Genomic DNA, 266,869 nt, shown 5'->3' on the forward strand with positions numbered 1-266,869 from the left:
TGGTATTTTTTCGCGCCATTAGTCGCATTTCCAACTTTCGCGTGACTTTCGTTTGCGCATTTGCGTTGCAGTTTTTAAGACAAAGCAGTTTTTGTCGCCATCGGCATAAAAAAACTATGCCGGTTTTCTTTTTGGGCATTACCATGACGTATGTTAATGCCCAACATACGTCTCTATGGCCATCAGACAGTCATACGGACTGATGTTGAAGTATAGAAGTCCGTGTCACATCTGCTAGAAAACGCGACCTTACTGTAAACTCGGCTGGGGTCCGTCCCGGCGTCCTTTATGAGCCCCGATGAAATGACTTCCTTTACGAAATTCATCCGGTTTCAACGGGTCGCGTCGGTGGTTGTAATTTCATTCGGAAATACTGCAACTCAAAAGGACTAAATGGAGCGTGTTGTCATCTTTTGAGCATAGCTATGTTACCTGTTGTCTCTTCTATTAGTGAAAGTCACTGCCATTGAAAGTTTCTATCATAGTGTCTCTGCCATGATGACAGTCACCAACAATGTGAAAGTAGTTTTTACCAATGTGTTTCGTCTGTTGGTGACAGTCACTACCAATGAAGCAGTTTCTATCTTAGTGTCTTTCTCATTGGTGATAGTCTCTACCAATGTGACAGTTCTATCATTATGTCTCTCTCATTAGTAACAGCAAGTATGGATCCTCAATCTATACTTGGAAACACTCAATACCGATGTGACAGTTTCTACCAGTCCTTTCCATTGGTGACACCCACTACCAATGTGACCATTTCTGTCAAAGTCTTTAAGTTGGCAAAAGACACTGCCAATATGTATTAGTTCAAGTTTCTAGAATTGGCTCTTCAAAAGTCACAACCAACATGCAGGTTCTATCACCGACCCTTCCTTAGAGACAGTCACTACCAATAGAACAACGTGCATTTTCTATCACCATCTCTCCCTTGGTTACAATAACTATCGGTAGATTGTAAAATACAGTAGAACCTCTCCATTAGGGACACCTTCGTGACTGACAAGTGCTAATAGAGAGGTGTCCTGATTAGAAGTCAAATTCCAGGGAAACGACCAATTTTGGGACCAAAACTAGTGTCCTTTATAGAGGTGTCCACTAAGGGAGGTTACACTCTGTAACTGTCAATTATCCGTCTTTATCATCAGGTGTCAGTAGTTTTCCTAATAGCACAAACTGCACAAACAAGTGCCACTGCACATCAGAGTCATTCACATGCTCCTCCTCTTGCATGTAAATATATGGCAAAAAATGGAATCTGACTTCTCAAGTCAGAAGGCCAATGTGCAACAGAACTGAGGCAAGCCCTACCGTCAAAGAAAGGACTTAAAGGGGAAATAACTAAAACCACGAGACGAATTCATCATATAAAATAATCATTTATTCTCCAGATTTCAGAGGGATATATTTAGAATATAGAACCCTAAATCTACTTTTGTACAAGCCATCATTTTGAAATAATCTACCTGTACAGCACAGACTTATATACAGATAACATTAAAGGAACTATTTACATGTACAAATAACAGAACATATTCCACCCTTCACCCAGGTTGCCTTAACATTCATCTACAATTACTAAATGTAAGAAGTATGAATCACGGTACCGTACCGAATTTCCAGTGAAAAACAGAACAACCTTAAATAGAATCTCAACAGCTTCTACAGCCACCCCAACTACCCAATATACAATAAAATTTAATCTTACGATTCTGCTACCAAACCTCAAAATTCCCATAAAATAAATGCAACTAAATATTTCTGACACACCGCTTGAAGTTGGTAAAGTCTTTAACTAAAAACAAATCCAGAACTTTATTATCACAACTTCCCAACTTACTCACATACTTTTGATCTAACTTTTTTTTATTGAATGAACAATATAGTGCACCATAGATATCTCCCAGAATGTGTCCTGAAGTTACCAGAACTGGAATATATGAATCACATTGAAAAGCTTCCATACAATCTATATCTGAGGGAAGGTGATACAGTTCTAGCATTCATGTGCATCAATGTGTCCTGCAAGTGGCTTTTTACACTACAATTGCACCAGGACTATAATAGCACAACTTCACCTTATCTTAAGGAATCATACCTTTTTTCACAATTAATATTCATAACCATGACTTGTGACTAAAATGTCATCTATCACAGAGCGAAATGTTAGCTTACAGAACAAGGCCATCCTAACTAAAGTGACTGTCTGTCTTTCATAACGAGGCCATCCTGAAATGATTGTTTGCCTTCTATAACCCCACACTAGGTTATGAGAAAGAGCTGGTAAGAAAACAATCAGCTGCAATTTTGAAACGGAAAACAGCTGACAAGCAACATGCAATGCAATCACAATTAATCAATACAGGAAGATTTTTAGTCCATATCAAAATACATCCAAAGAGAGAGGGTATCTCACCACGCTTGCAAAAAGAAAACATTACGGTAATTTCAGTGTAGGATGGATGGCTTTGTAAAATGTCACTTTGAGTTCAAAAAAGTCTTCAGTCGGTAATTTCACCATCCTCAAGCGTGTCAACATGGAAAACAATCGGTTCTTGATAGAAAGGTCTCACTGCTATTGGCACATTCTGGCTCCCAAGAACTTCAATAGCATTACCAAAGAACTGCTCTACAGGTTTTGACTTGGGCACAACTGGCACACTTTGCTCAGTCGTAATGTTCGTGGCTTGCTCCGTTGTTTTATTAGCATCATCCGATCCTGTAATGGCCATATCTAGAGACGGACTCTCTGGCATTTCCATAGGTTCGTCTTTGACAGGCGTGCCGGGGGAAGCTTCCATTGCTTCCATCTCGTCTGCTGATGGCGGCTCCTCCTTAACTTCCTCGAGTTTTACAGTGTCGTCGTCAACATTGGTTTTGGGCACAGACACCTCCTCAGTAGCATCAGTCTTAGTTTGCTCTTCAGACGTCTCGGGTTCTGTTTTGATTTTAACATCTTCGGTGGGAGGTATGTCTTCAATTTCCTTCTTGACCTGTTTGTAAGAGAAGAACATGTATAGTCGTGATAATGTGATTGAAATAAAGAAGGCAGGAATTGCTATGGGCACTGTATTGACAAAACACCTTGTGTTTATTTGTTGATGATTGACAAAAATATTCACAGAAGATATTATGGTTCTTTTTATACATGGTGGTTGTGGCCAACAATTAAAGCGTGGTGCTCGAAAAGCAAACGTGACAAAATGTCCTTGTGACCTTGAACAAAGCTTCTATTGAACAATGCTAGTGACAGCTCAAGTTTGGCGAGTAGCTCTGTGATAGATGACATTTTAGCCACTTGGATCATGGGCGGAAAAGCAAAATTTAACGGACGGATGGACAGATACCCCACAATACAACAAAATATTTCCCGCAACTGGGCATTTAGAAATCTACCTCAAAACCTTGAAAAATTGTTGGTATCACTTGGAGAAATTTAAAATTTCTGATGGCTGTCATAATTACTCACTGTCCTCCTGTTTAAGTCACAATAGAAGAAATAAAAAATATCAATATAGAAAGCACTGAGTGACCAGATGCTAAATCGAGGGAAACCCAAAGCTGTTCGTTTTATAATTCCTCAATTTTTTTACTAAAGTAGGAGTAGCAGACAATCCTGCGGCTCAGACAATAAAGGATAGTTACAGAGTTCTGCATGGCAGTTGTACGATGCATCCGAAAATGTCCTCAAACATGATGCGGATGTAGGGCTCCCAGTAACTACACCATAATGAGCATGGCAGGTTTTCTTGCTGCTCCTCCTTTATTAAGTTTTTACACAGGAATATGGTTTTACCTCAGAAGGAGTCTCCTCTTTAATTGCAATTGGTTGTGACGGAGTTTCCTTTTCAGTTTCGAGAGACTGGCTGGCAGCTGCAGAGAACGATGTTGAAAAAGGGTCTTGGCCATCTTCCATTGGAGTCGCAGTCGATGTGAGCAAAGTCTGTAAATAAAAGAAAATCATTACCATTCAGGTTAGGTCACAATGGAAAATGTCGGTCGTGAACCAAATAAAGAGTAATGCTTCTTGCCCCTGAAAATCACAAGCTCAAGGAATTGGGCAGCAGAATTGATGACCGTTTGCCCCTTAGCAGAGACTAATATCACCACATCCCCAATTCATCTTGGCAACTACTGGTACAGAAATGTTGCTTACTAGGCACAAAACAAACACAAACTGTTTCTCCACTTACCAGCTTGGCGTCTTCATAACAAACAGGGTGGTAGGTCTTTCCCTCGACCCTGATAGCGTCCTTCAGGTGCCATTCTTCACTTTCCTCGTCCCAGAATTGCTCAAATGGATCTGCACATATCTCACACACCTAGAATGAGCATACGATAAGAATATAGAACCTGGGTCCTACTACAGAATGACAAAGGTTTTGACAAATGTGGGAAGTGAAACGGACCACGCAGGTTCAGATGTGGGAAATGAAACTGACCACCCCCTGACCATATGAGGTACATGTATCTTTTCCAACCCAAAAATTACACTAGAGTAGCAGAACGTGTCAGCTTTCGATAACAACATAATTTGGTGAACAGATCTTCAATGATTTCAGAGACAAAACCAGGAAAATAACACTTTCAGCCTACTTTTAACTGTTAAGCTGACAGGCTGTGATACCCTATCAGATTTGAAGAATAACTTACATCATCATTTTCACTATCTCCCGATGCAGCAGGACAGCTGGTTATCTGCTCGGGCTGTGAAGAGGACGCCATTGACTGGAATACTGAACCACCCGCCTCTTGGATTGCTTGGTGGGTTCGGGCAAAGAAGTTCTTGCGAGCTGTGGAGAGAAGGGTTGTAAGTTGAATAACATAAGATGACTATGTTGGGTATGCTGGTACCCTTTAGGCTGCTTATCAATAGACCGTTTGCTGAGTCATTTTCCCTGTTCTGTGTTCGCCTGAGGTCACTGCACTTTGATATAAAAAGTATTTTTGAAATCGATAGCTTACCTCTCTCCTCAATATCCTGTATCTCCTCAAAGTCAATCCAATCCTGACTATCGAAGTACCACTTCCTAAACTTGGCTATTTTCATCTCGTCTTTCTCCTTCTTGTTCAGCCGGAAGTGCCAGTCGAGATGCTCCTGGTACTTGTCCTTCTCTTCCATGATGAAGCGCACACCACACGAGTTACACTGGAGACCCAGGTACAGACGATGCACAACCCCTTTATGGTGCCTGGAAGAAAGCGTTGAATTAATTTTGCATTAGATATCACCCTGAAGTACCAGTTGATTATCCTTCTACTCCATGATAAAACACACCCCTAATGCATTGAATAGCATCCTTGGGATCACTTTGAAATAAGGGATATGCACATCTAGGTTAATGGAAAGCTGCTTATGCAGGCAGGTGATGGCAGGAATCAGTTTCAATCCACACCCCTTTCAGTGGAGTTTTTGTTGCAAAATCAGGTGCGAATGTTGATAACATGTCTTCTGACATTGAAGCCTCAATGAGCCACATGTCCACTTTACTCACTTTTTTAGCTTAGGAATTTGTAGGTCCATAAGATCATCAATTTTCTCGACTCGAGTCAGGGATTCCGACTCGCCAATTTCAACAGGAATCTGGAAATGAGTTGTAAAGTTGATTTAAAATCTAATACTCTTTGGAAGTTTGCCGATTAGTATATTATGTTGTATTAGGCATTATAACAAGCCCTTCATCAAAATCCTTAATGCCAGCTAAGAACCAGCTATCCTCAAATGACATAACATAGAGACAATCCATTGAACAAAAACTGGCAGAAATGGCAAAAAAGGTGGAAGAAATGTCCCAGGAAGAGGCAAAGAAGACCATACCAGATGGCACTGCTCTGACAGGCTGTTTTCTTCAACATGAGTAAGAGGGTGAAGTAAGAAGTTAAAGCCCTCGATCTAGTACTCCTTATCACCACAAGAAAAAGGCCACAAAAAGACCACTTACAATTCTGCCCTCCTTGTCGTACAAATCCTTTCCTGCCCTTTCTTCCCTCTCCTTCTTCTTCTTCTCCTCATCCTGGATGATCATACCGGTCTTCACCAGTTTGCTGAACAGATCCTTGATGTCCATGACTGGTGCAGCAGCAGGCTGGGGCGCGGCAGGCACTTGTGGGACGAGGCCAGGGAACTGTTGCATTCCCATCATCGGCTGCATCTGGTCACCAACTGAAACAAAACAGTAAAATGAATTATCAGGAAATGGCACTAAACTTGTGACCTATGTCCCAGGGTGTTCACTTAGGGCCACAATTTTTTGGAAAGGGTCAAAACCAATAAGGGACTTTATTGTTGCTGGAATTCATTAAAGAGAGGTTTCAACAGGACAGCTGAACTCAGCCAAGTGGTGGGCTGCAATTTTTCAACTTACCCATGGCAATTCCAGGGAAGGCACCAGGTCCAGCACCACCGGGCAAATTCAGCATTGGGTTGCCCATGAATTGCCCCTGTTGCGGGTTATACACATTGGCAAGGACATTCTGTAGGGCGTTTACACTTGGCATGGCTGAAACAGGAAAGATGATGTATGTAGTTTGGTCACAGTCGAAGTCAAGTTTGATATTGTCTTTGCAAATAAGTACTTTCTGAAAAACTTCAAAAGCCTCCTCCTGCGTCAGACCACAGGTACCATACTCAGTTTTCAGTACCATACTCAGTATTATCAGTCAAACTTTTACTAATGCTGGCGAGAGGAATATAAACTGCATGATGTACTCACTTAGCTGCTGGGTTGATGCAGGCATGAATCCCGGTATCGCCGTCGGCTGGCCCATCATGGCATTCTGCATCATCATTTGGTTCTGCATCATGGAGAATCCCGCCTGGCTGACTGGCACCTGTCCCAAGGGCAGCATCTGACCGGGAATCATTTGTCCTGGCTGAGACGGCATTGCTCCGGATATGGACATTGGCATCATGGGTTGTTGTCCTGGCATGATTGGGTGTTGAGCAGGCATCATGGGTTGCTCACCTGGGATAACTGGTTGCTGACCAGGTATCATGGATTGTAAGCCTGGCATCGATGCAGGCTGCACCATCTGTTCTGGTTGCTGCATCATCGCAGCTGTCAAAACACCTTTTAGATCCTGATCTGTATCTGAAACAGACTCAGGGCTGACGCTGATTGGCGGGTGGTCTGCCATCAAATCAGGCAGGAACATCAATCGTCCAGTCTTTTCATCAACAGGTATCGACCCCAATATTTTCACCTCGGGCGGCGGACCAATCAATGAAACTGTATGAATGCGATTAGATATGGTAATATCTCTTGGCTCTCCGGTGAACTGTATCTCGTGTGTCAGGTCATCTATCATGAGCTCATGTCCAGGACCTAAAAATCCGACAATATGCGGACGTTTCCCGATTCGAATTGTTTTTCGCTCATGCATCCCGATCATGTACGACTGGTCATCAATTATCAGTTCTCTTGGTGGACCGTCGAAACACATTCCATGTGGTCTGCCTCTCATCATGATGACTGGTACAGGGTAGTTCAACTTGAGCTGGCACTGCTGTCCATCTATCACAATTTCCTTTGGTGGGGGATCGAAGCGAAGCTCATGCTTTGTCAAGGCTATTTTAATACTCTTCGGTTTCTGACCCAATTGACCTACACTGATACCGTCAATAAAAAGCACATTCTCAAAACTGTTTGCACGAATCTCACGAATCGCTCCTTTGATTGGAATTTTTTGTGGTGGCGCATCAAGTCGGATATCATACTGCACACGATCAATCCACAGCCTCCTCATTGGTCCGTGGAAATACAGTTTGAATCTGTACCCTTTGAGTCTGCAATCAGCTGGAGGATCACCGATGCGGTAAAATGGTTTGTCGTCAATCAATACTTCACGCATCTGTTTGCTGACCTGGACGTAATGCCTCTTTTTGTTAATAAAGATCGGTCGTGGTGGCGCGCCAATCTTTACTCCAATTTGCCGCTGATCAATAACAACTTCTTGATTTGTGTCAAGGAGGGTGACTTGCCGTTGCAACATTTTCAGATTAATATGTGGTGGGAGATGATTGAGGCCATCTTTGCGCATATGAGAACCCATGAATCGATCAGGTCTTCTATCACCACCACCTGGGCGGTCCTTTCTTTGGTCCTGTCGCCTGTCATTGCCCATCGGACGGTCTTTTCGCCAATCGTTATCCACAGGACGCTCATTTCTTGGACCCCCTCTCCAGTCAGCATCCATAGGAACATCATTTCTATCTTGTCTTGGGCCATCATGTGGACGAAACTGACGATCCGCCCTATCGTTTCGAGGTCGGTCATTATGATGAATAAATCTTTCATCAAAGTCTTGCTTGGGCATATCAATGTCGATATCGCGAAGTCCTGGAGGAGGCTTGATTTTCAGATCCATCAGGCTGACTGGCATAGGTAAGGGAAAGTCTGGTCGTCCATCCGGTCCACGCTGCACGCGCGATCCATCGGGGAAGAGCGGCCAACCATCACGGCCCAGTTCATATGGATTACCGTCTGGAGCCAAAGGCATAGTCTTCATCCAATCACCCTTTCGCATATCGTGGTCACCAGTCGACTCATCCCGATGCTCCCCCTGGTTGCCTCGTTTACTACCCTGCTGCTCATCTCGTTCATCTGCAAATAAAACAAATCAAATTCTGAAACTCTAACTCTACTGTTCGGGAATGGCATTTAAATGCAATTTTCTAAACTATAATCGGAAAACCAGATAGATTGATGGAATTAGCAAATACCGGTGGTCTGTGTCTCACAAAATCTATAAAATTATTGTTATTTTTCAGAGATAGATGAATTGGTTTTGAAAATCATGAAATTTCAGCCCTGAAAGAGGACAATGAACTTGTCTTACTTCTCCAGTTGTCTTGTCCAGTCTTGAGAACTCCTCTTGCACCATCTCCCGTTTTAAGAATGCCTCTTGGACCAGCTCCTGTTTTAAGAATGCCTCTAGGAGCATCTCGCCTCCCCATGCCTCGTTCCAAAACAGGCATTGGCCGTTCATCCATGTCCTTTGGCCCCTCGTCCTCATCTTTCTGCCCACGTTTTCCCTTCTTTTTTCTTGACCTTTCTTTCTTAGCAACATCTTTTGACTTTTCCGGCTTCTTTTTGGGGATTCGAAACGCAGGTGGCCGTCTTTCATCAACATCTGCAGACGGGAAATTGCTTGGTTCTCCTTCCTGTTGGTTGGATACTGCGTGCTGAAATTCAAAGGGAAAACTATGACTTACAAATTGCCACGTGCTAAAGGGGAATGTTAAATCAAGTGGCTACACTTTAATTGTGACTAAACACACTTATTTGGTTAAACACACTTATTTGGTTGAACAAATGTCTTAGGTGTTTTATAGATACAGATTATCATTTATCAAAAAAGGTTTTATCAAAAATAAGGAAATCAGCGTTTTTCCCACTTTGGACCAGACGTCACCATCAATTCTTAAAGACTCAAAACTCATTGTCATGTTTAATGAATTATGATTTTACTGTACCTTTTCGCCATCTTCTGTCGCCTGATTGTTCATCCTCATCTCCCTGTGAATCATCTTCAACTTATAGAGCTCACCCAACTGCTCAAGTATCTCGTGGTACTGGTCCTTGGTGATCTTCCCACTCTTGAGCTGCTCCTCGGCCTTCCTTAGGATCGCCTCCTGGTGCTCCAAAACCGGTGTATGTCCACCGCTGCTGATAGGGAATGCCGGTGGTGTCCGCATGTCGACGTCACCTGACCCAAAAGCATCAGGTGTCTTCAACGGAGTCAAGTCCTGAGGTTGTTGGAAGCAGAAGTCTTCAGGATGTTTTGCCTTGAATTTTGCCCAGCCAACTTTTGCAGGACTTTCAAGTGGCAAGTCTCCTTGCGACATGGGAATGTTGACCTCTAATTTGAGTTTTGGGGGCTGGCGGTAGTCCACATCTTCACCGCCAAACAAATCACTGAAAACAAAGGAAAGAGAAATTAAGCATCCTGATTGTTGCAACTATTTCAGGCTGTTCACATCCACATTTTAAGATTAACAATTTGATTTGGTAAAACGCAGATATTTGACTGTATACTAATCTTTTGAAGTACTAAAACCTCATTGTTTAATTCATTGTGGATTAGTTTCTTTAATTCCCAGTCTGACTCTGTGACAAGTACAGTACTTTGGGCCATTGTTAAGTCTAATTCAAACCAATAACCTCTAGCTCATGACCCCAGTCAACCTGCCACAACATTTCTATAAAGCCTGTCCCTGCCTCTCTCAAAACCTACCTAAGGTCACCAGTGTCCTCCGTTGATTCCGACGGCCTCCTCTCATCCAAATCCTTCTTCTGCTTCTTCGCCGGCGGTTCTGAATGTTCATCCATCAGTGGAGTAGATGCTCGACTATCAAAGTCTTCATCTCCTTGGCTACCAGACTGCCATGGGTGGCTTCGCAGATCCAAATCCTTCTTCTGGAATGCCTCAACTCCTGTATCCATGGGGGTTTCTTCCGCTGGTTCAGATTTTGGCACTCGGTGATCCACATCGGACAGTTGCTTTTCTAAAGCGCGATCCAAGGCCTTTTTCCTTTCCTCTTTCGATTTCTTTTCTTCAAAACCAGTACCACTAGCACCATTTTTACCCGTGTCAATGTCTGTTTTTCCTATATCCCCAAATACCCTTAGATCGCAATCTTCGGTTTCAGAAACAGGTGGCTCCGCCTTTATAATCCTCTCATCTACGTCTGTATTAGGCGCTGGGTCAACTGGCTCTGTCTTTTCAATTTTTTCATCAAAGTATGTACATGTTTTAGGCACAATATCCATATCAACTGATGGTTGTCGCAGGTCAACATCCATACTGACTTCCTCTGTAACCGGCTCCGGTTTCGGTAATTTTCGCAAATCTACATCCATTGTAGACATCACTTCCTTCTTTTTCTTCTGATCTGATCGGACATCACTTTTTTTCTTCTCATCCTTCCTAACATCATCTGCCTTTTCCTTTTCTTTTCTCAAAGAACCCTTTTCCTTTTTAACCACAGACTTTTTCTCATCCGGCTTTTCCCCAATTTCCTTCTTATCCTTTTTAACTAATTTATCATCCTTTTTCGATGACTTCGTCTTTTCATCAACTTTTGTACTACGACGACCGTCACTGCGATTGTCACTTCTATTGTCCCTATCATATGATGACTTACTAGTTCTGTCTCCCCTTGGCGACCTACTACTGCTTTTAGGTGACCTTGACTTTGACCTCGATCGAGTACGTCGTCTTCGACTTCCTTCTCCTCTGGGTATCGGACTCGGTGATCTGCGTCGACCACTACCGTAAGAACGACCTCGATCTCTATCACTGCGGGAATACCTGTCAAGATCACGATCCCTGCGGCGCCATTCACTATCTCTATTTCGAGAATCACGATCGCTTTCACGCCCACTGCTAGACTCTTTAGACCCTTCACGTTTCTCTCTATCATCTCGTTTTCTGTCTTCTCTATCATCCCGTTTCCTATCATCTCTGCTATCACGTTTTTTGTCTTCAGCTACAGGTTTTCTCGTCTCTTTTAAATTCGTTTTCTTCTGTAAAGAAGTAGCAGATTTCGATTGCCTTGGATCACCTCTCGATTGGGCTGGTTTAGGAATAGATGCCACATCTTGTTTGGGTGGCGATCGCCTCCTAGGGGAATCTACAGGACCTGGAGAAAATCGACCCTCTTCTTCTGCTTCTTCACGTAGCTCCTGTACCGACGGCGGAAGGACTATCTGGCCAGTGTGAGACAGAGGAGGATTATGCCAAGGGATAGAAGTATCTGATGCAGAAGTCTTCAAGGACATCAACGGAACTGCAGAAGACACTGGTGGCCTCACAGTTGCATACCGGTCTGGCGACCCCAGATGATCAGAAACTGCTTGCTGAACTTGAGGGGGAACACCCTGGTACTTGCCAGCATCCATTGGTTCAGTTGGCATTGGAATGGACCCCAACTGAGAACCAGCCATCAGATTAAGTCCCAAAGATTGTCCAAGAATCTGATGTCCTCCCATTTGTTGACCTAACATTTGATTACCTCCCATTTGTTGACCTGGCATTTGATTACCTGCCCCCGGTTGGCCTGGCATCCGGATGGCCCCCATCGGCTGACTTACTGCGGTCTGATTGGCTCCCATTGGCTGTCCTGGCATCTGGTTGGCACCCAATGGTTGTCCTGGCATCTGGTTGGCTCCCACTGGCTGTCCTGGCATCTGGTTGGCTCCTACTGTAGGGGCTGGTAGCACTGGCTGAGCAGATGTCTGTGGCACTGGCGATGAAACTTGAGCTTGAAGGAGAGCTTGTTGAAGTTGAGCGAGAAGATTCAGGGCAGTTGTTGGCAACTCCACAGCTTGTGGTCCGCTCAACAACTGATTAACAAGAGGAACGGCTGCAGCTGCACCAGATGTTGGAATGGGCGCCACTGTTGCTTGAGCAGGTAAAGATACTACAGGCATCACAGAGGCTGTTGAGGCGGCTGACTGAGAAGGTTGAGTTGGAATTGAAGCCGTCTGTGGGGCTACCTTTGCTGTCAGTATAGACTGTGATGGAAAAGCTGACTTCGAAGTGGGTGACGGTGCTGCAGGCTCAATGTTCGGAATCTTAGGAAGGTTACTTGGAGTATTAGGTCTCTTCTTAGGTGGTTGTGGTGTAAAACCATGAGTTGGGGTATGCGTTTTTGAACCATGAGCACCACCATGCTGTGAGGCATGCACTGTTGATGCAGGCTTTACAGATGCGGAAGTCGTAGTCCTGGCACCAGATTTCGAGGCCTCTATTGTGCGTGGATCACGGGACATACGTGGATCTCGGGACAATCTTGGATCTCGGCGACTCGGTGCAGACGACGCAGTTGTCACTGGAGGAGCTGTAGCACCAAAGTTAAGTGGAGAACTTGATGCCATTGACTTGGCAGATAAGATTTCAGCACTTTTCATGATGGGTGCAGTCAAACTGGAGGGTGTTGTATTTGTTATAGCAGGCCCCTGTAAAGGAATTTATTAGATTATTTGATCTTTCAAGGACAGCAGCAACAGAATGACAAATCATGAAACTACATCAAATACAGAAGCAGACGAAGTGATAATAATAGCATTATGTTGTTTTTTTCTTTAATTTTTTCGAATGTTTCTGGTCCATGGTCTATTGATGCCTACAGTCAGGTCGCTTCTCTTGGCCATCACCAAGAGAAGCCTGCCCTACAGTCAGGCCACTACCCCAGGTCAACGCAAAGAAAATTCAGTCGCAACAGTCAAGCCACTTCTCTTAATAGTCAATGTCAAGAGAACCCTGCCCTACAGTTAGGCAACTTCTCCAGGACAACACCAAGAGAAGCCTGCCGAACAGTCAGGTCACTTCTCAAGGACAACACCTGGAGAACCTTGGCTCATTTAGGTCGACATCAATAACTTTCTTCCCTCACACATTGCAGAACCTGGGATTAAAATCACAGCTTACCTTACGTGTCTCCTGAAGCTTAGCCCTGGCCTCAGCCAGCTGGAAGTCCAGGCGTGCCTGCTCTAGTTTCAGTAACTCAGCCTTTTTCTCGATAAGCTGCTGCCTCATCTTCGCTTCAATAATTTCCTCCGATTCGGTCTTCTTTTTTTCTTCCTCTTTTTCTTTTTCCTGTTCAAGTAAATGTTTCCTCTTTAGATAAGCATTATAACGTGGTCCATCTCATAATAAGGAGTTGCGGATAATTCATATATGATACAGTTTGAGGAAACAGTCACGTGGCAGTTAAAATGCCAACGTATTGGATAATAACAGTAACCTGACTAGAAACAATCAAGTTGGCATTCAGGATGTTCAGTGGCTACATGATAACTAGGAACTGGATCAGATTTTGAAGCCTGAAGGGGCTGCCATTTTGCAATCTGCTACAATGATGTCATTGGCTAAACCATCGGGAAGGGTCTGAACACAGCCTTTTCAGCATCAACTCTTTTTGAGATGGTCCCCAGGAAGCCTGTATCAGACTAGAGTACAGGAAAATCTATCATGACGGAATAAATGGCTATCCACTTAGCAGGATGACCTAGTATCACCTACATAAAGGCCAACATATGCAATTTAGAGAGGGTTCGACACCCTAGGATAGTGGTTATCCATCTGTCGGACTATTAGGAACCAAGCACTCTGGGACTGAGTGATCCGACAGGGACCAAAATGGTCTCAATTTAAATTAAAGATCACCTACCTTGTTGATGAATTTTGGATTGACATGTATGCTTGCAACGGGGGACTCTGGAGCAGCTGCAGTGATTGGCCAAGCTGGATCGATGGTATTCACACGTACATCTATTGCGTACAGCTTGCGCGTCGGGAATATCGTACTCCATGTTTGACGAAGCTTGAATAGGGACTGCCTGGTCTTTTCATCCACCTTTGGAGAGAGGGAAAGTAGTCTTGTAAAATTTGTTTCCTTGCATTACCACCCATGCCAAATGTTTGGGTCTTCTTTGAAACTTATACGTCATTATTGATCTAACAAAGAATGTTTCAATTTGTACTAAATAAACGAAGATTCCACCTAAATGAAAATATTTTGAATTAAAGTTTGTACTTGTGAGAAAATCCCCGTCGTCTTCATTGTTGGTATTAGTAGGACAGAACACTTCATGTTCAGGTTCCGAGCATGTCTTATACATCAGCGGGTTTGGAGGACAAGCATTTCACCCAATTACCAATCAGACAGGCCTGAAAGTCAATCACGTATACTTTGATTGCCACGCCCTTCAAATGAGAATGTCAACAGAGACGACTCGTTATACCCGATGAACTAATTCTCACTGGTCCAAGACGAGCGACGGAAAACACTGACATCCAAGGTTTCTCGTTATAACAGAGGATATGTCACAGGACCAATAAACCCAACTGGTGCAAAGTCCTAGAACTTGTTCTGGAATACAAAAAGATGCTCGTCGTAGCAAACTTTAAGTACATTCTCTTTGTGAATCTGCAGACCAGCACAGCACACACTAACCTCCCCCAAATAGTAAAGACTATTCTAAGCAGATATTCCGACACCATCACCTTACAATGATAAAGATGTGACCAGAGCATTTCAGACTTAAGTTTCTTTTTTCGTCTTTCAGCCAAATATGGAGGTTACACGCTCCGATAATTCCCCGACTCTGTGACAGCTGTGCCAAGACTAAGCTTTTTTCTTTACAGACGATAATCTAGTTATCCATGTAGAATGTTGAAAACGTTTCAAAATAGATGGCCCTTCAGATGTTGCATAAGGGTTAACAGCAACTCAACAGCCAAGTTTGGATGTTATCCAGGGAATCCTTATAGATGGCACCACAATAGGGTAGGACTTTACATCACAAATATTTCTCCTCAAGGGAAATCCCGTATTTAATTATTTACTTCACAGATATACATGAACTAGTTTATTTCCATCGAACAACCAGCCAACAAGGGAGAAGAAAAAATGTCACTTTAGTTAATTCTGTTTCGGCAACTGTACGTAGTGTCGAACGACGACTGGAAAATCCTTCAATCTTTGGTGCAAATTTAGCATTGCACACGCTGAGCTGAAAATATCGCTTTCTTCGTAGATGACTGCAATAACATATTGCTCAAGGCAATATTCCGATGCAAGATTTCAGTCCTTGTGGGCTTTCCCAAAGTCCTTGGACACAAGATATTAGCATATTAGTAGGAGTCGTGTGTTCTGCCAACCATGAACCAGAGTATTAGTTCCATATCAGAACTTCCTCCTAAGAATAGGCCACAACCATCGATACATGCCACTAGATACACCCTTTCTGTATAGGGCAATGCTATGGCCCTTCAGGATCATGCAAGCATCATGTACCACGGGAGCACAGAAAGTATCTCGAAGTCAGGAGGAAACAAATTCCTTCTTGATAAACCTGTTCGCCACTGTAAACCTTGTCAGTCTTCATTGATTCAATACGATAACAAGGCAAGCCCACTCCACCCTCACTTAATTCCTATTCTCGAAAGCGCCTCGCACACAAGCAATTTAAAACCAGTTCTAGCTGGGCTGGATATTAAATGCAGGTCACTGCAATCACAAACTTTTGTCCCAGGTACCTGCGATGACCACCGCAAACGAGTGATTATTATCGCATGTGATTTCAATCTTACATCTATGATTTAAGGCTTATGTTCATAGAAACCATGTTCCCTATCCCCAAGTCGGCCAGGGTGGCCAAATTATCCAAGATGCAACAAAATTTTCTCCGGACCAGAGAAATTACTGTCACAAATACATTTCCCCCTCCTATAGGGTACTTTGTCAAATCCCATCAAGTCTATGCGACTAGTCGTGCTGGTCTGAATTGAAGATGAGAAGATCTTTCACCACCACAACCATCTGCCCAAAGCAGCGACTGAAAAGAAACCTTGACTAGACCAACAGTCACATGGATACTTCACAACACCAATCCTAGGGACAACAACCCACAGATATGACCACATTTTTTTGGAAGGAAACAAGACCGGTTTTTCCTTTTCCAAGTTCAAAAGTTGTGTCTTGCCTGGTCTTCAGGCATTTTCTTTGTCCTCCTGGTGTTGCAAGTCCACTTGAAGGCCGGAGATGGTGGTGGAGGAGCGGGGGGGGGGGGGTTTCCACTCCTCCTCGATTGCAGGGTGTCAAATGGACCTGAAAATAATTGAGGGGGGGGGGGTCGGACTTTACTCTCTCCCAAGTCTGAAGCAGCTCCATCATCCTTGTCCTGTAAATAACCACAGTCCATGGCATCACAACACCACATAAGCTCAGTCATTCTTGAGCAAACTTTGCAAGGCTTGCCAACAAAATTTACTCAAGAATAACGACTGTCACATTTTTGTGCATTTCAGAGCAGGTCACAACAGAAAGAAAGTCAATTTCACCGAATGTTCATCACAATTGCATGAAAGCGTTTAGTACGGGACACACACAGGGATTGGGCTTGACCAGGTTTAACAAAATGGCTTTGCTGAGCGAATGGTCAAGAGAGAGCGAACAAACAGCTCAAATAATCGGTCACTCTCAAAGTTTTCACATGTGTCTGTCTAACTTTCAGCAAAACTTCACATGATGAAATTGACTTTTCTAACCCTGAAAGAACACATGCGGCTAAGAAATCAAGAAATCTCCTCACAGATTCTCATTTTATTTCCAATCACAGAAACAACATGAAAGATAAGAAATGTACCCTTCACATTCCCTCAGTGCTTCAAAGCCTTCCTGTGATCGCTGCTCCAAAATGCAAGACCCATCCTGGATCCTTCCAGCACCCTGTCCACACCAGTCAAATGAGAGATCATCCACTTCTTTCAATATTTTCTTCGAGAATACAGACTCAACACTTTGGATCACAAATCACAGACACTGTTCTTCTTGTTCCAGAATGCCATTCAGAGGCTTTATTCTATACAGCAATTTTAAATTTTTGAAAAAAGAACTCCTAACTATCTGAAAACTCCTGACTGTACTCATGAGAAAATGTTGAAAAAGATGTATTGCTCTCATTACAAAATCATCCAAACATGCTTTTGGAAGCAAAACAAACTGTACAGGACTGAATATTGACATGAACCAATATTTTGTAGCAATAAGTCTTGCTTTCAATCGAGAAGAAAAGGTTTTTCTAACTGTTCTAACTCTTCCCTCTTGATATTTTATCAATTGTTTTCCTTTTCTGGTAGTAGCTTGCCAAAAATATACAGCCGATATCAAAAATCTAATCCTCAACTGCTGAACATAAGGAACAACAAGAAAAGAAACCATGCACTGTTGTTCGACTTCACTTTATCTAAAGCCAAACAAGAAGAAGTGGCATCAGCCATTAAAAATGAGAGCGTGCGGGCCATCCAGACTCACACTTTCACTCCAAATGAAACTTGAAGTGGAGGTCGGGATGTCGAAAGGAGGTTTAATACTGACTGAAACTTCAAAGAGGGTCATGAAATTGAATCTGCTTTCAATTTTATTTAGCTGAAACTTATAAGGGCAAGGGGTGTGGCTCAAAGATTAAGAGACCAAGTTCCGTTTTATACTGCACATATCGGTCACCTGAGCTTCTTCCAATAGTTCACCTTTAAAAAGTGTATTCCAGTGATAAGGCGTTATCAATACTTTAACAGCTATTGGTTTTATTAGATTTCTAACAGAGCAAGATGAATACTTTTGCATGCTAAATGTTGAGTATGACTGAAGACTAATTAAAGAATTAAATTGGTTTATTGATCTGGGAACACAGACACATGATCATGTGTGATTTTACGCCAGCGGTACTTAACATGATAAGTGCTCTTGTGTTCATAGCCTCAGGAAATATCATTGAAGTATCACAGCAACCTCGATTTTGAAAACAAAACTATTAGACATATAATAAACTCGACAGTCAAAAAGTAACAAGTTGTTAGGAATCACCTATACTTCTGCATGCCTTGTTTTGATTTTGCTTTCATGCAACGTATCGCCAGCAGGTAATGTGCTCATTCGATTTTTATTCTCCAGTACCTTGGGACAATAATCGAAAACTGTTCAGCTGAATCATGCCTTTCGAGTAGCGAGACTTCTAATTTTACTTTATATCAGATTAACACTTTAATGTTTTAAGCCAGACATATCAGATTCAAACATATCCATGGACTTCCTATTATTATGAAGATATGGACATTTCTACCACCTAAATCCTGTCAACCAATAAGAAAGCCACCATAAGTTTATTGGAAACAGATGATGTGATTGAAGAGAACATGATTTACCAATTACACACAGAACATTTTGGTCATCAGACAAATCTACAACACATTTGCAAGTAGGAACTCGGTTGAATTTCTGACATCACGATTAAAACAGGCTTTACTTTCAAAAGACCCACATTCCATATCTAATATCAAAATTCCATGTGACCTGGCATTGTCTCCATCACTCTCCGTTTTTAAAGCTCAATGAATATCGGTATCAGACCTGGTCAGGGACTTCAGCACCTGGGTGACTTCTCTGATCTGAACAAAATAAACGTTGTGCATTGGCAAGTCGTGCTGTGTGAATGTTGAAACACACCTTTTCAAAAACATGGCTGAAAGTTGCCACAATATTCTGAGCAAACAGCTGGGCATAGGTACTTTTCAGGACGTTCTTCAAAATGGAGTCTATCAGGTACAATGCGGGGAGCTTGTAATTATTCTTTGCCTGTGGAATATAAGAGCAGAACATTCAAGTAAAAGTTATCAAGAACAGGGCTCCAACTGCGGGCACAGGATGACACTTCACAGCAGCTCGGAAGTTACGTTGGCAGGGTCGTCTTCTGGTGAATAAGATCAAACTCGGCAGGATCAAAACCACCTTGCTGAAAAATATAAACAGAAGACATGAAATATCATGAAAAGTAACAGTCGTCTTGTAACAATATTTTCAACCAGCCTACCAGATCATATGAATATTTCACTGCAAGTCCAGGTAAAGCTAGACATTTTCAAACACGAGAAAATTATGCCGCAGGAAATGTACCTGGTACAAATTTAGCCATGCTTCAAAATGGTTATTGATTTTACCATGGTTACCAATATAAGAGCTGCTATACAAATAATCCAATATCGTGTTCAAATATCATTGGCTCTAAAATTGTGAGACTAATTATGCTTTTTTGCAACAGATTGTTCATTTATGTTTAAATAATTCAAAAGACAAAGATTCTCTTTTCAATTTTTTTCCAGAAAAACATCAACCTAACTTATTTTCATCTTCAAAAACGTTTGTCCCCAAATTTTAAAGGTAGTTATCAGTTATCAATTACAGACATCTTTGCACAAACCTTTGTCAGATAACACAGAGTTGGAGCTACATTATAAATATCGCAGTCGGAGAAGCATCAGTTGCTTGGGCAATTCCAGGTAATTTTTTTACTGTCAACCACAAGGTTCTACGTTACACTAGTCATGATTTGCAAACATACTAATGGTAGCTCCAACCCTGTGGCAAATCATTTCCATTTACAACATAATGATTGCACATTTCGCAGCAGACTTAAAACAATACCAAAGCAAGCAAAATGATACAATAACTCATCATACCCTGGGGCATCATCAGAATCGGTTTCCTATTTCGTTTATCCATCTCCTTTGCTGACAATTGTATTAAGCTTTGCTTTGTTCAGATCTAGGCGTGGTTCATCGTATGAAGATCAGCTCAAGCTCCGAAGTTTTTTCATTTTCGATGAACAAGAATTTAGCCGCAAGCTAAACTGACATGTCGACAATGCAACTATTATGCTCCAGCCCTTCTTGCGATAATTTTTCACGTTTACACTGTATCATAACTCTACAGTAAACAGACCTCCGAGTTTTCCAATTGACTTGTTCAAATGATTACGATGGAATATGGGTTGTATTTTCCCGTGATTGCGTAAACGGTTTTTACCCACCACAGTAAAGTTTAGTCAAGCTGGTGAATCGACTCTAAATACTTTTCTCTTTTTATACATTGGTACAACTTTTCTGTTAGTGTTTACCCTGTTGTTGGATTTTGTGATAAGATCAAAGACGTAGATGCAGAAAACTACCTTACACCTTGTCATGCGTAGGCATTCTTTCTTCATTTATCCACTTCATACAGTCCCTGAAGGACTCCACTCCCAAAAATGCGAAATTTTGCTTTGCTACTGGAAATCGTTCGTCCGATCTTTAACTTCGATGAAATCCGTCATCCAATGATTGATATGACATGGATTTTATATAACAAATGCGTCAAATCTCATTTTTCTTGGTCAGGGAGTCAAGTGTTGGCTATGCCTCTTACGAATTATACTCGTCAATAATACCTGGCGCCATTTGATTTTGAATGTGATGGATACCGTTTTTTGAATATATGATAGAAATATTGATTATTAGAGGAGAAACCATTCACATTCCAGTTGCTGCATGGCCGTCATCACTGTAATAGCCAAGTCTACTTCTCGTAGCCACAAAGGAACGTGTCTAGATTTTGTCACTGAAAACCCACGGATGGAGTAACCGAGTTACTGACACTGTCCATGTATCTTTCGAAGACAAGTTTTTAGTAGGTGTTGTACATCCATGTTGGAACTTCACACCATTGAAAGCAGTCGGGCTGTTTACCTGTAAATTTATCAATACCTCAGACTGCCCTCCATTGGGCGAGATACTGTGAAGTTTAGAATTTGAACGTTGATGTTAACACCCATATTCTCAATTCATAAAACCTATTCCGGAGGAAAATTACTCATCACCACAATCTGTGTCCTTTATTTTAAGTCGGACAGACACACTGTGTCTACTTACAGTGATGCTTCAGCATGCCCTCTAATGGACAAAACTCCATGTGATCAACTCGTTTCCACTTGAGGATGTGGCAGTCATGTCATTCACGAGATACAGCCATGTATGACCGGTCATACACTGCTATTAACTCATGATGGGATAATTTAGTTTAGGGAATGTTGCAATGAAAACGAATTTTGAGGAGGTTATGCCACCAGGATTTCGTATCCAGTTCATTAGCTCGATGTATCCCACGATCTCCTTTCTACGTCGCTTTCCACATTTGATTAAAAAAGTTCCGCTTCCGAGATGAGATGGCCCTTTGCCATGGACAGATCCTTGCTAAGGGAGGGCTCTTGGTCAACTCCAAGTACTTGGGGGATGTCAAGGAGCTATTTTAAGTATTTGTTGCACCATTAACAATCAAACATTTACAAAAAAAACTACAAAGTGAAGGGGTTTGAACCCACAATCATTTGGACAAGAGTCCTTCACTCTTGTCTAACCAAACCAGGCCTGCTGCCACTCCATGTCTTCAGTCATCCAAGAGTGTTTGATTGGGGAATGGAGGGGCCAGAGATGCGAGACACATATTCATCAGCTACCATTAGCTGTTGCGGGAGGGGTGGGGGTGGGTCAACTCAATGTAGAAAGTGCAGTGGTAGATGATGACATCCTCTATGATAATTCATGCATCCACTCTTGCTTTGAAGTTTATGAACATCAGTTTCTCAACAACTTTTATGAAAGATATCAACACAACGCAGTCACAAAAGCAGTGAGTAGTGAGTGTGTTGTGCAAATGCAATATCAGAAAGCAGTGGTTTTAATAGGAGTAGCTTTATAGTTGATGGATGTATATTTAACTAGAGAAACGGATCTCCATAAACTTCTGAACGAAAGTGTACACTTCATGAAGGTAAATGTGATTGTGATGGAAAAAAGGTCACAGAACTTGGCAAATGGCTGCTTGCCAGTCCCCATTGATAGTGACGGTGACAAGGGGCAACACTATCGCTTAGCTAGGCACAGACACATTAACACAAAACAAATGGCTCTTTTCCTCATGAAGAAGAATGCCGTAGTATAGTTTGCCCAAAACGTGATTTCTACATGTATGATGATTTTTTTGGACAATTTGGTAAATCCAAAGTTTCATCTTTGGAGTGGAAACTTCCTGTCTGACATTACTGGCTTTTCTATCGAATGGACATTTTTGCTAAAATATATCACAATGAAGCTCCCACCAAACCCGTTAAAGGGAACAGGTTCACTCAATATAAAAGCAAAAGATACTGCAGCATTTGCAATTAAAATGACTAAGACACAACCTCAACAGAATACAATCATTTATTTTCAATTTCCATTTGCGAAAATTCTCGCGACCACCAAAGAAGCGCACAGGTGGCAGGTGCACAGCTTGCAGTTGTTGAATGGGGTCTGGGGAGTCAGCATTGCTGCGAGATCCTTAAATTAATGCGGCTGGACACAAGGCACAAGCTGTGAATCGGCACAGCATCAGTTCATGAACAGGTGCATGGACAGGTTGCATTTCCTTAAAGCATATTGCATTCATTTAGTCCTGTGCACTCTTGTACCGACTCCCAATGATGCAGTCCTCAGTTCGGGCAATATCACCCTTAATCGAAAGCAGCTCATGAAACATCTTAACCTTTAGACTAAATTAGATACCACTAACTTTACAGTTCCAGTCAGTGTCAGGCATGTTGGACTGATCATGCTGCCTTGGTGAATGTTACAATACAACTTCCAAGTTTCACAGAGATATTTTTGTGACATAACACTAAGAGTGAAGTGAATGTGCCATCCAATCGAGATGCGGACATTGTTCTTGTATTTGCACTTTGGATCATGTGATCAGTGTTTGTGAGGTTGACGAAGTTACCAATGTAGCAGAAGTCACATCGGATCCGATCCAGTTAGGCATATAGTTTTTAATTACATGAAATACCCAAGTGGTTGTCTCCAGATAAGACATATCAGCGGAACTTCATCTGCCATTGATAGTACTGGGGTCACAACCCTAGAACAAATAACGTAGACTTTTCTGCCTCAGCTTGTGCGGATGCCTGCTCTTGCATGGGGAAGACTCTTGGACTCTTGAGTGGTGCAGGAGGATTATCTGGACGCTATCTTCCCTCTCCTTGAATCATTAACCTTCATATGATGCATCACATACCGGAACTTGTTTCTGAAGACATCCTTCCTGCAATGGCCAGCTTGCATCAATGTAGGTGGGGTTGTTGGAAGATATTTGTTCAGGGTTGTGACGTCCTGTGACCAGTAAACTATGCAAGTGGTCAGACGAATGGTGTACGAAGTACAACAATACTGTTGTATACTATACCCTATACTGTAAAAATAAATACCAAGCTTGTAAAACAACCCGGCAAGGAAATTCCCACTTCTTGACTCTGAACTCTTAGCACATAATCATCTTGTGATAAAGCATCAGGGCAGCCTGATGTCCAAGGTTTTGATTCATCATCTTTATACTGTTTTAAAAACTTTCCGATACCACACACTAAAAGTTGCCCCGTCTCTTGTGTGTGCGAGTACGTACTTTCTATCGTTCCTGAAGTCAGAGAACACTATCTTTGGGAATGACACTCAAAAAATATAATACCACTCATGCATCTGTTGAACGCAATCCAAGTTTCTATAATTTTCCGCATTCTTTTATTAAATCGGATATCTCTGGTCAGCACAATCTATGTGCGAGAGTCAACACCTATTCAACCGTGGAACTTGCACTTGCAGATCAAATATCAAACGTTTCTTCAATTAAAAGCAACTTATTCGTCCAAAAACAAAATTGTTTCCGATTCTGAATGTAGGTGCAATACTATACATTTCAGAACAAAGACACTGGCGGATACAATGTATATCAATAAATTTTCATCGAAGCTTCTCGTCATCTCAAATTGCCGGCGGCATTATCATTATTTGATAATGTTCGTGGATTAAAATAAGCTCCAGTCAAAAACTTCTAGCGGTAAAAGAAGTTCGTCGAAACAATAACAATTGAAATTGCACAGCATTCTACAGCCTAAAGCAATTTCAATTTTCCTTGTCAGATCAGTGTTTTCAATATGTTGTAACTCGATCTAGACACAAAGAGAATTCACATCATTACTGAGTTTGTATCCAAGTGAAATTGCAGGGGAACCTTGGCAAAATAAATAAAACGCTGCCAGCAATTCAGCTTTGGGTTTTTCACGTCTTTTCCGGACACATCTTAACATGGGATTGCTCAATATTTTGGCCACTGCCCTAAAAACTACCAGTACTAGGAATGGGCATTCAATTCAAATTAGAAGGGCTTTTTGAGCTTCCTACAGCTTCAGAGTCTTACCAGCCCTCAATAGACTCGGGACTTTCCAGACTGATTCACTCTGGGGGAAATCTGTTCATAACATTAACAACAGGGATGAAGCAGAAAATGGTGAGTAGGGCTCCAATTTCCATTGGGAAATATATTCACCTTGGGCATAATGCAGCGACTGTCACAGTTTTTGTTTCTTCAACTCAAGGGCTATCAGGGGGTCAGATGGTGGATATTTTCCACCCTTCAATTTTTACTTGCCAGGCGTTGAACCACAGTCCATGTCTGAGCAATCACAGACTTCTCTTCAACAAATGGCATGCTGTGAACAACCTTTTTGGCAGTTTTGCCCTTTTGACGTCTTCTCATCAGGCCGAGGCATATCAATGACATTCCTATTCCAATCCAAGCACGATAACACAAGGACTAATAACATCGGTGATTCATAAACAAATATGGAACTGGCAAAGGTGACAGCAGTGACCGTCACGACTTGAGCCAGAACTCTGGGAATGGATAAGAATTAAGATCCAAAAAAGTTGAGAAGTTCACAACACCCACTTGAATATCAATGAAGTACTGAATCATCCATTCTAATTTTGCAATGAATGCAATATGCAGGCTGCAGCATTTTTGCATTTAGCTCTTCAAGTCCTCTTTCTTGGCAAGTTTACATCAAAAGGTTCCAATTCTGACATCACAATCTACAGCAAAGAACAACTATCAGACCACATGAATCATGGTACCAAAATGATCTCACAAACTTTAATTAGGAACCCTTAAATAAACTGAACTTGGGATCAATCTCATAGACTGTGCATGGTATCAGATCTTGCTATGTATCACTTTGTCAATGGGTTCTCGTTTGACAGAAGGCACCAACTAGCTTTCAAGAAGGGAAAGTTGTAAGGTTTTGAACAAGGGGTTATTTCCATGACTGCCATGGTCATGGACCTAACAGCTAAAATGACCTTGTGTCGAAAACATTTTTTGTAAGTCATAAGTTTTCATCAGGTTTGCCAATACTGAATAGAAACGTTAGTTGTAATTTGCTGTATAAAGTGATGTCTCAAGAACTGAGCGATGAAGTAGAAAAGCAGTCATGCCAAGAAACAATAACTTTGGAGAATTATGTTGGTTGTTTATTACAGATATCATGAGCAATATAAGTAGTACAATTTTGAAAGAGACCTGTTTTTAAAATAAAGATTTAATCAACATATTATCAATATCAGGACATCAAAATTGTTCCAAAAAAGTTGGGCTTTGATTTGATGAAGTCCTTGGGACTCAGCTTGGCTTCGACTTAGAAAATGATATCAAGGAATACTGAAATAAGAGTTATGTTATTTTAACAATTTCTTTAAAACTCGAACAATGGCAAGGAAGTCAAATCACTATTTCAGTTGTGTTGCCGATGACTCGACTGGGCTGGGACAAACACCAAGTTAAATAAAATATTTTAAAAATTGAGACAATGAATTAAACTTTCAAACAAAGGATGAAAAGTGCTGCACAAACAACACCGGTGTCCCAGTGAAATTTAGTTGTTTTTTTTGTTTGGATGGGGGTGGAGAATCTTAACTGCACTTTTTTAAAGCATCCACTAACAACATTTTCACAACAGGTAAATTATAAGCAGACAATTTCATTACTAGTGATGAAAGAAGTTAATAAATTCATCTCTTGTCCAAGGGCTGGATAGAGGGAACGATACGGATATCCCCCCCCCCTCTGAAAAAGCAAAAGGCGATCTCTAGCATGCACTGATGCAGGCTCAACACTACTGGCCTGCACTACCGACTGTGGTGGGCTAGTACCCGTCCAAATATATCGTGCTTATAATTCAAATTCCAACAACGATCAGGACATAAACAATGCAAACCAGTCACCAGCTGTTGGTATGTTGTTGCCTTGCCCCAAGGCTTTCCAGATCCCAGATGGAAAACTCCAGATAAAATTTTGAATTCATCACGACTTCCTGGTTGGTTTGGAATCTTGAAAATTTCGGTTTCTGTAGCATAGAAATGAAATTGCTGCTTGTAAAATCACCGTGATTTTAAAATCATTACACAGTGGTTCTTAAGGAACCTATTATTAAACTTAAACCAATAACCTTTTGAATGTGGGCTTCAATAACTTGGACGATCTGCGCTGCGTGTTGTCGGCTGTCGTCGGCCAACATCGTCAACATGTTGATGAGCGGTTTGCTGTTGAACGTGAGGTCCGATAAGGACGACTTGTACTCTTCTACTGCTTCGTCTGCCATAGCGATTTGGATTTCTCCCAAGTCTATGCAATTGGTGTGAATAAAGTAACACAAATGTACCGAGAAAATTTACTGTAAAAAGGAGAAAATTGGAGAAATTTGGCACGTTTTGTTCCACATCTTGCCGTTTCTGCGTTCAATATGGCTTCATGGGAAAATCGCTGTCGAGACTACAGAGATTTTCATTGGATGCCCAAATCGAGGTTTGAGTTTTTTTCAGTATCTAGATTTTCCGTTCCAGCCAATGAAAATTGTTCTTATAAACGACAAATTTAAAGGCCCAGATCCTGAAAATGGCCAACAAACTCCAAACTCGCACAGTGCCGAAATTAAAATTGTAAGGAATGAAATCAGCGCCTCTAGTGTCAAGATTGCAACAAACTCGCGAGTTGTTACCTCCTCGATGTACACATCGAGGGATGTTGGAGTTCTATCTTGAAATAACAGGTGACGTCACCTTGGTTAGGTCATGAGTTCCTAACGCGGGAAATACGAATGCGCACGTGGACTTGGTTTATTTTGGGAGGTTTTAGATTTTTTAAAAAAGGATGGCCCCTGTAGGATTTGTGAAGAGGGGGGGGGGGGGGTCCTAGCAGCCTTGGACTTCTGTAAGACATCAGTCATACTGGTGATAAACCATTCAATGAGAATTCAAGTCAATGTGGTCATCAGATGATCAGCTGAGGGATATAGGATTCATACTGGTGATAAACCATTCAATGGGAATTGAAGTTAATGTCGTCATCTGATGATATGGATTCATACTGGTGATAAACCATTCAATGGGAATTCAAGTTAATGTGGTCATCTCAGGGATGTGAATTCATACTGGTGATAAACTACCCAATGGGAACTCATACTTGTGATAAAGCATTCAATGGGAACTCAAGTTAATGTGATCTGGCGCACAGGCCAAGGCCACCAGACTCTAGTCCATTCATACTCCTTTAGCATTTCTATCACCTGGTGCATATGTTTTGCAGGCCTATGGAAGTTAGTATCATTAGACCTTTTTGTGTCTTGGAAGAATGCGAATCATGTTAACAGTCCCAGTGATCCATGTATTATTTAGAGGCAATCGTTGAAACAACGGTTTAGACCTACTGTGAAGCCAACCAGGTGCTGTTCATTTTGCTTTAAACCTTGGTGTAAGCTGCTTGAGATGTGAACAAATTTGTTATGAATTGAATATGATTTTATTAGATACACGATTACCTTAGCTAATGGTTATCAGTCAGTTCGTATTTAGGGTGTTTTATCTGAAATAAAGGTTTGCTCAAAAAGCACACGTTCTGTGCATGTCTTTGTTGTTTTTATTAATGAACTCCCAATTTACTCTGTCAATTGAGTTAACTTGCTTGACAGTTGGTAAGAGTTAGTGAGAATCTTTAAGATTTACTTTCCCCTTGTCGGTGCAGCAGGTGCCAAGTCCGTGAAATACTACACCGTCCGTTGTCGTTGTCATCCGTTTACAATTCTCAAAACAGTGGCATGTCCCCCGAGGCTTTGATTTAATAGAGAGCCTACCACTCAAGACGGCAAACTCACGGCTTTTGTTGATTGTTGTGGCCAAACATGCCAATCAGTATTTAGGCCAGAGTCCCATCACTTGGTTGCGTACTTTGCTAGCCCAAGCTCTGGGGCCAAGACACCAGGAAGGCCTCCAAGGGACCACAGTTTTACATTTCGTTTCAAACATTTGTTATTTAGGGTGCACAAGAGCACATTTTGATGCCACTGGAATACCCAGTATGAAAACAGCTCGAGTGTCGTCGTGGTATTGAACTACCCAGCATAACAAATATTATGATCTGTCCTGGACTCTTCTCCTTGGGGTGCAAAGGTCAGGACGGCTCCGGTGAAAAGTTTCGATTAGAGGCGAGTCAATAAGCAAAAAAATATTTCTCTTTCAAAAACCCTTTATTGTTGTACATTCCAAGGAAGACACATGACGAATTGGAATATTGTGTAGGAGGAAACCCACATACTGGGAGAAAACCTACGCAATCGGAGGGAGTCGCCATCTCCATCACATAGGTGACAGGTGCTTATGTTTGAAATGACTTAATACATTGTAGATTATAGTTTATACAATGATTGTAGTACATAATTTTTTGGCTGCACCACTCCGAAAGCCCCATACAAGAAGAGGACCAGGAGATAGGATAGTAGCACATGATCAACTTCTTGACAAGATGTCACAAAGAAACACTGATAAGTATCCTTGCAACACAATGCTAAATTGAGATCAAACACAATAGACTCAACTACTCCACCACAATGGTTTGAGTTAGCACTAAACCTCTTCATGCATTCATCATGTTTGTAATACAGCTATTGTATTAAAACCTATTGTTCATGCCTTCAGGTGAGCCATGTGAGCTTACAATAGGTTTGGTCACTGCTGTTGCTTTGCACCTAATTTGAATAACAAAGGAACCATATTTGTCATGGCCACTGGACAGAGCTGGCTGCCACCTAGCATGACAAAAGGAGCAGTTCTGACATGTCATTTGCATGACAAAAGAGGTGACCTTGACAGGGAAAAGATTAAAAGTCGACTTTGCTCTACTTTTTGCCAAGTCATGGAGTCTACATCTCATTTGGACATTTTTTTCAAAATATTTACATACAGGATTTACAAATATATTCATACAGGACAAAAGTTTTAAAACGTCTAAAAGTTGACGTTTTTAAATTACACTTTTCTCAATCGATTCAGTATAAGTTCAAAATTGTCAGGACCATTGTGCTCACCTATTGTCCAAGGAGATGTACCCATGGACAACATCATCATCATCATCATCATCATCATCAACAATTTGGGGTCCCTGGTAAGCCGTAACAAAACATGCATGACACCATTGTCGAATGACACGCTTTGACAACGGCTCACTATGTGACCACTGGGGAAGGATCAGTTTTTTTTAATTTTCAATAAAACAGCGAGAGTTTATCAAACTGTTTTAGTTCAATTGAAAAGATGTTTTGGTATTTCAAGAGGGAGGAAATTCAAATTCAACATATCACTGCTGGTCATTTGTCTCGAGCATGAAGGTACATGTATTGAGCAACTGAGCCAGCCAGTGTGATTATTAGGTCCAGGGCATCGGAGCCCAGACCATGTCAGTTGATTCTGTGGTACTGATGAGATTGAGAAACAGTATGAAAGGCCTACAGTTCCACCAGACACATGTGTTCTTGTTTCGTGGGGTCAGCGAAACAACAACACATGGACCCCATGTCTAAAGTGATGGATGTACCAGAATAAATATCTGATGAATTTGGTGATTTTTAATCAGAAAAATAACTTTTACCTGAAAATGATTTCAGGGTCCTCGTATGCCTAAGGCAGCTGTTGGCTCCTCTGGTAAGCCACAAACAATCCATCCCCCCAAATTGTTGCTCCTCTATCTTAAGCACAAAATTTATCTCGAAAATTATTTTGTTTGGGTTCTGACATGCCTTATCATTGGCCTTGTTAGTCAGAAACAACCCAACCCCCCATCATTTCAATTCCTTCTTTGAGGAGTGTAAGATTTTGAACCATGTCACAAGTCAACATTGAATTTTCATTAAATCACCATTCAATCAGATATTTTGATAAAACGCTAAAGCCTACGGTGACAAAATACAATCTAACCGCCGTACTGTTACTTGACGGCGATGGGAGCATGGTTGGGATGTGCTGGGTCAACAACATCCTTCTCCCTTCTGTGGGATGGCTCATCATGCTGAAAAGAAGAAGACAACATGAAAATAAGGTTGTTCCTGTAGGTGCACATGCTCAAGTAAATAATTCAATGTCAAGGGGCCATTGTGCTGGTAACCGGAAAAACGCCGACCGACCGACCGACCGACCGATCGACCGACTGACCTGCCAACCTACCGTCATATGCAGTATCCCTTTCGCTTCTCTATAGCACATGTATCTGTGTAGTGTCCAGCGCAATGGACATGATGGAGTCCGACGTGTCGGACAGCAGCAGGTCATGTGAAATGAAATTGTAAACAAGCGCACGTGCGCTGTTCAAATGACAACAAATGCATATTGCGCGTTGCAGTTCATGCATTGCATCGGTCAAGACACTCGAGTAGAAAAACTACAGTGCATCATGGAGGTATTATTAACTCCATGAGTGCATAGATTAGGCCCAAATCATGTTTTTATATCCACCGACCATGTAGACAAAGCATATCTTTAGAGTATCGTTATCAGTTCCCTACCGCGTGGGCTCGTTTTCCCGGTATAATTGACTGGAGATGCTGCTGTCAGACACGTCGGACTCCATCACGTCCATTGCGCTGGGCACTACACAGATACATGTGCTATAGAAAGCGAAAGGGATACTGCATATGACGGTTGGTTCGCAGATCAGTCGGTCAGTCGGTCGGTCGGTCGGTCGGCGTTTTTCCGGTTACCCATTGTGCTGACTGTATAGATATCTTGTAGTAGTAGACAATTCATGCTGGTTAAGCAATGTGCTATAGGTTTCAGACAACGAACTTTTCGAAAACATCTTCTCTATTAAACCTTCATTCAGGACTGTGTAAAGTGTGGTTCATTCTAAATCCAGGTGTTTTAGAATACTAATTACAACGCGATTTTCATCAGAATTGCACAGATGATAGTTTTGACCTTTCTAAAAAAGTGTGTTGCCATTATACTGCTTATATCAAAATGTAGTAAAACAACACAGTTTTACATCTTTCTGTACTGCATGGGAACTGAATGCATTATACCTATCATTCATGCGAGATTTACCATATTTTATAAAGGTTCCACTTTACTCCAGAAAAGTATAATACCCTCACTCCATGTGACCAAGAAATTCATCAAGATTATATGATAAACTTTTTCTTGAACTAACAAAATTCTAACTGCATGGAGTTTGACTGATGGTCATTTGTCTCTGAATGACGTCTTGCAACCAGTTATGATAAATTCCTTGCAAAGATATAATGGAACGATTTCAGGGAAGTTGACCTAGGTCAAAGAGGTCCTATTGGCATTGCAAGGACTGACGATGGGCAAAGGGATACTCTTCGACACAATTACATTCTATCATTTTGGCCTACCCCGCATTGATATTTGGTCGGTGCACATTAGCACATGTAGAACGGTCTTCAATTCACGATCTATAATCTAATGAGTATAGCACTATCGACTGGTGTTGAATTGGGCAGACATAGGAGTTGTCGCCCTGGATAAAGCATCCAGCCCTTTTGTTTTTGGACAGATTATGGTGCTGTCTTGGTTCTATAGAGACCCTGACCATAACTACCTAAAGGATCACTACCTAAGGGACTGAGTCTTCAGTGCCTGGGCAGTTTTCCAAAGAGAGGGAATCAAAAGGCAGCTGCCAAGTAGACAAGATAAAGTTACACAAAGTCGCCAATAGGGGTCTCTCACATCTCACAGTATGTCGAAACTATTCACGCTGTACGAGGGATATATATTTAGTGCTGAATCTAACCTGTCCCCGGAGTGCTCTTACTTTGCATATTAGTCACCTGAAGATGGCCAATTTATCACCCCTCCTCCTGTCCCCCTTTAACATGATTCAAGCTCTCGGTGTCATTCCTTTGACTTTGTAAGTCTAGGATATTGAGGAGATAACCAACTTATCCTGTTTACAACCAAGAAGTTTAATCTGCTTGAAGATTAGAGGTGCTCTTCTCTTCATTACTGTAATCACTTTGAACATTTCAAAACAATCCAGAAACTCCTCAGCAGATATCAGGTAACTAAAGGCTAACTTGACTCCATGCATGTTTTGCTGGCCATTCCCACCAAAAGAAACTGCACTCCTCCATGACGGCCAGCATAATGTATTGTGCGACGTCACAAGATTGTATGTCAGGACAGAACGAGTCTGTTGTGGTGAGGTGCGTCATTTTCAGAAGCGCCCAACGCTACTGTCACTGCCTGTATGGAGACCAATTACTCAATGACCTCAGCAGTAATGCTGATTCCTAAGTCGACAAAGCAAGGAATCTGTGATGATTGCGGGTATTGGGAGAGGCAGACTAATCTGATGAAGTTGTAATTGTCATCATTTGTAGCTGCCGGTCTAACTGGATGTTTTGTCAGCAGAAGGCTCTGTAGATGACCATTGGATATTTCTCCCAGGTGCAGCCCCCAGTCGACCGATGGTGACCAGAAATAGACCACACCCTATCGCATGCCTATCTCAAGAAAATGTGTAAGACAGGTTGCTATGAAGGATTCTGGTGGACATTTAAAAATGCTACAGTGGCTTAGGCTTCAGCATTACTCAAGTTTTGTTGATCTAAGACCAGTTCTGAATAATCAGAATTTTTATGCACTATTCGACACCATGATACATGTTCAACTTGGATAACAGATGGTTAGCTAAATTGAGTTGGCCATTGTCGAGATCACGCCTCCTTATTACTGTCCCGCTGCCACAATGACGTTCCTACGAGAAAAGGGGGTCTTGAGTACTACCCAATGGCCAACGCTAAATTGGTACTCTTCCTTTGCCCTCCCAGTCCCATTTGTGTGGAAATTTTCTTGCAAGTATGACAGTTTTCATGTTTTCAAAGCATTTTTCCTTGTAAAAACCATATTTCTGAATGATGCAATAATGTGGAAGAGCAAGCTTACATGTGTAGAATGTGTAACACATGAGGTTACGAACATTCCTTGTTGTCTAGTTCTTTTTGCAACATTGCATAGCTTTACTAATTAAGATTGGTCCAAACTATCATCACCGGGAGTTTGATGAAAATCGCACTGTAATTGGTGTCGCAAAAACAGCGTTGGAAAATTGTTCCTCAACTTCTAAATCAGGCCATTGGCTACACCTAATCAAGGACATTTGAAATCAAGAAAAACTGAAATTGATTTGTTTATATTACCAATGTGATGGCATCCTTCCGAAGGTATGAGATAGGCTGTCCTCATGATTGCTGCAGGATATCATGTCAGGGCTCTATGTCCGTAGCTTTCCCGAAGTCAAGAGAGTCCCTGTGGAGTCAGATTGTCATTATAGTCTATTAGATGATTGTCATTATAGTCTATGACATTTAGTGTCCATTAATCCATCCACACGCCCCTGCGAAATTCGACTGGAAATTGTCGGCAAAAGCCGGCAATTTCCACCTAATTCCAAACTATTTTTCCTTGCCAGGAGGCTGGAATTAGCTGGAAATTCCAGAAAATGTCAGGGCTGGAGTTTGGCGGTATTTTGGTAAATGGCAGTGCCAGAAAATGCCAGCTCTGGAAAAAGCTGGCATAACCTGGCATTAGCTGGAACCTTTAAATTTCCAGAGCTGGAATAAGGTGGAAAAATCTTGACCCAGGCCTTCCAGCTGATTACCAATGTCAGGGCTGTCATTTATTGGAAATAGCTGGCATTAGTTGACATTAGCTGGAAATTACAAATTCAGCATGCAACGAGGAATGTCAGGGCTGTCATTTATTGGAAATAGCTGGCATTAGTTGACATTAGCTGGAAATTTAATATTGAGTATGTGACCTGCTCTACGTTTGAATCGATCAGAGCACTGCACACTAATAAACAGGCGTTTTTTGTCACTCAACAGTGACTATGATTAGAATCGTTGTGATATGCAACAAGAAGATCTCTTGTCGTGGAGTAAAACCAATAATCGCTTAGTTTTGACTTTGCTGATTGCAATCTTGTCACACGCACCTGCGATTATCACCACAGACAGGCAATTTTTCACATGCAAACATGATTGCATGTTGATTTTGCTTGATCCCAGGCCGTGCGATTTCCAATTCTAATTCAATTTTGATGGCATCTGCAATTATAACTGCAAACAAGCAATTTCTGTCACACAGAAATATGATTAAAGGTTGCAGGTTGATTTTGCTTCCAACAGAGGTTGCTAGGATGACCAGTTCTTGTTGCGGGCACCTGAAATTATCTATGCAAACAAGTGATTTATGTCACTTGCAAACATGATTGCTGTGGCATTATCAAGTTTTGAGCATATGCCACTGACCTAATCCCTTAGTTTTCTGACACAATCTTGTCACACTGTTATAATGTAAATATCATTCTTGGTGTGTGTTGACCATGGACTTACACGAGCATAAGAGGCCCTATCATATAAAACGTAAGATTATTGCTTCACTGAGGCTCCTTGCAGACACCTCTGCCAGGCGGACACTTCCTCATTGCAGATGGTTTAAGTTGCCACATGACCTGGGTTGGAGTGCTCGTCAATGCCGACTGGCATCGTCAGGGCTCAATGCCCATCCTGGAGACAGCACGTCATTTACATCATAGCTAATTGTGATCAGTTGATACGATGACGTCATTGACAATCACTGACAGGAAAATTTTGCCTCTCGTTTAATAATATAGATAGTGCAAAGTATTCACATTGTAATATTAGGCTCGTAAGTTTGAGGATCATGGATTGACCAGATTGGTGTGAATTGCCCCAGGGCCCATGGAACATATGTAGGCCTATACCAATTTTAAGTCCAGACTTTATGAAACGTGCCGCGCTAACAATACGGCCGCCACCGACGATGGACGCCACATCATCGCATAGGCTCACAAGGTGAGCCAAATAAAAAAGAGGTGCCGTTTTAACTGGATACCGTGACATCAACATGATGTTAACCACACATAGCACACTCTGTCACTTTGATGTCTGGAGGGCAGGGTTACAGACGGGACTGACGTCCAAAATGGATGTCCAAATAACATCACTGCACGACCTTGAAAAGAATGATGGAGCAAGCCGACTGTTGATTGACTCCATCACTTACATGAGTCATGAGCTGTGGACATCTCCCATGCAAAATCTTACAGTTATGATACCGTCCGGGTCTACGATCATGCATACAATAATACAGGCTTACAGCACATACACTGATTCAGGCTTCATCATATGCTAAAAAAACAACCTCAAGGCCTGTCCAGATTACCCTTTTTGCATTCATTTGAATCCTTATGTGTTCCAATTCAATTTGTGTAAACTTTGGATATCTTGATATCGAATTCGGGGTAAAAATCAAGAAATAAGAAGAGCTCCCACATGATTTCTTTGTTCGACTTGAAAATTCAAACCTACCAGTTCCTGTCTGAGGTGTAATGCATCATGGGATAGGTCAGGTGATAAGACCACATGATAGAATTGCATAACATAATAGCAATTTGCATAATGCCAGCTTTTTCCAACAATTGTCAGAAACATCGAATTTGAAATTTCCAGCTAATTCCAGCTCTGACAATCTCATAGTAAAGTGACAGAGATTTCCAGCGCTGGAACTTTTACGAAAAGTAAAGTTCCAGAAAATGCCAAGAATTTCCACCCCATGGATAAAGTTCCAGTTTTTGTCAGCTTTTGCCAGCTATAACTTTTCGATGAAACTCTCTAAATTCAAAGTGTCAGCTTATTCCAGCCAAGAGCTGGAAATTCCAGCTATTTCCAACAAAATCCACCTAAGGTAAAATTCATTTCGCAGGGGCAGCAAACACTTTCCCTTCCACATCTTAGCGAAGATTCTCCTTGAATTAGTCTGTCAAGGCATCGTTTGCTGAACTGTGGTTTGTCACTCCTGCACATGGATATCCCTCAGCGCAACCATTCTATCCACTGAATCCACTCGACTCTCAGTCGTCTGCCCGTATCTGTGAGCGACTGGAAAACAAAATTTAAGGTCACTCCATTGTTCTTCCATAATTAACGCACTTGTGCCATATAAAGGGCCAAATATGTAGATTTCAGCACGGGCACTGCCGTTCTGTAGAACTACAAATACCAGAAGCACCCAGTTTCAGCAAACTCGAACTGTTCTTAAAAGCATTGTGCATAACTATAATTTTATTTTCCTGGACCACCAGTAATTACGAACGGCGTACCCCTAAGTTAAAGCCCTCACTCAGCCCCTTATCTCATCGCGTCTTGACATCTTGTTTGTCCCAAAAGTATAATTTGCAAGTTTCGGGTTAATAAGTCTCGATATCAACATCGGTTGAGAGGCGACCCTACTTTTAACTCTTACCCCAGTTTATGCTGGGAGCTTTCAGTTGAACTCATGGAACTCAGATTAGCTGCTCAATCAGCACTACAACACGAGCATTTTCAACCGGTGAGCGCACTGGGAGCTCCTGACTGCTTCTCAGAGACCCAAGCCATTACACAATTTTATTACGTTTGTGTTTAGTAAGGAGCGATGCAGTGACAAAACCATATGGATGGAAAATCTAATAGCCTGTCTATTTTCAGTGCAGCCACAGAACATATGGAATATTTATTGGCACACCCTATAAATACACTTTAGGGCTGAGTTCGTTTAGTTTCACGAGTATGAAATATGCAGGTCCAAGTTTCCCAATCGACGTGCAAAATCTCCCTGAAGATGCTGAAGTCTTCAAGCAATATGGGGATATCGCTAGCATAATGCATCTCTGCCAGAATAATCGGGTCGAACTCAGCCGATGGGGTTTTCACCAATATACTGTCTTATCTGTTTATATTTACCATATATGCGTTGGATTCCTTTGTCATCCAAAATCTTTGAGAGTCACATCTACCATAGCACGAATTGTAGATCTTGGTTAAGTGGTTGGGCCTTCTCGACAGCCATCATCTCAATCTGCAGTCGGCTGATAACAGAAAAAATACATTCAAGGACCAAGCTCAAAATGAATAGATTGAAACCAAAAGATTTTTTTCCTTTTCATTTGGGTGAGATGGTTGTCACTTCAAGTGTCAGGTTTCGTTTTCATAAACTTTCTGGCTTCACATTTTAGCCCACCTTCCAGGGTAGCTTATACGATACCGTTTGACATTTCTTAACCACTTGACCTAGAAGGTTTATACTTGGTGTGTGGGTACCCCCAGGCAAGACCTTCTTTCAAAAATGAAAATTAGCGCAATTTGACTGCTTGTCTGCCATATAGGCGGCACTCTTTGAAAACCTATTTTTGGCTATATCTTATGAACGCTGCCAGCTAAAATCATGACATTTTTACTGTGGGTGTATGTCATAAGGGTGCTTCACTCAAACAGGTTTTTGATTTGACATACTTTTCAAGGTCTCAGAGGTTGAAGTTTGTTCTCGGCTTTGCCATCAGGCAATAGCGGCACATTTCATAACCGCTGGTGTTACTGACTTGAAATCTTGTACATATGTACCACTAGGTCAAATGACCTCAGAGACTAAATTTTGATGTGATTTGATTCCTGGATTGGCCACCAGGGGGCCGAAACCCGAAACACAAAAAGTGCTATTTCTCCGGAACTATAGGCTGGAGTATTTCCAAATATTTATCGTAGGTACATCTTGTAAGGATACATGACATTATACCCAGGTTTTTGATTTGACGTACTTTTCAAGGTCACAGAGGTCAAGTATGGAAATTTCAACAAGCATGGCACGTTTTCTTACTTATGTGACCTAGACCATTCTAAACTTGTACAAAGATGCCTCTTGGCGAATCCGACCCAAACAACCAACTACAGTCTAGATTTGATTCCAAATGTGGCCACCAGGGGGCAAAGGTTAAAATATCATCAATGAAGTCAAAAGCACTCATCATGGCCATTTTTGTTCCATGTCAACAAGTGAGCACAATGGCCCTGGCCGTTTCATTTCATAAAGCGGCACTGCTGGAAAGATGCTCATAGGCCTTTTCCTGGATCAAGTGGAGTGAAGATGTCTTTGGTTAACGGTATTTTCTTGTGGAAAAATGCTGATCAGCCACACTCTTTGGCAGGCATAATCTTCATGATTCCTGGCCAATTTCATTTGTTGATCTATGATCACCAAATAGGTGTGAGCACATAATTTGTTCAAATTGCCTTGGATTTTTATGTCTGATATTACTAATAACCATACATAAAATGTAACTCATGATTTATCCAACTAATTAAGATCATCGAGGTCAATTTGCCCATTTGACTGTTATTTGAGCTCTCTCATTCAGGTGGTCTCACTCAGGGATAAAAGTTCATGACTTGGCCTCCAGGGTGCGGGTTCGGAGACACAAAAAATGTGTTTCTCTCCTTAACTGCTGGTTGGACAGTTATGAAGTCTGTTTCATGAGTAGATATGATATCAACCAGGACTAAGTCACTGATGCTCACCCTGTAGACTGCAACATTGCTTTTGTGTCCCTTGTCCTTGTGTCCCTTGTCATTCTGTCCCTTGTCCTAATGTGTACCTTGTCCTTGTGGCCCTTGTACAATGTTGGCTCGGGCTGCCTAAAAAGAATCATATTTTTTGTTGAGGGGTTTATCTAATTTCTACAGCATGATGCGTTCACACTGAATCCGATTTAAAACTGTCTCCAGAGAGCACTCTCCAGAAAACGAATTGGCTATACACCAGTTTTGAAACGGCTGCATGGAAGTACCACACTAATGGCCTAATGCGCATGCAATTTGATTTGAAAAGTGCAACTCTTGATGCGTATTGTATAAACGTGCTATTCGCGGATGAATGTCCCTGCCCTTTGTTGTGATTTGAAGATAATAAAGACAGGAACAAGCTAGTGTGCATGCCCCTGCCAATAGTTTTAATACGTATTAACGCCCACACCACAAGTTTCAATGAGAATCAGTCAATGCGAATTCAATAAAGCACATTTTATTGTATTCTGGAACCAAATTGGTTGAAGTGGTTTCAAAACAGAATGAACAGAATTGAGTGTAGCACCCCAATAGGTATAAAAGTTGAAATTGTAGGACAGATTGATACTTTTTTCGGAGTTATTTTAACATCTTTGTAATGTTTGTTTTAATCCAGACGTAATTGACGACTAAGTGATGCTTACCCTGTATGGCACCAACATTGGCAGCAACCTTGGGGTCCATCCAGTGTCTTCTTGGCTCTCGAGCTGGAGGCCGGCTCTCCTTCTTCATCGCCGTCTTGTCGATTTCAGCGGGTATATATGTTAGCTTTGTGAGGCACAAGGAGGTTGAGAACACTGTTGTTATTCAAAGAGCCCAATGTCTTCGTCATATGTACTAAACTGGTTTAGCACAAGTCCCACACGGACACGCCTGACATTTCGTCCGACGAAATTCCGCAGGTTAACAACAGGCCTCTGACCCCAGTCATTCCATCCCCCTCGAGATCAGGTAGGGGATCGCTGGCCAGCTATTGCTTACTATTGTTAACAGTCGTAAGACTTATCCCGCCAACACTCTAAAACAAGGGGACCAATTGAATGACTAGCGACACGCAACCGTTAATTTTCCCCCATCAATCAACCACAATGACTCAAGGGGAACACGTACTTTGAACCTAAGTCCATGTCATCACCGTCGAAACTTAGATGAGGACCGCAGAACAAAGTGGCAAGCATGCCTGGGACCCAGCCACCGTGCTTTGGACGTGAGTTAGACTCAGTCGCCAGACACGATAACCGAATACACCAAGCGTATAGCTTGAATCGAACCCGATCTATCATCGTCATTGGTCACCTGGCCTGGCCTGGACAACTGAAAGCTGAAGAGGTTAAAACAGATGATAAGATGAACCAAAAGAATAACAACTATAGCTAGATAACTACGATAGCTAGATAACTACGATAACTACTCTAACAACTAGAATAATGACAATAGCTACAAAATGAGCAAGTCACAGACACACTTCCAACTCTCACAACGGTCACCATTGTCTTCCCCCCCCCCCCCCACATGACCTCCCGCACCCTTTTCCTGTCCCGTCTCAAACACACACACACACACACACACACTCAATATACTGTGGTTACGACTTTTGAACATCCACTCACATGAATTGCTGATGGAGGTGTCACTGTCAATCTATATAACATGTTCAAAACTCGGTGTACATTTTTGTGCATTTTACCAAAAAATATTCTTGGGATAAAAAATGGCAAAATATAGACAAGATGGTTCTGAATCCTTGATCTCTCAGGAAAGTGCGCATGAAAAGGTCCTTGCAATTGGAATAAAAGTTGTATGTGATTTGTGATATTTTTTAAATTTCAGTATTAGTTCATAATCATATACCTCATTGATAAGGCTTGGTCTATGACAAGTGTTTGACTTGCTTATTGGTTTGTTATATTTTTCACTAGTCATACTTACAATATTCAACTCTCAGTGTGTGGCTTCTATCAGTTTTCACCACGTGATATTGCTTGGAAACCAAATCACTGAATGCAGGCAAATCTACAATTAGCATTGTCAGTTAATTCTTTAGCTCGCTGGCAGATTGCTTTAACTGAGAGTGACACATTTTGGGACTGACTTCTCATTTGTGGTCTTCAATAGCATTGTTTTACTATTTTATTCTAATAACGGTTAAAAAGATTTGACAGTGGCAACTCAATCAACAGTTTTGGCAAGTTGTTACTTGATGCATACCCTTCATCAGATCATTTTGCGGTTCATCCAAAAAATCTTCGGTTGCAATTGCGGACAAGGTTTGTGGCATCTGTAATGATAAATCGAACAAATGCATAATGCACTATCACAGCAATTCTAGTGTTTTTTTGAGTCATGAAATTACTGCCTAAATATGATGTTGAAATACATCATTTTTAGTCATGAATTACGTTTCCTTCATGGAATTGATGGACTTTATTCCTTTTCCTGATTTAATGGCCCGATTGTACTCTCCAGTTCTTTTGCGCCAAAGGATGCATTCTTATATCTTTTGTCATTCGACTTGTGGCACCTCTCAACCAATCGGAAAGTCAGAATCTATACATACCTAAATGTAACCATTCACCTTGCAAACCATACCAGCGAGAATCTTTGGTTGCAATTGCGGACAAGGTATGCAACATCTGTAATGATAAATTGGTACAAATGCACAGTTCCAAATTCCTTAAGTTGAGAGCATTGTCTCATTTTTAGCTCAAGTGACCTTAGTAGAATAGCTATTCGGTAGTGGTGTCTGACCGTCAGTCCCTCGATCCATCTGTCCTAGGGGGACAATTTGACTAAAACTTTGTGCACTTGATTTATTCTTCATTTCAAGAATTTTTACATACTTCTTGGGTTCCAGGCAGCGATCTTGAAGCCAATGGTTGTAACTATATATAGTGATGATATTAACATTATGAACCATCAGAGTTAATTGGTCCGTTACCTCCCCTTGGTGAACGAAGTCCAGGTCGGCAGAGTGGATCGAAAGCTGATCAACCCAAGATGGATATCAGGGGTGATCATATATTATGATCGGAGTTATTGACTTGACCAACCTTTTAAGGTCACAGTGTTCAAATTTCATCATTTTACCAGCTGGTGGTATGTTTTGTCATTGTTCAATTGAGATGGTTCTTATTTGGTTCAAGGATGAATCTAAGTGCCCTCTAACAAGATTTCAAGTCAGTGACACCGGTGGTAACGAAAAGTGCCGCTATTACCTAACGGCGATGCCGATAGCGAATTTTGACCTCTGTGACCTTGAAAAGTAGGTCAAATCAAAAACCCGGGTTATATTTCAAGCACCCTTATGATGCATCTACAGTAAAAATTTCATGATTCTAGCTAGCAGCATTCATAAGATATAGCCAAAAATAGGTTTTCAAAGAGCGCCACCTATATGGCAGACAAGCATTCAAATTGCACTAATTTTCATTTTGAAGAAGGTCTTGCCTGGGGGTACCCACACACCAAGTATGAACCTTCTAGGTCAAGTGGTAAAGAAACATACCACTCTTTTGTCAAAATTAACGATCGACGACGACGAAAACGGACGACGGAGACGCCGGACACCACATTATCATCTAAGCTCCCCTGAACTGTGAGCTAAGAATTAAGACCAACGCATAGATGGATCCATGTTCCATTGTGTTCATGAAAGTACATGTGGGTCAGGTCTAGACCTATACATGCAAACCAAAACTTGCGCATGACTCCACTTTGCCAATCTAAGAAACACCAGAACTCATTCAAAACCCACAAAATAGAGGCACTTTGACTAGGCAGAGGAAGCCACTGCTGGCCACAACAAACAAGCAGCAAACAAAAGACTGCATGGTCGCACACCACATGTTCTTTTGTTCATTTTGCCTATATTTAGGTTTGTACGGGTTCGCAGTGACTTCCTCCGGATGGGCTCCTATGGTAAAAGTATTACCCGGAGGACATTGTCACATCTGGTCTGCATGGCCTCCTGAAACAGATAGGGTTCTGGTGTCAGAAGTTAAAATGGTTCTTGGAGGTAGATTCTTTCTCTTTATTGAAAAATACAAGGAGAAAATACAAAGACAAGCTGCCCTCTTCAAAAATCCATTAGGCCAACAAAAATAAAACATGAATAACGTCAAGATTCAGTTAGACCGAAGGTGATACCCACCTTGTAGAAGATTTGTGCTAAACACAAGTAATTTTGCTATTTCAGAAGTTGAAATAGGTCAAAATTCGGGCAAAACCATGTGCACCTTGCTGCAATGATTGTTCAGCCTGCACTACACAGTCGAAGCCAAAGCAAGCATTGGGAGGCATAAAATGTGACAGGTAGTGGTTTTATGTAACACTCCCACACATTCTTTCAAGGTTCACAATGTATTTTGTCCTCCGAACAATCAAACAAAGGTGTCAGATGACCAAGGCTAATCCAAGTGCAAGTTGGTAATGTGATATAATGTTGAATATTTTTTGGGAGCAGCTAGCCTTAAGCTTTTAGCTCCCTTTATAATTGACGCAGATGACCACATTAACTTGAGTTCGCATTGAATGGTTCATCACCAGTATGAACCAACATCCCTCAGATGACCAGATTAACTTGAGTTCCCATTGAATGACTTAATTATCACCAGTATGAATCCACATCCCTCAGATGACCACATTAACTTGAGTTCCCATCGAATGGTTTGTCACCAGTATGATTATGAATCAACATCCCTCAGATGATCACATTAACTTGAGTTCTCATTGATATGTTTATCACCAGCATGAATCAACATCCCCTCAGATGACCAATTAACTTGAGTTCCCATTGAATGGTTTATCACCAGCATGAATCATCATCCCCTCAGATGACCAATAAACTCGAGTTCCCATTGAATGATTTATCACCAGTATGAATCCATATCCATATTGACTTGAGTTCAAATTGAATGGTTTATCACCAGTATGAATCCATATCCATATTAACTTGAGTTCCCATTGAATGGTTTATTACCAGCATCAATCAACATCCCCTCAGATGACCAATTAACTTGAGTTCCCATTGAATGGTTTATCACCAGCATGAATCATCATCCCCTCAGATGACCAATAAACTCGAGTTCCCATTGAATGATTTATCACCAGTATGAATCCATATCCATATTGACTTGAGTTCAAATTGAATGGTTTATCACCAGTATGAATCCATATCCACATTAACTTGAGTTCCCATTGATTTTTTATCACCAGCATCTCATCCCGAAGATGACCACATTAACTTGAGTTCCCATTGCAGTGAATTGTTTATCACCAGTATGAATCATTATCTCTCCGATGATCTAGATGATCACATATGGGTTTATCACCGAGTATGGGCCGCTGCACCCCCCCCCCCCCCCCACCCAGGTCCCCTTCTTTAAAGGGACAATATAGGCAGCAGCTAGGCAGGCAAGATAAAGTTACACAAAGTCGCCAATAGGGGTCTCTCATATCTCACAGTACGTCGAAATGATTCACGCTTGTAGGAGGAATATGTTAAGTGTCGAGTCCGACATGACCAAGGCCTTTAATGTGTGTACTAGTGACGGTAGACTCGTCACTTGATAATGGCCAAACTAGCCTTTAGTCCCACTTTAAAAGTAACAAATCCTACGGAGGGGCATCCTTTTTTTTAAATAAATGTAATCTCAAATCTTCCGAAGACTCATCCTGACAACATCTGGCCGTTTCACTCGATACATACTTACTGCGTCAGGAGAAGTAGAAGTCGTTTTGTAGGCCCTGTTTTGCAAGAGGATGCAAGCATCCGGAGAGTTATCCAATCCGCGTTAGCAGGACATGTGATGTTTGAGATTTCGCGGGAAATTAAATCATAAACATACGTACATGTGCAGTTCAAATGGTGAACAATTACGGACTTAGGTTTTGAAAAGGGTTTCTTAAAGGGGGACTATAGGTAGGAGCTTGTAAGAGCTGCGGTAGTGTCACAGCTAATAAACCATGTCTTTGAGGGAAGTTTTAGGACATAGTCAATCAGAGAAAGTAAGTAGCCTACCACAGAGCCCAAAAAAGTATGAGGAAAATTAATAAAGACTGTAGAGTGTACTCTAAGTAGGCCGCTATACTTGTCCCAGCTGAAACCCCAGTTGATTGCGACAGTGCTCTGCCAATAAAGGATTACATCTCATTCCTACACTCTCGACCTGACTGAGTTCAGAATACACCCCCATCATTCGGAGATGCTCGGAGACACTCGTGAATCTACATTGCACTATTCTAGGATGGGACGGAGAAATTCGATCTACCATGTTCTTATGCTGAGTGTTGACTGTTCTATATATCAAATCCTACTTGCTGACTTTGAGCTGGTAATCTGTGGGTCAGTCTCCGGTCATGTAATGATGAAGCAAAATACAATTTATAGTGTCTACTCCAGGGTTGTGACTGTCTTCGGAGAGTGTGTGACTAACATACATAAATTGGTCAATTTGACACATACAAATCTCTCCGATTTTCATGATCAAGGTCTGGTTGTGGCAGCATCTGCAATCTTGTCAGGTCTGGTTGTGACAGCATATGCTGTACTATCAGGTCTGGTTGTGACAGCATGTTATGGTATGGTTGTTGCACTATCTGCTGTCTCTTCAGGTCTGGTGGTTTGATTTCATGCAATCCCTTTCTGAAAATGATCAGGTATTCACCATGTGAAAATGAGACACATTTTTCCTAAGGGTGAAGACAAGGTCCACCCTGTAAGAAACATGGTGCACTACGTTGGGCGAGAGTACACATCTAGATCAGACAGAGTATGCATAGTGAAGGGGCGGTATGGCACATCCAGCAAAGACTTGGTACACTCTCTGGCAACATGGCGAGCTATAGGCCTATCGACATCGAGGTAAGATTATAAAGCTGATTTTGTCCGCAAGTGGAATACCAGTATTATCTCATCCAGGAAGACAAGGGACCTGATTCGCCTTGAGTGAGGACAGCATTTTTGGGGACGAAGTAGCGAGGCTAATTCGTATTTCCCACGTAATGAACTGATGGTGGCGTCACCTGTTATTTGTAGAAAGAACTCCGACATCCCTCGAAGTGTACATCGAGGATGTAACAATTCGCTAGAAAAGGCTAATTGCCATCAAAAATTACTATCGCATCATCAATAGTAGGCAAGTCTGGTACAGTGAAATAGATGATTAGTGCAATCATCATAGCCCAAACGTCAATTCTGATGTGTGTGCCGATTGGTAGTTGCTTGCTGGTTTGTTAAAAACATGGTAAAAGAAGAGAGAACAACTATAGCCTAACTAACTGATAACTCTTGACTTGAGTCTTCATCTCTTTGCTACTCTCACTTTTCAGCTTGCTGTCCTGTGTAGGCCTACATTTGGATGTCTATATGATATGCACTTATGCACTGCATGCCAGACATGCATCAGTGATCATGTACTGTGTAGTGTGTATAGAGAGTGTGGCAGTGGTGCACTTGCTGCTGTAAATAATGGACCTTTTCGTCAAAAACAAACAACAAGGTCCAGGGCCCAAACAACAAGGTCCAGGGCCCACAAACAGAACAGATCCGCATATAGGCTGGCGACGGATATTCGGAACACATCTGAGACAGAGGGCGTAAATTCAGCTTGGTCAACAGTCAATGTCAATGTCAATGACTGTCACAAGCCTCTGGCGCTGTGCCTGTGTTGTGCAAACCGAAACTTACCTTAAGTTTTCCGGTCTCCATTGCTAATTTGGCTGCTTGGCGTAGTAAAATATAACACCTGTGGCTGTGGCCCTTTGAGGTCTGGTGGTCAGCGCCCAAAAAAACTTCTTCAAAATATCAGACAGGACTCTGTGAATGCGTCATAGTCCAAGCCAAAGCTGAAAAGCTCAGGGGCCCCCTTCTTGAAATCCTGGATCTGCCTGGCCTGCTGGGTGAATAATGCTCATCTCGCCCTTTGAGGAGGAATAGCAGCTGGAAAATAACACATCAGGGCAGTGGGAAAGCTGAAGAAGAAGAAGTGGGAAACTTCTTCCCAAGTCTGAGCCTGTTCATAGTTTGGAAAAAGTATTCTTGTGTGAACTATGCAACTGTCCTATCTCTTAATCTGTTTGTCTTCTTCTTATAAAACATAGGCTACCCCATTTTATTCGTCAGCTGACTTGCATTAGCCATTGTGCAGTATATCATGATCTGGAAAGTTATTTGGTTTCCCACTCTGGGCACATGATCTTCCTTCTACTGTGTTACAAGTTAAATCTTTCGAAGTGCTATTCAAGATAACCATTGTTATGTGTTTTTTATTTTCAATCTTATTTGGCTGGATGCCAGACGAATGTGAACTAGAAAGTAGGTTTCTAGGTTGACAAGTTTCTAATTATACTCCATACTGAGTGAGGGGAATTGTACTGATAGGAGATCATGCATGTGATGTGGCATATTGTCATCGTTTACCCACTTGTTGGAGGAGACAGTTTTATGTGGTGACTCGTTCAATTTCAGTGGGATGTAGAAGGTGAAAAAAATGTTTCTTTTGACAGGTATCGACATTGCAGATGTCATGCCTCGAAAATTTGGCGGTTTGTTGTACATTACAACTAGCTTATATCTATCTGAAATCTATTTTGCAGGTGGTGATGACTTTGCTCAACTATTCAATAATTACGCCCGTCTTTCTGCTGTGACCCTCAAAAAGGGCTTCTTCAATTACTCATTAAAGACTCATAGTTCGGAAACAAGAACTTCTTCAGAATGGAGGATTATAAATACTTGTTCAAGGTTGTCCTGGTTGGAAATGCAGGAGTTGGAAAGACTTGTTTAGTGAGAAGATTTACACAGGTAAATTATGACTTAATTTTGTTCCCCCTGGGTTTCATGTCAGTCTGTGAGTGTGAAGCCACATCCAGGAGCACTGTGGCAGGAACAAAACACATCCAGATCATGTTGTGCCAGTTGGTTTGTTCCACTTTCAAATTAATTTTGCGCAATTTTGCCCAAAGTGTGAGTGAAATAATATACCAGTGCCTGGCCTTCTCTGAGAAGTCTTGAAACCCAAGGACTGTAGCTACAAATGTAGAAGGGTGCAGGGGGGCTTCCCCAAGGGCTAACTCAAAAACATATTTTTCATGCAGATTTTGGACGATGTACATGACTGATGGAGGCCAAAAGCTATGGGCCTGCATCCCTGTTTGTCATACTAAGGCCTAGTAAGGAGATAGCAATGAAATCGTCTTATCTTCTGAACTAAATTCTTTGTATGAGGCTGACAGTCTTCTATCATTTCGTTTCAGGGTTTATTCCCACCGGGTCAGGGTGCTACGATAGGAGTAGATTTCATGATCAAAACTGTTGAAGTAGATGGCGATAGAGTTAAGGTACTTGTGCTGATGTATTCTAGATGTTTGAATTGTTTGATGAAAGTCAATCAAAGGCAGAAATTGATTTGTACAATGAGCGAGTTAGCTGTTGACTTCGTAAACCAAATGGACCACATCACCCATGTCACTTATGTGCCACATTTTGACGGCCATGATTCGACGTATTTGTTGCTAATTATAAAAGGAAATGTTTCTAAAGTTTTGTTTTCGTCCATTTTCAGCTTCAGATCTGGGATACTGCTGGTCAGGAACGTTTTCGTTCGATCACACAGAGTTACTACAAGTCAGCGAATGCATTAATATTAGTGTATGACATCAGCTGCCAGCCTTCTTTTGATTGTCTTCCTCAGTGGTTGAGTGAAATTGACATGTACGCTAGCACGAAAGTATTGACATATCTAGTTGGTGAGTACATTTGATCAAATCCTAGGAAGCACAAGGTGAAACTCTGCTGACTATGAACTGTGCACTGCCACCTTCTTTAAGAAACACCTTAACAGAATAGGCTTACGAGAATCTGCTCGATTTGAGTGTAAGGAAGCACAAGGTGACTCCAGCTCATGTGCTTCAGACCTGCTTCCTAATACGAGGAATACTGGACAAGGGACACCACCGTGATCACAAAACTCGGGGCGTGGTCACAGAACTCTCGGGGAAAAGCGGACTTTGTTGTTGCAGAAAGTGTGTACAACTAGAAATTGGTGTGCTGGACACAACTTATCTTTTTACTACATGTAAGAGAATCTCTATCCTTGGCAAGACGAATGATGTTGATGATAATGAAGACCAAATCAAAGAATAATCTAGTACGATTAGATAAAACAAATGCTGAAATAGATTTGTTTGTGTTCTTATGCCTGAATTTCACACACTTTTCTTCCAGGTAACAAGACGGATCGTGTAAACCAACGAGAAATTCCTGTGCACATTGCCGAAGAATTCGCGAGACGTTATGGGATGCGTTTTCTGGAAACCTCGGCAAAAGAGGCGGATAATGTTGAACGTTTATTTATGGAGATTGCTAAAGAACTTGCGCAACAAGCTCGAGAAAATGACATACGACCACGATATGAAACGGAACTGACCGCAGGAGCCACTGCGCCACCTAGTAGCTTCACTACTTGCTGCAAGATATAAAGTTGTGGCTTGTTTACATATCATCAGTTTCGAGATGAAGTTTCTACCTGGCTGCATCACATCTGCAAATTCACCTTATTCAAGAAAGAAAACAAACTGGATTTTGAATCACTGTTGATGTTATTGTAATAAAAAAACCTGCTTCAGTAGTTGAAATTCCAATTTAGCTCAGTTCAGTATTCATACTTATCCAATTTCTAACTCTCCCAGTCTTGATGTGACATGTGTGGATTTGTGACTGGCAGATTGATGTTGTGATGTTTTGACACTTTTGGGCATGAGGTAACATTTGACAAACCAAATTCAATGAGGAGGCGTAGTAGCTACCAGGCTTCATTCGTTCTGCATTATTTTAGCCCAAATTGAGACTGAGGGCATGAAAAAGGCTGTGTGCACTTTTGATGACCCAATTAGAAAAAAATAGGGAGTCTGAAACAGAAAAAAAGGCAAATGGTTTCAGGATGTGATGTGGTCATGTTGAACAAAACCTTCTCTATGATTGTCATTCTGTGAATGAATGTGTGTGGTTTTCTTTTTTTTATAAATTCAGTTGGTGTGAAGTATGATTGTGTTGCAATAGTGTTCTCGGGCCGTGCAATTTCAATGGATATGTTGTGACTGAGAGTTATGGAGTTTTTGCGATCAGCTTTGTGTACTTCCAGGTTGAGGTTATAAGGGTTAATGTGGGTGCATGTAAAAATGGAATATGCTGAATGTGTATTCGAAATTCTCAACTGATACATTTCAAACTAGTCGAAATCATACATAGCCAATTGAGTATTCATATAAACCTTGCATTTCAGTTCTTCACTTCTACAGAAGATGTGCTGTCCCTGTTAAATTTGGGCTTACTCGTGTCGGCTTTGTTGAAGCACTATACTAGACCCACCAATTTTCGTTATTTGTGTCATGATGTTTGCTTTGAAACGGTTTCAAAAGTAGCCTTACTGTGAGAAATAATTTTAACTTTAACCTGATTTTAATGTAGCGGTATTTCAATCCCATTTGTCCAGGCTTAACCAATTCGTTGTTGGCTGTGACTAATTCTAAAATAGATAAAAATGATGCCAAATCTTTCGTGTGTCTTTTATACACTTACCAGTTCACAAAAAACGTACACCATGCACTGTGTGTTATCGTTAATATTCAAGGATTTCACTGTTTTTGTGCTTGTCTAAAACATTGTCAATATTTTCTTATTTGATAGATCATTCCTATCGTAATACTCAGTAAATTACTACAATTTTAAAGAGCTAGGGTGTTGGCACTGTTGTTTTGCATGCCTTGTCAAAAATCTAATAACTGTCGAAAAAATAACGATAATCCTTAGCAGATTATTCAATTCACCAAATTACCATGCCTCACAGCCCAAGTCTTCCTGTTGCACTTGTTGATAAGTTGGTCGGGTACCACTATTTTTTGTTGAGAAGTGTGTTAAATTATCTGGTTATTGTCCCACCCTCCTTATTTTTGTGATACACGAAAAAATCATTTCAAAAATCATTTTAAGCATGGCGTGTTGGTCTTTCATTCAGGTGATTCCTATTTGTCGTGGTCACATTGGTCACCAATCTTAGCAATACGTGTGCCAATTATGATGCTGTATCAGTGATTGTCATAGCTAGATGTTCATACATGTATGTAGATGTTAATATTATTCAGTGTGACATGGGAAATGCAAAAATTTGACCTTGAATTTTAAAAGTGCTTTACAGATGCAACACATGTGGCTGATGTGTGCAATTATATCAAATGCCGTGTGGTTTAGTTTAAAATTAATTCTAAGTAGTAGTTTGAAATACTAAAAATATCAATTTATGAGCAAAGCTTTCTTCAAAAGTCTCAGTGTGGACATCATCAGCTCTATAAATGATATTGAGTGACCCTTTGAGAGGGATTGACCTCCCAATCACAAGAGGAATGACCGATTGTAAGTTCAATGGAAATTTTTTGCATTGTTCTTGTCCAAATGTTTATGAAAACTAGTGTTGATAAAAGTGTAGCTTCGTTATAAAGTAGGCTTGGTTATCTTTCAACTTGGTGTAGAATATTGAGTGGTGATGCGTCGTGATTCTTTCTAAGTGGATAATGTGAATCACTACTTGCTGCACTATTATTGCAGGTAGACATAGTTCTAGTTTAGCTTTCTTCAGAGGAATTTTGTTTGGTTGCTCGGCTGACCGCTGGGTACGAGTGGACTCATTTTATAGTGCTGTGTTCATAACAATTTGGAACTTGGAATATGCTCATCTGATATGATGGTCTATACTCGTAAGTTCTTTAGATTTGCAAACAATGAGTCTACTGCATTATGGATGTGAACTTCTGTGTAATTAGAACTTGCAGGCATTGGTAGGCAGTGTCTCAAAGAAAATATATGCCTCTCTCTCAGTATGCATCCGAATAAAATCAAATACTTCACAGTAAAATCAAAAAAAGTTTTAGTCACTGGCATGCAGCTCATCGTCCAGTTAATTGCCATTGCTCAATGTAAAAGGGGACCAAGTACAACGTTTTTGGAGACACCTTTTACTGGAATATTTCCACCATGGAATTCCTCCAGTTATGTGTTTTAGTCTGCTCCAGCTTCCATCTAAACCAGAAACTCACTATTAGTTTCTGATCGGACGTAATTCTCTGAAGTTAGCTGAGTTAGATTTCTGCTTGCTGCATCTTGACGTCTTATTCTGATTTCAGTAAATCCGCATGCAGTGTTTTACTTGAAATGTTTGTATAATGCTTTTTATGACTGTACATAAAATTGCATCATTATCTAGAAAAGTGCAATGTATCAATTTGGCATTGTTTATGAAGTTGTATAAATGTTCAGAGAGTGGGAAATGCTGTGTAGTATTATCATCATAGGTCAGTCGACTAATACCATAATGTGTTAATTTTATCGCTGTGTTGGAACAATATCTGTGGTTGATAATTATAAATGTGAACAGTTTTATAAGAAAATACCCACTGTTTCTTTGTAAAAAGCTACATTGTCACTGGCCTTCATCAGAGTTTTATTGAAAACAAGACAATCTGAAACATATTTGGCTTCAGTTGTTTTGAAAATGAGTTGTGAACACACCGTGCATTCATGATAACAAAAATTATACTTCTTATACATGCAGCTAATAATAAAATACAAAAACTTGAAAAAGCTTCCACGGCCCAAAGTAGCTTTATGCATCGAATGAACGCGTCTATGTGTAATTATTTGTCAATATACACTATGCATTGTATCTTCTTTTATTTTGACTGCCAGTTTTATCATTATTTGGATTTCAGCGTTTCAAAGTCATGAGATGACAATATGATATCACCCACCAACTGATATATTGCAGCCACGATTGTTGTCTACCGTGCTCTGGATTCCGAATTCATCCGGTAAATAAATATGGTGCTTTTCCTGACTGGGGATACTACCCAGAAGACCCTCATCTGGAAAGAGACAGATTGGCAATGGCAATTAGAAAAGTTTTTGTTAGGATGCATTTACAGCAGTTTTGATTTGTTTGTTATTCTATCCTCTGGTTTGTTTGTTTTCATTGTCTTGCTAGACACACATGGTCAGGATCAATGTGGTCATATATATATATAAATATATATTCTAGATCTTTTCATTGTACAAGATTCTAGGCGGAAGATCTCTATTTCATTGTTATTATACATTATTTTTGTGATGTCTTATGATTTCTGTATCTTTCATAAAGGGTTAAAAGAGAAGAGAATGGAGTTGTGGGATGTGGGAAACCACCGGGTTTCCTGCTGTTATGGAATCAAAGCTTTACTATTGCATAATTGCCTGAGATGTTCAATTGTTTTATGAACAGAACTTCTGAAGCTTTACCCTTGTATTTGTACTGGGCTATTTGGCTGTTATTGCTATACGATACTCACTACTGCATGATGTTTGGTCAGTGGCCTTAATTAAGTACAAGCTGATGTCATTTATATTTCCGTTCTGGGGTTTACAAGTTGTCATCTAAAGCCGTTGTCTTCTGATTGGTCTCTACTTGGACAAGTCTGGACCAAATTCCAAAAGGTGTAAACAGCCTTCATCGAATACTGAATAGGCTGATTCAGGGCCTCAATGTATGTTTCAGCATACGGTATATCAGCCCTGAATCAGTCTTTCCATAAAATGCACTTTCGGCTTAAACGCTCTTTGCGAATTCTGTCCTTCGGGTTATTTAAAAGATTTGTATTGTTGAATTTTGTGTCCTTTTATGCCTGATGTGTTGCCCGTGTCGTGGTAGCATGTTGATGCAAGTCTTCTGTATGCCGAATTGTATTATTGTTGCTTATATATGTATAAGGAAATACGTGATAAAGCTGGTCAGATAAAACTAAAATCTCTTCAATTTATTCAGTAATTCTGGTCAGAATGCCCTTATTCGCTGACTGCAGCAGGCTAGTCTTCAGCAGCTATTCTCCTACAAGATGCCAACCGAAGTTTTACCACAGTAGCTAGGATCTCCAGGCAGCTGCATGTGGCCTCGGAGAAGACCTGTCACAAAGGGGACAAGTCTGGAGTATACAAAGTCCATATTGTACCAGTTCATCATGTCTGGAGTGTATCAGAAGCTTGATGAGCTGCAAATTCGAAGATGGTTTGTCCACATTCCTGCAATAGCCTTTGATATTGGCCACCGCTCATCTAGACACTTGGTGCAATCACATATTGACAATGGGAGTGTGCTTTGATATATCTGCTGGAAGTAATTATTATCCAAACAAACTATTGATTTTGCTTGTGAGACCAAGCAATATTAACTAATAAGAGATAATCACAAAACAGTGGACAACTCAACAGCTATCTATCAAAGGACATTTTAATAAAACTGATGATGCATGAGCAGTTGTACGAACACTTGTCACCTCAAGTTCAAGATGTGGTGTTGTAATCCCCAGTTGTAGATGAGGCATCATCTCCTCCAGTTTAATGAGACAATGTCACCAGCAGTTCCAGATGAGACACTGTCACCTCGAGTTCAAGTATAAAGCTAATGTCACCTCCATATCCAAATGAGACACTGTCACCTCCACTTACAGATGAGACACTGTCATCTCCAGTTCAAGTAAGACAATGTCACCACCACTTCCAGATGAGACACTATCATCTCCAGTTCAAGTAAGACAATGTCACCACCACTTCCAGATGAGACACTGTCATCTCCAGTTCAAGTAAGACAATGTCACCACTACTTCCAGATGAGACACTATCATCTCCAGTTCAAGTAAGACAATGTCACCACTACTTCCAGATGAGACACTATCATCTCCAAGTAAGACAATGTCACCACCACTTCCAGATGAGGCACTATCACCTCCAGTTCAAGTAAGACAATGTCACCACCACTTCCAGATGAGACACTGTCATCTCCAGTTCAAGTAAGACAATGTCTCCTCCACTTCCAAATGAGACACTGTCATCTCCAGTTCAAGTATAAGACAATGTCTCCTCCACTTCCAAATGAGACACTGTCATCTCCAGTTCAAGTAAGACAATGTCACCACTACTTCCAGATGAGACACTATCATCTCCAGTTCAAGTAAGACAATGTCACCACTACTTCCAGATGAGACACTATCATCTCCAGTTCAAGTAAGACAATGTCACCACTACTTCCAGATGAGACACTATCATCTCCAAGTAAGACAATGTCACCACCACTTCCAGATGAGGCACTATCACCTCCAGTTCAAGTAAGACAATGTCACCACCACTTCCAGATGAGACACTGTCATCTCCAGTTCAAGTAAGACAATGTCTCCTCCACTTCCAAATGAGACACTGTCATCTCCAGTTCAAGTATAAGACAATGTCTCATCCACTTCCAAATGAGACACTGTCATCTCCAGTTCAAGTAAGACAATGTCTCCTCCACTTCCAGATGAGACACTGTCATCTCCAGTTCAAGTAAGACAATGTCACCACCACTTCCAGATGAGGCACTGTCATCTCCAGTTCAAATAAGACACTGTCTCCTCCACTTCCAGATGAGACACTGTCATCTCCAGTTCAAGTAAGACAATGGGGTGATATGAATTAAGACGAGCAAATGCTTTTTTCTAAAACTCCGCATACATTTACACTAGGCCTTTCTGTACAAAATTGAAGTAAAAGCATTCGCTAGTCTTTATTCATATTGTCACCACCACTTCCAGATGAGGCACTGTCAGCTCCAGTTCAAATAAGACACTGTCACCACCACTTCCAGATGAGACACCAACACCTCCAGTATGAGATGATTCAAGCGAGATTTGCCCAAACCTTTTTGTCCATGTTGACACAATTTCGAATTCATAGATATGACACAGAAATCAACCAAATTATGATATGTAAGATAAGTGTTTATTTGACGAATAGATAGAAGCTAATATGCAGCTCATTATAGAATTATTACCACCTTCTTATTGCATATCTTCGGCCTGGAAAGTACCCTTTAGCTTAAGTTAGACAACGAATATCATATCAGAGGCAAGGAAAACAAAATGCAGAATGCCGGTCACAATAACATCAGTTATCAGTCGTATGATATATCTTTGATGTGTGTTATGAGTGTTTTGTCCATATTTTTGTTTAGAAATTCATGTCTCTGTGAACTTCGATCACCCATGCTTTGGGTTATACAAATCAATTGATAGTTTTAGAAGATGGATGTTAATAAATTGTTGTGTACCCAGTATTCGGTTGTGTACACAGTATTGGTCAATTTGTCTTTTCTTCATTATCAACTGTCAACCACTTCTCCTCAAGGCACTGTCGTGGCCAAAATGGTATTTATTGTTGATGCCCATTACAGTGAATGATATTCTGTGAAATCATAAGTTCTTAACTCGCACAGTGCATTGGTCGTGTGGAAGGTTCATATGCTGGCATAATAATGCAATTTTGCAGTCTTTGATCAACATAAGTGATCAATGCATTGGAATATCTATGTTGCAAAGAAAGTCATCTTTTAACTCAAACCTTGTTTTGCGAAATTTGGTTGAAAACTACAGAAATAATTCCCATTTTGGTGGTGGCAGTGCCATGTGAAATAAGGAGTAACTGACCTGGTTGGTAGATAACGAAGGGCCAAATTGACTTGACTTCGAATAAGGTTGTTTCCTCATGAGGTGTGATAGCAGGACAGGTACAAGCCTTCATTTCTTAGGAGAGATCTGCAGGCACATGATACTATGTTTATATATGGAGATGTCAATGCCATATTATAAAGGGCTTCCCAATTAAATGTTTTGTCAAGAAAAATATCTTTTTGTCAAGGAGCATGTCTTTTTATTGTGTATTGTGGTATAGTTTTGGTGAGCCTGTTGTTACTTGGCCTGAGAAACACTTCAGAATTTAGCCGATGTTCGTCATGACAAAGCAAGTCCATTGCTGTAAGAGTAAATTTAACTTGCTCTTACAGCAATGGACATGCTTGGCCATCTGGTGAGACAGCAAAATATCTGTTGAATGAAAATTGATGTTTGTCAAGAGGTCTCATCGATACGCTGTTTAAAGGAACCAATTGAGGATGGTTGACTGAGGGTAGACCTTGTTAAAACTCTGTGTTCTCTGCATTTTGTTTTCCTTGCCTCTGATATGATATTCGTTGTCTAACTTAAGCTAAAGGGTACTTTCCAGGCCGAAGATATGGAGTAAACCAAAAGAGTTCCAAAAGAACATCACTGTTTTCTTGATGACACAGATAATCCACAAACTGCCAGACTCCCGGTGAGCCATTCTATTTGGGCAACGCAGTGAGCACAGCAGCAGACTTTTTAACTTTTTAAAGTTTGCTGAGCTTGATTTGACATATTATTATAACACAGCTATCAAGAAAAATTGTGGGTGACTTCTATGGAAGAAATTATGTTAACAACAAGATGATTACCACAAGAAAATGTTTTAAAATCTGAAAAAAATATAAAACAATCAATCCCTCATTATGGGAGGCCTACATTACATATTTCAAACTCCTGAGTTGCCCCGTCTTGTGATCCCATTAGGCCCTGCATAATCAATTCTATGTTGAGGGTCCCGCAGATTTAGAAATTGCATCCAGAGAAAAATCTTAAGTTACCATTCCCTCACTAGTCCCTGCATCAGTGTTATATAGTAATGACCATTTTCACTTCCTTGCGATGTTCTGTGAGATAGGATAGACCCTCTTAGGGAGTTCATGCAACTTAACCTGACCCGCCTGGCTGGTGCCTAAAGTCCCTTTAAGAAAGCAAATTACGATTTCTCGGTGAAAGCAGATAGATGACAAGATATTGCTCTGGACCCAAAGCATAAAATCAACACGCATAGCCGTAGTCTGGAGAATTATGATAAACTTGAAAGGATTTCAGCTGGGTTATTCATGAGGCACCCTGTAGAGACCATATTTGAAATTAGAATGTTTGGGTACATCCACAACTATCTATCATAAATACCAGGTATGTTGTTACAATACACATAGAATACATGTACATCAAGCACCACATTAAAATTAAACAGTCTCACATCTGTATGATCAGAAAGTACATGTATGTCTTTACCTCTTGCACATACTTCATGTTCCACATTAAGATATGTTTTATGACCACCATTGGGTTAGTATGTCCAGTATCAGGTTGTCTGGGCTCCTGACCTCACTCCCGCTGTCCTACTCATAGGTCAGGCAGCAACAATTCATGAATATTGAAAACAGAGACATTTTTTACGATTCTTGTGTACCTGTTTCGTATAATGAATAAACAAACACTGCGAAAATCAGCACAATTTATCAAGATTTAGTCTCTAAATCATCCTTTTTACCGATGCTATCATAGAGGTGAATTGAATGCAAGTATCTATTCGAGAAATTTTCCCTTGGCTGACACAATAAGTGAATAAAAGATACCAGAAGCTGAGCCTCATTCATACATTTCCAACTGCCCTCTTCTGGAGTGATACAGGTTATTTGAGTTGTTTAAGCTTACGTCACCATTATTAACCAACTTGTAAGACTAAGACCAATAAAGACATGATTGTATCATACAGTCAACACATAAATCATCACAGCAGAACCAAGACATCTGTGCATTATATACAGTGCAGTAGATACATCTTGGTTAAAAAATCTGGGAGAAAAGCATACTGGATCACCCATTTAACAGATAAATGACTTTCATCATAATACTCAATAGCAGAACCAAGACTTCTGTGCATAATATACAGTGCAGTATACATGTTCTTGGTTTTACTCAAGAGTGAAAAATCCCACTGAACAGTCATGATTATATTGAAATTGCTTGTACATGTACAAGATTTATAAGACTCTTTGACTAGAATCCAAAAGTATGGTGCACACTGGCAGCTACTAACTACAAAATCGAATCAGATCGGCACAGAATTTCCTCTGTTTGATGACATGTGGCCAGTTGAACCAAGAATGAATAAAGATTTATCTTTATCAATTCTTGGTTGAACCAATCACCAATGCAGATCATATTTCGGCGCTATAAAGACTGTCACTCTCAAAGCACCCCTAGTCTACATGTGGCCAACATCTTCTTAGAGACATCAGCTCAAAAGCTTCAAAGCACCGGGACTTTTCTTGAAGTAGCTGGATACATGTCCCATTTCTCAGAAAAATCACGCTGTATTTTACCTCACATTCAAAATAGAAGGTTGTTATACATACAAGTAGTACACTACAAATTTCCTGCTTCTAACAACTTTGGAACAGGTTCAGACACTGTCAGAAGAAAGAAATGAACACCCTCTTGAGACAGAACCCATAACCACTTTTCTACACTAACAACTTTCAACAACCACATGAATCCTTTTCTGCAGTTTCTGAACTCTCCTCTAACTGTCCTACAGATATCACATTTTGTGTTGGTGCCGGCAAGTTTCCATATCGCGCCCATGCCGGAGGCATCATCGGCTTAGAGTTCTTCAACTTATGAGCTATCGTTAGAAATATTGCGTCAACGTGGTCACAGTCTGTGTCATCTTTCGCCGATGTCTCAAACAATGGCATGTTATGTGCGTCCGCAAACTTTTGTGCCATGTTTGTACTGACGGCAACTCTGTCCCTCAAGTCACATTTGTTTCCTACTAGAATACGTGGAATGTCCGATGTGAGGTTATGTTTGTCACACTCTTCCACCCAATGAGGCATATTCTCAAACGATTGGAATTTGGTGACGTCGTACGTGAATACGACGGCATGTACGTTACGGTAGTAATGTTGCACCATGCTCTTCCGGAAACGTTCTTGACCAGCAGTGTCCCAAAGCTGCAGCTGTAGGAGAGAAAGACAGTAAAAATTAAAATCAACGTTTCTTTTCAGGCCTTTGACTCCCACTCCCAGCTAATCAGTCCACCTTATTACAAAATTTCCAGTACAACAGATTTCTGAACCTGATCAAGATGACTGTACTTTTGATGCTCTTGTTGGTAAAAACAATAGCACAAACACGGCGGAGAATCTGTCATTTCATGATCATAAGGCTCTCATAGCTTGATGCAAAAATTTAAGACATTGTTAGAATAGTGAGTTACAACCATTGTTTAATTTTGTAATTTTATCCCCAAAGTGAGTACTGATATATGAATAGTGAGTTACAACCATTGTTTAATTTTGTAATTTTATCCCCAAAGTGAGTACTGATATATGACTAGCTGCTTTTTGTCCTATCATATTGCAAGAATGCAGTGTAAAATCTACAGTGGTATACCGGCACAGAGAGAATATGCTTGAATATCATGTCTGCTTGGAGAATGCCTCTGATCAGATAGTAGAGTGTGTACCACATGTCTCTACATGTACTTGATGTTGCATACTTGAAGTAGCCCGCATCGTGAAGCATGTGAATCATCAGTGTTGTATCAGCCCATCAAAAAATCAATAAACAATGAGATAACAAGAGTGAAGTGAATAAGGAGTCCCCGGAGGCCATGGAACCCTGGAGCGGTATAGGATGGTAGTGTAACTGAAATACTACAAACCTACTTAGCATTTGTCAACTTGGAGGTTCTCTCTTGGAGGAAAAACCTCTACCGGGAAACAAAACTGCGCGTAACTTACTTGGTAGTTAGGCAGACACAATTTAAAATTACTTGATTGCTAAAAAAAACTAATGGAGAACGCAAGCTAGAACCCACTATGATGTTTGAACATGTAAGGCTACGAGTACATGTATTCAACCAAAAGGCTGCTAGTACTCATTCAAAGACATCTTTTTGATAAACACCTCATTTGAGCATGTCCACAAGGACTGAATTAAAGCCAGGCATACAAAAAAATTCCCAAAATCTTTAAAAATGACCCTACCCCTTTAGACCTTCGATGCACCTCAACAACATCCGGCCGCAAGTTTGCTCCAAGATCAAGGTGGGAAGCCAAACCCCCCCCCTTACCAGGCGCTAAATAGATATCCATGCAACAGCCATTGATGGCAACAACCAACCAACAGCAAACAAAAGACAGTGTGGTTGCATACCGTGTGTTCTTCTGTTCGCTGTACCTATATTATCAATCACTCAAACTTATCCTATCTTGCCAGGGATAATCCCATCTGTCAATTGTTTAGTTCAGTTGTTTCCAAGGACAAGTTGTCTCCTTGTCATCGTGACATCGAGTCCAGAGAGACTATAGATATCCTTGGCACCTAGTCGGATGGGGATGGCTGTTTAGTGTTCAATGCCAAAAGTTACCGATAAAAATATAATACAGTTGAACCTTAGCAGACACCTCTCTATTAAGGACAACCTCTCTATTATTAAGGACACTATATTTGGTCCCAAATTGGCTGTTTCCATTCAATTTGACCTCTCTAATCAGGACACCTCTCGATCAAGGACAGCACTTGTCAGTACCAAGGGTGGCCTTAATAGAGAGGTTCTACTGTATAGGCACAACGAGAACAATCAATGGTGAAATTTACCTTTATCATTTCTCCATCAAGATCGACTTGTCTTTCTCTGAAGTCAACGCCAATAGTTGCTTCAGTCCTCTCTGGAAATCTTCCACCGCAAAATCTGAAGGTCAGACATGTTTTTCCAACATTGGAGTCTCCAATAACAATGATTTTGAAAATCCTTTTCTGAGCCAGCTGTCTTTCAACCTGATGCTGACCTGATCCAGTGGAGCCAGAGGCAGAGCTTTCAAGATCTTCACGTTCCATCTCGGTTTCAACCCTGCACAAACCTTCCGATTGTAAGCAAAATGGTAAGTAAAGCAGTGAATGTTTGCTTGAGTACTTGGTCTTTCAGACTACACAATTGTTATCAGATTTTTATCCAGCAATTTGTGAAAAATTGTACTTTTATTCGTGCAAATTTGACACATTTGCACTTTTTTCCACCATGTTTGTTTTCGTCAATTTATGATGCATTGTGGGTAATTGCAATTACCGTCAATGTCTTATTACAATTTGAAATCATATGGACTCATAATTTGCGGCTTAATTTTATAACCTGATCTTTCGATGCTATATAAATCTTCAATTTATAGACAAAATGTTCATAATATCGCCGGCACGAGAATGGAATTCGGGGTGTCCGCCATATTGAAATTTCACCACGAGGTGCTCTGGTGATTTTCGATCAAAATTACCCCCCTAAATAAACCATTACAACATACTTGGGAGGGTTAGCGATGCCCACTAATTGCCCTTTACCGCCCAAGGAAAATACCCTCTTCAAGAGGATTCTGGTGAGGCCGTAGTTCAATCAAAAACGCCCCTTTAATCCGACCCGGCCCATCTGGCGAAAACCCGACTACATTTGTGTACATTTTTGTGTACATTTCAGTGTGTATTGAAAGCACTAGAAATGACAGTGCAAATCAGATGTGTCCTGCCCAAACATGGCTTCTTCTTCTGATCTTTTTGAATTTAAGTACCAACGTCTGCGTTGATTATGTTGTGAATTGTCCACACAATGTTTGGCCTTTTTTATGAGAATGATATGACTAGGGCCTATGTTGATGATTTTTCATATCGGGATTGTCATCGATTAGATCTTTCAACCACATTTCCCTCGTGAAAAGTGGTAGAATGGGCGGTAGAATGTCCATACCCGACAATCCACCACCTCGTAATACAAATGGGGTAGTTATTTAATAGACCTTTCCAACAAAGACGATCGAGGGCCCAAACAAAACAAATGTCCACATTCAGAACATGTAGAAACTAGAAGGCCTTGCCCTTGGTAAACTTCGTACAATGCCATAACTCACTGTGTCATGTGACCCTTTGCTCCAACCATGTAAACGTATGACTAGTGGGCACCCAAATATACTTCTTTGAAAAATGTCCAATCATATTGGTGTTAATCTTTTGCAGAAATGTTATGAACACAAACAGTATAAAAATGGGTTGAAGTTTGCCAAGCAGATCCTCACAAACCCAAAATTCACTGAACATGGCGGTAAGTAGTACTAGTTGCTGTTATGTTAATTATTTGTTAAGTGTATTCCTTGCTGGATTAAATGAACATCCAAATAGAAAAGATGCATTGCAGAATTCTTTCTGTATAAAATCACTTAACCTCTGGTTTCGTGTAAGGTCCTGGTATTGTGATTCCAGTTGAAAGTAGAAGACTAGACTAAAAAAATCAGTAAGCTTTTAGTCTCTCCCTTCACTCTTAAAATTCAAGAACAAGGACAAGAACCATAATGAACCTCTTGTTTTGCAGAGACCTTGGCCATGAAGGGCTTGACCCTGAACTGTCTTGGCCGAAAAGAAGAAGCATATGAATTTGTTAGGAAGGGTTTAAGGAATGATCTCCGTAGCCATGTGTGCTGGCATGTTTATGGTCTACTACAGAGGTCTGACAGAAAGTATGACGAAGCAATCAAGTGCTACAGAAATGCCCTCAAATGGGATAAGGTGGGTTGAACATCAGTTCTTTAGAACCTCAACAATAATAATGTCAAGTACCACCCCACCTCCCTCTGAATTATAGGTGTAGAAAATCAGCTTGAGCTCTCACTGGCCTTTGCAATTGGTATCCAAGTTTTTGCAAGGACTGAAATTGGTTTGCTCAAAATTTCTATTTCATCTTTTCAGGACAACTTGCAGATTCTGCGAGACTTGTCCCTCCTCCAGATTCAGATGCGAGATCTTGAAGGCTATAGGGTAAGGTCCTATCTCTTTGTGATGTCTTAATGGGCTCTCTTCATGATATGTGTTGGTTCTTGTCAGCATTTTGATGAGCCAGTGCAGTTCGGCCCTAATTGATATTCATGGCAAAATCGCCAACCAGACAAGACATCTATCACAGGCTACTTGTGTTTCTCACTTCTATGTCTTCATTTGCTTGCCCTGGAATAGCTACCAGGAAGAAGAAATATCAAATAAATACATCTCGATCAAAGGACAACAGTGCAGTCAAGTGGTGTGTCTGTGCTGAGTATCAAATACAGCATGGCCAGGCCAGGTCAATGAAATGAACAACCTTCTATTTGGACATGCGTCTTCATGACATCCCTGGATCCTGATCAGTGAAAAGCCGCTGTTGACACTTTCATTTCTTTCCTTTCAGGACACACGGTATCAGTTGCTTGTGTTACGCCCAGGTCAGCGAGCATCATGGATTGGGTATGCCATGTCCTATCATTTACTCAAGGATTATGATATGGCAATAAAAGTGCTAGAGGAGTACCGGAAGACTCAACAGGTATGTAAAAATTGCTCTATTGTCCAGTCATTGTGGTAATCATGTATTGCTGTGGTGCAACTGGGCTGGTGTTATCCTGTGCAAATGATGTTTCCAATAGATCCTTCTGACCATCTCTGTCAAGTACTCAAGAAATACGGTTATGGACTACTGAATGTGAAATTTTACTGATGCACAATTATTTACCTTAAATATCTTAACATGTAATGCTTGTCCACATTTCCTTCCCCTCCATTTCATTCCCCTCCTTCACTTTCAGGTAAAGCCAAACGACTATGAGCATAGTGAGTTATTACTGTACCAAAACATGGTGCTGCGGGAGGCAGGTACGCTGGAAGAAGCCCTCAACCATCTTCGAGAGTTTGAGGAGCATATTGTTGATAAGCTGGCTGTCAGTGAAATTCAAGGTATGTTGGTTCCAACGACGGTTCAATATTACTCAATATTTGCAAAAGATCCCTCTTGTCATTCAGCGTCTATAAAAAAGATGCAGTTCTGGGTTTTGAATGAGAGGAGTTTACTAATTCATGTTAAATGTTGGCTTGTGAAAAGAGTTATCCTTTGTGATGCAGCCATGATGATGTATTGGCATGTTCCCTGTTCAAATCACTCCTGACTAAGAGCGAGTCTTTACAGGACTTCTAAATTTAAGCTATAGTGCATATTAGAGTAAAGGCTGGTGACAAAGTCATACTCGATCGATCGTTGTGACTGTATTATTGTGACATTCACATGTCATCGTCATTTTCAGCTCAAATTCTTCAAGCCCTCGGACGCCATGAGGAAGCTGCTAGTCTTTATAGGGAATTGAACCAACGGAATCCCGAAAACTGGGCGTATTACAAAGGGATAGAAGAGAATGAAAAGCCAAGTAAGTAATGCCTCGTGAGCCTTACGGTTGTATTGCAATTCTAGGCTCTTAGTGACAAGACTGAAATCGTGGTGCCCTTTGCAGATGGTAGTGTCAGAATATTTATCTATGTCGCTGTGAGTGCAGATTTAAAAAAAAAACAAGGTGGTAAATCACAAAGTTTCTTAATCTTGAGTTCGATTTTTTTTCAGGCACGGAAGAGGTGCGATTGAAAATATATGAAGAGGCAGGAGAGACGTTTCCTCGAGCTATGGCTCCGAAGAGGCTACCATTAAACTTTTCTACTGGTAAGTGGATTCATTGTAAAAAAGAAATGTTGTGAACAAGGAATGTCATTTTGTCATTCTCTAGCTTCACTCTGTAAAGGGATTCCTCTTTCCCGAATCATGAGTTCATTATGATGGGAAATCTAAAAAAAAGAGGATCATGATATGATTGCTACCCCAACTAAATTCAGATTATTTAATGATGTGATAATTGAACTGAACACATGATTTGACCGAGTTGATTTTGTTAGCATAGCTACATTTTACATGGCCATGTGTTAATAGTGTGCAGATGATGTTTCCAATAGATCCTTCTGACCATCTCTGTCTGTGTACTCAAGAAAGACGGTTATGGACAACTGAATGAGATATATTACTGATGCATACCATTCTAACCTTCACAGCTATTTCATACAGATATTTACAACCGTAACATCTTGTGACCTATCTTCTTTCAGGTGATAATTTTAGGAAATTAGTTGATAAATTGATGAAAGTTAGTCTACAAAAGGGAGTTCCGCCATTGTTTATGAATATTAGAGGTTTATACAAGGACCCCGAGAAGGTAATTATACTACACTGTGTTTAAAAAAAATTAACCCAGACTGAAAAAAAAGTTTTTGCCACTCGAAAAGTACAAATTGTTGTCAGCACTGGAAACCTGACCACAAACTGTCAAATCATGACACCAAAACATCCACTGTATGCACAGATGGCCAAGTTAGCACTTTGTTGAAAATGGTCAGACCAAGCTATCGTCAAGAGCAACAAGAAGGGAAACTGCTTTTAACTATAAATTAGATTGATTTAACTGTGTTGATCACATTCACAGGCACATGTAAACACGAGAAAACACTCAGCTACCAAATTGTTTTAATGTTCGGGACAAGTTTCAAAGACATTGAGAAAATCATGAAACCTTTTGTTTGAATTTCAGGTCAGAGTTATAGAAGAATTAATTCTTAGCTACATAGAAAATTTAGATACCAGAGGGACTCTGTCTCTGGGTAAGTCAGCAATTGCATAAATTTGCTTGATTGACTCAAAATCTTTAAAATTAGATGTTCTCTCAGTTCCTTTAGCCTGTTTACCTGATTGCCGCTGCCTGGCCTTGAGTTTGAATCCTGGTCTGGTTGGTGCGTTCACCTGGGTTGGAGTTTAAGTGTTGTGCTGTACATGCATCTCCCTGATACAAAGAAGTCCAGGCATATAATAGTGATAGTCATTGTAAAGAACTTTTTGGAAGCCCCAGGTTTGTAAAAAACAATGATATAAAACCGTTCATTTTCTACATGTATTTGCAGATGATGATGTGGAGGATAAAGAACCACCATCCACTCGACTGTGGACGTGTTATCTCTTAGCTCAGCATTATGATGCGTTAGGTCAGACGCAGAAGGCCTTAGATGTGATAGATGCACAGATCGAACATACGCCAACTCTTATAGAGCTGCACGTGTTCAGGGGGAAAATATTTAAGGTAAGTCGAACTTGAAAAATGTTTGTATTCCTGAATTTGTCGTGTCTGTTCCTGGGCCAAAACTGTACCTTGTGAAGTTGCTAATTTTTAGAGATGGACACCAGTGTTTGTGCAGATGATGTTTCCAATAGATCCTTCTGACCATCTCTGTCTAGTACTCAAGAAAGACGGTTATGGACAACTGAATGAGGCATATTACTGATGCACAGATGATAATGTGTTCTTTTAATTCATTTGAGTTACACAACAACACTCGGTAGTATGGTGTAGTGCCGAGAGAACCAGACTCCAATGCCAGAGGTTATGGGGTCGAAATCCCTCCATGACACTTTGTAGTACCTAAAACATGTTCCCCTTGTTCTTGCAGCATGCCCATGATGTCCACGAGGCTGTGACTTGTCTGGATGAAGCCCAGTCATTAGACACGGCGGATAGGTATATTAATTCTAAATGTGCCAAGTACATGCTCAGAGCGAACATGGCCAAGGAGGCCGAAGAAATGTGCTCCAAGTTTACTCGGGTAAGTATCTTGCAGTCGGAGGTAAATCTCTTGAGTGGGGAGGGGCTATTCTGTACTGCTTGATCAGTTAACTTGGGACTTTTAATAATCTGTGTGCGAATCATGTTTCCAATAGACTGGTTCTTATTGTGCAAGTTGTGAAATGAGAAATTTTGTGTCCCATATCTTCTCATAATTGCTGGCCGTCTGCCTTACTCTTCATAAACAGTTAGCCTAATGTTTTCTGTTTGTTGGTTTCAGGAAGGGGTGCCAGCCATGGACAACCTCAATGAGATGCAGTGCATGTGGTTCCAGACGGAATGTGCTAGAGCATATCGGGGATCTGGAAAATGGGGGTTGGCACTGAAAAAGTGCCATGAAATCGATAGGGTAAGAATCTTGGTGACTGTTAGATTTCAGCTTGTTAATCTGGAGTGGAGGACAAGGACATTCCACATTTTCTCAAATACTCAGTCATGTATGGTACAATATAATAGACAACACTGCTCAAGATAGTGACGAGGTGGCAGTGTCATTGTCATAAAACCTGATGTATATGTCAAGTATTTGTGCAAATGATGTTTCCAATAGATCCTTCTGACCATCTCTGTCTAGTACTCAAGAAAGACGGTTATGGATAACTGAATGAGACGTATTACTGATGCACATTCATTCACTTCCATCATTTTATGTGTTGTGCACACCACAGTTTAAGGCCAAGCATTGATTTTAGAAAAGCAGGTGCTGATGCTTCCTCTGTTTGTTAGGTGCCTCCATGAATACCATGACATACTTGAGCATTGAGGCACCACAAGTTATGTGTTTTCTCTTTGTATCCATTTCAGCATTTCTCTGAAATCATTGAGGATCAGTTTGACTTCCACACGTACTGCATGAGAAAGATGACGCTGCGTGCATACGTTGGTCTGCTCAGGTTAGAAGATGTGCTGCGATATCATCCGTTCTACTTCAAGACAGCAAAATTAGCCATAGATGTAAGTTGGTCTTTTGTCCAAATTTAAGACTAGATATAAATTTTTTGTCATTTTCTCACAAAAATTGTTCCTTGTCATTGTTGGTAAGAATCTGAATGCATTTATTAGATCATAAAAAGAAACTGAAATATGCAAGGTTGAAGATCAAAAGTTGATGCAGTTCAGTCGTTCCGATGTATAAAGTGTGCAAATGGTGTTTCCAATAGATCCTTCTGACCATCTCTGTCTGTGTACTCAAGAAAGACGGTTATGGACAACTGAATGAGACATATTACTGATGCACAACTGTCTTGGTGAAGAAAAAGTTGCTTAGTTATAATATTCTTGAATTTTGTTTCATGGTAGGGAGGAGGATGCAGGAGAGTGCCAAGATAGGCAGTCAGAAACAAACTAATTTCATTCTTACATTTTGATATATACATAACCGAGTGCTTTGTTTATTTCAGATGTATGTACAGTTGTATGATCACCCTGTGACTGAAAGCACACAAGCTGAGCAACTAGACACAGGTATGTTATTCGTCATGATATAAACCACGTTAGCCATCTCTGATACAAAACTTTCTGTGTGTCTATTACTGTTTGTGGAGATAGTTTGGTAAAGGTTGGCTTGTAAAGAAGTTCAAGCAGTGAAAGATTTACAAAGTTTACTGATGTACCTGGAGGTTATCCTCTGAGTTTGGTCCTGCATCATGTGGTATCCTTCGAAAAACCATATAGATTGATAAACATACAGGGAACCTGGGTGCTTTTCATGTGACTTGTACTTGTTGTTTATATCTGAAAACTTCTCTTCCTTTCAGAAAACCTATCGCCAAGTGAATTGAAAAAGTTGAAAAACAAACAACGACGAGCGCAGAAAAAGGCTGCGATGGAGAAAGAGCGTCAGAAGGCTGAAGCGGACAAAAAAGAACAAAATAAACCCAAACCACAAGACCTGGAGCTGGATGGTCCCAAAGAGGAGGAATTAGTCCCTGAAAAGTTAGAAAAGGTATAGTGAGGCCTCAGTCTTCAGTCTTTCTTGGCTTTTGTGAGCACTGCTGCAATTGACCTATTGTACTTAGTTGAGTTGTAACCGATGGATCCATCTGGAGCAGAGGTCTTCCCAGTCTTCTTGTTTATAAAGTTTCTAACATAATTCTTTGATCCATTTCAGTGTGACAACCCATTAGATCAAGCTGTTAAGTTTTTGAAGCCACTCCAGTTGCATGCATCGGATAAGATAGAGACGCATTGTTTAGCATTTGAAATTTATTATAGAAAAGGTAAAGTTTTCATTTGATAACTATAGATTTCTGATAGATTTTGACTCTTGAGAAACTACCGTACTTGAGTTGGCAACATTCTTCAAAGAACTAAGAGAAGAAAAGAAGCATTTGCTGTCCTCTTGAGGGCATTTTGTACATATAAGGCAAACAGGCAACAATCAAGGCTATAACTAATGTTCCTTGTTCTTGTGTTTCAGGAAAATTGATGTTGATGTTCCAAGCGATAAGACGAGGTTTTTCAATAGACCCTACCAATCCACACTTTCACACGTGCTTAGTCAGGTTCTTGAAAAAGGTGCAGGAAACCAAAGACATGAACGACGTATTGAAGACTGTCCTAGATAAAGAAATGAAACAGATCTATGGTGCAAAAGGTCCTACGACACTCAACCAGGAGTATATGGCCGAGTTTTCAAAATCCATGCCTGCCACGTTTGCTGGTAAGTACCATTGCCTTCCTGGTGAAGTTCTTCAGCAATACGGATGTTAGTAAGATTTTGCAAAAAAATAGAACAAAATTTTCCCTCAGAAGTAAGATTTTGAAAACATTGTTGCTGCCTGTTGTGCCAGTTGTTCAAGCCATTGCTTTGTATGTCTTTTAGGTGCCAAGATGATGTATCTCCTTGACCCATCCCTGCATCAAAAGTCTGTAACTTTAGCGACCCATCTCACGGATATGGAAGATATTACTGTCCAGGTATGTTTTGAGACTGTTTTGGAGTTGGCTTTCTTGTGTGACTAGAGGTATCCTCGAAGGTCTGTCTAAAAAATCTTGCGTGATTGCCCTGAAGAGGCGATGAATGTGAATTATGAGACATCTTCGCTAGTACTTTTGAAGTAACAAAGTGGGTTCTTGGAATCGGAGCCTTTATGGTATTGAAGGCTCGGGTATATGGTGCTATAATTCCGGTTATGAATTGGTGCTGAATATTCAACGTAACTCGCTTCTTTTTCAGTTGTGTGAAGATATCTGGAAATCCCTGAAGAGTGGAGACGATCTCGGTAAAATCGACGACGATGTCCTGGAGTCATTCAAAGCAGAAAGTCATAAACGTTATCCCTATGCAAACGCCTTCCGGGAGCTGCCGGTGGCTAATAACATTGATGCAGTACCTAACGTCAATGGAACCGACTCATAATTCAGAAAGAAACAAAACAAGATGTGCTAAGTTGATTTAATGCTTTGGGTTTCTGTTGCGCCGAATGGTGCGACGGGCTCACCTCTTAAGAATCCCCAGTGACATTTTCAAGGCAAGCGATGGGAAATTCACATGTTTAGGGAATTTCATCTGTGTCAAAAAGAGGTTCAAGTTGCTTGGTCATTACTGTTCTGATAATGTCTGACTGTGCCTCGGAGCAACCGTTGCTGTTTCTGCCATTGACCGTAAATAGGATGCATAAAACCCAGTAACATTTGCAGATTTAGCTCACCGTTGGACACTATCATGTGTTTGAATTTTGAGTAACATTGTATGGAACATTACTAACTGATTCTCATTGTTTGCTCCAAGATGTCGAGATGTTGAGGGAGATGTGCAACATCTCTCAATGCTTGGAGCTAACTGTAGTGATTGCCGGTTTCAGTATGATTCTCATGGACACAGTTTTCGTTAATGGAGACTTCTGGTTTCCATGAATACTCCATGAGTTCTTTGTATATACTAGAGGCCATCGCCAGGTTCTTATGTTATGTCACAAGCAAGCAATATTACATGTTGAACGTGATAACTCAAATTAAACTTGACTTATGTGTCCTGAAAGAGTGGTATTTATCACAGTGACTTCCCCGACTGTTTTGGCCCAGCATGTTTTAAAAAGTGCCACGTTCTTAAAAACATTTTTGAAGAAAAAAATTTAAAAATATTGGCGTCAACACAAAGAGTACGATAAAAGGCCAGAAGGTCTGATGTGTTCAAATCCAGGCAAACACTGCATCACCTAGTTCTTGCTGTCCACATACAAGTTAGCCTTGTCACTTATCTCAACTGTTAGCATATCAACTGCTGCTATTGCCAGCCTGTAAATCTTCGGGCGTGCCCCAAGGATTAAATTACATGTCCGTTTGAAAGTTCATTTGTGGGCCACAGTTTTCTGCATGTTATTACTGTAAGGAGTTGTAAAACTGCCTGATCATGACTGATGTAGTAGGCGTATCCTTGTAGCTCTAAATTGGAGCCCTGCAGAAAGTCTGTGTCCAACTCAGTCAGTGCCACAGCCTGAGCATTTCTGACCGGTACGCATTTACACACCAGTGGAGTAAGTGATGTCAGGCAAAGAGACCTGCTTGGAGTCGCACACCAACAGTGGGGATCGAACTAGGGAACTCATGACCGCCAGTACGATTCTCAAGTCACTACATCACTGCAGCTTTAACTATACTTTCAAGAGGCCTGTCATTGTTAGTCACTATCACTACTCCTATTTGCCCGTAGAGCATTTGTTACATTAAGTTATTCCAGTCATTTAACATGCTTTAATTAACTATGGACTTCATGTGTGTGGGGTTCCAATATCTATCATAAGAATGTGTGCTGTTGCATCAAATCATGCTCATCATGTAGAAAATTTGGGTTTGAACCTATTGTTTTTTTTGAAAACTGCATCAGTATTCATTGATCAATTCCAAAAACTTGTACATAGAAGTTGTTTGTGCATCCTAAATCCATTTGAGAGATGTGATTATTGTGCTATTTGGGTTCTGGCTGGGAGGGGGGTTATCAGTGATCCCAGCGTATAAGAGCCTGGTAATGTATAACCTAAGCTTGGGGTACACGTTGCTGACTTGCTCTACGAAGGTACATTTCCACACCTGATAAGTGAGAATGTCATTTCCCAGTTGACTTAGCTTCGCAGTCCCATTCTGCATGACCTTTTTACCCACCTTTGTATACTGCTTTGAAAAATTACCGCCAACCAAATGAAATTGCATACCATGAGGGCAAACTATTCACATATTCCTAGAAATTAAGTTGATTTGGGAATAAATGAATAAACTTCTAGTGGTCTCCCTGTTTTGGAAGCCACTTTTTGGGGCAATGGGGTCAACCTTCTCTGAAAACCAAAGGTATGAAAATCAGATTTTCTGGGTTTGTTTTGCAGCTTCAGTAATCTCAAGCGGTCTTGCTGATTAGACAAACAAGGACTGCCAGTTCGGCATCAGTTCCTTTAAGTTAAACCATGTGAACCATTGTCCAATAACTGCGGTCATACTTGAGACAATGATCCTGTGCTACTTTTGGTCTAGATTGTGTAGAATATCATCTTGAATCATCAAGGTCTCTGGTCGTATTCGCCTCTTGGTCTCTCTCCATCCTGGAATGAGTGAGGCGAAGTGACCATAGCCCTTGATTGGTCAAGATGCTGAATTGTATTCAAGAGTGTTAACTACAGTATGTCACGAAAAAGTTGATTAGTATTATAGTAGTTGCATGTCAAGCACTGACATGGACACATTAGGGAAGTTTTATATGAAATTAAGGAGGAGACCAGTAGGATTATTGCTTGCTCAGAAATTATCAGTCCTCAAATGAAGTTGTTCTTTTGAGAGTTGTATTTTCATTGAATGCTCTTCTTTTTCGTGACATACTGTCTTCTCTATCCTATGTGGTCTTAACACTGGTTTTGTGCGAGGACCATGACTTTTCTCCCAAGGATCATCCCCGCTAGACTCCTTACCAGAGGTACTAGGTACATATCAATCATGTTGGTGACTAGAGGCAGCCGGCAGACAAGTGGGATGTCAAAGAGGAATTGTAAAAAGAAAGAAACTTAGTACATGTACATTTAGAAGTCTGGGGTCATTTTGTTTTGACAAAGTTTTTTGAAAACCCGTGTTTTTTCTTCTAATTCAATAACCTTCTGATTGAAGAAAAATGTTTTGGGTTTAAGTTGTCAGCCAAATGAATGATATTGGTCTAGAATTTCATGAAAACAGAGAATCATGAATTAATGATAATAATATGCTCATGAGGGTTATCCCTTATTGCGTCCCAAAAGGGCTGGGCTGATTATTTTCACTGGTAGGCCACAATCAGATTCTAGTTTGGTGAACTCTACAATATACGGTAAAATAGTGTAAAACACCACCACTCATTTTTTCGACAGATTGTAAAGTATGGGGATGTAAAAGAGAAGTGTAGTTTAGTAATTATTACAATTAAAATGAGGGTTTTTATACGAGTTAAAATTTGCTGTTTATTTTGTTCCTTGTCTTGTTGCCCAGCAATCTCACTTTTGGTGAAGCATCAGTTTGCTTTTTAAAAACATATATGTGCTTACCTGGAGAGGATGACGACACGAAAGACCCCGACAAAGGACAGCTTTGAGAGGTGTAACACCTTACAACGAGGTGGTTGAGACTGCAATGAAGTATTAGCTGTGACAACTGGCTGTTATAATTAGATGGTTGTGACGACACTTTGCCATTGGATGGTTGTGACTGCACTGTTGATAATGGTTGTGACAGTGATTGTGACTGTCTTGCCTTAGACTTTACCATTCTATGGTTACGACTGCAATGTCAATGGCTGTTACTATGTCTTGCCAATAAGACGGTTGTGACTATAACATTAATTGCCATATAACATCATAGTGAATAAAGCCTAAGATCAAGTGGAGAACTAACTGTCCTCTGATGAAAAATCAACCCAGCTTAGTTGTTTTGATAGCCACAATTGATAATGAGGAAGTAGTTCCTAGAAATCCTGATATACTGGGGAAAACCTGATATCCACTTGACTTCTGTGTCGTACCTTGAACTTGCTTGTCTGACAATAATAGATTACTCAGTAATTCACAACCATGGTGGGAACTATTTTTCACATTTTTTGTAACCTACCCAAAGACCACATATAAGATCCTCTTACATGGTGGGCACAGCCGGGGGGAGGGGGGCACAGGCAAAGGGTAAATTTGCTGAGCTGTATTCGCGTAGTTGCTCTCAGCCCTGTTGTCGCCCCTTAAAACCCTCACCCCTTGTTACAGAATAAGAAATACGGATCCATTCTAGGCACTGAGGCTGTGGGGCATTGGACCCACATTAAGTCTTTTTAGGCAGTTGCATTGCTCAACCTTTGCTGCTAAAAAGTGTCTTGACACGTGGCATTGACTTCACATTGTTTACACTTCTAAACCAGGTCAACTTCTTGGAACCAAACCAGGATTGATACTGTCGTCATTAAACGTCGTCTGATTATCAAGAACAACTGTGTCGTCTGCTTATTAAAGGATTGAGCAGGCTGTGATTTGGTAAACAGCTCTTACTATGCGACTTGGAGCAGGAGACGTTCTCCACAAGCAGAACAAGAAGACAATAAGGTACGTGTTGGTTATTTACAGTTCTTGCCAAAGTTAATATCCCAAGTCATTGCAATCGCCTCGCACAACCGTTCTCGTCTGAGCGTCAATCTCGTCTCTGACATGGCTCCTGTGAACATGACTGTTGGTGTGACAGGAACCACTGTCCTCAGTCATTTTTGTCCCGCTTTATCATTCAATTGACATTAGGGTTAGACATATCAGTAGTTTAATCTGCTCGCTGGACATTATTCCAGGGGAACGAAAATCCTTTTACACTGAATCAAGTCACATGGTGGGACAGTGACGACTTGCAATATGCTCAAGTGCTGAGGAGGACTGGTTGTTACTGATTCGTCGCGAAATTATGATTGTACCTACTCTACTGTCCTTGTCCTATAATGTTGTTTTACCATTGTCCTTGTCTGTTAGTATAGTTATTTTGAATAGTTATGCAGCTGTCCTCATCCTTACTTTAGTGGTGGTGTTGAATTCTCCTCGGTCTTTCACATACATGTACACAATTTTATCAACTCAATGTGTTCCATTATTCCCTCTCCAGCCATGAAGTACTCTGTGTCCATGATTGGACTGCTTTTTGCCGTCTTCGCCCAGTCTCAAGCCTACCGTGTCCATCATGTCAACTTTGAGAGGGACAGCAATCGCTATTCCATGACAAGACAGAGGGAGAGAGGTGGGCTCGTCAGGATGGACATTCCGAAGCATGGTAACATGGACAGAGCGGTTATCCTTCATGATATAGAGAGGGTAGGTAGTGACAAAATCTTCTCCTTTTAGTCTTGACTTTGCGATACGCATTGGGAGAACACTGCCTAAAATCCGTTTGCGAAAGTTTAGTTTCAAGTTTAACAAGTGCCTCAGTAACTTGCCATCTGCCCATCAGTCCTGTTAAAGAGTGGTCTGTGTGTTTGTCATGGTGATGTCCCGATTGGGATATAGTTTAGGAGGAGACAAAACGAATACAATCACCATGGTCGCTGTCGAAGAGACACCGTTCCAGCACATCCTGCAACTCCATGGATCCACTGGTCTACGCGTATAATATTGTTATCATTTGATAGCAAACGTAAGAGATCGCACTCAAGATGTAACCTTTGTTTCTTCAGAACTTGACAATCTACAAAGATCTTTCCGTTGGTGCGTGTTTCGTCACGCCCTTAGTGCAGACGATCTTGCACTCACGTGGTCTCCTCCTGCGATACCAAACACAAGACGACAACTCAGAAAAATTCGATTTCATTATTTTCCCACACGGTGCCCAAATCAAGAACTTGGAGAATGAGGCCGGTCCGACAGTTGCCGAATTGTGCGAGGGGTACCCAACCTGGTACGCCCAGATCACCAGGCGTTCAGGAGGTGCAGACAATCAAGGCAGACGACAGAAGCGTTGGAGTTGGTCTGCAAGTTCTGCAATCTCCATCAACCGGGACGGAAGTATCGAGCGCTGTTTCAAGACTGACCATGGAGACTCTGCTGCTACAGAATGTGTTGCAGGCAACGCGTCAAGCCAGGCCAGTAGCAGCTCGAATTCGACGGACACCACACCGGATAATGATGAAGAGGAACAGAAAACGGGTGTTTGGGGGTTCATCAAATCTCTTTTCGGAAGGTATGTTTCCTGTTTAGATGTAATAATATTTCCCTTGCATTTTGTCACTACTCTTGACAAAGGTCGTCAGTTTTCGACTGGATATCCAGCTGAAAGCACATCCACAATCCCACAATAATCCGTCGTGAAGACAGGATCGTGACGTTTTTGTAAGCGGCATACATTGAATGCATTCTTTTCCCGACTGTCCCATCCAGTGGTTGTAGTCTTGGAGGATGCGGCGTATGATCTGTTCCTCGTGTCTCGTTAGCAGTGCTGTGATATCCGCAGCTGAAAACAGTTAGGTATAAAGACAACACCCTTCTAAATTTCTGCATTTTACTACTGCCCCATCAATCATTACAGGAGCAAAAGAAGCCTCTCCAGACAGAAGAGATGGAGTTTCTCCTCCAGTTCGTCCGTGTCCGTAGGAGCAGACGGCAAGGTTCACCGCTGTTCTCAAACCAATGCCGGTGAGAGTTCCTCCTCTGGGTGTGCCAGCGGTGGCTCGTTCAGCAGCGCGAGCGCTACCAGTGAGAATGAGACGGAGACGGAGCCTGAGAAGAACGAGGAGAAGGGCCAGTCCTTCTGGGATTGGTTGACCGGCAGGTGAGAGGAGTTAAGATGTTCCTCAAATCCGGACATTCTGGTTGTGACTTTGTCCTCAAATGACCGATTTGGGATGAATGGGAGCCGCTCGTCAGCAAGAAAGGCCAGTTACCTGATCCATCCTGCTGAGGACATAACAGTGGGCTCGTCAGTAGTGCAGGGTTGCCCCAATGGCCACATGGCTGCGGACATGATGAGGATGATAAGCGGGCAACTTTCTGTTTTAAGCCTCTAACCGAGTCACAGACGCCACCATTCTTACTATTTGTACCTGTATTTCAATGTCCCATCCAACATTACAGGCGTAAAAGAAGCCTCTCCAGACAGAAGAGATGGAGTTTCTCCTCCAGTTCGTCTGTGTCCGTAGGGGCAGACGGCAAGGTTCACCGCTGTTCTCAAACCAATGTCGGTGAGAGTTCCTCCTCTGGGTGTTCCAGCGGTGGCTCATCCAGCAGCGCGAGCGCCTCCAGTGGAAATGAGACGGAGATTGAAAAGAATAAGGAGGAGGGACAGTCCTTCTGGGATTGGTTGTTCGGCAGGTAAGAGAAGTTAGATAGTGTCTCGCTTTGATTTTTTTGGTTTCTTTTTTAACACCGCTTTCATGATAGAAGGTGTTCCAGATTTTGAACGCCCGTACGTTCATGAAGTCGGAAATGTCTTCATGACAAGGTACCCTCTTACGTGCGGTGTACTCCAATCCTATCACAGCGACATGTCTTCAACAAGATTTCTGTCGTCATCACTACACACCACCTAAATGTCGTCTATTCCTTTCCAGAAAATAATGGTGTTGATGGATACCCGTTCCCTCGGACACCTACCGTCAAACTGGAGAACCACAAGACTGATAGCCTGTCACTGCCCGATGATAAAGGAATACTGCCAATCATTTCTCAGTACGACCTCACGAATGAAACGTACGCATATCACTGGTTGGTGACCCACTCACTGACGGTCATCCTGAACTTCTTAGTATTATACTCCTTATATCGGATATACATGTATATTGAAAGATGCAAAAACCTCGATGGATAGGATGACTGTCGGTTGGTTCGAGAAACTGTGAAATTTGCCTGTGATCCTTTATAATAGTACATGTATAGAGCATTATTGTGATGATGATTAAGCAAGTACAGAATATGGTCTACTTTTGGTTTCTAAAATTAAATAATATTTGTGATACACACGATTTAGATTTGTTTACCCCCCCCCCCCCCCCCATTATCTCCAGCCCCATTTAGGTTATTGTTCAAGATCACAGCCAACGTCAATGTACATATATGAATCTGTTCTTTGAACCTACCTGACGTCATAACGCCCCCCTCGCCTAGACTCCGAAATTGTCCCAGGACACTCCGTCAACACACAGCTCAAGTCCCTTGGTGTCCGCTACAGGATGCGACTAAATATTTGAATATCAATATTGTCTTTATCGAGCAAATATCAACATACCAGTAAATTGCTATTCATTCTCCTTTAAAAGATGATGATCTGACCCTTTATTGATTAATTGACGTACCTCCGGTGGAAACCATGGACGCTAATTGACAGGAAATCACAGAATAATGACGTCATTCAGTCTGTGTCAAGTAATTACCTGAACATACATCAGCAGGACTCCGTCGCAACCCTTACGAGAGCTACGAACGACGAAAAACGAAGTTTTCGGCCACGGTTTTTGACCAGAGTTGCCTTATTCCTCGTGCTACTCAAGCGTAAGAGAGACGAGTGCTGCGTTAATGATTCCGCGCAAGGCGCGATACCACAGACCTTTCTCCTTCGTTGTCTCGTTCGTAGGGGTGACGAAATCTGCCTATTGTCTTTGCGCCGAGAAATTCGTTATTAGGGAGTTTTCGCAAAGCCCCGAAAACGTCAACGTAACCGGCTATCCCATTGTTCGAAATCGTTATGAGGAAGCCGAACAATGCATAGGCGTTCACGTTGGCGTTTCGGGGGATTTGCAAAACTCCCTAATATAGGACAATGTCACAACCTACTCTTCTATGGACCACAGCTCGTGGTTCCCAGGTGATTGACGGATAAAGGGTTGACATCGGTGTAACAGGGCGGGCAAAATGATACTTTTTGAAATAATTCGGCCAATGACGGTAAAATACACATTTTTTGGTGACTTCTGGGGGCGCTAGCCACACGCCCCTGCAGAATGTATTAACTATACCGGGTATGTGAAAATGTAAACATAAAACGAACACCGTTCACCACTTAGAATTTTATTATCAATAGAAATATCACGGCAGGGTCCACTAATGGGAGTTGACATTATGAATTATGCGTTAATGGCCACTGGTCCTCTGGAGAAATTTATAAAACTACTCATTGTGGTATCAAATTGAAATTCCTCGTGGTAGCTTTGTGTTGTTTTGACGACTTTATTCAGGTCTAATGACTTGCAATATTCTTCTGAGTTGCACACTATTTTGAACCAAAAGGCATTTACTTCAATGTGCATCATTTGGTGAATTTCCTTAGTCAAGTTAAATTTGATGCATTCTGTATTTTAATTGATTAAGATCGATTAGGATGGCGCCGCAGGTGATTGAATTTATTGGACGGTTTCAGCGCGGTCACGCTTTTTGTGACGTCACATCCCTGCAGGTGAGACCCAACTATGATTTGAGAAGCACTTAAAACGGAATCAAAGACTCATACGTTTGGATTTATATCTAATCTATATCATCATACACTGCTGATATCATGGATATTGAATGACACGAAGCCTTCAAACGACCGGATATTATTCGCCTCTTTCCGCAAATGAAACGATTGACGAGCCAGTCTTAGTCACCGGAGCTCCACTAATAAATATTCGATCGAAAAATATCACCTATAACAAAGCTTTAGGATGAAGAGGAAATTTAGAAGGTAATTCAACTGAATAACGTCAACGTGATTCGGGATCTGGACCTAACCCATATGAGATATATAAAAAAATAAATGATATCTATAATACATGTACATGAGCTAGCTGTCCCGTTTTGACGTCATGTCCACAATCGCCTGTTTGCCTTTGACCGACACTCAGCGCAATTTGAGATCGTGAGGGCAAAACGGTTCTGGTCAGGCATTGATCCTATGATATTGACAGTTGGAATACGATTGGAAAAGCGTCAGCAACCAAGGTAGGTTTAAGATATTTCAAATGTTGACAATTAATGACCATATTTAAGGATTTTTTTCTGAAATGGTATCGCATCCTGGCAACGGGAAAGGGTGGCCGTTGTCACGTCTGGATTTCCTTCTCAAACATGCGGCATAAAAGACACACTTGAACTAGTTGGTGTTCAGTGGAGAATCAATGTGGTTGCAGCACGGAGCACAAGGCGGTTGGTCTTCAGCTACATCTTCGTTGTTCTGTGTCAAAAAGCAACAGCTTCGTGGAGCGCATCGCAATTGCGGTCGTCTTAAAGGGTGGACAGTTTCTTGAAAGCTCCCAAACATTCGGCTGTAAAAGGGTCCGCGAGTCATGCAGTGTCATGGGGACACAGAGACATTGCATGATGCCAGGGACGCATAAAAAACTTCCTTTTGAGACTAATAAAGGGACATTGTGGTCAATATTTCACGTTCTTAGCATAAGATTACTTGAGCACACCACTTATACTGCACCTGTGTGTTCAGCAGGCCGTACAAAAGTTAAGCTAAACATTGGTAAGGTATACAAAGTAACTAGCTTTACTTGCTATAAGGTCGATCATTTCATTTGATGCGATATTGAGATTTTAATGAGAGGATTAAACGTTTAATGGTTTAAATTTTGTGAACGCTGTGCGGGACGCCGAGCTGACGGCAAATAAGAAAACAAAACACTCGAAGTCTCTTATGTCACCCCCAGGAAACCTTTTAACGTTTATGGACAATGATAATTCGTAACTAAAATGCCCGGTCAATAAAATCCTGCGAGTAATCTGTCCAAAATGTTGTCTTAACAAAAAAATATTAATCGATTATTGAAACGGCTTACAGGATATTTTGAAAGTCAACAAGAAGAGAAGGAACAATCTATATTTGGAAACAAAAAAGCATCGCTTTATAAACTCCTGAGGCAGTCAATTTCCAATCCTAGGACGAGGCCGGTCCACTGCGTCCGCATATTTCCGTCTGATCCCAGTGTTAGCTGTTCATGGGTCGATATGTCGTACGTTTCCTTTGACGTGGCAGTCACAAGAAAAATAGTAAGGGACAATGTAAAGGCAATTATTTGCACTCCACTTGAAACATCTTGTATCGGTTGGAAAGCAATCTTGAACAAATATATTTGAGAAACTTGATAATTTATTCATGCAGTGGAGTGTTACACTGACAAGAAGTTACTGCCTCTGGTTGTTTACACTAGGGAGGTTTAGTAATGACATATACCGACGACAACGTTACTGCACTTTGTTCACTGTGTTCTGAAGGATGCACCCGCCTCTCAATATTTCAAACGTATATAACTTAGGAGTTAAAAAAACCCGGAGTCTCAGGATGAAAATGCTGCGGGGGACATTCGCCTGTCCAATTTTATGCTCGGTACTGGTTGGGCTAACTGATGCTTGATGCTTTGATCATGCCGATTGCGTGTGAGCATGACGTCTGGATTTACGTATTCAGTCAGAGTTGTAACTCGGAATGTCTCTGCTTTGAAAATTGAAGAAGGTGATAGCCGAATTTACGCCGTGTTCAATACTCTCCACTTCTAAAGGCCGATATAATATTAAGAGTAAAACCGACGTTTCTTGTGACGTCATTGTTGAACGTCTGCCCAGACCACCATGTTCATGTGTCGTCTGCTATGAATAATGTTGATTGTCATTCCAAACATGTAACCACAACAATACATCCATCCAGATATTAATGATACCACTTTCTTCATGGTCCGTTGGCTTTTTGTATGCCGCCGTTACCATGGCGATTATTGTTCCGAATTGTTGTGATACAAATTAGTTAATTATTCCGTCAACTGATCGATGTGTTGGCATGGAGTTTATGGTTAGAGCTATAATCATTTGAGTCCATAGTGGAGGCATGGCTTGAAGCTGATAAGTCTCGTAATTGATTACTGTTATCTCGACCCTGCACCGACCACCTGTTGGCCTAAATTGATATATATCAAAATATCATACAATGGCAAGGACTTCCATAATGTGTAAAGCCTTGGTCACTCGTTTTCGCAACCTCTCTAATATGTCTTCGTTTACAAACTGGAGAGGTTGAGAAAGTGACGCGTGCGCATACGTGCCGACACTAAATATTATATCTTTGACTGAGTTGTCAAATGTCAGGATAATTCATCAACTGTGATAAGATATCAGATTCATACACATACGGGTGCGGAAGTAATTACACATACACATACGGGAAATACGGGTGCGGAAGTAATTTCAGTACTGCATTTTAACTACGGAGATTTTCCGATATTAGACCATTCATTTTCTTTTCAGTTTCAAATGTGATAGCAACCCCCAAACAAGCACAATGACGAAGCCCCCGGCGCTCAGACCGCTCCGCTCCTCGGCCGAGCCTGTTTTTGTAACGGAGGTGCCCATGACAGCTCGGGCTCCTGGTACACGGGTGTCGTTCACTAGGTCCAGGGAGGAGAGAAAAAAGGTCGGTAATTTCGTTCTCGTTTGAAAGATATCTTCCTATTCTAACATGACTGCCTGTTCAAGTTATGCCCCTTGGTATTTTCATGAAATTTTGCTGTTAGCCTAGTATAGAATTTCTAATCAATGAGTGTGCGTGCTTTTTTCTCTATCTGTTGGATTATTTTTGGTTGTAATCAGTCATTTAGAATTCAATGGGTGATTACAACGGAACATGTACACTTCCTGAAATAATTGATTAGTTATAGAAACGGCCTGCAGGGCAAAGAAAAAGGGGATCAAATATCTTAAAGCTGAACTGTTTGCCGACGAATGCCACTCAGTTCAGCTTTGAGGGTATAAAGGCCTGACCATATACTAACCACCCAGAATGGTCAAAATTCTTTCCGGAATTCTTTATATCTCCAGTTTGCATTTTCAGTTGGTCGACGTTGTGCACAACCCGAAGCTGAACGGTCGCGATCTGTGCCAAAGGGAGATAGTCAATGCGGAATTACTCAACTTCAAATTCTGGGGCACTTTGAGAGAGTCAAGGACGGAGGTAAAAAACACACTGCCTAGCATTAAAAGTAAGTCGAAAGTTGGAAGTGTTCCCCAAGTGAAGCTGTCCTTTTACCTTATAATTACCCAGTCGGTAAAAGTATGAAAAATCAACGTTTGATATCATGATTATAGATAACAAGGTTAAAGAAGAATTGAAGGGAATGTACAACTAAAAAGGCCAACATTTAGCGTCCCAACTATCAACAATGACCTGGACACCACGTTTCGATCCTACAAACGTATAGGGCCTATACTTCTGTCTTCTAATGACAAACTACGTTCTTCTTTCAGCGATAGAAAAAGAAAAACTGGCCATAGATTTCGCCCGAAATAAAAGAACCAACCCCGAGGGTGTGGCCTACAAGGAGTTTTATAACGAATTCTATGACAACAAATACGGCTACTAGGCGATGAGTGATACAAACTCCTGAGCTTCAGGGCTTTCCATTCGTCGAGACTATAGATTATTGAATTATGTTCGGACAACATTCTTGTTTGTTTTGCAAAGGACATTTTTGTTGGATGTAACATTTGTGACTACTCTACACTATTACCATAATATTTAATGTGCGTGATTATAAGTATCTTTTCTATAAACTGCCATCTTTGTATTGTATTGCTTTTTTTCTACAACTTAATGTAAATAAAAATCGTGTTTTCATACAAGTATATATTGTTTCTTTTATGTTTATAAGTCCCGTTGAGGGAAACAGAGTGAGTATCATAACAAAAATATCAGACTCACTGCAAAGTCATGATGCAATTTTTTTTGCACCTCCGTAAGGTACTCCCCATGCCGCGTCCCCACGTCGAGACGGCGAAGTACAGAGGGGTCAAAAAAGCCTAGGGTGAAGACAGGTCAGGAGCAATTTTTTAAAAAAGTCTTTGACTGCCTTTACTAAGCGGCATTTAGTATAATGTCACAATCAGAACTGCAGAGACTGACGGCATGCAACGTCACGTCGAAAACAAGTTATAGTCTCGCAATCCCTCCAATGTAATACGGCTTACATTTCCTTGCCGACCTTTATGTCACAACTTGCATGGACAGTGTCACATCGTGTCGCGTGGGGCATTATCTTGTGCCAGGCTACAGTAAGGTCAAAGAGGCTATGAATACAGTCACAAACAGTTCTTGGGGATGCAATATAGAAACATCATGAACAACCTCCAGTGATGTTCTCCAAGGACAATGGTCACAGCAATACTACGAGTTGGCGATCTCGATGTTCTGGAGTAGACCAATGTTAGATAGACTCTTATACAGTCCATTTAGTCACCCTGATGGTCCTTCTTCCACAGGACGAGGCCGGTCCACTGTGTCCGCAGTGTAACTGATGTCTGATTGGATACCTCAATCACTGTGGCGGTACTATTATTTCGCTACAACATTCTAGCAGATCTACCCAAGGGCACGAGCTGCTGTCAAAAGTTAAAGCCACCTGGGAATGTAACCCAGTGGTGGCATGCATGCATGTTCATGACGTGTAGGGGATCATTCGTATAGACAGTACTTTGTATAGCTTCTGTATTGTCCATTTTATGGGTTACATTTATTCAACCATAGCAAAGCTTTTGCAAGTTGAATAAGCTATCACAATGTCAAATTGCATGATTGAAGTTTGAATTCGTCGTAGGTCATGTTAGATTACTTTCTACTGAAATCAAAAGTTTTGTTTATTCGTTTTTGTTCCTGACAGAAAGAGGGGTCCAGAACAAAGGGGTTCGTGTGAAGTCTCGATATCATATTTGAAGGACCCATGGCATTATAGAGGCCATTGTCAAGCTGTCAGCTGCCCAGTCACCTTTCACTCTACAGTTACTAGCAGAATGCCATTTAATTGCCAAAAAATGGAAAAATCTGACTGACTAATTAGGCTTACTGACTCATGTACCCTTCCTCCCTTGCAGCGATCAGCTTTTTGCAGGTGATTATGGAGAGGCGGAGTGTAACCCCTGATAATACGAAGATGAGAACGACAGAGTCAGGGCCAAATCTATGGCACAATTATTTCAGTGGCTAGCAGATCTACCCAAGGGCACGAGCTGCTGTCAAAAGTTGAAGCCACCTGGGAATGTAACCCAGGGGTGGCATGCATGCATTGCATTACTCATAACGGTGAAATGTGATCAGAGTTATTTCAACTACCTCTACATCATCCGTTTAATGGGTTGATTTATTCACCAACAGTAAAGTTCTTGCAAGTTTAATTAGATATTACAAAGTTAAATTGTATCATTGACACAATAATTTGTAGTGAACAATGCCATATTAATTTTTATTGTAATCAAAAATTAAAATAGATAATTCAATTATTTTTTCTTCTTGGTGGCAATTGTCGAGTGGCCTTATTGCTCAAACTACATACATTTCATCACAAAAGTCAGACAGGATGAGAAGGCCATAACAAAACGGTTCATGAAAAATAGTCGTTCAATCGGCGTTATCAAGAATGTTAGACCATTGTGAGAGGTAACTCTTAGTTGAACTAATGCTGGCATTTGTTTCTGACACTTATTGCGCAACTCGACCGACCCAGAAAAATTTTGATGAGTTGATATTTTCAAGCAGATCTGCCCAAGGGCACGAGCTGCTGTCAAAAGTTGAAGCCACCTGGGAATATAACCCAGGGGTGGCATGCATGCATATAAACGCACGAGTCAAATGTACGAGTCTGAAATAAACATACAGTAATTTCTAACGCCTCAGTATTGTCCGTCTTATGGGTTACATTTCTTTACCCATAGCAAACCTTTTGCAAGTTTAGTTACATATTGCAAAGTCAAATTATATCATTTATACTATAATTCGTGGTAACTCATGCCATTTTACTTTTTAGTGTAATCAAATATATTTCTTTCTCTTCATGATAGTCAATGTTGCTAAAATGAAATCATAAGCACATATAAAGGCAGACAGGAAGAGGAGTACAGAACAAAGGGGTCAGTGTAAAATCTCAGTACCATTTTTTAGTAGAGCTCCTGTCTAAAGCAATAGCCACCAGGAATGCATCCTGGCATAACCAGTGGTTTTCAACATACTCCGCCTGTCGATATATTGTATAGGCCCTATGACGTAGGAGTAAGAAAAGCCTGATCTCAGGATGCCGGGAATGTAACCCATGCATCATTCATTGTATGGGTTATGTAGTATTTACCAAGGTAAATCTTTTGCAAGGGCACGAGCTGCTGTAAAAAGTAATAGCCACCAGAAATGCATCCTGGCATAACCAGTGGTTTTCAATATATTCTGTTTGTCGATAATTTGTATATGACGTAGGCAGTAGAAAAGCCTAATCTCAGGACCCATGGGTGACATTAATGCATCATTCATTGTGTGGTTTATGTAGTATTTACCAAGGTACATTCTAGCATGTTTAATCAGATATTGCAAAGTCAAATGGTATCATTAACACTAAAAGTTAGAGTTAACCATGCCATATCAAGATTTTTTCAGAATCCTTCAGCATCTTTCTTTTGTTTCTGCAATCTCAAGCAGGTCTGCCCAAGGGCCCGACCTGCTGTCAAAAATAACAGCCACCTAGGAATGTAACCCAGGTGGCATGCATGCATGTATGCACACGAATGTATGGTCGCTTCCTGTTCATACAGTTATTTGTAATGCCTCTGTATTGTTCCATTTATGGGTGAAATTTCTTTACCTATAAGAAAGCATTTGCAAGTTTAGTTACATATTGCAAAGTCAAATTATTTCGTTTATACTATAATTCGTGTTAACTTATGCTATTTTACTTTTTAGTGTAATCAAATAGATTTTGTTCTCTTCTTGATAGCCAATGTTGCTAAAATGACATTATTAGTACATAACGTCAGACAGAATGAGGAGTCCGGAACAAAGGGGTCAGTGTAAAATCTCAGTACCAGTTTTTAGTAGAGCAAATGCACCCAAGGGCACGAGCTCCTGTCTTGAGTAATAGCCACCGGGAATGCATCCTGGCATAACCAGTGGTTTTCAATAAACTCTGCTTGTCGATATTTTGTATATTGACGTAAGAGTAAAAAAAGCCTGATCTCAGGACCCATGGGTGACATTAATCACTGTTATGTAGTATTTACCAAGGCAAATTCTTGCTAGCTTGATCAGATATTGCAGAGTCAAATGGTATCATTAACACTAAAAGTTAGAGTTAACTATGCCATAGCAAGATTTTTATCACAACCCTTCAATATCTTTCTTTTGTTTCTGCAATCTCAAGCAGGTCTGCCCGAAGGCCCGATCTGCTGTCAAAAATTAAAGCCACCTGGGAATGTAACCCAGGGTGGCATGCATGTATAGATACACAAAAGTGTAAGTACCTCAATTGTACATACAGTTATTTGTAATGCCTCTGTATTGTTCCTTTTATGGGTGACATTTCTTTACCCATAAGAAAGCTTTTGCAAGTTTAGTTACATATTGCAAAGTCAAATTATTTCGTTTATACTATAATTCGTGCTAACTCATGCTATTTTACCTTTTAGTGTAATCAAATATATTTCTTTCTCTTCTTGATAGCCAATGTTGCTAAAATGACTTTATTAGCACATATAAAGGGAGGCATGAAGAGGAGTCCAGAACAAAGGGGTCAGTGTAAAAACTCGGTACCATTTTTTAGTAGAGCTCCTGTCTAAAGCAATAGCCACCAGGAATGCATCCTGGCATAACCAATGGTTTTCAACATACTCCGCCTGTCGATATATTGTATAGGCCCTATGACGTAGGAGTAAGAAAAGCCAGATCTCCGGATGCCGGTGTAACATCTGTGGTTGTTCCCCATGTGTCAGTGTTTCCAAACAATAGGTAGCTAGAGAGACCACGACTTTTCATTAGGGGGGATACACAGAAAAACTTGTCAATCTATTTTTGAGCGTTCCCAAACAATGAGGGGAAACACTCAAAAACAGAAACACTCAAAAACATTACACCGGGAATGTAACCCATGGGTGGCATTTATGCATCATTCATTGTATGGGTTATGAAGTATTTACCAAGGTTAATTTCTTGCAAGTTTAATCATATATTGCAAAGTCAAATGGTATCATTTAAACAAAAACTATCTTGATGCCAGTCACTGAAAATAATTCGTCAGTTTATTTATAACTAGCCTCTGACAGGGGGAGAAGCATACAAAAAACGCAATTCAGTGGCCAAATACAGTATATCTTTATCAGAATCCATCAAAAATCTTTCTTTTCTTTCTGCAATCTCAAGCAGGTCTGCCCAAGGGCACGAACTGCTGTCAAAAGTAAAAGCCACCTGGGAATGTAACCCAGGGGTGGCATAAATGTGTATGTATGTACAAACAGCTGGAGCCCAACAGAGTAATTTAAACAATCTCAGTCTTATCAATTCTATGGGTCAGGTATATTAAGCAAAGCAAATTTATGGTAATTTTAATTATTCATTACTAATCTGGACAGCAAAATTTAAACCAGAATTCATTGTTAACAGTATCATATTAATTTTTTGTGTATTCAAAAACTTTATTAACAATTAAAGTAATTAATCATTCATGTTTTGTTTTTTATGCATTTAAGTCTATATTGCTCAATTGGTGCATTTTCTTCAAATTTTGTAACGAGTCATGATATCAATCATCCGAAACAACATATCCACCATTCTACCACAATCAGTCAGCAAGGGCTCTTTCCCATCCAATACTTATTATGTTCGGAGGAACTGAATTTTAATGTTTGTGCATGTTCATATTTATCTCTTGTAAAGCGCCAATGACAATTTTCAAGTGGTGCTACATGAAATAAATTATTATTGTTGTCATTGATGCCAGCAACATATCATTATTATTAATGTGCTCAATGGCATAACATCTAATTTAGGATCAAACCAGTACTGCCCAAGTATGTTGCGGAAAGTAAGTACAAGCCACTTGCTAAGAGGGGGGGGGGGGCATGTTCGTTAATCTGAATTTTCTAGCAGATCTACCCAAGGGCACGAGCTGCTGTCAAAAGTTGAAGCCACCTGGGAATATAACCCAGGGGTGGCATGCATGCATGTGCATTTTGTGTGTATGTGACGAAAAGCAGTGCAGAGTTTACTCATTCTGGCTTAACACTATCAATTCTTTGGTTTAAGATTTCTTCAGGTGAGGAAACTTCTTGCAACTTAATTCCTTCGCACAAACATACATTGTCACACTCATGCCTAACATAGTTGTATGTCATATTGAATAAATTTCTTATGCAGCCAAAGAGGACAGAACTGCCAAGGGTAGGCACATTTCAAGCGTGATGGTGACTTGAGGAGGTCATGACAAAAGTGAACTACTATTGACATCTATTGGCAGGGAATATAACTACAGTGCTGTCTGGAATCCTTACTAAAAAGGGCAACAAACTAATTTGGAACCTGAATTAGTGTCCTTAATATAGGGCGTCCTCATAAGAGAGGTGTCTCCTACAGGAGGTTCCACTGTATGACCGAATCGGGGCTTTTGAATCCAGGCAGGAGTCACCACACACCAGGTCATTGTGACAATGTCAAAACTCATTGTGGTACACTACATGTATATCATTCAGTTACTGATGAATTCCAGTAAGATTCCGTAAAACTTGTTTACACATCTAATCCTTTCTCTCCTGCCCAAAGAATAAAAGAGTGTTTTTCACCTTTATAGGATTTCTCTAGCATTTTGCTATAGTTGCTATCATATGCATCAGTGGTAATCCGACAAGATCAGATTAATCACCAAGCCCAGACTTTTCATTCGGATGCATGCAATTTTCAGGGTTATTGCTTGGTCCAAGTTCTGTTAATAGCCACTGAACACACTGGTCCCATGTACACGGTCACAGACGCTGAGCAGCCTTCCAAAATAGAGGAGAAAAGCACCTTGACCTTCCAATGTGAGAAATTTAGGCCACATCCACCGTCTGCAATGGGAGACATAGGGCAAGTGTACTTTCCTGTGGCTAATCCTTGCATCAGCCCCGAATAAGTAGGTGCATTTGACATGACATCAAATGACTTAGGTAGAATGCGTAATGATTCAAGTTGCCCGGGGACAACTTTGCAATCAGACTTCAAGAGCCCTGACAGCTAAAAGTTGAAATAACAACTTGAATGCAAATTGACCAATAAAGCAAAATAGTTTAACTGAGAAATATCCCTTTTATTAACAATATTTCCATAGAGTTTTAATCATACTACTGTACAAAAAAAGCCCCTTTGAAGATGCTCGCGGAGGCAAATCCTAAATGCTGGCGTTATTTACAATAATCTTTACAATATTTACAACATGTTGATAAATGCACTTTTCTCAAGATCCACATTTTTCCATAATTACTATTAAAACCCAAATACACTTCTCCATTTTATGCATCTTGTATCTCCAAGACCCTGATTGACAAAGTCACCATGTTGCTCTGCCCCCTCTACACTGCACTTTATCAGGCCTGCCCTGCAATTCCTCATTAATTTCACCTCTCTCCAATAAAAGCACTACTCTGTCGCATGCGTTACACGAACAGGGACATCTGAAGTTTGGATACCATCAATGCAGCCACGATGACCAAAGTTATGGTGGTGCTACTTTTCACAACAACCGTCACATCACAATGCAATACCTTCAGTCAACACCACCTTGTGTTGGCTTTAATTTGCTGAGATCCTGTAGTTACTAAGAAGCATGACAAATGATGCCAAATTATGAAATATGACAACAGGTTCATTCTGTTTGTGACTGGAAATGGATCTTCAGTGAAGATGATGAAAGAAATTTAACTGAGCCACCAAAGACTTTAAAAATAATGACTTTCATTGACAGCTTGGAACTGAGGTATATGTAGCATAAAGAATTCATGAATTCTTGGCGACATGTGACAATTGAATGGATAAATGTGTCTTTTGAGCTTCTCACAATTCCAAATCAAGGAAACCACAGGTAAATCTTCAGGAGTAGGAAAACCCCCCACCCCTTCAATTTGACTTGGAGAAACCTCAGTGCCAAGGCATCACAAGGCTAACACAATATATGCAGCAACAGATCAATAGAATCTGAAGAGACAACATGATACAATATGAACAAACAAACAGGTAACAACAAGACCATGATCGACATTTTATCTTCTCCGTGCAGGCCTCTCAATTATATCATTAGGGGACCACCCTGGTTTTCTTAATCTGGGCTTTTTTATCGTGATATTATCAGAACATCGGACTTCTGCATGTCAAGAGTGTCAAGATGGCCAAAATGACGTCATAACTCAGTGGCATCTACAGCAATGGTCACAACAAGTAGAAAATGACAGTTAAGTGTAAAGATCATTGTCAACTCTGTTTACAAACTTGCTGCGAGGTAAATCGTTCCAATTTCACAGGAAAGACTCCTTTTTCACCAACATTTTTACAAAAAACATCAAGTTTTCTTTCATCAAACAACCTAAGAAAATGAATGAGCAAAACTAGAACAGCTTAACCCTTTGCTCCAGCAACTCAATCCGGATAATATTCAAAATGGCACAACACCACCTGGCGATATTTAATCCCGCACAGGCACTTTACAACCCGAAGTACCACAGCCGAACTAGGTTAGAACGAACCTGGCTGTAAGGGAAACTGCATACATGTATATAAAAAGATTTTGCAACCCCAAAGTAACTGTAACTCATTACATACATATTACTGACTTCTTATAATGAAACCCAATACTCATATGAACTCCACATTTGTTATTACCGGGTTTAACTGTACTTGCCATAAATTTTGTAATGACACGAATGAAAGAGAAGACACACAACATTCACACTCGAATTTCCACTCACAAAATATAAATATTTCTTGGAATCTACAAATGCCATGGCTTAAAATATCAGTGTTCTCCTCACAAGACAAAAAGCAACACGCTGAAGATCTGAACACACCAAGGAGCATTTCCACAGAACTGCAATTGGTTTTGACCAATATACTTTATAATGAACAAGTACCCAATTCATTTCAAATCAAATCACTGCAAAATGACTCTGAAGAGAACACTGAAACCATTGCTCATGGTCTTTCGCTAGCTCTGCATGCTCCACAAGCGTGATCGTGTTTCCCTTGACTGCGAGCTCTGTCGCGACGACTGCAGACTGTCGACAGACTCCTCATCAGTGAGCGGTCCAAGTCGACGACTTTTACGCCGAATCATTGGACCAGATGTCTCACTCTCCGTAGCAGAACATTCACTATTCAAATTGTTTTCATTCTCAAAATCAACAGACCCAACATCCGATCTGGTACACTCGGACGCAGGCTTTGAACTGGACGTCCGTTTTCGTAACTTACGATGTACATTATGTAAGTCGTTAAAATCAGAGACCATCAGGTCTCGTTTGATTGTTCGACGTGTCAATGTTTCTTTATCCGGTGTAGTGTCACGACTAGATCGACTGATACTGATGTCATCATCGATCCGTTCGAATATCCGATCAGTTGCCGCACTCTCTATTTCCGCAATAAGTTTCTTTTTGGCACCGCGGGTTTCTGGACTGTTGATAGTTATAAGGTTCAGATCTGTAGCAATGTGTATCGGACTCGAAACTTTGCGACTGCTGGAACTACTTTTTCTGGGTATTCTGTAGCCAGCTAACGGGCTTGTATGCCCCGCTATGAACGATTCACACAACTCCTTCTTCTCGATTTCTTTGTGCGGCGAATTCGGACCGCCCTTTAGCAAAGATTCCGTCGGTTTGACTGGCGAGATTCTCATACTCTGATCCCCGCTACCGTCAGCTGAACAAAATTTCAACTCACTAGGACCAGCAAGTTTGAAGTAGTCATCAATTTTCTTGATATGACCCTTTTCTGGCAAGCCGTTCACGGTACGGCGGTGGTTGTGATCATTCAAACGCGATTTCAAGCTCAAGCGATTATAACATTTCTTTACCCCATTGATGCTAGATTTTGAATGGAAACTACTGTCACTGTCCTTCCTTGTTATGGCAAAACTTGGCCAGGGACTTTCAACGTCCTCACTTTCAGAACTTGAAGTGAATTCAGCTTTTATAATCCCATTTCGGTCCTCCTTGAGAATTTTATCAACAAGACTGCCATTGTTTCTTATTTTTGTCCTAGTCCTAACATGAGGCTGATTTTCAACTTCAGCTGCCTTCATAACATTACTACCATCAGTCCTGTCGATTGCCTCTCGTTTGATATCAAGTGAACCCCGCTGGCTCCTCCGCCGTGTTTGGGAGTTATTTGAATCTAAAGATTTAACATCGTCCGAGTCTTTGATTGTATCCGTCTCACTGTGAACACTTTCCGCAACGCAAGGCATAACACGCTCCAAGTCTTTGGATGAACCAAGTGCTGAACTCAGCGATACACCCAGGGCTGAACTCAGCGATACACCCAGCTTGTCCCGATTCAGATTCATTAGCCCACGGTTCTTTTTCCTCAAATGGGCATACCGATCTTTATGGATACCAAATTTGAAGCGGCTCAGTTTTGAAGGACTGTGACCAGATTTCATCGAATCATTGTCACCCGATTGATGATCACTCTCTTGCGAATCATCGAATACTCCACGGCTCATTTTCAGAACATGCTGTGGTCTATCATAAATGTCTTCGCCATGGTTAGCTTGGATCACAGTCTGAAGCTCTTTCGGGGTTAGCACCTCATTGTCCACGACCTCCACCTGTTTGTAGAAGATCTCCTCCTTCATTCGATACAGGGAGCGACGGAATTTCTCTCGGCGGCTTACCATATAACACAAGTTACGCACCTGCAAAACAAGAAACCAGTGATGAAATAATGTTCGAGGTTTTTCGTCATACATAGTGCAAATGCATTTCTTATGAACATCAAGTAAAGTAATACAAGCCTTTGCTGCAATATTGACATTATTGATTCCATTTGCCACCACCTGATAGAATTGAACAAGCCTCTCCATTTAGCAAAAGAGTAACCAAATCAGAATTGTATGATTTGACAAATACACCTACCCTCTCGAGGTCTTGTCTCAGATGTACAAACATCTTCATCCTCGCCACCAGACTGTCCTCCTGTTGTTTTGATAACAGATCGGCTTCCTCTGTCTTTGGTGTCAGCAAAGGTCGGTTGAAATTCACCTAGAAAATCGAAGATGTCACAATTGAATGGTACAGTTGTTCAGCTGCTTTGTTGTTGCGATAGCTTGGTCTACATCATGACAAACGGCACCAAAAGATCAAGCAATGCCTGTAATATTGTCAAGTGTTAAAGCAGCTAATAGTTTTAATCAAGCCTCGTTACACTTGGACTTATGCTCATGTTTTTTAAAGAAAGGTGACCAAGGTAAAAACCGTCCCAATCAAAATCAATTTTATACTGTCAGGTCCTAAACTTCCAACATGGAATTATCAGACTCACCTTTCTCTTGAGTTTCCAGTACTGATACATGACATCAACAGCCTCCTCCTCCAACTGGAGTTTAGCAGCAACCTCGGGAGCCTTGACACACGTATAGAACTCATCCTGCAGCTGTATGATCCTGAAAGTGACAGAGATGAATTATTGTTCAATGTTTCGAATGACATAACTGATTCTCAGCAGTTGTGGCCACTGCATTTGCGAACATTTAAAAAAGGTATTGTTTATCTTATTTCATATCTATATGTTTAAGACTTACTTTTGCTGTCGCATGGTGTCCTTCTCTTCCTGTGTGTATTCTTTCCGAGGTGACAATGATATATCAACTATAGAATCACCCGTCAGGCCCTCCTTGAACTTCTTGGTATGTTTTGGACAATATGCCTGCATGAAGAACGAAAAGTTCAATCGATTAGATGTGCGTTCAACACGATATATGGAACAGATACACTGGTCTGTGCTACATCATTGACAGAGGGACAACACCAAAATGGATACTATTCACTTCATCCAACGCCAAGAGCTCAGAAATACCACTAACAATCACTGTAAGGTCAATGATAGTAAAAACTTTCTTCATTGCTCTTTTCGGATTGGCTGTCCTCGGTGTTCAAGACTCTCAATAAGTTCTTAAAGATAGCAAAATTAGTAGGAAACTCATGATCTCCCATTATTTTAGCATCTCAACCGCAATTAACTGCAGAAGATACAGAACAAGAGTTGATTGAGGTATGTGTCATATGCAGGTGGGCAAGGTCCCACCACCTAGAGTTTCATAATACAATATTTAATTCAAACATTAGGGCAACACACACTGATCAAGTTCCTACCTTGAGTTTCACATCCTCCTCATCTCCGTCCAGTATCGTTTTCATCTCGAGGTTATTTTGGAATGCACAAGTTACATGAAATGCAATTTTACACGTCTTGACTGAACACTGGATGCAGGCTCCGACTCTCTCACGACACAGGGTGCACACCAGGGCCCATCGACTCGACTGCAAGTGGAGAAAATATTTATTTATGTTGAAAAAGTCAAGGGGTTTGTGCAAGTTTCCTGAAGGGAAGTCGCCCTATTGTTGTAAAGTGACATAACTTTAGACCAAAGTTGCATTTTAGGCCCTAGTTCTTAATCTCCACCTATGGCGCCACACTTACACCAGCATCCAACCTTTTTTCTTATTGTGCATGAAATGTACAAGAGCTCAGAAATACCACTAACATTCAGAGGAAGTCATTTATAGTAAATGTTTTCATCACCGCTCTTGTTTATCAAACCACAATGAATTGACATTCTACAGGATCAAATACGACAGAAAAATTCAGTCAGAGCGAAACCAACAGATACACCATAGAGGACGAGAAGGCAAATGGAATTACAAACAGGTAAACATTAAAAGGGCTTGGGACATCCTAGGTTCTCATACTCACTGGAATATTAGAGATCTTAGTAATCGGCTCCATTTTCTCCACGCACCCAATGCTGACCTCAGGGATCCACAGCGCACAGCTCACGTGAGTCCATTTCGTGCCGCTCCTCGTCCCTTTCATAGCACCACCGCTGGTCGGACATAGAATACACTGTGGCTGGATACCAAGCGCACATGTCCGACACAACCAGCTCCCTTCGGGAATCTTTTGAATACCATAGCATGCCTGATGCACGCAAATATCACATTGATCGCAGAACACCATCTCGTTCAAGTCCTCACTGTCAGGCTGTAAGGATAACAAAGGTGAAAGATAAAATATAGATGAATCTGTATCTCGATTACAAACACTGACAGTGTTCTGTAATCCCTGAACTTGTACGCCTCCTAATATTTAGTCCAATGAACTTTAAAATTTTGGCAACAGATCATGTGATCAGTGGTATCCTTAAATTTCTACTTGGAACGAAAAATTGTGAGAAATGTCTCCATTGATTTGAACATGGTAAATTATGGCATTTATTGATGAATTTGCTTTTCAGGCAAAAAATACAGTTAATGGATGTTCTGCAGCAAGCTAGATGGTGGGATTTCTTCACTTACAGATCGACAGACGTCACATATGACATTTTCATCATACTCAATGCCGAGACCCTCCGACGTTTTGATGATCTGCTGCATGTTTTCATGGCACTGAAATCAGAAATTTCGATGTGAACAGACGGAGGATTATCAGAAAGTTCGATGTGAACAGACGGAGGATTATTTTTGTAGGCAGCAGGTCTTCAAACAATCAGCCCGACGTGACTGATGTCGTGAATGTTTTGGGTGACATTACGCCAGTATGTTATCACTACTATTCAGAATGTCTGCATGATCGGCTAAAAAAAACTTGACTAGGAGGAATATTTTTGTACCAACCCGTGTTTCAAACTCCTCCATCACCCTCTCCATGATCCACTCATGGATCTCAATATCACCCATCGTGATCCTTTCTTCGTTTATCCTCCGAAGCCAGCAGACGTCCAAGTCATCAAGGTCATATCGCACCACCTCATCGGCAAGTTGTTGCATGCCAGTCAGATAGTGCACCGCCTTGTTGTAGTTTTCGTCCGGCACGGCATGGAACATCTTGCCTTGCCTGGAAGATTGGAACGCATTATTAACACGACTCAAGATTCGGTAGTAGGCCCTACCTATTTTTGTGTTGTCGTACATTTCAACAATCTATTGGTGCAGCATTTTCAAATGCTCTTCTTGAGTTCTATCTTCAGTCATCTCGAAGGGTGCCAGTCTATGTGTTGTCCAGTCATTAGATACCACATAACCCAGCAACCACCTCAGAACTTCTCAAAGCAAAAGTTCTTCATTTTAAGCATTCTTCAAATTGTCCAATGATATTCTAAATTAAAATTTAAGAGCAAGCTTTGTACTTACGGTAGTTTAAAATCACCAGAAGATGATGGCTCTGTTATTGTCCTGAAGTATAGAGAATTAAAATGAGGAAATTTCTGCCGAGTTATGGATGCAAATATCTAGATCTTTTGAGTCAATCACAGGTGGTTATCTCAATCAATTATACTGTATAGTCATTTCAGTACAGACATTTTAGTCCAAAGAAATTGCTAGTTGTATAATATCAACACTCAACAAGAACCATAACGTTAGTCACTCCTGTCCACCATGCTGTACTATATGTACAGATCACACAAGCTCTTTATCATCATATGAAGATAATTCTAAATGACTGCTTTTTAACTCACCTGACAACAGGAACATTAAAAGTTTCTTCGTTGACAGGGACTTGAACGCCCTTTTCCCATTCCTGTCGCCATGAATCCGCAATCAGATAAAAATCATCAGAGGTCAGTGGTTCGGTATCAGGAAGCTTCATGGCACTGATCAAATCTTTGCGAAACAACTGAAAGAAACATTGTTATATTTAGAATTAACACGTAGGGTCTAGTGAATTGTAACTTCGAGAGTAGATCATGGTGTAACACATCAAGTTCAGAAGCCTATCAGTATCATGATTATTCCAGTTCAAAGTCTGAATGGCTTGTCAGACAGACTATGCACGTATTTGCCTCTGAAATTACCTCAGCTGGCTTGTTGTGATCATGACCGGATGGCCTCGAGGTCCCGGTTGTCTCCATTCCCTGCAGCTTGCTCACACACGGAGATGCTGTTGCTAATCTCCGGCTGTCTTCATCCTCACTTTCACTACCACGTCGTTTCTTTGATCGGCCAGCATCTAGAAGAACAACAAACAAATTGGTTTTTGATGACACATTCAACTCAACTGGTTATACCTTCCTCAGCACAGAACCTTTGCAAGACTTTTTTTCCAAAAATTCTTAAGGTAACACCACCAGCAGGAGTACCAACATTGCAAAACTTACTCTGTTTCTGACAGAGTTTAGTCCATCTGGATGAGAATTGAAACGAAAAAGGCATCTACAGAAACAGGGCGGAAATTTGATAAGTACTGGTGTATTTCAGTATTTCAGGTCTAATTTTTGTCACTTCAGAGACACGTGTACTGAAAAGCACCACATACTACCAAAGTTATCTTACCATAGTCATCTTGCTTTCCTTTTTTTGATCTAAAGGCCATTGCTTGAGGTGATTTCTGAAAGAGAAAATCCCGAGAAATAGAAGCAATCGGCCTTCAGCCATGGGCGAGGCCCTGGTATCCAGTCAGAACGGCCCCTGGTCAAAACGGCCCCGCTTTAAATAGAGTCAAAACGGCCCCGAGTCAAAACGGCCCTGGGTCAAAACGGCCCTGGGTCAAAACGGCCCTTGGTAGTTTAGTGGTAGTAACCTATCTGAACTAGATAACTTTTTTTACTGCGTGCGTGTAACCAGTGGTAACGAGATAAGAAAGAAGATGTTATGCACTTTTAAAACTTAGAAGTTGCGTTATCTGGTTTTTGGCCTGTTCGCCCATATTATTGTTATTATTATTAATCTTCTCTACATTATTCTCTATATGTAGGGCTAATGTAGGTCTACACCATCGAACTTTATTCAGGTCCGTGATCACACAGAAAAATATAAGATCATTAATTAAGCAAGGGGAATTAATCAAGGCTACTTTTCGTGATATTTGCTGAGGTTCCTTTTACCTTTAACTTCTAGACATCTATTTTGTTCAATAATTTTACATCTGACCAAATACATATAGAGTGGAGAGGGGTCGCACTGTCTCTTTAATCTTGTGACTGAGCTCATTGTGAACAGTGATCACATGCCAAAGGTGATGCGAATTCACTGTCTCTTTGATATTGCGGCTAATTAGAGCTAATTGCGAACACTAATCACATGCCAAAGGTGATGCGAATTCACTGTCTCTTTGATCTTGCGGCTAATTAGAGCTGATTGCGAACACTAATCACATGCCAAAGGTGATGCGAATTCACTGTCTCTTTGATATTTCGATTAACAATAAAGGAACGATTACTAATTACAGACGGAACCTAATTCAAGAATGAGTACTGTTCATTTTATCATCTCGTCACGATGACTATATAAACCCCCAGAATTCTCAAGATCTTCATCAGTTTATTCCAAGACTTCATTGCTGCTACAACTCGACGCTACTTTCATCAACACCTTACTATGACAGAAGAGGATCCCTGCATCTCCTGCCGCAAGCAAGTGAAGAGACGACAACATGGCCTCCAGTGCGAAGGATGTGACCAGTGGCAACACCGAATCTGCAACACGGGTATCAGCCAGAAAGAGTACCGTGCCGCTGTCAAGCTGGGGAATGCGATCAGCTGGAGGTGCCAACGGTGTCAGGCAAGAAGTTACAGCCGCCTTAGTGTTGGGGAGCCCCAGGGCGAGAGCACACGATTGTCACTGCAAAACACTTCCACGTTACGGGTCATCATGAACGAATGGGCTGAAGATCATCAAGAAGTACTGGAAGACGACGAGCCACCACCAGACGTAGACGTAGACCACGGCATGCCAAGTGAAGCAGAGCTGCAGATGGTGGTCGACGAGTATATTGCCGAGCAGCACCAGGAAGAACAGAGCACCAGCAGTGACCCCACCCTCGGCGAATTTGATATCCCATCCGTCCTTCAAGAGTCTTCAATGCGAGAACCAGACCCATTGCCGTACGACAGAGCTGCAGCACCTGCACTGTACGAAATAATCTACAATGGCTCACAGAAAGGAAAAGAAAAGCTTGCCGACAGTCATGGTTACCTATACACAGTGAAGGCCACGAAGAGACAGAACGGGAACCGGACCTGGAGATGTAGCGTGCGTAACAAGAATGTCTGGTGCAAGGCCACGGTGCTCCAGAAAGGTTCCAACTTTATACGAGGCAGTCTACCCCACGTCCATCCCGGCAAGCTAGGGGCTGCCATTGCAACGAATGTGGCAATAGAGATCAAGAAGTCAGCAGCCAAAGAGATCTTCACGCCTGCTGCAGAAATTGTAAACCAGGTGTTCCTGAACAAAGACATACAGACGAGAACAGCGCCATTGGAAGCGCTTCAAAACCCCGTCAACTTGGCAAGAGCGGCGAATCGTTTCCGGCAGAAAATGCGCCCAGCTGAACCGAAAGACCTCGAATTCGATCTTGACGAAACGCACATTCCCGAAGACTTTTTGCGTAAAGACATTCGAGTAGACGGAAAGCGGCACATCATTTTCGCAACAACGCAGATGATCCAGTTGCTGACGGAGTCGAAAACTTGGTACATTGATGGTACATTCAAGGTCGTCAAGGAGCCCTTCACTCAACTGCTCAGCGTCCATGCTTTCGTTCGACAAGGTGACGACATGAAACAAGTCCCGCTTATGTTCGTCTTGATGTCAGGAAAACGAAAGAAGGACTACCGAAAAGTGTTGAAGTCAATCAAGCGCCTGACACCAGATCATTCCCTCAAGAAAATCGTCATTGACTTCGAGAGCGCGATGTGGAGAGCCATACCAACAGTGCTACCCGAGGTCAAGATACGAGGTTGTTCGTTCCACTGGGCCCAATGCATCTGGCGCAAGATTCAAGAGATCGGTCTGGCACCCGCATACCTCCACGATGACGTCACGCACCAACTCTGCAAAGAACTACTCGCTTTGCCTTACCTCCCCCACGAACACATTCGCCCACTCTTTGAAAAGCTGGCAAAACGTGCAACAACAGAAACCCTGGCGACGCTCGTGGACTACATTCGTAGAAACTGGATTGAGACGACACAATGGACCCCTAAAACGTGGAGTGTCTTCAACCAACCCGTTCGCACTAACAACGACTGCGAGGGTTGGCACGGTGCCCTGAATCGACACGCACGTCGGGGAAATATCACGTTCTACGTTTTGGTTAAGCTTCTCCACGAACAAGCAAGTCTCGTCGGGATCCAAGTCCGTCTTGTGCGTGCCGCCAAACTGAAACGTAGGCAACGAGCCCAATACCGCCAAATCGAGGGAAAACTCTTCGCAGTTTGGGAGGATTACATTAAAGGAAAGAAGAACGCCCGACAACTGCTCCGTACGTGTTCACATCTCGTTGCCCCAAGTACGTAAAACGGTCAAATCGAATGTGCTTTGAACTTTTTCATGCGCTTGCTCTAGACTCTGTCGTCTAAGTCATGGAATGATGGTTACATTTTGGTAATAAAAACATATTGTTTTAAGATAACAAGTGCATATGAACAAGTGTGATATGGTTTTATTCTCTGGCTGTATTTTATATGTTTTGATTTGATTTGATGAACTGTAACAGTGACGACTGAATGTAAATGTTATCATTACCGGTATAATTGATAATAAACTACTAAGTATGAGTTAAAACGAAACAGGTATTCCGTATTGATTTGTCTTCAATTTGACTATGAATGATGATGCAATTCATGACTGCATGCCGACTAACCGGCGGTTCATATAGATCCTAAAGTCTTCTCATTTCTTTCTCATTTAGAAGTATGGATATACGACGGTTGATCGGCATGCATGACTGTGGCCCAGACAAATTAAAAGCCCCTCGATCTACTAAGTACTTCTGAATAAACATTGCCAAGCATGCAAACAGTACTAAGAATGAATAAAGACTACAAATTCTTGAGGTCTAGATCACAGGATCGAAGTTCCCACCCCTAAAAATACTTATCCCTAAACCGCCTCAACTATACACTCAACTATACCCGCCCACTTCACACGATACCCTACACTCCGCCGCTATAGGTGCCCATTTGACCCAGGGCCGTTTCGACCCGGGGCCGTTTTGACTCGGGGCCGTTTTGACTCTATTAAAGCGGGGGCCGTTTTGACCAGGGGCCGTTCTGACTGGTAAGCGAGGCCCTTAATTTTTGATGCAGCATGGCTTGCGTCGAAGAGATGATGAGAGCGAAAAGTCTATACCAAGTGCTGCACATTCATTTGAGCCGAGAATGCGAATGCAAGCTTGTTGGTAGTTATGAATGAGATGGTGAAATCTATAGGCTAGGCCTGGCTATAAAAGTATAGGCCTAGTAACTAATAGCCTAAATCTTGGAAATTAAATTTGATTTATTTTCTCCTAATTTAACCTACAAACTCCATAATCCTCACAATCAAGGCCGAGAGAAGAGCAGGCCCAAGTTCCTAACCAGCTGGATGATAAGGGAGATGCAAAAATTGCAGGGTTGCAAGTTCTATTTTAGGACCTGGCACATCACCAAAGCCTAGGTCAAGGTCACTTAATCCAAAATGCCATGAAGACAGTCTATAAAATTATCCAAAATCAACCATTTTTGAACTACCAGGGCTCTCGCTATGCTGTCTGATGACTAAACAGAAAGTGAACAAATGAGCTAACCCGGTGTCATATCAGAAAACCCTAAACCGTACGAGAATAACGATTTTATACAAGGGGGGCTTCCTGCATTTGAAAAAATATGGAACCTTGATGGCGTATGTATTTGACTATGAACTAATTAAATATTCAGGGACATTTTTTGACACGAAATCTCACCTCTATTTTAAAACAATTGGTACCATTAGATTCTTTGAGTATTCTGTTATCATATGGGAACGGTTTTATCCCAAATTGATCACGGGAAGATGCCAAAAATGGGGTACATTTTAGGTACTATCATTTGGCGCCATGACGAAATAAAATGGTAAATTTGATGCCACGGAGCACGTGATGCGAACGAGAATTCGCGAGACCAGTTGATTCTGGGCCTTCAATTCATATCCAATAAGATTGAATTAAATTAAACATTGTTTATAACTTTAAACTAGACATAAAATAGGCTTGGCGTATTTGAACTGAATTGTATTATATTAATTTTGATTTTATCCCGGTTAAGATTAAATCACGTGATTATGTTAGAATTGTCACAATCACCAGCAGACGACAGTTATGTCTTCGACTGTCACATCCAGACTTAACTAATGATCATTGATCAATGATGCCATTCCATCCCACTTTCAGACTCACTCAGTCACTGAGGCTCAGAGGAGAGACATTCAGACATTTTACTGAAAGCTTGGGTGTAGTCACAACCAGGGAGACGCAATAAGTCGCTGTGTCACAATCGCAGAATCATCATAGACCTATTCAAGATCCATGTCAAGACACGTTGGGGGGAGGGGGGGGGAGTTCCATCATTAGAATTTACAGTCTCCACATACTTCCAACTTTTCTCTTAGAAGACGCCCTGTTTCGCTATGTTCAATTTAGAGACACTCAAGGGTGGAGTCCTCATCTGATCTAGAAACTGAGGAGACACCCCTAAATGGTGAGATAAATTTTCCAAAATAAGTAGAGATTCTCTCACCCAGTGACAACAAATATCAGAGTCACAAGGTTCACCGAAGACGGTGCTAAGGAAATACATGTTGACTAACTTTTAAACCGAGTTAACTGATAGATAAAAAGAACAAACAGAAATATCCTTTTCATTCATTTTATTTTTATATCATTATCACATTATAAGGTCTTGCATCACACATGAAGTATTTGACAAAGAAAACAGTTGACTGTCGCAGATTACAACTGAACCTCAACACAACATCTGAAGGAGAAAATCATCAATAGAAATAACATTGCACACTGCAACAATCCAATAATGACAGTGGACGGTACATGAATATGTTTGTTACAAAATATATGATAATTAAACATAAATTTTCACAAACTTTGGATGGCATTGATCAGATCATACACTGGGTCGATACTTTTTCCAATATTGTTTTAAACTGTAAACTACCCAGGATTCACACACAAGTTACAAGCCAAATGTTATATATTGTGAGAACAATGATTTCTGAAGTCTTGCTATTAAATTCTTCAGTGGATATTACTTTTACATCAATAAGACTCAATAGTCAATAGTAAATACATCTGTGTTTATAAATATCTTCCAAGTTCAAAAAGCTGAGAAGGACTTTCAGGAGTAACTTCAGAAAAGTTCTCATTGACTTAAGGTGGTGACCGTCGGTGAAGTCACATCGGTTTCGTCATACAGGACTCATAGATTCCAGCACTGTCGTCCACCGGAGACGTGACATAACCAACAGTCACCACCTGCATTGACTTTAGTCCTCTGTTAATGCATCACCTCAATCTTCTGTCTCCGTCTGAAGATACTTTTTCACGTCTTGTGCCTTAGAAAGATTCTCTGACATCACCTTCTCCGAGCACATGGGGCATGTGTCCTCGGTCTCTAACAGACTGATGAACTCAGAGTAGATAGCTGGGAATTCACAGGACGGACAAGCAGTCAGATCTTCTTTCAGAATGTGGCGGCCCTGAAGAGGAATTGAGAAATGTAAAGTCATAATCAGGACAGTAAGATATGTTTGTTGAGCATGAAAAACAACCGAGAAGTCATTTTTTTGTCACTGCCATTAAAACCCATGTCAATTTCGAAATCGTTCCCTGGTTTATGCCACTCAATCAGCCCTGTTCGGGAAGGCAATCAGCTCACAAAATCGGGAAGACCTCGCCCATCTGCCGTGAAGACGGAACATAGCAGCTTCTATGGTGTCTAGTTGGCCTTCTTTCCACTTAGGATGAATGGGCCTACAACTTACACTTGAAACCAATAGACTAAACTTGAGTGGACAGTAAATAACAATGCTGAGTACTCGTCTCACTTGAAGTAAGCTGTTCTGTGTAAAGTTTCTTACCGTGATTGTACAGAATGGTATATTATTTTTACACTCTGGACATGTCAATTCTGTCTCTGGTAAATGGAAGCCACAGTATGGACAAGGAGTGTTGGGCTCTTCTTCTTCTGTTTTGTCAGGTTTTCTGGAAGAGAGTAAATGGCAGTGTAATCGAAAACCACGATCGACCAACGATATGATTCTAGTCTAGAGTTTACATTGTAATCAGATGTTTGTCTTCAAGAGCTGCTTGATGTCCACAAGCCACAAAAAAGTGCCCTGCCTTAGACTTTGATCCCCAAAAGTCAAAACTCTCCAGTCCATGTATGAATGCCGGTACACATTCTTTGTGGTACGCCCTGGACCTGTCATCATTTACTATCTCTCCTTACCTGACTATAGCCTCTATCTTCTTCTTGTATTTGAGATCTATTTGATTTTTATACTCTGGTCTCAGAAGCATCGCTGCATAACTGAATGATGAGTTTCTGAGACCAGATCTGTGACATTCAATAACTGTGGACGTCAGGATGGGAACGATATCTAAAATGAAGAAATGTTTACCCATATAAGTGGCAGGTTAATGAAATCTGGCAATAGAAGGGGTAGGCCTTTCATTTTAAATGTCGTTGATGGACTCGCTGATTTCTGGAACCAACTTCACCTGCAAAAGCCGCTGATTGTAAGTTCCATACCAGCCCTTTAACCACTTTGTTAGGGATAAGGCTTGAATAGATTCTGAGGAGGGGACTTCGTCATCAAATCTAAATCTATCTTTATATTGCGTCAGGTATTTAATGGCCTCTTTGACCAACAGAATAAGATCATACAGTTCCTAGATGACTTACGTGCAGGGAATTTACTGATATTGTTGGCCACACGGATTAACATTCTTGCTCCCTTCAAGTGGTCACCACGTTTTACATGGATCTGAAAAGTAGCAGCACATGATTTAGTAACAATAAAAGTTTGTTCCTTCACTGCTAAACTCCCCACGTTATCTTTAGCTTACCCTGGCAAAGACATTCTGACAAGGACTTGCAGTCTGTTTCATTCAAGAGGCTAATCTATGCGACTCTTGACTTGCACCATCAAAAATCTCTTAATTTCAAACTGCCTCACCTTCACTAAGATATAGCTGTGTAAAATCATCAAGTTATTGATCATCTCTGTGGGAATCTTGATCTTGTTTTGTTTGAGTTCCTGGAACATGCTAAATAAGACATCGTGGGCATTTCGATAGTTCCCGGCATTCTGTTCCTCTCGTGCTATGATGATGGCAGTGCGGGCCGCCTCCCTGAACTGTTTCAACGCCATATAAAGTCTGAAGAGATACTTGGCATCCTGGAAGAATAATTTTTAGAAAATAGAAGAACTTGTTAATTTGATATTGATCAAATCTGAACGTCATATCGATCACCAGAGGTCTCATCTCAAAGGCTTAACACTAAGTCAACTTACCTTGGGCATGTTATCTGTCTCTCCCATCAAATGGTCTATCAGTTGATGTGTCAGCTGATCGTCGTTCGCACGCCCCACCGTCTCGATTGCCATCTCAATCGCTTGGTGCTCCTCGCGATTCTTACATCTCAAGAAGTGGTTCAGCGCCTTGGCGTACTGACTGCAGAGGAGGAAGAATTTCCCCGCCATGAAGTGGTTGCGCTCGTTTTCAAAGTGTAAAGCAATGCTTCTGTAGTCATCAGGTGTTGCATCAGGGCCTGTAACATGAGAAATCATAATTTTATATGTTAAAAATCCTTAGTACCTCTATCTTACCAGTAGGAATTCATTTAACAGACTCATTTGGTCAACCAGTTACAAAATGACTGAACAGGACAGGAGAGTGGTGATAAAATTAGTTTTCCTTTACCAATGATTTCGGCATATGTTTCCATCTGGTTGTGAGATTGTGCGAGTTGGAATGCTTCATCGTTACACTTGGACATCACGAGGAACTGGATGGCAGACGAGTAGTCGCTCAGCTTGAGGAAGAATCTGGGAAGGTACAAACAAACTTCAGTTAAAGGTTTCATGGCGGACTGAACGAGGAAATAGATTTTGAAGGGCACAATTTCAATTAAACTGAATCTGAGATTGAAAAGATAAATTTCTTACACTTTAGCATGTCATGGCATACTGCTTATTGTAGGAAGAAAGAAACTTGGTTGTTCTTTTTCAAAATGACAAAGAGAACTCCTTTTCGGGTTCTGCAAGTTCTTCCCACTCTTCCAAACCCTTTTGCATGGTAGATCAGGAGTGCTACACACCAAGACCAGCAGCTCACAGGTCAACTAATGAAATCGCTTGAATGAGTTTTAACAAGAAACTTACTTGGCCACCATTTTTGCTCCTTCAATTGATTGAGTCTCCCTCACAATCTTGACAGCTTCTTCTGGGTTCTGGAGGTAATCCAAATTGATCCTGGAATAATGAGATATAACAATATGAAAGCAAGAATGATGAATAAAGACTTAAAGACTGCTGAAACTTGGTTGGAAACCACTTCATCTAGGAAGCACACATTAGGAGAGTTGTTGGCCTAGATCAAAAACTGGGAAGTTAAACTCCTCAGATACCCATGCCTCTCATTTGATTCTCACCTCACAGGAAGGGGATCTTTTCAACAAGAAAATTGTTTCTACGTTCAATGTACCTGATTACGTTATCCCAGTCCTTAGCATTCTCATAAGCCTGAGCAGCCTCCTTGTATCTGCCATCAGCCTCTTTAGCCTTAGCATACTGCGCGTGGATCTTGGGGGAGGTGACGTGTTGTAGCAGCTCACCGACCTTGGCCCAGTTCTTACTCCTGATGTAGACGGACGCAGCCTTGTCAAAGTAACCACCTTTCTCGTACAACATGGCTGCCTCGGACCATTGCTGGATGGTGAATTGGATTTGAGAGTTTAGTTCAATGATCTACTGCTACACAATGATCACACTGTCAGCAACAAGTTTTGATTAACCTCGAGGGTGACCTGAAGACCATAGGTCACTCTTGGCAGGGACTGGAGAGGATCACCAGAGACAAAAGACGGTGAAGGAAAGTTGTAAGCGGCCTATGATCTCAGAGGAGTGAAAAGCTTAAGTAAGTAAGTATGTGGTCTTGACTTATTGAAGGATTGTAAAATAAACTACACCATACCTTCATGCTTTCCAATATAGCAGCACACTCCTTCTTCAAGAGCCTGCTCGGCATTTTCAATGCCATACCAACACCGCTGGAAAATGGAAAATGATACAGTCAAGATATGAAAACTAAGTTTTAGCTGTTGAGCACTTTGAGCGTATGGTGCATCTTTAGCTCAAGGATGGTAGTGTACATCACTCCAATATCCACAACGACTCGGAGACATATTTCAAAGCCTCTGTACAGGACTCGGGTTCGTATCTTGTTGACATTCTTACCGTCTGATATCACCCATGCGAATGGACATCCTTGCTATCCCAGCAGCACAAGACTCATCGTGTTCCTTATTTGCCTCCTCCTTGGTCACACCTTTTTCATAATGGGACAACGCGTTCAGGTAGTCACCGGTGAACTCAAGCTGCTGGGCATACTCCTTGGAGATGAAGGGGATCTGCTCTGGCGCCAGAGCCTTGGCCAGCTGAAGGGCAGAGTCCCAGTGTAGCAGGTCTCTTCTCATCTGCAAATAGAACAAAGAACTTTGTCACCAGTGAACTCAAGCTGATGGGTGTACTCCTCGGAGATTGAAGGGAATGTTCTCTGACCCAAAGCCTGGGCCAGCTGGGGGAAATGTAAACTGCGAGCGTTAAGACTCCCCCATAGCAGCTACAGGGTATTTCTTACCTCAAGCGCAGCAACAGGAGTCCCAGAAGCCAGGAACAAATCCTGGGCCAGATTAAAATCCTCCATGAACATTGCGATGAATCCAGACAGCAGATTGCGGTCCTCGATATCCTTGATTTTGATCAGAGACATCACCATGCCAGCATCTCCAATGTTTCTGTAGACACGAATGGCTGAAAGAGACAGAAAAATTGTTCTAGTGCCAAATCATTCAAACAATTTTGGGTTACACTGCTGCCGACTGCTAGGTCACCCTGGGGCTCAAAACTGTCCCCACTCGAAAATGTTGTCATTTGGCAGGTGAGCACAAAAAAGCGTCTTGAACAAGGCAGACATCATACCATATTATAGGAGAAAGACAATGCAAAGAAATCACTTGCACAGCTACTTACCAAAATCAATCTCCAAGTTCTGAAGGGCAGCTTTACCAAGGTCAAGCCAGGCCTCTTTGCTGTTGAGGATGGAGCAGAAATTCCACGCATCTGTGTATCTTCGCAGAGAAATCGTTTTCTCCAGGGCTGTCCTCAGCTGAAACACAAATAAATCAGCATAATCAGCGTTTTAGGTAAATTTGACAAAACCAACAAAGGTCAGGATGCGCCTCTACAACATGAATGGGCCTGGATCAAATGCAGACTGCCGGATTTGTTTTGTGGATGGTGTGGGTTTACGAAGAAGTTATGTTTCTGGCTATTTGGCGGCCTTTGACCTTGTCAACAAACCGTCATTCTAATCATACCAATGCATTCCAAGTCAAGCAAGGCATCTTTGCTTGAGCAGAAATCTTTTCAGAGCAATCGTTTCCCAAAGGCTCAGCTGAAACACAAGACTATGAACTCACCTCGTGCTGTGGTTTTTCAGGTTGTGGTTTACCCTCAAAGTTGTGCGTATCAAGTACAAGCATGGTGACTTTGCCACTCTGAGTCTGCAAGGTCACCTCTCCATGGTGGAGCATGATCGGCACGTGGCCGTACGGAAGTTTCGATGTTCCTGCCATGGTCACCTTGGCACCTGAATCAAAATGAAGGCAAGAATTAATAACAACTATGAAACAAGATGGCCACTAAAGCGGTCATCAGACAAATGAAATGATCAACCACTTTACTCATGAACTTTTCATAGTAATCTAGTGCCTTCAAACGTCCTTGAGGACAAAATTATCCCAATGACAAACCAATATTCGGTAGTGACATGATTACAACTTAAAAACATGATCAATGGTATGCATCTGCAACTTCTAATACATAAGCAAAAGAGAAAATAATGAAAATAATACAACATGAAATAAATGTGCATTCTTTGGGAAGTGTTTAGCTAAAATATAGTTGCAAGTAAAGTGAACTATCTGATGCAATATTGTGTGAAGTATATGTTGGTGTTTTTACAATTCAGCACAACTCATTTTATTTCACTGCTTTTACCCGCCAAATTCATAGCGGGATGTGGTTCCAGTTCCTTACGATGACACTTCACAAGTGCTTCCAAAAACACCCGGGGTCGGCTTTGGGATCATCTTGGTCCACTTGAAAGCATCGTGCCGTCGACAAGTGACTGTATTTTAGCTAGTGGTTTCTACAGCGTGATGCGATTGCTACATTAACGTGCCATTTGTTAAGGTCTAAAGACGATATCGTCAATCAATCAATTAGCCTGAGTTGAATCCGACAGAGTTAATAGTACCATTTTTTCCGAGACACTATTCTGCAAACTCTCCTCTGTCTATTTCACTTCATTTTATTCCCTCCCTTTGGTCCACCCAGTCCTATAGTGATTTTATTGCGTTAACAATATTTGAACCTAGACTAACTACGTGGTTTGTTATAGCTGCAAGAGAAGTACTCACACTGAATTTTCAGAGTTTCTGTTGACAAAAATTAACCGAAGTTAGCAGAAAGTCGCATTATTCCATACGGTCAAATATTATTTATTGTCAAGACATTATCAGATCATTTTGGAGATGTCTGCGTTTTTTTTCCCTGAGAGGTACAAGATTCACCAGTGGATGTTCATAAATTGCTTTAAATTCTACCAATCGCAGAGGCTTAATACTATTTAAACATTGAATCAGATTGCCATGTTTTAAATAAAATATGTGTGTAGCATTCACCCAAAAAAGTGTCGAGACACCAGGCCAATTCCACAATTTAGCATTCAACGCTCAAAGGAGCTGAATACCAGGCCAGTTTATACGCAATGCTGCATTCAAACACTCAAAGTGCTGAATGCTGGGCCGAAATCCACAAAAAGAACAACTCAAAGTGTCAGATGCCAATCCAATCCACAATTTAGCACTTACTACTTCCCAATGAAACACTAGGCGGCTGATTAGCATATGGATGGACATTAACATAATTATCGGGCATACCGGATACTGTCTCTCGATTATACATGAACGTCACGATTTTCTCATCGTCAAACACCATGAAGATATCCTGGAATTGAACGTGATATAAAGAGAGGTTAGAGGCAAATCTAAAGCGGTGAGATCTATCACACTGGCGTGTAACTACAAACAAAAATATATAAGCGAGCTTGCCTGATATATTTTTGCAACCATGAATATTATGAGGAATGCTAAAACAGGGAGGGGATATAAAACGTTAGTCAAGCACATCTGTAGAAGGATGTGACACTGGCATTATTATAAAAATCAGCAGTTGCTTTGTACCAGCTCATTTCTAATAACAAAACTGTAAATGCAAAACTGTGGTCAGGCATAATGATGCTTTTTGCAATGGCCGGATTTCACCACAGTGGTGATCTACGAGTGCTATGTTGCCTGATTTCATTCTGCAACACAGCTGCTGCCAAAAATGAAATGCCAATGCCACCCAGCTTCCACAAACTAACATCTAGAAACAACATGTCATGCAAACAGGCTGAAATAGGAGAAGTTAGGTCAATCAAATGGGATAGTTAGATGGGCATTGCTCCTTTCATGTTATTTTCCTCTTCCCTCAAAGCCTTCAACGTTATACGCCTAGAACCTGGGCTGTAGTGATCGGGCCGAGGGGGTTAGATCAAAACAAAACAAAAGCTAAGTTACAAAATCGAGTGTATATGAAAATCATACCGGTTGCCATTTTAAAAAATTTGACAGCCCGCTGGAGTATAAACCACAACTACATTTGTCACAACTTACCGTTTTGATAAAAAAATCGATTCAAACACAATACATTTGATCACTCATAACTTTTGGCACTTTGCAGCAGAAGTTGCCATCACTTCTGTAGAGCAGTGAATATTGTCTTGCGTAAAAAGAGGTTTAATTTCCTTTAAAAGCCTATGACATTTGACAAAACGTCATTTGCAGTTCATCATTGCAACTTTTGGCAACCACTGGTAGGATTTTCACACGGTGATTTTGTGCTCCTACAACACATATTAGTCGTCCTACTATAAAAGCACACGCTAGGCTAAGTGCCTACCCTTATACGACTCCTTGCACAGGACATAAGATATGATGTTCTCATCATCGTAAGTAACAAACACATGCTGAAAATGAAGAACATGCAAGCACAATCAGCCACGGGACAAGGCTAGACTTGAGGAGAACTGCCAACACAGGATCTGAAAGCAGGGTTCCATCCAAGAAGAACTGAACTCAAACCGTCAATCTCTTCAACATTATGTTTTTTCACCAAAATAAAGCATAATAAAGCAACAATTCAGAGATCTTCTCGAGGAGACCCTGGGATGACAACAAAGCAAAATATATAGGAGAGGATAAGCATATGATATCTAATCCACAAACAATACTCGCCAACTTTAACTGTTCTAAGTTCTATACAAAGGTAACTGATGAAAAAATATGATACACAGTCGACAAACCAAGACATACAAACACATCAGTTGAAAACATCAAATCACTGCGGACACAGACAGTACGAGTCACAACTGCCAAGGTGAAATATAACATCATTATGACAGTTAATGATCCTTAAAGTCTTGAATGGCCGACAACTCTGACAGACACAGTAAAGCACAATCAGGGCCAAAGAATATGACTTAGCAACATGAATCAATCATAAGGTTACGGTACCCATAGATTAATTAAGGGACAAACCATAAAAATTACATGCAAAATATTAGACTTGGTTTCAGTTACAGTCACGACAAGTGTATTACTTTTAGAAAAATTAAATAATTCTCGTATGCTTCTGATATTAGTCAAAGAGTAGACATCATATACGTTTTTAATGACGATCACAGAAATAGGACAGACAAATTCTGTAAATGACACTTAAGTTCAAACATCGAGGTCCTGACTCACATATTTCTTAAAAAAGACTGTGTGATAAATGAACTGCAACGGATTATTAAAGTTCTTAGTGATCATGTTTCGTGTAGAATTTGACAAGCGGCATATTTATGATGGAGGCACTTATTTCAGTAATAAAGATACCACTTTAAGTTACAAGTATCAAATCTCTGGAAAAGACTTTGTTTTTTCCATGGCCCTACCTATAGTGCTCAAATTTCAATGGTTAAGGAGCATTAACTTCCAGAGGTAAGAGGAGGGTGAACGTTTCACAACCTTGTAATTCTCATCATAGGCGCTTATAAGTTCAAACGTGTGCTAAAGATGTTCTTAAGGAAATCGGTAGTTGACACCATACCTTGTCGGCCTTGTCCCAAAGAATTCCCTTTGTAGTGTTGGAGAAGTTTGGGATTTCAACTACATGATCATTCACCTGTAGGAGAAAACATATATATTTATTTTCTTCATATATAATTGAAAAAGTTGAAAACACTACACTTGTAAGTGCTAATCATTGAGAAATATTCTTACTATATTAACTATATATTCAATGTAGCAGAAACTAAGCGTGTGAATGCATAGTTCTCTACGCAAACAATGCACTTGTACTGGGCCTTTGCTCCTCCACCTACTCACAGGGTTATACACATATCCATCACTTTTCTCATCAATAAAGATGAGCCGGGTGCCACTGGGGTCGGGGAAGATCTTTCTGATGCCGTCCACATGGCGATACTCGTTGACAAACTGCCAGTCCTCGATGGAGAAGTAGTGGATCCCACCAGTCTGAAAGTGAATAACATAATCTGAGATCCTGCATAATCTGATAAACATTTTGAGTAAAACACCAAGTGCCATGATTCAATTCTTTGTCAATAACATATGGCTAGAAATATTCCAGTTGAGGTTTTGGGCAAAACGACAGCTCACCCTGAGCGGTGTGTTTGGCAAGACAACCAATACCGACAGTGAGGACTTCACAGAAGAGTTGTAGAGCTGCAGAGGAACATTTGCAATGTGTTTTTAAGCACTTACATCCGATCCATAGATGAGGAAATCGTGTGAGATATCATGACAGGTGATGCGGCAATCGTTCTGCTCTGGGAAGAGTTTGGTCTGACGTTCCTCACTCGTGGCTGATTCGTCTTCAATCTGAAATGAACATACCATAAAAATGTTAACCAATAGTAAGTCATTAAACCATCAATGTCATTCTAGCCAGTTAATTTACAGACAATGACCACTGCTGGTACCTGATTGAAATGTCAGGCACTAGAAAGGGGTAATCTTTTTTTGTTGAAGTCTAAATGATAACACTCGTCTCCCCATGCATTTAACAGGTGGACAGATGCTGGTGATGATATTTGCAACCAAATCATGAAATATACTTACAAAATGAAGCTGAACTTTTCCTTCAAAGCTAGCAGCAGCATAATCAGCATTCAACTTCATGGTGTTTACAGTGCCTAGGTATTCTCGGTCTTTCTGCTTCTCTGGGCCTGTAAAAACACGAGATTAAAACATCATAGGCTCAGTCCATTTTTTCAAATATAGGCCTGCCAGTGGTACAGGGCTAAGGAGCCCAGTCTCCCCCATATTGCTGTGTGATGAAACAGCTGTCACTACCACAACTTTGAACAAATCCTTGGTTATTCGACTTCTCTGGACCTGTCATGATTGGTTGACTACTTGTTACATGGAGCCGTTTAAACCCGTTAGATATTAGTCTCAAACATCGAAAACTGGAATCCATCATATTCTTACCATTGTCTCCAAGCAGATAGAACCACGCTCTGTTATTCATACCAACAGCAAGATGAAACGGCCCCAGGCCGATAAAGGTTGGCTCGACATCAACAGCGATGGTCACAGGGTCCTCCTGCTGCACAAAATCATGGACGGTCACCTCCAACAATGACGTCAAATATCCGATCCTCGTGTGGTATGCTGCGCCTAGGATTGGTAGTTTCGTCAGATAGACGTGTAGTGTGCCCTTCTGCGTAGAGACGGCCATGAGTTGTCCGTCATCTGTCCAGGAGATCTTGTCAAGGCCGCGCTCTTCTTCGAGGTTGATGATGGCATACATCTCTTTCAGGTCGGAGAGGTCGTGGATCTTTATACTGAAATGAGAGAGAACCGTGTACTTTTTCAGAAATATTTTCACAGGGACTACCTAGAGGAAAAAGTTTAGCTGCATCGTAGCATCCAGCTTGGGATTTTGATTATATTTTAGCTCCTCTCTCATGGGTTTGGTATCTTACCATAGACACTCCACCAGCCCTTGGGGACCGGGTCAATTCATTAAAATCCAATACCTGTATCAATCTTTGTACATTGGACGCCACTTACCAGTTATCACCACAGGAGGCAGCCTTGTTCAGGGAGAGAGAAACAGCAATACTTGTCAAGCTGTCCTTGTGGTTTCTCGCTTGGAAAAGCTCCTGTAACAATCAACAAAAGGGTGGTTAACCACTGAATTGATGAGCAATCCCCTTTAAAAAACTCTTTTGACTGTATTCCTCTGTTAGTCTGCAACACTTGATGGAGTCAACAGACATGATATCCCATACTAGCATTTCAGGATAGAAACGTCTAGTCCGTGGGCAACATCATTATTCATGATCCACTTCTGGGTTGGAAGGGCGCAGCGAACTTTTGAGCAATATGACTCTTTCTGTCCCTCAAAATTTGATATCCCTCAGGACAGAAAAATCCATACTGGCCTAAACAAAAAGGGTTATACATTTATTTGGTAATTGTTGGCAGTCTGAAAAGTTTTTCTCTTGGTGACACATGTTTCATCACTGATAACTCCACAAATTGGCTCGACTTGAGGCGTTCCTCCATCCTTACTTACCTGACCAATCTCCCTCATGTGCGTACTGATCACCACGAAGTAGCCCTGCGAGAAGCCGATCATGATGTAGCCATCGCCGTACCATTTGTAAGCCACGATGTTACCGTATCTCTGCTGGAATGCCAGCTCGATAGGGTTCTCCGGGTCGTTCATGTTGTAGAGAAACAGGGTCTTCCTGCCAATCACAACACTCACCTATAAGCAAAAAGAAATAGTTAGAAATTGTTAGCATATTTACAAATTCATAATCATGATATGATGGCCTACCAGGATGGATTGTCCACGCTTTAGAAAGAAATTTCAGATCTGGGATTCGATTGTGAGTCTGACACCTTGACTAGCACACCACAGTGCTTTTGAGAAGCACAGCTGTCATAAAAATGTCCACATCTTCTGTTTCCCGTTTTACCAAATGCTCAGCCTGGGCCAAGTACATCGAACTAAACTTCTAATCTCATACACAAAACTCACAGTATTTTCCCCCATAGCACTCCTCTCATCTCCCTTCATCTCAGAAAACTGGATATCGGATGGACTAGCTCGGACGGTTGTCTGTCGCACAGTGTCCCCATCTGCATTACTGATTGTGATGGCGTGGTCATCGCTGCCAAGTGCCAACAGGTTCTGGGTACTCCAGGCTCCACATGTAATCTTCTTGGTGTGTTTTCCAAGGATGGGGACCTTCCTTGACGTCTGGTGGTTGTAGATGAGGAGGTTGCCTTTGGCAGTCCCAATGGCCAGCTGGGTACCAACTTTAGACCATAAGAGGAAGGTCAAGGAATCCCTAAACACAAATGAAACATGGTTATGTTTACAAACATAATCATGGTGTAAGGATTTCTTAAGGCAGGATGGAATGATCAAAACCTGCAAGCAACATGTTGTTTATATAGTTTGTGGAAATGCTTTGCTGATGCTTGTATGGATTAAGCAATCCGAATTTACTGGGGCATGCTTTCAATGATTTTCAGAGCTGTCACGATGTCTTTTTTTGAGAATCCAATGGTAAACTTCAGAAGGGAAGTGATATGCAGGAGTGATCTTCCCAGACATGTAATTAGTCCTCGAGGTCTGTAAGTTGAAAACGTGGAAACCTCATTCAGAGGCGAGGCCTTCGTGGAAACCTCACTCTCGGGTGAGGTTTTAGTAGACACTACTATAAGGGCACTATTCAAACATGATCATTACTCAGTGAGTGACTGCAGTCACTGCCAACTTTTCAAAACATTACAAGAGTACAATCTGATACACACAGCAAAATGTTTCAGACAAAAAGTACAATTAAAAATGTTTCCTCTAATAAAACTATAACGCATTCCAATCCAACTCAATCACTGGTAAACTAAAAGTCAATTGCTGGCACAAAAAAATTGTAAAATAAAACAGTATTCATCCTCAAAGTCCATCAAAAGTAAATTATTCGTCAGCCTAAAACTCATGAACTTACATTCCTGCAATCACTGGACTATCGGGAGAAATAATGGTGAAAAAAACCCACATATTATTGGGATGCAACTTAGGAAGCATATGATACCAGTCAAAATATTCATAGGATTTTAGGTGAGCTGACATGCCTGAATCGTAGCCTAATTGCCCAGGTATTAGGACAAAACTAAAAGCAGAAAATCGAAATTCCTCTCACATGAACTAAATTTAAAATATTTGCATATGGATTATTCATGTAATCCCTCATTTAAACTGTATCCAGTTGAGGGCTCAAAACATTATGCAAGCAACCATTTAGCTAGGAAAACTTAAGAACCATAAACCATAAAATCAATAGAAATCAGTCCTTCTTTATGGTCAAAATAAAACAAGGCCAACCATGTATACTATAAGTGACGATCCTAAAAAGGACTTTTATAGCAAAGGCACATGAAGTAAGCTTGACCCATTCAGGAAGGATATTTGTGGTTAATGTCATGACTGAATTTATCCCAATGGTTTCATGAGGACGGCCTGTCGCTTCCCATGGGCCTTTTTAATGGTTAACAATCAATGAGCAGTGTCCCTATTTAAAATTTCTGACATTTCTTTGTGATGGGAAAAGTTACCTGAGTCCGCTGTCAAGCTGCGACGTCTTGTGGGTGTTGGCATCCCAAAGGAAGATGACACTGGTTTTATCATTAATTATCGCCAGCGTGTCCCCGTCCTTGTCCCAGCCAAGCCCTGAACACATTCTGAAATGCAATTGGTTGTTTTTAGGAATGTGGCAGTGAGACGTAGCTCAGATTCCGTTCCCCATTGTTTTTCTGTCTGGGGAAGATGTGGAGACTGGCTCCCCTTCCCCTCAGTTGGTGATCAAGAGACAGTCTTCCAGGAAATGCTGTAAGCTTTGGTCAGAGAAACCACAATCACAGATGGCAGAGTCACACAGACAGGCCCAGTCTTATCAGATTTTTGTTGAGGCTCTCAGGCAGAAAGAGAGAGATGTAATGAAGGCTATAACATTCAAGATTACAACACGACTGCCCCATACGACAGATGAAGGGAACAACAGAACTGAAGAATGGAAGGAATGTATTCCACTTACCCAGGCAAACTGATTTCATCCCGGAGTTCTCCATGACGGTCATAGATCCTGACGATATGATCAAACCTACAAAAAGAAATGAAGGTGATGCGAATTTTTAAAAGATTTTATTCAATTTAATAAAATATGTCAAACTTGATGTTTGGGAAGAAGTTATCAGATGAGGATCATGACTGGAAAAGGAACAGAGATATCACAGTTTTTATTTTATTTTTTTTTGGTCAAAATTAGGCAAAGTTGAAGAAATGCCAATGATCCAAAGAATCATTCAATTGTTTATGGGTCATCCTTCCTCTTGGATTACATGTAACCAACTGTCTGCAAGAAAGTTAGGTCAAGTCAGTCTCATTATGCTAAAATGCTTGTATCACAGATTACATAATACTGCCAGTGAACTACACAAAGCTACATTGAACTTGCGTGTCTCGCTGCATTTTTACAATATATCTGTACATTCAGTGCCCGGTTGCGGTCTTCGTGAATCCTACATTTTCATGTGCTTGATTCTCAAAATGTGCCATGCAATTATGCACAACAATTTACAAAATCACCTATGGCTAACGAGATTATTTACTGTGCGGTCCTGAATGATAGCCATTCAAGTCAGGCAGACAATTTTGCTCTTTGGAACAAACTTTCAATGCTGTAATTTACGACAATAGTTTGGTGACCCTAATCATGCAACATTTCCATGGTGCAAAATTTATATCAAAATGTGGTCATGCAAAGAAATATTGAACATGAAGAAGCCGATGCTGATATTCTAACTTGAGTACCTCTTGTTGTTTGAGTACTCATGAGTATCACTTGAATACTCATGTAAGTAACTGGGTCCCTGTCCGAGAGAACTTCCGACAGTTGGCTCTCTTGCCCTTTTAGTTTTTGTATTAGCCCTGAAGGAACAGGAGACCAGACTTTTACAAGAGGACCAGCACTTAAGAATATTATTTGACAAATCAAGCATGCACTTTGTCACACAAGGAAAGAAAATCATACATGAACATAGGCTAGCATAGTATGTCAATTATGCTGGCCTGGACGTAAATGTAGTTTGTGCAACTATCTAAAGATGTTGTAACCGAGCAGGTATGCCAATTCAAGTTATTTGTTACTGTTGTTGCAATATTTAACATGTTTAACAAACCATTACAACCAGGACTGAAGAAATTTGGTTAAAGATCTTTAAATACCGGTACTAGATTCTCTACTTATCTAAACATTGATGTGTTCACATGACAATTTACACAAAACAAAATACCTTGTTGTTACAGTGTCAGTCTGAGCAACTTTATTTGAAGGAAGATCCTTAGCAACAGCACTAAACCTAGAGTTGGAAAAAATGTGCTGAGTGAGCAGCTGTGACTAGGGACTGTACACCTTTCGACCAATGGTCCTTTTATGGAATGCTGCAGGCAATTGCATTTAAAGAGAGAGGCGAACCAATGCATTCATATTTAGACTACAAATCCTCATGCTGCTGCATCAGAGAAGTTTTAATGGCCGCTACTTCGTAGTCATGGCAAACAAAGCCCTCTGTCTTGAGTTCAGAAATAATGCTGTTTGTCATCTCTGGCTGCTAGTGCTATAGTAGTATACTCCATATGACAAGCTACCACTACCAGTCCAAGTACTGCCGTGACACATTCGAGATTCTGGTTCTTTTTATCAAAGACTGATCCAAATGAACCAATTTTTACATTTCTTCTATGCAATTAGTAAATCTTCATCTCTTGACTTTTCTTACCCAGTAGTTGCTAGATAGTTTCCCAGTGTCTTCTGCCAGGAGTAGAAGATGCCTCCCTGACCATGGGTGGTCTCTGGAATACTGAACACACGCTGAAAAGAGAAAGACCCTACTGCCAAGTAAAGACATGTCGACTCAGTGAAAGAAATTGATCGACTTTTTACATTCTTAAAGCACTGTGCATACAACATTTGCATTGTTTGTAGTTGTAGGCCTACAGGAACAGGAAAATGCATAACCAAGTTTGACAGACTGAAGTTGTCAACATAGAACACGCTTCAACTTAAAAACGACAGCTTAGATATAAAAACAACTACTTCCAAACATAGACTTATATTAATTCTTTAATTTATCACCTTCATGGGCTCTTTAAATGATGCAAATTAAGGGTAAATTTGTCAGAAAGTTGAAGAAAATCAGATTCTAGCTTCTTTGGTTACAAGAATGCCTGACCTGCGCAGTAAGCGCACACCTGCACTTCCGATACTTGGTTTATAATTTTGACGACAGATGGCAGAATGGTAGATTAACCCGTTCTTGACGGTAAAGCGGGAAATTTGAATATTAAGCCACACTCGTGAACGCGTGGTACAACTCTACTTGCTTCCTTGGTTGCTTAAACGTGCAATAGATTTTCTTCCATTCATTGGTCCTGAAGGGGGAGGAGGGCAAGGGCCCGGGATTTTGGGGGGGAGGGCAATATTTTGCCAATAAGGGTTCACCCCTTCAGCCTGAGCTAACCAACTATAATAGAAATGCCTACCTTGTTGAGCTGGGTCGGGTCAGAACGCGACCCTACCTTTGAAACTCGTCTTCTCCCAGACTTTTTTGGATGCAATTCTGCCTCAACCTCAGTCCTGGTCCGGTCTCCCTGCCCTGGTCGCCCCTTTAAGCTCATCTCACCTCCTACCTTCCTGTGAGGGGCAGCGCTTCCAACGCGGAATATATGGACGCTCAGGGCGTCGGGGTCCTCTGAGTTATCGTTGAGAGTCTTAGCCTGAAGAAGAAAAAGATACTGGATGGAGATTGTGAAATTGTCCAAGAAGCATGTCCTCGCCTGGCACTACGTGCGTTTCAACAGAAAAGGTTGGTGAGCCGAGATTCCCTTGACCAGGACATAGAAATGGGAAGGGTACCTGTCTTGAAAGGGGAAGAGAGCGGGTCCCCAAGATCCCAAATGTGGTAGTGGGAGCAACGACTGGTGCATTCAGGTCGGTGGCTGGAGCAATCTAAATGCCATGTGACAGCGTCTTCGCGGTGGAGTCACGCGTCTTCGTTTCCTCACCTCATATCCTGCGTCTTCGCCGAAAGACCCGATCATCACGGCGTCAGAAATCTGGTAGTCATCCTCATCATCTGCTGAGTCCTCCGCCCACTTAGCGAGGGCATGTGATATTGCAGTATCCATGGAGACAGATGCTAGTTATCACACAACATATGAAAGATTTTGAATACTATCCTGTGTGGGTTCGATATTGAACAACACTGCTCTATAGATCCCGAGTTATTTTATACGATATTCTAAATAGACAAATAAATAAGGGGGCATCCCCTCTAATCCCATCTCACTTTCGGACATGCTTTTTCAGCTATTGTCCACACCCCATCGTCGATTCTTTGTAACATTAACAAACACTAAGCTAACGTTTTGGTGAATGGAATACCATACGCTACAGAGCAGAGCGGTCGGCCATAACAAAGTACTTGAAACATGCTGTAAACTGAGCCAGGAGCCGTCACGACCCACAAGACCGAACAAACTGCAAGATCTGCATGCAAGGCTACTCAACCCCTCTTTTTATTTCATGTGTTTGCTAGTTTAGTATACAACTGACGGAAGGGGGGGGGCAGGTAGTAAAAAGAAGTGACGACCACGAGTGAATAGCAAGAGCTTTGAGATAAGCTCATTCAAGATATTTTCCTGTCCCCGCGCTTATACACAAGCTGGCAACCTTGATCCAGCTGATATAATCCCCAAAACAAACGAACAAAGAGAGAATATAACACGCTGGAAATACTTCATAATTCATAAAGAATTGTTCATGGTTTTATTGCTGGAGGCCAAAAGCAGAATATCAAATACTTAGGTTCAAATGGTTATTCTCTCGACGACATCTCAACTGTGTAGGTATGGAGGTTTTCTGGATGGTTCGTGTCGTTCCCTCCTCTCATGAGGAAAATTGCACTCTGTCAGTCAATGAGGTCATTAAATTGGACTTCAGTGGTGTTTGGCATAAAGGAGAAGAATGAGACATATGCACCCCAGCCCCTCCCCCTCCCCCCTTCGAGTATCATTCTTGGAGGATATGCAACCTGTCATGACAACAACAGACGTCGGAGACTGTCAGCCGCGTCGGGCCGAACATTGTAGTCTCTGAAGTTTCTACTCGAAAGCATCCCGAAAACGCATAATTGTTTTGGCATTCTCTGGGATCTTACCTGGACATTTGCCTGATGAGCAAAGGATCCTAAGCTGTTCATAAACATCGTATCAGTGGGAAACTCGACTCAGGGCCAACTCTCGGTGCAGCATCTACACAGACGGGATTTGATCCGTTCGTCACCAGTCCAGCAATCCGGCTGTCTTGTGACTGTCCAGGGCAAATCATCCAGTCGTCGAGCGCATCTAGAGTAATGGTACATCCAGCTTGGGTCTTTTCAGTCCAGACGCATTAGATATAGGGTTCGTCCCATTGGAAAACTATGGTTCAGGATGAATATGGACTGCCTCGGAAGCCTATCTTGGATCCATGCAATTTCATCTTATCCCTCAAGTTTTGGATCCACTCCGCCAACCCGGACTACGTTACACCAACGAGGGCAGGTTACTGACGGTGTACGTCTGATGGTAGACCTTTGCTTGTCCTGCCTATATCTGACGGAGACATCCAGCTTCAGATTCCGGAATGACACACTCACTCAGGTTCATGAGTTTCATGAATTACAGTACATTTACATGTACTGCATGTAAGTTATGAATTATAAATAATACATCTAGAACTCATGGTATACTTGAAGCAAGAATCTATTGTAAATCGCAATGGCAAAGCGCGACAATAATCGGATTTTGACGGCACCAACGACCAATCTCGTGCAAATGTATAAGCCAAATAAAGGTGTTTTTTTAAAACAATTTAAAAGTGGTTATACAAAGTGTGCTGTAGTTTTTTCAGATGACGACAATCAATGGCACGTTTTTCATCACGCACATGAGTCGAACTAGAATAAGGAGATGTAAGCTTTTCTGCGTTGACTTCGTCCCCGCATTGTTCTCACGGACATGGTTATCTCACTGTATCAGGAACCGCTGCGGCTGCCAATGACAAGTCATCCTAAGGAAACTAGAGGTTTGTTTTCCGTCGTGTGCAGGCCCGGAGCAAACATTGACCCCGGAGCTGCTTCTATGCATCTCTGACAACAGGCAACGCGATAGCCGTCGTCCAACTGTCACCACTGCATTCTCGGATCTGAATCTAAACCTCTCCACTGTCTACATGAAGACGCAACAACGACATAACGGCACTAAGACATCTAACGACAAAACGATGCTTTACCTGCGTTTCTGTCTGATGGCATAAACACTCAAAGAGAGAAGCAACCGAGGGTTAATCCAGTGACAAAATCACACCCTGTCCCTTTGCAAGACGTTCCTGGTTGAATTGGAACTCCATCCTACTAGGTTTGGACAAAGTCTCAAGACTACACTCTGATAAGAATCAAACCTCTTCAAGATCTGATGTTTGTACCTGTCGCCAAGCACTACATGTATTGATCCCAGACTCCGACGCCAGTTTTACATGAGAATGAATCCCCAGGCGACTGCAACAGAACACTTCAATGTTATAATTCGTCGATACAAGTAATCAATACATTCGCATCGGTCTTATGAATTCTTGTACAAATATTACCGTAGCGCCGAAAAGTCGATGAGAACAGTCAATTCATGAGTTAGGCAAGACCGATCAAGGAGAATAGCTAATTCAATTTGAAAATAGCCAGGTCGTCGACTCCGACTGGCTCTTCATTGTTTCCGGCATAGTAAAAACGGTATTGGACTCTCGCATAGAACTCATTGAACCATCGCAGGCTGAGAGGGAGATAGGCTATCTCAATAGCACATTCCCGTAGGCCTAGAAAACACTGAAATAATGTCATACGTAGACCACGTCACTTTTCTGTGAATCGTTATAAACAATCAACTGGAAACGGGTTAATCACGCACACGCAGTCATTTCAAATTTCGCGCCATCAAAACCCCGAACATTCAGTTCCATTCGAAGCTAAGAGATGGCGACACCTTCCTTTGCGGAAGTGAATCGCCCTGGATTGGGAGTAGCATGTGTGAAAGGTAGTCTACTTTTGTCAATGAAAAACTTCTCCAAATTACACTTTTTGGAAATGCAATTATTGTCGTGTCGTGTTTATTAAAAAGAAGAAGCAATTGCGTATTATTCTATCTCAGTGTTATCTCTGATTCTGTTGTAAATATTGCAAAAATGTGTTGCCGATATTGTTAAGTTTTGTCTCGAATTTGATTGATTCTGTCATCTGTTGTGTGCATCATGTACAGGACGTATACAATGTATACAGTTCGTGTACACAATGAGTCTGATATGACTAAGTGCATGCTCCGTGATTGTCTGGTATGGGTAATCTGTCTGCTGTTGGGCTGCTGCAGTGATTCACAGGTTTAGATAGTTAAATCTGTTGTCGTGTTGATGTTGAAATCTGATCTAAACGCTTTGTTTGCCTGAAAGTGTGGTCGGTTGGATCATTTGACTGTGAGTAAAAAATCTCGTTTGATTTTATAGTTCTGACTGCGCATCAATATCATAAATCATCAATGGGCTCCTTCACACATGCCCAAATATTGAGGCTTTATTGTGGCCAGCAAAGGCACAGGTGGGTCTAAAAATAGGCCGAACAAAACTGGTGCGTAGGGGGTATCGGCCCATTTGTAATTTGTAAGGAGGAGTGCGAGATATAATGTCAGGCCGGCAGGGACTGATGAATATGTACATGTGTGGAGTGGAACATTGAGGAACCCGATGGGACAAACAGTTGCTGTCCTTGAATTGCGAAGTCTGTGCAAACAGATTTCGAGGAATTGTGCCCTTGTTATTTGTGTTATTGCCAAGTTCTTATACTTGATGGACTTTTTTTCTTTCAGATAAACTGACTGTGATATTTTATAGATCTGATAAAGTGAAGTGGACATCAAGATGTGGCGGTTCAAAGTGACCAAGTTTAAGAACACCAGGGCAAAGATACCCAAAAAGGATGTAAGTAGTAACATTTAGAAAGCAGAGTTGGTACAAGTACTCCCTTCTCTGGTTTACTGATGTGAAGGACTAATTCTGTTACTGGCATTTTAATGTTCAGCCTAAATTTTAATACCTGTTGTAGTTAAAGTTTTACCCCATTTCAATGAAATTTGACAGTGAAAGGTCAGATCTTTATTTCCTGATAATCTGCAATTCATTATAATTGGCCACTCTGATAGTAGGGACTTGACTTATGATTGGAAGTACTTTGTGGTTGAACTTGACTGAAGGGTTATGCTGGTAATTGTTTTTTTTGCCTGATGTCCTTGTCACCTGTCACTTCTCAATTTGAAATTTGAGTATCTGTCTAGTATTTCAAGGGCTTTGAGCCTAAAAATAGGTAGATTTGAAGTTTTCTAGGATTGCTGTCAAATTTGGCCATTCCTATGTCTTCAGAAGTTTTCTTACAATTGCTGTTTGTTTTTTTGCAGGAATGGATCACCCAAATTCCAATTGGCAAGCTCAAGATGTCGAGTGGAAATCACATCAAGGCCAGCTGCAAATTCATGGCTTTTAATATCGACTCCATTGGTTAGTTTGCGAAACTATAATGACAAATGTCTGAAAGTGCTAAAATATTGACAGTGTTCCAGCAAAATGCCAGATTATCAGGTTATGTCAATTAGTTTTGGCAGTTGATAATTTTTTTATTCCAGAGGTCCTAAAGTGGCAAGTTTTAACATGCATGATTCTAAAAAGTTGTTTGTTGTTACGGAGTGAATTTTTTTTCCTTTTCCAGGACTGCCACATGATTTGTCTTGATGCTTAATCTACTTGCCACACAGCCATATTTATCTTTTGTTTGACATCCAGGTTTCAGACTAAACAGAATGACATGTCCCATCTAATTGTTTAATAATGACCCAACGACAAGTTAACAATTACAATTAGGCCTATCAATTCATTTACTCTGGACAGTGACCCAGAAATCAGGATATAACGCTTCCTGCCAAGTGTACTCTTATTGCAATCCTAACAATGACATTCTGGGTCATATTTGGCTCATCAGACTTCACTAATTCGAAGATCTGTTCAGTTAAAATTGGCATCAATGATCTGTTTTGATAAGAAACCTGAAAGAGTATTGTTTGGGCACCTTGTGGCATGTTAGATATGTAAGAAGGGCAGCAAGGCAACTGTTATCACACCTTGTGTTACATAAAGCCCTGCCAGTCTCTTTGATCAGTATGGGTAGTAGTAGAGAATCCTTTATTTTTACTACCGTTATGCTCCAAATAGTTCAACTTTTTGTGTGATTTCAGGAGGAGCCCTTGGTGTGTTGCCTCTGGATGCATCTGGTAGACAGTCAGGAGGTCTAACAACTGTTCATGGTCACTCAGGTTAGTTGACACATTTTCGCCCGCAATGAACTACTTCTCTCTCACAACTTCTCAAGATGCAAGTGTCGTCTAAATGTGTTTTAAATGTGTTGCCTGTGGTGGTCTCACCGCCTCAGCTGAAGTTGGAATTACTGGCCGTGCCTTTTCCTGAGTATTATCATATCCCCAATCCTCTTTGACATCCACGGAGTATTGGAGAAATCTAGCATGTGTCATAGAAGGACAGGAGAAACTGAATCATTCAGTTTGTAAGTGGGAAGCGGGCGTTAAATGTGAAAAAAAATAAGAAGATACACAAAGATTTCAGAGTTGACAGTAACTTTGTTATTTTCATCTCTGCCTTGTGACTTTTTTTCAGATTTTATATCTGACTTTGATTTCTCGCCATTCCACGATGACATCCTGGCCACAGGATCATATGATGGATCTGTAAGTTTTTATGTCCGATCTCTCCTTGGGAGTGCAACCAACAAAAGGTTCTCTACAGGACTTAAGTAAGCTGATCGGTATCTAAAAGAACCCACGCCCAGGTTGTCTGGCCATGTCAAAGTCTTGCTCATTGGGACTTCCTTAATGCTCAATGAGCAGCCAGTATTCCTCCTCAAGAGTGCTGCAGTTGATGGGGTTGGGTAACTTACTTCACACACATAATGTCAGTTATGATATCTGATGATAAAGGACAAAGAGGTACTATGGAGACTTCATGACATCATGTGCCACTGACCATTCCAATGTTCCCTTCTCCACTTTATAAATGAATCTTTTTAGGTTAAACTTTGGAAGATCCCTGAAGAGCTGGGAGACAGTCTCAATGAGCCGACGTTTACCATCCCCACAGAGCCCAGGAGGATAGAGAATGTTCTCTGGCATCCGACTGCTGACAATATCTTGGCTGTCTCGTCGAACCAGACGGTCAAGATATGGGATGTTGGTGCTGAAAAAGAACATTTTGGTAAGGCGAGAAATGGAGCCCACTTGGTGTGGGGTATTTTTTGGAATAATCAGAAAACTTATTGTGAAGTAAATGGTATCACCTCAAAGTGCTCATTAGTTTCCAGTTTATCCTCAATCATGTCAGAAGGTTGTGACAATTCTTAAATAGTTTGTTCTTAAGCTGGGTTTGCAATGAATTAAAAATATATTTAATTGTCACGATTCACATGTGACTTGTCACATGTATGCTCGTTAATTGACTTTGGTTTGAAACTACTTTATGTGATGACACGAAGGAAGGACCCAATATTTTGCGATTATCTTTTAATGATCTTTACGTAAGTCGTGACATAAATATTCTGTTCATAAACATACCCTTTAAGTGTTTCCTGGCTCATGCAAACACTGGGTCTTATGACATCTGCCTTGTATTACATCATGTGACAGTCTTTGTTTTTGATCTGTACATTCCTGAGTGTGGCCTTGACAGTTGTAATAATATTGTCCAACAGGGCAAATAATTAGGAACCAAAGTTATGCAAATGATGTGTTGACACATATTTTCAATGGAAGAAATAGTGATTCTAACATGTGAATCAATAACCAACCGGAGGAGTTACCCTGCACTAATAACCAGCTAGCAAAGTTAATTTTCGTTTTGTTTGTTTTTAAGTTTTGGAGGGAGGCGAGGACTCCTTGCAGGGTATGAGTTGGAAGGGCGATGGCAGCATGCTGGCCACAACCAGTAAGGACAAGATGGTCAGAATATTTGACCCGCGACAGCAGACGATGTCTCAGGAGACTGCTGGCCATGACAACATCAAAGATTCTAGGATTGTTTGGCTTGGTAATAGTGATCGAATTGCCACAACTGGATTTTCGAAGGTGAGTTCTGGATAAATATAAATGGTGAAGGTATCCTGTGGTGTTCCAGTTAGAGTCGGCTTTGAACCTTTGAAAACTGATCCAAAATCCTCAAAAACTAATACTCGTCATTTTTATCTTCCGGGATGGCCACGTTTATTTACCCACTGCCTCATCATATCTGTTTCAGATGCGTTATCGGGAGGTCACCATCAGGGACATTCGCCAGTTCTCCAAGGCGCTCAAGACAGTTGAAATTGATAACTCAAATGGGTACGTCAGGTCATCAGATTTGGCTGGATTCGGGCTTTTCTTATGCTCCCCCTTAGCCATTTGAAGAGTAGGCATTCTTCTTTTTGTGTTTGAATCACCGCCGTGATAACAGTATGTTATATGTTCGCACGGGACGAGTCACAGTGCATATCTACCTGTGCTTGATTTGTATTGTCATTTTCAGTTTTGAAATAGTGCCATATTAACACATCCACTGTAAACACAAACTTCTGAATAACATAGTTTACTACTAAACTGCCTCCACTCTGAATATTGATATTTCTCTTCTACAGCACCTTGATGCCATTCTATGATGATGACACCAAGATGTTATTCGCTGCTGGAAAGGTAAACAATAAGTACAAATTATTCTAAAATGCAATAAGCAGTTGCAAATGGTCCTGTGTAGAGGGCTGTTCTTGGGTGTAGAAGAAAATGTACAAATATGTTCTACCATCTATTTGTGCAAACTTTTAATCTGAAGCTGTACCAGAAATGCCCACTGCACAGAAACTGTAATTATTATCAGTGCCAACCGAGTAAATACTATTCCCCTGACTCCTCCTTTAATCAAAGGGTGTTAATGATCAATACAGAAAAATATAGTTTAGTCCCAACGTTGTTTCTAACCATCAGACTACGTCTGTTAACGATTTCATCATATCTTTTCAGGGTGATACAACTCTGAGGTTTTTTGAAGTGTTGGACACTGATGATGTTCTTACAATTGGTGAGTTTCGTGATGCCAGCAGAATAACTTGTATTTCCTTTAAGGCCCAACCCCTCAAGTCATAGAAGTCAGGGGGCTCATGCTCGATTCTCAAGTTGAAGTTGACCTTTCCTGTATAGGGAAAAGAATTCATATTTTAGGCTTTTAGTCTTCCCTCACTGAGGACACTAAATCAGTGATCATGCATTTTCAGAACAATGTGAGTCGATGCCAGAGCAGATCCAAGGTTTATCTGTGGTGCCTAAACTTGCCATGAACGTAATGGATGCTGAGGTCAACCGTATTCTATTGTTGGCCAAGAGTGCTATCATTACGATGCCATATCAAGTACCAAGGAAGGTAGGACTCCCAGTTTATCAGTTTTGATATGCAAGACATTTGCAGCAATCTTCTGTGCAGTTGTCTTCAAGTTCAAATATCTTAGCGGGTAAAGTCTTTCATCTGATGAAAGACACCAAGCTGGCAACAAGTTAAATGCAAAATCCAATAAGTCGTACATTTCGGACCCTGACCACAAAACTCTGGGTCTTTATGTCCGAAGTTTTTAGGACAGCTGACTTAGTTACTGAAAATAGACGTTGGCCAGAACTATATCACAGCATAATCAGTACGTCATGAATCGTATTTGTGGCAGAAAAATTAAACTTGTATAACACTATGAACTGTGTGCTCACTCGATCAGAAGGAACATAATCAATATCATCCATTTGTTTTATCCAGTCTTACACCGAGTTCCATGCCGATCTCTTCCCCGAAACTAACAACAACATTCCTGCAATGACAGCTGATGAATGGATTGCTGGAGAAAACAAAGAGGTATAATCCTAATCAACATTTTCTTCATCTCATTCTGTAGCACTGTGTAAAATGAAAATACCAGTAGGTCAGACAAGTTCAAACCAAAAGTTGGGGGAAACACGGATTTCCTCACGTGAGAGAGGGTGTCTCTCTCATACAGCAAAGGTTTCCTTCGAGGTCCCTGGTTTCCTCCTACTTGACATTACAAATTGCCCTTATTGTGTATAAGAGCTATTAATGATAATCATGTCCCAGTTGACCTCATCATCAAACTCAGCATTTAGTAAACTTACGATCTTTAACTTACCCTGGCATCTTTCTTGCTCAGCTCCAATCAATATAAGCTGAGATGATGTTGTCAATTTCAAAAAATAACTTTGCGTACCTTTTTCAGCTGGAGAAAAAGAGCCTGAAACCCGATGGTGTCAGAATTGGTTGTCCCTCGCCCCAAGTCAAGCCAAAGTTCACCAGTAGCGGTGGCGCTAATACAAACAATGGTGACGGAGCTAGTCCTTCTGGTGGTGCTAGTGCAAATATCAAGAAACTCGAAGCTATGCAAAATAATGGCCCTGCAGAGGTTAGTGTTGAGTTTTAGGGTAGGCCTGTCTTACAAGAAGCTGTGGTTTTACATCTCATTCCAAGGATGCTGTGATGGAGGGTTAGGTGCCTTGCTAGAGGACATACAGTCAAAACAGCAGTGATCCGTCCGGGTGTCAGACCGAAGGCCTCTTGACGATGAGCTTGATAAGCTAACAATACTACTATGACACTGGTCTCCTTGTTCCCATACAAATCTACCCACTAATTAGCTCCTGTTTTACATCTCAAATTAAGTAAAATTACTTTCAGGGTGATGGGCAAAATGGAGGAGGCCTTGTGATTGAGAAGCGAGAAGTTGAAAATATAACGGTCAAGATGGAGAACGTCCTCCCAGGCTTTCGGCCGGCCAAGTTTAGACACTTGAAAGGCACAGTCAGCCACAAGAGCACCCACATAACCAATATACGCAACTTGGGCAAGAGTATGCCAAGAGAGAGTGACGGATTCACGGCAAACCCTGTGAGATGTGCTGTACCACTGACCGGACCAGCTGGGCTTATCGCAGTTTATGAGGTAAAGAATTTTATTCTTGTCGTGATACTATAGAAATACATTTCCTTTAGTTTGATTTTCCATTCCTTCAATCCGCTGCTGGTCAGCCTGTTAGTCAGCAGACATTGCCGCTGCAAAGATCAATATTTTGTGATTCTTGCAATATCTATTGATGGTCTCATTATCTATATGCAGTTCAGTAAGCCAGGGCGCCTCCCCGACGGTGTTATCCCCACGTTGCAGAATGGAAAGAAGGTCACAGACTATGTGTGGGATCCATTTGATAACAGCAGGCTAGTCGCAAGTAAGTTTGCTTTAATATCTTGCTCTCCAATTTTTGATGTTATAATTTGTTCAGTTCCTGTCACTCAAATATTACTTATTAAAGTAGGTCACGCTGCACAGTTGTATTATATCAAGGAGCTCAGGGTTTCAATGTCTCTTGGAGAAAATACATGTAGTTGTCGTCGTGATCGACGTTCAGGTTTTACTCTGCTCTATTTCACGAACTGAATGAGATAGCACTAGCACTTGGTGACTTAACTTGTCTTGAACAAGCTGGTGATGTCAAGGGTTAAAACCAACTTGTCTTGAACAACCTGGTGGCGTCGAGGGTTAAAACCACCTTTTTTTTCGTAGGCTGTGATGATGGCAGGATCCATATTTGGAGGGTACCAGATGGAGGTCTGACTACAACTCTCACGGAGCCAGAAGGCAAGCTCGTGGGGCACGATGAGAGGATCACTTTCCTCAGGTTCCACCCCCTGGCTAGCGAGGTCATGGCAACAGGGTCGTACGATGGTACCATTAGGGTGTGGAATCTAAAAACTGGAGAAGAGAAGCACAGGGTGGAAGGCCATACTGATTCGGTAAGGTTATTGATGCTACCTTAGTGCTTTTAATATGAATTTGTTAGTGGTTACTTTAGCAATCACAGCTTACCCATTTGGAATTGAAAGTGTCTCTGTTTGATTTCAATGAATCAAAGATTTATTTTAAAAATCGGTGGCTGATACAGTAAGAGTATTTACACATGACAGTGGTTTCCCCGAGTGTTTTGAAAGACTTAGTTATCTCTTTGAAAATGTTACCAGTCCTTTAATATTTTGTTGATCTTCCTTGCAGATCTTCTGCCTCTCCTGGAGCCCGTGTGGCAAGTACTTAGTGACAGCTTGTAAAGATGGCCGTCTCAGGGTGTTCGAACCAAGGGTATCCTCGCAACCAATCAGGGTGAGTTTTTGCCCGGCCAGCAGGTTCTGGCGCCCCAGACTTCATGTGCATCTCAGTCACTCTCGCTCGGCTGCTCAGGCCCGGATACATGGCCAGGCTGGCTTAGGATGGACCTGATTGACTAAAAGGAATTCCCTAAAAAATGTCTTTTTGTGAAGTTAATGTGTTGTGAGGAACAGTATGACACAAAACAGTCAACTAAAGATCTTCCTTTTTCTTAACAGGAAGGTGTTGGACCAAGTGGTACGCAAGGTGCAAGAGTCCTCTGGGCTTGTGAAGGAAAATACTTGGTTGTCCTGGGCTATTCTAGGTAGGTTGTCATTTATATTATTCCTTTGCTTCTTGACCTCTGTTATCGAGGAACTGAAAGTTTTAGACATTAATGATCGATGACTTGAGGGCCGGTGCATCAGATTGTGCCATTATTCCTCTGGTGTAAAACAAACAACCAGTGACCTAATCACCTGATGTACTTGACCCCTGCCCCACCTCATATAAAGTAATCTGTGACATAATTGATACACCAATGCACAAAATGAAGTTTGCCAGTGAGCAATCTGCATCTAATTATGCTCCACAAATCTATTTCAACCCTAAGAGTGGTTGAAAAGGTATCAAATGCAGAATTCCTGTGTTGTACAATCAAATTGTAATCTTTTTTCAGCCGGTCCGAGCGACAGATCTTTGTGTTCGATAGCACTGATCTGTCCCAGGCGCTCTCTCGAGTCAACTTGGACTCCTCACCGTTGATCTATATCTCTTACTATGATGAGGACAGCTCAACACTCTTTGTGACAAGTAGGGTAGGTAATCTCGAAATAAATAAATAAAAATGATTGCATGTTCTTACAGTATAACGCTTTACAATGTACAGCATTCTCAAAGTGCTCTTGTATTTATTTTCCAGTCTAAGCTGAGACCTTTCAGTAGAACTCAGATGAGCTGCTTAACCACTGCTTCAACCTGAGCACTTCCAACTGGTACTCAGTTCTTTGCTGAATAGTTGTCGTGTCAATTTCTTGGTTGGCATTTCACAACCAAATTGTTTTAATTTCAGGGCGAGGGTACAATCCGAGCATTTGAGATTGGGACTGATGCACCTCACATATTTGAACTCTCTGCTTACAAAGCAAATGGCCTGCACCAGGGTTTGTCATTCTTGCCAAAGAACCAATGTGACGTTAAGAAGGTTGAGTTTGCCCGCTCCTACCGGTTGACAAATACGACTGTGGAGCCATTGATATTCACCGTGCCAAGGGTCAAGGTAGGAACACATACTTTCCGACTTTATCCCAAGTCATTCACTAACAGGTTGCACTGTAGCAGACATAACAGACAAAAGAGAAACGAACAGTAAAACAAATGTACCCTGTTATAATCCAGTATCTTGGTGATCGGAAAGAATTCATCATGGTTGGTATGGTTAACTTCAAAATGTTGGATAGAGCACATTTCTGCTTTGCGATGAAACTCTTCATCTGTTTGTTTCTTTTCACAGAAAGAGTACTTCCAAGACGATGTGTTCCCTGATACCAAGGTGCTGTGGGAGCCCACCCTGACTGCTGATGAGTGGTTCTCGGGCGTTGACAAGGAGCCGAGGAGGATCAGCTTGAAGCCAGAAGGAATGGATAACTGTAAGTTCTGTGGTGATATTCCTGTACGAATTGCTTGGAGTACTCAGGCTTTTTGACGAAAATTGTGAGTGGGGTTTTGTCATGTTCTGCCCATCATGTTCTGCCCATGAAAATGTGGTGCCTCTTGTGCTACCCATCCGACCTTAGTCTTGATGACCCTGCCAAGTGTGTATTATTACCTTAGCAAATAGTTTACTATAGATGAGCTAGATATGGAGTGGTCTCCTCAAACCAGACTTGCGATGGGTCTGATCTTGGGGGTTGGAAATTGGACCTTGATTTATGTCAGGCCTGTTATATTTATGTTAGTATAAATGAGTTTTAAAATCTGATGAAGAAGCAAGTGTCTAGGTGTCTATTGGCGTTGCACATCCCACCACAACAGAATGTACTGTAAAGATGGGGAAAAGTTTCATTAACTTGTTCCATCTTCATCTTCCAGGGAGTGACAGCAAAACTCATACGCCTAAAATTAAACCAAAGTATGACAGTCATGCCCCTGATGCATTTAAGACACCAGAGGAGAAGAAGGAAGAGTTGATGGGGCGCTGGACCGAGCAAATGGATGAGCAGAAGGGCCCCATGCCACAAGACTTGGCTGAGGGCTGTGACTCTGATGAATGGGTAAGGAAGGTTTTATGAAATCCTTTAGGTGATCAATGAATGAATGTTTATGAAAATGCATTTTCGGTTTAATCCTGTCGTCTGCCACTACACAAGATGGCTCACTCTCTTGAGAAAATTCTGACTGCCAGCACAAGTGCACAGCCTGCTCTAACAATTCTTTACCAGTTTAACTCAACTCAATTTTCAGTTTTGACCTGATTTTACAAAAAAAGTTATCCAGGGTTGTTGAAAGTGAAGCAGATATGTAAAATGCTATTTAATGTACTGTGAGTGGCTGTCCTGAATAGCAACAACGTTTACTTCAAAGAATGAGAAAATTTTCCCAGCTTGATTATGTAGAGGAGTGCGCATATCATACATGTACCTCATATAGGGTTCTTCACAGGAAGACATGCCCAAAAACCTAGATTTCTAAGAGGTAATAGAGGACTTGGATATTTGGCCTAATTGAGGACTATGTGACTCCTGTTGTCTTTCTTGACGTCAGTCCCCCATTAGATGACACAAGTCATCTATATTTTGATCAGATTTGTTGAGACCTGAAAATTTGAACATTAAAGGTATTGACCAAACATTAATCCATTCACAGAAAGAATCAAAATGAAAATGATGTTCTGTGAACAATTCCGGCAATGAAAGTAAGGGGTTTACAAAATTTTAGCATGTGGGTTGTGTGTTGCTTAGTTATCCCTGACGTCTGAAGAATGTCTTACTCTCCATATTGCAGCCTGACTTGACGCATGTATATTTCACGAACATGTTTTCATCTACGCATGCGAAGTGTCTCGCGCATGTGAAGTGCATTCATTTCAAATGTGTAAAATTTTTCATTTGGAGGGGATTCTGCAAGGGGTTAGATGCCTGATTGAACTTATGCACCGGAATGTGTAACAGAGGCATGATTATTTGTAAACAAGGGCCTCTCTTGGTGATGTAATGTACCCTGAATCTATTTTGAATGGTTGTCCTCAGGAATGCGCTATCCCACATCAGGAATGCACGATCCCACATCAGAGCAATGTACGAGCTTCACAGTCTGGCAGTTAAAACTACCACGCAAAGGGGTCCAGGTTTGAACCCAGGGACAACCCATATTGTATCTCTGGATCAACTGGCACGGGTTTCTAGGAACTCCTGGCTATTCAAACTCCTAGGAATGGGACTTAAAATCTAAATTCTCTCCGCCTGAGTAGCTGTGCCAGGGCAGACAAGAGAGCCCACACTCCAGTAATTTCATTTTTCATTCCTTTTGCAGAGTGATGATGACTAACTTCAACGGTGATCAAGCCTAATTCCTGAGATTTGTCTGCGACGTGTATGCAAGATATGTCGCTTATGCAGCTTCAAGAGCTTCCATAACAAGCTACCCGGTCAGGTGATGCAAGTGATGAAAATTCGTCGGTGAAAATCCTGCATTTTGTGTTTGTTATCTTTTTGCAATGACATATATCTCGATGTCACTGCCACTTTTTCATATGCTCGAGTTGAAGTCGACCACGATTTGTTCATTGCACATTTGTACGCTAATTTTTTCATCTGACATATAATCCACCATCGAGTTACTAGTAAGAGCTCTACTCATTTTGAAATCATTTCAAAATAGCTGGCACAGATTTGAGTTGTTAGAATAGTAATAATGAAAAGTAAATACAACAGAAACAAATGTGTTTTCTGCATCTTTTTCGTGGTCTCTTTCTCATCTTAAATTTATATCATAATTAGAATCATTCTCTGGCTGTGTAATATAGAACGAGAGAGATCAAATTTGAAAGGGGATTGTCATGTTTTTAGACCACCTCTTTGTGCTAGTTATTTTGAAATATCTGTTAAGTTCTTATTCTGTTTTATAAGATTGCATGACACTGAGAATAGTCTACACACACCAGTATACTTATAGAATGGTGCTATAAAATGTATATGCTGTCATCGAAGAGCCATTTTTTCCGATTCTGGCTACAGGATGTGCAAGGTTTTTGAGTACTTGCAGAATATGTGAATTGTCAATAAATTTGTATGTGGATGCAAATATTTTTTTCTGTGAAAACATACCGGTAATTGATGGTTTTGATGTTGTGGTGTGTGTCAATGAATTTGCTTCCAAATATTTTGTGACCACAATCTGTTTCCTCTTTCTAACAAAGTAAAAAGATTTAAATGTTTTGTAAATTGTTTCAAAGTGCAAGTGCTTTGCCAGTTTTTGGGCAGAAGACAAGGGCTGTTTGTTATGCAGGGGGTCCAGGGGTTGGAAAAAGAGGAGCATCTCAGAGAAAGAGGGACCCAGCTGTATGTCTGTTTCCCAAAATTTCAAGAATTTTCTAAATTAAGGGCAGTTGGCACCCTTTCCAGTATAACTCCGTGGATAAACACCTGTTATCAGTTTCTGAAGAATGTAGCGACTAAAAAATGTTTGTTGAGAGTAACCTGTGGACTTTGCTTGTAGTGTAAGCTGGAAAATGTTGCTATTGGCTAAAGAATGGTAAATGTAAACTAAATAATTTATAGATGCATGCTTACTTGTTGTAGTCTAGTTAGGTATTTGTAGTATTCAAGTGAAAATGAATTAAGGCCCAGTTCTTCATGTGACCCAGCCATGTTTACACTGTGGTTGTTCATATGTACATTGTGCAGGAACAACAGAGCACGTTTGACCTTATATATAATTATGATATGTGGGGTTACAGTAGTGTTTAACTAAAATTCACAATTCAAATTCAAATTACTGTGGTTAGATTTTTATCAAAGTTCTGGGCCTTTATAACACATGTATTTTTCCGTCACCTTCTATTTCACCTAACAAAAGTGTCTACCTCGAGAAATGAACTATTTTACGTGCCATCAATGAAGCTCTGTGGACAGTACATTGTTATGCATTTTAACTCTAGTGATATCTGTGTGTCAAAGTGAAGTCCTTATTCAGGGAGTTTTAAGATGTCCTCAGTAGTCATAACCCGATAGAGCCTGTGACGTCACTTTTAATCAGCAGTCTGCCATTTTGATGTCGACTAGGGCGTATGCCATGTGTGGATCAAATATTGTTGATGTCACCACACTGCACTTCGCTACCACAACAAAGTGCACCGTGTGGCTAAATGGCAATATATTTGGCGTCCGTTCGACCGTCAAGGTAGCAGATTTTTCTGTCAGGTCGTCGTCTGAACAACCTCTGTTCAAGACGGCACAGGACAGTTCTTCATGTTGTGCTATTGTAATGAAATTGGAAATGAAGATGGCATATTTTCAAAAGAGGTAATTGATCCATGGAAAGTTATCCCAATTTAATTCTCCTAGTGATGCTCAACAATTTACTGTATTTTACTTGAGTTAAAACTCTATGGACCATGGTCGCGTTAAAATCATGTGTTCAGTGTCTGTAACTTGTCATTTCCTGAACCAAACACTGTTAACATGCTGGATGCCAGGGTTCTTCGCATAGACTTCTCTCTTTGCTTTAGTAAAGAAAGAGAATATGGGAAAGATCCTGGTATCAAGGATGACTTTAAGGGAGCAAACCAATTGCAATTTTTTCTATTTTGATGGAACACTTTAGAGCAGGTTTATTTTGAGATTTATTATTATTGATAATGTGATGGTCAATAAGTGATATGTCGCGTGTAAAATATTTGAATTATGTATAATGCATGTAACTGAGGGGTGTTTTATGTTATTTTGGACCAACAAGTACATTACATGTTGATAGGACAAGTAGGCCACATGTTTGTTGGTTCTGATATGCATGAAAGGTAAATATCAATATAATCATAAAAAAATAGGAGAAACAATGAAAAATAATCATGGTCCAATAAGGAGTGTACTTAAAGGAAAGATTGACTTGATCTAGTTGATTGATTTATATAAATGTATCCATGCTAACCTATGCTTAAAAGGCAATATGTAAGAGAAATATGCCCTCTTAAAAGATACCAGTGAGCCCGCTACGAAACAGAAAGTGAACTAGACATGTCTGTGTATTATATGTTCACTTTCTGTCTTGTAGGTGGCTCCACTGATATTTTAAGGCTGTGTCAATTTATTCATACAACATAATTGTGATGGTGAGATAAATTGGATAAACCACTCGGAAATTAATAACCTATAACCAAACAAATTTGACGGTGAGCATTCAAACTTTCATGTTATCTTTGTTGTGTTATCTTGATCAACCATCTACTTTGATAGATCACATCACAGGAGACTGAGATTTCTTTATTTTCTTTCTATTTCAACTTAAAACAGGGCTGTCTAAATGCATAATTGTATAAATTCAATGTCAAGATTGTACAGTTGTATTAATTCCCCCCCCCCCCCAAAGAACCTACATTGTATAAAATGTTGTCTGGTTTTCTCACTGATTTCATGTTTTTTATGCAAAAGGCTTTGCCATTAATTTTAGGCAGTTCTAAAGAAAAATGTCAATTGGGTCTTTTCTACTCGTTTTGATTATGCAAAGTTTAATTCAAAGGAAATTGATCTATGCAGATGAGTTAACAGTTTGAATGTTTGAGATGATGTGCACCAAGAATGGACCACTTTGTTCTATTTTTGTTGACATGTATATACCCATTATGTACAGATTATTACATGTAGCATGTACAGGTAGTATGGAAATGTAATAAATTCTGTAATGAATTTGAATATCAGTGTCTTTTAAAAAAATTATCCTCCATCAACGGAGACAAGTGTGGTTTAAAGAATCGATACCGAAATGTATTGGTTATCCTATCAAACACTGCGATGATGGAGCTAAAATGTAGGCCAAATCATCGAAGGGGCACCCTATGTTTTGGCGAGAGGACTGCTTACTATTACAGTGTCAATTTCTTTTCTAAAACTCTTCACTAGACTTGATATATTTTGGGCATGTTCAATTGAGAATCTGTCTCCAACGCCTTTCATACTAACTCGAGACTTTGTCAGGTCGAAAGAGGAGAATGTCCAAATTTGGCCTACTTGCACTCTATTCTAGCTGTTTATCAGATCTCCAGTGTCACTTGAGTGCACTAAATAGAGGTCTCAATGATTCCTCAGTCATCTCAAAAGGCTCTCGAAAACAATGTTATCACCGCGCTGTTCTCAACACTCTTCCATCTGGTTATCAGATCTTTTGGGTGACGTGATAGTAACCACACAGCCCAGGATTTGCTATTTAACTGGGCTTACAGTCCCCAACAGCCCTGGAGGACAACGTCACAGCCTGTTATACTATCACTCTGCCAATTGGCAATCAGATCTCCAAAGAGACTTAAGTACAACTACATGCAGTTCAGGATTGCTATTCAACTGGGCTTACCGTCCCGAACTGCCCCTTGAGAACTTGTCACAGCCAGTCTTGTTAGCACCACTATTCCAGCTGGATATCTTTACACGCCGCCCAGGATTTAATGCTATTAAACTTGGCTTACTGCGTCCCCAACTGCCCCGAAGACAATGTCATAGGCAGTCTTATCAACACTCCTCTTGCTTTTGTTATAAGACCTCTATAGAGTTAAAAAGACAGTCCACGGGATGTGTTATTCAACTCGTGGGCTCATCGTCACCATCAGTCCTTGAGGACAATAGTCACAGCAAGTCTTACTAACACTCTTCCTGTTGGTTATCAGATCCCTAGAGTGATTTGGGAGTAACCACAGGCAGTCCAGGATTTGCCATACAACTTGGTTTCCAGTCAATCCCCAACAGCCCTTGAGGACAATGTCACAGCCAGTCTTACTAACACTCTTCCTGTTGGTTATCAGATCCCTAGAGTGATTTGGGAGTAACCACAGGCAGTCCAGGATTTGCCATACAACTTGGTTTCCAGTCAATCCCCAACAGCCCTTGAGGACAATGTCACAGCAAGTCTTACTAACACTCTTCCTGTTGGTTATCAGATCCCTATAGTGATTTGGGAGTAACCACAGGCAGTCCAGGATTTGCCATACAACTTGGTTTCCAGTCAATCCCCAACAGCCCTTGAGGACAATTGTCACAGCCAGTCTTATTAACACTCTTCCTGTTGGTTATCAGATCCCTAGAGTGATTTGGGAGTAACCACAGGCAGTCCAGGATTTGCCATACAACTTGGTTTCCAGTCAATCCCCAACAGCCCTTGAGGACAATGTCACAGCAAGTCTTACTAATACTCTTCCAGTTTGTTATATTATCAGATCCCTTGAGTTCTTTGAGAGAAAGTAACCACAGGCAGCTCAGGTTACTGGTTCGGGTTCGGAAAGGACTTTGAACTAGCGCCAGTCAAATTTATGGACTGGGCTTCAGGCCTGTCATCAAAGACATTGTCACAACCAACTTTCGTCCCGGTGACAGTGAAAGTTGTTTCAAAATCAAAGATATTTCTGAATTTTCTGAATTTTGAAAAGTTCGGGAGACAAACTGATGAAACTATCAGGGAAAGAAATTTGATCTACATGTAGTGTCAAGTATTATTTTGTTAGATGAAGGAATTATTCGAAAATTACGTCATCCTGTCATCACGCGATCGTCTGCCCACGAGGAAGATCCACCGGCGCAGCGTCTTTCAAGACTTCTCCGTTAAATTGTCGATTTTTCCTTTATTTCGCGAATAAAGTTATATTTTGGATGGTAAGTTCATTGATAAAGTAACATGGCTCATTCATATTCCGATATTTTGTTGGGTTTCTTGTGTTATCGGTGCAATAATAGGGCCTTTTTTACTGACGGGCAAAAGTGGTGATGGCAGCTCGCAGCGTTGCGGCTTAGCACACGTGGTCTGCGCGCTTCATAAAAAAACCCATCGATTTCTGCGTGTCGATTTAGTGTTTCATGATATTCGCCATAGTGCCTAAGCCAGATATTCGTGTTCTGTATGTAATTCTGCGTCTGATAAACTTTAGTGCGTAGAGATATTCACCATTTTTGTTAGCGAAAATTATGTTGAAACTGACCAGGCCAGTGCATAACTGAATACAATGTTTCGGCGGCCATTTTGAATGCACAGCGATGCACAGCGAACCACGTGTTCACTGTGTTCATGAAGGACATGCACACAGTGATCTGTCCACAAGAATTTTGATCTGTCCACAAAAATTCTTAAACAGATTTCACCATGCTCTGCTGAAGTTATCATCTGAATTATTATTTTTTAAACTACGCAGCTCCATATGATCATGATTTATAAACAAGTAAGCCCTCAGTGCTTATTTTAACTATGTGTAATCTAACTAACTTTGTATTTTTTCATTGGGCGTTTTTAACATTGTATATTTTATAACACCTTGTATTACCTGCTTTGTAATTTTAATTGTATATTTTGTAATTATTGTATTTTGCCATTGGCCCCTAGTGGGCGTTAATAAAAGATTTGAATTTGAATTTGCATGCATGAAGGTGTGACATTTGATTTTCGCTGGAACAAGGTCCAGAACCAAAAGCGAGGCAAATTGTCTCCCCTCTAGGACTAGGCCCTGGTCACCAAAAATGGGATTTTCATTAATTCTTGGAGACTTGGGCTGATTTTCAAACTGAGGATTGAGGAACATCTGTTCTTGCCCCTCCCTCCTTGAGTCCTTCCTGCAGTTTCTGAGCTCGTTTATTGTAATGTGTGGTGACCGAAAGTTAGTCATTGCAAAGGGTTTTCTCTAAATTGTGGACCTTTTAAAACAAATTTGGGTACATACCTGAACCTTTCCAGTTTCTTTAATGTAAAATGTGTTACATTCACTGGAAAGAGCTATGAATGAGCAATACAGGTCTTTAAAATTTTTTCTCCAATTAATAAGAAAGATATTGCAATTTATGTTTTATGATTTTTGCAGTCTTTTGTCTCGAGAAACGTAAAGACAATATTCAGAATTGAGAAGGGGAATTAGACATAATTTCAGGTTCACTTTCTAATATCTTCCTTATTAACAGTGCTATTGAGCTAGAAAATGGTCTCCAAATGTTTTTTGGGGTGCTCTTTCTATTCCACTTAACAGATGTTGCTTCTGTCTCCCCTAAATTGGTGCAATTAAGGTTTCCATGGAAACGGGCAACTCCCATTTCTCGCCATAAATTGAATATTTACCCTCTGTTTGGGTTGAATATTTGTTATTAGGGTTTATTTTGCTGTTCTGTTCATTCCAAACACCAGATTTTGCCTAAGTCCAGTAAAAAATGGACGAAATATTGGGTGTTCTCACTGAACGGTGCTTCTCCCTCTCTATACTTCCTCCCTAAAGCCTATTGCCCCATGTGTCATGACCAAAATTCATTCAAGAAGTCTGGGCTTGTTTGCTGTCGAAAATGAAAAAAAATTGTTTCTCAAGAAACAATATCTGACACTTAATCTCATTGTGTTCTCATAATGTCACGAAATTCAGCCAAGTTTTATATAATGAGAACTGTACTACTTTTCCAGGCCGCGCTGTAGACCATGATCCGGTCCATGTATAGTTGACCAGAGGGACGCATCATGGCGTTACGGAGCAGGAGCCACAAGATTGGGACAAGAAATGGTGTGGTAACCAAGGACAGGGCCAAAGGGAGATGTAAGAATGACAGAGTGAGGACAGTAGATACATTCACCACTATTCTGACAGCAGACTTATGCAAGGGTACAGCTGTCTTGGGAGCAGTGTTTGCAGAGTTGATGCAAATGACCCGAGCGGAAGAACGAAGCTGGCAATGCTGGCTTGAGAGGTGTGCCAAAGAATCTCCCTGGGATCAAGGCCTGGCCTTATTATGTGGTAGCCAGCAGTGTTAATCAGATGATGACAATGTTACAATGTGTTGACAATTTGTCAACTTTACCTCAGTATTTAAATAGGCCAATGAATGACAAGGACAAGGGGGAAGAAACTAGAAACTGAAGTCTTTACAAAATGCCTAAGTAGCTGGGCGTCTATCAGCTATGCTACCGTGATTAGATATTGCGAAGATGTCCGCTTCAGCATGATATCAAAGAGTCTTTCGTTCAGTAATGGCCTACAAATAACTTGCATGATAATTCTAGATGCTTTTTCAGCCTGTTTCAACATCAGGGGCATGGCTGTCACTGAGGTTGTCCAAGACAGACCGATGCTATATTACTGTTGAAAAAGACAAAGCGGTTTGGTTTGGCATGGCTAAGTGTTGACTGACATTAACTGTCAAATCGGTGTGACTTATTTCTTGCCTGTTGTCTGAGAAACAGTAATGCCATTCATTGGACATGTGACAGTGACAGCTTAACTACCAACACGGGAACAAAAATTTGATGTCGGGCCAAGGATAACCAAGTTGGCGCCATATTGGATTTACAGACCGACTGTACAAACTTGGCAACAGCAAAATAAGCCAGTGACAGGATACCTAGCTACATATCTACCTCTGCTATGATGATAATGAAAGGATGAATGCCAGCAGGATGACTAAGTGACAGAAACTTTCATGTGTAATAGCCTTAAAAATTTATGATCGTTCTAATGGTTTTGGCCTTCTGTTTCAGCGTGGTTTTAAGATTAAAGGACAGGGATGTCACAGAGGTCTGGAAAAACTATTGCTAACTAGGATGCACTCGCATCTGGAACACCTGCTGTGAAAGAGGGCTGGGGACGCACCAAGAAAGATATTCTTTCCAGCAGGTTGCCAGTGCCACAAAGAACAGAACTGAAGTTGGTTCCAGTTCAAATATGAACTTGAATTATCAGAGGCTGTCCAAGAGAGCCTCTGCATGCACCCTACAGTAAAAGGACAGGCAGCTTGTTTGGCCTGGGGAAATATCCACCAACTAGGTGCCAACATAAACATAATAGAGGGTACTGATAATTAGATGCCCTGAATTTGCCTCCTTGGCAAGTCGTAGCATGTTTGTTGTTTCGTGAGAAATATTCTGTGCTGTAAAGCATGCATTTTGAAAGGATTCCTTTTGCCTGTGATCTGAGCCTGTGCGAGACAATGATGCAGATCATAGAACTCTGTGAGACGGTAACAGCTGATTAGGAAGAAGACTCGTCAATGCATGTGTGAAAAAATTAAGAAGAAATTTGGCTGCAGTCAAGACCTCCTTGCAGTGAAAAGCTTGAGGTGTTGCAAATTCAGGCATTCTAGTAGTTTGAGATATTATTGGGCCTGCATGGTTTCAAGCTAGATGAGATGGAGAGATACAACATACATGGAGAGATGTGTCCATTACATAAAGGTCTGTGTGTGTATCCTGAAGAGGGATTCAGTTGACTTTTGAAGGAGCAAATATTTTGGGTAAGAAAATTGTTCTTCATATTCCGTCAACAAGTCGAAAAGCTGTCAAAAGCATCGACATTTCTTGCCCTTCATTCAGGCAAGAGAAGTTTGAAGTACCATACAGCTTCAAATTCATGTCCATAGGTTAAATTTTGATTCCTGCCCAAATAATGAACAAAAATCTGCTCAACATCAAATCACCTCGGACAGCGGAATCCGCTGATTATCGGAAGATGTTATTTAGTATTTCATCACATTAATACACCATCCAAGGCATCTTGTGCTGAATAACAGCAGGAGTTCCCTCTGTGGACTGAAGGTAGGTTGGCCTAAACAAGGCATAAGAAACTGGACAACAGCGCAGACAATTCTCAACATTTTATCTCGCTAAATGTATGTAACAAGTTACTGCCAACTATTCACAGAGTCTGAGCAAACGTGATGGTTGTCTGTATTGCACTTCAGACCAGTGATCTGCTTATGGCAGATAATGGCACTTGTTTCTAAAACTGCTTCGTATTTGCCTCGTGTCTTCATATTTGGCAGATGATTATCTCGGTGTGGAAAAGCCAGGGGACTGTTCCGCGTCATTGTTTATTTTATTTCGAAAATTTTGTTCATGAAAACTGGTCCTTTCCAGCTCCTCCATGAGATGGCACAGACTGGAAAAGAGAAAAGCAGTCACACCATCGTCCTCCTGGTAGCAAGCCAAGATCAGTCCACATGCTAAGGGTTGCAACTCCAACACCTCTAACAAGATTTCACTGTAATCATCTGACTGGAGAAAATGATGAAGGAATCTACAATGTCGCTGCAAGGACAAGCAATCTTAGAATAAAAGGTTGGTGTGCAATGTGAATCTGTGCAGGATAGATGTACAGTAGCCTGCCTGCCGGATAACTTATCAGAAAGCAAGAATGTCCAGAATGATGAGAATAATAAGTCAAAAAGTTTATAACAGATTTAAGTCATAACACTGGTCAAGTGCTGTCCTGTTGTGTTCCTTTAATAGAAATGTTTACATTCTAAATAGCTGTTAGTCAGTAGTGCTGGCAAGTTCCTGGTGAATAAGGTTGCAGAGTGAATTGCAATCACTGTACAATGTCCTTGTGCATTTGACAACCCCCTCTTAGTAAGCCAGAGGCCTTTCATGGAGCTGTTTCTAAAAACTCTTGTCTTTGTAGAAGAAGTCATTAAAATCAAAAGAATTATTTTCTTATTTTCAGCACCTCAACGGGAAAACCACTGGTAATTGAAGCTGGTAGATCGCCGTGACATCTCTCGTAAACAAGCTGGGTTATGGACAAGGATCACATCAACTAAGTTCAAATGTCTTGAACACGATAGGGCCCCTTCCATTCTGACTGGAAAAGACATCTATCATCTTTGGTTTTTAGCTCACCTCTTAGCAGAGGTGAGCTTATCCCATACCGTGGCGTCCGTCGTCCGTCGTCCGTCGTCCGTCGTCGTCGTCGTCGTCGTCGTCGTCGTCGTCGTCCGTCGTCCGTTAGCAGGGCACGTTTCGTAACTGTTAGAGCTATTGAGTTGAAACTTGGTACACATGTACCCTTATGTAATGACACCTGGGAGACCAAGTTTCGGTCTGATTCGTTTCATGGTTTGGCCACCAGGGGGCCAAACGTTAAAAGTGAAAATATGCAATAACTCCCTTAATAGTAGTCGGGAAATTTTGAAAAAAATATGGTAGGTACTTCTAGCAAAGGTGCATCATATATCCTCCGGGTTTTTGATTTGACCTCCTTTTCAAGGTCACAGAGGTCAAATGGTGTAAATTAGCCGTTGGGATGTAATGATGGCACGTTTCTAAACTGCAATGACTATTGATACCAAATTTGGTACACATTTACCCCTTAGTCAGGTGATCTCGGACCGAAGTTTGGTCCAATATGATTCACCACTTGACCACCAGGGGGCAAAATCCAAAAACCTTAAAAATGTGATTATTCCTTAACTTCTTGCCCGATTGCCACCAATTTGATATCATGGGTACATCTAACCACCATACAGTATATGTCACACAGGTTTTTAATTTGACCTTCTTGTCAAGGTCACAGAGGTCAAATGGCGTAAATTGGCCGTCAGGCCGTAACTATGGCACGTTTCTTAACTGCAATGACTATTGATCACAAATTAAGTACACATGTACCCCTTGGTCAGGTGATCTCAGGTACCGAAGTTTGGTGCGATCTGATTTGCCGTTTGGCCTCCAGGGAGGGGGCCAAATCCTAAATTCTTCAAAATGCCATTATTCCTAGTAATGACTTGCCCGATTGGCACCAATTTTATATCATAGGTACATCTAATTCTAACAACCATTCAATGTGTCACCCGGGTCTTCTTTGATTTGACCTACTTTTCAAGGTCACAGAGGTCGAATGTACTGTAAATTGGCCATTTTGGGGAAATTGTAATTGCTTGGACCTACATCAAACCTAACACTACATGACACACGACCATGCTCTTTATCCATCTTTCCTCCACATGAGGTGAGCACAATGGCCCTGGCCATTTCATTTCATGATCAAGGGAATCCACAGTTTCTTTGCTGGGAAAAATGGAAAGCAGTGGAGTTCAACAATGGTGCGACAACATTTCCTGTCCTTGCCAAGGACCTAAATATTTGATGATATCATTCTGTCATATTGCAATGTCCACAATCATTTTATTGTCATCTTTTAATGGCTGTTGTTAATTGAAAGTTTAAGAATGAATAGTAGAGCATATTTTAAACGACCGGCCATTTGGGATCAAAGTCCCTGTCCGTGATTGAGAGCGGCTCAGTCATCAATTGCGTGTAGAACATTTGGCCTTGCAGCGTGCCTGGGTTAAACATAGCCCAAGGAAACACTACGGTTATAAATGGAAAGGAGGAGATCATTGAAATCACTTGACAGAAAACTGTGCTGAACATCTTTTTCCTTTACTCACGTTCAGTCCTTATCATTATTTCTGCTTTGGTTCACCAGTTATACAGAACATGCAGGACACTGTGAACACTGAGAATATAACGAAGAACTGAGTGGCGCCGAAAATACCTGAAGATTTACTTTTTCAGCTAAGAATGACTTTGTAGGCCTAAAGGTTTAGAAGTTATACCTAAATTGAAGGTGACCTTCTCAGGCGAGGAACCAACGTCTTGGTATCGCAGCCACTGTAGCTTAGGTAGTATAGTGACCTACATGAAGTTGTTTTCAGTTATTAAAGTCCATGGGGTTAGTCGCATTTAACCTGGACTCTGTTGGACTGGGTCAACTGAACGTGATAAAATAATTAAGACCGATTTACAAATGAAATGAAGAGTCTGCATTTTGGTGCAACTGCATTTCTTGCTTTCAAGCAATATTTTGTGGCAATGTTCAGGTCTTTTCCTCGCGGGCAAATCTGCATACCTGTAATTATGTGCAGACTTGGCTCTTCCAGAGATTGTAGGACTGGGTCCATTGAATGTAACAAAAATAATCGATGCCTATTTACAAATGAAATGAAGAGTCTGCATTTTGATGCAACTCCATATAAGTGTCAGGTGATTTCGCTCTGAACTTGTGACACTCTGATCGGTCTGAAATAATCATTATCCCGTCCCTCTGGGAAAAATTTGCAGCCAGATTGCACCATTTCCTGTTAACCGTCTGAGAGATGGCGATGTCAGGGGTGCATGACGGTGGTTAAACCTATTGCGAATGGGCAGCACAATTGGGTGTAGGATATTCATAAACCATTGCACACTCCTGAATTTGCGGTGGGTTGGTACCCCACGCCACGTAAGGAGTAGGTTTGTGGGTAAGCCTTGGTCCACGTGAATGGGTCGTGCCTTAAAAATGATGAGAAGTTGCGAATTGACGCCCTGTGAAGTGTCCTTCGACCAGCTAGTGCTAATCCGGTCACTGTCTCCAGGTCACCATGCCTCGGTCAATGAGCGGGCGAAGCACCCAATGGCTCCGTCAGGAGTACATCGTCAACTTCAGCCCGTAGATAAACCGGTACGCGCACAAATATCTTAGCTGAGAGTGGGGGACATCAGTAAAGTGCTTCTCATCGGGGTAATACAGTACCACTGTATACAATGACCCCATTTTTTGTTGGATTCATTTCCACTGAGGAGTGGTCGGTAATGAGAGTTTCGGGCCAGTCCGATTGTCACCAGTCCAGAGGGAAAATACCTGATAGTTATGTGGCTTTCCCTCAAACTGTATACTTTTTCATGTCAATTGTAAATTAGTGTTGCTCGGTAGTGTTCAGGGTCTTTTTGTCGAACAGGCACATCTGCATACCAGTAATTATGTGCAGACTTAAGTTTTGCTTTGAAGCAATATCACTGCTACACTTGTGAAGCAGTGGCAGTGTTCAGGTCTTGCCTGCCTCGATGACATATCTGCATACCAGTAATTATGTGCAGACTTGGCTCTCTTTTTTGGAGCAGTACAGTTGCAAGATAAATCCTGTTTGTAATTTTATAAATCAGTTGCTCATTAAGGGCTTACGAAGGTTTTGATGCCTTGCTGGCATATCTGCATACCAGTAAATATGTGCAGATTCATTTCTTGCTTTGGCAATTATCTAATAGTTATGTGGCTTTACCTCAAACTGTATACTCTTTCATGTCATTTATAAATTCGTGTTGCTCGTTTTACCTCGCATCTCATGAGCAGAAAGAACAGTCTTGTGGAGTCTTGATGCTCCCTGATGTTGGTCTTTGACTCGAGATCATAATCACTCTGGACAGTTCCTGATTCCTTTTTTACCATGAGCAGGCCCATTTAGGCCTACAACCTGACATTGTAAACTATGCAAGTGTCATTTAGTTTGCTTTAGTGTTTATGGCATTACATTGTTAGATTAGAGCTGTATAAAAAACTAGTAATGCTCTGAAAAAATAGTATTTCAAGAATGTAGAGATTTCACCTCAAGTGTCGTTCCTCTCATGCCTGGAAAATATGGTCCTGTATTGTTCATGCATAGTTGTCTTTGCATTTCACCACTTTAAAGTTTGGTTTGGTCTGATGGCATGACTTGGACAATGTCACAACCTGTAATGGACACTAATGAATCTGATTTGGGTCGCTTTGGGGTGTGATGTGAAGATTTGCACAGTATATGCCACAGGGACAATGTCACAACCAGTGATTATGGTCTAGCTGTCAGATTGTCCCAAGGAGAAATTTAATCTTGACCCCCAGAATGCACATTCATGCCCTTTCTTGCATTAAAGACTTGTTTCTGAGACATCCTGTACTGTCTTAATTGCCAACTCGGAATAAATTTCTGCGCTTACATCCCTTCTCTCAATTTGGTGAGGATGGGTTGCCAACCGACTGGACTTGCTCCACACATGTCAAACCAGTCACAACAAAACCGCATCGGACCTGTTTGCACTGACACTAATTGGGGAGATATTGATGTAACTTGACAGCAAGGGAAACATTACGGGAAGTTTAATTGTTGCAAAATGCTACTTTTATTCCGACATTACATGTAAAACATTTACAAATACAATCTGACATACAGACAAAATGACTTAATTTATGATGATTTGGCATGAAGAGATACATGTTACAAGTAACACAGGGAGTAATAAGTTAAATTCTTTGCCAGCTCATCTAAATTGGGATTATCCATACTAACCAAAGTTGTACTACCAAGAAATGTAGCCATTTCTGCCTCTCAATTTGATGTCGGAATTGGGTTTGATTGTTTACCGTCGGTAAGCCCCCTTATCACAAGATAATGGGTATGATACCATGCAAACTTCATATAAAATGATAAGGAGGCTACATGAACAACCTGGTTATCCCCATTTAAATGTGCCAGCAGAGTAATGTGAATAAATATCAATATATTTGTTCATTCTAGTTTAACACAAAGTTATCTTAATAGCCAATACTTTGGCTTAGTGTACAACTGACTGAGAGAAGATACTTTTAAAAAAATCTCAGTACAGACAATGGTTTTTTTAAGTGATTAAGAATATCTCAACACAGGCCCGGCCTGTCTAACTCAACTTAATCAAAGTATCTATAATGACATGAGAAAAGGACTATTGTGTTCACATACCAGAGAGTATTAACAGGAACATGTGACTGAAAATGATCATTAACTGATTGAAAGAATGGAGTTCAATTGTTCAAAATCTTAATTGCTGACAACATCCATTGGCTTAACAATGCTGGAGATATTTCTGACTTAAGTAGCCTAATCCAAGCACACAGAAAGCTGTGTATTCACAGGCTGTTCTTTTGTGAACTTGTGGTGGTTGTTTCTATTGTCTCCATGGCATGCCCCCCCCCCCCCCCGGCACAACCAATAGGAAGAGCCAATAAGCAAGACAAAGGCTCACTTGTTTTAAGAGAAACACAGCAATGATTAGGATTATCTGATGTGCCTTCCCATTTTGAATGTCGGGTCACATAGGCCTACTATTCAAGAAACATGAAGTAGGAGTTACATTTTCACTGCCCATGAGAATTGACTGAAGGACATTTGGATGACAGGATAAGGACACTTTAAGGTCACAGTACTTAATCATCACCTGGGTGACAAAGTACTGACCCACTCAAATATAAAGGTCACATGCACTATGAGCAGCTTTGAGGTACTAGCTTGTATGTCATATTGCTTAGCAGTAGAAACGACAGTACTGGTAGTAAATCTTAATCAAGTACCAATGTGGATAAAAGTACAATGTATTGATTTATCTTTGCGAAACCACAGATGCCCATCTTGTACCAGTACATTTTTCTACCATGATTACCGAGGAAACATTTTCCTGGGGCCCTATCGGCTGATCCTCATGTCTCTATTTGGATGGATTTACATACAGAATAGCATTGGTTCTAACCACAAGCAGTCCAGTTGATATCAAAAAACTTAAGAGTTCGCGGCAAAGCAGTCACAGTCAATGGCCGGCTTTGATTGAAATTGTGCATCTTAAAAAGTAAATCAGCTCAAAAGAATGTAAATTTAAAGACATCACCCCGCAACAATTAAATCTTAGGACAACAAATTTGTCTTTACGCAACAATTATCAATGATACAATTAGACATTTACAGTATAAGCATTTAGCATTTACAAATTACAGCAGTGCAAGTGTAAGCTTTATGGACAGCAAAAACATTTCTTAAAACCATTTATAGCATCATTCAAATTAAAGAGTATTTTGATACTCAGTATTCACAGGAACTGGAGAGGCATTGAATAGCTCGAGAAATGTTCACTTTAAGAGTTTGAGAACTCACCACAAGTGATTGCCAATTCAAAACCAATATGAACATGATTACACCAAAAGCTCAACATTTCAAGCTCAGTAATATTTCCACACAAAAGACATCAATGTTATATATTACCAATTTTTTACAATCTTATTATTATGTAACAACAAATGATAATAATAATGGGTCTTTCAAACGTTCAGCCCAGGCTTTGATCAATACGATTAATTCCAGAAGGTCAACAATAAAAAATATACAACTATTTTATTGAATACAGGAACACACAAAAAGGTATCATAGCTGCTATCAGTAATTTTGGTTTCATGAACATTGATACTTGGTTGTGAGGAAAGATGTAAACAAGCACTCAACATCATTGGCCCCTGCATTCTACCAGTTGATCCAAGCTGGCCAGAGACACTGCCGTGCCACTTATTTAAAACACATTGCGAATTGTTTTAGAGATTTCAGTTTGTGTTTGTTCGGAATGAACAGTTTATCTATAACAATAAGCCAACTGCCCCCACCTGTGGAGGCATTATGATTATTGCTGTGATTGCTTGAAATGCTCTTTACCCTTGCGTCAAATTTTGAGGGGTCCCAGGGGATGGCAACTATGTAGGAACCATGGGGTAAGTGACCACAGGGATCAGTTTCCACGCTTCTATGAAGGACTGCTAAAACTAAATAGCTATGCTGAAGTCACCACGCATGCCATTAGTCTCTCTGTAGAAGAAGAGCATCCTTAACAATAGCAATCCATGAATATAACCATCAATGTTTGTGTCCTAGTGAAAGTCACTTAGAATACCTCATCTACCTCTTGATCTCCATTACAAACGGCTTGGCTGTGCTTCGGTGGCTGGAAATAGCGTGATGCTTTGTCCAAGGCAGTAATCTGGAAAACAAGCTCACGAAATTAAGTTTGTGATCAATCGAAGAAAGAATCGGTATAATAATATGTTTTTATGGAGACTCTCAAATGAAACCCACCCACTGAGGTCAGAAGGGACCAGCAAATTTGGCTTGGAATGTAAATCAAGTCACTACACACATACACGGAATGAGAAACTCTACCGCAGAAGAAGAAGAAGAAGCTGTGCTTGACCCACCACCACATGACATGCCAAGTGTTCTTCCAGTCATCAGTCAACTCGGAGCAATATCAGCTTGTACTTACAGCAATCACATTAACACTGGGGTCTCCCTTCTTCTTCCGGTTGAAGTGCAGACCTATCTCCTTGGAGATTGTCACGTGGAGGTCATTGTCCTTGGCCGTGTCGTCCTGGAAATGATTGTAAAAACCATTAAAGCAGGAGAAGGTGCCAAAATGACTTAGATGGAGACAATGTCACATCAACAGCACCATGATACTCACAGTGACCCACGGATGGGCTAACACCTGTTCAGCAGAGTAACGTGTCTCAACACTGACATCAAGAACAGGAAGTGCCAAAATGACATAAGTTGAGACAATGTCACAACCAACAGCACCATGATACTCACAGCGACCCACGGATGGGCTAACACCTGTTCAGCAGAGTACCATGTCTCAACACTGACATCAAGAACAGGAAGTGCCAAAATGACATAAGTTGAGACAATATCACAACCAACAGCACCATGATACTCACAGCGACCCACGGATGGGCTAACACCTGTTCAGCAGAGTACCATGTCTCAACACTGACATCAAGAACGGGAAGTGCCAAAATGACATAAGTTGAGACAATATCACAACCGACAGATCCATGATACTCGCAGCGACCCACGGATGGGCTAACACCTGTTCAGCAGAGTACCATGTCTCAACACTGACATCAAGAACAGGAAGTGCCAAAATGACATAAGTTGAGACAATATCCCAACCAACAGATCCATGATACTCACAGCGACCCACGGATGGGCTAACACCTGTTCAGCAGAGTAACGTGTCTGGGGATTGACGTCTAGCATGTGAGAGATGAGGTCTTTGGCCGAGTCCGAGATGTCGTCCCAGAAGGGCGACAGGAATTCGTAGTGACCGGACATGATTTTGTCAAAGAGTTCATCATTGTTGTTTGTAGCACTGAAATACAATAATCGATATTGTTAAATGATGTTGATGAACTTGATTTGGAAAGACTGCAATTTGTAGGATATCTCAGTGGAGTTAACAGAAATCTCATGAGGTGAAGAGAATTAACGGAAGAGCCAAAAATCTTACCTGACAAAAGGTGGGAATCCACAAAGCAGAATGTATGTAATGACACCAACAGCCCAGATGTCAACCTTCAAGCCATATCTGTAATTATAAGACATGAAAGACGTTGAATTTGGTTCATAGAAATACAGGTGGATATCATAAAGATACATAGGATGATCGTCATCATGGGGACCCAAGTTGGGTATAAGGTAGTGTAAAGATGCAGCCAGTTATTGAGCCTTGCTTCAGCATGGGGGGGAAGGTGGTTAGCAAAGATTTTCATGAGAACCTTTTGAGGAGTATCGAGCATTACAAAACATTTCAAGTGTGGAGCAAATCCATTAAGTTGATCTCATCAAAAAATTCTGCAGAAAGTCTACTATTGAGACCATGAGGTATTTTGGGAGGATCTGAGACAAGATTCCAAGATTAAAGAACAAAACAACTAAGTTCTGATGATGATTGGAACTTACCCTTCTTCCTCAAGAATTTCAGGGGCAACGTACGTGGGTGTTCCACAGACGATGCGTAGAGGCCCATCAACGACAGTAGCGAGGCCAAAGTCTCCTAGCTTTAACGATTTCGTTCCGTCGTCATATTCACAGATCTGGAGAGAAAAAATTCAACTTTAGTACGTATACATGGAGATGAAACTGGTCTTGTGCCGATAGTATGCTTCTGATTCAAAATCTGGGCTAAAGTTGATGGAAAACATATCACAAATACAATACACATACAACAGCAGTGATGTACAGACCCCAATGGATGTTCTAGTGGTCAAAGCATCAGTCTCATGACTGGAAGGTCAAAGGTTCCAGGTAGCTCGTTCCAATGCAGCTGGTTGGTCAACCACTAGCTAGTTGAATATAGGGTACAAACTGCCTTCTAACCAGGCATCCGGCAGAGAGGAGTCTGGCACTGAGTAAAGAGCGTAGGTCACATCAGCCAATTCTGGCTGGCCCTTTCACTTCTGGCAGCAAAATAGCAAACTTTATACTCACCAATAAGTTCTCTGGTTTGATATCTCGGTGGACGATGTTCAAGGAATGGAGATATTTGAGAGCAGACGCCAGGTTGTGTAGCATGTTGACGGCATCGCGCTCTGTGTACTTGGTCGAGGTGGATATGGCATCAAAAAGGTCACCTCCCTAGAGGAGATGGAACAAAGAATTTGAAATTGACAAAAGCTCGGCTAAAACAGAAACTCGTTACCTTTCACTCATTTCATCACTCCATAGTACGCATTTACGCAATTGGAAGTTTTCAAATTCAATTTCAAATTTCAAATTTTAAACGAACAGTGTAGGCCTTTAAGATTTGAAGATCACATACCTTCAGAAACTCCATGACGAGATAGAGTTCAGTATTTGTCTCAAAGTCTTCCACCAGGGTGACGATGTTTGGGTGTTGCATCCGACGAAGGATGTTCACCTCATTCTCAATCATGTGTTCCTGGAATTTAAAGTAAAAGGCATGACGTTTATGTCCTTGTTCTAAAGACAAAATTGACTGCCACAATATATCTGTGAGGACTACAGAATAAATCTATATCAGCATTGATTGGAATATGTTTCATTTCATAGGAAATCTGAGAAACTCCTATTAGTTATTAGTCTTTTGATAGCAATAACAGATTTTGTTGATAGCAGTTAATAATATGATTGTCTCAGATTTCTCAGAAACTCATATCACTTCAAATATTTCCCATTGAAATTACAATATTAGGTGGTTTCCAAAATACCCTATCCCTGAAAAGCCTTTCCAAACAATGATACGTTGAGTGATATTCTTTTGACCATACTAGTCCTCAAAGATGTATTATAGGCATTTATAACAAAACTAGCATGTGCTCTTGCAATACTAATTTGCCATGAGAAAGGAGCAGTGCTTGTGAGTGCCAACTACCATGACAACGAGAACGTGTGCAAATATCAACAAAAATAAATTCCAACTCTATGGTCAGACAAACCTAAATCTGATCAGACTACAACTTGGTCAACTCACTTTACTGACAATAAAACTTTACTCCTTCACCTACAAGACTAACACAACGGTACATGTACAAGTAAATGATTAAGTAGAAAAAAGCTGTCGAGCATCAAGTATCAATCATTTTGGCCCTGTCCCTTTGAAACATATATTCAATTCAACATCAGTGCGCAAAAAAACTGAATCCAAAAGCCACCAGCAAATGAGGAAAAGTAAGTCGCCAAATTAACACTTCTCACGAATCCACTCGTTCCAAAATACGCATTGTTTACCTTTTCAAACTGTGACTATGGGTCCAAGTTTAGTGATGTTAAAAAGAAGGGGAACGACAAAATATCAGTAGGCTGTGCGACACTTAAATTAACAACATAAACCTTGGAGAGTGATATCAACTTTAAAGGCACAGTCCATCTTCAACAAATTCCATTGGTATGCCTTTTTTCGAGTCGATATCACTCCATAAGGACTATGCTACAATAATACAATTATCAAATGTTTAATACAATATAATTTATCACACACAAAACATGGATTTCTGTCTAGTTACATCAGGCCCAACAAACACAGTATTTCATCTAGAGCGCAAACCGGCGATTTCAGACACTGCAACCTGCGTCAGAGCCTTGACAGCATGACTAGTGATTGGCGGCCGCATTCCAACCACAATTGTATTGTTGTTATGGTGCCGTCGCAGCGACTAAAATCGTCCATTTGTGCAATGCCTAACATAGAAAACATTGAACTTATACAAGACATTAGAATAACACAACATGTAAAAATGCACCCGCCCTTTGAAATACAAAACGGTTGACTAAAATGACTGAGTGCTATTAATAGTCAGAGGCGTTAAACCCTCCCATCCTATCCTCAGATGGCACAGCACCACTTGCCAGTGGCAGCAAATCTATCGTAAAAGAACGCTTCATTTACGATACCACATACCTTACCAAACTGCAGTGACCCCTGATCAACATCTAGCCAAGCGATTACCAGTGTTACATGCAGACGAGAGATATTTTGGTCGCATATAGCAGCATTTTCAATGGCAGGTCAGAGCAATTAAAATCGCAGGTTTGCACGGTTCTTTGGACCGAACACTCTTGTTGATCTCAACTTCATGTACATGAACTTCAAAATACTCGTCCCATCTTTCCAGCAAACACCGGTGCTTCGTCAGATACCAACCTTTCCTTTACACCGTGTCTTGTCGATCATTTTCAAGGCAAATTTCTTGTTTGTCTTTTTCTCGATGCAGCTTTTCACGATAGCGAAGTTTCCTTCACCGATCAGTTGGCCGATCTCATATTTCTCTGCAAGGTTACTAGGTGGCGTGGCACTATGTATGGGGGACCCTGTAAAGATAAAATTCGTTTTATCAAAATGCAGCACCTATAATATAAACAGACTTTTCTTCATCTTTTACGTTCTCTCGAAGGCAGGATAATGCATATCACTTGTGTTTCCAGCATGGAATTAATAAATTTTGGCTAATTCTCGCAGAAGACTACTCTTAAACTGTTCATAACTTTGTGTGTAGGAAACCATTGTCGCCAAAAAAGACAATATTTTATACTTACTTGTATTTCCGTTCATGTGACTAAATCCATTGGCCTTGCTTCTCACCTGCAACATGGAATATTAGTCATCTTGAGAACTCAAACGAAAGAAAATGGCCATCTTAGCCAGTGAAACCAACAAACATTTTATTATCATAGCCCATGGTCCCTTCACTACATATTTGTTGAATGCATACAAAGAAAGGGTTAATCATATAAACTTTTTATCAAGTCAGTATTCATTGCCAAATGCAGAGACAAACACAAATCAATATGATGAGTTAATCCATCCCAGTCGAAGCTATATCACTCCACAAGTCAATTCCAGACTCTCTGAGGAATACTTCTAACAAGTTTGCATGAATCATGCCAGATGCTTTAAAAACTTCTCAAATATTTATGTATAATTCATTGGTTTTTCCTGTGCAGCACGGTGAATAATGAAGTCACCATCATTTGGTTTAGTGCTGGTAGGTCTCCACCAGTGAGAAGTCCAGAGTCCTTTCAAATACTTACAGGTGACTTGGGGTTTGGGGTCGACAGTTTCGGTTTTCGTCTGAACATGGGTGAGTTTGGTGCACTTCGTGTTAAATCTATCGAAGCTGTAAGTAGAGAAACAAGGGAGAGGAGTTTATTACAGCCAGGTTCGGAAACTACCAGTGAGAGGACAGGAGAACAGATTCTTGGTAAAAATGCAAGTTTGAGGGAGTGAAAGTTGGCGGCCACCGCTTATACCACACCAAGCACACCAATACAAGCATTAACCACAAAGGAAGCCTAATCTGCAAAAGATGCAAAAAAGACTGTAGCTCAATCATGCAAACCAGAGAGAGGGTAACCTTTTTCGGGACACCATGTAGGATGACCCAAAAAGGTGATCTGTATTTGGGGAGAGAAATTTCGGATAGAGGTTCTTTCAGTAAATGACAATTGAAATGGGAACTGGTCTGTCTTACAATGGAACAGCAGACAGCTATCTACCATACCCCCCCCCCCCCCCCCAAAGTTTTCAGATGAATGTGAAAACAAAAGCATCGGGTACAATAGTGCAATGATAATCCTGTTAGTCATCTGAGAAAACTGAAATCAGTTTTTATTCACCAAGGCCTGGAGTTAATTCAAATGGTTGAAGTCATCAATGATGCATGAGAACATGCTGTTAGTGACGCATGCAAGGATATTTTCAAGCTGTTACTGCCATTATATTTAAATCAAAGATAGTCTGACTTATCACCACAAAAAATGATACACCTGCAAGTGGTAAATTTGCCAATTTGCCAGTTTGTTTGAGAGGTTTGGGAGGGGGTTGCCTGAAGTTTATGATGCAAGTCAATGTCACCAAATAAAACTGGATCAACATGCCCAAGGCAATGCCACACAAATAAATGTTGGTTCACAGTATTCTTGAAAGCAGAGTACTTTGGACTTTGCGCAGTGCATGTAACTTTTGGACAGTGTATGATGAAAGAATGAGATGGTGGAAAGGGAAAAGAAAGAAAAGAAATGTGTTTGAAAGATGTAAATAAATGATATGTATAAAGGATACCTGATCAAATTGCAATATAGTGAGAAAAAAATCTGTCTTCATATGCATGGTTGAAATTATTGTCGCATCAACTTTGAAATTTACTGCAAAAAAGTATGTATTAGTTGTAAGATTGATTAGTAAAATACTCCATATACCTAAATCATGAAAAAAACAGGCAATTCACTTACTTGGAAACATTTTGTTTCTAGATGGCCCGGGGGATTTAGGGACAACAAATGGTTTCAATTTTGTTCCTGCAAAGCACACAACATCAAATAAGTTGAATCAAAATGGTCGACGATTTGATAAAAAATATAAGTCGATGTCATCCCACGATAGTAAATTAAGGTCAGTGGCGGATTAGGCACACATATTTCATCGTAGCGCAATGAATTTTTAGGGGACCTAAAGAAATATGATAAACTTCTTTTCAGCCCTCAGATGACCAGAAAATGCATATTTGGCACTAAAATTTCCAGAGCAATCACACATTTGATCCTATCTCGGTGGGGCTGCACTTCCCCATTTTCCAAATTTCTTGATCTGCCACTGGGAGTGGGAGTGAAATATTTCAATACCAGTAAAAAAGAAGGATGTATCCAGCACGTGTCTTGGTGGTACATTAAAAGCCACCACCACCACCATTCATAATTTCCCCTCTTGATTCTACTCTTCCGGACAATACCTGCAGATCATGTCCAGAGACAAAATCTGCTGTCAAAAATGCAGTCACTTGGGATTGAAACTCAAGCGACATTAGCCTACATCGTTTTTAGTATGTAAAGCCTTCTTCTACACAGTTCCAATTTGTACAGACATTCTATTATCAATCATTTGGGTTAAGTATACTCAAAGGGGGAAAAGTGTTGCAGCTCTAACTTGATATTGCAGACTCCAATTGTAACAGATCTTCTTAAATTAGTTGTCGATAATGTTGAATTAATTGCTAATGTTATCAAAAAAATTATTATTGATATATCTTAAGACCCCATTACAATATCATCTCTGAGAGATATGAGCGTATGACAGGTCAGGCACTATTGTGAAAAAAGTGTCATCAAAACCAATTTCATCCAGCATGCCTCTTGAGTCTGAATCGACCCCCCCCCATGTCCTCTGAATGATTATACCATAGCAATTGTCAATGATGCAAGAGATATGTTAGTGTGTCTCATAAATGTGCATATATCTTCATGGCTTTAACAAGTCGATATATCATTTCAGTCAAAAATTACGAAATGCATCTTGATGGCTTACTGAAGTAGTGCATTATGGGAATTACTCATCCACTCCAAACACTAAACGCACCATTAAAAACAGTAAACATTCATAAAGGCACTGAGTAATTTCATCAGCATACTTCTATAGTTTGCTTCAAAAGATGAGAAAATGAAAATGAGGGCGTTTGTAGTTGGAGTGAAGTTTTGAATGGATTAAAACGGTGAGACATTACGTAAAAATAAGAGCAATATGGAATTTTTTTCAGTTCTCTTGGAGCAAACTATAGTATGAAGCAATATGGGTTCAATAGATGGTTTATGTGAATCAGTAAAGGTAATCAGAATTCCATTCACACAGAATCGAAAACTCCACTGAGCATATCAAACTGTCCCTGAATGTCCTAAAGCAAAATGATTCTTCAACTGTGGAGCGGCAATAAAGTATCATGACTTCAAAACATGACACCAAGTCATTTCCTTTTGGCATCTGGCAATTTAGGGAGTCTAACTTCACCCGCATAATAAAGTCATCGATGACACTTTTCTCATAATTCATATAAAGTGGTCATTTCATGCCTTGGTTCAATATGTCGCCAAGTCTAATCGAGTGTCTTTGCGCAATCCTTGGATGAGGACTGCGTCTGAGTCACCGATTAAGGAGAACTGTTTGTAGTGGGGGCAAGAAGACCTTAGCAAACAGTGACCATCTGTGATGAGAGGGGCCAAGGGGTTAGAACATGGCCGTGGTGAATTTGACTGGCACATATTATCTGTTTAGTGCTTGTTATACAGGATGACTGACCTATTCTGATATCATGGCATGGTTCACCAAATTTCTTACGTCCCGGGATCATGTTAAGTATCCACACCCATGGGAAGCCATGACAAATGGAAATATAAATCAAATTCCTATTAACCAGTGATATAGTGGCAAATATTACTCAAAGATTTGTCCAATCGACCTTGAATTAGGCGCCAGAAGACATTACAATGTATCAAAGATAAAAATACTCAAATAACTGAGATTTCGGGCCATTATTGTTAGAGTTTTGACTCTGTCCTTACGCAAAATTTGGATTGCAGAATGAAGGGGTTTAAAGTAATCCTGGTTATTTGGAAAAGATAGTCTGAAGAGAACTATGTCTGTCTGAAGTTTCCGCCGAGCAAGTTGCTTCAAGTCGTCAGCAGAAATCATCAGCATACTGGCGATTTTTAGGATAGCCTTAGGATAGCCTAAAAATGCATTGACTTCTTACCTTCATTCAAGCTTCTCGTTGATGATGACAATGCTCTCCTGACTGACTTTGGCGACCTTGACCCCAAGGTCACTCGCTCCTTTGGCTTGCCAAGGCGATAGGCACCAACAAATTTCAGCTCTGAAATCATAAAAATGTGAAAACGAATAGAAGTATTATCGATATTAAGAGATGATTTGTCAGTAGTCATTTGGCTAAAACCTTCTGAATGTGAAATTTTGTCTACATTGCCTCTACCCATAAGCATAATCAGGCCGGTCCTCATGAACCTATGCGAAGGATGCATGTTTGATGTCTCTTGCCGTTGCCAGATAAAGTGCACACAACTGGGGTTTCTTGTGGGTAGCAAGATGCTGACAAGCATTCTGAAAACTGTAGTCTGTGTCCAAGGCAACCCACAACTCTCCTATAATACTGTTTCACCTATCTGGCTCTGCTTCAGGTCTTGGAGAAAAAAACATCGTGCAGCATCTGATAATAATCAGAGGTTTTTTTTGCTGTAGCATGAGATCATATCCATTTTGAAAATCTGTTGGTCACGACAGGTGATCGCCTGTTGGGATGTTTTTGTGGTTTTGTAGAAAAACATGATTGTTTGAATACCAAATGGTACACAAACTGCTAAAGGCTCTTTCTTTAGAAGAATGCAATAAGGCTTAACAAAGGTGAAGAACAATAGAATAACAAGAATTTCTTGTGCCACGAATCAGTCTTAAAATACTCGAAAGGCATCACCAGGGTTGCATTTCTGCCCTAGCTCACACAGGAAGGCACAACTTCTGTCCCTTGGTGCAACAAAGAGCTGCCCGATGGACAGTTCTGAGAGGATATTCCTGGAAGGCTTGTTGGCCATCTGTCAACACGATTATCCAATTACCATTGACTTTCCTACAAATGTGAAAGGCAATGCCAAAAGAAAGTGTAGCATGAGACATAACTCTTACCAAGCAAAGAGAAGGTGATATCGTTTTGTAAGAACTTTCTTTATTCTGCCGAGGATCAATCAGGTTTTGTGTGGTCACAAATACCCAGTGATCAGCCAGGAGACAGATATCAGAGATGACACAGAGTTTGATTGGATCTGTATCAGTATCTGCTAAAGTTTTTAGCAAGCAACCATTTCATTTCTGTTCGTGCTGTCAACATGGAATTGTGACATCACAAAGCTTCTAGCTTGTGTGTTACGATGCTATACTTATGTGTGGCTCATCGCAGTTATTCTGATAGCCAACAATGAATGCATAAACAATGGTAATAAATGTTGACACAATCTGAATATCAATTTCGACTGAGTTACGACATAAGAAACTGCATCACAACAGGAACTGTGTTAAGAGTACATCATTGGCCAATTTGATCCCTATTTTCCCGACGGGAGTGATGTGCGATAGAGATAATTCAGTTAGATGGCATGAGACATGGTTGCAACGATCAGGAATGTCCTTCAGGCAGCTAGCTGACTCATGTTGCCTTCGTAGAAATATTGTCATCAGGATTTCATGGTTGCACTTGATCGTCGATGTTTGGTGACTAACACCTACATCTACATCACAGTTGCCCAACAGTGATATTGCAACACTCGCAAATTGAGGCAAATCTTTCCTAATTTTGCCTTATCTGAAAAAAATTCGAAAAATTCATCTTTTAAGAGGTTGTTAACCTAAGGTGACTAGCATCATTACCGCACAATGCTTACTTCCCTTAGGGATTTCTGAGAGTCTATAGCCAATATTTATCGAAATTTTCTCTTATATCCGATTACCTGAGAAAAAAGAAAACTTTCACGTTGTTACCACAGCAACTGATACCTTGGGGCATACCAAACTTCAAACTGTGCTAATTTCTGACAATCTTTTTGTGATAACCTCTCCAGCAACTAATTTCGAATCCCCAATTTTGCTTTTTTTGTTTAATCTGTGGATGAATAGGACTAAAATCGCTTTGCCTGGGGTATTCCTATTCATCAGTCGAACTGCTATGTTCATTTTTATCCAATACTGCTTGGTAACTTGTTCTAGCTAGGTCTAAAGGAAGTCTTATAAGAAACCTGTCGACCTCAAACCTCATATGCCTGAAGGCAGGTAGGTGTTGCCAGTGGACGAAACAAGCTGAAAGGTCTTTGGGGATGTCTCATTCATTTTACAGTGGTGAAATGTCCAATCAACCTCAGAACACTTTCTCAGAATCTTCTCACCCACAAACCCAATACACATGAAGGCAGCAGATAACATGTTCCCAGTAGATGAAAAGAGCTGAAATTGCTTTCGAGTTGGCAATGTATCATTTATCATTTACTATTCAGAGACAGGCAATGATCCGACGGCAAAGCCACACAGATTATTCCGTTTGAATGATAAACGTTTCGCTCCGAATTCAGGACAAGATTGGCGCGATGTTAGGACCAGTAACCATGGAAATGGTAGTGCTACCATGGAAATGGTGAGCTTGGGACCAGATGACTGTGTTATCAGTTTAGATTCCCGCGCCTCAGAGTCGGGAATCAACTTGTTGCATTAAGATGGATGCCAACTCTCCTCGGACTGATGCTGTGTTTCTTTTTGAAGGGTAGTAGGTTGACTGGATTGTTCAGCTCTTGTCAGGACCAGTCCTTTCTAGGCTCCATGTCAATGGAATCATCATAGACCAAAGTGGATTCATCTTGAAGTTCAAATGGAAGACAGAAATATAGAATGTCAACCAGCAGGAATCATCATTAACTGCTTAGGAATACTGTATGGAAAAGAGAGAAGAGTCCATATCCAGGGGGTGTTATAAATGCATTACCATAAATTTGCAAAGTGAGATCCCATAATGCAACTGCACCAGACAACAAAGGAATAGAATCAATTCAACACACATCTCAAAGTCAACTCTACAAACTTGAAATGGATTTCACTTCAACTTGCTGAATCAATCCGTACAATAATGTCCTGCACTGTACACAAATGCATGTCTTGTTAAACGTCGGTTTAGGCTACTCTATCAGACTTATCGATCGAGGCTGACCCATTATCCTCGGATTCAACATCATGAGTGCTAAAGCCGGGTCCTTCACGCCGTCGGCGAATTAACGAGGCGGCCGCACACGTCCACTCTTAGACCACTTGATAGCTCAAAGCTTCGGGGAGTTCAGATATCTCATGTTGTTTGAATACAGTTTGGGCCAGTAATCGTCAAAGCCAGATCCTTCAGGTCACTGATGGATAAACGAGGCCTCGCATGTCCACTCTAGATCACTTGATACCTCAGAGCCTGGGGAAATTTAAACACTGTGTGTTTAGCCAAATCCATGTGTTGGATACAGAACATTTGGTAGTCAGCTCATTAATTGAGATATCAGATGATATTTCAACATTCTGTGACTGCTTCTCTTGCTACTTTGGCTGCGTCAGGGAAATTGTCTTCAAAACCTACATGTCCATTCGTCGGAAAAATCTTGATGAGCACTCCACTGATATTATTTTGACCTATTTCATTTTCTCAGCAAGCATGGCCCGTAGCCCATGAAGGGTTAACCTGACAGTATCATCAGGTGTAAACGCGCAAACGCAACTTCAATTACGGGTGGATCCAGGATGAAAATCTCATCAAGGTTTTTATCAGAAGATGTCAACTCGAAGATGAATCCACCTCCAGGTAATTCCTTCTAGAAGACAGGATTTCAGAAAAACATACAAGAATAAGACACTACGAACAGATTGCCGCCCAGGGCGTCGGTATAGCAACCTTTCCAATCAGAGGTGGATTCAGCCCACCGAGGAAGAAATTCAAAGGAATAGGCAACAGGTGATTCTGATGACGAACTTCTAAAACAGAATGATTTTTAGCAACCAAAGGCAATTTGATACAAGACCTGAGACCATCATTTGCTCAATACAACTTTTATTTCGTGCATTTTTTCAATCGAAACTTCCACAGGTCATTCAAAGAATCTTGTACCCAATAGGTCACCTTCAGTGTTTGGGGAGGAAAATCCAAGCATGGATCTCATCGAACGTTTTTATCAACTGCTGTCATCTCTGAATAGGTAAATCCTTCAAGATGACAGAACCTCAGAAAAACACCCGGGAATAGCGAGCTAGCAAGCCAACCATGCCTACAGATTGTTGCCCAGGGCATCGGCAGCTAATCAAAGGCGATTTTTCGACCAAGGAATATCAAAGAGCTGTGGAACAGGTGATTAGGATGAGGAACATCACAAGTTAATGATTAATTAGGTGAAATATTAGATAAAAGATGATTACACCACTGGGTTATTTTAGCTTTAGAATCCCAACTGCATAAAGATCCAGACTAAGAATTATTTATCATTGAAGCAACAAGTCTCTGTTTGATCAAGACAAGTTTGAGAGTTACCAAGGTAACCACATTGATTTAGGAGAAGCAATTCCAACTCGGAACCTCTCCACTTTCAACCTCATTCCTAGGTCAAATGAGCCATGTCAATCACATCCGCAGAAAGTACATTTTCCATCCCTGGCGTCAAGGTTTGTCATACTTTCATCAGTTGTGCAATTAACATCCCCGGCAGAATAAACAAGGGTGTCTGCATGATTCCAATTGCTGATGCTGAAGCAGACGTTTGCACAAAATCAGCAAATTCTACAAGCTTCTTCAAACAAGATGGCAGAAGTCGGAAGCACAGAGAAACATATATACTTCGATGAAAAGGGAGTTTTCAATCAGCAGACATCGCATCCCATGATGGTCAAGAAAGGCACTGTGATATAGGTACATAGCAAATGTTTCTCAAGCAAAATCTGATAGATTCTGATGACAGAGGAACTATTGTTTGCAAGCTTTTCAGTCAGATCTCAGGAAGTTCTATCATGACTGAATATTGATATTCTCTCCCTTCCAATTTCATCTCAGGAAGTCCTATAATGGCAAGAATTTTCACGAAGACTTGGAGGTATTGGAATAACAAGTGTGTGTTCTGATCAAGCCAACATGAGTCAAGCAATAAATAGCTCTAAGCCCAAACATTTGACAGCGTGCAAAAATTCCAAAAGAGTTATAGCCTATACAGTTCTAGAGATAGCAAGCTTGCATGCACCAATAACTAATGACACTTTCCGACCATGACAAATGAGTCGATCGTATTAGTCACCGGTTTAAGTGCTCTCAGTATACATTTGCCTCAGCTTCAGCCTGTTGAGTAACTCAGAGATGTTCCGCAGATATCGACCCATGTTTTTGAGAAGAGATAGCTGTCGGAAGCAACAGGCTGTTGGGGAGAATGATTCAAAGCAGACAAAAAAATAACTTTGGAGTTTGAGCTGGTACAGTTATTTTGTCTAGAGAGATGAATCAAGACTTCAAAAAAAGTTTTTGAATGAAAGCTTGACCTTTGACGGGGTACTGCCTTTCAGACTGAGGGCACAAATGCACAAGGGCATCGTCCTAGTCTGATCTGGGACCAACTACCTTGTCACTTCTGTGTTCTTCCCTCTGTCCACACCCCACAGCAGAGTTATCAAAGTCACACACAAACTTAACAAGAAGCCAAGCCATTTCCCATAACATGATAAATCACCACCCTTTGACAGTAACAGCAGAGGAATTTCTAAATTAAAAGCTGCTCACTTCATCACTGGAGGGTGAACTAACGATATTTCATGTTATATAGATTAGAAATTTTAATATTCTGATGAGAATGTCTCATTGAACTGAGATCCCACTGCAATATTAATCACGCTCATTTGATTAACATGTCGTGGGTCTCATGATTAGATTGTACACTTCATGAGATTGAGAACAGGGAGGATTCCTCTGACAAGGGGGACTATTGGCAGGAACTCCTAAACTAACTACAAACCTTGGCCAGGGTTTCAAGCAAAATGGCAATATCTTGCTCAAATGTCTCTGGGCAGCTCTCTTAGCATAGCTTTAATACCTTGGTTAATATTCTCAATGAAGATTTCTCAAAATCCCTAGCTACCATTGCCAAAGTTCTCTAATATTCAGAGCCGAGTAAAAAGTATTCTGAAAATGAAGAGAACTCACAAAATCCTTATTTTTTCATCTATACACTGCCAATCCGCATCGTTTCGTACGATTTCTGTTTCCATGGCGTCCAAGAAGGAGATTATGTGAAGAGAGAGAGCGCCTTTTAAGATGTCATTAGCAGCCATTTCCCCAGCTGTGTATTTTGTCCTATTCACAGCAATACTGAGCATGTATCCAGCGGGGATACAGTAATGAATTCTAGGCAGACGATTTATCTTATTTTTTTCTGAGCATCTTGGCAGTGTTGCTTCATCAAAGGAGCAAGTCTTTGACCTAACCATTTGTGCTGCACTTGGCTGTGTTATTCTCCAGGGAGTATCCCTCCACTAAGGTGGGATAAGCATTTACCTGTGCCACTACAGTTAGGTGCTAATTTGGTTTACTGGCCTAGTGACTGCATCTTCCGCCAGAAGGAAGCAATGAAGCTGGAATCAAGAAAAGTTCTTACCGTTATCGTCCAAGTCAAAGTCATCCATGACTTGTTTTTCACATCCATAAGCCACAAAGATACTCTCTTCGCCAAAGAAGTCATTCAGATTGGCAACCTGAAAAGATGAAAAGGCAAATTGCCATTACCAGATGAAATAATTGCGAAAAGAACTATGGTTTCTGAAAAGCCATATATCACAGACCTTATTTCTTTCATTGCAGGGTATATATTGGCAGTACCATCAACCTCACTTGATGTACCATGTGAAGTACATTATAATGGTTACACGATACCACACTTAGTTGACACTAAGAGCATTGGTTAAGCCTACCTAAGGATAATCTAGTGTTATGACAACAAATTTTGGGGAAGGATGTAAAAATACTCAGAGCCCCTGACTCCAACGTCAAGAAATTCTAATTCTGTCTCAATTAAGGTCCACAGCCATTCCAGCATTAGTTGCACCATGACATATTAACACCTCACACCCATATTCATAAACCAGGTGTGTTCAACGCACATCATTGTCACCAACATACGAAATGTGCCGACTCAGCGATATACCAGACAGAGGTGAATTAAGCTATAATAGAGGAGGCTGGCTTGTCTGTCGCCATGGTAACCGTTTGGTAGGTTTAACAATATTGGTGCAATTGGTTGACAATATCTGTGGGTCACAGGAGGCATTGATCGCATCAAGAACAAAGGGATCAAAGGGGATTCCAGTCAAAAACGTGAGCAAAGAGGATTTCGACATCAGGTACTTGCACAGCAGTATGCACACACATTCTTCTCATTCATATTGCTTGAGATATGCTTCTTTTGCCTGTCTGGCTAATCAAACCAAAAACAAAATGACATGCACACTGATTAAACTTGTGACCAACTGATTAGGAAGCCAAAGACATCAAATAGCCATCAAACATGTTGAAAGAGCAACAAACGATCTTACAGGAAGTTTTCCTTAGAAGTCAAATTACCCATCAATTCTTGCTACCGCATGTGCGAATTACAAATCAATGTCCGCCGCATCAAATACACGTAAATCCGGTCCGAGTTAGCATGTTGCGACAGATTTCCCGAGGTAATAATCATGAGTCATCAGTTTATCATCAGATGCGGCAAAAAGGACATAACAATAATTGCCACTGGATGTAAACTGTTGCTAACCGCTAAGAGTGCATTCAGTCGATTATTAAATTAACGGGGATGGCATGAGCAGTAAGGATGAAGGGACAAAAGGATGGTGGATGGTTCCAGTTTATTGATAGCGTCACAAGTGCATAGTTTTTCAACATATATATTAAGATGGCACTGAAGCACCATCTTGTAACAACAAGAAATATTCAAAGTCTGAATGTCGAGTTGGAGAGTACGAAGCATATATGTTTGATATTTCAATGACTTCAATGAGATACTCAAAACTGATGAAAATCTAAGTGTCTCAATTTCAAACCACCTTCAATCACACTAGATATATCTAAAGAATTTCATTTCCCGTTTATAGCCACAGGCAAAGTAATTTGAGTATAACCTATTGACTAGAAAAAATCAGATCACCTTAATCAAAGGCTGGGCACATGGAGTTTTATTGAGCTACAAATACCAATAACATGTCAACAAATAAATATAACAAGCATTAGCCGATAATTACTAGCAAATGTTATGAATTAAAAATAAACCAAGCCTTTTAGTAATTAATCGTAATGCTATGGAAATATATATATTCCTTTCATAAAATAAGCTGATATCATATAATGATGACGGTGTTCACACAATAAAAGTTCAAACATTGACATCAAAGGAGAAATGCAATAAAATATATGAAAAGTTTCATGTAAGCTAAGACTAAAGTTTATAAGAAGCTTGACAGTAGTTCATTCAAAGGTTCATAACCTCCCCAACCCACCCTCGACCCCCAGAGGTCTGATGAAGCCTATAGCTATGACACTCCTTTAAGAAATTATCCATTTTAAAAAGTTCAGTTGGTCAGCGGGAGTGTTTCCTTTGTAGCGCAGGCTTTTAGCACTAACCTTTAAAAAATAATCAGATTTTAAACAATGAAAATATTTGTTAACTTTTATGCGCGAGTTTTGATTGTTTGGCCACAAGGAAGCTAACTTTATGCAACAGTTTTGAAGCCAGATCTAAGGATTATGCTATTTACTAAATATATGCTAAAGCTAAGGCATAAACAAAGACTTATGTTGGTTGCTAAATATATGAGCTGCTATTAATTCTTCAGAATGCTTCTGGAATTTTTTAGATTGATTTGCCAAGTGAATTTATTAGGAAAAAGGAAAAGATTTGATAATGCAGGACAAGGAGATTGGTGAAGATTTTCAAACCAATCTCATTAGCTTGTCATTATAGCAATAAGTCAATTAGACTTGTCATTATTCAATTAGTCAATTAGGCTTGGTTTCATTGAACCAATAGCCAGTGCTCAAACACAGTCACATCAAACCATTAATCAGAACACAAGTTCGATCAAAGACACTTCTGGTTAACCGGATATCAAAGAGAGTGAAATAAAATCAATTATCATTAAGAAAAATCAAACTGATACAAAAGGTGTAGAGCTATTTGAGAATAGAATCGATAGTGATACTATGTCAATAACGATATAACCAGATTTTTACATGATTTTGGAAATGTTAGCGCTGCAATAAATTGAAAAGATCGGGAAGGACAACAGGCTGGATTTATTGCTGGCCAACACTAAAGAGTCCCTTTATAATGAGTGATTTTTAGATGCATCAGAGAAAGTACACAGACATTCTACCAAATGCTTGATATTTGGATTGAAGACCTCCCACCCAACACCACCGCCACCCTGCCACCACCACCACTGCCACCACCACCACCATACATGCAGAGTTATTGCCAATAAGTTAAATGTATTTCCCTGGTGAAAGCGACACTCATGGGCTCTAGGCCACTCATCACAGGCGCTTTCGTTTCAACATCAATATTTCGCTAGCACCTGAACAAACTCATATCGAACACTTGAGATCTAATGAGCCACCGATCTAATGAGTCATGATTGATTGTTTTGCAAAATGAAACTAAATAAATATAATTAGCATGAATTAGCCAGGATACATGATGATACCGGTGCCCCTCATATCCTTCTACACGGACCAGTTCCGCCAACATGCAATTATTCAACGGTGAATGTCAGTTACTAGAGGTTGAGGAGCATTAGTCACTTATCGGGATGGCACTTGACAGATATCAAAAGTGTACAAAGTTGATAGAATATTTGTTTACCGGTACATCTTCTGGTTCATCCCTACAGAAACTTAAATAATTACATTATTGATGGCCGTCCGGAAATCATCCTACTCATCCTTTGAAAGGCTCAGTTCTGCTCATAAGTTACCTTGCTTACCACACAAGAAGCGTACAGAAAAACATTCTGCAATTGCATCTGGAGCAAATGAGATAGTTGTCTTCATCATGGACAAATGACACACCTGTGACCTATCCCTTCAAAAGTCTGGGCTCTGAAACCCGACAAGGAATGACAGAATTGGACAGTATTTAACTTTGCATGCTTCTTGTCTATTGCGTTTCATGAGATCATGTAACAACATCAGGATCAATTCAATCATTCGTTTACATCGAATATTATTATCTTGTCTTTATATTCCTTATAACTTATTCAACATTATACAACACATTGATTGATATTTGGCGGCTGATGTGGTCTCATCAAAGAACAAGTGTTATAATCTGGGTATTATGCGCCTTTATTGAACAAACATGGCCTGGTAGAAAAAAACATGCATAATTCATTCATAACGTAGCCTGTCTTTCGATTTTATTACATAACTAATCCAATTAGTGGCTGAAATATTGATGAAGTTTTGGCAAATTGTGTCAGAAAATAGGAAGAAAAGCACTAATCAACCTCTTTACACTGTCTACAGCACTCTTTTAGGAAAAATATTTGTACATTTTCCAGCAACCTGTTTCATCAAACATCTCTAAAATTGGTTTGGCAGTCTCGGATTTGTGTCCAGATTGTTTTTAAAAGTTTTTTGTGCCGCTTTATGGCTTCAGGAGAACTGATATCAGTAGGTCCATCCTAAGAATTGGAGTGCAGAGAAGCAACCCAATCCCTCTATCTGTTTTTTTCAATTTAAATGTCTCTTGGGCAGCAATGCGTTTTCTTCAGTTGGGAGAGAGATCAAACAGGATTTTTGGTTCCTATGTGACTTCGAATGATCCTAAACCGGAGACCCCCTCACCGCCTGGCTGTCATGAACACAATACAAGACAATCAACCACTCCATCAAGTTGCAGTATGAATACAGACAGTCCATGACTCACTGACGCCAGCACCAACAGATTTGTTGTCTCGGCTGGCCGTCATGGGACATCGGGATGCTTCACGCGCGTATTGATGATTTATTTCATGGTTGTGCATGTTGCGCTGGTTCATTAGATCAAGAAGGGGTCTTCATTTACTTTTGCTAGATGCAGTTGATATTAAAGAACCCATCACAGGCTACTATGTTCCAACAGTACTTCGGCAAGCCGACAGTGCCTATGCCAGGGAAGAGCAAACAAAGTACATGTATACAAAACTACCGAAAACATACCAGGTCAATCTATCAGTCCATATTCTAATTCAACACCTACGACGAAAGTGTACATGTTTTACACATACAAATTGCTAATGAATCACACCCAATGGTATTAAAAATTGGTGTAAAACATTTTTTTTGAGTAAATTTTGGTCCACAATTATCTGGATGTGACTGCATGATACCCATGCGACGTATTCATTTCAGAGTTATACTTCATGAATAATCACTTCACAGGAAATGGGTCCAATAGACAGCCAGGACAGAGGATCAGAGTGATGGAGGGTGTCTCAGTAGTTATAATTTGGCTGGTCGGACTCTTCATTTCTTTTGCCCAAGGGCCATTTTAGCTTCACGATCACTCCCAAAACTTCGATAATTTTGAATTTGGATACGCCATCAGACTGCAATGGGGTTTTGTGTAATCATAATTTATGAGTTACTGAAATACTCAGTGTTTTTGTTGAAGCTTTTTTAATGATATAGCATCATAGTGTTTCAGAAGTTTGCATTCTGAACCATCAGAGATACGCCGTCCGTCCCTCCTTGGTAAAATGGAGTAGGCAGGGTCGGTAGAGTGGATCCAAAACTTGTGGGTTAGATGGCAGTGCGAGGATGACGCGTTTTGCATCAAGTTGTGTATCAATCAACAAGAAACTGCAAGCTGGCTTACCAAATTTCACCCCAACAAACCCACATAGCATCACTGTGAGAAACAATAGCAGCAATCAAGACATTTTTCATCATAAACTAAGCTGATTCATGATGCTGTGCGGTAACGATAACTTTCCCAGTATTCATCTGACGCAACGATGCAATTTCCCATGCTTTTCATACCAGATCCTGAACGTGCTACATACAGTCATGAAGATGAATGCAGTATTATCAATCTAATCACCCCATTGTCTCCCTCGTGAATTCTTTACGAGATAATGAAGTTACAAAACGCTCATGGTATCATGGGGTTGCTCTGTTCGTTGTAAAATGCTAGCTTTTTCTATACGCAACATTGGCTATTTAGATAGACCTTCATTCTTAGACCAGCTGTTATTCAAGCTTGTTTCGCCAGCATTGCTACTATATTGGTTAGAATCTAAAGTGATGTCCTTGATAGAGAGGTTTCCTGATTAGAGAGGTCAAATTGAATAGAAACAACTAATTTGGGATCAAAACTTGTGTCCTTGATAGAGAGGTGAACGCTAAAGGAGGTTCTACAGTATACTTATCGGCTAATAGAACAACAATGGTTAAACAAAAGAATATTGAGAAAAAGAATGAACATGAGTCATAACTCTCTTAAACCAGAAGAATTTGATATGCAATTCGATTCTTCAACAGAGTAGTCTGGATATCCAGGCGGCATCTGTGGTAGACTTCTAGTGGATGGAACGAGCCCAGTGTGATTGTTAGCTCTTTGCCTTTGGAAATGGAATGACTCTCCCTCCTGAATATTACTCAGGGAGTAGCAGGGATGACAGTAATGTGATTTTGTTTTTGAAACTCACTCCCAAGACTGCAACTTAGGAGGGAGCCACACCAGAACAGTGCTAGAATTGATAAAACTGGTACTGTTTGTGTGATCCTGACCATCCCCCCCCCCCCCCCGATTGCCTACAATTCAACCATATGCCAATATGCAGGGCTCTATTTAGAAGGTGGGAGGCCATCAGGAGTTTGGGAATATGCCCTTCAAATCTCATTTCGAGTATTAGACAGATCAGAGGAGCTTGCGCAATAATTTCATCAACAGATTTGAGATGAGGTTGATTGAAACTTTGCCAAACATTCGGCTGAGATTTCCCAATATAAACATTGTCATCATCTCAGATGAGACGTTATGACTCTCGACGCAGCTGATTGAATCTGGCCTATCAATAAAAGATGCATCATCATCGACGTGTCGGCCGACATCCGTTCCGATACACAATCTCGAGCAAGTCATCTGCGAAGACTGAATCATTGTCCACGAACATCGCCAACAGGAGTTGAACAGCTGATTCAGCGATAAGATTCACAGTCTAGGATATGATATCATTTATCGACATCATTTTTTTGCGAATTATGATTACCAATTTGTCTGCAGTGGTGAAGCGATGAGGGATGACTATAGCTAATTACGTTGACTGAAATCTTGAGAGCTGGTCAAGAGAGAAATGTTTTCAAATATCATAGCAATATCAATAACACTTCTTGTAAGGGATCCTCCTTTGTATAACAAATAAAGTACACTGTTTCTTATAAATACTAATCTGGATATAAATAAGTTTAAACCAAAATTTATAGAGTGCATGAGTAGCTATGAAGATTGTAATCCAATGGACTGAGAATAAACCGGTGCCTAAGTCCCCAAAAGGTCTGAGCTAACTTAGCGTCATAAAATCAGTTATTAGCACAAATTTACCAATTCTACATTGGTATAAGGATCAACATGTAGAGTCACTATGTTTGAAGTGTGTGAACCTAAGTCATTATATGTTAGTCTTATTTTCAGGCCTAGTTTGATTTGGCATTTTAGCAGTTTTCTTTTCTGTGTTTATACTGTGACAGCTAATGTCCAAATATATCGAAATTTAACACAATAAGAAAGTTAGACACTCTAAAGATGAAAAAGTAACTGTCAAATATTGACAGAAACAGTCTTAGAGTATGTCATCACTTACAATGTATCGTACATCACTTACAAAGTACTGTGTAAATATCGGTGGTAAGCTTGAAAGGTCTTCTATAGAAATAACATTGGACAACATCAGCCCACTTCCTTTCAAAGATTTCTAAAAGCTTTAACTTTCTTATTCTTCTTCTTATTATACCATATGATCCACATATTGCAAAATTTATGTCATCAACAAATCACTTTCTTCATTAGATTGTCAGATATGACAGGCAACACTTAAAATGAAGGTACATCTTTTTTACAAATAGTGATTTTTTCAATGATTGTATTGTAAATAGATCAGCAGTATGTTGAGTGCACAGATAAAAGCAAGCAGGACAAAAGAAGGCTTTTCTACAGCATTGAACTCTTTCATCTCACACAAGTTTGCTCTTCCGTTGTAGCACTAAGATAGTCCCTTTTAAAACTATAAAGTCTATTTGTACTGATGTATTTTTTTATAAATACAGACAGCTAATAATTCTAAGCAGAAGAGTATACCAGACTGCTACCTTAGAGGTGTATACTGAGCACGTAGCTTATAGCCACCCTGCCATGGAATGAGCTAGAATGAGATGTTCAATGCAACATTTCAGGAAATGTTTCAAAAGATATGCACCACGAATTGTAACAGGTATCAAACATTGTGAAATCAACAAACCTGCTCAAGCTATAATAAGTAGCAGACTCTATTAAAGACCAACGCTGTCTGTGATAATTATATCATCTTGTGGCTCAGGTAACGAAAATAAACACCACTATAGTGAAGTTATCATGCATGCAAATTCACTGAAACTTGGCATTTATGATATTTGCATAACCATCAATACAACAGCATCTCAAATTTGTATTCAGTAGCCCTACATATCCACACAATTGGCAGTTTTCAAATTCAAAGTCCATTTTCAAACCTTCGAACAAATGGGGAATGTGAAAATTTCTTAAGAAATACACCTGCCTTTGCCTACCTGATTGGGTAAGCTGAGTGATAAACTGCCACTTTTATGCCTGTTACTGGAAGTGGAAATGCTGTCAGGAAAGAAATGTTAAAGGGGGCCTATAGGTAGAAATGTTAAAGGGAGTCTATAGGCAGGAGTCAGGTAGGTCAGATTAAGGTACACCAAGTCACCAACAGGGGGGTCTCTCCTATCTCACACTTGGTATGAGGTATATATTATCGCTAAATCAAACATGACCCAGTCCCTTTACTGTGCATATTCGTCACCTGAAGACCATCAATTTGATCCTGTCTAAGACCATCAATTTGATCCTGCCTATAGTGAAATCCAAAATACTCCAGAACGTTTTTAACTCACCAATTTTCCACTCAGAGTATAAATTCTCCTGACAGCACCAGAATCAAGCTTGATCGCCTCTGTAACATCCGTCAACACTTGATCAAACGATCGTGCCGTCTTCTTATTCAGGAGAATACGAACAGCCTTCCGGGGCTTGGAACCATTTCGAATCACCGTCACGAGTTTAGGTTTGATATTGTCTCTCTGTTCACCGGGCCCTTTATCTGGCAATGGCATGTATCCTTCAACGTCGTTTGCCTTGACGTTAACATTCGGGCTCCAATTCCGATGGAGACTGCGAGTATAATCGAATTTCTTGAACATATTTCCCGATGCACAAACGTAACTCTCGTCATTTTCTAACTGGTCCAAGCTCGTAAGTTTCTTCGACCCATCGAGGGTAAAAATACTGCGTACTCCATTTGGCAATATGTCCTTGTCACATAAAGGACTTCCCGTTAACTCCACCAACAACGACTCAAATGTACGGAATCTTTCAGGGCTAACAGCGTAAATCATCCCTTTGAAAAATCTATCTCCATTTCTGTAAAACCGTACCTTTTTAGCCTTTTTACTATCCGTGATTTTCACAATACTAGTCCGTCCTAAATGCGCACTTTGCGTGGGGCTGGCACGTCCACTTGGACTAGCTCGGCCGTTAGGGCTAGCATGTCCTGTTGGGCTAGGGCTAGCATGGCTATTTCTATTTCTAGTGCGGTTGCGGGAATCCTCAATAGACTGGAAGTGCTCCTCCACATTCATCGCAACTCCATTCATCTCCGCCATGTGGACAAACAGGCTGTGTGAACCTGCAACATGAAAATACAAGCTTTTCACTTGATTAACTGTGATCAATGTCCTGAAGGGGACAAGAGAATAAACACTTGGCAATGAGGAAGCTTGTGACAATATTTCACAACATGTTCAAAACCAACCCTCCCCATGCGTTTCCATTTCTTACAACTATTCTTCATTGTTGTGTAATGAAAGATGGAATCTAGATTGCTGTTACCCTCATCATTAAGACTGTTTTGCCCCCCCCCCCCCCCCCATCACATCACTCATGCACTATCATAGAGATGTTGGGTGTGTATCAGCTAATGGTAAGGTACTTTGTGACAGATCCAGAAAGGGGGACTGCCCAACCCCGGGTACACTCTGGCTGCAGTGGACCGGCCTCATCCTGTCCACTGAAAGACGATCAGGATGACAAACTAGACTATGCAGGATTTTAACTCAGGGCAGCAAAGGCCCGATCTTAATTGGAAATAAGGGAGAGTGGGGGCCCCACAGTAAAAATGTGAACTTCAAGAGCCTAATGCGACTTCCAGGCAATTAAGGGCTAAAATAAAAGTAATAGGCCTATAGTTGTATGCTTCTTGAGAAGCGTCAAGAAAAATCTTTGCTCTCCGACCTCATGCGCCCTCCCTAAATCGGCTGTACATCTTACCACCTCGTTCAGCCTTGAGCATCCTTGCTGATGTCATCAGCAACCTGCTTCTCAGTAATCCGAGACTGTCATCCCTGACCCATGAGGGTTGCTCAGGGATACGACCAAGATAAGGAAGAAATGAAGGCATCATACAGGCCTATGAAATATATTTTAGGAGAAATTGCAATAAAACCCAAGGCCTACACAAATTGACCATAAAATGACTTCTAATCAAATAATTTTCTGAAGGACAAAAACGAAACAATGAAGTATTAATCCCTTTATTAGCACACCAATCAATCAACTTAGTTTGTTGCCATTGGCAACAGCCCAACCCTAAACCTCGGACTAACCAGCCTAAACTGGAAATGGCCACATGGTTTTAAGAGAACCTACTCAAGGGCTAAACTAATAATCAGGTGAATATTAGGCCTTTAGATTAGGCTCATGTGGGGGGGGGGGGGGGGGGGGGGGGTTGGGGAAGGGGGCTCCTAAGCTCAAATCAGCATTGTGGGGAGGACCTCACTTCCAGAGCTCAAATCAGCATGGATGGAGTAAGTACCCTATGCCATGCGAAGGGGGTGGGGGCGGAGACATCCCAATCCTGTCTTTTGTAGGCTTAATGTTTATATACCCCCCCCCCCTCTCCCCATCCATGTAGTATAAGGGACAGAGCTCAACAGTCAAGAGATAACCTGCAGGCTAGCCCACCCTAGACTAAAACCAACAAACACTGGACCTTAGACTAGACTGAAAAACAAAAGAGTAAAAATCAATAGTCTGAGAGCAGACGATGAGAAACGCCCGGTTGTAGAGTAGCAGCCGGTACCATAGGACAAAGAAGGCTTTCTAAAGTAGAATGGCTAGGCTAACATAACACACAAGTAGCCTAAACGCATGGATGATATATATAAACTGATAAGCCAATATATACAAAATGAATCAATAAAAAGTTGCAACCTACCTCTACCTCGAGATGCCCCTTTTGGCAGACGATGAACACGCTGCTATCTAACACAAGACTGATCAGACTTACAGATCAGACTTCGCGTGCAGAAGCCGGCTAACTGATTCATTCATGATAATTTATGACGAATAATCATGTCCATCTTCGCGCTACCTCTGGTGTTAGCATTCGTAAAATTTAGAAGAGTAGGCTACTAAAGATCATTCTACTGTAAAATGGTCAAGAGCCATGCGCTTCGCGCGCTTGATCATTCCACGCGGCGCACAAGGCATGGGATCATTCCAGGCGGCGCACATGGCATGGGAGCTACCTAAAATGTGGAATCGGGAATGATTGCCACCTGGCAAAGCGAGGATGGCTGCCCGAGGGGTCGTGACGGGTATTGGCTGATTTTACAGAGAATTTTGTACTTTGGCAGTGGCGGCCCTTTCAGATACACTCCAGACGTAGTGGACTGGCCTCATCCGGCCATTTTGATGAAGGAAAGACAGTCAGGATGATGAAATGGACCTAGGAGTCCACTTTTAGAGGGCCCATAATGAAAGAGTCTTGGTATCTGATTATCCTTTGAAAAGCTTGTCTTGTCTAAGCAGCCAGAAAGATGGAGAACTATCATTCAAATTATTAGTCTTGTCTGGAGGTTGTGACGACTATCCATATTTGCCACTGCTCAACAATCCTTTTCCTCTATTAAGGACAGCTCTTGTCAGTCAGTCCTGAGGGTGTCCTTAATAGAGAGGTTCTACGGTACTTTGTGAAGGTACTCCACAAAAAGAGATACAACGATATGAGATTAATGTGTTTATTTACATACATTTACATAAAGTTTGACTTGGCTGGAATACATTTGGTGAGACAAGAGGATTAAGGCGGTGACAGACTGGTGCATACATCAGTGTTTTGAATTGTTATTTTACACTCTCGTGCGTGATACCACTAGGAGGTGGAAATTAACAATACAAAATGTTGACGTAATGCCCCAGCCTGTCACCCCTTCAATACACGAAATTTACTACCCGAAACATACAGGTTCATTGTGAAATTTATGTAGCTGAGTTCAAGTGAAATGCTGTATGAGCAGTACCTAGTCCCCCCCCCCCCTTTCAAGAGTGTCTCTGTTGAGATGAATAATATAGGCAGGCTACTGTGGTATGAAAAGAAATAGTATACAGAACGACACACAAACTGCCACAATTACAAAATAAACTACATGTAGTGATTTTGGAATCAGTCCAAATTGGCCCTGAATTTTTTTCTAAGATGAACCACGCCAATAAGAGAGGTAAAGACTTTGATCCAAGAATGACGTGGCATTTTTACGACGGGTATACCGTTGCCTGTTGTCAGATGAGCAATTAAACAGCGAATCTTTAATGTCTGGTATGTCTAGCAATCAACTTGACTCCATGACAACAACCAGACAAGAAGAATCGCCTCGTTCTAGTGTCCGTTTCAAAATCTGAACCGCTCTACTACATAAGGTACACCACATTCACACAACATTATATAATGACTATGGATAACTCAAGGACGACAAAAACAAAGTGTTCAAAACAAAGGCTAAATGAAAAACCATGAGGTTTTGTACGCCAAACTCAGATACAGGTACTCTTAAGATATGTCCGGAGCTGTTCCAACTACTCTGATATAATCTCATTGTAAGGAAACCGCAACAGCTCTTGAAGCATTTTACAGTAATTTACATTTTTTCCCAATTTAGCTGAAGACAGCCTTTTCAGTAGATAAATGCCATTTTGCCTGAAATACTCCCATGGCTTTGGCCCAAATTATACATGTAGAAAATTAATCAACTGACAAATGTTTTACATATACTGTCTGAAATCATGAACCAAACACCCTTTGAGCTGTATAACTACAGCCATTGATATATTTCATCACTTGGACAACTAAGCCATTTCCAGCGTCGTGCAACAAATTAAACACCGAGTACTTAAACTTGGTAAAGTTTCTTATCCAAGGACACACAGGAGGTATTATACAAACTACAAAAGTATAAAATTCGATTATTTTTACAAAAAACTTTACACCTGTCCAAAATGAAAACCAAGAGATACACAGACATTTGATCAAGGTACCAATCGAGTAAATCAATAGTCGATAATCAATATTCAGTTACAGCTTACAACTAACAGGCCCTGCACCATAGTTACCATACACAGAGGGCCACTTTACATTTGTGTTCCTGAGAATCAGGTTCCTTTGTCATATACAAAATATCGAGACGCAGAGTTTATGAGCCGATTAGTCACATGGAAAGATATAATGAATAGCTTTCTTGGCACTGGCAAGTTCGCATGAGCCATCTGTCTACAATAATTGGCAGCAAAACCCCAAATAAAATTCCATTAGTACAAGAAAAGAAAATATTTTAATGCATGCACAACAATTAATGTAAAGCCAGTTCATTTGTTGCACCTGTCTACCTGTCGCAAACTATGTCCAAAATACTTCATCAATAAATCCTAAACTGGCCTTAGTTTCATTGCTCAAGTTGTCTTGAGAATAGCAGCACTATAGCAACTATAGCACCATCCTCCTCTAGGATACATGTACCTCAAGATAATTCAGTATCATTTTCATCGTCATCCTCCTTCCGAGACCCAAGATATTTTGCACCAGTCTCTTTCTCTTCATCATCACTGCACAAAACATCAACAATGAGAGTACCTTCTTCTTTTCCTGGCGTCAAGGTTGGTTTCGCATTGCTACGTTTATGCCCAACAGGACTTTTCTTCAGGGTCGAAGTTACCCCTTGATTATTAAGTGCAACATTGTTCTCAGATATTCCATCAGTTTCATTCACATTTTTCAAAAGTTTTGGATTAGACGCAGAATTCTCTAGTTTTTGGTGAATGAATACAGAATTGTCAGGCTTCAGCGCCTTAGAATGTGTACCTGGCATGTCCACCATAGCCAACTTTTTCTTTGGACTTGAAACAGATTTACTACCCTTCTTCACACTCGCACCCTTACTTTTCCGTCCTTTAGACTTGGGTATTGCCCCCTCAGCAACCCCTGGTGAATCTAATTTCCCCTTCTTAATACTTGATTGTTCTTTTTCAGCCTTTTTTACTTTGACCTTCACCTTCTTTTCTTTTTTTTCAACACTGTCCTTAGATTTTGGCGTCACCTTTTCAGGCGAAACATTTTTCTCGGCAGCTTTCTCAGCTTTTGTAACTTTATATCGCAAGTCAACATCATCTATACTCAACATCCCATCGCCAAAATTCTTGGGGCGCCTCTTTCTCTTGGTCGGTAATGTGCCATCTACCTCAAATACGTTATCGTCTGCTGCAGAACCTTGAACCAGATCCTGCAGTACCACCACATCACCCACCGGGACCCGATTCTGCTGCACCACATCACCCCCTTGAGTCTCCTTTACAACATTTTCATCAATTGCTGAAGTGTCCATGATTCCAACAATACTCGGTGGCTCGCCCTCTTTAATTTTCTTTCGTGGTTTCTTTTTTTTCTTCTGTACATCATCTGCCACCCCTACCATGATATTATCTTGAGTACAAGTGTCCATCCCTCCAACACTAGGATCCATTTGCTCATCATCATCCAGTTTTTTTCGACGCCTTTTTTTCTTCTGTGCTCCGTCAGCCACTGCCCCGATATCTTCAGCCACATCGACCTTCTCTTTCTTCCTCTTTATCCCTGGACTTTTCGACCCAGATGCCGACGTCTTACTGTCATCTCGGACAACTCCAGAATCCCCAGCAGAAGATTCAGCATCCAACTTAGCTTTTTTCCGGCCGCTACCTTTGACATTTTTGCTTCCTTTATCTGGGGTGGTATCAGACTTCAGCTTACGTACATTTTGTGGTACAAATGCCTTATCGTCATCTGGAGAGAGCTTATTCGATTTTGACTTCTGTTTTTCTGGCGTTTTATCCTGTTGTTCCGACCCAGAATCCGAGTCTGCCTCCAAGAACCTCTTTGTCGGTTTCCTCTCCCGTTTCGCATGCTGGGGCCTCATGATCTCATCAATAACTGGATCAGGCATTCCGTGACGACTTCTACGCTTTCTTGGACCAAGATTTTCACCATCAGGGGAAATGATATCAATTGTTGGACCAGAATTCCGAGGCTCAAATGAAATGACAATCGGATCTTTTTGATCAGTGGCTGGTCCCGATGTTCCTGCATGTGATCCTGTCAAAGGTCCTGGTGTTCCCGCACGCAATACAAGTGATAAATTCTTTGGAGAAAACCCAGAAGGCAGAAAAACAGGCCCTCGGATTCGTGGACCAGACATAATATTTGGACCCCTTATTCGAGGGCCAGAACTACTATATTTTTGGTCTACATTTGGACTTGGCAACCGATGTGTTATCCGTCCTGGCATGTTCGGCGTATTGGGCCCCAACGTTACGCTTTTTGGATCAACTGGAGGCAACAGTAATGGCCCAATTGTTTCGCCAGCAGTAGGAGTTGAAACAGATATAGGAACTGAAAAGCCTTTTTCCGAGTTTGCACAGAGTACTGGGTCCTTTGAGGCTGAACTGGGCTCCTTTGTTCGAACGTCTTCTCCCATCGCTAAACCACCGAAGTTGGGCTCTGCCTGTCCTGAATCAGGTGCCTTAGACTCAGCCTGGTATAAAGATATCCCTTCACAACCTCTCACAACGCTCTCTGAAATTTCAGAATTGTTCATTTTTAATGATGCACTGTCTGATATTGTAGTTTCACCATCTGATTCATGTATGTCATTGTCTGATTTTAGTTCTGGAGTTTTGGAAGTCATCACTTTCGACGCGACTAGGACAGCTTTAGAGCTACTAGCAGTCACAGATGTTGACTCTGATATCACGGCAGGAACTAAACTGCTAGGTGTGGCTATCAGTAATGTTCTTGTAGCAGGTACGTTTTCAGAACTACCAGAAGCACTAGATTCAAACGCAGCAGGTGTTGTTGAATTTAGTGTTGACGCCTGAATAGACGCAGCAGAGACAGCATCAACAAGCTGACTTGTTGTGAGCATTGTTGATGCACCAGATGATGAATCTGGTTTCATTGAAGCAGACGACAATGTGGATCCACTCAAGATGGAGGTATGGGAACCTGTTGATGAAAACACCGACACCGGAGTACTTGGAGGAGGCATTATGATCTTTGCCCAAGTTTTCCCACCAGCTGCAGGCTGACTTTTTGATAGATCTATTGTCACTGTCTTGGTGGATTTTTTCAGAGCGGAGTCTTTCGTTGGCACGCTAAATGCATTTTCAGGGATTTGGAATGGGATTTTTCCCTTGCTCGTCTGGATATAAATCACCTTGTTACTCAGTTCAGAAACACCAATAGGATACTTTCCAGGTGGTAATTTAGTTTGCGTTGTCTGGGATGAAGATAACACAGAAGCAGACATCATCATTCCAGTTGCGCCCTCTGGTGCAGACGCCTTCACAATGGATACCCTGTTTACTGATCCGAGACCCTCAGAAGCGGCACTTGTGGTTGCCACGTTTACCCGCATGACACTGGCTTTTGATGTCTCAGTCAATATCACAACACCATCTTCAAGTTTCGGTTTCATATTTTTACGTTTCCTCGTTGGTTTTCCTTCCTGAGATGCTTCATCCAGGTTTTCATTTTCTCCACCCTCCGCTGGGTCAGCTGTTTTCTTTTCATCTGTTTTCTTTGCCCCTGGTTTTCGTTTCCTTTTCGACTCCTCATCAACCGCACAATCGGCAGTCGTTACTCCACCAGCTTCATTCTCCCCCTCTGGACCCTCATCAGTTTGACTTCTGTCAGCAGCTTTCTTTTTCCTAGACGTCCTCTTCTTCTTCGGCTTCTCAACTTCATCAGTGACGACCGAATCAACATCCACAGCCTTGATACTCTGGCCCTCTTTTGATCCCTCAGGCTGACTTTTCATACTGGCTTTTCGTCCTTCAATATCTAGTCTTGGAACAGGAGTCGTGCTCAGTGACCGCACAGATTCTGCACCAGCTGTCGGAATGTCATCATCAGATGATTCGTTCCAAAGATTCTCGTCAATGGGACTAGGGGTCTCGTCTCTGCAGAACAGCTCGTCAGGCAACTCACTTACACCAGCTTCAAACAAGCGTGTGGGCACAGGAACGTCGCCAGGTTGTAGTGCATCAATTGAACTATTTAATTGTGCTTCCATATCGATAGTCAAAACATCCTCATCATCAGACATGGCCTCTTGACTCTTGGGTGAATCATACCTCACAACAGATTTCTTGGAGGGTGATACGTGCGTTTTGGCAGACGACACACAGGTAGCCGTGGTGATCGTGTTGATTGATCCCGTTGCAGGCAGGCCAGCACACGTCGACAGCTTCGCAGCGTCTGATACTAGCATCGTATCTTGTTCACTCCGAACTTCTAACACCATTGACAGCGTCTGTTCCTCTTCAGTTTTTCTTGACAAGTCTAGAGCTTTCTTTTCGGCTGCTTCCGCATCTTTCACCAACATTTCATTACATAATTCAGGACCAGGAGACACCGTAGAGGACGATGTTGACATCTGCAATGGTTCTGTTGAAGCTGCATTCTGATTAGCTTTAATGGGAGAAAGGAGATTATCGGTGAAAGATTTCGGAAGTTCCATTATGAGTTTGGAATCGGTGGAGAAGTCACTATTTCCACTGGACATCTGAGATGATGATGGCTGTGAAGTTTGAAACGGAGTTAATTTGGCTAGATTGTTACTTGCAGACAACACAACCTCAGTTCCCAAGTGGGTTAAAGCAGGCATGGGCTGAGCGACTTTATCGGTAAAAGGGTCAGGAGTCATTCTCACATAATCATGGTGAAAGACAGGCGATAGTGTCGTAGTCCTAGGCGATACCCGATCTTCTTCTGATGTAGTTGTTTTTGCATACTTGCATTGGACGACAGACGGTTCTGTCGTAGTACTTGGTGAAACCCGTTCTATATCGGTGATTGGCACTTGAGCATAAGGAATTTCCCGTATCTTTCCAGTTTCGGGATCAACTGTTGACATTTTTTTCCACACTGTCTGTTTTGCTGCTGATGGAATACGATTAGAGGTCGCACCGCTTGCTGTCACAGGCTTCACAATATTAGTCGGGTGACCAGTGTCAGAAGAGTTGTTTACACCAGTAGCAGACGTTTGGCTTGGTATCATCTGTTCGGCAGCTGGCTTTGGAACACCCATCTTTGCAGCAGCCAGGCTTGCATTTCCTTGGACAGGGACTATTGGATTTCGCGGGAGTGCGCTCATAGGGCGAATGATCACCTTAGGTCCAGTTGTAACACTTGTGGAAGTAACTGTTGGATATTTAGCTGTAGAATAACTGGAGAAAGTCTGCTGCTGTGAAGTGGTGGTTCCAGTGATTAAAAGCGAAGGCTTTCCAAGTGTGTTTCCCTTAACTAGAACTGAAGCTTGTGTTGTAGAACTTCGAGCAGGGCAGAAAAGGTAACCTGGTGTTCCTTTTGGCACGTTATTCCCTGCTGATGTAACAACTGGGACACGCACTAGACCTGGCGTCGTCGATTGCGTCGTCTTTATTCCTGTTGCATTCTGTAGACGTACAGACAGTCCAGGTTGGACAGACACTGGACTTCCAGACATCGATATTGGAGCCTTTGCTGGATCTGGTAGACGTAAGAATGTTCCTGGTCTTAGTTGCACAGTACCTGCAGTTGTTGATGCAGATGATGATCGATTTGGAAGATGTAACAGTGTCCCTGGAGGTAGACTCGATATTGGCATCCGGATCATTTCCGACTTAGATGTACTTATGACAGTCCTTTCGCCATTACCTGAGACTGCTGTCATGCGAGTTGGGAAGGATATTGCTGTTGGCCCAATCCCCGGCGTAATAGAAACGGACACAGGAACTGGAAATTTTCCCGAAATGCCAGTCTCTGGGTTCATCTCGGCTGGAGTATTGCTCTTGGGCAGAATGGCCATAGGAACAGTCCCCCTTCCAAAACTGGATGGCAATGTGACAGGAACAGTGAAATTGCGAGAGTTCGACTTGACTGTCTTAGTGGCAGAATTATGAATAACCCATTGCCTACCCGAGACTGGTTGAGAAGACCCACTATTCACGGACACTGTCAAAGGGACAGTCGTCAATCCCTGTTTTGATGCGATTGTAATCGGACTCATCCTTTGCTTGGTTAAACTGGACATGACAGATGCTGGGAGAGTAAGTACCCTTTGATTAGGTCCTACCAAAGCAACCGGCGTGACCGGTCTTGATCCTGTCGAATTCCTCCGAGGCTCTTCTTGATCAACACCCATCGGCATCTCTTTCGACAAAACTGGCGGTTTATCGGCGGACATTGTCAAAGGTGAACCCCCCGCTCGTTTGACAACCATCTGATAGTTCCCTGTGCTCAAGGTACGGCTTTCTATCACCGGAGGAACGGTTGAAACCAACCCTGGATCAGCAGTTGTAAGGGACTTGGAGTCAGTTGCATCATGTTTATCATGTTCCTCTTCCAAGCTACACATGTCAAACACTCCTAATCTTGGTATTGCTGGTCCAGAGGTATCCTTCTGAACCGAATTATTCAGTAACCCAGTTCCAATGTCATTTCTCCAATCCCCATCAGTTTCAGACATAGGATCATCCTCGTCAATCACAGTTTCAACTGCTTCCCCTGCCTCCTCTGCCACTTCCTCTGTGGCAACCACATCAACACTGTCATCTTCAAAGCTACAAATATCCAACTCTGGTTCATCAGGTTCTTCAGCTTCATTTCCCACAGGACTCTCAATAAACTTTTGTGGAGCAGCCTGCTTCCGACTACGGTTGATTTTTGAACCATCTTTTTCAACATAGTGTTCTGTAACAACGGCTCCCTCAGCTTCATCTGGTCGGACATAAAATGTGATACGTTTCGTTGTATTCGGGTCCACCGGTTCGAAGACCCCTTTTCGTTTCAATGATCCCGGCTCAGGGGAATCTGTGACATTAATCAACTCCCCTTCATCATCACTCTCAGGATCGAGAAGTTGACCAAGCGCATCCTCAAGGGGAACTTCTTCCACATCCACTGTTACGCTCTCCCCAGCTTCTGATGTTGCCTCGACAATTTTGTCAGTATTGCAGGAATTCTCCTCCGTTGACTTCCGAGGATTCAAATTTGGTACCACTTTTTGGCGCTGCAAGGCTCTCTGAAGGGTACCCTGACAACCAATATAAGGCAATCGTTCTTCTAACCGCTTTGGATCTACAGTCTCTGCAGGTGTCGGAGTCTCAACTTTAGTTGGTTTTTTCTTCTTTGACTTTGATCTCGATTTTGCTCCAAATGCAAAATGTTTCGGTTTTGATTCTGGTAATGGTCGAGCTTGGTCCACTGTTGGTCCTGGCTTACTGTTTACCATTTGCCCCACTTCTGGAGTGCCTGTGGCTGGTACTGCAACTGGCTTAGGTGCTGGTGCAATAGTCTGGAGTTTTGATTTGGTTACTTTTTTAGGGGGACTGGACATTTGTTTGTTATCATCCTCCAAACCACTTATTAAACAGAACTGCCTAAACTGTGGAATCGAAGATGGTTCATGCAGCCTTTTCGGAATCAGGCTCTTGACGAATTTCTTTCGTTTCTCAACATCAGGGATCTCACCAACTGAAAATACAAATATTACAAAACGTTTATTCACACAAAAATCTTATCAAAACTGGACTGTAAACCACCAACTTTCACATCAGTATAACAGCTTCCACTTATCAGTACAGAAAGCTGATACCAGAACCACTGATAAGCCCAGCATTAATCTCAATCAGACACACAGCTGCTGCGCAAAAACGGGCATTAGCAGGTTAAAAACACAGTACACCCAAGTTCTCTTAATACATTCTGTCCACTTCGGGCAATGCTTGGGAGAGGATACATTTCAGTAACTCGCACACAGTGGGATCTTCATGAAAAGTCCAGTTGAGAAAAACTTACACCGAAGCTCGCCATAATGTCCTGCTGTTGCCATTAGCTCACAGAGGCGAGTTTTCTTCTCCTCCAATAGGCATCTCTCCCGGAACTCAAGGGCTCGGATTGAAATAATTGCCTGGAAAGGAAATGTAAGGGTCAAGGTCAAACGGAAAGAATTCAAGTACGAAAGAGGAAAGTGTTCTGTGCTGAATCAAAAATGGGCCAGTGCCCTTACTGTGAAAATTAGTCAACTGAAGATGGCCAATTTAACTCCCTTGCACCTGCCTATAGTCCGCCTTTAAGAGTTTTAACGACAGCGACAACCCTGGGTGTCCATAATAGAGAGGTCCAATAGTATAACAAATTAATTCAAGAATGAAATGAGCGATAGAAGAGTGAGTGGAATTATATTTCAAATTACCTGTTTCATAACAGTAGCTTTTGGTGTATTTCCACTGATTCCAAGACAATTTTTCAGACGGTCACAGGTGGACGCCATCATCTTACGCCTTATTCTTTCCCTGCAAGAATAAACAAACATAATTGACAGTCACTGTTGAAGTAGAAATAAAAAGCAAAAAAGTAGTCTTTTCAAAGGGAGTCTTCTACCAGGACTTCAAAGAGGCTGGAAATAGTTGGCCAAAACACCCACAGGTGGCACTAGCATCCAAACCAGCTACTATTTCATGCATTAGAACTAAATGCACACAGAGAAGGTGTCAACTATAATGTATGCGGGTGAAAATGTATTTGGGGAAAATATATATCATGGTTTAGATGCTCGGACAAACTATTTTAAACAGTGTTTGTTGTCTTCACCTGCTGGTTCCGTTACAGTATTTGGTGGATAATCTAAAAAAATCCAGAGCTACGCTATTGTCTTGGTCAATTTTATATTGTGCTTTGAATGTACACAAGGTGGCTTCCTTTACTCAAATACGACTCCTCTGGAATTGTCAGAGTAACACCCAAGGTAACGCCTGAATGCAGCCAAGAATTGGAAAGATACCAACAAAGTTTTTTTTTGCAAGTTTAAGATCCTGCACAGGCAGACAGTAGCCTGTACTGGCAATCCAATAGGGTCATTGTTCAAAAATACAAAATTATTTTTCTGAAGACTTAAAGAATTAATTACTTTAAAGCAGATAAAACAAAAGATTCAGACCTTGAGACTTTCAATGCACTTTTTTTTCGGCGAGTGACACATTCACTGTCTGAGTGGAAGTCACAGTCTGAGTCACGACTGAAGAACAGAATGAAGAGTTGGCAAATTTCAGATATCATCCCCAGAATGGACTGACAATACAGGTTCATATTTGTGTGTTCGACACACATCAGGAATAGAACTTTGAAAACATTTTAAGCAATGCATTGTTACGCAAAAAACGAGTAAACGTTATTGTTCAACTAAAGCAGCGAAGATACTTCACCACATACTGGGTGTTCCAAAGAGATCTATTCCTGAAACTTCAACAAAGGAAATGACTTAGAAAATATGTGCGCTTTGCAGCATGTTTAAGCAGGCAATACCAACTCATTTTCTGCAGCCTCGGAAAAACTACCATACAGGTTTTGCTTGAGAAACCAATACCAAACTGGAGGTACTGGTGGTTTTACCAAATTCCACGAGGGTGGCTTAAACCGGCATATTCATTGTGCTTGGCCATCATGGTAGGGTACCAAAACTTTCTGAAAAAGTGCATTTTTCATGATTTTTGGTTTGGCAGATAATGAAATTTCTTTCCGTCCAAAAAAATTGGTGGAGATTTTTGCAATCATATAACGCACATGAAAATTTGCTGGTTTACAGTATAAAACCATCAGCACCTATGACAGCCACACTAAAGCCAGTATTTCAACTCACTTTGAGCAGTGTTCATCTTTGCTTCTTGTTGGTGGAGTTTCAGCACCGGATTCAAGCGGTTCACTAATTGTACTCGATGTAGGGGATGACATCCGGGCTGGCGTGGAAGACTGGAAAGAGAAAGATCAATTCAAATCATTATATCCGGGAGGGGTTGCACCAGACACACGCCCTTCTATTCAATGAAAATCTTTCAAATTGACCATGAAATTTTGGAACACACCAGGAATTTTGATGCAGTGCACACTTTTCCGGCTCCTCGATCTGCTATCGCTTGTACATATTGCTGTTCAAGGTTTTAACTTTGCTCAAAGTTCCCCAAAAGTAGCGAATATCTCTGTAAGTTTAGAGTTATGCAACAAAGCACAGATTTTATGAGACTTATGAGGACAATTGAGTCTGACAAGGAGGTTCTGTTATAAATCAGGTGTGCAACTCAACGAGTCATCGTGATATACGGACCTGTGAAACGGGGAGAGGGGTTGATCTGGTCGGGGTCTCCACCTTCTGCTTCTGGTTAGGATTGATCCTCTGGATGGAAACAACTTGGCCTGGTTTGACACCCATAGCCTGAATAACCTTCAGCGTCACATCGTCGACCACATCTTTCATATCTGGACTTGATGTGATGTACCTCGGACCACCGACTCCCATCACTGGGGTGCTTCCCCTCTGGAAACCTTGCGTATCTGAACTCGGTGTTGTGCATCTCAAACCCCCAGCTCCCGATGACACTGGGGTATTTGCCCTCTGGAAACCTTGCATACCAGGACTGGGTGTTGACTTAATCTGGAAGCTGTGCATTCCTTGAAGAGGGGTTCTCTGCACACCTGGCTGAATCTGTATCTGTGGTCTGGGGACACCCTGCATCGTGAGACCTTGCCCAATAAGTCTTGGACCAGCAAGCGGCGGTCTACCAAGTTGATCAGGACTGGGGCCAGCTGCAGAAGACACCTTCTCACCACCTTCAGACGACTTTTTCACCTTTTTCTCACTTCGCTTAGGTCCTGGCTTCTTCTTTTCATCCGGTGTCAGCTTCTTTCGGTTTCTGATCCTTTTCTTCTTAACTGGTGGAGGCGGGGGTTCAGGAGATTTTTCACGTTCCTGTCGTCCACTTATCATCAGAGCCTTGGCTTTCCTCTTCATCTCCTCATGGCAGTGGAGGGCACAGTCAGGGTTAACATAGAACTGGCAGAGATTATCGCTTGCAGCTTGAACCAGACGCACAACCTGCAGCTCACATTCGCTGTCATAATCTTCAATATCAACATCCGATTCGGACGGCTCTAGCTCCTAAAACACAAAATGCAAAATGTCAATACAACTGTGAAGTGGCCCCGTTAAAACAGAAATGTTCCAAATTTAACATTAGTAAGTCACAAAAGTATTTGCAAGCAAGGTATGTGAAAGTCCAATAATTTTTTCCTAAGAATTCTAAAGTGAACATTTTCAGTGAATTTTTGATGGTGAACTGAAATAAATGCTTTTCTAGCACGTCAAGAATGCCTACTATTATCACGAGAAACCGAACATCACATACCATGATTTCTGGTTTGTCATCGCTGAGATCGTCGACATCAACCACTTCATCATCATCTTGCGTTTTAACGACAGTCACCGGCATATCACCAACACCTTTCTTGTTCTTGTAGAAGAGCGTTTCGTACTCATGCGGGAAAGGTTTACGCTTTTTCACCTCCTTCTTCGCCACCATGCTGACAATCGGCTGGTCCGTCAATTCATCTTCCGGCATTTCACGAATACTATGCTTCTCCTTTCTACGACCTTTCCTTTCACTTGGGTTGAAAGATGGCACTTCTGGTACTGAAGCCACTGGCGGCGTCGAGGTTCCGGACAAGGCAAGTTCTGGTTTCTGTGGAGACATTCTCACATGTTCAGGTTTACCGGTTTGAAGATTTCTCGAGGCAACTTCAGATATCCGAGGAGAACCAGGGGTACTGGTTTGGAGAATTCTAGGGCCCACACGACATGCTACTGATGCTGCACCAGCCAGGTTCTGAGAGGCAGCATTAACTCCGGGCGCCATACCAGTCCCTTTCATTGGTGTTCCAGGCTGCGAGTGGGAATCACGCTGAGCACTGGACAACAGCTCTGATGCAGATTTTGCCGCAGGTACATTTGAATCTACTCGCTTGGTGGCTGGACCAGTTGCTTGTCCCTTCTGCGCAGACGAGCCGAATTTCACGTCAAAGCTGATGACTGTGTTCGTCTCGGGTAAGACCTGTGCAGTGAAAGTTGCCTTGATTCCTGATGAAGGTAGATCACGAGTGATGATAGCTGTTGAAGTTTTTGCAACTGACCCTGGTGAAGGAACCGAGGAGTCAAATTGTGAAGATTTCTTAAACATGATAGTTGGTGGCACCAAAGCCGGAGCTTGTGAAACAGAAGATGCACTCAATTTTGATGGTTCCATGCTGTCAGATTTTGAGATGATATCAGCTGATTTTGGCTCTTTGTCTGACACTGAGTCTCCTGAACTCTCATCAAGTTTTGGAACCTCAACAATACTTGGCAATTTATTGCTGGCATCTTCTTCACCAACAGACACCTCCTCCTTTGACTCCAATTTCAAAACTGATCCATCCAATTTAGCGTCAGAAGACTCTTCTGCTGGACTGGAGTTTATAACTGCTCCTTCAGATGGAACATCTGTGTCCAGGTCTCCATCTTTTGAAGGTATTTTAATGACTTCTTTTGGATTCCTGTTCTCATCCACAGCACCCTCTTTTGAAGGAGATGAAGCAGACGTCAACGCCGCCTCCAAGTTTCTACCATCATGACTTAACTCTTCAATGAGAGCCACAGCAGATGATAAAGCATCAGGAGGCAATGCACTTTCTGTCATCTGCATTTCTACATCCTGATTCTTTCGTGTTTCCAAGTTCAATTCATCAGCTACAGAGGATGCCATATCTGCCAGAGCAGCAGCGGCCTTTGAAGTAAAATCATCAACGTCATTTATACCAGAATCTTGCGACTCCTTTCTTGGAGTTCCTTCTTTACTTGGTTCTCCTATGATGGTCTCTTCTGTAGTTTCCATAGGAACAGTTGCAGCAGATGGAAGAAATTCAGGTTCTCCTTTAAGATCTACATGCGGTGTTTCAGGACGTGATTGAACTGTACTGTCCGGCTCTGCAATCACAAGGCCTACATTTGGACTGGGAACAGGAGTGATGTCTTCATAAATCATGCCAAATAAACCAGGCGGGACAACAGATGACTTTTCTTCTATCGTCTGCTGCAGCTCTACGTCAATTTGATAAGTGTCTTTTCCTCCTAAATTGACAGATGCCTCTTCCTTAATTTCTTTTCCACGGCTAGTTTTGGGCATTTTTTCTGGAGCGCCAAATGTTTCAAACAGATTTCTTTCTCGTGGCTGCGAAACATCTTCATCGGGGGAGTCAGGTTCAGCGCTCATGTCAACTGCATCAGGCACCAACCTGAACGAATCACCAGCTCCACTCATATTTTGCTCACTTTTTGAAGTCCCAGCATCACCAGCTCCGATCTCATCACTTGTTTTTTCACCCATTTCGTCTGCCTCTCCGTCCTGCGACTTGCCTCTTAACTTCTGCCAAAACTCCTTGGCCATGTTGACAGCTTTCTCAAGGATCGGTTCAGCTGATAATCGCAAATTCTCATGCCGTCTAGACAAAGCTGACATCTGTTCGTCGTCAACAGTAGATGATGCCTCGGCCTGTAAGCATGTCTCTTTCCCAGATATGGATGAAGATGGAGTATGGTTGTTTGGTTGATGCAGACGTTCTTCTGTTGACACGTTGACACATGTTTTCTGGTCATCAGAAATGATATCCAGTTCTTCAACTCGCTTTTCATTGTCAAGACTGGTGGATTGAGCCCCATCATCACCTGGGTGAGATTCTGCTCCCCTACATGTGTCTCGGTCCCGATTCAAACTCATTATCAAAGGCCTTGGACAAACTACTTTAACTGTCACCTCCTGCACTGGCAGGCCAGGAATCTTCTTAGTGGCCAATGGTTGTATTTTCACAAGAGCTAGAATGTCATTTGTCCCTGGTGTCTTCAACATCAATGAATACACCTGGTGTGCAAGTGGCTGTTTGACAGATTCCGGCAAACTTGAAAACGAGATTGTTTTAAATGGTTCTGGCTCATCAGATGACAGGTCCTCGGCAGTAAATCTATCAACATCTGTCGCACTCAGTGAACAAGTGTCCCTCATCCTAACGACACTTGGTGTCTGTTTATCTTGAGATTTGTCTGGCATAGCAGTTTGGAAAATGGCGGCAAGATCACTATAAGGAGCCGATTTGACTTTGCTTTTGAAAACTGATGATTTAAATGACTGGAATCTTGTCGTACTTTTTACAGGTTGACTAGCATCCGTTGATTCTTGAAGAGTATCCTTTTCAAGTTTTCCTTTTTCAGCCGGGTCTTGGCTGGAACTAGAGGACTCCTGAGACCTCATTTCATCCTGTTTGCTTTCTGTTGCTTCGATTTCAGAGCCTTCATTTTCACTGGGCATAGCCGTCAGCTCTCTCTTTTCTGCACTGGCTCCACTGCTACCTTCAGCACTTGCTTCGTCTTGACCCTCAGCTGTCTGATCAGTCTCCATTTTCTCTTCATCAGCATCAGGGGGATCTATAGACTCCGACAGTGCCTTCAAACATGCCAAACTGTCGAGAATAGCAGCCTGGTCTGTCTCATCTTTGAAAGACTGATCCTTGTCCATGGAATCAGCTTTTTCTACAACAAGACCCTTCGTCTCAGATTTTCTTATCATGTCAGTGTCACTAACCACCTCTGTCAGAGTAGATATTTCCTTCTCAAAATCATCTCCAACGACAATGTCTCTCTTTATATTGCTCAGCCCGGATTGTTCAACCCTCATCGATAACACTTCATGGTCATTTTCCCCATCGGCGTCACTGACGTCACTCACTTCCATCTCAACTACAGCACTTGTGCTTGCAGGATCGGATAACTCCTTGGAAATGGACGCATCTTCCAATGCCTGCAGTCCCTGATTATCTTTCTTATCATCACGCTGGGAGCCATTTTGAACAGTACCTGTGTCAATCGAATCAGACGTCTGCATTTTGTTAACAATGGCTGAAATATCTCTCTCGGTAGATGTATGTTTTTGGGCAACAACTGTCATCTGATCATCATCATCATCAGGTGTTGTCTGCTTTTCTTCAACCATTGTCATCTGCTGTTTTTGGACTCCTTCATCCTCACTATCGCTTCCATCTTGAGTCAAGTCAACAATCTTGCTTTGTTTACGAGATTTGCTGTGACCCCGAACAGGAGATTTTGTCAAATCTACAACCTCTGTTTTGGATTTCACAACTTCTCGAGTCTTTGACTTGTCTTTCTTGTCAGTTTTTTGCCTCGGGTTCTTTGAAATGAATGGAGTAATTCGAGCACAGGTTTCCTCCACAGCAGATACCTGGTCGTCTGCTAGGTCATCATCCGAATCTGAAGAGACTTCCACAAGCTCCTCCTTCTTGGCAGCAGCTGGGAACTGGCTGATTTTCTCCGCTGAAGACGGAGTCGGTTTAATCAAAATTCTGACGGAATACATCTCTGCTGGGAGACTGGACTGAAGATGAGGCGGGATCCTAGTTGGCCGATCAGCACGAGGTAAAATCTCAATCAAAAAAGTTGAAATCGCGACCTTTGATACTGGTGGATACAACCTGTCCTTGACCTGCTGTGCAACATAACCAAGTAGCTGCGAACGGATATGTATCCATTGGCAGTTTGAGGAGATTTCGAGAAGTTGTGGCCGGCAGTGGATACTCTTCCCAGCATCCTTCTTCTTGGGTTGCAGTAGCATCATCTGGGTCGAGAAGGGCTGAGGAGACTTGGTGTCAAGTCGGCTACGATCTCCGAGGTGGTCATGCGGATCATGGGATGAGAAACTATCAAGGGACGCAGCACCGGGTGATGATGGATAAGACGAACCATCAGATGACCGTCTCCGCAACCCGGGAGGCAGTTTCTTTTCTTTATAATCGAGCTTGTGCACCGCAGCAGAACGCCTGAGGGCCTGCTCCAGGATCAGACGGGCTTTGAACTTGTTGCACTCATCTACTTGGCCTTCTCTGGTAGTAAGGCAACAGGTACACTTGACAGGCCTGTGAAGGAAAGGATAAGTTTATGACAACTGTCGTTCACTTAAAACATGACAAATCTATTCACTCTGTGACTACCTTTTAACCAGAACAGACCAGGTCATCAATTTAAGCCTCCAAGCTGGCCACTGCAAGATTGGAATTGGGGGAGAACGAACTCTGCCCCTGAAACATCGAGCCAATGACTGTTCACATCATAATGACAAAATGCCCCGACCTAAGGGAGTAGTTCTGGCTTTCCAGAACCTTCATCAAAGACTAGCTCGATAGTGACCAGGAAACATTATGACAGCGTCACCAGAACACAGGACTGACCATCTGTGATTGAGAATGCAAAAGAAAAATGTATCCATGTATCCTTACCTGACAGCAGGAGTGTAATGGCGGACCCTTGCACACGTTTTATCTGGATGTTGGCGAGTGTCGGTTGCCACCCAAGGGAACATTGTGGCCTCTTCCGGCATCGAGATGGGAAGAACCTGAAATAAGACAAAAATATGTTTTGATAAATATTTACACAATTTGAGTCTAGCGGACGGACTGTTGCATAGTCTAAAATTGGAAATATTTGTGAAGCTTTTCTCTTCGGCTTGTTTTAGAATTGATGTAAGTCCAGAGTCATCGGCGTAACTCAGGACATTACGAAATCTTCCTATAAGTACCAACCTTCTTTTTCTTCTTCTTCTTTGGACTAGGAGGCAGAATATTCAGATGGGGCAACGCCTTGCTCAGCTCTTCGTGTAGGGATGCAAGTTTTCTCTGCAATACAACATATCAGATGGTCAATGATCAATCATAATCAATCAAAAAATATTCTAAATGAAAATATTGTCCTCAGATTTACCTTTACCCTGCAAAAATATGCCTCTATTTAGAAAATTCAAAGGGTTCAGGCAAATTCATACTTTGAAGCATGACCATTGGCGTCCGATGCGTGAATCATCTCTGAACGCTTACGTAAAGAACCCGATCAGAAACACTCACCACTCCATTTTCATAATCAAGCCCTGTTTCCTGCTGAATAACCGCTTGACTTGTGTTGTTGCCAGGTATCGCAGTTTCATTCCTTGGAAACACCGGTTGAGACATTTCATTTCGCGGGAATACAGGCTGATTCATACTGCTGGAAGGCATTTGGCCTCCAGGGTACCTCTGAGCATCCGAGGGCAGCATACAGCGATATTTTGGAAGTGCATCTTGGTTTTCTGGAATTGGGAATGTCTGCTGCTCTTCTATCTGCTGCTGAGAACCCTTGGGAAATATCGACAGTCGCTGGCTGTTATTCAGACAAGGCTTGAAGGATGGATCTGAGGTAGCATCAATCTGGAAAGATTTGTTAGCAAAGATTAGACTCTCCTCAATAGATCATATAATATTTCCAACACTTTGCCATCTAAAGGCCTAGAAAATAAACTTATATGTTCTTACTACCGTACAAGCATTATCAAAATTCTACTTGATTTGGATTATTAGTAAAACTCAGATCCTCATAACTAGCACAGGAAGTCATTCTTACCTTCTTCCCACGAATCTTATGTTGAGGTGGGCTCTTTGGAAGAGCAATTTGCTGGAGGTTATTCTTTCCTATCGATGGTAGGAAATCCCATGACACCATGTCCCTCAGCCATGCCGATTCCTTCCGAGCTCGTCGTTGTCTCGTCTGCGGCAGGTCATTTTTCGGCTCATCATCAACAGGATTCCCATCCTCGTCTCGAGGGCACTTGCAAAGAAATCGACACTCTGGTTTGGTGCATTTCGACAGGCCAATACCAAAGCTGTTGACGCTACTGCAAACACAACCCAGCTGGCAATATTCTTTATCACAAGGCGTGTCCTCTTTCCAAAGGTGGCTTGACTCCCCTTTTGATGTCGATGGTACCTCGCATCGACAGACGAACCGACACTGTGGTTTCTGACATTTTGTTGGACTCGTGGTTCCAATACTTTCACAGATGCAGCCGAGGCGACAGTATTCTTTGGCGCAGAGCTGCTTCTTGTTCTTGGCAGAACTAGAACTATCCGTCTCTGGGTCAAGGGGGTCCAAAAGGTGACACACACAACCGTATCGACAGCCTGGAATTCAAAAGTAAGTTGTATTAAGAACAAGGTGTTTCTAGTAGATATTGTTAACGACAGTTCTTGCCAATAAATGCCAAGGTGTGCCCTTCTTACTAAAGTAAAATGAATGAAACTCGTTCTCATATAAGTACATCAGAATTGCGTCAATGTTAACCCTTGAAGCCTCAAGATGCCTTCATCTGGCCCTTAGCAAAGCTAAGAACGGAAAAACAACAATGAAAACTTACCAGGTTGGTCACAAAGACCCTTGTGTGCCTTGACAGCTGTACGTGGTGCTGCTTGCAGGGCACGGGCAAGAGCACGATTCTGGGTCAAGTAGGACGTCTTCGGTGGCTCCTCAAGCTCGAAGACCATCTTCCCCTTCCTCTGTACAGCTTTAACCAGCCGGATCGCAGATGCTGCAAATAATGCCATCCGTTCGTTCACTATTTGTGGCTGCAATTTTCCGTCATCGAGGTTGAGGGTGCTAGTGTCATCTTCTGAGACGATACAGCAATCGTCATCCGCAGACATTTCTTCAGAATGTTCAGGCAAGTCAGGTGGTTGTACGATGTCGGTGATATTCTGACCGGTGATTGTCAATGTTGTCACTCGTTTTCTCCCCTTCATCGGGTCTCCTAACTTTTCGTTTTTGAATTGTAAGCGCCTTTTCATGAGACCCTGAAGATCACATTTGAACATGTTGAAACTGCTCTTTGAGCCCTGCGTTAAGAGCTGCCGGGGTTTAGTCGGAGAAGGAATCTTCGGCCTCTCTATGTCAAAAGTCTCAAAAATCGATCTGCTGCGCATCAGCGGGTGTTTATATCTCGACTGGTTTTCGCTTGATTTTTTGTCTTCATTTAAGAGTTCTGTCACTGCGTCCTGCACCAACTGAACCTGTTCATCGTCATCCAGGGCTTCAACACCCTCCACCTGCTCCTCAGCTTTATCGCCATCATTTGCACCAAACGTTTGGTACAACTGATCAAAGCTTCCTGCAGCAGACGGTCTTTCCTCAGGTGACATGCTGTGATCAGAGCCATGCTTCTCCATTGTGTTTTTCTTATGAGTAAATGGAACCAATTTCCTCCGCTTCTTTTTCAAAGTTAGGCCTAATTCAGACTGCAGTTCTTTTGCCTCGTCTGGTGTCAGGTTCTTCAGCAGACGTTCTTGTGTCCGCCAATGTAACTTTCCTGTCCTGTGCAAATAGGCAGAGCCAACATCAGCATCAGGGTCTGCCTCATTCAAATCCTCAGTGGTCATTCTTTCCAACAAAACCAAATCGTTTGCCTGCTTCGCAAGCTCCTCAGCTTTTTGCGCCTCATCCTTCTTCTTCTTCATCAAATTTCTTTTCTTGATCTTCATGACCTGATTTGTCAACATCCTGCGGTACTTTGCCATACGTTCTGACAACGGCTTCCATTTCTTTGTAATTTGTGATTGAACCAGGCTATTTTCAATCTTGGCCATACGACGCTCCTGTTCATTCAAGACGTATTTCATCCTATGATAGAAACTTGAATGCCACGAACAGATCTTTTTATTGTACTCAACAACTGTGTGTGCCTCAAGTGATTCTTCAGAGTCAAAAGACATGAATAAGATCCCGTCAATGTTATCTAGGTCAGGAGTCACAGCGTCCTCATCAATATGTACATCCCCGCCAAAAGTATACTTCATGATTTTTTCACTGTTCGTCAGTTTTTTGTCACACTGCAGAATATCTGACTGCAGGTCAGATTTCGTATCTAAATACGATTCCAATTCACTGCTGATAAATGCATTGGACTTGCCAGCGGAAGCATCACTCTTTTCAAACATTTTGAAAGGTAAGGACACAGCAAGTCTCTCTTCATCAGAAAACACCTGTTCTTCAGCTGTCAATTTCTTCTCCATCTCTGCTCTCTCCAACTCCGGTGTATTTTCTTTACTCCCTATTTGAATATCTGCCAAGGATTTATTTAGATACTCATGGTCAGTCAGATAAGCCAACAACTGGGAACCCACCGTCTCTGGCTCCTCAGTTCCAACTTCTGCGTCAACTGCACTCAAATCCAAACCTTCGTCTTCAGACATTTCCTTCTCATCAGTCTCAAGTAAACCAGAAGATGATCGCGGCACCACATGTAATTTATCCTCAACAGAAATTGGTAATTTTCCAAAAAGTTTGGGAGTCGTCCTCCCAAACTCAGAAGATCTTGATTCATTATCATCTAGAATTTTCAACAAATCTAAAGTACTGGTATTGTCCGCTGCATCATTTGACTTGGCATCCCTTGCTAAAGATTTCTCATTGCTCATTCTAATAGTTTCACACTCTCCTTTCAATTCTTTAGTTTCACGTGTAAGTTTGGGCATTTCATCAATTGATTTATCAGCAATATTCATTCCATTTGCAGCCTCTGCCAATGAAACAAGAGTAGGAATCTGCCCAGGAGACCCCTCGCTCTCAAAATTACTACTTAACTCTTCTTCAATCTTTTCAGTAGATTTCACAGCAATCTCGTCGTCAACTTCCATGCTCTCAGCTTCTGTTTCTACTTTAGCAGCAACAAGCTTGCTATCTTCTTGATACGCTGCGGAAGTTGATGCCACCACTCTGTCTTCTTCACCTTCTTCTTCATCTTCACTTGAATCAGTATCAGAATCCTCTTCAGACTCCGATTCATACTCTGACGACCCAGAATCTACATGATTCTTTGTCAGCGTGTCCATAGATTCTGACTCTTCTTCTGAATCATCAGATGAGTCTTCTTCAGACACCTCCTCTGAAGACTCGGAGCTTTCCACATCTTCTCGGACTGACGTCTGCTCACTACTCTCTTCATCTTCTGGTTCCGGTTCTGGAGGCAGGTGATGAACGTCTCCTGGTATCCTCGTCTGCATTTTTTCAATCAAGCCAAACAACAAGCCGTGTTTTACTGGTTCTGTTGTGCAGGGACTAGGTGGGGCCCTATCACAGATGTCCTCCTTAGCACCGTCATTACCGCCATCACCTTCTGAAGATACACCTTGCATAGGTTCAGAACCTCCAGAGCTAAATTTTTTGCCGCTGTCTTCACCAGTTTCCTCCACTGCAGAATTAGCTTGACCGTCTGCTTTATCCAACTCGTATGCATTTTCTTTCAATACATCAGGCGCAGTTTTCGATTTACCAGTTCTTTCCACATTTTTAGGAACAGTGTTTTTATCATCAGTTACCACACAATCGGTATCCTTTTCTAAATCAAGGACTGAAGAAAAGTTCAATTTACGTTTTGCCTCTGTTGGTATTGATGCAGCAAATTCTTTCTCAAGGTCAGGGTTGACAAGTTTAACGCTTTGGTCAGCAGAGGTTGGAGAGTCTGTGATATTCTCTAAACATATGACAGGAACTTTTTTCTTGCTTTTAGATTCTTCCAGATGCATTAGAAGGGATTTTACATTGGGATGAACTTTCACCGATGAATCACTGTCAGAGTGACTGTCATCAAAATATATGTATCTTGTAGACATATCGGTGCCTTTCCTATGCGGAGATGGAGAGCCATTATCTGAACTCTGAGCTGCTTTTCTGGCACTTCTCGACAACCTCCGGCCTGAATCCGATTCATCCCTCCCAAAAGGAATCAACAACTCGTCATAACTATATCTCCTCACCCCTCTTGAAGACGACCTTGGGGATCGCGCAGATGATTTTTCAGTGTCAGAGTCACGATTTTTAGCTTCGGAAGGAGCAGAAGGCAGTGCTTTTGGTGTGACATGTTTGAGACCATGAGCTATGGCTTTATAGAAACCCCGACTACGAGGACTAAAATCAAACCGACGCAACCGTGTTACTGGGCTATCATCGAAGTAAGTATCAGGTGAAGACAAAGTGTGTCTGTCTGAATTGAAGGATGCCTCTGCGAATGTCTGCTCTTTCAAGGGTATCTTCAACATTGCTTTGACAAACTTTCCAGATGAAGTTTTTGCTGCCTTAGAGTTGGCCCCAGATCTTATCTGGCACTTATTTGCATCATCCTTACCAAATGCAGAGGGAGATTTTGACAGTCGCCTCAAAGCTACCGAAGAAGATGAGGTAGCAGACTCTGGCAGAAAGGGAGAAACTAGTGCCGGTGAACTCCGCCTGCTCCGCCCTGACCTTTGTGACGGAATTAAATTGTTCTCCGCATTTGAATTTTTAGCACCAAGTTTTGAGCTGGGTTTGTTGGACTCCAAGCTAGAACCATCTCTCTGGCCAGAACTTGACCGTTGACTCCTTGATCTACCTGGTAAGATCAAGTCAAAATCAACACTACTGAATTCCAGACGCCCTACTCGTGACCTTGACTGCTGTGACTGTGTAATTTTTCTCGACTTTACCGATGCCTCTCCAGGGTTGGGTTCATGACCAGACTCATCTAAAGCAAGTTCTGAGGTAACTGATCCGTCAGGAGACTGCAGTCGGGACCTCTGCCCAGATTGAATAGATTCTGACGGGGACTGAGTTCGAGACTTCTGACCAGATGCATCTGATCCTGAGGGAGACCGTGTACGCGATTTCTGGTCGGTGCCAGTTGACCCTGTTGGAGATGGCGTCTGAGATTTTCTACCAGATGTGGTAGATTCCACCGGGGACTGCGTACCAGACTTTCTGCCAGCTACCAAGGAAGGATTCAGAGCTTTGAAACTTTTCGAAAGGCTCGAAAACACTCCAGCCCTCACAGGTTTAGAGCCTACTGACCTCTCTGTGCTAGTCTCGTTATCTTCTATGACAACAACATCCCGTTCCACAACATCTTCCTGTGGACAGTCTTTTGATTCATTTAAAATTGAAAAGATATTTTTGGCTTCTGCAGGTCGTCGTTTCTGACCAAGACCTCCTTGCATTGTCTCTTGCAACTTCTGCTGTTCCTCATTATCTAATGTCCCCAACAACTGCTCCGCTTCCAACTTTTTGCCGATGTTATAACATGACTTCCGAGCTGTAGACTTTGGTAACATATGCGTTTTCGTGACCTTGGGCTCTGCCATATCTGGTTCTTTTTTTGGGCTGTTCAGAAGGACATTGGGCATAGGAACTCCTTGGTCGAGACCACTGCTGCCTCTTCTCTTAATGGACATACTTCATTCTGAAACGATAAAGCAAAGGATATCTGTCACTGATTATTCATGATGTCAAGCAAATCCAATACCTGGACAATGGAAGACAGGTTTTTTCACTATGGTGCCGCGCTGGCCTCTTTTCTTACAGAGCTGGTCATCCATTGTGGTCCTGAGGTAATCAAGGCATTTTAGAGTTGGACCTCTGTGACCTTGGAAATTAGGTCAAGGTCTAGCACAACATTTGGCTGTTAAGATCATTCGATGACATGCCCTCTTAGATCACAAAATGAAGGCTTCTTGGTATAGTATATGCCCACTTAGGATTTTATGACATTTGACCTATAGACTTAAACCTGAAAAGAAGGTCACACTGACCTAAATCTTTGTCAATAAAGATGTCAAATAAGTGACCATTACACCATATATCAAATTTGAAGCTCGCCTATGTCAAATAGTAAAGAAACATGCCACCTTCAGTGAAGGTTTGACCTCTAGAGACCTTGAAAAGTAGGTCAACTCAAAAACCTGTATATTATGAGACGTATCCTTATCACATACACTCGCCATAAAAATTTGGTTGCTCAAGCTAGAAATCCATTACTTTCAAAATGGTAGAAAAAAATCAGTCTGTGGAAATCCTGGTCAGTGCACAGTGGTGACGCCTAAAGCTCTAGGTCAGACAAAACTTGCCACCTTTTATGAAATTTTCAAAGTCTGTGACCTTGAATATTAGGTAAAATGAAAACCCTATGTAAACTGTGATAAAGCTTTTGATGTACAGCCACATAAACTATACAGCCTGAGAGGCAACAAAGTAAGGCTGAAAGGGTGGATGTCGTCCTGGGTGCCGACAAATGGTACCCAGGTTCGAGATCGACTGGACAATAAGCACCCTGGGTGCCATTACACTAGACAAACAGCACCCAGCTTCTTTTTGCCTGGCTTACGGATTTTAGGGACGAGGACGTTTCTTGCAATCTCGTTTTATCTCGCGCCGTAGTACTTGCAGCATTAGCAGTGCGCGAAATAAAAAGAACAGATAAACAGAAAAAAACGCGTTTAGGCCTAAAAGTTCTTTATCTCTCTCCCCTTAGAGACGAATACCCCGTTTAAATAAGATGATATTGATGAAAGAAAGGTTTTTAGAGCGCGGTTGGAAACAGGGACGGTCGCCATCTTGCAAAATGATGGTTATCGTGACACGTGACCTCCGTGAGCGTGGGGCCAACCTCGGTTGTAGGAATAGAAAAAGAGTAGAAGAAGAAGCTGGGTGCTGTTTGTCTAGTGTAATGGCACCCAGGGTGCTTATTGTCCAGTCGATCTCGAACCTGGGTACCATTTGTCGGCACCCAGGACGACATCCACCCTTTCAGCCAAAGTAAGTCGTAATTGTGAATATATGCAAGGATGTTGTTTGGCCGCTGTTCGTCAATCCACAGCATGATACATTTTGTGTTTAAAATGGTTCCAAATTGCTGTTGCAACTTTGCTCAGGAATATGAACTTACGGAAAATAACATTGTCATTACCCCCACTCGGCTATCCCGGGAGATTTTGAAACCAAACTTTTTATAAAAGCTACCTAAGGTACTAGGATACATAACTGGCTAGCTTGATTTGAAATAAATCATGTAATAGAGCAGAACTTTTGACTTCCCTAAAATACCGAAAAACCCACTTCCTTTTTCTGTCCTGTCCAACACGAGGCTTCTGGCCTCATTTTGAATTGGAAAAAATAATTTCAGAGATTGGATTTTTTTACCATGTCAAGTTGTTCTATAGCACTTGCCTAAAACAAGTTCAAAGTTTTAAATAATTACCCTGAATTAATTTTATTGAGGGGAAAAGGCCTGCAAATGTCCTGTCCGACACGAAACAAATACCATGAAATGGCCCCATAACGTATTAGAATAAGACATATAACAAATTAGAATAACGTTATAACGTTATTAAAAGAATTGTGAGTCTTGGAGCACCATACTATAGATGTATGTTGTACGTCCAAAATTATTGGAAAATCGATTAACCTTGTCCTTGGCATACTCAAAATCTGAAAACAATCACGTCCACGCCGAGTATAGGCACATCACACGTCTTCAGGGCACCAAGGCACTCATAAATTAGGGCTACAGAGTTCTTGGAGAGGGCATTATTGATATATCAAAAACCATACAGAAAATCTAGGCCCCAGATGTCTCCAAAAATGTGTTTCCGACCAAAAAGTTAAATACAGCCCTACAAAATTTACTCGATTTAATACAAGGACCTTCTGATACATCTCATTAGCAGAGAACTGCCCAAGATATAGGACCCTGTGAGTGTGACTTATCTGTAGTGCCGGCTGGACAAGCATAGATTTCCCACTATAGGCCTCCTTTAAAATTTCAGAGTAACCAGAAATGCCATTATGGGCTACAACCAAGTGGAGTAATTAGTAAAAATTTCCATAATCTATACACTCATTTGATTATTTACACCCAGGGGCTCAGTAAAACAGTGGGGCAAATTGGCCAGGGCGGGGCACTGTGCAGGGGCCCGAGAGCAACTGGCCAATTATACGTGGGCTATATACCCTGGTGGAGTTATTGTTGTTCTGCCTGGCCTGCGAAATGGTAAAACTCGAGTACACTACATTCCACAAAACTACTTTCTCAATCATTAAGTGGGTCATATCAGAAGAGAAACTGAAAGTAGAGAAGACCTTTTTTTAGGGGGGGGGGGAGTGGACAAATTGGATTTCAGCAAACAATAAAAAAAGATACACATATTCATATCCCATCAAATTGGATTAATGTATGTCGCTGTAATTTCAATAAACACAGCCCACCATATAACAACTGAAAAAGCATGCATGCATCACAATGGCAATGCTTATTCAAAACAAGTGCAGGGATAACAGTCTGCTCTTTATCAACTTCCTGGAAAGCAGTTCTTGCCTCCTACAAGTAATTTGATGAAGCACTGTGAGGAAAAATGTCTATAGATTATGATACCAGGCCATTACTCGCGTTCAGTTTGATTTAAACTGACAAACGCAACAAGATTTTTAAACCCATAAACCACGCCACAACGCATGGCGGCGTGGATAAGCACACTTCAATGGCCGTATTGAGGTATGGAACCACCCTCCAAAAACAACTTTCAAACGTCTCCCAAATGCCAGATTTGTTTCAAATAGCTAAAGAATAGTGTGTTCTCAGACACTGTAAAATGTTTTACCTATATCTTGGGTATTTCTGGAGATTAAGGCAAATAATGAGAGAACTGGTCACCTTCCCAATATGTCGCCATCTTGCGAACAAAAATGTGGCATGCGCGGAGCACTCTGGGAAGCCGCAACTTTCAAAGCACGTGGAGTTGTGTACGTCACGTGACTCTATTGTAGTGTGTTTTAACAGCAAATTAGTTGTTATAAGTCAAGTTTGAATATGCAGTGTCTTTCTGACGAACCTTCAGTATGATTTAACCCTATTTCATCCAGATACTTGGCTGCAACTGAGGTTCCTGACTCACCCAAAAGGCAAAAATGATGTCAACGCCTTCCCGCCATTTTGTATCCGCATAGCGTCGACTGGCATGACTGGTGACCTTGAACTTTCAGTGTTCCATATACAACGTGAAACTCGTGTTGCGCAGTACTTTGAGTTGGGTTTGATAAGAAAGGAATACAAAATAGAAGTGAAAATCACAAATCATTTTGTTTCAGAGAAGCAAAGGACCAGTGCCAAATGTTTTACTGGAATTTCAGAGACACAAGGAAATGCCATCGACATCGTCATGGCACCGGCATGGCATGCTTCCGACTAAGCGGGTAGTTCCCCTTACAAATCTGTGTCGAAATCTTACTTTCAAGGCATGATTAGGTGCAGCAAAACTTAGAATAGACATAGATGAGTCGTTTATGCTTCATTCATTCAAAGTAATTGAGTTGATGAACTCGTAAAACGTTAGTTACTATGGTCGCATGGTCCAGATGCTCACTTCAGCCCGTATTGTGGTTCCACAAGACGACGCCAGGTGGCACCATCTTCCGGTGGTTATGTGCCAACACACATTGAACACCAATACACACTAATCAGCTGTCATTGGTGGCCTGGGCTTCATACTCGAGGGGATGGGGGAGAAACAATGAACACACTTCTTATTCTTAATCTGGGTATTTTGAATTACCTTATAGTCCTCATATTAGAGGACTTCGAAATAGACTGGGGTTGGCAGAAGTCACTACAAAATTTGCAGATTTAGCTTAAGTTACCAAGGAAGACTTGTGTAACCAGATACAAAATCAGGAAATTCAGTTCAGACTTTTGCCAATTGTTGTTGATTCAAAGGGCCTCAAAGGTTTTTTTTCACAAAATATATGATTGGGAGAAAACAGGAATACTGAACAAATTTTCTAAACTCGTGTAGCTACATTTATTTAGACATAAAAATGTCTCCTTTGAGGAGGTAATTACAATTAGGGCCCGAATAGGTCCAGCGTAGAGGGTGCTCCATGATTATTACAAAATAACTTTTGATTAATTTCTCCCCGATACAGATGGATGGATGGATTGATGGATTACTCTCAAGCAACACATAGCATCAATTTGGAAGTGTTCTTTTCTCGCCATGCAAAGATTCCTCCCAAGCTTTGAAAAAGCTGCCCCTCCTTCCGATCTCTTTCATAATAAGTCTGGGGAAATGACATGACCCCTGTACATTAAAACACATAACAAAATATTGAATAGGCACACATTTATACATGGGCGCATCAAGAATATATTAAAAGAATATACATAGTGCACTTAAAACTCTATATTTTTAGGGCATGCATGTATAAAAAGCATATTACACCTTATTTGCCAGCTCAACACTTGTCATGTGTATAAGCACATCACACATCTGCAGTCCATGTTGGCATTACAAAGACACCTCCCTGAAAGAGTACTTTTCCTCAAGTTTAATTATGTTTCAATCATTGTACTCGTCCGCCCACTGAAAGAATTTACACTGCTTCTTTCTGCCCACGGAACATGCAAAGAATTTCCTTCTATTATTTTGCCCTTCCTTCAAAACAGTGCGCAAGACGCATTTCTTGCCATGGCCTTCACATATCGGGAACTCTTCATCTGCCCACTGAAAAATAGAAATGAATTTTAGCTAAATTATTGGTATTGTTAACCACGTCCAACTCCCATGGAGAAAATACCTCGACAGATTAGTCGAGGATGCATTGAACTTTCAGCCCCCTATTTACCAAGGAGGGGGAAGTTACCTACAAGGGTATCAAGGTGTCGGACCATGTGAGAAGTCCCTTGTTTTCTGATAACCAGACCTTTGCCATCACCATCAATCATTAGTCCTGGATTTCTAACCAACATGCCACTTCTCCATGTTCATGGATGATTTTCCTCAATGAAACGTACCCTGAAGATGAAGCACTGCTTCCCCCTAGGTAAAGGACAGCAGAAGAACATCCTTCCGAGGTTGGCACCTTCCTTTCGAACCTCCCGCAAGGCACATTTCATATTGTGCTTAGGACAGAGGGGAATTTTGCTCTTGTTTGCCCCAGGGTCAGCTTGGGGTTGACTGTTAGTATTCACAGAGCTGTTGCCACTTCTTGATTTCACCGACGTATAATTTCTCTCATTGTTTGACTTAGTTGTGAGATTTACAGTGTGATTTACTGCGTTCCTTCTGGTATTGTTCATCTTCGATAGTTCACTGTTGCTTTCTCTTGAGGTCACATCAGAATCAACTGAGGTGCTCCTTGAAATGTTTTCATTTGAACCTGAAATATTGCTTCCATCAGAGTTTATGCTACAGTTTACATATACTGCTCTTTTATCAGCTCCTGTCTTTCCTGGTGGAGCTTGTGGGTCTCCACTTGTACCCACATTGTCTGAATCTGACAGGTCTATAACTGCAGACTCATTTCCATTCACAACATTGTCACTTTTTATCGTTGGTAATGAATTGCCAAGAGAAACAGGTTTTGATGATAGGGCACCAGATCCTGCAGACTTCGAACCAAAAAAGGCCACATCTGACCTCAATCTCTTCGTAGGTGAAGATGGTATAGGGTCACCCTTTCGTTTGTTGGTTTTTATTGTGCGATTTGTTGTTCTTCTAGATGAAGAAGTATTGTTATTTGAATTGGTAATCAACGGCACAGGCTTTAGAATAGGGACTTGTATTGCTTTTGGTTCCACGTGTGGTTTCTTTCCTTCGCATGCTGAACAGGCTGTAGCACTACCCTGGTTGATGAGAGTGCAGGCAGTACATGTCCACTCCATTGACATAGGTTGATTCTGACCTGAGGTTACCCAGCCTAGTAGGGAGTTCTTTGTCGGCAAAGTTCTGAAGAAGGAAATAGATATTTTAAGAGTAAATAGAATTTTATCACCCAAATTCTGAAGCAAAAAATATCTGTGAAGGACGAAAGGAGTTAGCAGATGACTGTACTTAATTACTGCGAAATGATTTCTTTATAAACGCATGTGTGCCCTTGTGTTATAAGCTCACCAAGCTGAGCTGAAAGAACCTGCTTACCTTGCATCTTTAGGATTGTTAGTCTGGCATTGAGGACAGTAATGAGTCATCCTGGCACTGTCCTCACCCATTCTGGTAATTGTGATTTTCCCCCGACACTGACGGCATGTTTGTCTGCTGTAGACTTTCTCATACTTCCGCAACGACTCGCCTGTTTTACGGCACTGCAAAGTAAAGTACCTTTCAGAGACAAAAACAAAATTTCAAATGGAAGCTGAGGAACTTGGAAAATGATAAGCCAGCCATCAAGCAGTATTTGATAATTTGTATTATAGTGCAAGAACGGATAAGAGGAAGCTATTTTTGCATTAGAAAAGCTACCACATGAAGGGCCGGCCTTCAAGCAATTTGGATGGATCCTCCAGCTCACCTTGTAAAATATCATAGAGAAATCCCTCGTCATCCTGATGAGGTGTGAGACCAAAGCTTCATTCAATTGTTTCACTCGTGAACTCGGACGTATTCCGCTGTCAAAGAGAGCCTAAAAGAAAGACGGAAAGACATAATTGTTGTCTAAAATGTTCTGGTTGATCAAAATATTAATTTGAGGAAAATCCAACAGATGGCAACACTGGAGTAGGGTAGTATTTAAGACTGAATCTTATCATTATTAATAATACTAATAATGCCTAGTCTTCCGATATTCTTGGTCAAACCAATTTGCAAGGGATCAGCCTGCAACTAGGAGTTTACAAGAAATCAATCTTTCATTTTTGCCAGACATAAAATACACCGTGTGAACAGCAGTGACAGTGTTACCAATCACCATTGTCTGATTGTGTACCAGTCGATAGAATTTTGATTTATTTTATGTAACAACAGCTTCCACATTTTCCCATAGTAACAATGTACATCTAACATGTATAAATGGAAGGAAACACAGCTCACTTAAATGAGTTGACACGGTATGTTAATTTACCTCATTCTTGATGATGTTACCAACACCAGGTAGAATCACCTGATCTAAAAGGACATCGCAAACAAGTCGGTTTTCTTGCTCCATAAATGTTTGCACTGCCCTCTGGTGGTTGAAAGTTGAAGAGCATATGTCAAGGCTATGCAACCGGTCAAACTTGGAACGACAGTCAGCGGAGAGTCTGAAATGAGTTTAAAGCAAACTGACGAAATGGACCATGCTCGGGCCTTTGACACGGCACTGTACCCACTTCAAGAATATTTTTTCAAATTTTAACATTCCATCAATGATAGCCTAAAAGGGGCACATTTTCAACAAGGCTAATGAAGGGTGAAATTCTGTATCTCTAGCAATTTTAATCAAGGACAAATTCTCTCTCAACACATTTTTTATGAGTTTTTTTAATGATTATAGGCCCACAGCATTTTCCAATTTTTTATGACAATTTCGGTTTGAAGTCAAATTTCATTTATTCTTTGGGTTACCCTGAAGTACTGCAAAGAGGAAATAATCTACTTCCGATTCGAAGCACACCTTATATCAACAGAACACTTATAGAATGCCACCTTATCCTCCCCAATTTCTAAAAGCATCGCTTCTGAATTCGTGTTTGATGGGTCATTATCGAGCACTTGGTTGTTGACTCTGAAGGATCCGTCCATCAAGAAATGCACCCTAGAGTAGAGTAGAAAAGCGACGTCATTGTTTTGACACCCATGTTGCATATGCAGACAACTTTATCACAATGGCATTCATAAATACGGTGCCAATCTTTTATAAGTCTGGATACATCATTATCAGATTCTGTGTTCTCCAGGAATACATGAAATCAGAAAAGATAGCCTGTCATTTACAATTACAAGTAGGTCTAATTGAATGATCATACTCTTTCATTTAATACTCTGATGTCTTTATGTTTAGTATGTATTACCTAAAACACTTATCTCCAAAATACATGAAGAGTTCTTTCCCGAGTGTCTGCACATCATCAAGTTTTCTTCCAATGAACTCAGAATATCTGTTCATAACATCAGGATTCTTCTTTACTTTATTTTCCTGAAAAACAGGCCAGAAGTTTGTATAATTAAAAATATTATTAGACCCAGAGCGAGGATGCAATTATTCCCGAATCCACACTATAGCAGTCTCTTATTGTCTACGCCACTTCCGGGCCAACTTCTTAATTGTCTTATGCCAGTGGCCTACGTGGATACATGCCAACCCAAGCCAAGACATGGATGGTTATCATGGTATCTCCATCTGGTATGGTACACGGTCATTGTAATGTAAAGACTAAGTACGTTGATTCAGGTTGTAGCCAAATATTTCGAGCACCCTGAGTGACAACTTAAGCAAGAAATAAGTTTAATGTGACAACAACAAGAGGAGACTTGATATGCAGATGAGAAAAACCTTTTCCACCACGTTTCCACTGACACGCTTGACAACTTTCCCCTTGAGCCGGCCCTTCATCTTCTCCCCCTTCAATTTGCATCCTGGACCTTCAACCATCTTTTCGGCAACAAGTTGAGAAATCTAAAAGGCAGTTTTGATCATGAAAACGAGCGTCAAAACTGGTATGATCTGAAACCGCTTTTGTGCAAACCGCCTCAAAACCTGTGCCGCTTAGGACAACAACAATCAGCGGCCGTCTCAGCGCCACCACGCGGGGCCTAATGGTATTAGGCTACCATTGTTTTTGATATAAGCGAAAAATAGAAATCACATGACTGTCCAAAATGGTAGACGTGGAACCAAAACAAACAAAAAGAAAACGAAGTACTGACAGCTAGAACCCAATGAAAATGGGGACCTTACTGCTGTTTTTATCATTCCTTTTGCTTGGTGCAAGTGTGTGTGGACGGTACACGTCTGACTGGGACTCCTTGGACTCTAGACCACTGCCAAAATGGTATGATGAAGCCAAGTTTGGAATTTTTCTGCATTGGGGTGTATACTCTGTTCCAAGTTACGAGAATGAATGGTTTTGGGAAGGATTAGAAGCTCAGGAGCAGTCAATTGTCAACTTCATGAAAAGAAACTATGCACCGAATTTTAAATATCAGGATTTTGCGCCACAATTCAAAGCAGAGTTGTTCGATCCAAACGAATGGGCAGACATTTTCAAGGCAGCGGGCGCAAAATACGTTGTACTGACTTCCAAACATCATGAGGGTTTCTGCAACTGGAACACTAAAAATTCGTTCAACTGGAACAGTGTCGATGTCGGTGCTAAAAGAGACTTGGTGAAAGATCTTGCAGACGCTGTGAGGAATAACACTGACATTCACTTCGGACTGTACTTCTCTCTCTACGAATGGTTCAATCCCTTATTCAACTCAGACATGTTACACTTGTGGTTGCAACAAAAGTATGTGAAAAATATCATGATGCCCCAACTTAAAGAACTGGTCAATTTGTACGAGCCAGATATAGTGTGGTCAGATGGTGATGTCGGTCCTTGGTTCTATTTCAACAGTACAGAGTTCCTTGCTTGGCTTTACAACGATAGTCCAGTTAAAGATAAAGTTGCTGTGAATGACCGATGGGGAGCGGTTACGAGGTGTCAGCATGGTGGTTTCTTCACATGTACTGACAGGTACTTGCCAAAGACACTTCCACCATATAAATGGGAGAACTGTTTTTCTGTTGATCGGGGATCGTTTGGCTACAGACGAGATGCCGTTCTTGCCGATTTATACACTACAGAATATATTGTGGGACTTCTTGTTCAAGTTGTCAGCTTGGGAGGAAATTTGCTGTTGAATGTTGGGCCCACTGCCGATGGGAGAATCATGCCATTATTCGAGGAAAGACTCCGTGAAACTGGACAGTGGTTAGCAGTCAATGGCGAGGCAATTTATTCAAGTAAACCTTGGAGAAACCAAACAGACTTGGCAACTCCAAATGTTTGGTATACATCAAGAATTGACAAAAACACTAACAGTACTGTAGTTTATGCAATATTCTTGCAATGGCCAGCAACAGACACTATAACTTTAATGGCACCAGTAACTAGCTCACAGACTAAAATATTCATGATTGGACTTGACAATGAATTAGCTTGGACACCAAAGAACCCTGGTATTGTCATCACTTGGCCAAAATTGACAATAAGTCAATTGCCAAGCAAAAATGCTTGGGTCATCAGAATGGTGAATGTCAACTAGTTACATGTCCACATCAACAGTAGTATGATGGTGATACTTGCGTTACCTGTCGAAATCAATTGGCCGACATTTTGTTTGGGTAAAAAAATTGTCAGTGACTGGGTCAGAATGTTGATTCTGCTTGCAAATAATAAAGTCCAAATATACTGAGGAGACAATGACATATCATCTGCCGAACTTGTGACTGGGACAGAGGGGAGTGGGAAAAGGAAACAGTACAAGTTCTAATTCTGATTTTCAGTTCACCATAACATGAAGCACAAGATCTAGTCATCTTTTATTTTCTCCCCATTTTGTAAATAAAGAAGACTGAAATATATAATAATTATCTGTACAAGTTTGTTTTATTTTTCTTTAATCATATGTTGCACTTAAATTAGCTCTTTACATGCAATCTCTGTCAATTAGAATAAGTATCCCATTCTGCATCCCTAAAAATCAGTGGTTCACCCTTACTGACTAGCACTGAATACAATGGGACACATCATTGTGGAAAGTTAACAGCCATACTCTTCCAAGTAAGAGTGAAACCGCATACAGCCAGACATGGCTGACCTTCGTTGTTCTGATAATACATGTAATAGTCAAGCAAAATTCTAACTAGTTGCAGAACAATGTACATCGTGCATGTAACTGCCTTCAAACAACTTTCATCCCCCATTGAATTAACATCTAATTTCTATTTGGTCTGAGATCTAAGGTTTAGTTAAGCTCTGGGTCCATCACAATGGAATAGCGCATAACAACTTTGTTTGATACAATTCACTTGAGGAATGAGATAATTTCAAAGGACATTACCAGCACAAAATACTGCAACCCAGAAAGTTTTTGCGGACAATTTAGTTTTGTGGTCTTTGCAGTCCAATCTGATCACAAAATTTCTCTTCATACATTCATACATGTACATTACATGTACGCACCATGGCTCCTGTAGTTCTGCAAAATGTAACGATTGTCCGTTAAAAGGTAGGTAACTGCGAATAAAACCTGCCGCAAACATTTTTCGGGTTACAGCACTGCGCCATTATTGATAAAATCAACTGAATTCCTGTACAGATGACGCCACAGATATACACTGAATGTGTACACAAATACATGTAACTGGTAAAATGATAAGTGCACATTGTCGGAGTTCCCGAAAAGAGTGTAGTACTTAAAAATACTACACTCTTTTCAGGAACTCTTTACAATATCTCTCACTACTCACTCTTTGAGTTTGTTTTGGGGTTTAAAGACGCGAGTCAACAACGTAAGCCAGAGAAATGAGGAAATGGTGATAATGGTTTTATCCTCATACTACAGGGATATTGGTTACGGCGTACAAAAGTAAAGAAGCTGAAGCTCCCTCTATAATTTTTCCAGCAAGACACTAACACAGTGCCTTCTATACAGGCATAATTTTCTAGAGATAGAAAAGTTCTATGTACAATTTTTTGGCTTTATCAAAATAATCTCAGAAATTACTTAAGTTCAACACTTAAAAAGCAAGACAATGTCAATGGAAAGAGGTTTGACACATGAATTAGCATTGTAATTATGGTAACTAAACATATGATCTGCTCTTGAGAGCCAACAATACCTAAACAGTGAAATGACGTAAAGGACTGGTTATACCTGGGTCAGAAGATTTAGAAAGATGCACATTTACAAATACATGTAACAGGAATGACGAGGTTTCGATTCTGCGGAGACATCCTTGAAAATTATTCAATTTCTAAGGGCCATCAAAAACCTACGTGTGCATGTAGTCAATATGTGGGCACAACGAAGAACATTTAACCCATGGGCACCCAAGCTGTAAAGAATAATCAATTGCTTTTCCTTTTTTGTCTGAAGTACATGAAGAGGCTCAAGCCATCCCCAGATAGCTACATTGAACCACTATCATCCAAGAACAGAACACCTGCATGTCCTTGTGGTGAACATCAAATTTTGCCAAGTACCAACTAAATCACACTCAATAGTAGTTCATGATGCTGCCGTCACCACAGATTTACTAACGACCAACTAAAAATCCAGCGAACAACCTTGCCATACAAAACATAGTGAGTTTGGTATAAAATAGAGAGCAATATATACAGCCAATCATTAACCGGCAACTAAAATGCACATCTTATAAACTTATCTAATAACAAGCATCAATATATTCTAGCATTAACTCAAAAACAACAGCGAAGTCCCCATTATGCCAAAATATTATACTCCATCTATACATCTTCTTCTTTTTATATATCTTACAAGTTAGACTCTTTAATTTCTTTTTTCTGTGCAGTTAAATATGGACATCAACATTTACAGTTTTCAATTTCCTCCTTCCTGTATAACCAGGAAAGCAACAGCCAATCATCAACAGCCAGGCATAATGTATCCAACTCCATAACAGTGTGACACATTGGTCGTAATGAAGCAGCATTTTCTATTGATTCCTCAGTTGTTATTGATTGTCTCTCCAAGGTCCCCATAGGTGGAGCTGTCAACTCATCCCAAACCTCAGGGAGACACCTCAGTTATGACCCACAGGTTATACAGATACTACAATTTTTAAACAAAATTTTGTGTCACCATGAATGGTGTTACATTTCATAGAGATTTTCAGCCCAGTTATTACATTACATCACTGGTTTTGAGACGAGAGAGTAGCAGTAAAACTTGACCACACATTACACCGAGTACAATACATGACTTGTCCATTTACCAGTATTTTGAATGAAAAGCTTAAATAAATCGGTTGTTATAAATACTGCAAAATCAGCAGGATAGAATCTCTAAAATATATGAAATATTGGTTACAAAATCATACCAAACACCTACCGAGGTTTCTTGCCAGATTATAATGTAAATGGACTTACTTGCCAAAAATGTCCACTGGGCGTAATTAACAGGTCTGTAGTCAGAGCATCAGCATGGAGGCCAAACCAAAACGGACCTCTCATTCGCATATGAAAATCTCAACAATTTTCAGCTAAATTTGACTAATTACAATCAAGACACATATCAAAGCCATGAAAGCCAGCACAATCTACAGAGTATTTTCCAAGTCGAACCCTTGAAATACACAAGATGACATTTCCCCCTCTTGTTAAAGCCCAAGTTTGTTTATTCTATACCCCAAGCAATATTAAGATACATAACATTTGGTAGTTTTTCACCTATTTTAGTACTTCTCACCTCAACTGAGCATAGGTCACCAGTAAATATGTACAAAGATGCTTGTATATTACCAGGTATTGGTGGCCTACTCTAATGCAAGTATCAATTCGTTTCTTGTACCCCCCCTCCTCAAGGGTAGTTAAGCTATCACCACTAATCTTTGCCGATGCTTGAGTAGTATTTATTTTTCCTTTAGTGAAAATTTGGCGAAGCTGGAAAGAATAAGGATGCTAATGTGTCGATGTCTTGTCGAACATACAGCCTTACCCAGTAAAATTAGTTCGGTTACTTTATATGACGGTGATAACTGATATATTGTTGATGGTGATGTCTTGACGAAAGAAAAAGTAGCATTGGTGAAAAAAGGGTGATGCTTGAGCCTTAAGATGTCGTTATAGGGTGATAAGGTGTCGTACCCTTGAGGAGGGGGGGTACAAGACACGAATTGATACTTGCATAAGTTAAGATGAGAAATACGTCAGTTGGAGGACATATTTATTACATTATGATATATTTCATTACAATTATGTAGATTTGGAATAGTTCTCCTCTCAATCGATATCACAGACACGACTCTACCCCAATCTGTATGTGTTTTACCAGAAGGCCAACAAAACCCCTTCATCAATATTTCCTGAACGCTCGAGAAAAAACAACATATCTCAGTGACCAGAGTTTGGCAAACAGAAAATCTTTGGTACATTCAGCACACAATATGAATTGTTTTTCAAACAGTCCAACATGGCTTCTAGCTCCAAGTAGACAGACACAAGTTACGCCTTGTTTCATCGTTCAAATGTCAACGAAATGATAAGAATTCTTTAACTTGAAACAATGCTGGACATTCCTGAAGCACCAATATCTGGTGATGTGCATTTAATGCAAAGGGAGTATTCAATAGTTTCCACTATACTGCAGAATGAGAGACAATCAAAATTTCGTTCTTTTACCAATCTCAGAACTTTCAGCCTATTTTTCATGGCAAGATCAAGATTGGTACTCAGGTTTAACAAAATAGCAACTTTCAGCATTGAACTTGCTGCTCTGTGTTACATCTTTAACATCACAGTCTCCCATTTATAAAGCACAGAGTATTTTCAGCTTCGATTAATTGCAAAGCTCAGTTTTACAGCTTTAGGCAAGTACTTTGGGGCTAATGACTAGACATCACTTGATAACCTTAACAGGACCAGATTTTTGCAATGATTGCCAAAATAAATCTCCCGCAGAAGCATTTTCACAAAGGATTCGATCAGTTTATAGAATACATAGCACATACATGTACATTTATGAGGCATTTCACATCCATCGCCGACTGTACATTTAAACAACACACCCGAAAATCTGAGGAAATTTCTCCACCCAGAGAGGGTAGTGCAACCACAGGACACGACACTTTGCAGCAGTTATGCAACAAATCGTGAGACGAGCATTGTCCCTGAGAATGACGATAGCACCTCTCACTTCCAGAACCTCCAGAGGGGGTATTGTGATGACATCACGTCTCAAGCTTCTACACCATAATGTCAACGGTTATCATAAAGAAGACAGAGTCAATCTGGCTTTGATCGATTTTTTTCCTTGACGTCACCACAGTGCACCACCTGGACCTATCCTACTCCTGTCAGTTTAAGTACTCCACGTAGTTGGCTGGTATTAAACCAGTTTTACCATTTAACGTCCCCTCCAGCCAGCCGACCTCACGGCTTTGTTTCACTGCAAGATGAAAAACAAGTCAGCTTATGAAAGGAGGTTACAAAGGTAGATTGACAGCACACTCTAAAACTGAGATGTATGTGTCATATTGATACAGGGAGCAACAATGAGAGTCAATCATCCATGGTGCATTGCTAGCATACTTGTGCATCTGTACAACATTTGAGTAGGCTATGTATAGTTTTTTTTGGACAAAGGATATGGTCATTGTGAAGCTGTTGGAAAGGAGTGGACACACTTTCGGTTTTTCATAAATATTTTGAGAAACTACTGGAAATTTGAGAGATTAGAACTATACCTATATGGAATCACAAGTGAAGACCACTGCAAATCTAATGAGAAGAATCAGGGGATTATTTCTCATGAAAATTGAGAGAGTTTACTTCAACGGAAACCCTGACTTGGCAGAGGCAATTCGTTTGCTTTATTCCCAGTGGACAAGAGCATCAGAAATGGAATTGTTCTGTTTTTCCAGCAATATAATGTAGTACTTGTCCCCGTGACCAAGCATCTAAAATCTTTTCTGAACAAACAGAAGGAACATTTCAGGGTTTGGAGGGGTGAGGTGATGGAGTAAAGCAAACCAATAGATAAATCCAAGCAAGCAAGCAAAACTTACCGTTGTAAATGATCTGATTGGGTTCAAAAGATAACTCAGTATCGTTCTCAGCCTCACATGCATACAGCGTTCGAACTTTGCGACTGAAATCAGAAACACGTTAGGGTTAAGCAAAATAGAGAGCAAGGCATTCTGGGAGATGAGAAATGAAATATCTTGTAAATGAAATTATTACAACATTTTACGACATGAAGAGGGTGGATAATAAGGACAGGATTCTTCAAGAGTGTAGAGGCACACTGTAAATCAAGTTTACAGAACAGATACTTCCGCTGAGCCAAAATGGGTTTAAAGATTTGGCGGTTTGAAAATTGTAAGCCAAATGACTAAAGAGACGAAAAACGCTTGGCACTACAGTCTAGGATGAGGTCCTCTGACACATCTTGAAGTGGCCTCCGTCCTTAACGGCAAAAGTCATCAGATGAAAAGAATGCAGGCGACAAAATGTTCCAATTTCTTCAAATTCAGTGCACGTTTCAGATGTTTAACAAGTCAAAAGGTTAGGAAATGAAAGTGCACTGCCAAAATTCCAACATTTTGTGGACTTCATGTACATGTATAGCACAACGACTGACAACATGTATGATAAATCATTGTAGAACTTTATCATTCCAACACCAAGTATTCTGTTTCAACAATGACTCCACAGAAATTTTCAGCAGAAAACAAAACGGAGCCAAATTATTTGTATCAACGGGTCTAGAAACCATAGAAATTGTAGTTCTCTATTAATTTAGAAGCAGTCTAATGATATGATATCAGTTACAAAAGCAAAGGTTTTTATGATATCAGTTGATGAAGCAAAGCTACTCAGGGAATGATATGGACTTGGATGAGGGAGAATAGTCGTGTTTGCACCACCTTCTCAAAATTATGGCAAATACCAAGCTGCAGAAGTTATTATGAAGCCTTGCGGTTGTTAATTGCAAAGTGCCCTCAGCAAGAGAAAAGAGATTGTGTGCCCTAGACCCACCCACCCCATTGCTTTGAAACGGGGAAATTCAGCTCCTAAATCCACAAGAAGGTCAAGGTCAAAATCTGTCAAATGTTGAAGCCTTTTAAGATGAATCTATAACACAAATTTGATTATCGTTTAGAAGATTCCTACACACAAGGCAAGGTTTTTATGACTTCAAAAGCAAATATTACTATTCCACAGAGATCAAGCAGCCCAATGCAGGTGGCCTAAATTACCACGGGTATACATTCTTTCCACAATAAATGCTTTGTTAAAATATGCTTATTTTCTCATTTAGCATGGTTTTTTGCAAAAGGTCGCGTGACAGCTCTACATACCATCGTTGGTAAAGACTGCTAGATGTACTCGATATACTACTCGTGGAACTTCTGGAAGAAATCATAGGGGGACATAAGCCGGGTGGAAAAGGAGGCGGGGGCATGCGTGTTACGGAAGCATTGGGTTAGACGTGCATACTTCTCTCGTGCAAAACATTGCCATCATTAGTAACTCGATGGTTTTGATCATCGATGATGAAGTACATCATTGATCATGCTTTATCTACACAGTCACCCACTCGTAAATACAATTTACAAATTCTGACGGTCAGCAGGCATTATTTGTGCACCACACGACATGTCAGTGTGTTAATACAGAAGTCACTATGCAGAAGGTCCGTTTGGCAATATGTGCCACTAACTAGAGAGATGTTAATCAGATTATACAACATGAATATGTGCAGGTGATGCATGATTGTGCTATTCTTCACATCATCAAACATAATCATAACACTTCAACATTTCTGCAAATATGACATATAGATGTACTGTGGATGATATAGCTCATGCATTTAGGGTGCTATCTGTTCCGAAACATCTCGGTGCAAATTACAAAATTTACAGAAATTTTTAATAATGTAGAATCTGTTGACAAGGATCCTTTTTAAAAGTAACACCAGATGGCAAAAAATAAATAGGGTGTCATCAATATATTTCATTAAATACATCAAAACTACACAGCGGAAATACTGATAAACACATAAACCTAGGAGAAAACCATGCTTTTACATGACAACACATCTAGAATACTAGAGTTACATAGAAGTTTGGTTGCTCAAACAACAAGAATCATAATACATATTCAAATAGCAGAAATTATTCAATTCTTTGTCTGTTGGTTGAACAACCAAAGCCATTACAGAGAAAACATCTAAAATCAGGCTTACAACTCTGCCTCAGTCTTTTAATAGACTTCTCACTCTTGCTACACAGATTATCAAGCAGGTGAGGATTTGGACATTGTTTGGTTTTGTTCGGAAATGACAATTGGGTACAAGTCCAAACCTGATACAATACTTTATCAGCCCTAAAGTGGTCAAGAATGATGCCATCATCTTTCTAATGATAACATGGAACAGATCATGTTGATCTAAAGTTTCCAATTTATATTTTCAATTTCTGAAATCCCCCAGCAAACCTCTTCAAACCCCCCAAGGCAGAAATGAAGAATATAAGTAGTAAAGAATTCCAAAATAATGATGAAAATTAATGAAAGAACATTGAAAATGCACAAACTCTAGTTCTCATCTTACTTCAGCGATGACAAAGAATCACGATCACGAGATTTTCGCTTCCTAAAACCAAATGTTCTGCAAATAACCACAACAGGCAGGGTTACAAATATATAGAAAACTTCTACGCTGAATGGACTGGATTTTAGGACACAAACAGTACTTGGTTATACAAGTCTGAGTTTGGTTCAATGTGACTATACGACTGGGACAAAAACGTTGGTAGTTTCAATCACTTCGAGGCACAAGATGATCATAGAATGATTGGGTTGGGATAATCACAAGACTAACTTGAGACCACTTGATGTCAACGCAGAAACTGGAACCTCAAATGAGGAAAGCTTCTGATTGTCTTACTTCCATTCAGCATTGGTTGATCTTTATTGCTAGACAAGAGGCACCAGTAAACTGACAATTGCACTGCTGTATGGGGATGCTTCCTTCAATCCATCTGACCGGCAGGAATTATAAGACAATCACAAACTATATCCAGCAACTCGATATTGAACTTATTACAAACTGCTGTATTCAGGGTGCCATCTGTGTGGGTCTTGCCTAACATCGATTAACACCAAGACTTACTTAGCATGCTTCTTGACATCACTAGAAGGCAGAAATCAAAACACCTTTACTCCAGATATCCTATGCAAAATAATGCTCAGAAACCAATCTTGACTTTACTACTCAATGCCCTATTTCCAGGCAGTCCTTGTCGGATTTAATCAATCTATGATGTCTCTGTTACTGTTTCTTTTCTTCCAAATAAACCTTTCAAAATCCAGAAAAATACCTGAATTCTTACAACATCTTACCTAAGATAAGATTTTCTGCCAGGAAGAAAACTGTAAAACGGATACTAATTCATACAGTCGATGGATGCAGGACTTGATACATCTCATGCAAATTCACTAGACATAGACACAGGAACCATCCAAAAATCCTCAGCACAAAGACAAATACACATTGCGTAATTACAACTACCAGCATTGTCAAAATCATCAAAGCATCTTCGATCTTGCCAATGGAGGAATACAGTCTGTCTGGACCTTTGGCTTCCATGACCGATTTCATTAAGTATCTTGGACTTCAATATAAATGTGATAAAAACTGGAAGTGTAGTAAGGAGTTCTGTTGTTTTTGTGCAAACACTTCTGTAACAGCTCCCAGGAAGTTCAAGAAGCTTTCTACCATCAGTTATTTGCTGATATCCACAGTATTGTGCATGCAGTGGATTACGAGCCTCACAGCAGCAGCAAAAGACCGACGGTAGAAACCTTCACCAATGCATCTGAAATCCACTCTGATACATATACTTACATAGTCTCTGCTTTATTTGGTCCTCCCCCTTGACTAGGTCCCGGCACTTCATATGCAGACGATCGACTTGCTGAAAAAGAAACGAATTTCCAGATATTTGAACGTGTCTCGGAGAAAACTGTTGGGGACCTATACTAGTAGAGATGTCCCTCCATCTGTCGACTCCCCTGTTTTTTGTGATTCATTAGGTTGACTGCCGTGTCTATTTCGTCACAGGGACAGTTTCTTTTTGTTTCTCAGAGATGAGCCAATAATCTCTATCTTTTACAGCCTCTTTATTTTTATAGGCGACTTTACTCCAAAAGGAACAACATATTTTGAGTCCGTTGTCAGATCAGACTGAACTACTCTGTTGCCTGGAACCACATTTGTAAATATTATTGTACTAGTTCCTCGCTACTTTATTTCTATGTACAAGGGTATGATCAGCAATGAAAGCAAAAGCACTGTAACAGAAAGCCTATATAATAAATTAGCTGAACTATCATCTTAGCTTTGGTGAAATTTATTAAAACTGCTAACATATTATTCAAACAAACATTTGAACATTTATTTAGTCTATCTTGGGGAGGTTAAAAACATCAAGCTATTTATTTACAGCATATTTGGCTTAAATCATGATCTTTGTTATCCGGTTGATGACAATTTTGGGTGATTATAACAATTTAGTTGTCAGTAGGTATTGTTATGCACCAATTAAGTCAATCTCAATACCACAAATCAGGTAGGTAGCACCCAAGGAGCTGCAAACTAGAGATAGTAAAAAGCAGGCATAAGCAGATGAACCATGCATTGAAGACAAGCCAGCCCACTCAGTATGTACCTCTGGTTGGCAAATCAGCTTGCCTCTTAGGGTGAGCAATCAGCAGGTCTGTTTTGGTCAGCAACCACTTCATGTCTTTGCTTGACAATCAGTTCATTTCTTTTCATTGTCAACCAGCCCATTTCATTCTTGTTGGCAACCACCCCATCTCTTTTAGTCGGCAACCAGCCGATTGCTTTTAGACCACATCCACCTCATATCTTTTAGTCAGCATCCAGCCAATTCTTTTCTATCAACAACAAGCAACTCATTTTTTGGTCGGCAATCAGTCTCTTTACCAGCCCATTACAATTTGCGGGCAACCAGCCCTCCTTTTGTGTGTTTTATGCGGTAACCCGATCATCATTCTCAATTCATAGCATACCAACCTTCACACAATGGCGTTAAGGATGCAGCATAGGCAGGTAACAAAGGTTAAGCACACACAGTCCTATCAACTAAGCAAAATAAAGATACAATATTAAATACCTGGCCCGAAGTAGTTCATATTTTGTATGATGTCTAAAAAAAGACAATAACGTGCACAGATAAGAACAAAAAATCAAATTAAATCTATCCAGCGTGGTATCCAAAATTCCAGAATGGCCAGTTAACCCACATGAGAGTTTCTGTGCAAATTAACCTTACAGCATGGTAAAAAACAGTACCAAGACTGATTTGTGAAACACAATCTCTGATGTGGGTAAACTCAGCTCGGATCCGCTTAATAATTAGATCAGTTGATGCACATGCAGTGATACGAAATTTCCCTCGATTTATTGTGGTGCAGCCGACACTGATATCCGATGAAGAATATCACTCTCCCTTCCCTAAACACAAGAAGCCACCAATCACATGCAAATTTTGGATTTGGAGAAAATGAGTCTGGACATGATGAGAAAAGAATGCTATATGATGTGATAAAGCGCAACGTGATCTTAAAAAGCTGTCAACTGAAATCGAAACACGTGATTGTTGGAAACATCAAAAGCAATGACACAGGTCACAGAACTTTCTCCAAATGTTTCCTACTTGGGGTTAAACCGTGAAAATTGAAAAGGTGGAAAAACACAAAAAATTGATTTACTGCAACAGCAAACTAACCTTTCTTCCTCCCAAAAGCTGTGAGGCGTTTTGAAGAAAAGGCCACAGGATTATTAGCAAAAACTGATCCCTCAAAGATTGTTATCATGACATTGGAACTGGGTAGAACTTAACATTGGTATAGAGTAGCTTGCAATTGTTTCAATAACTTTCTTCATTACATGTATTCTGCTCATACTGAGAGCATTTCATTTGATGATCTCCATAAAATGAGTATGGCTCCATATAATTATGATACTTTAAGATATCTGCTAACTTGTAGTTGTACAGTAAATAAAATTAGCCAAGCTACAATATTCCATGTTTATAAATTGATGCATTATCAACCTAGATATGCTTGAAATATTGGCAAAATAGCACCAAACTATAGAAGTTACTTTTGTCATTGGTGGCAAAATTACGAACTCAACAAAATAGTGATGGGACTTGTACACAAAAATTTGATATTTACAAATATACACTGGATTCTACTGTTATGTGTAAATGGTTAGGACAACATTTATGTGCAGACCTCAAATATTATGTTACTAATAATGTACAGTGTCTAGATGGAATCAGGACAATGTACATCGAGATATCCGGGAGGGATAAGCACAGCAACGAGCCAAGCAGACATAAACATCAGAAAGCATACACCACGAGACGACAGAATCAAAAAATAGCTCATATCTGGTCCTTCATGTGCATATATAGGTACGTAGCCTACACAATTTGACAATTTGGGGTACAAGAGTGCAGTTTCTAGTGAGGTATCATGTCATTCTTGCCCCAGTTACTCATTTTCAAGAGTACTGATTGGATCTGTAGGGTAGCTGTGGCAGAGTCGAAAAGGATACAAAGCTACAACATAGAAAGGGGTGATTCCACTCCATAGAGGACATACAATAACATCATTTTGAACACCAATCCGTGTCCTTAACATTGATTATCATCTGAAATTGTGTACATGCAATCAAATGGTACATGAAAGCTAACACATGCACACTGTAAAACTAACAAAGATCTATCTTTCATAGCTCTGATATCCAAAGTCATGGGACGAGGAAATGTATAGGTTTTCATCTTGGCTATATCAAGGGAGAAAGGGGAAAGTGCTCTCTGCTGGGCTACAGGGCTGGAAAGCGTCACCTTACCCGGGTCACCTAACAGTGAACTAACGAGGAACATAAACGCCAAAGCTATTAAAGCTAAAATAAGGAGTTAGCACAAGGGAATGGTTATGTGTTTTGGGTCACCAGACGTCATGAAAATATACACCTATGGAACAATCACCTGAAACTGTTGTATTAGAGATCTTCTGGTCATTTCGCGAAACAAGCAAATGAAATGATTCGAAATGGTGGTTAGTAAATGAATATATCGTGTTACATGTTTTGCCAGTTCAAAATTAATACTATTCATAACAACAGTTACCAGATTCTACAAACTCTAGTAGTAGCACTGTTATAACCAATTAAGGCTCAGTCTTACAATCTCCAAACTCTTTCCATGCTCCCTCCTTTCGAGGCTGTGAATGACGGGTGAACAAATCTATATTCGATGTCCCTCAGACTAGTTTGAACAAGCTGTACAACGCTTTGAAACGTATCATTTAGGCCTTTTGTATTTTGGCTGTACTACTCCATCCAGAATGTTACCTGGCAAGATAGAGTTGAGGAAGATACGACCATGAGTTGAAGTTTAACTGACAAGTGACATAGCAACAAAGAAGTGTATAGGCATTACGAAATGTGAATCAGTAAATTTAAATTGGAGAAATAAAGAACTGTAAAGATGTTTAAAAGCATTGTGGAAGTGAAATGAGTGAATTTTAATCTAAACGTTTATAATTCTAAAGAAACATCAGGATGAAATTTGTCGGCTTACTGAATTTCAACTTGGCAGCTTTTAATAGACGAAGGGTTTTAAAAGTAGAAGTGCTGGTTCAGAAAGGTTATGAAATGATCACACCAACGCGGAAAAGTTGAGGTTTACAGAAATTGAGTGTGTGACATGAAGCAAAGTTTGTTGTGATGAAAATTATAATTCAGCAATATACACACAGACACAGAAAATGAAGTTACATGTAATTGACTTTGCAGATCACAATGAATTGTTAGTGTAACCAGTCTCTTGACTCCAATTACAACTGGCTTCAGTAATCTCAACATTTTCATCAGGCCAGTTCCTGAAACATTGCTACATTCAAATATGGTGCCGGTAGAGCAAATTTCACTAGACAGTATTTAGGATACTGGACAAATAATGCTAGCATCCCTTTCCAAGACTTTCAACTTTATGACAGGGTGACCCAAAACACACGACTTGCATCTTACAGATTAGGCGGACAAAACCTCTCTACAAGAGCCCTACCTCTGTTTACACCAGGTGTCTTATTTGACGGTATTATTTCTAGTGGCTTCTCATAGGTGGGGTTGCGTACACTGTTCACGAGTAGTCTACGGTTACACAGGTATTCTGGGGAGAGAAGCGAAAACACTCGGAACGAGCACACAGACAGCAACAAAAGAAGATACAGGAATGATATGTGAGTGACAGACTCGTCACCAGTATTTTGGAAGCATCATGAAATCATAAGGAAATCCTTTTTTTATTATTAATTAAATATTGTATCGTATGTCCAAATGTTTTGGTGCGGTCAGGTCGCCTAACATTGAAGGGAAGGACTGATTGCGGCTGTGGGATGTCATAAGACTACGGCAGCAGCAGCAGATATACGTGTCCAAATGATATCAGTCGCCTCAACCATTGGCTGTCAAAATGCCTTGAGATAACCGCTCCAAAAAGCACAATTACTGAGAATAGCACTTGTCAGGAAAGGTATGATGGTTTGGGCAACTACCTTTGATGAACTATTCCCCTTAAATGAGATTCGGGGATCCATGTACAGGGATCCTCATGCATAGCTTACTTCTGTAGATACTGGTGTCGGGCTGGACAAGATGTATGATGTGAAATAGTGGTGAGAGTACAAATGTGTGCACTAGAAATGCTATAAAAAAACGTGATGTTTAAAGAAATGAAATGCGCATAGAAGTGTGGCTAGGCCTAAAGCTGTAAACTCTGTGATCAATAACAATTAACATACAAGCATCTCCCATCAGCAGGAAATTTGGTCTACCCAAGAGAACAAAAACAAAATAAGGAGTGAGGATCTGATGAACCAAAACTCATTTTGAAGATGATGATATGATATCAATATTGCTAGATTGTGGAAAAGATATGTAACCTAAAAGATTTTCATCAGTGATCAACTCGGACAAATCACCAATAATGCTGTGTACAACAATCTGACGTCTTTGCCATTACGACGGTTATGAATGTGTCGCTATTTCTTTGGCAACTGGTGCACATGCAGGGTCCCCTAAAACAATTCTACAAAAGGTGAACAATTTTCTTTAACTTTGAGTGGGATACAGAGAATCGAACCAAAAGTGATGTGAATGGAGTTGGAACTCTTTCATTTGCCACCACCACAACTTTGCTAGGTATATCAAATCTCATGCAATGCTTTTTTTGCTTTGTATTAGGTTAATACATTCAAAGAATCAACTTCCAAAATGAACTGATAACACAAACTTTTATGGCCTAAAACTTTAGTATGAATGATACATCATCAACTTCTATGCTTGCAAATTATGTTCTATCAACAAAAATATCAATGCCGCGCCATCAAACCTGCAATATGAAAGGATTAGTGAAATAATACAACTTGCCTAAATCTATTGGAACCTGTACACCCCCGGTAAGGTCTTCACACCTGGACCTGCTGCATGCACAGTGGCTGTAACTACAGCCATGTCAGAAGAGTGTGTGAGCTCAATAGCAATGGCAGCGCTTTCGCTGTTACCCTCTCCATCAGTGGTCACTTAGGAACAGATCCCCCCGGCGTCAACTACATGTACACCACAACAACCATCCTGGGTGAAACAACTCCAACCAAAGATTGAGCACCCAGAGATAAGGCACACCCATGTTGAATAAATCACCAGGGAACACCTCAGACTTGATATGCACTGATGTCAATTTCAGATACCATTTTTATTTATCCACTGTTTGCCCTCTGGTACTTCTAACCTGGCTACCAACAAAAACATCAATGGCAGTATTTTAATCAACCTCACAGACTCTCCAAACATAAACTGTAGTTTTGCATATGCGACCATTCCCGTGAATACCTTGATCCACTTAAAAAGGTCTTTTTGGGTCATGCCTAAAACTCACGTGAAAAGTTCCAGGGAAACCAAACTATTGCATCTACGGGAATAGAGATGTGTAGGTGAACATGGAGGACGCTGCAGTAATGCCATCATCGAATGACTTCAGCCAGGGCAACTCAAAACTTAAAGGATCACTGGAATAAGTAAGGGCATTACCAGGCGTTCCAGTGAGCCCTCTGTGTCGCAATCATCTTTGTTGGAATCGATGCATTGGCAACATGCTGCCAGGAGCTGAGGGTCAACACGATGAGTTTTGTCGGTGATCAATTACCCCGATACTACAACAACAATGGTTATCGGGTGACGTAGCCCGACCGCGGGTGCAGTCTGGCAGCAGGAAAATATTGAAGGGAAGATCCTCCAACTTCTTTAAGGATTTTGCACATGCGCAATTCTGTGGACCAATCTGAGTCGCAAATGCTGAATGTTGGTCCTTCTGATTGCCTTTGTCATCATTTGATGATGTCACCCTGACTGAAGTTTCCTGCATGGAGGTCCAAGCCACATACAGGGCTGCTACCCATCAACCACAATATCAAGCACATAGCTTGTAACCAGGGACCTATCTCTTGTAACCAGGGACCTATCTAAATATCATATCTGATTCCTACTGGTTTGTAGCTCAGGGGATCACACCTTCAAACGTGACAGGAGGTTAGGGTTAAAGGGACGCATACCACAATAATTAGTAGCAACTTAGGATTCTGTGGCTTCGAGAACCCAAATACCATGCAATGCAATGCATCAACCATGTCAACAGTCGATGTCGCAGTCATAACAAAAACATTTTCGTATTAATGTCTAGGTTTTTGGTTTTGTGAATTCCGTTCAATTAAGTTGCAATCAGGAGCAACGTGTTTGCCCCCCTCCCATCAAAAACTGACTTTGTCCATCTATTGCTGTAAAGATTGTGTGAAGGCATTGTACATTTGATAAAAGATTTGCCCCCTCCCCTCAAAAATGTGCAGCACTGCGATTTGTATGTTTTTGTTAGCGTATGTAGCTTTCTACATGTCTGATTGTAGGTTGCGGTGTCAACTGATTGCATGTTGCGGCTGTGTCATCTACCAACTTACCGTTGTCAAAAGGGTCATAGTTGAAAAAGTTGGCTGCAAATTGGAAAGGTTAAGATGAAATGTGATATTATGTGATTGTTGGAGAAAAATGAAGAAATCCCTCGACAAATGTTTAACAACAACAGGGAAAGGAAATGATAAGTCAACCCTTTCATCAGAATTCTGAAAACGATATGAAACAAAAGTCATTGAAAAATTGCTCATTGAAGTGGTCATGCTTTTGTGTTTTCTTAGCGAGACCCGAGTTTTTGAGAAAATGTTAGTCATGGGCGTAATCTGCTAAGGTCTAGAGTTGAATGTGCTAACCACATGGACCTCAACTACCAAATAAAATAGCACCAAAGATGATAACTATAAGACAATTTCAGATATTTGTCTCTCCAATTTCAAAATCCTGGATTAAAGGGTTGATTCATGACATCACACAATATCCAATCACTAACCTTTTGCTAAATTTGTATAAATAGGTTTCGATTTCCTTATATCATCGAGGTGCGCTCCCGTCGTCGAGGCGGGCATCGTGTTACTACAGATCGAAGCATTGGACTGCGTCGCTGAAGACTTGGAATTCAAGGATTCAGAACTACTACTTGTGCTGCTGCATATGTCTGTAAGAGAAACAGATTGGTGAGATTAAGGAAGAGGTGTAAGAGAGGAAACACCTCCCCAAAACAGAGTACAAGAGCAGGGACCGAACCCCAACTGCACCAACAGTTTATGTAATAGTTTTTAGCCACCAGCCAGTCAGCCAATCAGTCAAATTAAACCAAACATAGCAATGCAGCAAGAACTGGTTAAAGTGTTCTTTTGCCTGCCACGCTAAAATTCCTCAAAGTCTATTTCGTGGCTTGTGACAATGCTTCCTTTTCAAGTTCCTTCAAGCTTGAAACCTGTTGTGATGAAAACACATACACCATCCTTATCATTCCAAAGTTGCACTGAGAGAGCTTTCGTAGTTAATTCATTCACCCCAAATTGGTGTCGTGAGGACCAAGTCACAACCAGGATAACATCACTTTGATTACAAGATGCAAAAACCTACCTGAAGAATTAGGATGATAGATGCCAACCGGCCGGAGCTGTCGTCGAAATTGTGCATAATTACCAGAATTATTATTACCAGAGTTCGCAGCACTATTCCCACTCGAAACTAATCCCTTCACAGGTGGCGTACCGCGGAAATTTGAATAAGGCGGCCCACTGCCCGACGTTGGTGTTTTTGCATTGTCCTCAATACTCGTTGTGCTACTATCCATACTAGCTAAACTCGATGCCATACTCGAAGTCACACTCTCCGACATTTTATCCTGAAAACTTCTAGACATTTTTTCTGGCGGTACAGCAGTCATGCTGACACTCATTCTGTCCTGGCCAGCAGGTCCTAGTTTTTCCGTCGACGGTCGCTCATACATGCTGCTGGACATGTTCTCACTGATGTGTTTCGGCTTTTGAATAACACCGGCCTTGCTGTCGGTGACGTCTGCTCCTTCAGGGGCTTCAAAGAATATCTGAAAATGATGAATAAAACCGTGTAAATCAAGATGTTTTTAAAAAATCTTTGCCAATTGCACAAATCTAAAGACAGGGTTTACAACTATTTATCAGTTTACAGTATGACGCCTTTCTAGAACCTTGTGATACAAAAGGATAATAAATAGTACTGCCAATAGCTGATGTGTTGTGAATAAGATATCATACCTTTTCATGATAGTTTATAAGTATTTCCACCACCACATTGCAGAACTTGATCTCGATAATCGATGCTAGGGTCTCCTCGATCGGCCTCATCAGAGTTGGGCCAAAACAGACACCAATGTTGGCAACGTTCATCAGATTTTTGTTACATTGATCCGCGACCCTGAAGAATGTATCAAAACACACAGGTTATTATTGGTATAGACACTTTCGTTTTGGGTGTTTGGCAGTTGAGCCCAAAGGCTTATAGAACTGCTGCCAGAAATTCAAAGACATCTGAGAATGGAACCCAGATGACATCAATCATGCCACGACAGACATACTGACACCACACCTACCGCAGCTGCTCGATAAGAAACTATTTTATAGTTTTACTTGCTTGGTTTAAGTTCACCTTTACCAGAAAAACCTCTGGTATTCTCAATAAAAAATTTAAATGTCCAATTGTACTACTTTAAACAAGATCCATTTCCTATAACATCAATGAGATTTCTTGTTTACTTAAAACAGTGCGTAACTTTCACAAAGTCTATCCCTCTTTGAGACATATCCTCAAAATAGGAACTCCATATCTTTACTACAGGTAAGCAGCCCAGCCCAGAGGCTAGGAACTGCTGCCAAACAATCAAGCCACCTGAGAATGAAACTCAGGTGACATGCTAAATTATCATAGATGAATCTGATTAACCCAGAAGCAAACATTCATTTAGAAGTTATTTAAATGATTCACTCGCGTGGGTGTAGTTTGCGTTCACCACAAAAGCTTCTTGCATTTCCAATAAAAAATCTAAGGATCCAAATGTACTGATGAAAATATTATTAATTTTCAATTACAACAACAGCATTTTTAATGTCTTTTTAAAGCTTGTTGTCCTCTTAGAAATATTTAATTTGGAGCAAGCGATATATTCCACAAAAGGGCATTTATGTGGGCCACGAAAATGTACCTTGACCAATGAACTTTGTCAGTAACGTATGCTTCTATAACATGGGTTTGATTTACCTTGAAAAGAAAACCTTTTGCATTCTCAATCCAATCCAATCGTACTTTTTGAATCAATTCATTTTTTCTGATCTACCAATAAAATTTCTTATGTTTTTTACGGTACCTTGAATTTCAAATTTTAGACATAGAAATTCGATGGTTAATGACGTTGTGTGCAAGTGGATTACATACCTCCGTAAATGTCTTATTATTACTTCCAACATCTTGAAATTTGGTTCGGGAAGTTTGTGGATTAGAACGTGGATGTCATGGATTCGTAATGTTTTACTCTCTTGCTCTGAAAATGAATCAAATAATGAAGATGCGCCATTTGTCCTTTGAAATAGGCGGTGGGTCTTAGTCGTGACAAGATCTCGGGGGGGGGCAGTGTGAAAATGTTTTTATCATGATGAATTGGGCACTAAAAAGTTCCCCCAAAAATAGTGGCACATTGACCAAATCATAGTGACTTTGATTACGAGAGGGGAGGACGTAGGGGAAAAAGAAAATCTACTCACTTGCAGCCGCTATGAACTTCTGGTGGAAGTCAAACGTCATCAAGGGTTCAGGAAGAGACCGAAAGTAGCTTTTGATGGCACTGGTTATGGTTTTTATTTCTTCATCATCTAAATTGATTTTGTCTACTTTCTTTGGATCTGGAAAATGGAACGAACTTGGTTTGCAGCAATTCTGAATTTGACTGGAGTCAATGTTTCATTTGGAAGAAGCAATCTCATCGGTACCGTCAGCATCATTTTTAGATCAATTTCCTTCCACTTACCTAGTCCCATCTGCGTGAGCTTGGCCACCTTGGAGGCAACCCCTACAACACGATACAGGCCCTGCTCAGTCATCCCTCGGGAGTCTAAGGCACTTATGCATTTGTCTATGAAGTGGAAGCCAGCTTTGTCCAGGCAGGCTGAAGAGAAATGGAAAAGTTCACAGATTGGTCCACTTTTTTAAGGCTATTTCACCAGTGTTGAGGCCTGCCATCAGAGCTTTGGGGTTTTCATAAGTGCATTAAAATGCTGGGCAAACGAACCTCTCAGGTTTTTGGGACACCCTGTATCTGCAAACTGATAGATGCTTAAACAGTATACATTTATTTGGCTATTTCTTGGTTTTTATAAAAAGAGAAGAAGATGGACAAAGCAAGCATTTTCCAGCATTTGGAAGTAGATCTGAAAGCAAAAACCCTGGTACCACAGTTAAAAGTCAAAAAGCAAAACAGACAGTTTTTTCTATAAGATCAGCTGGTGATATACTACTGTACATGAGAGGATCCACAGTCACATTGACCAATCACAAAATATCAGATACACTTCAAATATTTTCCACTTTTTTTATGAATTCATGAGAGAATTGACAAAAGGCGCAGTGAATGTGTTGTATGAATAAAGCCCTAAAGCACAGTGGAGTGTATATAACCTGTACAAATAGCAACCTTTCCCCAATCTAAGAAGTGAAAAGTTGTAGCCACTGGCCAAAATTCAGCTTACTGAAAACGATAAAACCGTAATCTGTCATGTCTGAGCTAAAAACTGAAAAAAATAGCACATCTTTAGACTATTGTGCAAAGGACATAAAGATACTGTAAAAAATATTCTGTCTTGAGTGATGCTTTAACTGCAGTACCAATGCTTCTAAATCAGTACCGTACTTCACTGGAAAACTTGAATTTCAAGAAAACCTTCAGAGGCACCAGGTCCAAGGCTAAAAAGGATGACAAGAAGGTATTTGCCTCAGTTGCCTTAGTGAATTTTGAGCCCTGTGTAACACTGAGCAGGAGTCCCAGGCAAGACATTACATGTTAGATGGCACACATCTACCACCTAAGAAAGCAGGGCTTATAGTTACATGTGTGCTGTTGAAAGGCTGACTAACCAGCCCCCTTGCTGATAACCCTGATGATTCCACTAAGAGTTCTATAGCTTTAAAATACTAAGGATACATGCACTACAGTAAGCATACAACGAATCTATGGCCAACTAGGGATCGTCACAACTTCATCAAACACTTAACAACAATGTAATTGCATTAGCCATGACGATGATGGAGTTTTTATCATCTAATATCTAATCATTAGAAATAGCTCATAGTGATGGGAGGGGAACAACAGAGGCTGCCCGGTAGATCTTTCCCAGCAGGGCAATGTTGTTGGGATATCTTGTTCGCTGGGATGCATTGTACCACACTCAGGCAGGGTGGAAACAATGCTGTATCTACCAACCAGCAAACTGCACATGTGAGTGATCAGTTGCCACAAGCGACAGCACAAAATGTGGTCTGCGGGAGCAATCAAATGGCAACCAGATGATACAATAGCATGAGTAGTTCAGACCAAACATTTCCTCACCTCCATCCTTCCTTACTTGTGGCTTGTTATAAATCTGAAACGACAAAATCCTCTTAATAACGTGACGCAAGGCTGGGTTGACACACATTTGAATTTCAAGTTTTAGTTTTATCAAAAGATGAGTATGAGCAGCTAGGAATATAACTTGGTTGAAACCCATCGGTACATCCACGGATGCAAATTAAATCTCAGTTCTCCTTGGATTCAGACTCTGGCTTTGTTGTTCAGTTGACCAAGAGTGGCAGCAGTGTTAATCAACGAGGGCTGAGAGGCACCTTGACCATAAGAAGCGCCAACCACGTTATCTAACTTACAGGTTCTTTTCCATCCATGGCATCTAACCAGAGCCGTCGATCCTGTTCAGAAACAGCCTGCAACGTCATCGTTGACCCCGGTCGGTCCTGAACCGTGATGTCAAAACAAAATCTCTTGTCTATAGACTCTGAAGCCCTCCTGAAAGATTCAAAATTATATCATGGATGAAATTGTTGGTTGGTTTACGCCATAGGATAAATGACACTGGATAAGGCCTGGACCTCTTCCCTCCATTGGTCCAGTGGTGCTGCTGGCCAAAGCCACACTCGAGAAATAAGCGATGGTTCCCCTACTCTTTCTGAATGATGTCAAGGAATCTGTCGAGTGCATGCACAATACTTAGTACATACTGTAAAATGCCTCTGTCGGCACCTAAAACGAATAGGACTGAGAGACACAGCAGATTGTCGATGCCAGACAGCAGTGAAGACACCAGTGCACATCCTACAAGACTGTCCCATGCACCAGGATGCACGGCAGCAATTCTAGCCCACAGATATCGATTTTGAGGAAACCTGGACTCACCTGGTACAGGACGTAAGCACCAATGTTTCTGCCTGACCAACCTGGAAAGATAAAAAGTCATATTACCAAAACAATTTGAATGGCGCCTCTCAAGCATTTCCAATTCTTTACATAGTTGTTTTGTCAACAACCTCACATATCTCTTCATTTCCTAGTCAAATAATCAAATCTATTTATTTATGGAAATCAGATTGAAAGCGAAAGTTGTTCTTATCAGACAAAGCTCTGGTATGTTTGGGGTCATTAGAGGAACAATGGACAACTGCAAGGTTTATACAGGACATTGGCCTGGTTTTGTCATATGACCAACCAGAAAGAAAGAAATGTCAACTTACAGGTTTAGCAGTAGTCTGTGAGTACGGTGTCATTATCAACTGTTTTGTATCCTTCATGTATTGACAGAAGTACTTATTCCAAGCCGGACCGCCCAATTGTATCGTTTCTGAAGAGGAAAAAAGCTGCTTTAGAACATGTACAAAACTCAGTTTAAATACGGGGCAGATGCAGGAGTCTCAGAAGGGTTCTGGGTCTTTTGGCCAGCTTTTGGCCAGCTTCCCATGATTTTCACATGGAGGCATCTTTTGCTTGTCCTGGTACACACACCAGGTACAAGGAACCTCAGGTTTAAACTGTGAAAGGCCAGGACTTTGAGTTCGTTGAAAGCCACACCAGTTCCCGGGATCGAACCCAGGCCCGACAGTGTGGTAGCCAGTAGTGCTAACCACTAGGGTATGAAGCTCCTAATCATCTCCCTCATTGCAAAGACAAATACCACAACTTACTTTTTTCCATGAGGTAGAGGTAGCCTTCACGTGCAAACAATTTATTCTGGGAAATAATCTCTGAATTTTCTGGTTTCTGCAAAGAGAACGGCAAAATTTTGAGCACAAAATTCTTTACAACTAGTAGACCCAGCCTACCATATCTGATAAATACTCAAGCAAATATCATAGCATCACATTGAAGCAGCAAAGCTGAAGTCACTCAAAATGCATATCACGTGACATCAAGCAAAAACAGACATCTTTAAATACTGCAGATAGAAATTTATGAAGTTGCAATTGTTTTGAGGCACATAATGCATCTTTTTTTCCATGTCAAAGACCTGTGATAGGAATTATCAGTTCCTTAAAAGCTAGGACAGTTCATCCAGAAATAGTCCTAGGTTTTCCCCTTGTTGGAACCGAGGCCCATATGCGTGGTAGCCAGCAATGTTACGAGGCCCCTTGTTGCCCTAAAAAATTGTTTGGTTATTCCTTGGCTCTCCTTATAAAGAGCGCCCTGAAGATCAATCACTTCACCTCCTTTGGCAGTTCTAGCCCTGCAACGTTCAGGTCATTTTGTACGAATTTTCCCAATGAAATATAACACTTTGTAAGTTGAAATGCAGCACGCAAAGACAAGCAATTACACAATTACTCTAAACATGCAACAAAAATGGCAACACGAAGTTCAAGAGCTGAACTCTATACTCAATCAACAAAACACACCCGACTAGTAGAGAGCAGAGTAAATCTCACCAGAGGATTACTAATTATCGTTAATGGATAAATGCAAATTAACATATGCCCCTGGTGACCAATAATTCTCCAACTGCACATCAATTAGAGGCGTTTTTGTAGCAGTGCAAAGCCACTGACAATAAAAGTGACTTTGATGTGAATAAACTTCCTAAGAAAATCTTTGCTTCGAGAGAAAATTTCAACTGATTTCAATGTAAAAGACAAGTCAACCAATGTTTTCTAACATCATGAAACAAAAGTTTTAATGGCAACATTATTTTCTGGCCTTTTTTCACTTTATTTACTGATACCGTAATCTAATTGAAGCAATGACTCACACTTGCATACTGTCAAATTCTTATCAAATAGGCAAAAGCTTAGAAACTTGAAAGGCAAACTTCCAACGGAGAGTATTCCAACTCCATGAAGACCTCGTCTAATCTTTACTTACATCCTCTGAGTTAAAATCCTGAAACATGCAACTAATAATTTCAGATGGTAGGGTCTTTTAACTCAACAATATTTCATACCATCAGACATTCTTTCAGACCCTTGAGCAAAGTAGAGGTCGAGCTGAGCTTTTTGTGCTATCAGTGACTTCGACAATGTTTATGTCCCTCGAATCCATTAATGGCCCTCAAAAACCCTGACAAGTCCATGTCAAATATAGAGTCAGCTGCATTACATACACAGGACAAGTTTGAAGTTAAGGGGTTAACCGTATTACGAAAGAATACATGGTTGGCCTAATTCGAGTAACTGCCAGCCATCTGATGAACCCAAACTCCAATCCGTCAAGGCAGCATCACCAAGTAACACTCATATCTCATCCCATCATCTCATGATCTGTGCTCTACTTAACTTTAAAAAAATTCTTTCGCCATACATTAATTAGTCATCAACAAAAGCAACCCAATTACAATGTCATCATTATGTAGAATCCAGTAAATGCTGTTGCAGCACTTATTAAAATGAATAAGCACTCCTACCCTATTAATTAGGTAATGAGGCTCTGTAGGAACTACCTATATATTATTCAGCTGTTCCTACTGTACATTATTACACATGTACTGACAATTAATGGGACGAAGTTGGCTACATTATTCACATTAACTCATCAAGGCCTGATGACGATGTCTGTGGCCAAGTGCACGGCAGGAAAAGTTTCCAAAAGCTACATGTATCAATTTGAACTTACTGATGGGATATGGAATATGGATGGAACTATATGATAACATCACAATTTTTTACGACAGACATGTTGGACATGTTTATAGACAAGTTTTTTAGTTTTCTTTTTGGGACAACGGCAGGGGGGGGCATTTTAATCATGGATTCACAATGAATGAACTACTCGGGTTCAGCGCCAGTCCAAAAGGGTTAAAGAGTATGAGTATGGCAACAGTATTGATGTGCTTGGGGGCATTTGATTCAAGCATTCACTATCAATGAAGCTCTCATGCATACTGTGCAGATAAGATTACACATCAATTCAGCCAGGAGCAACCATGCTCACCATCGGTTATTGTTTCTGAAGTAATATTTGAATCCTACAGAATATTCTACATGATTAAGTAATTTGATACAGATAGTAGTTTTAACCCTTAATAGAGCCCCCAGGGTAAATTCCCTTTGAGTACAGAGCAGAAAAGAGGACCAAGTTTAAAGGGAGTCTAGAGGCAGAAGCCTGCTTTCCATGCAGTTCCTATATCTATCTATAATTTTTCACAAACTATCCTCGGACCGAGAGTTGACACAAACATAAACTTAGTGCAAACCACAAAAAAGGAACACACTAAACAACAATCTGCTTCAGCAAAGCCAAAAAGTCAGCTGAGTACAATCAAATTAATGTAATTATTGAGAAAATTAAATTGTGGGTTGGACGCCAAGGGTCATCTTTCGGTGCTGGCTAACATCGATAGCTTAATAATGTCTTTATTACCCGTCCACGCACCTCCAACATTTTCTTCATTAGCTGCTCAGCTTCGTCTCTTGTGCTGTCGAAACCAGCACGCATCTGAAAGATGAACGTACAATAAATTAGTCAAGGGGTTTCCACGGTGGGGGGTGGGGGGTGGGGGGAAGGGAGGGGGGCACAAACCTCCTTTCCGTCTGCTTACAATTATTAGTTTGACTGTTTTCTTCATAGAAGTTTGTATTATTTGGGATGTTAAAGTAAGGGCAGTTCTGAGTGTATTTTGGTGATTTTACATGCCAAAAATGTCTCAGGGGGCATTTTAAAAATCTATTCAACAGACAAAATGTGGGCCGTTTTCACCACAGATAGCATTGTGCACGTCATATCGTCTGCTCAGGTATCTCACGTTGTCATCATTGTAACGTAACATCTCCAAGCAGCAACAATAGCCCCAACACGGAGCCTGTGCAAGCCATGGACCCTCCTTCAGCAAGACATCTTACTTTTTGTAACTTGAGTTGTAGATCTGTCATATAAGGCCTGTAGTCTTTGGCAACTTCTTGGCCTTGGTGATAGAAAGTCAACCAGCTGTACATGAAGCTCAGCAGCTGCAAGAGTAATGTCTTTGACATGAGAAAACAAACCATATCAATGGCTATAATTACTGATTTCAGATTGGAAAAAACACATCTGTCCTGCTTTTAAACAACAAATCTGCAGTGAGTGCTTGCAATATAAGGTGTTATTCAAAGTTTGTTAGGGAAGCTTAGTCAGTGTAAGTGCCGATTCCAGTTAGTCTAAGACATAAACTGGTCTGGCCTAACTTACAATTTCAACAAATTCAAACTTCTTTCTCTCCTGTACTTCTTGTAGGAGAAGCACATGCTGCATAGATGACTTGTAGAATTCTCGCTTCTCAAACTCAAGCTGGGCATCGGCCTAGAAAAAGGAAGCGAGGAATTTGAAAATCTTTACCACAGTAGGCTACGATTTATTTCTTCTAGTGTTCAGTGCATAACTGTTGCAAATAAATTCGCATATAGATTACTTCCTAGAATTCTCTATGGATATATTTACAGCATTTCTACAACTGATGCCAATAAATATACTTAACGTTGGAATTAAAAGAAAACTCATCAAAATAAAATATTCATCCTTAAAGGGAACTGGAACCGCCGAGCGATTTATTCAACTTTTTGACTTTCACCGCCCGAGAAAGTCAAACTTCCAACTTCCTATTCGAGTTCAGATTTGTAGCTCCGCCCCCAGTGCGCGAGCATGCGCAGTTCAATTTGTTATGATTGAGAATCATGTGAGAATCACGTGAGTCATGCGATCTTTCATTCATGAGTTTTCGTAGTAAATTCCATAGTAGTGACGTCACTCAATGATTGACAGCTAGGCGCCATGTTTCATTCATGCCTCGTTCTGATCACCCAATACGCGGGAAATGAAAACGAGGTCATACGAACTGGCTTGGCAGTTTCAGTTCCCTTTAAATCCTATTAGAAGTCTATCTTGGAACATTCGAGTCATTTTATCACAACCAATTCAGTTATTTTACAGGTAAAACTGAAGAACTGACCTCTTTGAGTGCAACTTCCGTAGCCCTGTTTGCCTTCATGTTCAGGTGCCGCTCCAATGACTGACAAAACTTGGCCGTCATTTTATCAAACTTCTTTTTATCTTCCTACAAAGATAAAACAAATACAAAAAGATGAGTTGTGCATTATCAAGTGAACATCTATTTTGTCTTTTGGTCAGTAATGCAAAATGCATTTACCGGTAACCCTTTCACTGCCAACTGCGACTGTGGTGGAACAATACCGTGTCACTGTGTGCCACCCTGGTGGTTTTAGGCAAATGATAACATTGTCCATCATTGGCTTTGAGATCACAAATGAGTACTGGGAGTGATACTGAATAGGTGAGGATAACCTGTATGTTAGAATATAAAATACCGTACATGAATTGGTGGCAAATGCCCTGTATACATAGGATGTCTGGCTACAAGTGTTCAGTAAAGAGTGCCAATGAAAACAATTAACCAGGCTAGAGTAACAGTGGGAGGGGGCGGTGAGCTGGCTTAATGGAATACAGAAACTTCCAACAATTTCAGGCCAGGTCGTGTCAGGTAAAACATCTATAGACAATACATGAATTTGTGAACATTTGGCATCTGAATGGAGACTTTCACTTTCCACATCAATCTGGAAGTTCAACTTGTCCATGTTTCTGAAAAACCTGGTATGGGAAGGCTATGGTTTCAAAGGTACACACCACTTACTGTCCAGTGTCACCAATTCAAAAAACATTTTAGCATTTATACCCAATTCAACCAAAGCCTGGACAGGAGGTTTGATCCATCCACAGGTGGTGGCGATTTATTCTTGGGGAATACCAGAGATTCCTTATTTAATTGACGATTGAACTGGTGAGAATATGTATCCAATTGTTACCAGAAGCAATGGACAATGCTACTAAGTAACTTTCTAAATATCATTTGAGTGTTTTGAGCAAGATAGCTAGATTTTCTGTTCTTGCAGGGTGGTCCAAAATACCGGGACTTTCTTCATGAGTTCACGAGATATTCAGTTTACAGGAGATTGGCTTGAACTGTCATATGATGGAGAATAGAACTTGATCAATGTCTCGAGGTCCTGATTTATGGCCACGAGTTAGTGCAGCTGGTGACAAAGATTGTGTAATGGGCCAACTAAGTTTCAACCAAAAGATGTATGGTTTCTTCCATTACTTCTCTGGATGAGTTGGCCTACCCTTGTCAATCGCTCTGATGGATTTTACGCCTACAGCAGTAATCTACATTTGCTCTGAGCCATTTGAACATCCACCTAAATACTTCTCAGCTCAAGAGAGGCATTTTCTGGCGAAGAAGTTATCAGCTGAGCATGTAAAAACCGTTCGTTTATCTGATTTTTTGCCACAGTCAGCGGTTACACTGCTGATGACTAAAGCATTATCGACTCTAACGAACATCGCTGAGAACATCACCAAGATAACTAGGAATGCAGAAAAAAAACTGAAAAACCAGAAGCCAAGAAAATGTAACTTGTGTGTAACTGTAAGAGGTTTTCTTTTGTGTTAGAAAGGCATTACAAGATGTTTACCTTATTGCACCTGAGAATGACAGCCGTGAATGTACTAAGTATTCAACTCGGTTGTGAGGATGGGGAAACTTTCTTATTGTCGGGCTGCTAGATGAGAGTGGCCTTTTTGATGATATTTTGTTCCCTCGTCTGCCAACTTTATAAAGCACACTTTCGTAGTGACCATCTCTACCAGAGACAGTTTATTTAACTCCTCATTGGAGAGAAGAAAGCTGGGTTAAGTATATTGCTCAGGGATGAAGAGTGATGACCCATTAGTGGCCCCTCAACACATGCAATAGTTTTAAACCACTTGCTTGCCACTTGATCTATTCTTTGTCCTCTTTGTGGATGAATAGTGTCAATGGTCTTTTGATGACAATCTTTATCTTAGCCCCTCTGAGTGTCTACATACAGACTGTAATAAATTCAGTCATACTTGTAGTACATACTTCACTATCTCATTTTGTCGATATTGAAATTATAATGTCAAGTGTGTGTGCTTGTCACTCTCGGGATGGAGGTAAGTGGGCTAAACATGGAATTCTAAAAGGAGAACAAGTATAACTGTTATGTCTGTCTAATCTTCTTTAAGAAGAGTGTAGGCAGGAGCAGGGGTCAATTTGGTGATATTTGGGTGACTTATATTTACCCAGTTAGAAGATTGGGTCATGTTTGTTTTAGATTTACTGTGATTGTGAAGACAGACACCTGACAGACACTACAGGCAACTTCGTGTAACTTAATCTGCTCTAACAGACTCATGCATATAGTCTTCCAGTAACATTGACAGTGAATGCAACAATTATCATTACAGTATAAGCCTTGTTCACAGCAGTTGCCATCAGCAGTGATGCTAAATTAAAGTCAGGCGCCGAAATCATGAGGTAGGTTTTATACTGGGAAGCCATTTTGTGTACTGTCTAGATAAAGCGCAGTGCAGCATTCTCAACTGTACTGGAACTTCTGTGTCCCACCTTCATGCCATTCAGTTTCACTTTACTACTGGAAAAGCACAGGCCCTCTCACCAAAGTAAACACTACTTTCATTTTCACTAGACATACAATTAAAACTGCCCCTGAACATTACAAATACATTCTACCGTAATTGCGGTAATGACCATCATCACTGCATACGGAATCAATTAAAAAGTGATACAATAACAATTGATTCAACCAGTATCTCGGTCAATGACAGCCAGAGATACCCGTTTATTGAGAATTTATAGACTTGAGACAAGACAGGACTTCACAAATGTTCATAAATTAATCAGTCTGATTTCAGCTATCAGGCTTACCTCCTATTCAAACAACATTATAATAGCATAATATAAGTGAAGACACTAGCCAACGGTCACAATTGACAAATGAGTCAGACTCAGTTTTTTTTAAACAGCAGACTATGACAATACCCACCAAGAAATATCAACAAAGGTTGTGATGAGCAGTCAGCTGTCAGCGCTCACTACCGTACCGATGTGCCTTCATTTTAGTACAACCCCAACCAGACTGCTATACCTCACTCTGTAGCCTGAAGAAATATCGACCAGACTCAACCAGTAAGATTACATGACAAGGGTTAACCTCTGGGATTTCACGCATAATAGCCCATGGGTCACCAGCGGCAGCGATCCTGTAGAACCGTTATGATAGATTAACGTATCAACCTTGATCTAATTCATTAGTCATTGGCAAATTTATTAGATGATTTAGAAAATGGGCCTCGGTGATGCTGGATGGAAGAATGGCGATAAGCGAGCATGTGTGAATCACATCACATCATGAGAGTTAACACCCTATACCAACGGATGATCTGTGGGCTGATGATCCATCACAATCAAAAACGGAGGTGACTTGAAATTGGCACATGAGTGATGGTGGGATGCGGATACATGCCTGCAGTGCTGTGAGAATGCACAGCATGAATCACCAACACATCACACCATGCATACAACACATGTACACTCCTGTGCGTTCGCGATGTGGTACAAACGTCCTGGAAGTCAGGACGATGAACTCTGACCTGACAACCCCTCCCATTAAAGCATAATTATCTCACATTTCATCATGACTTCAACTAATTTGGAAATTCCATATCTAGAGCACCATATTCCATTTCTATCATCATACGCCCATGTTATCATATATATTAGTCTGTAGAAATCATAGCCACATGTGTGAATGTCGCTAGCACATGCTCAGACATAGCTGACTTTTATTGATCCCCACATATTCCCAAGTCTTTCAGATTTTATCATATCCTGGCCGAGCCAAGAGGAGCAGCATCGTTGAGATGAGTCGAGGGAAGGAAATATGTAAAAGGTAGTCCTCAGACACAACATGGACATTGCTAGTTGATCCCTGACAATAATGTTGGACTCAGAATTGTGATAATTGCAAAATCATCCTCAATGAGGGAGAAGCAAGAGATGAGATTCTGCAGCGCCTAGTTATAATTTCAATTCAGCCCAAATTGGTCTTTGACTAGTTTGAGGACAAAGTCACAACGGGAAAGGTGGGATAAGTTCACTTTAATGCTGTACTTAAGTTAACCAGATTGATACCAATTTCATGAATCCATCACGACTAGTACTTTACAACAAAATGTTATTGAAACTGGAACGTTCTCTGTTTGCAGAGACAATATGATTTATGGGAAAGATTTTGACGGACCACGTACACAGCAGCCTGACTGAGAGGCATGACTGTCCCGGCCAGACAGATTTATATTTCATGAAATCGATCGCAAGGAGAACGCAGCATCACTCATCCACTGAAAGATGGCAACGATCGAAGGCAAGGAAATTCGTATGCTGTGGATCGGATGAAAGTTTTCAGATATCATGATTAATGAGGAGGATTTTGATAACGCCGTGATTTCTGAAGTAATGCCAGTTCACAGAGAGTTATGTTTTACAAATTTTAAAGCTGATATGAATAGCGTCATCCCTTGTACCTGACATGACTGATATCAATATCGCATTGAGAGAAGATTCACATGCGAATTGAGATGAATCAGATTGGAACACTATGAAATCAAGAAGTCTGGCTTCCCACTGATTTATGGGAGAACTATGCAGCTAGACTTCCCGTAATCCTGCATGACTCAATCATGCACTCTGATTCCAAGCTACAAGTTCTCATGTGGTTAAACATGTCGAACATGCAATATTATACCTCAGAGTGTCAAGCAGATAGATTTTGTAAAAAGCTGGGGCAGGGTTTGAATACCACTACCAGGGACAAGGTTACTAAACCAGGGACATTAGGTTTGAAGCACACTTTTACATAGAATAGAAAAACGAAACCTAACTGGTAACTCATTATGACCAGCAATTATTTCATACTAGCATTATCATTTTATCCCTAACTTTTGGCTTCAGCCTCATGCTTCCGCTTCCATTTTACATAAAATATATGAATGGCTGAGATATCGACCAGGGATTATTCCATATTCTGGTGCAGCCCATACAACCATGAATGAATGAGAGCTAAAGAATCATTGTCAGTCCTGGTGCGCCCTAGCTATACATGAAGAAACCATACACTGCAACATATGCAGGGTTATCTGGTTATGGAGAGGAAGCCATGAAATATTCAGTTGTTGAATGATATTATCGGCTGAGGTGTGACAAGACAGGTTTTCTGGAATGTCATGAATCAGGCCGACGCATATACAAAGGACTCAAAGCGACATTTTCTGGGATTTCTTATTTGGTTGAAGAGAACATTTTGACAATAAAACATTCCCATATCCATTTACTGAATGCCTAGAGTAGCCTAAAATACAAACGGAGAGTTAGAAGAAACAGTTGAATCGTAGGGTCCTTTTTACAGGACCACAATTTAGTTTTAAACTCTTTTTGTGCAGCCACTTTATGTGGACTGTCTCCGCCTGTGTGGATTGTCACCGCAGGAAAGCAAGAAAAGAACTTACCTTAGCACCACCTATTTGCTCCTTCCTGAACGATTCAAGCGGCTGCACGAACTGGATGAATGCTTGGTCCAACTGAAACGAGATTATGATATTGTGAGTTGCTAGAATACATTAAGAAGTCTGTCCACAGAAACCATTGTTGCAAGTCTCTTTCATGGAGGATCAAGTCATGTCATGGCTGACATCGATTCATATTTCCAACCCAACAACTCTTACTACAACTATTCAGAACAAATAAGGGCTCCGTACATGTACCACGAGGTGCAGTAGAACCTTGCTTAGAGGACACCTCTCTATAAAGGACAGCCACTCTGTTAAGGACACTACACTAGTTGTTGTCCCGAAGTGGATGTTTCAATTCAATTTGACCTCTCTAATTTCGACACCTCTCCATTAAGGACAGCACTTGTCAGTCCCGAGGGTGTCCTTAAGAGAGAGGTTCTTCTGTATAGCTTTCACCGAATCGTGTCCAGTTTGACGGTAAACCTCATTAGCAAAAGACCACTTGTATGCAAATCAAGCAAAATTGCTACAACTCTCTGCGAAGAGTGAAGTAGATGCTAAGATGAGAACATCGGCTGACTAATGAAGCTGCGGTGCATCCTTGGGAAATTCAACAGGTTTCCAACCACTAGCAGACTTGAACATGAATCTCTCGTTCAATTATCAAGAACAAATCACCAGACATGAAAGTTTCTGTGACAGTACTTGATACTGTAAACCCCTTCATTTTTGCAGGCATATTGGTATTTTCATGAGAGGAAGTACAATCGCAAACTTCAGAGACAGAGGAGCAAAATGCATCCATTCGTGTAAATAAATCAAGGACGCATATTCTGAAAACAATGTCTTAACACAAAATATAGGGCATTTATAAATTACAGCAATCGGAGCAATCAGAGTCTTTTTTGTATACACACGATTAAAGACTTCAGACTACCATTTGCTGGGAATTCCAACAGGTTTCCATACTTGTCACCGTATAATCAAATTCAAAGCAAGCTTTGTTGTCTTTCAAAGCGAGGAACATGTGTTTCTCCTCTGATTTCATGTATCACTCACCAAGCATGAAGAGAGGTTGGTTTTACCACCAAGGTGGCATCAAGCTCAGGTGAGGACTTCACACAGGCTGCATTAGAAAAACACTTCCATAACTCAGAATCTTTCCGTCGCTTTACATGATCAATCATGATTTTTAACTTCTATGTGGTTTGAAAGTGTCAATGTTTTGGGAATCCTTTATGTGCTTTGGAAGCCGACTCCACAGCCCACAGGCAGTGAAGCTGCGGTTCCCAAAGTTTGTCGTTGCTTGTTTCTCACAAAGGACAAATGAGCCAGATCAGTGTTGTTCGTGTAACTCTCTTAATGTGCAGAAGTGCCTGCAGTTACAATGGCACAGAATGCCTCTACACTTGAATATCTGCAAGCAGATTTTGAACTCAATCTGAGCAGAGACTAGGAGCAAGTGTAACTTGCACAGTTTCCGTATAATGTACCATTAAATCACGCTGCCTTCTCTTGACTAACTGACTGCAATATCCAATTGCACTGCTTCAGTGGTAAACCTTGCACAACCATTTCTTTACCAAAAGGCAAACACTCCTAGAAAATACCTACCATTCGATCGCGCTCATCTTCAATGGCAGCAATAAGTTTACCGAATTCTTTTAAAGATTCAGCTAAAACAGAAAATTTCATAAGTCTTTATATTGATCAACACATAAATAATACATTTTTTTTACATGAGAAATCAGACAAGAAATTTAAGTTCAATTGAATGTGTTTATTTTTAAACATCTCAAATCAGCTGACAGGCTGAGGCATGTCAGAAATTTTCTGTCAGACTATTTAAAATGATACCGGGTAATTGATTTCAAGCACTCACTTAATGCCAGAAATGAAATTTCTTGCAAGAAATTAGATTTTAGATTTTATATGCCGATAATTGATGTCATTTTAAGAGCAGGGCAGTAAAAGAGCTCAAAACTACTTCTGCTTGGCAGCAGTAATAGGCACAATTTTCTGTTGAATCTGTAAAATAAACAATTTTCATGAAATGATTGTCGGTTGGGATAAGGAACCCTGCCTATATCAACTTTGCGGTCAGAACTGTAATTGTAAGCTTTCTGAGGCTGGAGAAAATATTCTAGTCCTATTTGATGATTTGGATACGATGCTCAGACAGTATTCTTATTCCATCAACTCGGGTTAGGCAAACTACGCACCTATACACATCTCATCATCAGTTTGTTCATCTCCAATGGTTTCGAACTTGAAGTCTATCAAGATTTTTGAGAAATTTCTTTGTGCTCTTGATAAGTCTGGAAATATAGAAAGCAGTGATTGTATTACTATTAGCATGACGTTTTGATACTCAACGATAATCAGAAAAAAATTCATCTCAAAAAATCTTTTGATGGAAAGACCGGCCTAGACTATCTCCACCCTCCTGAAAAACATCCACAGTCAGTATCAGTATGTAGTGTTACCAGGAATGCTGGAGTGTAGACTATATGCTGACGAGGGAAAAAATCTCCAATTGTGGCTGTATTGATGAATCCCAAGTCAGCAGCTTGTAAATATTCATAATGAAATGGTTTCGTGTAAGGCTGGCCTGGATGACAGATGTTAACTCAGGTTGAGACTGAACCCGACATCGTGATGTTTTACTCAATAGAGACTTGTCCTGGAGGATTATGGGACATCTAAACTCGTTTTATAGTAAAACACCTATTTTTTTACAGATTTCATCACCCAACTTGATCTCAAGGAAATACAAATCATGGAAATAGTTTTTTGACTGGGAAAACCATGAGAAATTTTCTAGCATATTTGACAAAGAGCCAGTTCTTGAGGAGATGCAGGAAACTCACAATATGTTGTCACCTCAAATATAAAATTACTAAGGTACATATGTTACATTGATAAAATATGGAAGAGAGGAGTCAGTGTTTTCGTGGATAAAAGCCAGCAACACTCATAAAATAGAGTGGACGCCACATACTCCTACAGGAATACAGCGTTCTCTTCTAATTGCCACACACAGCTATTTCCTCGACAGTTTTCTGGTGGACGGTTGACTCATACCGAGGGTAGTATGGAGACTTTTTACTCCGTTACCATGGCAACCAGCGTTGTTGTGCATGTGAAGAATAAGTGCCGAGATGCTGCCTGGATCTTGAAGCAGCCGGTGAGGAGGAATGAGATAGTTGAGTAGAAACATACATATGTCTATGAGGAGACCATTTCTGAACCTTATTGCGGAGATGAACATACATTTCTGTTTATTGACAGAACAACAAATTTCCCGCTAGAAGGAAGTACATTGTATATTGGATTCTCTCATGATGCAGGGGTTGCAGAATGTTGTGAGAAGAATGGACTGCAATTCTGGTTTTGGCACAGAAATAAGAGACTTGTCTATCATCGTGCACAGGTTTGACAAAATTTATTGATGCAGATCGTACTAAATTAAGCGGAAGCAGGGTTGAATATCACTGTGACTGAGGAACAAGATATTTGCCCTCTACTCTTTTGACTAGACACCCTGCTTCCTGTATAAGGCCATGATATAACCTTTTAAATGCAAGAATCCCTGAATAGGTTGATCAGAATCTTTTCTCTATCAGTAGGCCTACTGCAGTCACAAAGTTTTCAAACTTGGTCATGAATGCTTTCAAATGAAACCTTCCATGATTTTGAAGTGGTGATATGGGAACACTATAGTCTATGACAGAATGGAGCAAACATTTCCTAAGCTGCAAGTAACCTGGTACTAATAGTTTCTCTTTTTTAAAAATGAATAATGCTTTTACGATAAAGCCGTCAGACATTGCCTTACGAGCCACTGTCTCGCGACTTTGACGCGTGACTGTGAAGATCTATTGTAAAGATGGTTTGTTTTCCCGACCCTAGGTGCCAGGCCTATCTGGCAAGAGCCTACGGACAATTTCGTAGAAGACGAACAAAATGCGCACACACAGAACATGTGAGAATGCTTAAGCCAACACACATGTTGTATATTTACTTTGGACAATGCCGAAAATGCTATAAGCCACTGTGACAGTTTGTTCCAGATGAAATGCATGACTGGTCAGCACAAAATTAACTTTTTTGAAACCGTCTATCGAAAAATAAAGCATATTGTGCCGAGACACCCAATTACAATTGCAACAATGCGTCGGATGACCTTCCTTCATTCTTGATACTGATTTGATTCATGATGATGTTCAGCTTCGCTTGACTCAAGACCTGGTCCTGGATCCGGCGTCTGGACACGTCATCTCAACATTTGATGATTTGTCTGTCTGACCATCCATCCCATTGGCGAGGCCGAGGACTCAGGAATGATATGCATCATCATCACGCTTGCACTCAACTTGTGACACTTGCTGCAAGATCAGCAGGTTAAGTCATCATCTATAAACAGTAGACAACTAAGTAAACATTCACAAATCAATAAACACCATTATTATGGAGGAATAGACATTTTGTTCACACTTACTTCTGGCTGCACTGAGCAGGTCTTTGCACTCTGCAATGAGATGCTTGATAGACTTGCTTGTTCGCTCCAACTCTTTTTCATGCTGGTGAAGTTTATCCCGAAAATACGGACTATCAACCAAGCAGTCACTAAACTCCAATGTCTGAAGACCCATTCTGGGTTATTATTATAGAAATAGTCTCCACATTTAGGGTGTATTCATAAAAAAATTAAAGCTGTCAAACTGTCTTCAACATGCAAAATTGTAAATATGGCGCGCCTTATGCCCTCTGCGCATGCGCTAGATAAGCTCACCGCTTCCTGGTTTAGGGTCAATGTTATATCCGATCCGCGTTAGCAGGTCATGTGATCTTCGAGATTTCGCGGGGATATAAAATAAACGCACACGTGTGTGCAATTGGGGACTACATGGACTTAGTTAGGAGCTAGGGGTGAAATATATTGGTGGCATTCATTTTACCAGCCTTATAGGGGATGGGGACTGTGTTGACGGTATCATATAGATATACGCGTACAGTCTGAGAATAACATTAAAGCCGAGGGGGACAATTTTTTAGGACCGTACACTATGACTGTACATTTTCACGATTATTTGCATAGGGACCTTTGCATAGGGGGAGGGGGAGGGGGAGGGGGAGGGGAGTGGAGGGGGAGGGGACGATCTAAAAAACAACTTTTATTTCATGCATGTCCTATAGCCTATACCTCCATGGATAGGCCAACAGAGTACCTACGTACATGTACATAGCTCAGCCTAAGGCAGTAGGCCCTGGTGTGCATGTCATCTAGAGCACACATGGTGATATGTTAGGTCATTCCAAGACAGCAGGCCCAGATAACGGCTGTGGGAGAGAGAAGGCTGTGAATGTCTTCCAGAAAATTGTGAGATGCTAGCTTAGACCATGTCAGATTAGAATACATGTACTGGAATAACATCCAGCTGATGCATATCAGGGAAGTAAGCTCAATCAAAGGAAAAGGGTCAGGGCCTTTGGCAAAAGTCATTTCTAAAGAACACACAGTCATCCCGAGCAGATATACAAAAAATTTTGAGGGCCACGTAGGACATTTGAGTTTGGGATTGGCCATGTATCATGATCATTTTTTCTAGGTACTCATTAATTTTTGTCCCAGCTATGGTGGTAGGCTATGAGCTGTGGTAGTGTCATTGATAATAAACCATGCCTTTGAGGATAGGTTTTAGGACATAGTCAATTGAGAGAGTAAGTACCACAGACTGCCCAAAAAAGTTGGTTGTGACAGTGCTCTGTCACACTGCCGTGTTAGTCTCTGCTTTTTAAGGTGGCGTTTTTTATGTGTCTGTCAATATAGTTTACTTCTCATTCCTACACTCTGAGCTATCGGCCTACCATCAACGTCGAGGTAAGATTATAAAGCTGATGTTGTCCGTAAGTTGAATACCAGTATTATCTCATCCAGTAAGACAAGGGACCTGATTCGCCTTGAGTGAGGACAGAATTTTTGGGGACGAAGTATGAGGCTAAGGTCTCATTAGGGAGGTTTTTTTATTCATGCGCGGCCCCCTCACAGTAGTTCCTAAAATCATTGATTTCTCGGTCCTCACAGTATGTCAGTGTTGATTCAGCAGTTGTTTTGGCAAAGACATGTTTTTTTTGAGTTTCTGAAACCTAGAGCGCAACTCAATAGGCGGCTAATAAGAAACTACGCATTTTACTGTTGTTGCCGACGTGTGTGTACACTGAACTTGGGATGTGCGTCGGCCCCGTGTTGAAATGCCGTCCAGTGCCAGTTGGTGCGTTTTTCGCTGATTTGTGCAAAATTCAACATATCTCAAAAGTTCAATGGTTGACCCTCGAGTTTTTTTAAATTTTTGTGTAGCGAAAGCAACTGTCTTTCATGGGAGAATGGTCACTGTAAGAATTATTCAGGAAGAAATGTATAATATTTGGGGTTTTTCATGATTGTCCGGCCCGATTGGCAATATTGCCATTTGGGATGGTGAACAGAGCTAGGAGCAAATGCGACGCTTATGATTTATTTAAAGAAATAAAATGCCCGATTTAACATCCTGCAGAATCAGGGGAGTCGGGCGTTTCCAGTGATATACGACACAAATGGGTTGTCCACATACATTCACTTTGGAAACGCATTTTAAAATAGATGTTACGTCCTGTTAATGGGGCACGTCATCATCGCGTACATTTGGGAAAAACTCCCTAACGAGACCTAATTCGTCTTTCCCACGTAATGAACTGATGGTGGCGTCACCTGTTATTTGTAGAAAGAACTCCGACATCCCTCGAAGTGTACATCGAGGATGTAACAAATCGCGGGTCAAGGTCGTGACAGGTGCTCGCAAAATTTTCACAAAACCATCTAAAAATGCCGAAGAAAAAGACAGGTCAGCGAAAAAAGGCGGAAAAGCAAAGGCGAAGACAAAAAGAAATCCAAAATTCGGGTTCAAATCGGGCATTGGTTGAGAAGGCGTGCAATCTCGTGATGGTAAATTTACATTTTCATGTTTCACACTACAAAATGTACACTGCAGTGTGTTGAGAGTGTACATTTTACTCTTGCCAGATGAATGCCTCTTGTGGTGAAGTGGGCAGACTTCCATATAGATAAGCCATGGATAAGATCACTCATTCTCTTTGAATTAAGGCTGTAAAACCACTTGGGACTTTGAGAGGCCTTGATCATGGATATACCATCATTAAAAATTGTAAGGTGAACACATGTCCATAGGCATAGCAGGCCTACATACATGATGATGGAAGTAATGTAGGCACATCTTACTCGGCTTTATTTTTTAATACATATTTCATACTTTAAATTCTTTTCATTTTGCAGGAATGTGATTCATGCAAAAGGTATGTTGTAAAATTTTCACTGATTTACCAACAAGATATCATTATGTTTGCATTCAATAAAACTGTTTAATGTTGCATTGATGTAATGATAATTAATTGGTGCCAGCATCAGAATGACAAGTAATAGTAAGGTGGTCTAATGCAGTTTTGAATAATCCATTCTGTTTTATTTTTTGCTCTAGGCGGCAAAAGAATCGAGCCTTCTGCTACTTCTGCCATAGTTTACAAAGGCTACCCGCCTGTGGTGAATGTGGGAAAACAAAGTGCATGATGAAAAGTGGTGATTGCATTGTTAGACATCCTGGAAATTTCACCACTGGTATGGCAATGGTTGTAAGTAGAATTAGGACTCCTTGGCTGTTCCTTGTACCCTTTCATCATATTCATAAAGGGTCTTTATCCCTCCCATTCAAATATTCGAAGTGCATTTTGTGAACTGTTTAAATGTACCAAACTACAGTACAGTTTAATTTCTGTTCTTTTAACAATATTATGCCTAGCTGAGCACAGTGACCATTGTTGTTCTTCAGGGTGCTGTCTGTGATTTTTGTGAAGCCTGGGTGTGTCATGGGAAAAAGTGCCTTTCTGTCCATGCCTGTACCTGCCCCCTAGCCGATGCTGTCTGTGTTGAGTGCAACCGAACTGTCTGGGACCACGGAGGCAGAATCTTCCAGTGCTCGTTTTGCCAGGGTTACCTCTGTGATGATGACCAGTTTGAACATCAGGCCATGTGTCAAATTGTTGAGGCAGAGACACTTAAGTGTCTGTCTTGTAATCGCCTTGGCCAGTGGTCATGTATGAAGTGCAAGGTGGGTATACAGGAAGTAAATTCGCATAGAATGTTGATATTGTGTCTCTTTCTTATGAATAATATATGAGTGGATATCAAGCCCAAACGCAACAACCACAAAAAAGATCTAAAGATTATTAAGTCTGGAGTATATGATATATGCTGTGATAATGATAAGTTTCAATAAGTGAGGTCTTGTAAACTTAAAATAATTTCATTTCAGACTAACTTTTGTGATGACCATGTCAAGAGAAAGGGCTTCAAATATTCAAAGGGTGTGCCCATTCCCTGTCCCAAATGTGGTCACGAGACAACTGAATCTAACCAGCTGAGTTTATCAAGTAGGTTACTCGTTGTTTGCAATGTCTCATAAGCTCAACTACTTGAATTTGATGTATGTGTCCATGTGAACCCTGTACACCCCCGAATCAAACAATCAACACTTCGTTGACATGTTGTATTCAATTCTATTTCATCCAGAACTATGAAATCTTCATGGCTTCAGAACATATTTTGATGTGGACAGTGTATGTCCTGCAATTGTAGTACTTACATGTAACATCAATATTCGGTTCATCTTTCAGCCCGTAATCATAAGTATGGTCGTCAGACGGAGGAGGACAATGAAAGTGCATGGGGCTATTCTGGTTATGATGGAGGAGACAGCACATTCACTGGGTATGGTGGTGTGTCCTTTGGTGGAGGAAGGGCTGCCCAGCGTTCAGACGATGGTGAGTGTTCTTGAAACAAAACCTAGTTAAGTCCCTCATGGCTTAGAAATTTGATACCATTAACCACTTTCTTTGAGGCTCACAACCATTTTAATCTGATGCACTATAGATTTATACTGGCTCGCAACCATTTCATTCTGATGCACCATGATGCTATTGTGGCTAGCAAACCATTCCATTCTGATGCACCACCAGCGTGTCCATGAGCCCTTGCTGGTGAAAACAGTCATCGCCATCATTTAAAGCGGATTCGTGGCCCTACGTGTTCTTTGCCACTTCAACTCGTCTCGCAATAACTTATTTCTGTGCTGGTGGAAGAAAGTTCATGCCGATGTGCCTGGACATGTGTATGCTCAGACAAGGGAACATAAAATGTATGTAATTTCATTTCCAGATGATGATGAAGATGATGAAGATTACGATGATGATGACGATGATGATGATGATGAGAGTGAGGAAGAGAGTGAAGAAGAAGAAGCAGACGTCAAGAACATAAAGGAGAAAACTGAGGGGCTTACGATATGAGGATATTTGTAGGAACTGTCATTGAATCTATTCTTAAAACTGTGTCTATGGAACTAACTTCAACGGAAAATATATCATTTGTAGAAAAAGAGGTTTGGTCAATGAACAGAACTTTCACTCTTGGTGCGTTCTAAGAAACTCTGCTTTCCGAAGGAGAGAGTCATTACTGTATAAACTTTCTCAAAAAAGTTTTGTGAAATATGCTCTTGTGAACTTGCTGCTGGTGGTGATCAAGTTATATCTACCGGTGAATTAAAGTGAAGGTGCTGAACCTTGGAGTGTGATCACACTGAAAAATGAGTGGTTTCAACAAATTTATGCAGATGTATTTTCGGAGTTTTCAATTGGTTACAACCAGTGCTCAGGAAATATCTTGATATTATCGAATGAAATGTGGCTTGTTACATGTTCAATATGTGGTACAGAATAAAATAGTTCTCGGAAAGAATATAAACATTGCTTATCCTTTTATCTTCGATGGGAAAGTTTCGCTTACGAAGGACAAAGCGATGTGGGGTGGGTGTCTTTTGCTGAAAGACATTGAACCTAAACTGATGATCCATTATAAAGTAGAGCCAGGACCTCCTGGTGCAGAGTTCTGAACTCTTTACATGTACCCTGCTTGGTGTGGCCTTGGCACCAAGCAGATGGATACACATTTCTTGCAAAGGACAAAGCAATGTGGGTTGGGTGTCTTTTGCTGAAAGACATTGAACCTGAACTGATGATCCATCATACATGTATGGTAGATCCAGGACCTCCTGGTACTGAGCACTACGGTGCTTGCCCTTGCCTTGTTACCAAGCAGCAGAAGGATACACATTTTCACATTTCTCAAACAACATTGGGGTAGTTGTTTTTGCTGAGACACTGAACGAAACTGATGATCCTTTATGAAGTAAACCAGGATCCCTGGGTACTGAGCTCCAAGCACTGTGCCACTGATCTACCTTAATACAAGAATAGATATCTTGATGAGTGGTTTTACAGCGGTTTCACACAACTCTTGTCACTGGTTAATTCTTCTTAATAAAAGTGTGAAAAGTGAATGGAACTTGCGAAATAAATTATGAAACTAGAGAATATAATGCCTCCAAGTATATATTTACAGAATATATAATGCTACATATACATGATGACTTCTCTTGAAAATATAACATATATACAGAGAATAAATGCCAACTGTATAAACTCGCATTCAGGTGCGACACGTGATATTTTCAAAAATAAGCTTTTTCTTGCTGAACAAACTATACAGCTGTGCATAAAAGAACTTCCACCCTCATATCCTAAGAGATATTAATGTGCAACAATATGAGTGAGTACAGCACAAGATGGTAGCTAAGGTTGTTATTTGGAAGGCACTGAAATGCAGTAATTCAAGCATAATTTGCTGCCTAGTTTTGAGACGCAGCAGCAGTGAGTGAATGAATGTGTTGTAATAATACAGTTGATACGAAAGTGGATGGCTACCAAGTCCGGTCACCTGAAAATTAATTCACCTCGTTATACAAGAATATATTTTAGGATAAGCTGGGTGGATGTTTTTTATGCAGTGCAGTATACCAGTATGTACTTACAATTTTAGAGATATTTTTCCAATTGTGGTCTCATGAAATAGTTTCAACTTCTCCAGTTGAATTATAACAACTGGTGTCAGTCAATAAATAAATGCATTTGGTTTCCGAAAATACATATGTAATACATGGATACCAAGGACAGATTGGAGACTATCTTTCCAGACAGCACCACTATAACTATATTATACCAACTAATTTTACTGATAAAGATGTTCAAAACAATGATTGCATTTACTTATTTCAACCCTTTAGGACCAACCATTTGAAACCGATTCCCAGAATTTGACCAAATTTAATGCCGGTTTCCCTATACATGTATTAGTTAAATAACAGTATTATGACTAAGAGGAAGTAAATATACAACCCCTCTTACTCTGCATTTTACACAGTTTGTAGGTCCTAAAAAATTATCAATTTATACCGTTAATATATCTTGATAGTAACACGTCAATGTCAATGACTATCAAAATGGCACCAAAACCATGATATCAGATTGTTTCCAGCTGCCTGTGTCCTCATGGTCATGAAACAGTCGATTCGATAGCAGCGAGCTGAATCACAGGCAAAAGGAGTTGAAACGCTTCCTGGATGTAAGTACTGCTATTGGTGGCCTCAAGGTAGACGTTTGTGATCAGTGATGTGACGGAGTCAGGGTCTTCAGCATCATCCTGGAGTGGAGAAAAATTATTATCAACACATAGGGTTATTGCAATAAGAGTTGACATTTTGATCAATCCCTGTAGATGGGGCTGTGAGTCACACACCTTTTCAGGGTCTGAGCAAATATGGTGATGAAAATGCCAACAGCTGATGAAGTGAATGATGTTTTGTGAGACAAGCCAACAGAGCCTGTCACAATGACCTAATAGATCTCGCGAGGTGCGACTACTTTCTATATAATCTTTTCATCTCGTTTGTTGTGTTTCTGGTGTAAAATCCTCAGAGTCATCTCTCTCTTACTGCTTGCAACTCAAGGAAACCATCAGCTTTCTTTAACAAGGGGTAATAAGCTGCATAAACTGCATACGCTTCTTAGCATGTGCTGAAGTTCAGAGTAATGAGTGATGAATTATGCCACTGTTGGATACTGACTGAAGTCAATTAAAAAGAAAAGTATATAACTCACTGCAGCTGTGTTTAAGCACTCTGTGAACTTTGACGAGACATAGCCAACCTCTGCACAGAAAGTTTTCGTCAAGCTGAAATTACAAATGATTGAATGATCAAACACCGTTTTATCGACACCAGTTTTTTATCCAATATAGCAACACTTGGACGAACACAATAATCATCACCCCGAATGATGATTTTTTTACCTTTTGCAAAAAGGAAGGCGAGTGTGAGGTAATGAAACTTCTGTCGTGAGTGAATGACATGGCACTAGTTGGAGGAAGCCATTTACGGCCACAACTAAGTGACCGCATGGTCACATACATAATGTGCTTTAGTTAGTGCTTTAGTTTGTTGTGCCTATTTTTAGGTTCGTTTTGGCTCTTAACAGCCACCTCCGACTGGTGCGATGTCAATGTCATTTATGCACATGAAGACCTGTTGTTCAGGGCCTTCCTCCTCCAGCATGTCCATTTTATGGAAATTTTTCCAAAGACAAAACATGACGTGATGCTGATAAGTCTTACTTCGCAATATTTTTAGCCCTTTCCTCGTATAAACTCAATGTATCTTCCTTATTCATGAGCGTCAGTTCGCCCGCCTTATGAAACTGTTCCACAACTTTTGAAGTGAGTTCAGCCAGGGCTTGGATGGCATCACGGTGAAGATTCTTTCCTTCCACTTTCTGTCCAGACGCCTGGTCCTCACTGTATTTGGTCAAGAGAACTCCAATTTGGGAATGTGTCTGAAAACAAAAAACAAAATTGTTCAAACATTGCCGGGTTATATGAGGGGAATTTCAATGGTGTCCACCACCTGGTATGAAATCAACTACTGGAAACATATTTTTGAGGCTGCACTTGAGCATGCTGCATGTCCCTGAATCTTCAGTGACATGAACCGTGTGATACACTGTATACCAAGAAATACTCTGCCTTTAAGGCACAACAACTACCTACCTTCATTAGTTTATCTGGTGAGGCCTGGATATGTAGATTCGAGAGATACTCTGTTATAAGCTTTACAAACTCCTTCTCATCAAAATCTGAAAGAAGGATTTTAGTATATTTGTTATTCCTAGAAAAGAAATACAGACATGAGACCAAATGTAACAATGGGTTTTCCAAAGTCTAACTACTTTATCTGCACAGAAATCGTACTTAGGATAGATATCGGCATGGCTTAGCCAGTTTCATGAGAATGATTATGTTGTGATTCAAGTCCCTGTTCTTTCTGCAATCTACTTCTAGTCTAAACTAGAATAAATCTTTTCAAGATGCCAAAGAGCTTCAAGTTCAAGCAAGAATTATGCGTCTTCTAATCCCCAAACTTACTATCATCCTCGTCATCCATGTCGCCAATTTCAAACGCCTCCTTCACCAGTATCAGATGTGGTTTCAACCCCTGTAACGCTTCCGACTTCATAGTGGTCAAGTACGCCTGGACTTTGGTTTCACTTTGGTTAGAGAGCATCTCCAGGGCCTCAAGGTGAGCGAGTCCTTGGTACTCGTCGAACAAGTAGCCAAAGTGAGCTTGTCTTGACTCGACAAACTCTCTCTCTGCCTCATCCTGCTTTTCAGCATTACTTTTGGCTTCTCGAAGCAGCTAAAGAAAAGAATACAAGTAACATTAGCAATCAAATTGATGTTTTGTGGCCATTGAATGAGTTAAGGTGTTTTGAATATTGCCAGAAGGACCCGAGAACAGCTAATCGATCAGTCAGGCGGCTGAAATGTTCATCTTATCTTTTCTTCTTCTTACAATTAACTCTGGACAGTCAATCCTGCTCACCAGACATACTACATTGTCTTCTGCATTTCACTTCTTCTCTTCTTCTCGTTCGCTCTAGACAGTCAAGTCTGATGCATTTCACTTATCTCCACACACTTGGTCCAGTATGTCGACACCATTTGCACTTCGTTCCTTTAGGGGACGAAGTACTGGTCTAACACGGATTTATCTTATGACAGCTCACCTCTGATAGAACAGGGCGATCTTCTTTCCGCCCTGTAAATAACGATTTGGTTTTCTTCATCCCCGGGTCACCTTCATGGAGAACATCCATGGTCTTCTTCCCCAAAGTCTCCAGCACATCAAGACTACCTGTTACCTGAAAACAAGGTATGGAACCTTTTATTGTAATCCCTTATATGTTGTAACCATATCTGATAAATAATATGTTTGACAGCTTGGAACACATGAGAACACCACCATATGTCACCGAACTGAAAACTCTCACACGTTTCATTAACCCTTCAAAACCTCAGTAAAGCATTGAGAGTACTGACATTAATTTCCTGACTGACTTTCAGATGCAACGACTTATCAGAGCAGTTGCAACAGCATAAAGAATCTCGATGAAGACCGTGAGGCACATCTCAAGTCTTCGGCATGTTTTTGCTAGTCACTCTGCATCATAATCTTCCCTTTTCTAGACCAGTTCAGTCACAATTCTCATATTTTTTGCTGGGTACTGACGTCAAGCTACTCACAAATCTCTGCGAGGTTAAAAAGTACTCACTGTATGTTGCACTGCACTTGTCAATCCAGAAATGCCCCAACCGCTCAACCAACTTCCTCCCTCAGCCTTTTCTGATTCGGTCTCTTCATTTTCTGGCTTCTCTGGAAAAAGGGACCACAAATTGTAAATGCATGCCGAACAGTTAGCCTTCTGGTCACAAAAATCAGCAGAAAAAATTGATATCAAGCCCTGTCATCATATGGTCAGAGTTCTGCCTTCTTATGGTTCTATTCCTATAAGGCTTTATGAAAATAAAGCTATACAAATGGCGCATCCCATACCTTTGACCGTGGTCTCTGCAACCTCCTCTTCCTCTGAGCCTGCATCATGCTCCTTCACATCCTCTGCCAGTTTCTCATAGGCCATTTCCTCAGGAGTTGGGACAGCTAGGCTTGCTTCTACTGTCTCCATTACTGTGGACAAACCCTCCTCTGAAAGAAAAAAACCAACATACTCTTGGCCAAATTTTGTCACTCATTCCGCTAGGAGAGGACCTGATGAACTCTGTAAATCGTCATTCTGGCACAGAAATATTTGTCCAAGATTTTCCTTTCGGGTACTAGGACACTTTTAACTCAAAGACTCTAACTCTTTTTGAAGTCTATAAGTAAAATCATTGTGGCTGCTGTTCTAACAAAGTAGTCCCTTAAAAAAGAACAAAAAGTCTTACCAACTTGATGGGTAAATGTTGACACTGAACCTGTAGCTGTCGAAAGAATCGATGTTCCCCAATTTGACCAGCTTGACCAACTGCCAGTCCCTTCTGATTTCTGAAAAAAGACACCATGACTGACAATCTAGAACAACAGGCTAAGTCTTTATTCAAATTCTTGATAATGTTCATCAATGTTGTCTTTGGTTTCTGATGTTCCTGAAATGTGAAAAATTATAATCGCTCCCTAATTTCAAAGAAGTAAATCAATTTTTCTATTGCAATTCTCTACCGGTGTAGGTTTGTAGTTTTGATATGATAGTTGATACTTACATCTGACTGAGCACCTGTCAGTTTATCAAGTGCGCTCCTGACATCTCCAGCCCCACGCGTATCTGCAGCCTCTTCATCTGATATGTCGGGGTTTGGGGACACCACGGATCGATCAGATTCGGACATCTCCATGGACTTGGGGCTCTTACAATCAACCACTGGAGGAGAAGGCTTCTTATCGCCCTCAGCTTCTTTTCCATCTTTGGGCTCTGTGGCATCATCTTCCTGCACATCATCTTTAACTTGGGCACTGTCCTCAACAACTTGAATCTTCTCTTTGGGCTCAGTTACGGCAGCATTCTCCTCATTCACCTTAGCTCCCCCTTTCTTTGAAGGTTTTTTGTGGTGATCTCCCTCTTCTCCTTCATCTGCACTCTCAAATGCGACATCTTCCTCGGAGTCCGACATCTTGATCTTGACAAAGCTGTAAAGAATGGTACAAAAATTTAGAAGCCATTTTTTAATGTAAATAAATTAATGGGCTGATGTAAAAATACAATATGATCATGGCTCTTTCATTCAGCATTTCAGGTTGTCGCTGCTCGAAGTCACTTAATGACATTAATTACATACTTGTATGGTATGTGTCTAAAAAGACTTCAAGAGTGTTTTAATCCGTGTTTTTGACACGTCACTTGTTGTGCTAGGTGAAAATTTTTGGACCGTTATTGTCGTTCTCATTTTTGTACTTTTGTGTTATTCCCTCCAGGCCGTTCAATTTTGGCTCGAATTTTAAATTGCGCGCGATTTGTTACATCCTCGATGTACACTTCGAGGGATGTCGGAATTCTTCTCGAAATAACAAGTGACGCCACCATTAGTTCATAACGAATTAGCCTCGATCCGCTTAGACCAATACTTCGTCCCCCCAAATTCTGTCCTCACTCAAGGCATGATCGCATGATCGTACTCCATGATCGTACTCAAAGAGCGCTGCCGCGAGGAATGTGTATTGGAGAACAATGGGGCAAACAATGCAAGCCGGGGATTAGTAGGGGATTAATTCTGAGGTCTTAGGCCGTTCTCTCTCCTTCTTAATAATACCTCCATGCTCAAGGCAAGTCAGGTCTCTTGTCTCCCTGGATGAGATAATACTGGTATTCCACTTGCAGACAACATAAAAGGATGCCCCCTCCAAAGGATTTGTTACTTCTAAAGGGAAGGAGCAGAGGCTAATTTGGCCATCTTCAAGTGACTAGTACCAGTAGTAAATTGGCCTTTGTCATGTCAGACTCGGCACTAAATATATTCCTCCTAAATAAAGCGTGAATCATTTCAACGTACTGTTAGATATGAGAGACCCTTATTGGCGACTTTGTGTAACTTTATCTTGCCTGCCTAGCTGCTGCCGATATTGTCCCTTTAAAGAAGGGGACCTGGGGGGGGGGGGGGCTAGCAGCGGCATACTCAGTGATAAACCATTCATGTGATCATCTAGATGGTATCAGGCTGTTTCGCTACATTGCCAGTTCGCTACAAGTCGTTTCGCTACATGTGGCGGTCGTTTCGCTACATGATGGGTACGGTCGTTTCGCTACATGGGTGGAGTCGTTTCGCTACATGATGGGTACGGTCGTTTCGCTACATGGAGGACGTTTCGCTACATGGGTGGAGTCGTTTCGCTACATGGATGTAGGTCGTTTCGCTACATGGATGTAGTCATTATTTTTACTCTATTTTACCCTACTATAATTCCCGGTGGTGACTGCCGGTAAAAAAACTTATACGGTTTGATGGCGCGCAAGGGGTTCTTGTCGTCCTGGCCTGGGTTAGGCCACATAAAAAAAAGAGTTGGTGATCGTCAAAGGTCAAACGTCAGGAAAAATGCTTTCATGGTGAGAACCGTGAGGGGTTGGAATTCGCTGCCAGGCTGGGTCGTAAATGCCAACAACGCTGTCGCATTCAAGAGAGGCTTGGACAGATTCTGGGCCCAAGACCCGTAGTGTTTCATAATTAAAACCGCCAGTATTACTTTTGTAAATAAGTGTGGAGGACTTTGAATTGGTAGACATTTGTTACGTTTTTATTTCGTTACCCTATAACAAACTTTTTTTGGAACGAGCAGAACATTTCCGAGTTTTTGTTTCAAACTTTTGTCATGCACCCGCGCACTTAGCCCGTTCAAACTGCATGCGGCAAAAATCAAATTTGGTTACTAACTACGCCGTGAATAATGATGATGATGATGATGATGATTACCCGAAGACGAATCTGTAATTGTACCATACTCGAGCATTTTTTCCATAAATTCACAACAGATATTTAGCCCGGAGTTTAGCACAAACTTGAAAAAATAATGACAACATCCATGTAGCGAAACGACCTACGATGTAGCGAAACGACCTACATCCATGTAGCGAAACGACTCCACCCATGTAGCGAAACGTCCTCCATGTAGCGAAACGACCGTACCCATCATGTAGCGAAACGACTCCACCCATGTAGCGAAACGACCTACCATGTAGCGAAACGACCTACGATGTAGCGAAACGACCTACATCCATGTAGCGAAACGACTCCACCCATGTAGCGAAACGTCCTCCATGTAGCGAAACGACCGTACCCATCATGTAGCGAAACGACTCCACCCATGTAGCGAAACGACCTACCATGTAGCGAAACGACCGCCACATGTAGCGAAACGACTTGTAGCGAACTGGCAATGTAGCGAAACGACAGTAACCCATCTAGATCATCGGAGAGATAAGGATTCATACTGGTGATAAACAATTCACTGCAATGGGAACTCAAGTTAATGTGGTCATCTGAGGGATGAGATACTGGTGATAAAAAATCAAAGGGAACTCAAATTAATGTGGTCATCTGAGGGATGAGATACTGGTGATAAAAAATCAATGGGAACTCAAGTTAATTGGTCATCTAAGGGGATGTTGATTGATGCTGGTAATAAACCATTCAATGGAAACTCAAGTTGATATGGATATGGATTCATACTGGTGATAAACCATTCAATTTGAACTAAGGTTAATATATGGATTCATACTGGTGATAAATCATTCAATGGGAACTCGATCATTGTATAAACTATAATCTACAATGTATTAAGTCATTTCAAACATAAGCACCTGTCACCTGTGTGATGGAGATGGCGACTCCCTCCGATTGCGTAGGTTTTCTCCCGATA

General features: G+C 41.0%; 16 protein-coding genes and 1 long non-coding RNA gene across 48 annotated transcripts; 7 read left to right on the forward strand and 10 right to left on the reverse strand.

Moving 5' to 3' along the window:
* Positions 1 to 1,359: 1,359 nt before the first annotated feature.
* Positions 1,360 to 26,990, reverse strand: LOC135493085 (uncharacterized). Its single transcript, XM_064779940.1, has 16 exons — positions 26,694 to 26,990; positions 19,016 to 19,144; positions 14,177 to 14,362; positions 13,435 to 13,602; positions 10,237 to 12,962; positions 9,476 to 9,917; positions 8,839 to 9,184; positions 6,714 to 8,603; positions 6,366 to 6,500; positions 5,943 to 6,163; positions 5,496 to 5,584; positions 4,966 to 5,192; positions 4,654 to 4,793; positions 4,194 to 4,322; positions 3,797 to 3,943; positions 1,360 to 2,993 (listed from the first exon to the last, which is right to left on the reverse strand). Exons 1-16 carry the CDS (start codon positions 26,844 to 26,846, stop codon positions 2,502 to 2,504), a joined length of 7,620 nt encoding a protein of 2,539 aa, XP_064636010.1. The 5' UTR covers positions 26,847 to 26,990; the 3' UTR covers positions 1,360 to 2,501.
* Positions 26,991 to 36,330: 9,340 nt separating this feature from the next.
* On the reverse strand, positions 36,331 to 41,273 carry LOC135493715 (uncharacterized). The gene is made up of 5 exons (XR_010448282.1): positions 41,202 to 41,273; positions 39,638 to 40,314; positions 38,949 to 39,065; positions 37,341 to 37,465; positions 36,331 to 36,497 (listed from the first exon to the last, which is right to left on the reverse strand). It is a non-coding gene; the product is annotated as an uncharacterized LOC135493715 (long non-coding RNA).
* A 4,800-nt stretch (positions 41,274 to 46,073) lies between these two features.
* On the forward strand, positions 46,074 to 53,804 carry LOC135493527 (ras-related protein Rab-30-like). Of its 3 annotated transcripts, none has more exons than XM_064780918.1 (5): positions 46,074 to 46,129; positions 47,589 to 47,796; positions 48,249 to 48,332; positions 48,557 to 48,740; positions 49,219 to 53,804. In XM_064780918.1, the coding sequence occupies exons 2-5, from the start codon at positions 47,710 to 47,712 to the stop codon at positions 49,470 to 49,472; spliced, it is 609 nt and encodes a 202-aa protein (XP_064636988.1). In that variant the 5' UTR covers positions 46,074 to 46,129; positions 47,589 to 47,709; the 3' UTR covers positions 49,473 to 53,804. The 3 variants fall into 3 exon arrangements, with proteins under 3 accessions (XP_064636988.1, XP_064636986.1, XP_064636989.1); XM_064780916.1 differs by having other exon boundaries at positions 46,095 to 46,237; XM_064780919.1 differs by lacking the exon at positions 46,074 to 46,129 and adding an exon at positions 47,395 to 47,473.
* A 3,432-nt stretch (positions 53,805 to 57,236) lies between these two features.
* On the reverse strand, positions 57,237 to 61,804 carry LOC135493795 (putative Ras-related protein Rab-33). The gene is made up of 2 exons (XM_064781370.1): positions 61,380 to 61,804; positions 57,237 to 59,734 (listed from the first exon to the last, which is right to left on the reverse strand). The coding sequence occupies exons 1-2, from the start codon at positions 61,617 to 61,619 to the stop codon at positions 59,252 to 59,254; spliced, it is 723 nt and encodes a 240-aa protein (XP_064637440.1). The 5' UTR covers positions 61,620 to 61,804; the 3' UTR covers positions 57,237 to 59,251.
* A 190-nt stretch (positions 61,805 to 61,994) lies between these two features.
* Positions 61,995 to 73,669, forward strand: LOC135493313 (N-alpha-acetyltransferase 15, NatA auxiliary subunit-like). Its single transcript, XM_064780562.1, has 20 exons — positions 61,995 to 62,149; positions 62,781 to 62,865; positions 63,133 to 63,326; positions 63,507 to 63,575; positions 63,982 to 64,116; positions 64,376 to 64,523; positions 64,868 to 64,987; positions 65,179 to 65,274; positions 65,712 to 65,818; positions 66,191 to 66,260; positions 66,558 to 66,733; positions 67,101 to 67,253; positions 67,494 to 67,622; positions 68,078 to 68,227; positions 68,674 to 68,737; positions 69,031 to 69,218; positions 69,384 to 69,492; positions 69,693 to 69,935; positions 70,098 to 70,192; positions 70,452 to 73,669. The coding sequence occupies exons 1-20, from the start codon at positions 62,093 to 62,095 to the stop codon at positions 70,632 to 70,634; spliced, it is 2,571 nt and encodes an 856-aa protein (XP_064636632.1). The 5' UTR covers positions 61,995 to 62,092; the 3' UTR covers positions 70,635 to 73,669.
* Positions 73,670 to 74,690: 1,021 nt separating this feature from the next.
* Positions 74,691 to 78,190, forward strand: LOC135493821 (uncharacterized). Its single transcript, XM_064781405.1, has 6 exons — positions 74,691 to 74,811; positions 75,353 to 75,558; positions 75,918 to 76,420; positions 76,766 to 77,008; positions 77,311 to 77,547; positions 77,787 to 78,190. The coding sequence occupies exons 2-6, from the start codon at positions 75,355 to 75,357 to the stop codon at positions 77,791 to 77,793; spliced, it is 1,194 nt and encodes a 397-aa protein (XP_064637475.1). The 5' UTR covers positions 74,691 to 74,811; positions 75,353 to 75,354; the 3' UTR covers positions 77,794 to 78,190.
* Positions 78,191 to 79,971: 1,781 nt separating this feature from the next.
* LOC135493961 (uncharacterized) lies at positions 79,972 to 83,796 on the forward strand. The gene is made up of 4 exons (XM_064781656.1): positions 79,972 to 80,148; positions 82,450 to 82,615; positions 83,033 to 83,180; positions 83,446 to 83,796. The coding sequence occupies exons 1-4, from the start codon at positions 80,102 to 80,104 to the stop codon at positions 83,559 to 83,561; spliced, it is 477 nt and encodes a 158-aa protein (XP_064637726.1). The 5' UTR covers positions 79,972 to 80,101; the 3' UTR covers positions 83,562 to 83,796.
* A 7,112-nt stretch (positions 83,797 to 90,908) lies between these two features.
* LOC135493603 (protein Jade-3-like) lies at positions 90,909 to 103,045 on the reverse strand. Its single transcript, XM_064781071.1, has 13 exons — positions 102,905 to 103,045; positions 98,515 to 98,569; positions 98,037 to 98,191; positions 97,701 to 97,858; positions 97,375 to 97,416; positions 96,859 to 97,078; positions 96,541 to 96,630; positions 95,939 to 96,226; positions 95,338 to 95,505; positions 94,767 to 94,891; positions 94,508 to 94,628; positions 94,102 to 94,227; positions 90,909 to 93,881 (listed from the first exon to the last, which is right to left on the reverse strand). Exons 2-13 carry the CDS (start codon positions 98,552 to 98,554, stop codon positions 92,172 to 92,174), a joined length of 3,243 nt encoding a protein of 1,080 aa, XP_064637141.1. The 5' UTR covers positions 98,555 to 98,569; positions 102,905 to 103,045; the 3' UTR covers positions 90,909 to 92,171.
* Positions 103,046 to 103,830: 785 nt separating this feature from the next.
* Positions 103,831 to 121,670, reverse strand: LOC135493311 (WD repeat-containing protein 19-like). 8 transcript variants are annotated; one of them, XM_064780553.1, is made up of 30 exons: positions 121,537 to 121,670; positions 121,015 to 121,248; positions 120,252 to 120,343; positions 119,766 to 119,831; positions 118,508 to 118,573; positions 118,029 to 118,154; positions 116,446 to 116,758; positions 115,975 to 116,169; positions 115,467 to 115,558; positions 114,882 to 115,237; positions 114,510 to 114,616; positions 114,153 to 114,269; positions 113,754 to 113,903; positions 113,476 to 113,550; positions 112,285 to 112,351; positions 110,700 to 110,717; positions 109,698 to 109,867; positions 109,249 to 109,384; positions 108,857 to 109,029; positions 108,454 to 108,692; positions 108,191 to 108,266; positions 107,702 to 107,925; positions 107,380 to 107,469; positions 106,919 to 107,043; positions 106,510 to 106,766; positions 106,171 to 106,392; positions 105,897 to 105,978; positions 105,441 to 105,591; positions 105,070 to 105,193; positions 103,831 to 104,688 (listed from the first exon to the last, which is right to left on the reverse strand). In XM_064780553.1, the coding sequence occupies exons 1-30, from the start codon at positions 121,657 to 121,659 to the stop codon at positions 104,500 to 104,502; spliced, it is 4,455 nt and encodes a 1,484-aa protein (XP_064636623.1). In that variant the 5' UTR covers positions 121,660 to 121,670; the 3' UTR covers positions 103,831 to 104,499. The 8 variants fall into 8 exon arrangements, with proteins under 8 accessions (XP_064636623.1, XP_064636626.1, XP_064636625.1 ...); XM_064780556.1 differs by lacking the exon at positions 119,766 to 119,831; XM_064780555.1 differs by lacking the exons at positions 110,700 to 110,717; positions 112,285 to 112,351 and adding an exon at positions 111,222 to 111,288.
* Positions 121,671 to 124,561: 2,891 nt separating this feature from the next.
* Positions 124,562 to 139,728, forward strand: LOC135493221 (coronin-7-like). 3 transcript variants are annotated; one of them, XM_064780329.1, is made up of 24 exons: positions 124,562 to 124,599; positions 125,422 to 125,533; positions 126,007 to 126,106; positions 126,838 to 126,915; positions 127,274 to 127,344; positions 127,684 to 127,867; positions 128,522 to 128,733; positions 128,903 to 128,985; positions 129,279 to 129,333; positions 129,658 to 129,715; positions 129,909 to 130,054; positions 130,436 to 130,531; positions 130,908 to 131,090; positions 131,363 to 131,626; positions 131,801 to 131,909; positions 132,245 to 132,474; positions 132,731 to 132,835; positions 133,060 to 133,145; positions 133,500 to 133,638; positions 133,893 to 134,099; positions 134,334 to 134,469; positions 134,912 to 135,093; positions 135,686 to 135,734; positions 136,352 to 139,728. In XM_064780329.1, the coding sequence occupies exons 2-23, from the start codon at positions 125,474 to 125,476 to the stop codon at positions 135,698 to 135,700; spliced, it is 2,799 nt and encodes a 932-aa protein (XP_064636399.1). In that variant the 5' UTR covers positions 124,562 to 124,599; positions 125,422 to 125,473; the 3' UTR covers positions 135,701 to 135,734; positions 136,352 to 139,728. The 3 variants fall into 3 exon arrangements, with proteins under 3 accessions (XP_064636399.1, XP_064636401.1, XP_064636400.1); XM_064780330.1 differs by lacking the exon at positions 124,562 to 124,599 and adding an exon at positions 124,909 to 125,032; XM_064780331.1 differs by lacking the exon at positions 135,686 to 135,734.
* A 10,971-nt stretch (positions 139,729 to 150,699) lies between these two features.
* LOC135493422 (serine/threonine-protein kinase DCLK2-like) lies at positions 150,700 to 179,847 on the reverse strand. The gene is made up of 14 exons (XM_064780760.1): positions 179,594 to 179,847; positions 177,216 to 178,006; positions 168,670 to 168,766; positions 162,213 to 162,332; positions 158,725 to 158,810; positions 158,230 to 158,275; positions 157,838 to 158,004; positions 155,996 to 156,115; positions 155,665 to 155,811; positions 155,137 to 155,270; positions 154,685 to 154,762; positions 154,369 to 154,546; positions 153,659 to 153,763; positions 150,700 to 153,376 (listed from the first exon to the last, which is right to left on the reverse strand). Exons 2-14 carry the CDS (start codon positions 177,981 to 177,983, stop codon positions 153,281 to 153,283), a joined length of 2,142 nt encoding a protein of 713 aa, XP_064636830.1. The 5' UTR covers positions 177,984 to 178,006; positions 179,594 to 179,847; the 3' UTR covers positions 150,700 to 153,280.
* A 537-nt stretch (positions 179,848 to 180,384) lies between these two features.
* LOC135494132 (uncharacterized) lies at positions 180,385 to 207,919 on the reverse strand. Of its 2 annotated transcripts, XM_064781924.1 has the most exons (13): positions 207,851 to 207,919; positions 199,813 to 204,657; positions 199,023 to 199,579; positions 198,491 to 198,829; positions 198,173 to 198,265; positions 197,870 to 197,985; positions 192,904 to 197,509; positions 191,826 to 192,656; positions 191,364 to 191,473; positions 190,665 to 190,742; positions 189,921 to 190,020; positions 189,524 to 189,635; positions 180,385 to 189,199 (listed from the first exon to the last, which is right to left on the reverse strand). In XM_064781924.1, exons 2-13 carry the CDS (start codon positions 204,647 to 204,649, stop codon positions 182,172 to 182,174), a joined length of 18,807 nt encoding a protein of 6,268 aa, XP_064637994.1. In that variant the 5' UTR covers positions 204,650 to 204,657; positions 207,851 to 207,919; the 3' UTR covers positions 180,385 to 182,171. The 2 variants fall into 2 exon arrangements, with proteins under 2 accessions (XP_064637994.1, XP_064637996.1); XM_064781926.1 differs by lacking the exon at positions 190,665 to 190,742.
* A 1,183-nt stretch (positions 207,920 to 209,102) lies between these two features.
* On the reverse strand, positions 209,103 to 213,695 carry LOC135493722 (endonuclease 8-like 3). The gene is made up of 8 exons (XM_064781254.1): positions 213,495 to 213,695; positions 213,013 to 213,137; positions 212,616 to 212,756; positions 212,085 to 212,262; positions 211,536 to 211,646; positions 211,166 to 211,329; positions 210,040 to 210,973; positions 209,103 to 209,749 (listed from the first exon to the last, which is right to left on the reverse strand). Exons 1-8 carry the CDS (start codon positions 213,591 to 213,593, stop codon positions 209,585 to 209,587), a joined length of 1,917 nt encoding a protein of 638 aa, XP_064637324.1. The 5' UTR covers positions 213,594 to 213,695; the 3' UTR covers positions 209,103 to 209,584.
* A 119-nt stretch (positions 213,696 to 213,814) lies between these two features.
* LOC135493839 (alpha-L-fucosidase-like) lies at positions 213,815 to 215,576 on the forward strand. The gene has a single exon (XM_064781451.1). It carries the CDS (start codon positions 213,881 to 213,883, stop codon positions 215,249 to 215,251), a length of 1,371 nt encoding a protein of 456 aa, XP_064637521.1. The 5' UTR covers positions 213,815 to 213,880; the 3' UTR covers positions 215,252 to 215,576.
* Positions 215,571 to 252,872, reverse strand: LOC135493837 (rho GTPase-activating protein 26-like). Of its 20 annotated transcripts, none has more exons than XM_064781430.1 (29): positions 252,631 to 252,872; positions 250,352 to 250,447; positions 249,744 to 249,805; positions 248,127 to 248,198; positions 242,668 to 242,772; positions 241,911 to 242,021; positions 241,586 to 241,690; positions 241,119 to 241,181; positions 238,442 to 238,517; positions 237,995 to 238,101; positions 237,660 to 237,700; positions 237,134 to 237,272; positions 236,820 to 236,853; positions 235,963 to 236,004; positions 235,245 to 235,382; positions 234,982 to 235,119; positions 234,656 to 234,761; positions 233,482 to 233,641; positions 232,826 to 233,291; positions 232,227 to 232,391; positions 231,784 to 231,816; positions 228,840 to 228,944; positions 225,873 to 225,905; positions 224,582 to 224,651; positions 223,847 to 223,867; positions 223,286 to 223,342; positions 222,033 to 222,083; positions 220,737 to 220,819; positions 215,571 to 220,117 (listed from the first exon to the last, which is right to left on the reverse strand). In XM_064781430.1, the coding sequence occupies exons 1-29, from the start codon at positions 252,782 to 252,784 to the stop codon at positions 220,026 to 220,028; spliced, it is 2,925 nt and encodes a 974-aa protein (XP_064637500.1). In that variant the 5' UTR covers positions 252,785 to 252,872; the 3' UTR covers positions 215,571 to 220,025. The 20 variants fall into 20 exon arrangements, with proteins under 20 accessions (XP_064637500.1, XP_064637501.1, XP_064637509.1 ...); XM_064781431.1 differs by lacking the exon at positions 231,784 to 231,816 and adding an exon at positions 226,488 to 226,505 and having other exon boundaries at positions 241,107 to 241,181; XM_064781439.1 differs by lacking the exons at positions 228,840 to 228,944; positions 231,784 to 231,816 and adding an exon at positions 226,488 to 226,505 and having other exon boundaries at positions 241,107 to 241,181.
* Positions 252,873 to 254,930: 2,058 nt separating this feature from the next.
* LOC135493540 (zinc finger protein 330 homolog) lies at positions 254,931 to 257,982 on the forward strand. Its single transcript, XM_064780939.1, has 7 exons — positions 254,931 to 255,114; positions 255,463 to 255,482; positions 255,665 to 255,815; positions 256,013 to 256,291; positions 256,496 to 256,613; positions 256,857 to 257,003; positions 257,398 to 257,982. Exons 1-7 carry the CDS (start codon positions 254,995 to 254,997, stop codon positions 257,526 to 257,528), a joined length of 966 nt encoding a protein of 321 aa, XP_064637009.1. The 5' UTR covers positions 254,931 to 254,994; the 3' UTR covers positions 257,529 to 257,982.
* Positions 257,983 to 258,613: 631 nt separating this feature from the next.
* On the reverse strand, positions 258,614 to 264,394 carry LOC135493902 (protein FAM114A2-like). The gene is made up of 11 exons (XM_064781548.1): positions 264,298 to 264,394; positions 263,725 to 264,148; positions 263,410 to 263,509; positions 263,021 to 263,170; positions 262,740 to 262,840; positions 262,194 to 262,328; positions 261,553 to 261,823; positions 261,178 to 261,263; positions 260,746 to 260,963; positions 260,235 to 260,307; positions 258,614 to 259,776 (listed from the first exon to the last, which is right to left on the reverse strand). The coding sequence occupies exons 2-11, from the start codon at positions 264,130 to 264,132 to the stop codon at positions 259,630 to 259,632; spliced, it is 1,689 nt and encodes a 562-aa protein (XP_064637618.1). The 5' UTR covers positions 264,133 to 264,148; positions 264,298 to 264,394; the 3' UTR covers positions 258,614 to 259,629.
* Between the last annotated feature and the right edge of the window lie 2,475 nt (positions 264,395 to 266,869).

The sequence above is a fragment of the Lineus longissimus genome, chromosome 9, assembly GCF_910592395.1.
Source record: "Lineus longissimus chromosome 9, tnLinLong1.2, whole genome shotgun sequence".
Lineage (NCBI taxonomy): Eukaryota > Metazoa > Nemertea > Pilidiophora > Heteronemertea > Lineidae > Lineus > Lineus longissimus.

Coding starts and splice junctions, on each gene's coding strand:
- LOC135493085 (XM_064779940.1), bottom strand. CDS start 26,846: ATGGCAGACGAAGCAGTAGAAGAGTACAAGTCGTCCTTATCGGACCTC. Junction 14,363..19,015: donor TCAGCCATGTTTTTGAAAAG/GTGTGTTTCAAC, acceptor CTCTCTCCAAAG/GTGGATGAAAAGACCAGGCA. Junction 13,603..14,176: donor ATCCAAAATTCATCAACAAG/GTAGGTGATCTT, acceptor TTACTTGAACAG/GAAAAAGAAAAAGAGGAAGA.
- LOC135493527 (XM_064780918.1), top strand. CDS start 47,710: ATGGAGGATTATAAATACTTGTTCAAGGTTGTCCTGGTTGGAAATGCA. Junction 47,797..48,248: donor TAGTGAGAAGATTTACACAG/GTAAATTATGAC, acceptor ATTTCGTTTCAG/GGTTTATTCCCACCGGGTCA. Junction 48,333..48,556: donor TAGATGGCGATAGAGTTAAG/GTACTTGTGCTG, acceptor GTCCATTTTCAG/CTTCAGATCTGGGATACTGC.
- LOC135493795 (XM_064781370.1), bottom strand. CDS start 61,619: ATGGAACGTGAAGATCTTGAAAGCTCTGCCTCTGGCTCCACTGGATCA. Junction 59,735..61,379: donor TTGATGGAGAAATGATAAAG/GTAAATTTCACC, acceptor TCTCTCCTACAG/CTGCAGCTTTGGGACACTGC.
- LOC135493313 (XM_064780562.1), top strand. CDS start 62,093: ATGCCCACTAATTGCCCTTTACCGCCCAAGGAAAATACCCTCTTCAAG. Junction 62,866..63,132: donor AAAATTCACTGAACATGGCG/GTAAGTAGTACT, acceptor CTTGTTTTGCAG/AGACCTTGGCCATGAAGGGC. Junction 66,261..66,557: donor CAGAGGGACTCTGTCTCTGG/GTAAGTCAGCAA, acceptor ATGTATTTGCAG/ATGATGATGTGGAGGATAAA.
- LOC135493821 (XM_064781405.1), top strand. CDS start 75,355: ATGAAGTACTCTGTGTCCATGATTGGACTGCTTTTTGCCGTCTTCGCC. Junction 76,421..76,765: donor ATCAAATCTCTTTTCGGAAG/GTATGTTTCCTG, acceptor CAATCATTACAG/GAGCAAAAGAAGCCTCTCCA. Junction 77,009..77,310: donor TGGGATTGGTTGACCGGCAG/GTGAGAGGAGTT, acceptor CCAACATTACAG/GCGTAAAAGAAGCCTCTCCA.
- LOC135493961 (XM_064781656.1), top strand. CDS start 80,102: ATGATATTGACAGTTGGAATACGATTGGAAAAGCGTCAGCAACCAAG. Junction 80,149..82,449: donor GAAAAGCGTCAGCAACCAAG/GTAGGTTTAAGA, acceptor TTTTCTTTTCAG/TTTCAAATGTGATAGCAACC. Junction 83,181..83,445: donor CACACTGCCTAGCATTAAAA/GTAAGTCGAAAG, acceptor TTCTTCTTTCAG/CGATAGAAAAAGAAAAACTG.
- LOC135493603 (XM_064781071.1), bottom strand. CDS start 98,554: ATGGCCTTTAGATCAAAAAAAGGAAAGCAAGATGACTATG. Junction 98,192..98,514: donor AGGAAAGCAAGATGACTATG/GTAAGATAACTT, acceptor TTGTTCTTCTAG/ATGCTGGCCGATCAAAGAAA. Junction 94,629..94,766: donor GACACCATGCGACAGCAAAA/GTAAGTCTTAAA, acceptor TGTCACTTTCAG/GATCATACAGCTGCAGGATG.
- LOC135493311 (XM_064780553.1), bottom strand. CDS start 121,659: ATGGATACTGCAATATCACATGCCCTCGCTAAGTGGGCGGAGGACTCA. Junction 118,155..118,507: donor GATGAAATCAGTTTGCCTGG/GTAAGTGGAATA, acceptor ATTGCATTTCAG/AATGTGTTCAGGGCTTGGCT. Junction 106,767..106,918: donor AACATATGCCGAAATCATTG/GTAAAGGAAAAC, acceptor CTCATGTTACAG/GCCCTGATGCAACACCTGAT.
- LOC135493221 (XM_064780329.1), top strand. CDS start 125,474: ATGTGGCGGTTCAAAGTGACCAAGTTTAAGAACACCAGGGCAAAGATA. Junction 132,836..133,059: donor TATCCTCGCAACCAATCAGG/GTGAGTTTTTGC, acceptor TTTTCTTAACAG/GAAGGTGTTGGACCAAGTGG. Junction 133,146..133,499: donor GTTGTCCTGGGCTATTCTAG/GTAGGTTGTCAT, acceptor ATCTTTTTTCAG/CCGGTCCGAGCGACAGATCT.
- LOC135493422 (XM_064780760.1), bottom strand. CDS start 177,983: ATGGCGGAGATGAATGGAGTTGCGATGAATGTGGAGGAGCACTTCCAG. Junction 162,333..168,669: donor CTTTGACTTGGACGATAACG/GTAAGAACTTTT, acceptor TTATGATTTCAG/AGCTGAAATTTGTTGGTGCC. Junction 155,812..155,995: donor TCGTCATGGAGTTTCTGAAG/GTATGTGATCTT, acceptor CATCTCCTCTAG/GGAGGTGACCTTTTTGATGC.
- LOC135494132 (XM_064781924.1), bottom strand. CDS start 204,649: ATGTCCATTAAGAGAAGAGGCAGCAGTGGTCTCGACCAAGGAGTTCCT. Junction 191,474..191,825: donor CCCCTCTCCCCGTTTCACAG/GTCCGTATATCA, acceptor TTCTCTTTCCAG/TCTTCCACGCCAGCCCGGAT. Junction 190,021..190,664: donor AGTGCATTGAAAGTCTCAAG/GTCTGAATCTTT, acceptor TTATTCTTGCAG/GGAAAGAATAAGGCGTAAGA.
- LOC135493722 (XM_064781254.1), bottom strand. CDS start 213,593: ATGGTTGAAGGTCCAGGATGCAAATTGAAGGGGGAGAAGATGAAGGGC. Junction 211,330..211,535: donor TCTCTATGATATTTTACAAG/GTGAGCTGGAGG, acceptor TTTACTTTGCAG/TGCCGTAAAACAGGCGAGTC. Junction 209,750..210,039: donor AGCAGTGCTTCATCTTCAGG/GTACGTTTCATT, acceptor TCTATTTTTCAG/TGGGCAGATGAAGAGTTCCC.
- LOC135493839 (XM_064781451.1), top strand. CDS start 213,881: ATGAAAATGGGGACCTTACTGCTGTTTTTATCATTCCTTTTGCTTGGT.
- LOC135493837 (XM_064781430.1), bottom strand. CDS start 252,784: ATGGGTCTTCAGACATTGGAGTTTAGTGACTGCTTGGTTGATAGTCCG. Junction 233,292..233,481: donor TTATAAACTATCATGAAAAG/GTATGATATCTT, acceptor CATCATTTTCAG/ATATTCTTTGAAGCCCCTGA. Junction 220,118..220,736: donor CAATCAGATCATTTACAACG/GTAAGTTTTGCT, acceptor TTCATCTTGCAG/TGAAACAAAGCCGTGAGGTC.
- LOC135493540 (XM_064780939.1), top strand. CDS start 254,995: ATGCCGAAGAAAAAGACAGGTCAGCGAAAAAAGGCGGAAAAGCAAAGG. Junction 255,483..255,664: donor GAATGTGATTCATGCAAAAG/GTATGTTGTAAA, acceptor TTTTTGCTCTAG/GCGGCAAAAGAATCGAGCCT. Junction 256,614..256,856: donor TAACCAGCTGAGTTTATCAA/GTAGGTTACTCG, acceptor TTCATCTTTCAG/CCCGTAATCATAAGTATGGT.
- LOC135493902 (XM_064781548.1), bottom strand. CDS start 264,132: ATGTCGGACTCCGAGGAAGATGTCGCATTTGAGAGTGCAGATGAAGGA. Junction 262,841..263,020: donor TGCAGAGACCACGGTCAAAG/GTATGGGATGCG, acceptor CCCTTTTTCCAG/AGAAGCCAGAAAATGAAGAG. Junction 262,329..262,739: donor CAAGTGCAGTGCAACATACA/GTGAGTACTTTT, acceptor CCTTGTTTTCAG/GTAACAGGTAGTCTTGATGT.